The 288,358-nt window shown below is 37.4% G+C and overlaps 4 protein-coding genes and 1 pseudogene across 6 annotated transcripts; 2 read left to right on the top strand and 3 right to left on the bottom strand.

Moving 5' to 3' along the window:
- Positions 1-105,336: 105,336 nt before the first annotated feature.
- On the bottom strand, positions 105,337-106,582 carry FANCF (FA complementation group F). The gene has a single exon (XM_004752158.3). It carries the CDS (start codon positions 106,539-106,541, stop codon positions 105,465-105,467), a length of 1,077 nt encoding a protein of 358 aa, XP_004752215.2. The 5' UTR covers positions 106,542-106,582; the 3' UTR covers positions 105,337-105,464.
- A 22,837-nt stretch (positions 106,583-129,419) lies between these two features.
- On the top strand, positions 129,420-255,026 carry GAS2 (growth arrest specific 2). 3 transcript variants are annotated; one of them, XM_045066122.1, is made up of 8 exons: positions 129,420-129,515; positions 138,382-138,546; positions 150,725-150,846; positions 174,117-174,258; positions 186,371-186,434; positions 195,874-196,015; positions 201,596-201,703; positions 253,835-255,026. In XM_045066122.1, the coding sequence occupies exons 2-8, from the start codon at positions 138,402-138,404 to the stop codon at positions 254,051-254,053; spliced, it is 942 nt and encodes a 313-aa protein (XP_044922057.1). In that variant the 5' UTR covers positions 129,420-129,515; positions 138,382-138,401; the 3' UTR covers positions 254,054-255,026. The 3 variants fall into 3 exon arrangements, with proteins under 3 accessions (XP_044922057.1, XP_044922056.1, XP_004752216.1); XM_045066121.1 differs by lacking the exon at positions 129,420-129,515 and adding an exon at positions 129,548-129,805; XM_004752159.3 differs by lacking the exon at positions 129,420-129,515 and adding an exon at positions 130,905-131,299.
- A 2,904-nt stretch (positions 255,027-257,930) lies between these two features.
- LOC101679955 (small VCP interacting protein) lies at positions 257,931-267,355 on the bottom strand. The gene is made up of 4 exons (XM_004752162.3): positions 267,159-267,355; positions 264,999-265,049; positions 264,414-264,527; positions 257,931-260,387 (listed from the first exon to the last, which is right to left on the bottom strand). The coding sequence occupies exons 1-4, from the start codon at positions 267,210-267,212 to the stop codon at positions 260,373-260,375; spliced, it is 234 nt and encodes a 77-aa protein (XP_004752219.1). The 5' UTR covers positions 267,213-267,355; the 3' UTR covers positions 257,931-260,372.
- A 17,464-nt stretch (positions 267,356-284,819) lies between these two features.
- On the top strand, positions 284,820-285,777 carry LOC123387762 (annotated as a pseudogene).
- A 238-nt stretch (positions 285,778-286,015) lies between these two features.
- Positions 286,016-287,981, bottom strand: CCDC179 (coiled-coil domain containing 179). Its single transcript, XM_004752163.3, has 3 exons — positions 287,847-287,981; positions 286,976-287,020; positions 286,016-286,147 (listed from the first exon to the last, which is right to left on the bottom strand). Exons 1-3 carry the CDS (start codon positions 287,889-287,891, stop codon positions 286,016-286,018), a joined length of 222 nt encoding a protein of 73 aa, XP_004752220.2. The 5' UTR covers positions 287,892-287,981.
- Between the last annotated feature and the right edge of the window lie 377 nt (positions 287,982-288,358).

The raw sequence follows: 288,358 nt of genomic DNA, 5'->3' as shown, positions 1-288,358 counted from the left end.
CTTCAGATTGATTTCTGGGTGTTCAGAATTTGATAATTATCCAGCTGGGCTTGATTCCACAACACAGAGGTCACAACCTGAACAGAAACCAAGAGCTGGGCTAAGCCGCCCACAAACCCAGTGAATTTTCTTTGTTTTGTTGCAACTTTATTCTTGGTAGCAGTGTAAAATGTGAAGTAGTAACTGCCAGTTATTTGAAAGGTTGCTAAAACTCACCTCTGTGACCATCTGGATTTGTTAACTTTTTTGAGTGAGTAGATTTCTGATTATTAATTTAGTTTCTTTAATCATTCAGAGTTCTGTTTGAAATGGCATTTCCTTCTTCTTTTCATAAGAATTTTTTAAAAATAGGGATGCCTGGGTGGCTCAGTAAGTTAAGCATCATTCTTCTGCTTGGGTCGTGATCCTGGGGTCCTGGGATCAAACTCCACATGGGGCTTCTGCTCAGCAGAGAGCCTGCTTCTCCCTCTGCTGCTCCCCCACTCAAGCTTGCATGCATGCACTCTCTCTCTCTCACTCTGAAATAAATAAAATCTTTAAAAAAAAAGAAAGAATTTTCAAAAAAGTCCTTAAATTTTCAAATAACATCTTTTAAACTATATTTTTATTTTTTATTTAATTATTTCCATTATATTTTAAACTATATTTATGAATATTTAAACTATATTTATGAATTTAAATTCATATCATTGTTTATATGTGCCTTTCCATTCATTCTTGTTCTGCAATGATTATGACTACCACCACCACCACTGCTATTGGTCTGCTGAAGATTTATCTACTTTATTAATTCTTTTCAAAGAAACAGATTTTGTATTTACAGGGAACATTTATATCCTTAATAAAATTTTTTTTAAATTGACGTAGCAGTTTTGGCAGAGGCATCTTAATCCTCATCTTACTGAGGATATTATCTCATAGCCTTCTGACTTTTTGCAGCTGAAAAATAAAATTATTATTCCTTTTAAGATAACCTCTTTGGTTGCTTCTAAGATGTTGTCTTTGAATTCAAGGTTCTGTATTTTGTTGATGCTGTTTAGGTTTTTTGTTTGTTTGTTTGTTTTTTAAAGATTGTATTTATTTATTTGCCAGAGAGAGACACAGCAAGAGAGGGAACACAGCAGGAGGAGTGGGAGAGGGAGAAGCAGGCTTCCCACGGAGCAGGAAGCCCAATGTGGGGCTCGATCCCAGGACCCCAGGATCATGACCTGAGCCGAAGGCAGACGCTTAACGACCAAGCCACCCAGGTGCCCCTTGTTTTGTTTATTAAGATTTATTTATTTTAGAGAGAGAGAGAAAGGAGAAGGCAGAGGGAAGGGGAGGGAGAGAATCTCCAGCAGATTCTCTGCTGAGCGCATGAGCTCAGCTCAGGACCCTGACATCGTGACCTGAGTCAAAATCAAGAGTCAGATGCTTAACCAACTGAGCCACCCAGGAGCCCCCAAGGTTCTGCAGTTTTATGATAATAGGTCTATGTGGGGACTCATTTGCATGTTCCCTAGTTCTGCCCTGATGTGATTTGTAAATATAAGGATTATGTTTCTCATCAATTATGCAATAATCTCAAATTATCTGTTTGAGTATAAATTATCTCAAATTCCTTTTATTCACTCATTCAAGGACTTGTACAAGATGTGTATTGAACCAAACACTTTCTCCTAAATTTCTTTGAAGATTTTATTTACTTATTTGACAGAGATCACAAGTAGGCAGAGAGATAGGCAGGGAGAGAGAGGAAGCAGGTTCCCTGCTGAGCAGAGAGCCCCACGATATGGGACTGGATCCCAGGATCATGACCTGAGCCTAAGGCAGAGGCTTTAACCCACTGAGCCACCCAGGCGCCCCTCTCTCAAATTTCTCTGAACCAAAGTTTTTATTTCTAGAGGGAGACTTTCTTTTCTACCCCAAGTCAAACTTCCTTGCCTTTTTCTGACTGGGACGTTTTTAGTCCCACATACAGGAAGGAGGCTGCTGTAATTACATCCTTGCTCTATGCAGGGTCCCCGGTTCCATCCTGAAGCTGCTGTTCTTCCTCTCCTAAGAAAGGAATAAGCCCTATACCCTAGACCTTCTGTTCCTAGGTAATGGATAAACCCTGGATCCTAGATTATAGGACCTAATTCAGGGTTTTCTCCTACAAGATGTTACAGTCTAAAGCAGTTGATTACCTTTTTTTGCTGTGAGTTCTCTTATTCTTTTCTGGAATATGAGATTTCCATTATTTCTTCTGAGTCCAGCTGTTTATTTGTTTATTTGCTTAAATTTTATGTAGTATTACCAAGTCTTTTTGAGGCAGAGAGCCTGTATTAGGTCAGTTTTTCATATTGCCAAAATCACAAGTTTCCTCTTACATTTTTTTATATATTTCATTTTGTGCATAATTAGCTGCCATTGCAATGGGCCTTCCTTGGATAATCATTGAAAACTCATGGTTAATGTTATTACGATCAGCTCATTTATCTGGGACTAAATTCATGATCTATGATCATTTACCATTTAGAGTCATATTACTGAGGAAACCCCTTCTTTAAACAATTGAAAAACAATAATTCTGGGGTGGCTCAGTCGTTAAGCGCCTGCCTTCGGCTCAGGTCGTGATCCCAGAGTCCTGGGATCAAGCCGGGTGTCCGGCTCTCTGTTCAGATGGAAGCCTGCTTCTCCCTCTCCCACTCCCCCTGCTTGTATTCCCTCTCTCGCCATCTTTCTCTCTTTCTGTCAAATAAGTAAATAAATCTTAAAAAAAAAAAAAAAAAGGAGGAAAATAGTAACTCCTTCAGGGATAAATCAGAATTTTTCTAAACAAATAAAGAGCCCTGAATTAGGTTTAAATCGGCTCAAAGAATGTCGTAGAAATAATTGCTGCTTTTTAGAAACCATCATCGTATTGATGTCTTCTTAGACGATTTTTTTAGCTTCCACTGTATTTTAGTTATTTGCTCCCAGGTCTCTGAGCACTGCTAATAAGTAGGAAAAAAGTAAAGAGTAAATAGAAGAAGGAAACTCAAGTCATAAATATGCCAACTGCATATAAGCAGCATTAATTATAGGCACTTGTGAATGACAGAAAATTAAAATACCCTTCTACAAGTTGCTTGAGTTTTAAACCTCCACTTTCTCTCTTATTAAAATACTTCACTGTGTACTTTGGCAAGAGCTACATGACATTACTCTGAAGGTAGCTAGAGTTGGAACACCACACGAAGGAGTCCGCCCTCAGCCTTATATACTATAGTCTGCGGGGAGATCCCATTTCTCTTAGGGTTTTTATTGAGATCAAATGGCAGAAGACAGTGAAACTGAAATTTTCTGAAGCTTTTATGTTCTGTTGGAAATGGTCATTATGGATTTATATTATACCACACTTAGGCCTAAATCCATACAGAATAAATGATTTATTTAACTTAAGCCAAACTTAGGCAGATAATCTTCGTTGTATGAGATTTCTTGAGAGCAAGAGAATCATGTGTGGTGGGCAGAAGGAACATGTGGTGTAGTCAGAAAGAGAGGAGCTTTGTCATTCATCACGTTCAGCATGTTATAGAATATCAGCTTCTTCACTTGGAGAACAGAGATAGAGTCTTCCTCACGGGGTTGTTGTGAGAATTTAAAAATAAAATAGATGGGCAGCATGCAGCCAGACCTAGGTGCTCAATAAATATCAATTTCCTTCCTTGCTTTTCTAAAAATTTGGATTCAGTGTTCCAGGTAAAAGACATTTTTTTTTTTTTTAGAGGGAATTTAAGAAATATCCATTGTAGGCAGTTCACAAGAAGAAGATTGGAAACGTAAGATTTCAAAAAGGTTGAAAGTAAAAGAATAAAAAAAAAAGATATGCCGTGGAAATAGAGAATCAATGTTGTTTTTATGAGACAAGTAGACCTTCCGATAGAAAGCGTTGTATTAGAGTGGGTCACTTCATGATAAAAGCTTCCAGCCTCTAGAAAGGATAATAATTCTAAAGTGGCGGTTCCTATAAGCTTTTACCAATTTGTGATTTGTGTAATATCTTATCTCATTCTAAGGAAATTTATTTTTGTACCTGAAAATTTTTGAATCAATTCAGAAAATTCTGACACCCGTAAATCTGAAAAGAACCCTGGAGGGGGTTACTCTTTTCCAACACTCGATAGGGGTGTGGACGCTGGGACATAAGGGGGGAGCAAGTTCACACAGGAGTTACCTCAAAGACACATTTCTGATTCCATACTGAATATGTCACCAACGCTAATGGCTTTGTGCTTTTTCTATTGTTGTTTAATACAAAGGATACTTACGTTATCCCTGTGATATCAGACGATGTCTTTTTCTGTAGAATTTAAAATAATATCATTTGCCCTTTATGACCTTCACTTTCCCCATCTCTGTGAACTGCTTTGTTGTGAGCTTGCTTCTCGCCTCCAACCCCTCACCTCAGCCCTATACAAAGGATTCTGTGGAAGGAAGTTGAATCCCTGCCCCCCACGCAGGCAACACACAACCTTCTGCTCTAGGGAAACAGCCAGAACTATAGACTCCAAGAGATAGAGAAAATAAGAAGACAAAAAACAAAAGGGGAGAAGGTTCTGCAAAAGGTCAGTCTTCCACAATTCTTACGGAGAAAATGTCTTTCCTTCTCTATGGGGACATGAATGAGCTTTTTATCTAAACCAAGCTCCAGAGATGAAATAGCTGGAAAATGAAAAGCATTAATAATATCTTCTTTTAGATGTGCAACTACAAAACTAAAGAATGAGTCATATTCTGCTGTTTAGTCTATGAAACTAAGAACTGGTTTTTCCTTTGTTTCTTTTTCTCTTCCCCTCCTCAAAGGAGCACCCAGATGATTTAAACAGACTTGAATTACAACATACCTAAAATAATAAAGCAATTGAGGGGGAAAAAATCAGCCGAAGGTGTAAACCCCCTCCAGGCTGAATGACTGTGGTATATTTCATCCTCTCATTCTAAATCAATGCTAAGCAAAGCACAGAAATGTTTACCTTTGTCTGATCTCTAATTCCCTAAATTTATGTGGAATCATGCACAGATGCGCTGGAAACCAGCCTGGAAAAGCCTGGCATTTTAATTGATCCCAGAGCTTCTTGCCTCATGGCTCCTGCTGTGATGAGGACTCCTACTTGTTCCAAAGATTCTCTGCCCCGTTGCCTAGCCACCGGCCGCTGGCCAATCAAGGTGTCTGCAGTCAGAGGAGGAAGTAACCAATCAATATTTTAATTTCCTTCTGTAAACGGGAGTGAATCGGGACGGATTTGAAATCTCATTAGTCAAAAGTAAGATGTGCGGTGTGCATTTTAACATGTGCATTCGTTGAATGTATTTGGCGTTTAGTCGGAAATCCTGCTGAATATCTAAAAGCCCATTTCAGAGAAGTTTGAACCTTGCATTACTTATTTTTTTCAAATCCGTTTCCTATTCCTACAGACCCAATCTATGTACAAAATTTCAATAGGCTGTAATTAATATTTAATTAATAACCAGTGTTTTATCAATTTTTACCAATTCTTATCCATTTCCTTCTAGAGATGATGGCATCTTTTATTTCCAAATCATCAAAATTCAGTATACTAACTTTTTGTCTTCATTCCCCAATGCACCCAGTACCTGTTTGCCTCTACCCCTCCCCTATTTTGACCCTGTGTCTCCATTCTCATGACCCCATAGTCTGGTCTATGGCCCAGATTTCTTCACATTTGGATTCAGAATCAGCCCTTGGCTCTAGTTCCTTTAATGCATTCTGCCGGCCATCATCAGATGTCTTCACTTGAATCTTCTGGAAAATCTTTACAGAAATGCAGGCTTACATGGGTTGAAGTGAGCCCTTCATAAGTAGATTCCTGTAAGTTGTCTTGCCTCTCTCTACCTGTTTCCTCATCAGTAAACATGAGATAATTAAGGAGATAAAGGAGATAATGTCTGTGCTTCATCTGGCTTATATTACATATATATTATATTTATTATCTAATTATATACACACACACACACACACATATATATATATATATATATATATATATTTTAGAGAGAGAGAGACAGAGAACATGTGAGTGAGGCAGGGGAGGGGCAGAGGGTGAAGGAGAGAGAGAATCTTAAGCAGGTTCCATGCCCAGGGGGACTTGGGGCTCCATCTCACGACCCTGAGATCATGACCTGAGCTGAAATCAAGAGTCTGACGCACTGAGTTACTCAAACCCCCACAACATGTATCTGCTATTTAATTTTCACTCCGATTATTTAATGGCTCCTCTTTTGTCAACCTTTTCCTTGTATTTTCAAGGTCCTTCATAATCTGGGCTCCATCGCATCCATCCATCCACCCTTATTTCTAACATCATCCTTCCTGTACCCCCCTGCTCACCACCACGGACACATCACTCTAATCAGACAGTCTCCACATTGAACCTCACATTCATCACCATCACACTCAGTGGGACCACCCCCTAACTCCTATTTGTTCATCGGATCTCAAACTCAAGCACCACGTCTGTAAAACGTTCCTTTATTATATGCTTTCAAAAGGCTATGTTCATTGAGTTCATAAGACTTCCTCAGTTTGTAATTACATATTACCTGTACAGCTATTTAATAATTGATATGTGTCTCTGCTACTTCTCAGATTTCTGTGAAGACAGGAACAATGTTAATTTTTGTTTACTCCCTATTCCTAGTCCCTAATATGGTAACTCTGGTATGAATATTTGTATGAGAACGTTGTTGAGTTCTTATTAACTGAAATGGCCTCTTCTCTTTCTCTCCCTTCAGATCTCAAAAATCTTAACCTTTGAGACTGTATGTGAATTCCATTAGAGGGACCAATATTCAAGTAAACATTAATTGAAGATATTCTATGTGCCCCATGTTATGAGGGGACAATATGGAGGGATTTTCCCCCCTGACTTCATGAAGAAATCAAGCTACAGTGGAATGGAAGGTGAATATAACGAAGGTGTAGATTGAAACCCTGTAGTCTAGTAGCAAAAGAACAACAGACTGATAAATAAGAATCCTGTCCTTTGACATTCGATTCTGTATAAACGTAACTCACTTCTTTATGCCTCGTTCCTTGTCTGTAATATGAATGCATTGGACCACTATTTAAAATGACTTCAAACTCTGTGGGTCAAAACGAAACATACGAAGGTCTGACCACATCAACTGTTTTCTTTCTCTTGCAGTTCCATTTGCTCTGAGTTTATATAGATGAATGCATGTACTTGATAATCTGTAGTTAGAATATTATATTGGGATTTTCTCTTGAATAGAGTAACAGAAACATTTCTCATGAGGTTACAATAGACTTTACAGTTTTTATTTTTGTATGTTCTTATTATTCAATTAATATATCTTGAACAAGGAATTTGTGATAGGCACCAGGTGAGGTGCTGGAGGTAAAATTCAGAATGGGAGAGCCATGGTCTTAGTCCTTAGGGAGATGCTAGGGTGGGCTACACCCAGTGAGTGTAAGTTGTATGTCAGACTCAGCCTTTTCTAAAGTTGCAATTTTCCATACGTCAATATGGGATTTTTTTTTTCATATGTTTTTTCATATGTTTTTATTGATCCTGGTTATTACTTATGTGCAAGTATTGTATTGCCATCAAAATTATACATTTCTTAGAAGCTACATTGGGTATGAGTGTTCTTAAATTGCACAATTTTCATGTCAATTTTGATATTAAATATTTTATTCTTTCACTATAATGCCCATAAGAATTGTCAGACAGTGTGTCCTAATATATGTTTAGAAAATTGTGTCCTTACTTGTACTTGTAGGCAATGACTAGTATGTGTTGAATGTTTCTAATGAGTCAGCACTTATCATGGATTATTTTATCTAATCCTCCCAACTAACTTGTATGTGATGAATACTATTATCATCCCCACTTAACTAGATGGGAGAACTGAGGCCTTAGAGTAGTTAAAACACTGGTCTGAAAACACATAGATGGTACATGATATATGTGGGATTCCAAGCCAAGTTGTGATCACTATGTCATACTAAGCCTGTCCCATTCTATGCTTTCCCATAGGTATCCTCACATCACCACACAAAATACAATTATTCTTGTAACACAATAAATGCCCAATGTATTCGCACTGAATTAGATTTTTAGGAGAATCTTGAAAGTTTATTTTGGAACACCACATATATCTTTGTTTTTCTCTGATAAGCCATATCAGAGTCCATGGAACCGTGTGCAGGTGAGAAAGGAGACAGAACAGAAGGAAAAAATCCTGAAGATATTTTATGTTAATTTGTGAATTGCAATTATTTTAAATATTTAGAGAATTTTCTAAAGGCATCTACTTTCCAAGTAGCAGTCTTAGGTACTTTTGGTGCATAATACTATGTAAACTTCAAAGCAACCCTACGAGATAGGTGATATAATTATTCCACTTTTAAGAATGGGGAAATTGAAACTGTACTTTAAGACACTTGCCTAAACTATTTCTTCCAGACATATTGCTTTAAAAATTCCAATTGTTGCTACATATTGCTTTAAAAATACCAATTTGCATTTATTCATGTTACAACAAACAGGATGATTTATTTCCTCTGACCTCTCATTGAATTTTGCTTAGTTTCAAATACATTTATTTATCTGACAGCTTTAATTTTTAGAAAGTCTTGCTTCACAGTGAGTTTAAATCAATTTTCCCAGAGTCGTAAGTGATTGTACAGAAAAAATCATGCACCCTTGGACCTTGAAATCAGCTAGGCTTGGCCTTATACCCTGACTCTATCACTAACTAGTTGTGGTCTAACTTAAGTTACTCAGTCTCTCAGTACCTCATTTTCTTTCTTTGACAACAGGGCATCCTAATCCTAACTGCAGAGGGTTACTCTGATGTCTGGGCTATGTTTACCTTTTTATGAAGTGTGCCCACAGAGCACTTTGTACTCATTGGGTCTGCCCCTGTTCTTTTCACATCTGGCAGGCAATGCCCTCTGGTCTGAGCCACATAGGGCTAGCAGGAGGCAACATAGTTCAAATAGAAGGAGAGCAGGGGCGAAGGTGCTTGCCAGGGAAATGTGTGCTGGCTTCATTAGCTTCTGTTAGATCCGGTTTGCCATGTTCTCATAAGCTGGCCGTCACAGTATCAAAGAGCAGAAACCCTCACAGAACTCTTGACCTTACCTCCAAATGGCTGCTGTGGTTTCACTCAGGCACAAATCAAATCCGGAAACATGTTCCCTAGAGAACTCAGCTATGAAGCTGTGTAGCAGCAATAGTCACCAGGGCAAAGGGAGCATGGAAGAAAGCTATTCGTGACTGTGGGTCTGGAGACCAAGCAGCTCGCAATGCCAGAGACGGTCTGGAGGAGGGTTGTGGGTATTAAATGTCCAAAAAAAAAAAAAATCAGTCCTCTCAATGTTATAATGTAAAGAGTATTTCTAGAAAAAAGATATGGTCTAATGATATAAATAATACTTCTAAACAATAACATAGGAGGTGTTCAATACCTACTTTTGGCCAACTAAATGCATGCATGATTGATTGAACGAATCAATGACTAGAGAGTGCATGAGAGTGATTCAAAGGTACTTATTCATCATCTATCCTTCAAAGGATCCATTCATTTATTTATCAGACATTAGATGCCAGACATGACAGTAGTTTTTAGGGATTCAAATATTAATATGACACCATGGCAAATAATTCTTTTATTAAAAAACCCAAGTAATTCTTAATTGAAGGGGAAAAGGTGTGACTATATAATTGTGAAACAACCTGGTTAGAGTAGTAACAACATGATGAGGACAATATTGGAGAAAAAAGTTATTTTTGCTGGAGGGTCAGGAATAGAAATGAAAGTTACATTGAAAAAGATGTTTCAGTTGTCCGGATGAGTATAGGAGGATGAGAAGTGCATTCCAGGCAGCAGAAATAACATTTACATTTATGTGCAGTTTGGGGAAAGAACAAATAATCTAGGGTAATCCGTTTGTTGAGAGAAATATCCAGGATGGGAAGCTTAAAAGGAATGTTGAAATAAGACTTAGATGGACTGCAGCTTGAGGAGGGAATTGCTTGTGATAGATAATTTCGACATTTGTCCGTGCCTCGTAGATTTTGTGCACTTTCCACCCCAATTCATCCTTTCGATCTGCCACATCCCCACATCCATGGCTGTCTCAGCCCATCATGCTCTTTCAATATTCAGCATTGCCACCTCTGGCCGAGAGAAGTGCTGTCCTGACTAGGAGTCTTTAAATTCCTCCTAAAGCACTAAAACCCTTGAAGTGACCAAATAACGTTACTGTTAGGACTTCGTTAAATTAACATTTATTAAGTGGAGCACAGGATGCCAAATGGTGAGCCATGGTTCAAGAAAACACAAGAGAAGTTGAAATCGAGAAGGTTATGACTCATAGGTTCTGCAGGAAATACGGGACATGCCTGGAGGGACCACATGGGGAGGTCAGAGCAGAGTGCACACTGAGAAGGAGCCAGGACCTGGGGCACTTGCCCTGATTAGGGTCAGTGAGTGGAATGCTTTGGGGTCGTAGGCTAAAACTGGATGGGTCAATTCAAACCAAAAGGATCAGGGCTTTGAGGGCTCCATGGTGCTCTTATCTCAGGCACACAAGGGGAAAGAAAGCCTTCTGAGCTGAAGAGACCATTAAACAAAGGGTTGTTGGAGGAGTTGTACGCGGAGCCCTTAACATTTGCACGTGACTGCAGGCTACTATCCAGGGCATGGACTTCAGGAGGCCTAGTGTCAGTTAAATGTTCTTACTGACCTCTTGGCCAAACAGAACAGACAACTAGCAGCAACACCACAGAATGGCTTAGCTAATCTCTTGACAGTTACATGCCCATGGTCATAAGGTCTCTCCGTCCTATCCCTCTTGTTTCAATTTCTTTCAAGATTTTCTGTAAAGCTTCCTTCTTTAACCTTTCCTTACCAAGTCTGAGAAGGCATGATTCATTGATTTATTCATTCTTGTGTGAATTCAATAGAAATTTAGCAAATACCTGTGAAGGAGCGGGCACTCTAGTAATCCTTGGACATCACCACATGGGCATCATGTCCTTCATATTTGCCTAATTCTTTGCCAGATAACTCTCAGTCAGTGGTTCCTGTGTTTCTGAGATAAAAACAAAAAATTCTTTATGCGTATTTGTCCTCTGAGTTGTTTATCTTCATTGGAAATTGACAAACTCTCAATCCTGCGATATACCTGCCAGACCTCTTTAACAAAGAAGCTTACTGAAGGAAAAAAAAAAAAACAAAAAACCTCATTATTAAGATTTCAAGAGGCAGTATATAGATACAATGGAATACTATGCAGCCATCAAAAGACATGAAATCTTGCCATTTGTGACAACATGGATGGAACTAGAGGGTATTACGCTGAGCAAAATAAGTCAATCAGAGAAAGACAATTATCATATGATCTCCCTGATATGAGGAATTTGAGAGGCAACGTGGGGGGGGGGTTGAGGGGTAAGGAAAGATGGGATTGGGAGGGAGACAAATCCTAAGAGACTCTTAATCTCAAAAAACAAACTGAGGGTTGTTGGGGGTAGGGAGAGGGTGGTTGGGTTATGGACATTGGGGAGGGTATGTGCTATGGTGAGTGTTGTGAAGTGTGTAAACCTGGTGATTCACAGACCTGTACCCCTGGAGCTAATAATACATTAATGTTAATAAAAAATTAAAAATTAAAAAAAATTGCAAGGGGCAGCTGAACTTTCAGAATCCATTGTGAGGGGTACTATTGATTCATCAAAGAATACCAGAACCACCCAGAATATTTAGCATTTCATTGTGCATAAATCACTTTCCAAGAAATCCTAATTCTCTACTCCAAACTGCAATTATTTGTATCTTATTTTGGACTACAGGTTATTTATCAAGAAATTCATTTTGCATATCTAGTCTTATCTTTCCATGAAAATGAAATTTAGTAGTGGAAAATGAAGTAAAAGCTTAAATGATTAAAGAAGTCCAAACATTCCAATGAATACTGAATCTTCAAGAGCATTATAAAATGTAAGGTTTTCACTGTGGAGAATAAGTTTTGAAAACAATATGGATACTAGTATATAAAAATCTTATAAACCCTACCTTTTCTGGATATACTTAAAATGTCATTTATCACTGTTTTACAAAGATAGAGAGTATGTTATGTTCCCTCGTGCAGGATGCTCTTTCAAATATTTAAGGTGATATTCACGTCCTCTACTTTTTCAAGGTAGGTACACAGCTGGTAACTTATTAGCTTATCAACTTAATTCACTAGACAGCTCCAATTGGAACGTGATTAGCTTAGAGAACAGCAGAATCTCCTGATTATGTTAGAATACACTATGACTACTTAATAATGTGATCTAAGATGGTTTTTATCATTGTCTCTATATGGCATGGATTAGTGAAGATGTCCAATGCCCAATTTAATGGCAAAATTCTTAGACAAAAGTTAAAATTACAAGTCCGGTTTAATGGATCGACAATACCTCACTACCTGAGCAAAAATGAAGTTTCATGATATACTTTAGGTTTTTATTTTGTATTATTTCATTCATCTTTTTCTTTAGTATTTTTTAAGATTTTAATTATTTATCTTGGAGTGAGAGAGAGACAATGCACTTGAGTTGGGGGAGGGACAGGAGAAGCAGGTTCCCTGCTGAGCAGAGAGCCCGATGTGGGGCTCCATCCCAGGACCCTGGGATCATGACCTGAGGGGAAGGCAGAGGCTTAACCCACTGAGCCACCCAGACTCCCTCTTTAGTTTTTATTTGTGTGAGTTCCATATACTTTACTTTTAATTCTCATTCCCTTCCTAAGAAAATGCAATGACAGTCATATGAAGCAACACGTAGAAATATATGTTAAGATTATAAAACTCTACAGGTTATAGAATTGTGATTCTTCCTCATTTGCCAAAAACCTTCAGTAAATACATCTGTTTTGTTAATAAGTAATATGTTGGTGTCTCTGCAGCACCAAAGGAGATAAGCCATTACTGTAAATTATACATATAGTTTCTTCTAAATAATTCAGTTTACAGAACTGGTACCTACAGAATAAGAAATGTTAAGTAAAACATATATATTTAAAGACAAGGGGTTTTAAAATTTATAATTATAATAATCTGTTATTCTCTGTCTTTGGTCTGGATTATGAAAATATTTTTTAAAAGCACCAGTAAAAGGATTTCTGTAGTTTTTGGCCTAAAAAGAACAAATCCCATAGTGATCACAACATGCTCGAGCCCTTCCTGCTCTGTGAGTTTTACAATCCCGAGTTAAACAGAATACAGATGTCTACAGATGAAAAGAAAACATATGAAATTCTCACTCTCAAGCCAGGAGAATTCAAGCCAATCCACGTGTGAAGGCTAATGTCACAGCTGAAATAGAAGTCAAGAGGGTGGCTTTGAATATAATTAAGATATGACAGTTTCACTCAGCTCCAAAACCCAGGCACCTAAAAGCAGAATTTCCTCAAAAGGTGTGAATGTGAAAATAAAATGTTTCTGGGAATTGGGCTGTGATCCAAAATTAATGAATTTCCCGTTGAGTTACTAATCATCTAGAGTCATGGTCATCAGACAAGAGGCAAGGGAGATGACAATCCTCATTTTAGAATTATTTGGATCTCTCCTCTCTTTGAGATCTGCAGAAGCTCTTCTTCTGGTAAAGAGGAAAAAAACACACACACACACACACACACACACACACAACAAAAAACCCAGTGTCAACAAGAACAGAATCCAGATCTTGTCACGTTAACTCGATCCCTATCTTCTTGGCTTACTGTTTGTGTCGACTGCTTGCCAAAACTACCAGTCATCATCAGGAAAATACCAGGATATGGATCTTTTGCTCTACCATGCAGTACTGTTTCCCAGAATATTTCAACTTTATTAAGGGTTACATAGGAAAAAAAAAGCAGAACTAAATCAAATAAACTGAAGATCTTTATTTGGTGGAGTTAATTTTTATCTGCTCTTAAGGAACAGGAAAACTTAGTTATTTAACAAAAGCCAGCCCATACAAAATATATATATATATATATATATATATATATATATATATATATATGAGAGAAAAATAAGTAGCAGGATGGGGAAGGAAATGGAAGAAAACAGAAAGGACGTGACAGAAGCAAAGAGAACAGAGAGGAACCTGGGGATAGAAAAAGGAAAGAAAACAGAAGGAAGAGATGTGGAGAAAGAGAAAAGGATGAAACTTGGTTTTATTCTTTTGTTTTAAAACCTGAGCCTTAAAGTTGATTACGTGGAACCGATGAACAGGTTAGGCTCCAACTAGTTGCCAATGACTGTATGTTAGAGACTGGGATGAATGAGACCCCAGGTCGGTCTCAAGCGGTTTGCCATCTGCTGAAATGCTAAGCCGTACAGTAAGGAGAACCAGTATTTATAAAAACCAGGCATGTCCAGGCACAATGAGAGGTGCTGTAAATATGTCGTTTTATCCGCGTGTGCTCAGCATTACATTCCACTTCGACAAGGGAAGAAACTGAGGCTCAGGGCACCCCAATCTGTGATGGAAGCAAGAATAAAACCCAGATTTACTTGATAACCAAGCCCATGCTCTTTCCACTGTACGCTGGTTGCACAATGATAAGTACTGTAGTCAAGCTATGACCACAATGTCTTTGGAAAGAGGAGACTAATTTATCTCTCTTGAAAATGTCAATAACCATTGTTTTCTCTACTGTTCACGACCTGAAGTTAGAGCAGTGTTTACTAACAAATATTTTGCAAAATTTCACTCTAAGTTATTGAGCAATGAGAGGTTCAGTGGTCAAAAACGTATGGGAAATTCCACAATGCATATATTTCTTTTGAAAATTCTCAATGCCTATTGGTCTGTTAAGCCTCTAAGATCTCTTGTTAAATACTATTGATTGATTGAAGATCCAAGATTAATTTAGTCATGGAATATTCTTTTGGAAATGCTGATTTAGAGGCCACATCTTGAATGAGGTAATTAGAACATCTCACAACAATGTACTGTCAGCTGTGATTAGAATTATAATACAAGTTCTTATTTTTCTTTTTTCCTCTGAATTAGTCTTTATGCAAAAATGATAGATTACCAGTGTACTAAGCCAAAAATTAATGAGCATTATTACGGTAAATGATTGACTTGCCACAAATCAATGATCACCATTCTTGCTTTTGCATTATCCAGGGGTGTTTCCAACTGTGCCAGAGAGTTTCTAAGTCATAGAAATCATAATTCATTCTCACAAAAATAAATAGAGTTATTATTCATTAACCAAATATTTCTGTTGGACAGTCTCCATTTAGTCTCTATGTCTTAATGTATAATTAAAGAATATGGTCTTAATATTCAAACTAGTCACTTACTGTTCATTTTTCATTAACTTATACTTTTATTACTAAATTAGGGAATGTTCATAGTAAAAAGAAATTCAATGAGTACAGAAGAGAAAGAGATGAAAATTTTAAAGGGCACTTTCCCTACCCTCAAACACTACTTCCTTGCTCTAGAAGTTAACTGTCTATTACTTGTTGATGTTTTTAGAAAAGCACATGCATATGCAAATAGTTCTTTTTAAATAAATAGATCATTTTACACATATTATTCCTTAATGATATTGACATTTAATTCTATATCTTTATTATCTTCTTATAATCAAAACATATTAGTTTACTTTATTTAAAAATCAATTTTATTAAAGTATAATTTATAATAAATTCACCAATTTTAAGTGCACATTTTTTAAAGATTTTATTTATTTGAAAGAGATGGAGCAAACATGAGTGAGGGGCAGAGGGAGTGGGAGAAGCAGGCTCCCCGCTGAGCAGGGAGCCCGAAGAGGGGCTTGATCCCAGGATCCTGAGTTCATGGTCTGAGCCAAAGGCAGATGCTTAACCTACTGAGCCACCCAAGGTACCACAGAAATGTGCACAGTTAATACAATCACCGACACAATCATATTTGCATTACTATAAAAGTTTTCCTTATATAAAGTAGAACCAAGGTCCTTCTCTTCTTTTAGAAACCATTGATCTGCTTTCTATTTCTATTTGTTTTTACCTGACTTACCAATTCGAATAAATAAATAAATGAAATGATACAGCTCGTGATTCTCTGCGGCTAGCTTTTTTTTCATTCAGCAAAATGCCCTTGAGGTTCATCCAAGTTGTTGTCTGTATTAGCAGTTACTTTTCTATTATTGCCAAATATTATTACATCATATGGATATACCAAATTTGTTTATCCATTCATCACCTGATGGACATTTGGATGCTGCCCAACTTTTAGCTATTGTAAAATAATGCTACTGTGAACATTCACATTTCACACAAATCTTTGTGTGGCTATATGTTTTCATTTCTTGGGTGAACATCTATAAGTGGAATTGCTGATTTATATGGTGTGTGTCCATGAGAAATGGCCAAACTGTTTTCCATCAAATTGTATTCTCTCTGCTGTGTCTGAGGGATTCAGTTAGTCTATATCCTTATCAAACCTGGTGATTTTAGCTATTTTAGTGGCTATCTAATGATATCTCATCCTGATGTTTTAAATTTGCATCCCTCTAATAGATTTGAACATCTTTTTATCTGCTTATTTTCCATTTGCATATCTTCCTATTAAAATGTTTCTTCAGGGGCGCTTGGGTGGCTCAGTGGGTTAAGCCTCTGCCTTCAGCTCAGGTCATGATCTCAGGGTCCTGGGATCAAGCCCCACATCGGGCTCTCTGCTCAGCAGGGGTCTGCTTCCCCCCTCTCTGTCTGCCCTTCTGCCTACTTGTGATCTCTCTCCCTCTGTCAAATAAATAAATAAAATCTTTAAAAAAATTTTTTTTTGCCTGTTTTTAATTGAATTATTTTTATTCTTATTATTGATTTGTAAGAATTCTTTATATATTCTAAAGACAAATTCTTTATCAGATAGATACAGGTTTTGCAAATATTACTTCTAGTCTGTGGCTTGCCCTTAGATACTCATAACAATAGCCTTTAAAAAGCAAATTATTTTTACTTTAATGAGATCTAATTTATTATTTTTCATTTTTATCTATTGTTTTTTGTGCCCTAGGTAAGATACTGTTGTTCAACCAGAGATCACGAAGATTTTCTCCTGTATTTTCTTCTGGAAGTTTTATATGTGTAATTCTCACGTTTATATTTATCATCCAATTCAAATAAGCTTTTCTATGTCTCATGAGGTAAAAGTGAAGATTCATTTCTCATAAGGTAAGAGTGAAAAGTGTGTTGTTTTCCCATGGTTCCAGCACAATTTGTTGAAAAGATTATATTTTGAATTGCTTTGGTGACTTTGTTGAAAATCAAAGGATAATATAAAAGGATTCTTATTTCTGGACTATCCACTTGTTCCATTTATGTATATTCTACCTTTACATTATATTACACTTGATTACTGTAGCTTTATAAGAAGTCTTGAAATCAAGTAATGAAATTTATTCTTTGTTTCCAAACTTATTTTTTTACTCTAGGTTCTTCACATTTTCATATACATTTCAAAATCAGCTTATTAATTTCTCCCAAAAAAATCTGCTGGAATTTTTAATTCATATTGTGTAGGTCAATTTGGGGAAAAGTGACTTTTTCAGCTATATTGAATCTACTAGTCCTTGAGCATAGTGTTTCTTCACTTATTTAGATCTTTAATTTCTTTCAGTAATATTTAGTAGTCTTAAATGTATAACTTTTGCACACATTTTCTTAAATGTATTCCTAAGTATTTCATAATTTTGCTATTATTTTTAATTGTCAATTTCTGCTTTTTGCTAGTAAAAAGAAATACAATTGATTTTTGTATGTACACCTTACTTCCAGTAATATTAAACTCAGTTATTAATTCTGGTAAATTTTTTCTTTTAAGTTCCATAGGGTTTTCTATGTAAATATTGATGTCAACTGAAGATAATACAATTTTGTGTTTTCCTCTTGTCTTAAACTCTAATACAAAGTTGGATAAAAGTTGAGAGAACATCCTTATTTTGTTCCTAATCTTCGAGAAAAAAACATTCAGGCTTTCACCATTAATTATGATGTTAGTTATGGGTTTTCATAGATATCTTTTTGGGGGATTGGGGAGAGAGGGAGAGAGAGAGAGAGAATCTTAAGCACACTGGCTCCACACCCAGGGCATGGCTTAATCTCACAACCATGAGACTATGACTGACCTGAGCTAAAATCAAGAGTCCACGCTTAAATAAGTCAATCAGAGAAAGACAATTATCATATTATCTCTCTGATATGAGAACTTTGAGAGGCAGGGCAGGGGGTTGTAGGGGGTAGGGAGGGAAAAAAAATGAAAGAAGATGAGATCAGGAAGGAGACAAACAGTAAGAGACTCAGTCTCAGGAAACAAACTTAGGGTTGCTGGAGGGGAGGGAGGTAGGGAGAGAATAGTTGGGTGATGGACATTGGGGAGGGTATGTGCTATGGTGAGTGCTGTGAATTTTGTAACACTGATGATTCATGGATCTGTACTTCTGAATCAAATAATACATTACATGTTAATTTAAAAAAAAAAAAAGAAGAAGAGTCCACACTTAACCAACTGAGCCACCCAGACACCCCTCATAAATTTCTTTTATCAGGTTAAAGAAGTTCCTTTTTATTCCTAGCTTGCTGGGATACCATATAGTTTTTATCATATAGATTTTGCTTTTTTTTTTTTTTTTAAGATTTTAATAATTTATTTGACAGACAGAGATCACAAGTAGGCTGAGCAGGGAATCCCAATGCGGGACTCAATCCCAGGATCCTGGGATCATGACCCAAGCAGAAGGCAGAGCTAGAATTCCTGGGTCCAAGTGTATATGCATTTAATATTTTGGCAGATGTTGCCAAATTGCCCTCCAAAAAGGCTTTCAGTAAACGTTCCTGCCTATAACTATTAAAAGTATTTTTACTTTCACTGAGACTGCATACTAGCAAATATTTAAATCCTTGCCAGTACAACAGGCATTGTGCTATCTTGTTCTAAGATTGAATGTGCCTTTCTTTATGCATTGGGAAGTGATGCAGAATGATGTTAAGACATCAAGCAAGTGTTGATTTGCTATTCCAGCTCCAGAAGGATAGGTGTGAGGACTGTATGCACAAGCATCATAACCGCTATCCCTCGAGAAGCATTTACCAGGTGCCAGACACTGCCCGAAGCACTTTTCTCATATCATAACATCTAATTGTCACCACAATTCTATGACCTAGGTAATGGACGGAGGAAATAAGATACGTGCTTAATCTCCCAGCATTAGGAGACTGCTCTGCTCCTATTCCCACACGTTGAAACTAACCAACTAACCAAAAACCAAAGTAAAATGCCAATCCCAGCTAATGGAATAGGAACTGGAATTCCAGCCTGAAATCTTCCTAAAGACAAATTAAGGAGTCAGCTAAATCACATCTTTAACAAGACGTTGTTCATGGGGGCAGGCACACATGCTCCTTCTTTTTCTAAGTATAGGAGATGATACCTCCAGTGACTGATTTCTGTGTTTTATTCCAAAGCTTTCAAAACAAGCGCTTATTCAAATATTGCATAAGGCTATTGCAATGATAAACGGTTTACTTTACAGGCCTCCGTGTCTCCCCCACCCAACTCATTAGGTCTGAAGTGGTACAATTAGAGCAGTGTGGGGGATGGTCTGGTAATGGGAAGACCAGAGAGCTCGCTGGAATTGCCATTTTAATTTTAATTTGTGGCCCTTCGCTTCTGATTTCTTCTCTTCTCACTTTCAATCAGAGCTGTAAACTGCTTCTTACATGCTTTCCACAGCCTTCTCTGACTTCCCTGAGGAACTTACACTTGTTTTCCTCTCCATTAATGTGAGATTTCTCCTCCTGTTTCATTGTGCACAGCCACAGAGGTGATGTCATTGAAAGCGCCCCTTTCTTTTCACTCGGGTAAATAAGGAGATCTTTTTTCATGCTGACAGTGGGGTCTCAGAGGCCAGATTCTGTTTGTACCAGAAACTTGCTTTTCTAAACCTCAAAACACTTCACCATATGTTCAGCTCGCATGTTCTCCTGGCTGGTTAATTTAACCCATGCATGGCTCCTCTCTGCTTGGGGTGAGCCCTGGAGACAAAGCCTGCTTGTGAATTATTATTTATGGGGATGTCCAGTCACAGGCCACTTGCGACGACCCCTGGGTACTTCACTGAACTGTGAAAGACACCTATGTGGAGTGATTACAGATGCAAGATATTTGGAATTTAAAGATGAAACACAATACCCAGGTCCAACACCTAGAGTTTTATTTAGTTCATATTCAGTTCATAAATTTAAAGCAAAACATACTGCCTTAAAAAATTACCAATTCGTTTTATACTTTGGTGACATCCAGCCTGCTCCAAAATGTCACTTTACATACAGGCATATAATGCCACTGGTAAAATAAATATGAGACAAAGGAATAAGTGTGACAGAAAAATTAAAAAATAAAAATGAGTTTTTCCCCAAATATATGCCATGTGATCCCACATTATTGCTGGAAACAGGCCATATATTCAACTCGATATTTCCCAGTAGCCAACGCAAAAAGTTAAACAGAGTAAGTTTCAAAATTCACTGCAGACATGAGATATAAACTGTCCAGTTCCTCAGCAGTATATTTTAGCTAGGACTGAATTCTAGGATAGATTTCTCCTGGAGCTACACATTAAGGGGTCTCTGTAAAAGAGTTTTCAGTAAGATTATAGCGAATCAGCATCCTCATTTGCAGTCCTAGAATCAATATTGTAACTGATTCTTTAATATACCTCCATGAAGTTTAATCTTTCTAATACCAATCACAATTTTGGAAAAGTCATTTTATTAAGAGGGGTCAAGACACTGTAGTACGGGACTCATCTCTCTGGTACTTCGTTCATTCAAACACAAAATGCCGACCACCCACTGGGGAGAAATGAGTGAAATATTACTAAGGCAGTCCTCTGTACATATTACCTCTTACAAATGGGATTTGATCGTAACTGGTAAGCCAAGACTCCTGGGTTATATTCTCCAGCATAAACTCAAGAGTACAGATATGTTTTGGTAGTCCACTAAGTAGAGGGTAGAGCTGATATTTTAAAGGACTGTCTTTAAGAACTGTGTTGTTTATTTTGGTCTTCATTTATTGCTTCCAGGCCCAAAGCTACAGTGGAGCAGGAATGAGCCCACATGCTGCTTACACTGTGAACAGCCAAGTTGCAGAAGAGGTTGGGGAAATATGGTGAGGGTCCAAACAGGGGCTGCTGGAGTTAGAATAGCCCCGAGGCCCTAAATTATGCTTGTGCATGCCCCGCCCCCTCTCCGCCCGGCCATCGGGATTGAGACCAGCAGAAGGTCACTGTCACAGTGCCTCTACTCTTGGTCATAAACTTGGAACATTCTAGGATGCTTAAAGAGATTACCCTTAATTCGTAGGGCTTTCTTACCTTAATTCTTACCCTTAAAGCAATATCCTCAACTCCAAACTTGTTTTGAACCCACTCTCCCCAAGAAACACACAGTAGAAAATAAATTTTGTTATGTCAGTCCTTTTCTGAAGTGATGGAGACTCTGAGGACCCTCAGGAAAGCTGTGAACCTTCTTCCCTTCTCCCAGAGCCACCCTGCTCAGGACTCCAACACCCATAGGTAGTAGTTCATCCAATTTTGAAGGGTTTATGTAACCCCTGATAACTAGATTGAGAACCCAGGTTTTAAAGACTTTGCAATGTACCAGAAGGCTAGATTCTTTAAGTGGCCTATGCATTCCCCCAGATAGGCCATGCCTCTGTGTGCCTATCATTCTCAGGGTTCGTCGTCTGCCGTGTCTCCTACTCCAAGATCCTAAAGGTGGCTGCTTCGTAAATGATGTCATGCTGATTCGTGCCGAGGAGCAGTGGATTATGCCCTTCTCTTTTGTATCTTCCTGGTGAATTCTTCTTACAGGGCCTTCAGAACAACTCTGAAAATTAAGTTCTCCTTAGTATCTCTCCTCATTCTCCCATACTTGCTCGCCTGACTCTCTGCTCACAGTGTGTTCTATAGACTTCTATAAGGCATTGGTAACCCTCTGTTGCAGTTATTTGTTGACTTGTGGGTCTCCAATTTTAGAAAGTGGCTTAAGGGATGCCTGGGTGGTTCAGTGGTAAGCGTCTGCCTTAGACTCAGGTCATATCCCCAGGTCCTGGGATTGAGCCTCCCATTGAGCTCCCTGCTCAGTGGGAATTCTGCTTTTCCCTTCCTCTCTGCCCCTCCCCCCATGCTCTTTCTCTTTCTCTCTCTCAAATAAATAAATAAATAAATAAATAAAATTTCAAAAAAAGAAAGTGACGTTTAAGAGCATTAACCATTATTTTAGTCACCCCTGCATCCTTCGAATAGAGTATAATTCCTAAAACATAGTTGTTGTTTAGGAAGCTTTTTAGTCTCTTAGAAACTATTCAGTCTTAAAGCTCTTCCCTGTTGGTTATGGACGCAGAGGCTCAGAGAAGCATTTGTGGAGTCAAATGCTGCTAGAGAGTCTAGGACTGCAAAGATTTATGGTATTTTGGAGCATGTTCCTGTGCAGAAAATTGGTTTGGCCAAATGTCTCAATGTGTTGAAGAGGAATATTTACAAGGAATCTGATTTAATTAAGGTACAATCCCCATGATTAACTGCTAAACACTGTAATTACTGACTTGGAAGTGTTACAGGAATGTCTAATACCATAAGATTTTGTAGAATGGCTTTTCCCCCTCATTTTCAAAATACACAATCATCATTGAATTAGTTGAATATTTTACAACTAGATCATAGATTGATACCTTTATATTCTTCCAGACTTGAAGAATGAGAATCTTTGCTGAAAGTGTTTCATTGTGCTGCATGGTGTAACAGAAAGAAGAGGGCTTAATCCCAGCATGTCACCCCATTGGTTGTTTTTAACCTCTTGGGGTCTTCAGATAAGGAACGGGCTGAGATGAATGGTGAGGACTAAGTGAGATAAGAGGCGGGGAGATGAATGGGATGTTTGGCATTTGGCAGGACCAGTCCGTGGAGAGTCATTCTTTTTTTTTTTTTTTTTAAGATTTTTTTATTTATTTACTTGACAGAGATCAAAGCAGGCAGAGACAGAGAGAGCAGGAAGCAGGCTCCCGGCTGAGCAGAAAGCCATAGCAGGCCTAGGTCCCAGGACTCTGAGATCATGACCTGAGCAGAAGGCAGAGGCTTAACCCACTGCTCCACCCAGGTGCCCCTGTGGAGAGGCATTCTAAGAGATGCTTATGCTGAATCCAGGGCGCATGCTGGGAGCAGAAGTTACCTGCCATGGGACACGATAGAGTGGCCCCAGAGGAGGATGAAACCCGAGGCTTGCCTAGGAAAGGAGAACAGCCTCTAATTATTTTTGCAAAGTTACTCCATTGCTTAAAATATTCCTGGAATAGCTAAACAATTAGAGGGAAATCAGTGGTACAGAATGAATAGAACATTGCCTTGGCTTTAACGCTTGACTCTGCCTAACATTTGGATCTACCATTTTGAAACTTTAATAAGATGACAGACACGGTGCTCATGGATACACGGTTTTATTTCATTCCTTAAACAACCTCACAGAAGCAAGGAAACTGTTTTGTTATTATTACTATTCCCATCACAAACACAGCTCTGCTGACGGAGCCTTAGGAAGATTAAAGAACTTTTCCAAAGTAAGGCAGCTATCAGCAGCACCCGGATACAAATCCAGGTCATTTAGGACATAACCACATCACTGTACTTCCACTTGAGCTGGTGGAGCTTTAGCTCCCTTGCCACTGAAAGGTAGGCCATGATTCCTCCTCCTTATCTTGCTGTGAGATATTACATGATAAGTGCCTCATGATAACTGCAGGGTCTGTATAGCTTACTAATAATAAAGGTTGATCTCAAAGGAGGGTGTATGCGTGTGTGCTTGTCTCAGTCTGAGGAGTGGGATAGTTTTTACTTGCTGACATGGAGGTACCAGGAGACATTGGTCCGGCAGTCAGCAGGTGGTCCAGGGTTTATGATCCTGGCTCAGGGCTCCCAAGCAAACCAGTCAGACTCTGAGGTAGATGGGAGGGATCCAAGGCCAGGATGGCCATGTGATAAGGTAGTTTGCACCCACTGTGTGTGTCTTTTAAGTAACTTACAAAGAAAGAAACAATCCCATACCCATTGCCTGAATTTACACCTTGGGGCTGCGAGGGGAGGGACTAAGAAGCTGGGCTGGAATAAAAGATTTGTTTATTTTTTTCTCCAGCTTCTTGAGTAGTCAAGACCAAGGTATTCTTGCAGCTTTCCTCTCTACCCTTTCTCTACCAAAAGTCTTTGTTTGGGAAGACAGCAAAGGTAGCAAAGCAATTGTACTTCTATTATTTAGGCATAACTACTTCAGGGACTCTTTCTTTCTTTTTTTTTTTTTTTAAGATTTTATTTATTATTTAGGAGAGAGAGAGAAAGCACGAGGAGGGGGAGGGGAAGGGGAAGAGGAGAGGAGCAGAGGGAAAAGCAGGCTCCCCGATGGGGGCTCAATCCTAGGACCCCGGGATCATGACCTGGGCCAAAGGCAGACACCTAATTGCTGAGCCACCCAAGGGCCCCTCAAGGATTCTTTCTAAATAGTGGGTTAAACACAAACACAAACACAAACACACACACACAGGATTGCTACAGAATAATTAGGATATGAATTCCACACTATGCCTCAGACACAGTAAGACTTTAATTAGCCTTCAGCGTCGCATTGTTGGAAGTTTATAGATTTAGTGATCAGACAGATGTATAAAATCCCAGTTCTACCACATATGACATTTGGTCCTTTCCCTAATCTCACCTAGCCTCGATTTTTGCATATCTGTAAAATAGGACCAAGAATATATGCCTTGCAAAGTTTTTTCATGAATAAGTGATGTGGAAAATATAATGCAACTAGAGCAGTGCCTGGGTCAGCAAATGTTAGTTGGTTTTTTCCCAGCAATAGGGGTTTCCAGTAGATTCCTTGACAATTTTGACTATCACTACTGCTCCATCACCCCACCTCCAACCATCCTTCTGTAAATTATTTTTCAGGATGTAGCGCTTGTCCTCTACCCCTAGAGAAAGGAAATGCCTTTTCTACATTCTTACTTTACCACCACCCATGTCACTTTCGACTGACACGAACAAAGAAAGTGGGCGTGTACAGGGCAGAGAATCGATGGCGCCTCTTGAATGCCCTCCCTGCAGCGGAAATCCTGACCCGTATGAACAGGATTACTCGCTGCATGTGGGTATTTGATTCTCTGAATCCCTAACTGGACGATTCCATGCACAGTCTGTTTTCTTAAATTCTCTGGTTACCAATTTTTCATTTCTCTTTCATTTCATTCTTGCTGTATTCTTTTGCTCCAGATATGTTACCACCCCTCTGGGTTGTCTATCTTGACTTTCTTTCTGATGAAATAACCTAATGGATCAGTAGATTAACACTCAAGATAAATGGAATCAAGGTGTCACATCTGGGACCTGGGGTCAAGCATGGAGTTGAAACAGCCAGAGAGGCTGTTTTTCAGTCGAATGACATCGCATTTGGGACGTTCCGTATCAGTCAGCATCAGAAGGAGGAGGGTCACAGAGAAAATCAAGACATGAAGCTAAGCATGGCAGGGTCTCTGGAGGCACATTAATGGAGATTAAAGATTTGTTTTAGGGAGTGAGAAGTGCAAACTTGAGCAATTCCTTCCCAAAGGAAACAGTGGTTTTTCTAGGGTTCCTGTGGCCTTCAAATGGTCAGGAATGAAGCAATTAAAGAAATAATGTGTGTAGAAGACATCCATGGGTTTTCTGATCAATATTACATTTCTAGGAATCACTTCTCTATGAACTTGTATTTGCAGTGGCAGCAGCTATGTTTTCATTTTTTTCCTGTCCACTGGCCACTACTATTTGACCCAGGGGAGGGAACCTGACTCAAACTGGGCCAAAGAACTCCTTTAGGAATCTTGGACTTAGGGTCTAAAATATACAAAAAATGCTTAAACTCTTTCTTGGACATATACACACACACAAAAAAAGAAGCCAATCTTTTGAGAAGGGGAAGAATGGATGTACAAAACGTGTTGAAATTGAGCAAAAGAAAGACCTGACAACATTGGAATCTTGAGGCCTCCCATATATTTATAAGTTATTTATATTTAAGGTAGTCTTGTTAACTTTGGTCACTGAAATAAAAAACTGTCCAACTAAACAAACCAGGCAAAGTATCATCGTTAAGCTTTTGCTGAAGTTGTTCCCCTCCCTGGGACTGTCACCTTTCCTCTTCAACTTTGTCTGTCACCTATCGTTAACTGCCCATTTAAGTCTCCTCCTCTGAGAAGCCCTCCCAGATCAAGTCGGATGTCAGTTTTTTGGGATATCTCTTGCACAGGCAGTTTGATGAAACTATTCATGGGTTGAAAATGAAAAGTCTTTTTGGATTCTGCATTTTCTTTATTACGAATATGGCCGATCCTTCATCTTCCCTGTGCAATTTTTACATCTTTAACTTGAAGACAGATTCGCTATGCATGAAAACCAAAGAATTCTGTATTAGAAAAAGAATTTTTCAAAGTCTTCTAGTAGAGATTTCCATTATCACAGTAAAAAGAAGTAATACATTTTAATAGAAATATTTTCACTGGCCACGTGCGGTTATATTCCCTGACAATCTGCTTTTGGCCAAGTGTGGGTCTAGATTTATGTTTTTGGAAGGTTAGAATGTACAAAGAGAACTCAAATAATATACTTGGTGTAAGTATTTAAATGAGGCTCAGAGATGTATTTGAATTTTCAATTCTATATACAGCAGTTTTTAGGATAGTACTCTTGTCTCAACCCAGATTTTACAATGGATAAAACATTGGCCCAAGAAAGAGAAGATCTGTATACATGCACACACACACACACACACACACACACAGGTTTGCACGCACGTGTGAGCACATTCAGCTCTGGCTGTGTCTGTGGCCACATTTCATACGAAAGCAGCTGCTGGACCCAGTGGTGAGTATTGACAACAGGAGAGGCGACACAGCAGACGGCCAGCACATTCACCCAAATGTCAGGCAGTCGCATCATTAACATAGTGCAGTGTCCAATAACTCTGAGATCCCCACAGTGCGGACTCTGCAGGAATAATTACTTGGACATCACACGTACTTCATCACTTCCAAATTAGATTTTACTAATCCACCGCTTTATTTTCAATGTAATCTCATTACTACAATGGCGGTTCCTTTTTTTTTTTTCCCAGTGCCTCAGAAGATTTATTGCTTTAAACCAGTAACAAGATTTAGCGATTGCCCGAGGACATATTACTTTAAGATTTAGACTGATGGGAGTTTGGCTGTGGAAATCCATTCCTCCTCCTCTTCCATCCCCCACACTCTGAGACAGATTGTAGGGTGAAAAACAAATTATAGCCCCATACCTTGATTTTCCTTTTTACAGTAATACGGAAAAAAAAATATTAAAGAATGCAGGTGACTATCTAGAACAAAGAATAAGGGTCCAGTGGATCATGGCACAGAACTTTCCCTTTTAAATTCATCTAGGAAATAGTGTCTTACATTCTCAGTGGGAATTTTGTCATGTATACTTCATTTATTCTCCACTAATAATTGGATGAAATCAATGTTCCTGTTGCTTTTTCCATTCATGTTGACCCCAAAAAGTTGAAGCTGAATGATTTCTTCCTCTAAGATACTGTGGCATCTAAGGAGCTGCAAATTTTAGGCCATGCCAGCCAGGAATTCTTTTGATCTTTCACAGTGTTAATCCCACATAGCCTGGTTATTTTAATTGACAAAAAATATCTCAAAGTATCACGGAAAGCAAGACAAATTATGATGAAAAATTACTAAAAACCAATGCCCTGCTTTTAGATTTATTTTATAATTGCATTCAGGGTATTTTCCTAATTATACACATACTTAACACAATTTCATCTATCATCTAATTTCCATATTAAAGAATCAAAAATATGTGCTTAATGATCAACTAAATGAATACTAATATTCATATTCATTATATATATATAAATATATAGTGGATATGTATTATACATATACATAAATATATATAGTGAAAGCTTTTTCACTACAGAATCATTTAAATTATCAGGAAAAACTCAAATAAAATGTTTGCCACTGATATGGGATAGACCCTGCTAGGCATTGACATTAGAAAAAGAATCAAGATTAGCATATTTTCCATCCCCTGCCACCACCACGCCCCCCCCCCCCCCCGGCACCCAGGGCACATGAAAAGTAATGGGAAAATTAGATGCATGCATGGTGATTGTTTAACATGATGAGTGAAGTACGGGGTGTAAGAGACAAATTCTGAAGGTGAACAAGAAGGAGAAGGAGGAGGAGAATAGGTACTTGATGTCTTCCATTCGCCTTTCAGTGACCCAGCTTCGTCATTTGGACCGTGTCCTTTCTGTATACTCCTAGAGATTTGTTGAATAATTACCAACATATGCCCTATAGTCAGGGTGTTAGCTAGTAACTTTCCTGCTAAAGGAAGAAATATAAAGTGTTGTAAGACCTGGCTTTTCATCCTGGGTTTGGCAGTAGTTGATGCTCCCTTCTTGAGAAGAACTCACAGTGTATCTAGGCTTCAGTTTCCATGTCTATATAGTAAAGATCTGAACTCAAGTATCCTTAAGAGTGTTTAGAGTTCTAAAAGCCCAAACTTAGTCATCTTTCCAGATTATCTCCCGTGCATCTTTATAGGGCATATTAGAAGACCATCAAGATCCATGAAAAGAAGAAAGAGAAGAGGAAAATTAGCAATGACTGAGTACCTGTTGCATGGCTTTGATACTTCATAAAAAATCTAGAAGTGGAGACTACATCCCAGGAGTACTCTGAAAGATTTTCTAACCTCCACACAGTATATATATGTGGTAGAGTTGAGATTGAAACAAAATGCCGCAACATTAGTGATGACATTCTAGGTACCTAGACATAGAATTAGGAACAGTAATTTGGGATAGAGAAGGCTTCCTGGAACCTGTGGACAGGCAGATTTTTAAAGGCTAACACTCCACATACAAAATAAACATGTCTGAGAAGACAAGGACAAACAGAAAAACAAATAAGCAACAAAAACTGAGAAAAGCCTCTGGTTGAGGATCCTCCCTTCTGGAAGGGGATCTTTTTACTCCTAAAGTATACTTCTGAAAGTATACTAACTCTCTGTCTCTAAGGATAATACTGTCTCCACCTAGAAAACATGTCATACTGATAGCATGGTATACAATCAGAAGGCTGGCGGGTTCTGGTGGGGAAGGAGGACCATTCAAACCACTTTGATGGTCCCATATTTTTCTGATCCTTTGTAGTCCCAACAAATGAGCTGACTACATGTTTTCACTTCTATCTGGTTGCTATGGTAATACAGCTCAGCTCTTTTCTAAATTTCTACCTTGAGTAGAATGTGTTACATAAAAAAGGTTGTTTTGTCCAACCTTGTGGGAGGTGGTGGCAACTATTTGAGCTGTCAGCATCCGGGCAGGAGTGGCGAAACAAGAACTAGGGAAGAGGCGGAGGTCAGAGATCCTTGAGAGGTGGGAAGGATGTCCAATCTTAGCTAGTTGGTCGTGGTATCCAGCTTAGGTGTCAGAACTGAGGTAGGCTGAATACGAGTTGGGACGGAAAACTAGGGTCCATGAACATTCTTGAGAGTTCAGTATTCTGTTCGGTTGTGGAATATTTTCAATAACTACAACTGTCTCGATGCACCATGATTGGGATGGCTGGGTGCCTCAGTTGGTTAAGAGTCTGCTTTCAGCTCAGGTCTTGATCCCAGATCCAGCCCCATGTTCTATGCTGGGCTCCCAGCTCAACTGGTCATGCTCTCTCTCTCTCTGGCTAATAAGTAAAAAAAAAAAAAAAAAAAAAAAATATATATATATATATATATATATATATATATATATTTAATTTTTAAATAAATAAATAAATGAATAAATGCACCATGACTTTTCTTAAAGGCATAGTAGGTTTATTTAAAAATAATTTTTTTTTTTATTTTGCAATGATTTCAGAATCACAGAACAGTTGCAAAGATACTCCAGAGAGATTTTGTATATCTTTTAAATTAGTTTTCTGTTACTATCATAACAAAATACAACCCAGGGGCTTAAAACAACATAATTTAAAATTTTGGAGGTAAAAAGTCCCAAACGGAGTTCAGTGGGTAAAATGAAGGTGCTGATAAGGCTGTGTTCTTTATGGGAGCTCTAGACAAGAAACCATCCATCTCTTTGCCTTTTCCAGTTCTTAGAGGCTTCCCAGGTACCTATGATGTGTCACCCCTTTCCATCCTCAAAGTCACTAATGACCAATCAAATCTTTCTCCTACTGCATCATCAGGATGTTGATTCTTCTCCCTCCTTTTCCCTCATTTAGGGACCCTTGCAATTACTTGTGTCCACCTGGGTAATCCAGGATTATCTCCTTACTATAAAATCAGCTGATTAGCAAGCTTAATTCCATCTGCTACCTGAGTTCCCCTTTGCCGCATAATTTAACATAGTCACAGGTTCCGGAGTTTTGGACATGGACATTTTTGGAAAGCCGTGATCTGCCTACCAGTTCCCCCCATATTTAGTATCCTCCCTGGTACATTTTTTAAAACTTAGAAACTGCCATGGGTATGTAACTAAAAACTAAACCTATAATTCACTGGGATTTCACCAATTTTTCCATTAATGTCCTTTTCCTTTTCTAAGATCTGATCCCGTATACCACATCGTATTAGGTGTCATGTGTCCCCAACCTCCTCTAGTCTGTGACAATTCTTCAGTATTTCTTGATCTTTACAGCTTTAAGAATGCCAAATGACAGTGTTTTGACCATTTGACACTACTCTGTATATGTTGCACTTATTATTACAGACCATAAACAAAGTCCAAGAAGAAAAATCTTTTCTTAATTTGCCATAGTATCATATTGCAGCTCTGCAAGCATTCAGAGAAAATGTACCATTATGAATGGGCTCTTTCAGAGCTGTGTTCAATTGTTGGCTCCAGAAGAGAAATAGAACTCAGCGGCCAAAACCAAGCCTTTGTGGATTTTTCTCCATTCATTATAAAAACACATAGGTTTACCTTAGTGATGTAGCATGGTATAATGCAAAGAGAACAGGGCTTGGGATCAGAAACTATAAGATGTTTTGTTCTGTTATTTTTGCTGCTGTTTTCATTACTATTTTTAAAAAGTTTATTAAAGAAAATGGGAAAATGCAAATAAGAAAAAAAATAAATGCAAACCATCTAGAAGTAACCCTGCAAATGCTTGCTATATATTGTTTATGAAAATAATCTGAAAATTATGATTACATAATACTTAAGGTTTGAACTTTTTCACTTCTTATCATCTCGAATTTCTAGATGTACTTAGATGTACTATGATTTATTTGAAAGTTAATTTATCTCCAAGTTGACTGTCATGAAGCTAAATTTAGCTAAAATTTCACAAATGTACTTCACTATTTGTTTCTTTTTTTTTTTAAGATTTTATTTATTTATCTATTTATCAGAGAGAGAGCATGCGCACAAGCCGGCAGAGTGGGTAGGCAGAGGCGGAGAGAGAAGCAGGCTCCCTGACCAGCAAGGACCCTGATGCGGAACTCGATTCCAGAACCTGAGTATCATGATCTGAGCCAAAGGCAGCAACTTTACCCACTGAGCCACCCAGGCATTCCTACTTAACAATTTCTTTGAATAAATTCTCAGTGAAAAAATTTCTGATATGTTACATCATGTTGGATAAATAGCAACTCAAAATAGCAGAGACTTAAGGCAGTGATTCATGATAGTGGCTCATTGGTAGTGACTTGGACTCTGCTCCATGTCACCTTCACTATGGACTAGGCCATCAGAGTAGGCATTGCCTTTAGACATCGCTGATTATGGAGTGACCATACGCAGTGAGGAGAGAGTAGTGAGGCACTTGTTGGCTTTCCAAATTTCTTGTTAGCTCACGGAAATGCATTAGCCCAATCAAGTCATGTGGCTAAATGTGACTTCAAGGAGGCAGAAAAATATAGTTAATATAATTATCCCAAAGAAGTACATTGCCAAATGACCCTTCCAACTGGTTTTACCAGTTTACATTTCCACCACAACCTATGAATGTGGTGATTTCCATATAACTTTGTAAATACTGAATATTATTGTGTTCTTCTATTTGTCAATTTCACAGGAAAAAGCTGTATTTCGTTTTTTAATAAAGTCCTATCTAAAAATTTTAAAATAAAAAAATTATATCTATCGTTTTTATTAACAAAAAAGAGCCCAGTTTAGGTTTAGTTTTGCATCTAATGGATGTGAATCTTTGGGGGAAGTTAATTGTCCTCTTCAGCCTCAGATTACTTATCTGTAAAATAGGAAGAGGAAAATTTTCTATCTCACTGAATTATGGTAAAGATTAAATATGCTAATATATGGAATTATTTTGTAAACTGTGAAATTTTTTAAAGGAGGAATCCATTTCATAGTCATCTATACAGCACTGAATGCCTAATCTAGTATAATAATACAAATAAGAATCAGAACTATAATAACATCATGTCTTAAAAACTGAGGAGTAGAAGAATGATCAGGGCATTTCAATCAAGAAAATTCTGGTCCTCTGTGTACCAGTCATAATTCATCTACCTCTTAAAGGATGATAATGCCTTTTTGCAGGACTACTATGAGGATTCAGTGAAATAAATTATGTAAGGTATGTAAAAATATTGGGAAATGTTTATCAATAATATAAATATAGAAATTAATAAATACCTAATGAATGAATTGTATCATCACTACCATTTGAAAGCATTCATTAAACTTATAAAATCAGCATTCCAACATCTAAAGTTTTAAAATTTGCCTTTGTGTTTTGTGAACTGCTCTTAATCTTGGTTGGGGACTATTAAAGCATGTTTTTATAGCTTTGCTTAAATTATAGTTTGTTAAGCATTGTAGCCAACATATCTTCGATGAACACAAAAATGGTATTAACTGGGAAAATGTTGTCCTTTAAATGTGTCACCTAGTGAAAAGAGAATTATTGAATTCTTCATGTACAGTTTGTCCATGTAAATCTCCACAGTAGTATACAAGGACATAGTATTCATTGTAATTTTTCTGATTTTTCCTTTCTTTTGCCATTTTAATAAGTGTTGGTGCAAATCATGGATGTCAAGTATGGAGAAGGAAATGGAATCTGTTGACTTCTTAAAATCATTCCTTTCTTTACTCATTCATTCAGGTCATATACAGCAAGCATTTATCCTCTGCCAGGCTCTTTACTAAACCTTCTATATGTATCATCTTATGGAATCCTCCTAAATAAGTGTATAAAATAAGGGTTATGAATATTTCAATTATCTACAAAATATGAAAAAATATTGTTGAGTTTAAGTAATTTGCCAAAGACCACAGTAGGGAACGGACCGGTTCAAGGCTAAAATTGAGATCACATGCCTCTAGAAAGCATACTCTTAAACATTATGCTAGGCTACCCCAAGCCAAAGACATTTGGGGAAACAGAATAAGTAGGCTATTTGTAAAAGGTATATGTATTAAGGTAAGAAAGAAAGCTAAGGGGTGCATGGGTGGCTCAGTGGGTTAAGCCTCTGCCTTCAGCTCAGGTCATGATCTCAGGGACCTGGGATTGAGCCCCACATCAGGCTCTCTGTTTGGCGGGGGGCCTGCTTCTCTCTCTCTCTCTGCCTGCCTCTCTGTCTACTTGTGATCTTTCTCTCTCTGTCAAAGAAATAAATAAAATCTTTAAAAAAAAAAAAGAAAGAAAGAAAGCTAAATATTATTCTGAGTGTTTGGCCCTGGATAACCTGAAAGATATGCATTACTGAGGTGAATTCATATCATCCAAGAAAAATGTTTACTTTAGGGCATTTCTCAAGATATGATCAAGGCAACTATTATGGTTACACTCTACCTTTATTTTACCCTACATACCTGAATTAAAATTTTTTTAATTGAGTTTTTATACTATTTAATAGGTTAACATTATTCTATTATATCTATATCTATATCTATATATAAAATAGATGATAATCCTATGGAGACTTTGTACATGGAATTAATTGTATAAATTCACTATTAACCCTAATGTACAGATACACCCTCAAACCACAGAATCAAGGTCCTTTGATCACAATTTTAAGCAGTACAAAATCCAGGAATGTGGATTTCTTCATTGTTCTTCATTAGAACTTTTATATTAATGACTTGAGATTTCTGGATTATACAGCTGCATACCATTCTGCCACTGAGAAAAGAGAAATATATATTTTTTCTCTCTGTCAAAAACATGATACAAACCAGCATACTAAGGATTGTCTTAGAAAGCAATGTGTCACACAAACGCATTCTAATGATTTTCAGAAAGGTATGCCTTAAGATTCTAAAACTGAAATCATTTTTATGGCAGAAATCTCCCAATATTTATTTGACTTACCTTTAACAATTTGATGCTGCAGGTCAAATCTCTCAGCTACCAAGGAAGTACATTTAGCAATTAATTTAACTCCAAGAGATTGCCAGGAAGTTGCTCTATTGTGAATTTTTTTATGGCTATGGTGAGTGATTAGTAACACCTGTTTCAAAAAATTTCCAGTGGTGATTAATAGTGTAGGACATTGAACCGTGGCTACAGCTTTATTTCTGTGTTAAGAGTAAAGTCAAATCTGCTTCCTAAGGAAAATTTGGACCTAACTCCTAGGCATTCCTTTGAACCTCTGTTTAGAACTAACCTGGTCAAATAACCAAACATGCTAGGTAATCTCATCTTTACATATTCTAGGGTGATTGGAAATATATGGAATTGCTCAGTCAGAAACTGAATCTGTCTGTATCCCAGGACCCTACTGGAGGGTTTTACCTCAAACTAACTGCCATCCATCTCTAACCCCAAGCCCAATTCAAATAATTAACATTCGTGGAAGATTATCTGAAAGATATTCAGTCTAATTTCTCTAAGTATTTGAAGTTATCTTCTATTGTTTTGGATCAAGACAGTATGAGAGCTCTGTGTAGCCGGATGGCATTATTTCATTACTTCGTTGAGTTGTTCTGACTAAATTGCCACTGTTGTGATGACAACAGTCTGTGTTTCAGGACGTTAGAATATACAGTCCGTTATCCAAGGGATGTTATTGAGTCTGGTGTTCCTTGCTTTGGTTTGGATTACTAGGAAAAAAAAATGTACTAGAAAACCCAGAGTTGACCTGCCAGGCAACAATGGTCATAAATGTGGACCTTATGATTCACACATTGTATACAGGCATTTTCTTTACTTTCCTGCTGTCATTCTCCTTTGGCCTGATTTTTTCAGCCTTTAATTTTTGATATGCTGTATTTTATATAATCATAAAAGTATCTTCATTTAAAATTATTTATTAAATAACCATAGATACTGAAAAGAGTACAGTTTGGTGATTTTTACTAAATGAATACACATATTTGTCAACCACCTAGATGAAGAAATACATTATCAGCACCCAGAAACCATCTTTTGAACTTTTTCCCACAATAATCCCCATCTTATTTTTCTTAGGTTTTAAACTTTACCTATATAGAATCGTATATATAGTATGTATTCTTTCATGTCTGGTTTTTGTCCCCTCCCTTTTGCATTTTGCACACTTGAGAGATTCATCCATGTTGTTTCTTTGTGTGTGGTGGTATGTGTATTTTCACCGATCTAAAGTATCCTACTGTAGGGGCACCTGGGTGGCTCAGTGGGTTAAGGCCTCTGCCTTTGGCTCAGGTCATAATCCCAGGGTTCTGGGATCAAGCCCCACATTGGGCTCTCTGCTCAGCGGGGAGCCTGCTTCCTCCTTTCTCTCTGCCTGCCTCTCTGTCTACTTGTGATCTCTGTCTGTCAGATAAATAAATAAAATCTTTATAAAAAAATAAAATAAAGTATCCCACTGTATGAATATGCCACAGTTTACTTAACCATGTTATGGTTGATTGATGTTTTGGGTGTTTTCAGTTTGGTCCATTCAAATTATACTCTGTAACATTCTAACATGTATGTTTCTATTGGAGATACACACACACACACACACACTATGCATATGAAGACTGCTTAAAAACAATTTTTGGAAAGAATGAAGAGTGGATGTATGTGCAAATGTACATATGATTTTGTGGAATGTGGATGAACTACTAAGTCAAACAACTGAACTGTTTTAATAAGGAAAGCAAAATGATCAGAAATAAAATTTTCAGCAAAATAATGTAGAAAATGGGTTGAAATTGAAAAAGAAATTAATTAGGCAACAATTGAAATGATCCAAATGGAAAGTGAGGGGAACTTCTGCTAGGAAGAGTAAGAGGGAAAGATTGAATCAAGAAATACTTGAGGAGCTAGAATCTGTGGGACAGGGTGATTGGCTATGGGACGATCTGGGGAGGGAAACAGCGATGCTGACTTGAGCAGTTGTGTAGATAGTAGACAGTATCAAAAGATGAAATATTAGAAGAAAAGAAAACATGTTGGGGGGGAGAAAAGATGCTGAAATCGTGAGTTCATCTTTGGGTATCTTGAATTTGAGAGGATGCCCTAAAAATGGGATGAAACTGAATGTGGAAATACCAGTAGAAACTGGGCCAAAGGAGGGATGAACAGTAGGTATCACTGTCGGCGTAGGATAGTGGTGGTGTCTGTATAGTGTCAATGTGTGTTTTGATGCAAAAGGTGACCCAGTAATCAATTCACCAAACAGCAGTCATATAGGGAGGTAAAACGGGCACTAATTTATTTGTATTAATATTGTACTTGAAGTTTCAAAAATCCCTAAATAAATCTTCTCCTCTTTGCTAATACTTCCCTTACTCACTGCCAGAACTCCTGTTTGAGACTTCAGAATCATAAACTATTCCTCAAAATATTCTTCGAAAGGGTATAGAGGTTATTCTTTCTAATCTCTCAGATTTTATGAGAACTTGAGACTGAAAGAGGCTGTGACATGTCCAAAGCACATAAGTAGACAGAGGTCCCATTTCTCCTTGACACCATCCCCTAGATATCTACATTAGCTTTTCTCTACTGGTCTCACCATTTCAATCTCTTCCTTTTTTCAGTCCGTGTTACCTAGGGTAATGGAAGTTTGAAATATGTCAATCTTTGTTTAAAAATCTTCAATCCTTTCTTAATGCCTGAAAAATAAGTCCAAACTTTGATGTTAGTATTCAAGGCCCAAATGCAAAATAGTCTCTCCTCTCATTCCTATAAGTCAAAGAAAATAATTTTCCCTTCCCCAATACACCTGGGAATTGATACCTCCAGTTCCTCATCCTTACCTGGAAAAAATCTCACTTCCAAAACCTGTTCAAATAGAGGTCTTTTTTTTTTTTTAAGATTTTATTTATTTGTCAGAGAGAGAGAGAGCATGCAAGCAGGGGGAGGGGCACAAGGACAGGGAGAAGCAGATTCCCAGCTGAGCAAGGAGCTCAGTGCAGGACTTGATCCCAGGACCCTAGGATCATCACCTGAGCTGAAGGCAGAAGCTTAACCCACTGAACCACCCAGGTGTCCCCCAAAGCCTGTTCTAAATACCAACCACCCCATGGAGAAGTCCTTTATTCTAAATTGTGTTCCTTTCTGAGCATGTTTCCTCACCGGGGAAATGGTAATATTCATATCAAACACATAGACTCATGCCAGAGAAACTCTTCTTTAATGTCTCCCCTTTTGGAGGCTCATAGTTACATATCTGTTCCTTTCTTGTACCCGCATATTTTGAATTTTTTAAAGTTTTATGAGTGCCTGATTTACTCCGATGGCTTCACAGCAAATATTTCAGGGATCATAAAGTACTTGGGGTTGGGACCATGCCTCATTTTCCTTTGTATCCCCAGCCCCTAACTCTCTGCCCTGCACTAACTAGGTGTTTAATAAATGAAGTATCAGTTTGGATCCATTAATTTCCCACAATAGTCTGTCTTCACAGCCTCTAGTCCTGAACCACTGAGCACTGCCGGAGAGAAGAGTTACACAGTTGGAGGAGTTTGGGGGCTGCAACCATCAATGCTTCCCACAGCCCCGCTAGTTTCCCATCTGCGGGTGGGCAGCACTCCATCCCTTTCTTCACAGAAATTACGGAAACTCTTTCAGCTCTTTCCAAATTCTGTTTCTCCATCTTCTCCCTCCCTTTGTCCAGCACCTCTGAGGTACCACACGCTCTTCCATTTCACAACAAAAATAGAAACTCGCAGTTTTCTGCAACCTCATCCACTGATTTATTTCTATTCCCCCGACAACACCGGCTTGTGCCCCATTCTTACTTCCATTTTTGCCCTCCCAGTAGACTAGTTACTCCTTCTATGTGAGGCTAATTTCTTCAGCTGACTTCATGATTTCAAAGCTTGTCATCTTGTCATCTTCTGCAGGTGTTTCCCTACTATTTATTTTCCTCCTTTTTCTCTTCTCCGCTGACTCCTTTATAGCAACACTTGAACGTATTAATCGTCTCCAACCTTAACAAAAATTAAGTCATCTCTTGATGACTTAGTCTGTCACGTACTCCACAACCTACCTGCCTGGAGTCTCCCAATTGCCATTACCCCTCAAACAAAAATATTCAGGTAGAGAGTACCAGTAGTTCCTTGACTGCCAGATCTGACAGATTCTTTCTCTTCCTGGGCCCCCAACTTATTCCCCCATCACTTGACAGCCACTTTCATGGTCTTCGCTGCCTTAACCTGTTTCATTAATCTCATGGGCCTCAGATCCTCAGCCGCCTTCTTTCCTTTCTCTTCAGGTGATCCCATCCTCTTCCTATATAATGACTCTTCTATCTGTAATTCTAGACATGATCTCTCTTTCCCCCTCCAGACCTCTATCTTCACTCAGCCAGGACAATTCAGACCCACAGGGTGCCTAACCATGAAGCCTGTATCTTCCTCTTGCCTCCTATTCATTCTTCCTCCTCTCTCTCTTAGAGAAAAGCACCACCAGCAACCCAAGGGTCCAAATCAGAATTTGTGGATTCATCTTTGATCTCTCCTTTCCTCACCCTCCTTCTCAGCACACTGAATGACTCACCACACTGTCTCTGTCTCCATGACTAAGTCTCAACCCTGTGGGCAAAGTCATCATAACTTTTTACTTGTATGGCTTGTATACCATAAGAATGCCAGTTTTCTAGGGATGCCATAACAAACTACCACAGACTGGAAGACTTAAACTGTGCAAATTTATTTGTTTGCAGTCCTGGAGGCTAGAAGTTCAAGATCATGGGGCCTGCAAGTTTGGTTTCTCCTGAGGCTTCTTTCCTCGGCTGGCAGATGGCTGCCTTTTCACTGTATCCTTACATGATCTTTCCTCCATGTGTACACATACCTCTGGTGTCTCTTTTTGTGTCCAAATTTCCTCTAATAAGGGCACCGGGAATATTGAATTAGGGACCACCCTAACGGCCTCACTTTAATTTAATAACCTCTTTTCAGGTCCTATCTCCAAAGACAGTCACATTGTGAAGTACTGTGCATTAAGGCTTTAATATATTATAAATCAAGGAGGACACACAATGCATAACACTGTAATTGCTTCTGTATTAGTTTCCTATGGCTGATGTTAAAAAATTCCCATGAAATGGCTGAGAATAACAGAAATTTATTGTTTCACAGTTCTGGAAGCTGGAAGTCTGAACTCAAGGTGTTGGCTGGGCCATGATCTCTCTAAAGGCTGTAGGAATGATCCTTCATTATCTTTTCTTAGCTTCTGGTGGTTGCCAGCAATCCTTGGCATTCCTTGGCTTGTAAACACATCACTCTAATCTCTGCCTATGTAGTCACATGATATTTTTCCTTGTCCATGTCTTGTATATATTTCTTTCATTTTCAAAGGACACTATTCATTGGATTAGAGCCCAAACTAAGCCAGTATGACCTCATTCTAACTTGATTGTATCTCAAAGATCTTAATACCAAATAAGTTCACATTAACAAGTACCAGGTGTTAAGACTTGAACACATTGTTTTGGGGGACACAATTCAACTCACAATAGCTTCTGAACTGGCTTAACTATCTCCCCAGATCAGGTTCACTCCCTTTCTCCTGGTACAGTTTACCAAAGATGAACCTATGTTGACATAATCCCTTGAAGTACATAGTTTAACTTAGTGTTCAACTCTTGATGTTGTATGTTCCTTGGGTTTGGACAAATATATAATGATAAATGTCCATCATTTTAAACATCATACAGAGTGTCTTCACTGCCCCCCAAATCCTCTGTACTCTGCCTATTCATTCCTCTCCCCCATCTAGCCCTGATACAACTACTGATCTATTTATTGCCTCCATAGCTCTGCCTTTTCCAGAACGTCATATAGTTGGAATTCTACAGTGTGTAACCTTTCAGATTGGCTTCTTTCACTTAATAATATGCACCTAAGGTTCCTGCATGGTTTTCCATGGCTTGATAGCTCATTTCCTTCTAGCACGGGATAATATTTCTTTGTCTAGGTGTAGCACAGTTTATTTTTCCATTCACCTACTGAAAGACATTTTGATTGCTTCCAAGTTTTGGCAATTATGAATAAAGCCAAATTTTCGCATGAACAGATTTTTTGTGTGTGCAGATTTTTGTGTGAAAGTAAGTTTTCTACCCCTCTGGGTTAGTACCAAGAAGTGAAACTGCAGGATCATATGGTAAGAGTATGTTAAGTTTTTAAGAAATGAAGTGGCAGTCATCAAAAAAAAAAAAAAAAAAAAGAAAGAAAGAAAGAAAGAAAAGAAAGAAAAAGAAAGATAGAAAGAAAAGAAAAGAAAGAAATCTTGCCATTTGCAACGACATGGATGGAACTAGAGGGTATTACGCTGAGTGAAATGAGTCAGAGAAAGACAATTATCATATGATCTCTCTGATATGAGGAATTTGAAAGGCAGGGCGGGGGCTCTGGGGGGTAGGGAAGAAAAAAATGAAATAAGATGGGATTGGGAGGGAGACAAACCATAAGAGACTGTTAATCTCAGGAAACAAACTGAGGGTTGCTGGGGATTGTGGGGGGTAAGGATGGGATGGCTGTTTTATGGATACTGGGGAGGGTATGTGCTATAGTGAGTGCTGTGAAATGTGTAGGCTTGATGATTCACAGACCTGTACCCCTGGGACAAATAATACATTATATGTTAATTTAAAGAAAAGAAGAAACAAAATGGCTGTACCATTTTGCATTCTTATTGGCAGTGTATGAGAGTTCCTCTTGTTCCACATCTTTGTGAGAATTTGTTGTTGCCAGTGTTCCAGATTTTGGCCAGTTTAATAGGCGTGCGGTAGTATATCATTTGTTGTTTTAGTTTGCATTTCTCTAATGACACACAATATAAAGAATTTTTTTTCATTGGTTTATTGGCCATCTGTATATATTCTTTCACATTGGGTGAAATGTCTGTTAAGACATGGGTTTGTTGGCCCATTTTAAAATCCAGTCCTTTGTTTTCTTATAGTTGAGTTTCAAGAGTTCTTGGTACATTTTGTGTTAACAGTCATCACAAGTGGCCTTTGGAAATGTCTTCTCCTAGTTTGGAGCTTGTCTTCTCATTCTCTTGAAATCATCTTTTGCCGAGCAAAACTTTTTAATTTTAATGAGGTCCACCCTATCAATTATTTCTTTCATGGGTTGTGTCCTTGGTGTTGTATCTGAGAAAACAGGAATGATTATGTGTTCTAAGTCTTCCAGAAATGTTTCCAAAAATAATTTTGGGTTGCAAAGTTGAGAAAAAGATTTGTGTTGAGAAGTTTCAAAACAAATTTTTGCCTGTGAGTTCCAATGATTTAGTCTGCATTTCTTTTACCTAATCTTCCTGTCTTGATAAGTTCTTATGCAAGTTTTATAATCCTAGAAAGTATTAACATTTAAAATCTTGGTTATTTGTAGGCTAAGGAGAATCAGGGAAATTAAATATAATGGCATTGAGCTCTCATTTTCCTTTTTCAGAGCACATCCATCTTTAGGAAATATAATTATTCTCCTTTACATTAATTCTTTCCTTAACAAAAATTAATGACCCTATAATCCAAAACTTTTTTCTTTGACTCAGATGAGAACAGCACAAGAACTCAAAGAGCCTTCTGACTTTTAGTCAGTTGTGTAAAAAGAGAAAAGAATGGCATTTTAATAGGTCAAATCACATTAAGAGAAGCTCTAAGTAACCATACACATTCTTTGTATAGAAACGAAATTGATCTTGGTATATTCACTAGATGGACAGCTTCCTTGACCCCTATGAATTCCAAGTGTTTAATGTGGGATCTTTTGACTTACTTATGAAGTAAACACTCATTATTTGTGACTAATGACAAGTTTTTTTCTTTCCATTTTTAAAACCTCTATTTTTTTTTCTATTTTTTTTTTTCAATTGGTCTAGGACAGCGATAGTGAACAAACTTGTTTTATATGTAAATTTAAAAAGAAAACTTCTAACTGTTCATTATTAAAAATGATGTTTGCTGAAAATTTATTGAACATGCCCTTTATCAGATTAAGGAAATTACTTTCTATTCCTTGTCTGCTAACAGTCTTTATCATAAATGGGCACTCAATTTTATCAAAGGCTTTTTCTTCATCTGTTGAGCATGCTCACGTTTTATCATTTAATCAGTCATTATTGTGGGTTATATATTATTTTCGATGAAAGTCTGTGAATTTCCTTTTTTGTTAGCAATTACTCAATTGTTGTTAAAAATTACTTAAACTCTTTTGGTTCGTTTCTGCCTAGTATATCTTTTATTATCTTTGAAATCTTAGTCATTTCGTATCCTTAATTTTTAGATGCATTCCTTATAAACAGAATATTCAGTAGTTACTTATTGATTGTGCTCTGGAAACCAGATTCATGGTTAAGCACTGAAGATGCAATGGAGAATAAGAAATATAAGTTCCCTGACCTAATGGAATGTTCATGACATAGTAGAAATAAAATAAATATGTACGCAAAATAATAAACAACTAAATGATTATAAATTAGGATCAGTCCTATGAGGTACAGAAGTGAGTGCTGGGGTAGGGAATAATGGATGCAGACTATTTTAGGAATTCTAGGTAGGAGGATAGCTAAAAGAAGGCAAGGCTTAAGCTGAGACCTGAAAGATGAGAAGAAGCTAACTTTGTGAGGAGCTAGAAAATCACACGTACCCGAGGGGAAAATGCATACATCCTGTACGAGTATAAATTTAGCATCCTCCAGGAATCCGCAGAACAGCTTTCTACCTTGAACACTGTGAGCAAGGGGTTGGAGGGTCTTAGAAGGATATTAGAGAGCAAAGGAAGAGAAGATACAGAACTTTTGTGTTATAATAATGAATTTATATTTAAGTACAATGTGAAAACATCAAAAGTTTTTACAGAAGGGTGGGATATTTCTAACTTATGTTTCTAAAAGTTCACAATGCTTCCCATGGTAGAAACTGGATCTGGCAGGTGGAGAGATAGGGAGAGAAAACACAGACCCAAGACAGGAGATACTATGGTGGGGAGTGATACAGGTGGCCTGGAATAAGCTGGGGAAAGTGGACAGATTTGGTTTATATTTTGGATGTAAAACTAATAGATCTTATAGGTATTTTGGACATGAGGGGGTGAGAAACCAGAAAGAGTCAGGCATGTTTCTTATGGTCATGTCTCAGAATGGTAACTTTGACTGAAATGAGAGAGGTGATAATGTTATGGAGGAAACAGAATATTTATTTTGAGGTATATCTATGTGGTCCCTGAGGAATGGTTGTGGAAATAAAAGAGATCAATTTGAGACATATTATCACCGAGGTGCCTTTGAGATATCTGAGAGAAAATGTCAAGTTAACAGTTATATATACACATCTTCAACTTAGAGGAAATATATAGTCTAGAGATATAAATTTGGGGATGCCATCACATAGAGTAGTGGTTAAAAGTATGGTTTTGAATCTAGACTGCCAGAGTTTATCTGGTTTTTGTAGTTGTGTCACCTTCTGCAAAGTATCTAACCTATCCGTAGTTCAGATATGTCATCTATAAACCATAAGAATGATGCTGGCAACTACCTTATGTAAATAAATTAATACATGTATAGACTCTAGAAAAATTTCTACTGTGTTAAGCCTGAATAAATCTTAGTGGCTATCATCATCATCATCATCATACCGTCACCACCAGTATTGTCATCAGTAGCTCTGTCGGTTATATTTCTTGGGTAAATTTTCCTTTTTAACTAATGTATCCTTGGGCACCTGGGTGGCTCAGTGGGTTAAGCTGCTGCCTTCGGCTCAGGTCATGATCTCAGGGTCTTGGGATCGAGTCCCGCATCGGGCTCCCTGCTCAGCAGGGAGCCTGCTTCCCTCTCTCTCTCTGCCTGCCTCTCTGTCTACTGTGATCTCTCTCTGTCAAATAAATAAATAAAATCTTAAAAAAAAAACTAATATATCCTTTACTCTAAATATAGTGACTCTCTTATAAGGAAATTTAAGGTGAAGGCAAGCATTCTATGAAAAATTATTACAGAACAAAAATACTCTTGGAGTTGGGATATTTTGGAACCTTCAATCAGAATGCTAAATTTATAATCTCTGCCATCCTTGATATGAGTTCCACCCTAGAACCCATTCTATCCAGTGCCCGGCACATAGTAAGTGTTAAGAAAATATTTGTGGGCCGAAAACCCTGAAAATATATTGATAATTGCCTGGATTTTTTGAATTGTATATTCTCTAAAGTGTTCTAGGAATTTGCAGAACACTGTTGGCTCACCGACCTGTCAAAAGGATCTTTTGCCAAATTTCATACCAGGATTGCATGTATTTCAAGCTGTTCTATTACATTTGCCAAACAGACTCCCTTCTGCACTTCCAGCACAAAGTTATAATTCACAATTCAGACACCAAGAAGAGCGATTCATTACAATTTTGGCCACTGAATGAAGTCATAATCCCTGTTTGATTCAAACAACTGTTTTTTTTTTCTTTTTCCCATCAGCTAGGGGTCCTGGTCTATGTGTAATCTCTCACCGATATGTAAATGTTTATGTGATAGAATTGTCAAATAGCAAGAAAGGATAAGAATCTATAGCTGAGCCACAGTCGTTGAGCTCTCCATGCCTGTAGTAAATATTTTGGTGCACTCTAGTGGTGGAAGGAGATAGGCTGAGGGATTTGGAGATACAGGAGGATTAAGCTATCGTGACTGTTATTTCGAAAAATGTGCCACCAGTTGTGGGTTTTAAAATATGCTTAAGGCAATGTTTCATGTAAAAGCTAGAATTCACTCAAGAACTTGGCTCCTCCCCACCCAGAAAGTACCTGGAAGAGAATAACTACATGGCTTTAAGAGTAGAACACCTCCGTTTAAATAGAAATACGATGTGTATTGCTGAAGGTATCCTATACTTTGCAATCATTTTATTTTTGACAGGAGTGGAGTTCATTGTCTTCTTCCCATAGAGAGAGTAAGAAGTTATTTTTCAATAAAAAGCTTCCAGGGATTAGAGTATGTGCATGCAAATAAGACAACAATGGTCATAAATGTAAACTATACATTAGCACACACATTGAAAAATGTTCATTTCAGATGATTTTGTAGTTTCTTCCTATTTCCCCATTATGCCTCTGGCTTTTCCTCTCTGTAATCAACTCCAACTCCCAGATCTCTGATTATTCATTCCTTGGCTCACAAAAACCTCCTTCGGGTGCCTCTTATTTTATTTCCTTGCTGCTGTTAATTCCTTTTTCCGATAATTTGTATCTCCACAGATTGTAAATTTCTGGAAGACTCAGATGTGCCTGATCACTCCTGCCACTTCCCCAACACCCCGCACAGTGCTTGGTGCATAATGGGCATTTGGAAATATCTGATGAGTGAACAAATTTATGAACATCCTGACCTGCTGTTTTAGAGACTCATTATAGTGATGGATTATATTCATAAGACTGCATCCTCTGAAGTCCGCAGCTCAGTCCCAAAAGCTGGATGGCAAGGAGCTTGGACCTCTGCAGAACTGTTACCCTTTGTGAACCAGGTGCCATGCCAAGAAGAGTTGATTTCACACTGATTTCTTTTCTTCTAAGGGACCAGCTCGATCTTCTCACTTAGGATACCCTAAGGGGGAAGGGAAAATTCACTCAGACAACTCAGTGTCCAAATTACCTTACTGAATTAAAAATGATGTGTGTGGGGGTGCGTATAATCGAGCGTGGGAGGGGCACACCACCCACCTCTATGGCGTCTAGTAGAAAGACCCTCGGTTTAGGAGTCTAGAGAACTCACCGCATGGCCTGAAACAAGTAACGGTTCATCCATGGGTCCCAGGGATCTTATTTATCAAGTAGAACCATAAGACACAGACTCCAATGAAATAACAGCTATGCCGTGTTTAACAGAGGTCATAGGACCCTAAGAGCTAACTTTTTGTTCTAAGCATCTGGCTTAGAACAGAAATTTGGAAATTATGTATCTCACATGATACAGCCTTAGACGAAACACTTGCATTCATGCGTTCACTTATTTAACACCTATTTTGTGGCTCATCTATTACGCACCAGGCACTTTTCTTGGCATGGGAAATAAATATAATGTGAGCAAAACACACATGCCTCTGCCTTCATGGAACTTGTATTTTAGTGAGGGAAAACAACAGTGAATAAACAAATCACATGAAATATATGAACATAAATTCAGTGTTGTGAGGAAAAATAAAACAGGGGAAGAATGACAGCAGATGCAATTTTATAAAAGGTGGTTAGGTAAATACTGCCTATAAAGGTGACATTTAAAGCAAGACAGGGGGGAAGCAACAAAGTCAGCTCTGTGAATATTTCGGGGAGGAGCATCGGAGGCAAAGAGAACAGTTAGCCCTGTTCGTATGGGCTCAAGGAATATCAAGAATGTCATTGTAGCTGAAGTGAGTTAACAAAAGATACACCATAAGGAGGTAAGATAGAAACTGGTAATCAGGGGGTCACGTTATGCAATGTCTTGCAACCATGATGAATTTTTAAAATCGTTTTCTTTTTACAGGGGCTTTAGAATTCTAGAAAAGATGGAAAGTAGTATGCGTACTTTCCCATATACCCCACACCTAGTTTCCCTATTACTAACATCTCACATTAGTGTGGGTGTTTGTTGTAAGTAATACACCAATGTTAATAGATTATTACTAACTACTTTATTCAGATTTCCTTACTTTTTACATAACAATCATTTCTTCTGTCTCAGAATCTTATTCGAGATACTACATTATATTTAGGTATTATGTCTCCTTGGGATCCTCTTGGACCATGACCGTTTCTTAGACTTACTCTGCTTTTGATGATATTAAGAATTTAGAGAAGTACTGGTCACGTATTTTATAGAATGTCCCCCAATCTAGGTTTGCTTTGTGTAGACTGAGGTTATTGATTCTTGAGTGGAAAACCACAGAAGTGAAGTACCACTCTCATCATCATATCAGGGGTACATGTTATTAACATAACTTATTACTGATTTTGCTAATCTTTCCCCTGACCGAGGTAGTTTTGCCAAATTTCCATAGCTATGCACCCTCCCCCTATTTTCATACAGTACTCTTTTTTATTTTTTAGAAGGGCATCAGTATCAGTATCTCACATTGATACTGATAAGGAGTAGGGAGTTATGCTCCATCTCCTTGAGGAGATGATATCTACATAGCCTAGGGCACCCAGGTGGCTCCCGTCAGTTCAGTGGCTGTCTTCGACTCAGGTCATGATCCCAGAGTCCTGGGATCAGGTGCCGAGTAGGGGTCCCTGCTCCATAGAAAGTCCGTTTCTCCCCCTGCTCCTCCTCCCACTCGGTCTCTGAATCACTCTCTCTCTCAAATAAGTAAAAGAAATCTTTTAAAAAATATCTACATAACCTATTTGAAATCCCTCTTCACAGGAAATTTGTCTATTCTTCTCTATTTATTATTTGTTCATTTATTCATTCAATCAATCGTGCATTCATGTCAATGTGGACTCATGGGTACTGGTTTTATACTTTGGGTTATAATCTAATACTACATTATTTATCATTACTCATCTTGTTCCAGTATAGCCATTGGGAGCTCTTTCAATGGGTTCTCATGTCCCTTTGACACAGCCCATTATTTTGTTTATTTGAGTCATAGAGAGACATTGATAGTCAAACTAATCATAGTGGAAGCCACTGAAGAGTTTTGGGAAGGAGTGACATGATATCATCTTCATCTTAGGACTCCCATAGATGCAATGTAGAAAATAAATGACACGTGGCAAGTATGGAAGGAGGGAGTTTGTAGGATAGCTCTTACTCCAGTGTGGGTGAGTGACGATGGTGGCTTGGAAAAAAGTTGCAACTGTAGAGATGAAAAGGGATAGGATTTCAGATATAACTTGTACATTGACTTACAGTATTTCCTGATGGACTGAATGTGAAGTGTGACAATAAAGAAGAGTCAAGTCCAAGGTTTTTGTTCTGAGCATTTGAGTGACTGATGATACTATTTACTTCTATGGTGGTCACTAGAGAGGGAGTGGTTTTGGAACTCTAATGCATACAATATGTCTATCAGAGCCACACTAAAGAAAGCTCTACTTAAAAGAGCAGTTGCCTTGAAAACCTTGTTTTGACTGGTTTTTCTGAGGGAAATCAGCAGCATGATTCAAACACAGGCTCTTGGGCCAAGAGAGGCAGATGGTAGCTCTTCCTCAGGCTTAGGCTTAAGGGAAGAGTTTCCATTTATTTTTCTGAATATAGTTCCCCGTATCTTAGTTTATAAATATTTCTCTCAGGCTGTGAATCTGGGCTTGTTTTGTCTGTGTATATTCAACTTTCATAGCCCTGAGTGAAGTTAGTCATTTGGAAATCAGAGAGCTCAGCAAATCAAGACAGCCTTAAAAAAGGTAAAATGTTTCCTTCCAAGGAGTAAGAATACTGAAAATAAGACTTGATTTTAGGAGACATGGGTTTTGGATTAAGAAATTATATAAAGTCTCTGAAAGAGTTTATGAGTAATTCTGTCAGCCAAAGATACCTGCTATGGGCCTATTATTTGCTACCCTTTGTGTATGGTGCCAGGGCAAGAGCTGAAGTACACTAATCACCCAGAAGATTAGAGCCATTATGCAGGCATCTAGCCTAGGGCAGCGACCATTGGGTATCCCACCGATGGGATATATTATTATACTCCATATAACTTACTTTTACCCCTTTGGACCATTGTCCATGCTGCTTTTTCCATCTGGATGACAATTCCCTTCCTTCTCTGCCATTTATACCATTATTAACTATATAATTTACGTTATATTGACTCACTATTTTTACTTAATTCAACATCACAAATTAATTCAATAATACTCCTAAAAGGAAATTTTAAAAAGTCCAGGAACCTATGGTATTATTCAACGCACAAAAACAAATATACACTACTAAATAAATGTTTTTGTTTCAATGTTTTTTGTTTCAATAAATGATATTTGATTCAAAAATCACTTCTCAGGGACGCCTGGGTGGCTCAGTTGGTTAAGCCGCTGCCTTCGGCTCAGGTCATGATCCCGGCGTCCTGGGATCGAGTCCCACATCGGGCTCCTTGCTCAGCAGGGAGCCTGCTTCTCCCTCTGCCTCTGCCTGCCATTCTGTCTGCCTGTGCTCGCTCTCTCCCTCTCTCTGATAAATAAATAAAATCTTAAAAAAAAAAAAATCACTTCTCATACCACCATTAGAATGTATACTATGTTTCGAGAACCATTGGATCATGTTTTATTATGTTGATAGATTGCCAGTTCTCAATTGCCAAGTCCTCCCTTCATCCAAACCCTGAGATGGACATCTTTGTAGTAGTCTCCCACTGAGGACAAGGTGCAAATCCCTGCCCTTAGACTTGGCCTCGACTGATGGGATGTTAACGGACGGAGTGCAAGTGAAGGATTTCAATTGTATATTTTGAGTGTATCAAAAGGAAAGACTACTTTAAATATATGCTCAGCTGGGACCTAACACTCAGGAGATGCTAGCAAAATCTTGTTAAGTAATTATTGATGCTACTAACATGAACGCAATGTTAACAAAAGCCATACAAGTTCCCACTCCAAGGTATTTGCTCTTGCCATTTCTTTTCCCTAGGAAACTTTCCCTCAATATCTACACAGCTCTCTCTCTTACCTTCTTCAGTTTTCTGCTAAAATACTCTTTTATCAGGCCTTCCCTGTGATAAGCAATCTATCTAAACTATCACCAACCCAGCATCTGTCATCCCTTTGCCTAGGGTTCTGATCCTGGGATACAGCGGCTCTTCAAGAGGGGTTCTGAATCGTTTGAAATTAGATATAAAATCGTGAATGAGGTACAAATGCCCATTTTTCTTGTGAAAAATTCCGTAGCTTTCAACAATGTTTAACAGCACCAGTGCTCCAAAAGATGTTAAGGACCATTGTGAGTTTACAGAGTTTTGTTTTTGGTCAAATGATCACCTTCTCACCTAATGTTTATATTCTGAGCATCTGTCTCCTTGAAGACATGGTAGCAAGGACATTACACTGGCCAATTTGTTCCTGCTTTTTAAAATTTTAGTCATTAAGTTCCATAATTAATCATTACAAAATTGGGTGATCTTTCTGATAAACAGATGGAGGTCATTTCACCTGGGAGATGCTTGTAACTTCCTTTAAAGTAATGAAGTGGCTTTCTACAAACTCTGCATCCCAGGAAGAAGAAAACACTAAGCAAAAAACATTTTTCTTGGCCATTCATAAACCACCCACTTTTAAAATTGCTTTTTATGCAAAGAAAGGTACTATATTTGTAGCTATCAAAAAATGTGCTATGATTCAGATTCCTTGTGGAATATCAGTTCTCTCTGGGTTAATGGAATCAGTGGCTTGATTTAAATTCTAGCTCTGGTAAACTGCCTAGAGTGGTAAAACCTGAGAGAAGGTTCTTTCTATCTATCTTTCTTTCTTTCTTTCTTAAGGTGCTTAATTTCTATTTTTCTCTATTTCTTTTCTGAAGTTAGAATAAAAATAGTATTTATATCATGGAGTTATTCTGAGTTTTATGTGACTTAACGGCTATGAAATGATTAGATAGTTCATAACATGTCATAAGCATTCAGCAAATGTACAGTCGTAATTGTTGCCAATGGTTAATATCTTCGGTGAGTTTCTCAGTCTGACACAAAGAGGGATATATTAATAAGTACCTCTCAGGATCGAACAGGAGTGCGTTTGTCTGTGTGTGTGTGTGTGTTTGTGTGTGTGTGTGTGTGTGTGTGTATTTCCATTCTGGGTCATCACCAGAGCTTTTGATACAACTGCACTTATAATAGTGTCTAGCCAAAGCATTTAAAGTAAAGAAGAAGATCCTTTAATGATTCACTAGTGTTCTTACTAGATTTTTACGTATAGTTTGGTACCAGGACTGCCATGAATAATATGATGATAGTTTTTGGTTTTGGAGAATCCATTAAACACTGTTCAAGCATTATGTCATTCAACACCGACAACTTTATGAAGTAGGGGTAACCTCATTTTGCAATAGAGAAAAATGAGACTCAGAGAAATTACAATTTTTTAAGATAGCACAGCTAACAAACACCAGCACCACCTTGATCTATTTCCTCTCCAGTAGCATGTTTTCTCTTCAATACCGTCCTTAATCCTCTACTCTAACACAGAAAGCACTTCCCTATTTCTGTGCTCTTTCATCATGCATATTTTCTTATATTGGCATCCATGTAATTTCATATCCCACTCTTCACCTAATGTTACATTATAAATATTATTATTAAAAGTTATTAATAATTATTATCCTTTTTGGCTGACAAAAGTGACTTTTCCTGGTTTTAGATGTTAACATTGTCTCCAGTTTCTTTGGATTGATGGATAATACCAAACTAAGCATGTTTCTGCGTATTTTATTTCCTTTGAAAAATTTCATTGGAAAAATTAACACAAGATTAGTCTGCTTAATTTTATAAAATATTTTATAGTTCTTGATTGATATTGATGAATTATTTTTTACATATGTCATATTAATTTATTCTATGACCAGTGGTGAATGTGCAGGTTTTCCACAATTTTGTGGCATTAAATATTACTATTCTTTGCTAAGTTAATGGATGTAAAGTACCTTGTTTTGTTTTTGAATTTGCAGTTTTTTAAAGATTTTATTTATTTATTGAGAAAGAGAGAGAGAACACATTCAAGAGAGGGAGAACAGGAGTAGGGGAAGGGGCAGAGGAAGAGGGAGAAGCAGATGCCCTGCTGATCTGGGAGCTTTCAAAGTGGAGCTGGGTCCCAGGACCCCAGGGTCATGACCTGAGCTTAATGCAGATGCTTAACCGACTAAGCCACCCAGGTGCCTCTCAATTTGCATTTTTGATTATTTGTGTATTAAGGGTGTTTATACTTTCTTTTTTAATATTTCCACCTTTTTGAATTATCTGTGTCTTCTCTTTATTCATCTATGCATCGTAATCTTGATTTTTCCTTTATTGACTTGTATTTTTCTCATAAAACACCTTTTTTCTGATTTGAATTTGTGTAAACACTTCCATAAGTTGTTGCCTCTCTTTTCCAATTGCAAAATTTAAAAGACTATGTTAAAAATTAAATTATTTCTATAAGAGTTAGAGGCAACTGTAGTTGTTTTTAGGAGGTAATATTTTCCAGACAAAATATTTTACATACACAGATCAAAGAAGTTGTACTTGGTTGTGGGGCATATACTCTACATATGCCTCATTGAGTCCTCTTGTTTGGTATTTTTGTCAAGTGGACCAGTTATTTATGAAATTCTCTGAAATTCATAAATCAAATGAAATATACTGGCACCAAACCATCTGGTATAAATATTGCTTGAAAAGAACATAAAATAATTTTAAAATCCACAGATATTTTTAGAAAGCTATTCATTTATCAGATTGAATAAACAGCACTGATTTATAAATTTCATGGTTAGGCATTCTTTTTCTAGAAGGAGAATACTAATCTGTGAGTTATTATTCACATGATTTTTAAAAATCTGTGATTTTTCATTTTATCTCAAGCTAGACCCATCTCCCACAAATCTCTTTATAGATACTCTATGACAGCTTCAAAGGTGTCATGGCAGCAATTAACTGTCTCATAACTTATAATAATACCAACCCTTTCCTAAAACCTTGGATTTGAATGTTAATTAAGCAATTAGAGGCACAGAGGACAACCACCAGATGATGCCTCCTGGTAGAGTTTAGTCAGCAGACAAAAATGATGAATTCTATTAAGATTGCATTCAAAATGAAAAAAAAAAAAAACAAAAAAACCTCAAGCAGCCTAAAATAAAAACCAAAATAACAATCATAAAAGTAATCTGAGAAATAAGAGGTTATTTTGTCATGCGAGTCTTTTTCCTTTTTTATGAGAGTGTTGGCAAATTCCATTAATAAAACATGAACGGGAACTCCTCATCCAAGCTTTTCCCTGGTGAATCATTTTTGAACTGCTGATTTGAGCAAATCCTTCAAAACGGAGCACCATATTAAAACCAAATCCGTGAGGTACAGATGGAAAGGCAAGCTCTTAGCATATGTTTGGATTTTATGGATGAATGGCTCATTCTGATGTGCCCTACCTATTAATGAATTTCCCCATCTTCATGTAATCCAGACTAGATCAGCAAGTTGAAAGTCCTCTTTTGCTGCAATTGCTCCCCCTCCCCTTTATCTACCGGCTCTCAACACCCATCCTCCAACCCTAACCCAAGGAAGGGCTCCGGCACAATGATGTCACTGTGTGGGGCTCCGGATCCCCATTTGCCAGGTCTGTGGAAAAAATCTTTGTTCAGAGGGCTGAAAGCAGTGTGTGAGCTACCCATACAGAACTTGAATACAACCTTGTAAAAGGCACCAACTTTTGAGATTAGTTAACACTTGATTTAATGATTTTAGGAAGGTAATGACTCCACCCAAGGTAATTTTTATATCAACCCCAAGAGACAGAGTATTGAATTCTTAAATGAAGGCCATTCAGGTTCTCTGTGAGTTTCGCTCCTCTCTCTCTCTCTTTGTTTTGTTTTGTTTTTCTATTTTCCTTTCTCTTTTCTTTTTTAAGGCAAGTTCAAGTAACAGTCACTGGTTTCATGAAGCTCATGAAGTTAGACTACTTCTACCATGTTAGATTGCTTTTTAGGGGTCTAAATCTTTCTTGTAACTTAGCCACTATTGGATTTTTTGCCCTCTAGCTCACAGGAAAAGTCAATGTCTTTCTGAACCAAACATTGGAGGATTAATCAAGCTTTGCATTTCTACAGATGAGGACCATGAAACTCAATATATGCAAATAAGCATAGCAGCAATCAGGGAGAGTGCCTAAAAACAGCCTATTGTGGTGATAAAATCAAATCCACTAGACTAGAACAGGACATAACAGAAATCAAACTGAAAAAATAAAAATGACACAGTGCCTCTCATGTAGTTAGAGTTTGCACTGTATTGAGTTTCCTTTTTTCATTTATATATCTTAAGTAAACTTAAGATCCTGCCAAACTGGAACCCCAAGTGTGCATTGTTCTATACTGTACATAAGGATATACAATAGTTCAGTTCAATAAACATTTAAGAAATGCCATATCCAAGACACTATGCTAGACACTAGACAGAGAGAGATAATAAAGCACAAGTTTACTTATTGAGTGAATGAATCAGTGGTAGGACACACTGAATCCTATAAGAAAGGACATGGGCTCTTAATGCACCTGAAGTGAGGATAAGGGGAGAGAAGAGGATTTCCATCATCATCACCATCATCATCATTGTCATAATAGACCACACTCATAGAATACTTTCTGAGCCAGACCCTAAAAACTTTACATGCTTTAAGTCATCTCATCCTCAAAATATCCTATGAGGTTGAATTATTTCCACCTTATAGATAAGAGGTATCAAGAGGTGATATAATATGTTCTAGGTCACACAGCCACGAGGGCAGAGCAGAGATCAGAGCCCATCAGTCTAGCTCAAGAGTCAACTCCTCATCACCATGTCGTCCTTCTTCTTACCACAAGAGACAGAGAAGAGAAAGGGGCAAATCAGTTTTCCAGTGTTTTCTCTCCTCTTCCACCTCCCCAGGGCTGAAGGGGAAATACCTCCACTTTCCTCTAGAGGAGCTGTGGATGTGAATTTAACTTTCTTGATCACCAACACTCTCCACTGCACGGGGCCCTATAGTACCAGCTCCATTGTATGAGTAATGAGTGAGGAGGAATTGGGAGTGAGTCCTGGAAAATGTAAATAACTTCCCAAGAAGATGCTAATTTTGTACTGGTTGGCTCCTCTTCATCTGATTTATATATCTTTAGCATGTCACTGTGTTTTGAAGTTGGCAAATTATCTGGAAACCTAAAAAAAAAAGAGGGGGGAATAAAAAAAAATCACCATGGTCCATTTTCTTTTCTTCTGTGTTTTATGTTTTCTTTCCCTTCCCTGGAAACTTGCCTTCAAGATTCTAAGGTTCAGAAAAATATCCAGAGAGAATGAAGAACAATAGAGCAAGAAAATGAAGTGTGAGTTTGGGAGAATTGAGTGTTATTGCCTGGGAGTATTCCACTGGGATGGGGCCTGGGTTTCTAAATCTACAGACCAATCATGCCTTCTTCTTTTCTCCTCGTATACAGGTTTTCCTGAGTACTTGGCTCAGAAATCAAACAGCTGCTCCATTAATTGCTTTAGACCTCTAGTGTTAGTTGTTAAAAATACCTCCCTGCAAGGAGTACTGCCCTCACTGGTTAGTACTGGGCACAAGAGTAGGCAAGAGATAATTTCTTGTGCTCTAGGATTTGATGGAAATCAGAAAGCCAACACCCCAGCCCACACACAGCTAAGCTAAAACAAATCTCTGCCTGTGTAGACCTGCCTTTCTCTGTCTCTACAGCACAGTGCCATGTCTGCTGGAGCCTTTTTGACTCCCTTTCCAGGACCAATCCCTCAGTTTCTGAGTCAGTATTAGGGAGATTAGGAGGAGAATAGAATGACCGATAATAACTAAATTTGAGCACCTATACTGTGTCGATCTTTTACTATTCATAAAGTAAATATGATCTGGTGCCTTTTTGCAGGTGAGAAAAAATAAAGCAGGAGACACTTAAACAGTGTCAGAAGCTCATGGGACTGAGCATTAAGCCATCACTAGGATGATCATACATTGGTTGACCCTAAGACAGCCCCCGTGACACTCACTGTCTTCATACTATTCTTAATAAGTCTCTCCCTTGCACTCTCAAATGTTAGTTATATGGTCACCCTGGTGATCATCCTTGTTTGAAGAGGAATTCTGTGGCCCCAGCAATTATGCTGGGCTCCAGTACCCTTTTTGTCTTCCATCTGGAGACCTGTTTACTTCCAGTGAGGCAGGAAACCTAGAACAAAAATGGTGTAAGTCCTAGATTTCCCCTTTAGACACTAAATTTTGTTTTTTCCAAATCCTGGTTTGGGCCAACTTTGAAACCTGAGTTTCAACTAGGTTGTACCTCTTGCCAGTTAGTTGGTAGTATTCAAACCTTCTGTAGGGCTAAGGACCTGCTTTTAAGTAGTTAGAATTCTAGCAGAGCTAATTAATATTCTGATCAGACCTTGGAGGGAGGGACAAAAACTAGCTTCTTGTTGCTCCTAAACAATTTGGGAAATATTTGGTACATACACGAGACAAGGCCCTTCATGCTTTTGGTTACAGTCTGGTTGGTCTCTGTTCCTAGGCTTGGATTAAAAAAACAAAAATAAAAACAGGGGGAGGGGTACATGTGAAGTTCTAACAGCACCACTGGAGGAAAAAGACTTTCTATGGCTCAGTAAGGAGATGCAGGGTGTTGTGGCTACCAAATAGAGATCTAGGGCCACATTAAAATAATCATAATATTGAAGTAAGGAATATAAGATCCATTCTATGGTTTTCTGGTCAAAGCAATCTTGGGAAACTCTTTCCTCTTAAAGAGTAAAGCTCTTTTTTTTTTTTTTTAAAGATTTTATTTATTTATTTGACAGGCAGAGATTACAAGTAGGCAGAGAGGCAGGCAGAGAGAGAGAGAAGGGGAAGCAGGCTCCCTGCTGAGTAGAGAGCCTGATGTGGGGCTCGATCCCAGGACCCTGGGATCATGACCTGAGCCAAAGGCAGAGGTTTTAACCCATTGAGCCACCCAGGTACCCTGCTCCTTGGTTGTTAAGATGATCAAGTCCATGACATACAAGGAATGTTTCCACTCATTATTTCAACAACTATTTCTTGAACACCTACTATGTACTAGGTACTATGACAGTGTTAGGGACGCAGAGTTCTCTGCCCTACAAAGCATAGAATCTAAAGGGGACACAGACATTTCTCTGAGTTGCACAAATATAAAATTACTGATGAGAGCAGTGAAGATGTACAACATGCCTTACATAGAGCATAAGTGGAGACTCCGTGGGCAGTGGTTCTTTGAAGAAGCAACAGTTAGACTGAACTCTGAGGGTGAGTTAACAGTTAATTGGCTAAAGGATGAAGGAACATTTGGGGCTGGGAAAAGGGCATGCACTAAGGTCTTGAATCAGGAAGGAAAAGCCCATTCATGGACCCAGTGAAGTTTCATACTTAATCTAAAGAGAAGAGCAGCCGGCAGTGATGGGATGAAAGTGGGGTGGACTTGGGTTGAGTGAGAGCTTTCCAGATAATCTGTCCTCTCTGGAAGAGGAACTGGCCTGCTACAGTTCCACTGAATGGAAGCTATAGAAACCTGTTTTAGTTTAAATAAGAACTTCCTGAGCCAATGTTTTGAAGGCAGTGAATTTCTGCCTTCCGAGCTGTTTAAGTGTAAGCTAGATCACAATTTGGATAGAAGATTGTAGAGATGTTAAAAGGGTACTGGTCCTTTTGAAAATGTGAATCCATCTCAATAAGATTTTGTGAATCACATACTTCACATGAAAAACAAACAAACAGAGGCACCTGGGTGGCTTAGTTGGTTGAGCATATGACTCTTGATTTCAGCTTAGGTCATGATCTCCTGGTCATGAGATGAAACCCGGTTGGGCTCCAAGCTAGCTGTGAAGCCTGTTTGGGATTCTCTCTCTCCCTCTACTCTTCCCACAAACAAAAGAAAGAAGAACAAAACAAAACAAACAACAGTAAAGCAAACTAGTCCTGCATAAGGGCAAAGTTCTAATGAAAGAATGCCATCACAGATGCCCCACTGACAAAGTAAAATCTTTGCAATTCTTCTGATAACATAATAGCAAGATTTTGAGAAATCTCAGTCCTGGCTGAAGGTATAGTGTCCTGGAAGTATAGGATTTACATCTTTAAAAAGGTGTTTTTTATCTTGCTTTCCCATTCCTCAACAGCCCCACGTACCCCCAGAGATGTCAAAATGTTGAAAATACAGACTCACTTTTGCTGATTGTGACCAGTGTCAATAACCTGCATGCAACACCAGTATGGTGAGAAAACAAGAGTATGAGCAAATTCTACCAATTTTCCCCAACAAAATTGTAACCTTTGATTCAACTGTTAAATAAAAACTATAAATGGACAAAGGTGTTCGTGAGGCATCTCTCTTCTGATAAACCTATTCTTTTCTTCTAATTCCTTTTGATTCTGTATTTTTGAATGACCTGGAAGTTCTAGCTCTTCTTTAGGCACAACCTACTGCACACAGTTGCCCTTGCTAAGTTGCCACTCAGTCTTTTTGTACAAAAGAGTTCTTTCTCTTGCAAAACAACACAAAAAACAAAGAAGTAATAGTGTTTATAGTAAAGCCCATCCTTTTTAAATCCCAAACTAGAATTGATATGAAATATCTTAATCACTGGTTATAGGCAATTATGAAGAACACTTTTTTAAAATCCATACATACTTTGGTTAACTCCAGGCAAAAGTTCTGTGTGCCCTTGATAGACTCCCATAAAAATTTCTTCAAGCCAGATATTGAGGTTTACAGAAACATTACACTTTTCTAGTTGCCTCCCAGACACACACACACACACACACACAAACACAGTGTAGACTGAGGATGTATCTAGTTTATAATGCCATTTTTCATTGATAACCCAATCACCTCAAAATGACTGTGGGATTTTTTTTCTTCTCTCACATCATAGAAGACGTAGGTCCAGATTCTGTTGATAGACAAAGAAAGTGCCATCATCTCTTTTAATGCTGATGTTTTGCATCTACAAATTTTTTTCTATGTCTCTTTTACTAAGATAAGTTTTCAGATACTTTGGAACTCTCTGAGCCTTCTTGGTGTGTGAGCCACAGCATCTAAAGCCCTTAAGAGGGCCTTCCAGTGACTTGAAGCTTTTCTATAAGCCAGCACTTGCATCAAGCTTCAGATAAAATGTAAACTTTCCTTTAATTAGAAAAATCTTTTAAAAAACTACCTATTGTATTTCCAGCTCTGTGGTAGGTACTGAAGATGTAATGATGAATGCAATTGTGTTGTTCTGAGGTGGCTGGCAAACAAATAATTAATGATACACAGAGATAAATGCTAATAGAATTATAACATTTTGCCTGCCAGGATTCTTATTCCTTTCTGGGTCATGGGCCATTCTGAGAATATAATGGTCTTCATTCATTATCTGTTGTTATATAATAAATATTTGCCTAAATGTTTAGCAGGTTAAAACAATGTTATCTCATGCAATTACTAACGGTCAAGAATTTGGAAGTAGATTAGCTGGATGATTCTGGCTTAAGGGTATCTCATGACGTTGTAGTCAAGCTTTCTGTGGGGGTGGCTGCCAGCTGAAAGTCTGATTGGGGCTGGAGGATCTGCTTTCAATATGGCTCATTTTACATGGCCATTAGAAGAAAGCCTCAAGGAGTCCCCTATAGGCCACGTCAGAAAAACTCCATCCCAGCCACATGAGCCTTTTTTAGGTTTGACCATGACATGACAGTTGGCTCTCCTCAGAGCAAGTAATCCATAAAGGATACAGAAAAGAAAGTCATGATGCTTCTTGTGACTTAGCATCAGAAGAGACATACCATCACTTTGGGAGTATTCTGTTGGTCTGTAGACCGATCTTAATAAAATTTAGAAGAGGATTACAAAGAGCATGAGCATCAGGAGGCAAGGAGCTTTGGGGCCAACCTTAGAGCTGACTACCACATTATCTATGGACCTCTTCCCGGAAAATACACTATAAACCCTGGGCTGAGAAATGCTATCCTAATAGAGGGCCAAATATATAAATGTACCTAGAGATGCCAGAAAGATTTTGCAAAAGGTATGAGTTTAATCACAGTCTTACAGAATGATAATTTCATCAGTGAATAGTATCAAGAGGCAGGTGGGTATTCCATACAGACTAACTGGAAAAGCACACATATGTGACAAAAATCACCCTATATTGGGGAAACTATGAGAGACCCAATATGGCTGAAACATTGGAAAAGTGAGAGACATAAGTCTGGGTCAGGTCACAGAAGATTTAAAAGCTATGCCAAAGAGAATGACTTTTATTGTCCACTCTGGAGAACCTGTGAAGTCATATAAGGACCTGATTTATAAAACCCAATTTGTATTTTAGAAGATTGTTCTGTTTGTTAACAGATGGAGAGCAGAGAGCTTAGTTGGGAAGCTATTATACCAGGATGGAGACAAGACCCAATAATGACATGAGCAGGGGCATGAACAATGGGAATGGAATGAAGAGTTCATTTCCAAGGGTTTGTTAGGAGGTAAAATGGTCAAATGTATAGGACTTGGTAATCCACTGATGTGGGAGATGAAGACAATAAGACATGAAGGAAGCTTATGAGCTTTCACTCTGGCCAACAGTCAGAAGAGGCCCTATCTGGGGAGATTACAAAGTGTAAATATGAGTTTGGGATATCAGATAAGTATTTTCCAATGTATATGTACTGGAAAACCACACATGTGAAACTTCAAAAAATAAGTTTTTATAGATAAGTAGGTTTAGAAAATACTGTAAATTTATGCCATTGGAGATTTACAATATCAATGTATTAAAGATCAAAGTTTTTTTCCAATAAAGAGACCCATATATTTTCCAGGTAATGGTTCCTAAAAATATTTGACAGTAGAACCTTCTGCTCAACTTCTATTAACATACTGCATATCTAGCATCCTGGGTAACAATTGACACTTCATAACATTTTCCAGTTTGCTCAACTCATCAGTAAATGTCCAACAAAACTTGCCCAAAATGACGTTACAACAAGGTAGTGACCAAGTTTTTGAGCCTCACATCAGTCATAATAAAGTCTTTAGGAAGCAATATTTGCTTGAATTTGTAAAGAAAATCAAATTTAGTTTTATGCTTTTAGCTATTTCTGTATGTGTACTTCCCTCTCTCAGAACTAACATGCAATAAGGTTTTAAAAACTATGCCAAAAAAAAAAAATTCTACCTTGGGGAATACAAATGTTTCCTAGCTGAAAAATTTACCAACTTTTTAGTATGATAAATTGTTACCTGTTGCCATATAATGAATGTTTGCTCCCTCCCAAAGTATTGCCCCATGTTGAGATTTTGCAATGAAAAAGACATCAGGGCCCAGTTGATAAGTGGTATGTCAGCCCATGTTTCTTAAGTGAGTGCTGCTTATGAGAACCTGACAATAGGCTGACATCACGTGATCTTCACTGGGTTCTGAATCCCCATCTGTAAAGTGAGGAGAATGTTTAGCAAAACTCACTGCAACGCTGGAAACTCATGATGGTTCCTGAAGCTGTAAAGAATGTGTTTCTGCACTTATAAATGAATGCAGGCACTGAAAATCACCCAAGGGAAAATAATTTGCTTCCAACATACAGTGTTTTTTAAGCTTCAGATTTCTGATTATAATCCCCAAAAGCCCAGCTTGTTACCTGAAGAAGAAACAGTACAGCGATTGAGGGGAAGGTCTAAGTTGGGTGAATCCTAATTCTGTTCTTTATTGCTATGCAACTGAGCAAGTTATGTAAACTTGTTTTGCTTAGTTGCTCAACTATAAAGTGGAAGGTAATAATGCTTAGATCTGGGGTTTTGTGAAAATTAAAAGAATAACTCACAGAACCCTCAATTAAGATGAACTAAAATCATTGTCAACAAAAGGCAATTTCCACATATAATCCGGATCACCCTGATACAGAAAAAAATTGTATAGATCTCACAGTGAGAATGAAATAATGACAATACCTTAGCTTTGAATAGTGTTTCAGAGTCTGTAAGTAATTCCACATCTCTCAGTCTATTTGATAATAAAGCACACTTCTCAGTAGAATCGTGTTAGCAGAGCTGTGTCCAGCCGCTGGTGGGAAACGGATAAGCATAGTGAGCCAGGGAAGCACAGGACCGACAGCCATTAGTGAGAAATAACAGATGGTGTCTCGTTTTTTGCTATAGGCAAAGATCCAAATGACATGACTAAATAGAAAGACAGCCCCATAGGACCGCATATGGGCTCCTACTGAGCACGGAGCCTGAAAGGCAGGGACATTTTTAATAACCTTTCTTTGACAAGCTTAAAGCCATTTAATGTCTAAACCTGTCATACACATCCAGCCAGGAGAATAGACCTCTAGAGAAAACCCCAGAGCACACAGTCTCACCTCCCTGTGAAAAAAATAAAAAATGCACACACACATTACCAAAAAAAAAATATATATATATATATATATGTATATATATATATGGCAAGGTCACAAAAATTAACTTTCCATTTAAATAAAAATGGTCATTCAGTCATTGCCCTTCTCATGGCAACCTTTTAGACCTGCTTCCCATTTTGCATTGGATGAAAAGTTGAGTTTCCATCCAGTCATCATTTAAATAAAACAATACAAGGCTCATGGCTATATTAGCTGAAATTTTAGTTCAGTCTAATTAGAAAGCAATGCATTATAAATTATCATGTGTTGAAAGTCTGCACCAAAAAAAGAAAGAAAATGAACTCATAATTCTTTATATATTGGATTTCACTTTTTCATCAATCCCAATGAAACAACAAGTAATTGCTTCTTTTTTAACAGCTTCAGAAGTAAATGGAGGAAAAAAATCAGTAATCACCATGATTAAAAACTTTGTGATTTTTTTGTCTGTCGCTATAATATTCAGCAATGGTGCACCAGTGATTTTGCAAAAACATTTACTGCAGCAAATCTATCTAATAAATTGTATTTGTTTTGCAACACGTTGGTTAGTAGGAGCATTCATGTAGACATGAATTTGATTTTCCCTGGAGTCCATGGCTTCATTTTGCCCCAGCTGTTTCATTTTCTTCTCATCACCAAATCATTTTATTATCATAACTTTCCATGCCTTACTCTCCTCTAGTTTTATGTGAATACAAGTATATAAGAGCTACCTCCATGTTGAGTAGTGGGTTGAAGATTTACATTTAAATCCTGCCTTAAAAGTACATTTGTCAGGGGAGGAAGGTCGAGAGGAAAAAAAAAAATGTCATTTTATCATTGCTTAACTATATCATGTGAGAACTTACTTACAAGGGCTGCAATGGGGGGAAAAAAAGTTACCTTAGTAAAAACAGGAATAATAATGTCTTTGTTCTGCAGATTAATGAATTAAACTCAAATAAAAGAGGCTCACCCATTGCTGTTGGTAGATAGACCCGGCATAACTATCTACATCTTCCTTATAACTCTCTCATGCCCAAAACATTATTTCAAACTTGAAATGTGTATTTATTTGTAAACGCAGTAACCCTGTGAATTCCATGAAAGAGGCACTTTTTCTTGTCTGCCACTGTATTTCCAGCCATGCACGCATGGTAGATTTTTAATGACTATCTATTGAATATGTAATGTAATTAACAGCACAAAATGGATAGGACTACAAAAGCCCAGTGAAACAGAGGAAAGCTGGAACACATTTTATCCTGGCCATATCAGAAGTTTGCAGTGGAGAAATGTGGGTCCCTGTGATGGAAAGGAAACATGCTCGAGCTCATTCCTTCATCAGGGCAATCTCCTAAAACCTTTGTCTTTGCCTACTCTCCTCCCATGCTTCCTTTTCCAAGGGTGTCTAGGGTCTCTCTTCCACAGTTCTGCATAACCCAGCATGTCCATGGCTATCTTGATACTTGACCTCATGATGCCCACGCTTCCCACTCAGATGAACCAGATACTCATCGTGTTCATGTCACTTCTCTCTGCTGTGAGCTCTCCTGATGACTGTGCTTACATTGCTGCTTCTGATAAAGGCGACATACTAAATCCTCAGAAAATGAGTACAGACCCAAGTATCCGGCTTATGATGCTTTGAATCACAAGGTTTCAACTTTGTGAGGGTGCAAAAGCCAAATGCATTCTGTAGAAAGCGTTCTTTGAATGCTGAATTTTGATCTTTTCCTGGACTAGCGCTATGTGGTCGGACCCTGTCTGTGATGGTGGGCAGGGCAGCGAGCGCTGCTCCCAGTCAGCCACACGGTCACCAGGATCAACGATGACACATTTAGAATCAGCCTGGACCTGTACACCCAATCTGTCTTTCACTTCCAGTACAGTAAAAGTTACATGAGCTACTCAGCACTCTGTTATTGAACAGGCTTTGTGTTAGGGGATTTTGCATAGTTGTGGGCTAATGTGTGTTCTGAGCGCACTTGCAGAAGGCCAGGCTAAGCTATATTATTCCTAGGTTGGTGTGTTAAGTGCATTTTCAACTTGCAATATTATCAGCTTATGAGGGATTTATCTGGACAAAACCCCAATGTAAATTGAGGAAGATCTGTAGAGAGCAAATGGGTGTACTGCTTTTATAGTCAGAAATACAAATGTTATCTTTTTTTTTTTAAAGGATTTATTTATTTATTTGACAGACAAGTAGGCAGAGAGGCGGGCAGAGACAGAGAGAGGAGGAAGCAGGCTCCCGCCGAGCAGAGAGCCCGATGTGGGGCTTGATCCCAGGACCCTGAGATCATGACCTGAGCTGAAGGCGGAGGCTTTAATCCACTGAGCCACCCAGGCACCCCCAAATGTTATCTTTTTAAAAAAAAAAACTTTCATTCATGTTGTGAATCTTGAAAAAAACAATTGTTAAAGAGTTCACATATCTTCTTTAACAGAAGTTCTTTAATATAGTTCTTTAACAGAGCATAGCTTCTGGGCTGTGTATACTTGGCTCATTTTTCCGTACATAAAAATAAATATTGTAACATTAATTTAAAGCATGTTGTTCCAGGAGGATACAATGATGCATCCCATTTCAAGGGGTCTGGAAACACATGGCCCCTCAGTGCTGAAAGTGTGGAGGAGAGGAGGTCTGGGTGGCTCCGTTGGTGAAAGGGGCGGACGCTTGACTTCCGCTCAGATCATGACCTCAGGGTGGTGAGACTGAGCCCCACATGGGGGCTCCCCTCTGGGTGTGGAACCTGCTTAAGATTCTCTCTCTCCCTCTCCCTTTTCCCCCAACTGTCTGTAAAAAATAAAACATTAAAAAAAAATAACTTGGAGCGTAGTCCTCTCGATATCAACTTTCAGTGTAAACTGCTCAGCACTGAGTAAGGATTACTGTACTTAAAATAACGTAACAAATAATGAGCATATTATTATTGTTGCCTTTCTGATGTTCAAAATCCTAGTTTTTCTCTAAGCTACCTTTAATTCCTCGTTTAAAAATATTCTTCCCTTTATGGGCCTTATAGCACTTAAACGTATTGCTGGAACACCCGGGTGGCTCAATCCATTAACGGTCTTCCTTCCGCTCAGGTCATGATTCCAGGGTCCTGGGATCCAGGCCAGCAAGGGGGTCCTTTGCTCAGCAAGGAGTCTGTTCCAGGAGTCTGCTCCCCTCTCTCCCTCTGCCCCTCCCCCCGTCTGTGTTTTCTCTCTCTCTCTCTCTGTCAAATAAATAAATAAAATCTTAAATAAACACAGACACACATAAATAGCTAACCAATGATGGTCTAACCTGAATTATAGTAATACATTCTCTCGCATTGGAATTTAAGTTCCCCAAGGGCAGACAAGGACAATGTGTATTCGTCTTTGTGTGTCTTGGTTTAGCACAATGGCCAGACAGGAGTGTTTAATAAAGGTGGGTTTATTGAGAGTCAAACAAAAAGCAGTCCATTGTTTTTCCTGGTCTGTGGAGGGACTCAATCTCCTCTGGTGTTTGCTTAAAATACATCAGACCTACAGGTCAATGCTCCATATGAGTTCTCCAATGAATAAAACAAAATCACTATGACTGATAAGAACGTTACTGGCTTAGATACATCTATCCAATCATCACAGTGTACCTTTTAAATATCTTATAATTTTATTTGTCATTTATGTCAATGAAGCCAGAAAAAAGTTTGATAAAATATATCTGGGTTTTAAAAAGGAAAAAATGGCTTTATTCATGAAAGATGGTATTTATCATCTGACTCTTGCCTAATGCTCCTCTGGAGAAGGGCCCAAATCCATTTTATAAGCCTGGATTAAGGCTTAAGTGATAACTGAATATGATAATGCCAAAAATTACTTGTAATAAAACCTCACATATATGTGAGTTTTCTTATAATTACGGAGCTAATTTATGTCTATTCTTAAGCATAACCCTTTAAACATCTTTCATTTAATTGAGTAAATATTTGAGGCTTCACTGTGTCAGGAATTGTACCAAGTGCTGTAAATACAAGGATAATCAGAAAGAAAAAGGTCTGTCCTCACAGAGTGTATGACTCATTGGTGGAAGCAGAGGAGGTATGGATTAGTTAACACATGTTTGTGAAACAACAAATTAAGTGCTATAATTTTGGAATTACACAATGTTAAAGGAGTACATTTAAGAGTCTTTAATCCAAAAACCAAGAATATCTATCTGTACTCATTTTCTAGTGAAAAAATTCTTGTAATTACTTTCTTTTGCTAGTTACTTTGACTGAGCTCATTTTTAAATTGTTCTGTATTAGAGATACCTTCCCTTTTGTCCCATAGGATCTTTTAAAAGGTTTTATTTATTTATTTATTTGTCAGAGAGAGAGAGAGAGAGAGCGCACAAGCAGGCAGAGTGGCAGGCAGGTAGAGGCGGAGAGAGAAGCAGGCTCCTTGCTGAGCAAGGAGCCCGATTCAGGACTTGATTCCAGGACCCTGAGGTCATGACCTGAGCCGAAGGCAGAGACCTAACCCACTTAGCCCCGTCCCATAGGATCTTTTAAACTGGAGTATTCAAGCTTATATTAATGATTACATAAAATAACATTGTATAAAGCACTTAGCAGAATGCCTGGTACATAGGAAATGTTGTTCTTCCTGGCCTTTGATGTGCCATGCATTCTCCGAGGGACAGTAGTAATGGCAATTTGTCTTGTCCTTACAGCTGTCCTATGGGGTGAATATTATCATTATCATTCCCATTTTAAAGATTAGAACACTGGGGCTCAATGTTCAAGTAACTGGTCTCAGATCACCAAGAGACTGCCAGTGGTGCAGTCAAGATCTGAACCTTGGTCAGCCTGAATATCCAGTACATGCCTGCTTTTCTTGTTGCATTCTGCTACCCTTACTATGTCCTTAGTGGCCCAGATAGTCTGAGCATTCTCTTGTATTCCTGTCTGGACGTTTCAAGGACCTGTGGACTTGATCATTATACTTACCATGCTCTCCTGGGCCATATATCTCCCTTGATACCTCCAACCTTGTTTGCACTCTAACTCCATTACATTTCCTCCAGCCGCCCTAGACCTCTCAGCCTTTCTTTTTATTGCTTATAACTTGTAACTATCTCTCTTTGATATTTAGTTTGTTACTCTTTCCCCTCTAACTAATGTTAGGACACAGCATTTGGTGATCAGAGTACTGTCGGAACCTAGAAGAATACACAGGCACCAATACAACACATTTTGGATTCAGATCATATAGAGTCAAATCTCGGTTCTAGTGCCTTGTGTGTCTTCCTGAAATACTCCTGCCTTGGGCTCTTTACCTGCAAAATGAGGATAATATAATTTTTGTGAGAATTACATTAGGTAATGTTTCTAAGTGCTTGGCATATGACTGGTACATAGTTAAGGGCTCAATAAATGGCACACCTGGTACATACCATGATTCAGATACTTTTAATGAAATAGAAAAAAAGCTTCTTAATAGTGCAAAAGTATTCAATGAAAATAATATTATCTCATTGTTACCATAATATGAATAAAATAATGACAAGGTTTGCTGAATATATCAATAAGACCCATGCAACCAATTATAGATCTCTTGCACTACGTTTTTATAAATCTGAATCTGGTGGACATTAGTAGTCAGCAATAAATGATGAGCCACTTTTCAAAGTTATGGAGAGGTTAGAAAATAGGGTAGTTAGCCTCCTACCCCCCTAATGACCCTTACTTCCTCACGTTCACACCCTTATGTAGTTCTCTTCTGTGTAAATCAGGGCTGAGATGTGTGATCAACAGAATACAGTAAAGGTCATGGCGAGTGACTTTCAAAGCTAAGTCATAAAAAAAGAATAGTTTCTGCCTTGGTCTATTGGAATTCCATTCTGATGCCATGTAATGAAGACACTAAGCAGTCCCGCGGAGATGCCTGCAAAGGATACAAAGGGAGACCTCCAGCCAACACCCAGCGCTAACTTGTCATGCATTGAATAATCCACCTTGGAAGTGAATCCCACAACTACCAAATCTTCAGATTCTGCAGGCCCAACTGACATCTGACTATATTCTCATGACAGACCCTTGGCCAGAACTAACCAACTGAGCTGCTCCTAAATCTATCACCCCAGAAACTGCAAGATAAATAAATGATTATTATTACTTTAAGGTACTTAATGGATTGTGTTATTCCATCATCAGTAACCAATACAGACGAGGGGAACTTAACGTAGCCACAGTCTCGTATCTCAGTCTTCGTGTTCCTTAATACTTTCAGCTGGAAGGAACTCCATTTCTTTTTTTTTTCTTTTTTATTTTTTAAAGATTTTATTTATTTATTTATTTGACAGACAGAGATCACAAGTAGGCAGAGAGGCAGGCAGAGAGAGAGGGGGGAGCAGGCTTCCCTGCTGAGCAGAGAGCCCGATGCGGGACTCGATCCCAGGACCCTGGGATCATGACCTGAGCCTAAGGCAGAGGCTTAACCACTGAGCCACCCAGGCGCCCCAGGAACTCCATTTCTTGAAGGATCTTTCACCTTTTAGACTTATCTCATGTTAGAGTCTCTCTCTGAAAGTAGAACATTTCCAATTAATATCATCACCAGCTGTCTGCTGGATCTTGAGGCTAATACTTCTAAGTTACTAAGATTTTTTATCTCTTTTCTGTGTTTTTATACAGATTTAGGTGAATTAAACTTTTAACTTCATACTCTACCCATATTCTTTTCAACATGTAGCCTTTCTTGGGCCATATTTGCATGGAACATGTATCCCCACCAGCCATCATTTTGCTCAGAGTGGCTCTTATGAGCACATTTAAGTAGATGAGTGAGGGGGGATATATTACTCCAGGGCTTTAATGTGTTTGATTTGTGGTTATTCTTCCATTCTGTAGGGTTGTGAGTTCTCCAGCATGGACCAGGCAGAACTCTGTGCTTATTTATGGGTCTCAGTTATTTTCTGTTGGTTTTGGATCATATCAACAATCTTCTTAGATTGTACAGTAATTTTCCACATACTTCTTGTATGTCTAGAATGTTCCAAGGCAGAAGGTTCCTAAAAAGGCCAATTAAGATGACTTAGGAGTTCTTTAATCACTGAATTTTAGCTGATTGGTCATAAAAAGTATGGGACTATATGAATAAATACTATATAAATAAATATAAACACTAAATAGTATGGACAGGGACAAAAAATAAAAAAACCCACAGGAGACATCTGATCAGAGTCCTGTATGACTCTGGCCACATTCATTACCCTCTCTCAGCTTCAAATCCTCATCGGTAGAATAATACCACTCAAATTTGTAATGAGGACAGGATGTAAAGTTGGTCTTGGGTACTCTACAAGTGACAACAATTATTGAAGGGGTTCTTTTGTGACTCAAAGAAGGATGCATTTCCCTTTCATCCCTTTACATGAAAGTGTTTTACCTTTTATTGTTTTTAGAGTGAGCAAAGTGTTTTAGAAAATATGAGGGTTTGACTCTTTCAATTAAAAAGTTGGGAATCCTAGATAAGCCCCCTCTAGTGGTCCTAATTTGAGGTCTGTATAAATTACTCAAGGTTATTGACAGGTTATCAGATATCTCAAAAGGTCTGCCAAACCTTGGATTTATCTGTCAACTAAATGTTCTACATTTGTCAGCAGAGCTTTCTGGTTAAGAGCATGCGTTTTGAAATTTGACCTGCTAGCTTCAAATTCCAGTATGGCCACATGCAAGCTTCATGATAAGATGCTTACCCTCTCTGAGTCTCAACTATACACATGCACACATGTGTGTGAGTGTGTGAGTATGAAATTAAGATATTAATACTACCTGCCTTACAGAGTTTTTAAAGGCATTAAATATGGTAAAACATATTGAATACTCGGCACATTTTCTAGCCCAAAGAAAAACTCAGTAACATCCCAAGAGATGCATTGCTGTGAGGGCAGTAGGCTATCATTTCACCTTAATAATTCACCTGGCTCACTTTTGCATGAGTAAAGAACCTAAGTACTCCTTTTCCTTTTCCCATTAGAATAATCCTTCCCAAATAGATTCCTCTACCGCATAGGGGTTTGAAATGTATTTATGGTGCAATTTAAGAAATTATATTGAGTCTACATATAGCCCACATTGAAGTGCGCCTCAAAGCAAAGGACTATGTCTACCACTCCATCAGACAACTCAAAGAAGTTAAGACTAGATATAGCTCAGGTTTCTTCAGTGTTTCTTCCTTATTGAAAATCCGTTCTTGTCAAATGTCTTAAAATGATACATGTCTTCACTTTTGATGACATTGTGCTCTGGAAGTTTGTTCCAGATGATCTCTGGAGTTGATTCATTACAGTTTATAGATCAGCAAATATATTTCAAAGCATTTCCATTCATAGCTCCTGTGTTAAGTGAAGGAGACCTGGATTGACTCCCCAGGTATTTTCTTCACCTTTAGCCATCATCGCCAGACCAGATTCCATCAGAGAAATCCTGGTATGAAACAAAGCTTCCAAGGGTCAGTTATCTGTCCTGTGTGGAATGTTGTTTTTCACATTCAAAAATTCTCTTTCGTGCAGATTTGTAATTAAGCTGGTGTCCTCAAATCCAAGGCAAATTAACAATTGAGTGTGGCTATCACGAATGAACATGTGATTATTTATGTAATTAGCATTGCTTATCTCCAGCTTGATAAACAGAACTTCGTCAAACCAGTGAGAGTTGAGATAGTAGGAAACATGTTTTCATACTGTTCATGGCGTAATTTATGGCTAAACCTAATATTTGGAACCAGAAGAAGGAAACCTGAAGAGATGCGAGGACAGGCAGCACTTTAATCAGATAAGTTTCTTAAATGTTTCTATTTATAAGCTTATGTTATTACCTTAAGAAAATTAAAACAAAACAAAACAAAAAACCATAACCCCACAAAATCCACATAACCTTTGTTGATATTTTTAGAATCAAAACTAATATATGAACATGACTTAGAATTTCTGAGTGTTTACACACACACACACACACACACAAAAATATACTCCTATGTATCTATAGACAAACTCATAGGTTATATATAATTACATCTAACTATCTGTATCTAAATATCTACATAGGTTTTCTAAGAGCATATTATGCTCTTAAGTACAGGTAGTTTATTTTATATACCTGAGGTCAGACTGGTAGGTAATATAATTAATTGACTCAGGAGAGGTAGAAGATAAACAAATTTGTAGGGAGAGGTATTTTACAAGTCACTAATTTTTATCAACAAATCTTAAACTGCTGAGATTCGCCCAAGGTTCAAATATTTAGTCTGTCATCCACGGGTCTTATAATTCATCATAAAGATTTTGGTTAGCACATTTTTACAAGGGAGGATAATTTAGGAGCAAGTTTTTCTGGATACAGGAATTATAAAACCTATAGCAACAGTAGCTAATGTGAGAGATAGTTTATTCGGCTTTAGGTACTATGCTAACAGTTTTTAATTTAATCTTTGAAGCACCTTATGAAGGGGATACTATAATTTTTCTCACTTTACAAAGGAGGAAACTCAGAGTTAAGCAACATGTTGAAAATCTGATTATCGGGTCCAGGGTTTGACACCAGGTTGACCCAACTATAAGATTGAAGTTCTTAAAAAATCGCTATAAGAAACTTTCTAAGACGTAGTAGGTACCTGCCTCACTTTCCAACACTGAGACTGCACAGTCAATGTGCAATTTTTACACTGAATACACACATAGACACTTTATGATTCTCCCTAATCTCACGATATGATAGGAATGATGGTCTGTTTCACAAATGAATTTTTTTTAAAGATTTTATTTATTTATTTGACAGACAGAGATCACAAGTAGGCAGAGAGGCAGGCAGAGAGAGAGAGAGAGATAGGGAAGCAGGCTCCCAGCTAAGCAGAGAGCCCGATGCAGGACTCGATCCCAGGACCCTGAGATCATGACCTGAGCCAAAGGCAGAAGCTTAACCCACTGAGCCACCCAGGCGCCCTGGGTGAATTTTAAAGATGGTTACAGATTATAGTAAATGTTTTAATAACATGAATGGCTTTGAATAAATGTTAAAAATATTTTTCTTTTAAATTGAATCCCTATCATTAAACTAATTTGGTTTTGTAAAACATAGTCAATAGTTTACACTACATAAAGTAACAGCATTTTGATTGATCAGATTTTTCTCCTATTTTCTATTTTTTCTAAGAAATTAGGTATTCAACCTGTCAGTTGCTCTTTTTCTGAGGTATCACTAAACAAATACTTTCATGGAAGTCTCCACATCAGTTTCTTCTGCATGTAAGGTATTTTCAAGGGGAATTGCTGTTCAGAAGGCAGTACTTCAGTACTATAAGATCACCATCAGTACTATAAGATCACCAGTACTATAAGATCACCATCATCAAAGATTCAATGATATGCCCACATTTACTAATGTAACCTTTGATCAAAAAAGAAAATCAACCCAATGAAAACACCTCATAACCAGGAAAGCATAACTATTCTCTTGAAAATTTAACAAAAGGATGAGTAATAAAGACAAACTCTGGAGATAGATAGGCATAGAAAGCCATGGATGTGGAACCCAAACTCAACAATGGAGAATCAATCCAGGGTAAAATGGAATGTTCATTGCTTTGGCCAGAAACATCGTGCAGGAAAAATAATCACTGTTATGAGAAAAGTAGAACCCTGGGAGAGAATTTTCCAGGTCTTATGCCAAGGTCTATAATGTTACTATTATTTTCTGTATAAATATATGTTCTGTAAAATGGATCTAGAGTGATTTGATACGAAGACCTGATTCATTAGCAATATCCAATAAATCACAGCTGTGACACAAACCCTCACAGAGCATCTAATCATGAGGCACATTTTATTTGCAACTTTGGCTCTAACCAGAAGTGTCAAGTTATTAGTTTTTGGATTTTATAGACCGGTTTTAGCAGATTCAATGTAGCCAGGGGATTTAAGTTGGTATTGGAACACCCTTATGGAATTTTCCATTGAAGCCTGAGGAAATCCCGGAAACTACATGTTATAATTCATGCATATGAAGGTGTATGTATAAAGCTTTCACAGAGAAAGTGAGAGCACCTGGTTAAGGATTCATTTATTCATTCATTCGAAGGATATTTAGTGAGTGACTACTGTATGCCAGACTTCATTCTAAATTCCAGAGAAACAAATGAGGAGCTTCTGTACTTCTAGAATTAATATTCTACTGGAAGGAGTTGGGTAGTATACAACTAAGCAAAAAAGTGAATAAGATAACTGCTGACAATGCTAAGATCTATGAAGAAATAAAACACAAAGATGCTGTAGAAAGTGACTCGTAAATGTATGAGTAGCTTATTTCTGGAAGAGCTCATGAAGTGAAGACTGTACTAAGATCTAAATGTCAACGAGATCCAGGTATGCCAAAAGCTGAGCGCACAAATTATGCATGCTTCCTTTTGAACATACTCTGGTTTTATATTAGCCTTTTAAAGTTTTATTTTTCATATACCTGTATATGACTCTCTAGGTCATGAAACGTCATGATGCCTGGATCTGGCCATCCTTTCTAATTCCTCGCTTTAATAGTTAGGTACAATCCCATATCAAGGCTCCATATCTAGCAAGCCAACTCAAGGAAACAGGCAAGGGCTCCTAGAGTCTTTAGGGCAATGTACATCTTAGAGTGTGACTACCTGACTGTATGAGTTGATAAAACTTCAGTTATAACCTTTTGAGAGGATGATACTTTTGCCTTACTACCATGCTAAGCTTATAGTGAATATAAAATTGTAGAAAATAGTAAGACACAGTTACTCTAAAAAGTTGAGGAGCAACAGATTAACTTATACAACTGGAAGAGCACTTCAGTTTTTCACATAATGGAACATGGATGTCATTATACCCAAGGGGAACTAAGTGGATTGCAAATCCATTGTTTTACTTCCTTAGAAATCTGCATGGGGTACAAAGAATTTTTAATCAAAGGCAAAATAAAAGCTTCATGGGGAAAAAAATGAGGACATGAATGGTTTTATTAAAGGATTCAGTTTGGGTATTTGCAGCTATAATATGTATTTCAGAATTGTGGAGTAAGGGTGGTTAGGAAGGGTGTTATCTGAGAAAATACATTCATGGCTCAGATTTGCATCTTAAAATATGATCCTCATTTAGCCAGCATTGCCAGTCATGAAGATAGTTAAAATTCCTACTCAGTTATTAGGGAAATCATTAAATCATGAAAAATGAAAAGATGTTCCCAAAAGCCCAGAACTCATCGTGGAAAGTATAATGAATAAAAAATATTTTTATTAATCATTCATATGCTTTTCTGTAATGACTAAGGAAGTAGTATACTTAGAAATTCAAACATGTTTCCTATTCTTGGTTTCTGTAATTTTGTCACTGACATTTTCTGTAGCTTTTATTTTGGTTCTTAAATTTCCCATGCTATTTATTTTTGCCAGGTATCCAAACTTTAACTTAATAATTTGACATTTTAGTTTCCTTTAAAGTAAATGAAATAAGAAAAAATAGATGTATAAATATTATGTTTTAATCATTAAAAAATTCTTAGTTTTGCAGCAGGGTTCTCTAAGACTAGTGTAGACCATGTCTTATTCTCTAGATTGAATTACTCAACATCCATTCCAGGCTTCTTTTATAGTGCTTCTTTGTGTACAGAGTCTGGAAAGGTGAAAGTGGAAATTCTCAGATGCCCTTGAAACTAGGGCTCCCGATGCAATATTGGTTCTGCTGAGCAGGTAGACTCTGAAGAGAAAATCAAGGCCTGAAGCATCCATGTTATAGGTGCAGATCAGCAGGTAGAGAGTGTGCACTGGAAGCCAACCTCTCCTGGAGTTTTCTCCTGACCTCCGTATCACTGCTGAGCAATGATTTCCTGGAGACAATGATGGAGTAGGTGTAGCAACTTCCTGAATGGATTGTGGATGAGCTAATGTAGCACCAGGGCCAATAGTTGAAATAATGGTTTCCTGATTCCCCAGATTCCTTATTGTGGAAGAGAGAGCAATTCCTATAATAAGCAATTCTTGTCATTTACTCTGGGAGCGTTTCCTAGGGCACCAAAGCTCTAGCTTTCTCCTCTATCCCTTTGAGTGATTTTATAAGCACCTAAGAGGCTGTTTCAAATCTCCTTCTGCTCAGAGACGAGGTAGCGGTAAGTTTTCAATTTGGACAAAGATGAAAGATGGAGGCTCTATTTACGTCTGTTAGCTCAAATTAAACTCAATATTCATGAACTTTTAAAGGTTGCAAGGTTGAAATCCTAAAACTGGGAGATGTTTATGACTTTATGGGTAAAAGAAGCTATTTTTCTCTTTATGAAAGTGTTATTACTATTATCATCCATTGTGGGAGGGATCATTTTATAAACCACACGGTTCAGTTTCTTCTCAATATCCTAGATTCAGCCCCTGATTTCATGGAGTTGACCAAATGATAGTATTTTGGATAAAGATATCAAAAATTCTACTTGAAAATACTGCTGTAATCCTTGAATGGGGAGGGAATTCTCAGCTGTCCTCCATGCCAAGAAAAACTCCTTGCTCTTCCCAGGGGAATGTTTTATATATAGATACAGATGCAGACATAGACAGAAACAGATGTATTATGGGTAGTGATTGGGCCTCATTTACTACTTCTTGGCTACTGGCAGAGTTAAGTGCACACACCTGCATGTTAGACAGAGGGGTAGGTAAACTGAGTCTTAGTTTTTCACAGTAGACTCAACCATCTCACATTTCACTCTCCTTTTCTCTCTTAAATGCTCCAGTACTATTGTTTCTTATGAATCAGAGGCCAGATGGGATAAGTGTTCAACTGAACCAAGACAAAAGATACTCTAATTTCAGATCTAAGCTGATTTTCCAACTGAACTTTATCAGAATACCATATTGATTCCAGGCCCTACATGAGTTAATTAAAATGTAACACCTATTCTGCTATTATTTGAATGTGGGGGTATCTGTGGGGCTTCTTGGGTCATAGACAAGGCAATAGTCAGTCATTCCTAAATTCCTGGTAATCATATCAAAAACTTCAGTCCTAGCCTGGGGAGTTGGGAGTTGAGTTTTTTTAATTGCTGTTCTGGTAATCTAGTAGTTGTGTGGACATCCGACCTAAGACTTAAAACTATATAATGGAAAGAGATAGTCTAGCTGTGTCCAAAATAAATATTCACACATGACAAGATAATATTTGCATAAATCCTTGACCTACTTGGATAAAGGCAGTTTTAGAACTGTCAGGTATTCTGCTTAAGCCACAAGGGAGTTAGTAAAAGCAAGCACAGAAATAACTAGGACTACATCACTTCTTGGAAAAAGTACTGGTTTGTCAAGTTCTCATTATTTTTAATGCCATTCTTCCTCTAAAATAGACATTGAGTTTCCATTTTAAGCAGGTATGTCAAGGTAGAAACAAGATCGGCCACTGCTAAGCTATGGTACGTACTTGATCAGCCAGGTACATTTTATCAACTACATGCAAACGCCAAAATGCTAAAGTCCTATAAAACATGGCAATTTTGGTTGAGAATCCAAGGTCAGATATATCACTCACTAGCTGTTTTAAAGATTTTATAGATAATAGAGAGATATAATATAATATAATATAATATAATATAATATATGATAGATTATAGATAGGTAGATAGATAGATAGAGGTTAAGTGTAGGTAAATCTTGGGTCTAATCTTGCCAAGTTAGATTCTTTCAACCCCCTGCAGAGATTGGTAGCAAATGCAGGAGGCCCAGGGTTAAGAGGTAGATCTAAGTAAGAAAGCGAGACTAATGAAAATCAGGTTTAAACTTTTCTAGATGGTAGATTTCTCCACTCACCGTGACTGTCTCCATAGTTAACAGTGCTTTGCACACTGACAATCTGGCTGAGAATCTTGATCTATTTCATTGGCTAACTCATTTGAATCCCAACTCAGCTATAAACACCTTAAAGACAGGAATCAGTTTAAGTATTTCTAGAAAGACAAAGCTTGGCTCGCCCACAGTAAGATGTCCGTGGAAGTTTGTAGCATGAATGAAAACTGTTTGCCAATTTGACTTCCACCTAGATAGATGGTATCAAGAGCTCTAGCCAAGAGCTTCTCAAAACAAATGTGAATGATTTGAATTCTGTCACAATTCTGATTTCTGATTGAGGAGATCTAGGGTAGGGCTGGAGATTCTGCACTTCTGAGAAGCTGCCAAGCTATGCAGATGCTGCTGTTTTTCAGACCATATTTTCAGAAACAAGGACCTACTGCACTCCTGAAGGGTCTTACTTCTGAAGGCTACGCTGCTTAGCAGGTAAAACTATGAAACGGAGCGAGAAAGGCATGAGTTTGAGTTTATTCCAATACTTACTAATTGAGTAAATAGAGGAAAATTATTAATTTATCCATGCCTTAATTTTTTATGCATAAAAATTTTGATAAATATATCAAATTTTGTGGGCATTATATCTTAATGAAATAATGTCTGAAAATATTTAACAGAATCCCTAGCATATGGCAAGCACTCTAGATGCATTCTTACGATTTTTTTCTCCCTGCCTGGGCCTGAGTTTGTATGTTCAAAAATGTCTTTGTAGGCTAAGTGAGGTTAAACCTCAAGCCAGTCTTGCCAAATTTGATTCCCCTGACCCACTGCAGAAATTGATAGCAAATGCGGGAGACCCAGGGTTGTGAAGTAGGTCTGAGGGAGAAGGCAAGACTAATGAAAAGCAGAGACTTAGAGATACTGGACAGTAATATGGAGTTAATTACTTGAAAAAAGCAGAGGTTTTATAGTAAAACAAAGCAGGAAAGGGGGCTAAAGAGGAACATATAGAGAGAGAATCTGGTTCACGGGGGGGGGGGAATGGAAAATGTTTACAGAATATAAAAATGACATTTGAAATGCTTCTATTTCCTAAATCTTAGGTCAGTTTGCCCACCAGGATGATGGTGAGGCCAGTATTCGTGGCAGCGGTTTTGTAAAGGAGGTTTTCTCAGAGAAAACCAGTACGAGTGTGGGAAGCTGATAAGGGCTGGGGAGAAAGCCAAAGAGGTAGACCAGCTCTCGGGCAACGTCTCACAGAAGGAAACTGAAGCCGGACAGTCGGGGCATTCCTGGAGTAGAAATTCGCCTCCAAGAAGTCTTGACTTGAGGAGAGTAAGCTGGCTTTTTATTCAGTGGTTTCAAGCTACCCCAGAGAAGGGGGAAGAGACATACATTTAAACCGCCACACACTTGTAATCCTCTCCAAGTGCTGGTAAAACAGGCCCCCGTGCCTGAAAGCAGTGTTTCAATAAAGAGCCACAGATCCTTCAGGTTTGAAGATAAACCGTACAGAAAAGGAGGCAGAGGACGCAAATGATAGATGCCAGAATACTGAAAATTATATTATAAAGGCAGTGTTGGTGTTTACGCCTTCCCGGGACAACTGCTAACAATGAAAGCAGTTCTCCCTGATTTTTTCAGTGCCCAAGGCATCTTACTGTGAGCCATTAAACAGAAATGTCAATGTTCCCTGCAAGTCAGGTTGATTTTTCAACACAAAGTCTTGTCTTGTTTCATTTTTTTATTTCCTTTTTTTAAAAATATTTTATTTATTTATTTGACAGAGATCACCAGTAGGCAGAGAGGCAGGCGGAGAGAGAGAGAGGAGGAAGCAGGCTCCTCACAGAGTAGAGAGCTCTACAGGGGGCTCGATCCCAGGACCCTGAGATCATGACCTGAGCTGAAGGCAGAGGCTTTAACCCACTGAGCCACCCAGGCACCCCTTTTATTTCATTTAAAAAAAAAAATCACTCTTCAACACCAGAGCCAGTGAAAGCAAGCAAGATGAAGGAAATGTTAGTAAGCACTAGTTTGTAGAGAAATTAGGATAAAATTTGGATTGAAGATTAGTTATAGGCAAGTTGCTTAAAACTTAGTGTTGTAAACCAGAAAGAAAAATGTCCTAAAATGATGTACCACAGTGAAACAAATGATGGCACCAAAGATGTTGTTCATCTCCATGATTTTAAAAATTATTTCCTCCTTCTGTTTGCATTCTCACTTTCTGAGATGGATAAGCTCTCATGAAAACTATAGAGCTGGACCAGTGATATAATGATTGGTGTCCGAAAGAGCTGTGCAGTTTAAATTTCGTAACTGGACTGGCAGAAACTTAGAAGTTGAACGTGGAACCGAGTGCCTTAAGATAAAAATAAACTGCAGTGTTCTATCAATGCAAGCACTCCCATCTAGTCCCCTATTTCCCATGACACACTAACTGAATCGGAGACGAAAAACTAAAAATACTTGAACATATTTTTTGCATTTTTACAGAAAATACTGAAACTGGTGGGGTACCTGGGTGGCTCAGTGGGTCAAGCCTCTGCCTTCGGCTCAGGTCATGATCCCAGGGTCCTGGGATTGAGCTCCACATCGGGCTCTCTGATCAGCAGGGAGCCTGTTTCCCCCTCTCTCTCTGCTTGCCTCTCTGCCTACTTGTGATCTCTGTCTGTCAAATAAATATATAAAATCTTAAAAAAAAAAAAAAGAAAGAAAGAAAATACTGAAACTGGAAGAAAAGGAGGAATTGCCTTTTTTCTAAAGACAAGAAATATAAAATATTTTCTTCTAAAATTTGGAGAGTTCAGTGAGATAAGGCAGTCTCTAGGTTAGCACTCAAATAATAGCAGTTTAAGAGACCAACAAACATGAGTATGTGTGTCTATGTGTGTGTGTGTGTGTGTGTGTGAGAGAGAGAGAGAGATGTATATTTGTTGCATGTATATATATAATCATTTTTTTCAAATTAAAGATTTTATAAATAGTAAGATAAAAATATTGCTTATAATAAATGACTAGGAGAAGTAAATGTCTCTTACTTAGGGTCCTTTCAAGTACTTTAGAAACAAAAAGCAGTACAAAAGAGCAACAAAAGCTATAAAATACCTAGGAAGAAACTTAATAAAAAAGGTCCAAGACCTATGAAGAATAAATTAAATAATACAAATGAAAAATAATAACAAATGAAAGAAGAGCTATACAACTTTCCCGGAGAACAAGACTCAAAAATTACAGAAATGTCAGCTCAAATTAATATGTAAGTTCTATATAATCTAAAGAGAAAGTCATTAGATTTTTAGATGGAATTTGGCATGGTAATTCTAAAGTTCACCTGAAGTAGAAAATATGTCAGAATAACAGAGAAATTCTTGGTAAGAACAATGCGAGGAAACCTACCAGATATCAAATCTATAAAGATACACAAATTAAAACAGAGTGGTTGTAATAAAAAGGTAGACCTCAAACAGAATAGAGAGTCTAGGAGTATTTGCATGGGAATTTTAGTTTGTAGAAGCTAACATCATAAAACAGTGGGAAACATACACACTACTTAATAAATGGTGTTGGGATAAAGAGATCTCCATTTGTATTTGCTAGCAGCAAAGATATATTCTATATGGAATAAAGAGCAATTTTAAATGAATTAAATATAAACAAAAATGTACATAAGAAACATAAAACCTAAAAACTACAACACTTTAAGAGAAAACAGAGGGGGATCATTTTCATAATATTAAGGTAGGAAAAACTTTCCTAAGTGAGCAAATTAGAGACTGTTAAAAAGAAAAATAAAAACAGAAGTGGCTTTTAAACAGCTAAACTATCACTATGATAAAGATGTTATCAAAACAGTTAAAATAGGGTGCCTAGGTTGCTCAGCTGATTAAGTCCCTGGGGTCCTGGGATCAAGCCCCACACCATCGAGCTCCCTGCTCAGTGGGGAGCCTGCTTCCTCCTCTCCCTCTGCCCGCTGCTCCCCCTGCTTGTGCTCCCTCGCTCTCGCTCGCTCTCTCTCAAATAAATAAATAAAATATTAAGAAAAAAAAGCAAAAACCAAAACAGTTCAACTATAAGGGCGGGTTTGGAGATAAAGTATTTGTAACATTTTTTAACATACAAAATATTAACATCTCAAATATATAAGGAGGCTAAAAATCTATAAGATAAAAATAGAGGTAAAAGATAAACAGATATTTCACTGAAGAAGAAATACCAGTGGCCGATTACCATATAAGTGATCCTCAATGTCTTTGATAATCAGAAATACATTAAATACATTATAAAATGAGAAGTTATCATGAAGTTATCATGTAAGATAAGAATATGTTTGTAAGAAACTTGGTAGGGTAAATTGTATATATTTAATTAATATCTGAATAGGTAATATTCACTAGTACAAAATATTATATAATACAATTCTCCTTCCCGCCCAGTTTCCTGCCAGCAGTTTCTCTCTCATAGGCAACTCATTCAATTAGTCATCTATGTATTTTTACAAAAATATTATATGCAGTTACAGGTAAATATACAATACCTGCACTTTAATTTTCACATAAACACACAGCGAGCTTTCTCATTCTTTTTAAGGACTTTATCATAGATGTGATGTGATGTAATTGATGGATATATAGGTTGATTGCAATGCTACAATAAAAGAAAACACTGTATGTAAATTGTATCATATAGATGTGAATAGTTATGCAGGGTACTTTCCTAGGAGTATAATTTCTGGATCAAGGAAATATTTATACATTTGTACATGAGTATAGTCTTTTGTGGAGGATATTTGGAGAGAGCTTTAAAATTTAAAATAGCTATGCGTTGGGCCCCAGAACCTATCCTGTACATGTACTTTTAATGTTAAAAAATGATGTCTGTGAAAGGATGCCTATTGTAGTATTTTAATAGCAACAAACTGGAAATCTAAATGTCCTTACTTTGAGAATGGTTTTACATATTGAGGAAAAAATTAAATAATGACCTATTTGCTTTCCAGAATGATATGCAACTCTAAGAAGAAATGAGTTAGGTCCATACATATGAACATACATATGAGTTAGGTTCATACATATGAACAAAGATGGAGCTATCTCCAACAGATAAAAAGCAAATGACTGAACAATATGTATCATGTGATTTTTGTGTGTGTGAAAGTGTACACACCAAGTTGTTAAAAGTGATTATCTCTGAAAAAGGAAGAGAGACAGGGTATTGGTGATGGGGCGACATGAAGGAGCATTTCATTATTTTTGCTATATGTCAGGAATTACATTGTTTCTTAAATTTAGGAAAAAAAGGAAAATGTTAAAAACATCCCTTGAGTTGTGAGAGGCAGGGACCTGGGTGACCTCTGCAGGAAAAAAGTCAGCCTCTAAAATCCTTTGCCCAGCAGCACCCTGAGAAGCTAATGTGGAGGTTGCAGAGGACAAGATAAAAAAGGCAGGTCTGCAAGGATGACAGCCCGCCAAGGCCGGCCCAGGCGGGAAGGTAGACTACCTTTGCCGGGACATATGGTATTCCCATTCTAAAAGTGCCTTTTCAGCTAAAAGTCATAAATCTCATTTTAAACTAAAAAACGAAGAAAACGTAGTCAGAATCTTTGCATTTTTAAATGATGAAATGTGATCACTTCAGCAATATATATAAAATGCATTTTGTGTAAAAAGGAAAATGTGGAACCAATATAAATAAATCAGGTTTTACAAGTTTTTTGCAACTGACTGCTTTATATGAATCCACCATATGAGCCTATACTTACACCTTATAAACATGAAAAATAACTAAATCAGCAGGAGAGATTTCTTTCCCTCAATAAAAGAACCACATGCCAGGTAGAAAGTAAAATAACCACAGACACCAATGTTGTTTCTTTGTCCTTGTTCAATAACAGTAAACAGCTACCATCCATTTGACTTAATGACACAGAGTAATCTTTATTTGTGATGTGAATCCATGGAGTGGCCAAGTAGAGAGACTCTCTGTTCCTGATTCAATCATCTGACAAGTTACACACAGAAATATTCCTTTTTTTTTTTTTAAGATTTATTTATGCATTTATTCGAGAGGGAGAGGGAGGGAGAATCTCAAGGATGCGCCATGCTGAACCCTTGAGCTCCATCTCACGACACTGAGATCCTGACCTGAACCCAAACCAAGAGTCAGAAGCTTCCCTAACTGAGTCACGCAGGCACCACACCACAGAAACAGTCTTGCTGGAAAGTTTAATACAGCCCATCATAAAAACGTGGTATAAATGCCCCTATTCCACATCCCCGTGGGGGCGGGGAAGGGGATCAGCAAATGCTGTGACCAAGGAAGTCTCAGAATCCTCAGCTCAGCCCTTCATGAGGCCGCAGTCCCGACCCACCAACGGAAACCATCACCAAGCCAGGTGAAAGTCGAAAAATCCCCATTTTCCATTTGAATCTTTCCATTAAAATGCTTGTAGTTGGTCAAGGTATCTAGTTCCGCTGTTGATTTCATTAGTTTAATACTTTTGAGCATTGCGATTGTGTGTGAGAGTAAAAAGAGAATCTGATGGAACAGAGAAATATTTTCACTGTTGTTCACACGGGATTTTGTCTTGACACCTACTCTACCGTGTGTTAAGTGGAATGTTAAGAATTGAACAATTAACCCGGTACTGTTTTTAGTACCCTACATTGAAATGAGACAAAAACAACAAACAAAAAACTTACATTAATTTTAAGTCAATTTCTTGAAAAAAAATTTTTGGATTTATACTATCAAAGCCAGAAAGATCAGTCTTTTCCTCACTCTATTAAAACGAGTCATTAGTAAATATTTAACATGTAATATCACCTGCCTCCCAAGGCTCTTGGACAGGGAAGCATCATCTGTAAATATTTCAGTACAAAAAGTAAGGTTTAATATGAATCTTTGACTTCGTCTGGCTTTTATCATTTCAGAGCCAGTCCTTGGGTCTCCCCTCCTCTTTCCCCCTTTTTTCCTTTGCTCTTATAATAGCAATTATGCTTGCTCTGCCTTCATTTTAATATTTTTACTGAAATAGGGAAATAATAGGAAATAGGAAAACTAATGTTAAAGATTTCAGTGTACTCTATCACTTATGCAATAACAAATACGTTAAGTCAAATTTTAAGAAAAAGAATAGGTCAGGGTGCCTCGGTGGCTCAGTTGTTAAGCGGTTGCTCTCCGCTCAGGTCATGATCCCAGGGTCCTGAGATCGAGGCCCACATCAGGCTCCCTGCTCAGTGGGAAGCCTCCTTCTCCCTCTCCTGATTCCTCACCTCTTGTGTTCCCTCTGTCAGTGTCTCTCTCTGTCAAATAAATAAATAAAATCTTTAAAAACAAAAGTTTAAATAAGAAAAAAAAAAGAAAAGGAATAGATAAAATAAGTCAAACTTACTTGATATAAAACTTAACACTGAGCTAATATAAAACTTAGAGTCCTGGTTGCATTTCCATTGTCAAAACTAATCATTCATTAAATTCTGTTAACCCTCTTAGTTTTAAGTGGGCTGGGAGTGGGCAAAATAGCTTTTTATAACTTTTTGTAACAAGCAACTCTGAATTTCATGATTTAATACTCATGTTGGAATTTAGGGCAATCTAAGCTTTAACATAGTTTTTGTAAGTGAACAAGTCCCAAAATATACAATGGAGGTGTTTATCTTAGGCTCATTTCTTATCACAACCAGAACCTTACCTAGCAGGAGTTCTGGTAAGGTGTCCACTAACTGAGTGAAGAATCAAGTGCATGAATGAGAAAATAAATAAGGAAAACGGGATTCCTTGGATAAGTAGGTGCTATGTAAAGGAAGATTCAGTTTAGCATATTTTACGTGATTTATAAAACGTTTAAAATGTGTGTACATATTATGCATATTGATGACGAGTCACACCTTTCATTCTTTGTTGCCAACACGGACACTCAGCAATTGAGAGAGTCTTAACTGTTTTGTCAATGAAATAAATACTACTAAATAAAGTTAATCATAAATAAATTCTAAGAAGTGCTAACTATGCTTCCTTGATTTAAAGTCACATGTTTCCCATGTGCAATGTGGTGAGCTTTCCATTAATGGCTTATGTAGGTCAGTAAAGAGATTAGCTACAGAACCTCTCTCTACCTTACAGTACTTCAAATACTCGTCTTTAGCCACCTCTTTATCTTAGAGCCATATAAATGTGTCCAGAATTATGTGTAAACAACACTCACACTCAACATTGAATCAGTGATGAATGGTTTGAGTGGCTTTACCAAAGAGCTCTTCTAGCAGTTAAAATATGAAGAAACTTGGCAAGTGGCATTCATCACTAGAAATTTGGGTCCAGAAAGTTTTCTCAAATTCTACACCCTGTATTACTCATATATACTCAATAGAAATACATCATAGCTCATGTAATCATTGTTTTTTCCTAAAAAATAGGCATATTAACCAGAAAAATGATTCAAAAGCAAAATATGTATATAATAGAGAAATAAGTTTTCTTAACGGTATCCTTAAAAATTATGACATTTGTCCAGATGATCTATTATGTTGGATATATTTTAATAGGCACTCAAGCTTCACTTTAAGTGTTATTATTATTTACGTTGTTAAAATAACTTGGTAATCTATTCCAGACTGATAGGTATGTTAGGAGCACCATTAAATCATTGCCGTGGGAATTCACTGCCATTAATTTAAGTAAAAATGTTGTAAAGGATAAAGTTTAAAAGATAATATCTTTTTAAAAAAGATTTATTTATTTTTTTATCTATGAGAGAGAAAGAGAGAGAAAGCATGGGCAGGAAGTGAGGTAGTGTGACAGGAAGAGGGAGAAGCAAACTCTCCACTAAGCAGCGATTCCCAACACGGGGCTGGATCCCAGGGTCCTGGGATCATGACCTTAGCTGAAAGCAGGCACTTAACTGACTGAGCCACCCAGATGCCCCTGAAAGATGATAAACCAATCTATGAAAGTGTGCTTCATACGTCATCTAGAATATTTTCCACATTAAAATCAACGTAAACATAGCAGCTTCATTTTAATGATTTTCTCTTCTATAAATGTTTGCCTCCTTAGATGTGTGTGTTTGTATTCTTATTTCATATCTGTCTTCCCCATAAGTCCACAAGTTCCACGACGGCGGGATTCACGGTTATTACATTCAGCCTAACGGACAAAGACTCTGCCCTTGACCAAGCTTTAAGCAGGCTCCTCTGAGCTCACTTCTCAACTGGACCCTGACTCTTGGGTTTCCTTGTTCGTCTCTGCATAGTCCAATTTTAACAAGAATGCTGTTGAGTAAATTTAACCAGAATTCCTCACCCTTGATCGATGTCTGATTACACTCAAATCTGATCTGCTTGCTCATCTTCGAAAATCCCTCGGCAGATGGCTGATCACGCTGGCCTGACTTCAGTAGAAAGCCTGCTAATCCGTTGGTTAATCCAGAGTCCCCCTCACCCCTGATGTTTCCTTTTAGCAATTATCCATCCACTGATCCCCTCCCCCACCCTGCTGCTTGTCTGTAAAATACTTACTCTTCCTTGTTGTCAGTTGGAGTTCTCCCCAACACCTTCCCCTACTACCAAAGTCCATTGCTGTGGTCCCTACACCTATTGAGATGGTGCTGAAGAAAGTCGGCCTCACTGCCTTTAACAAGAGGCATGAATAATTTTTTCCTTAACATAACAGAGTGTAGGCCCGTGACGATATCTTTTAAATTTTTTAAATAAAATAAAAGTGTCTCTCAGTTGGAAATCAATGATGTGTACTAGCATATTCAAAGTTCTAATGGACTCTTCAGTAAAGGAAACTTTAATTTTTAAATTTCTGTATTTCAAGTTGTTGACATCTTTTGAAATCAGTGTTCTGGAATTCATTTTGGGAAATTGAAATGCTAAGCTAATGGTAGCTTTCCAACCCTGGCATGTAATGTAGTAGAAATAAAATATAAAGATAAAATAAGAAAAAAATGGCTATGAGGATAGATATCCAAATCAAGACGTATCTTTAAGGCAGAACTCATATTGCAAGCTATTTGGGCATTAAACAAGCTGTGCTGAATATAATTATTATGTTCCATGGATTTAACTTGGTTTTTCATTATTTGAATCCCATATACACATTGCTATGTATACATAGGCAAGTTACTGCCTTAATACCATCTTTACTTATATATTTTTGCCATGCATAAGTTAACAATATATATCTAAATTCTACAAAATGAGCTACATTAAGTACGGCACTCTCCTGCAGTATTAGTAGCACCTACATGATAATTGATAAGTAAGCATGATAATAACTTTCTTGTATGAAGTTAACACACCTGTATTACTGACTGGAAGTTATACTTTTCATTTGAACAGCTTATTTTTATGTAGATTCAGCCACAGTCTTAATCTTCTAGACTAAGAGATAAAGCCATTTAAAATAAATTATGCAGGGGCGCCTGTGTTGCTCAGTGGGTTAAAGCCTCTGCCTTCGGCTCAGGTCATGATCCCAGGGTCCTGGGATCGAGCCCCACATCAGGCTCTCTGCTCTGTGGGGAGCCTGCTTCCTCCCCTCTCTCTCTGCCTGCCTCTCTGCCTACTTGTGATCTCTTCTGTCAAATAAATAAATAAATAAATTATGCATACAAGCACAGATGTAAATATACATATATACACATTATAATGTATATGTAATCTTTTGCCTTTTAATCTTCTACACCTAGAGGTACCTTTTACATATTTTTCTATTTAAAGCCTAAACTCCTAATAGTAATAAGTTTATTTATTTCTATTGCTTAAAGTATAAATTCCAGGAGCAAAATTCTGAAAGATAATGCAAAATATTGTTTCAGTATTTCAGCAGAATCTATCAGTGGGTCTCTCAGTCAAATAAATAAATCCTTCAAAGATAAGAATGAATCATTTCCCCCCCAAAATCTGTGTCAATTAAGAAAAACTTAATCATAATTATCTGCACCTTTAAGAAATAATATCATATTTTCCCACTTGCATAAAAAATATTATAGATGCAGAAAATGTATAGTCTGTATCTTAATAAAAATAAGCTACTTATTTCTGCATTATGAAGTCTCTCATAAGAAATTACATCTTTGACTCTTTTTGCGCAAGTCTTAAAAAAGGTTGTTAATGGATTATTTAAATATTCCTTATACAAAAGAGTCTCAGAAGATATGAATTATTATCTTTTCATGTTTATATTTCTAGAATGATCATCTGTATAATAATTCATGGTCAGGAATATATCTTTCTGTTTACTGCCTAAAATTTTATCAGTGTGTATCAGTTTTCCATACTTTTTTATATGCTTTTTACTATTCTACCTTAAAATTACTTATGCTATTTTCCTCATTTGATTAAGTGTTTCTGGAAGGAAGAAAATCTCAAACATTACAGCTGCATTGATAGGTATATGAACCAGGAGAGAACTATCTGAATTATTTTTTCTCTGACTCTCCCCAGTTCTCTGATATTTTACACTGAAACTGTTTCTTAAACAACAATACATACTACACAGTTGAAAGTATATTATAGATGTTAAATTATCATTAGTAATTACATTGGTTTTGATAATAATTGTCTCCTTTACTCGAGAATTTAGAGGCTTATCATTTTAACTTAAACTGGAAATATATGGAAGCATTAGCCTATGTAACAAAAATTAATGTACCTTTGCAAACAAATTGTAACTATAATTGAATCCTAACTATTTTACCTGTTCTTAGATTGTCTCTACCATCCATTTGGATTATCTTGGATATTGCATGTATAATTTTAGAATATCACTAGATGAATAAAATATTTATGGCCTAGAGTTTTACTGTCCAATATACTAGCCACTAGTCACATATGACTCTTCAAATTTTACTTTATTAAAATTAACCTTAACAAAATTAAAACTTCAGTTCCTCAGTCATGCTAGCATCCTTCAAGTACTCAGGAGACCCAGGAAGCTGCCAAATTAGACAGCACAGATTATACATGCTAAAATTATCTTTGCTATTACAGAACATCTCATTCTCACAGAAATTCTATGGCTCTGCTCTGGCTTCGTGAATTGAGATCAAATTATCTGTAAGAACTAGAAGGTATTTTTTCTGAAGTCATAGCCTTACATATAAATAATTCAAGATTCCCCTTTTAATCTCCTCAATATTTCAGTGACAGAGGCAGCCAGTTAAGTAATGTTTCCTGCACCTTTCTCACCGATGTGACATGGAAGTGATTATTTTTCTGTTTCTTTAGGGCATGTCATGCTTGGAGTTCACCATAGTACTAATTCCCAGGATTTCATTATTCTTTTACTCAAACATTTTACTGTGACTGAAAATCTAATTTTTTTAACTTGGCTGATGTAAAGTAATTATTCTTCACCATCACTTGCTGCCAAAGAATCTGGATTATTTGAGGTTTACTTATACTGGATGGCTTTATCGTGAGAAGAAAACAGTAACATACTCGGTGCTCTCTCCCCTATGATTTAATATGAACTTTCCCTGTCAAGGCCTGAAATTCCTTCTAGTTTTATGAGTTCTCTCTTTCCAAAAGACACCTCATTATGGTTATTTCATACCTTCTTTCTTCTTAATATCCTACTTCCTTCCTTCTGTCCTCACTTAGAGTGAGCGACTGTGTAATATTTTCTTTACGGAGATCAAGGCTATCTCCTTGTGTTTTTATTTTTTATATGTGAGTTTTCTCATACGCTTCGCTTCCACACACTCTTGTCTACAGTTCTGCTCTCTCTCCTCCAGGACGTTGTAATGCTCTGGGAAACAGAGCCTACCTCTGCTCCAAAATAACTTTTCCATTCATTGTCTTTGAACTCTACCCACTCTTGTCTTTTCCCTAATGTCTTAAATCTCTAACTCCTTCCTGGTTCCTCTTTATATCAGATGAGATTATACGGTCGCAAACAACAGGAATTATCCCTAGCCAACCTATGAGAAAGAAAATTTATTGGAAGTATATAAATTCCTCACAGATTTACAGGAGTCACTGGAAAAAAGAGGAAAGGTCCAGAAACTAGAGAAGCTCGAAGGATCCAGACAATGAGCTCAAGTCGGGCGGGCAGGACACCATGATTAAGGTGAATGGACTCCAACCACTTCTTTCATGTTTTGGTCTAGGGGAGAGCAGAGGACCTTAACCAGAGTGCCACTAGGCTATATACAAAGGGTCAGTATAGTTTTCCTAAAGCAAAAGCAAGGTGTTGTTATCTGAGGCACTGCATGCTAGAAGGCATACACTACAAATCTTCACTATACTTCCCTTTCAAACATGCACAAAACCACTTTAGACACATATGTACGCACAAATGCACACCCTAAAATATTATACCTTTGGCCTCTTACAATTATCATTCCATAATAATGTAGCCATTAATTGAGCATTTACCATATTGCAAACATTACTCTTAATATAATTTTCATACACTGTTATTTATCTTTACAAGGACTCCATCGGTAGGTGCTCTTTGATCCACATTTCTTCCTGAAGAAACCAATTCTGTTGGTCAATAGGGTCTAACTTACATCTTAAATATTGTATTCTGAGTAAATACGCTGGAATACTTCTATTTGCATTGAGTTTTCCAAGTCAGTCAGGGGGTCTGTTTTCTGTGTTTTTCTTGCATTGATAGCTTCCTTTAGTCTTCTAAAAACTGTCTTGTTTTTCTTTCAAACCTTAAGAAACTACTTATTCTCAATTTATCAAAAATCTTCTTTTAGTCAAATGTAAGACTATTTCAGTTCCTCTCAGCCTTCTGTTTCCAGATGACACCATGGACCATCCTCCTCTTAAAATGTTGTCCTTCAGTTTTTGTGACATAACGTTCCTCTTGTCCTCCTCTCGTCTTCCTGAAGGTTATCTCTGAGCATTGTTCTTCCTCCTTTTGCACCATAACTGAGTGACTTTCTCAGTGTATAAGACATAAGTGTCAAAGAAAAAAGCCAAGGCAAAGGACAGACCTTTTTTTTTTTTCTTAAATTAACATATAATGTATTATTAGCCCCAGGGGTACAGGTCTGTGAATTGCCAGGTTTACACACTTCACAGCACTCACCGTAGCCCATACCCTCCCCAATGTCCATAACCCAACCACCCTCTCCCTACGCCCTCACCCTGGCAATCCTCAGTTTCTTTTGTGAGATTAAGAGTCTCTTACGGTTTGTCTCCCTCCCGATCCCATCTCGTTTCATTTACTCTTTTCCTATCCCTGAAATCCTCCCATGTTGCCTCTTCATAAATCTGGGAGATCATATGATAATTGTCTTTCTCCGATTGACTTATTTCACTAAGCATGATACCCTCTAGTTTCATCCACATCATTGCAAATGACAAGATTTCACTCCTTTTGATGACAGCATAGTATTCCATTGTAGATACATACCACATCTTCTTCATCCATTCATCGGTTGATGGACATGTAGATTCTTTCCATAGTTGGGCTATTGTGGACATTGCTGCTATAAACGTTCGGGTGCATGTTCCCCTTTGGATCACTACATTTGTATCTTTAGGATAAATACCCAGTAGTGCAATTGCTGGGTCATAGGGTAGCTCTATTTTCAACTAAGGACAGAACTTTAATGCTAAGTTTCTTGGATACCAAATCAAGTCTTACAACCATCATTTCTCAAAGCCATTTAATGTCAAATGCTGTATACCAATTTCTAACTCTTTAAATTCTACTTTTATATTTGCAGTTGTCAGTGGGCCAGTAGACTTTCACACTTATTTATAAAATGTATTTTAACTGACCATCTTTTGGAACAGCTCTATTTCTGTATTAACACCATTAGACTACTAAATATTGCCAACTATCTAAATCATTTTAGGATTTTTGCATAGATCACTGAACTTGCCTTTCAGATGCTGGAATGATGATTGCTTCATTAATATTAGTCTTATATTTTTCCCAGTCACTTTGATCTCCAGAACCCAAAACATCTAAATAGCATACACCACTCTGCTCCCTTCCCTGGCTAATCCTCACCACGGAACAGAGCTTAGAAGGGATTCTAGTGCTCTTATACTCAGTATCTGCTATGCCTTTCTGAGTCATGAACATCCACAAATGAGTCCATAAAACTCAACATCTTCAATCCCTGCTAAGGAAGGTGGTATTATGCAGCAGTCTCAAATATGTATATATACACACACATGTATGTACATATATACATATGTGTACATACATGTATATGCACATACATGTATGTATATATACATATATGTACATGTATACATATATGAGACTGCTGCATGATATATATAATATGTATAAAGTTATTTATATGTTTTATATAAATATATTTATATACATATAAATATATATATAAAGCTTTGTAATTTAATTTTCTATTCCTCAGTTTCCTTATCTGCAAAAGGAAGAAGATAATGAGATCACCTTACATGGTGCTGTGAAGAAATAAATGACTAATCAAATAAATGAACAAGGAATTCCAAACAGTGATAAGTGCTATAACAAACATAAAACAGACTTGTGTAACAGAGTCAGTCAAGTGTGCAGAGGGTGGGTGGGAGAGCGAGGTTCTACTTCATACAATCAATGGACCCAACCAACAGCCACCCAGCTCATATTCTTCCATCTGAGGACACAAAGCTTCCCTGGAATATTTTGCCAAATACCTTGCCCAAATCATGGTAAGTTTTGCCTATGGCATTTCCAAGGATACTAGCCTAGTAAACTTCACTAAGTGAAAAAATTTTTGTTTTCATAACTTGTTCTTAGTGAATCATGGCCAGCTGCTGCTAGTTACTTTCTTCTTTTGCCAGTGCTCATCCAATCATCTGCTCAGTGACTGGCTATGAATTTTAAAGCAAAAAGCATTATACTTGTTTCTGTATCTTCTTACCTATGCTCAGACTGTATAGAAAATCACAGAAAACCACATCTTTAAGTTTGATTTATCTGGCTATTGTGACTCTATTAAAGAAAACATCATTCTGATACTTGTAAGGTATCAGATTATGTTTTACATTTAATAATGTAAGATATGTTTTACACTAATATTTAAATTTAAGTTAATTAAATTTAAATTTAATTTAATATTTACATTTAAATATTAACTATTTACATTTAATAATGCAAAACGTTATTCTGATACTTGGTAAGGAATATTTTATTCAATACTATTGCAGTAGGGGAGATATCAGGATCAAAGATGGCCTGATATCTACAGAAGAATAGTAGGGTGAGGGAGCAACAGGTAGAAAATTACTAAGAGGAGACATCAGACACAAGGCGATGCTTGCTAAACTGGCCATACAGCATTCTTGGTAAAGACAGGCCAAGGACCTAGACATTTAAAGTGGGGGATGAAGAACTTTATCAGTTATCAAAGGTGATCAAATACTCTTACTTTGCGGGATTATTTGCTAAGACTGAGCTGAGCTGGCCAAAGACAGACCTGGACAGGGGTCAAGTATAAAGATTGGTTGAAAGAGGGTTCAGAGGAGCCTAACTAAAATTTAGTTGAGGAGAGAGTGTTTGCCAACTTGAAATTACCAATTTTAGTGAATTTCTCTATGACCTAATATGGGTTGGAAATTAAAAACAAAAGGAGGGACAGCTGGGTGGCTCAGTGGGTTAAGCATCTGCCTTTGGCTCGGGTCATGATCTCAGAGTCCTAGGATGGAGTCTGCATCAGGCTCCTTGCTTAGCGGGGAACCTGCTTGTGCCTTGCCTGCCACTCCCCCTGCTTGTGCTCACTTGCTCACGCATGCTCTCTCTCTCTGGCAGATAAATAAAATCTTTTAAAGAAATGAATCCCATTGAATGATAGCTGGCTATGAACTGAATGAAGAGCATTATTGTCCTTTCTTAACTCTTTCTGGACTTCATTAAAGCTTAGCAACTTCCATCCTTTGGAATAGGCTGAAGAAATCACTATGGGACAAACAAATAATACCCTGTGTTCAAAATGTTATGAGGGCCCATTTTTTTGAAAGCTATTTTATAACTCTGTTTTTGTTTAAATTAGTCACCATGCATAATTATACCTTCAAAGAGCTATTGCAAAGCATTTATTGTTTCCTCACACAGAAATTTCATAGAATATTTAAGGCATAATGAACAAATTTCAATGTATTCAGTTAATGTAAAGTAGGATATTTGAGTAATTATTATATTCTCTCTTTTCTTTCTTTCCTCTAATCTTAACACTGTGTATCTTTATGTATTTACCCATAATTAGGGTATCAGAAAAGGTAGAGATTTACTTAATAAACATTGTCAACCAATGTGTTCTCTTTTAAGACATGCCAAGAGTTTGCAACTTCCAGTTGCAGAAATCAGTCTTTTCTGACTCAAAAGAAAGTTTGAGAGGAACTGGTTTGGTACCTCCATCTCAAAGTTAGAGACAAATCATTTTCAATTAACAGATCTTCTAATTATAAACGAAGTCTGTCACCCCTCTTAACTTTTTAAAAAGAAAAACAACTTCTAGCAAAATAAATAAATTAATAATAAATAAATGAATAAATAAGTTTGGTTGTTAATTATATATTATGTATAATTGTATATAGCAACATACACATACATTTTGTTTTATCATTTATCCAATTGTCTCTTTTCTCTGACTTTTCTTTGTACCTTCTGTTATTATGTTATGTATTAGTAATCCAGGGAGAAAACATACCTGATTGCTGCACAATTGCTCTCAAAGAAGATGTAAATCAGGTCCATAGAGTCTCCAGATCTATTTAAAATTCTTCAAATCAATGCCCCACTGATGAGTATAAAATTAATGTCTAGTCATCTTGGCAATGGTTACCAAATCAATTAAATGGTGGCTATATTGACATATTTCCTTAATTGTATTTATAAAGATTGTTTTTAGAAAAAATATTTGGCACTCTCATTGTCTATGAAAATTTTATATGCTTACGACTTTAATTCAACAAAAGCACAAAAAAAGGTAAAAATCTTTCTTATCCTACTACTAACCAATAACAGTCATTAAATTCAACTAAACTGCCAGATCCTTTTTTATGGATAGATCTATGTCTATATCCATGTTGATACCTGTATACATATGTATACAGATGTATAGATAGGGAGTCAGGTAAGTAGACAGTAAATAAGGAAGCAGATAAATAATAGGCAGTATCTACTATGTACGAATAGGTAGGTATAAATATTTTGATTAAGTGATTTTTTAATTGAATTATATTTGACATATAATATAACATACAAAAAAATAACATTACAAAAATGGAATTCAACAGAAAAAGTTAATGGACCCTATGCAGAAAGACCCTGATCTTAACATTGCAAATAATATCTTCTACTAGGACACCTAACTTTCAAGGAGCTACATTTTTCTTTCCTTTAGATAAAAAAAATAAACTTGTCTCATCAAAATATATTCTTGAAAAATGAGATAATACAATCAGCAGACACTACCACCAAAACGACACAAGTGTTGGAATTATCTGACAAGGATTTTAAAGCAACAATTATATAAGTGATTCAATAAGCAATTACAAATACTTAAAACAAATGGGGGAAAAGGAAGTGTCTCAGTAAAGAAATAAAAGATATAAAGAAGAGCCATGTGAAAATCTTAGAGCTAAAAAATACAACCTAATTAAAAATTCAATGGAAGGACCCAATAACAGTGTTGAGGGAACAGAGGAAAGAATTAGTGAATTCAAAGATAGAATTACAGATATTACCCCCCAAGAAGAAAAGAGAGAAAACAGATTGCAGGGGAAGAATTTATGAGCAGAACTCAGTGACTTGTTAAAGTATAATGAAATCTTTAACATTATGTCATTGGACTTATGGAAAAGGAGGAGAAAGAGTGTGGGGCTGAAAAACATTTTTAGGAATAATGGCTGAAATTTTTCCAAATTTGGCAAAAGACATAAGTCTATAGATTCAAACATGGTTGGAACTCAAATGTATTAGGCTAAGTGAAATAAGTCAGACCAAGAGAAACAAATATCATGTGATTTCACTCATATGTGGAATCTAAAAAAACAAAACAAGTAAATGAACAAACAAAAAGCAGAATCAGATTTATAAATACAGAGAACACACACAGTTTCCAGAGGAAGGGGGTTGGGGAATGGGCAAAATGTGTGAAAGGGAGATTGGGAGATAGAGGCTTCCAGTTACGCCATGTACGAGTCATGAGAATAAAAGACAAAGTATAGGGAATATAGTTAATGATACTGCAATAGCATTGTATAATGACAGATTGTAGCTACAATTGTGGCAAGCATTGTATAATATATAGAGTTGAATTACTATGTTGTACATCTGAAATTGATGTAATATTGTGTGTCCACTACACTAAAAATAATTATGTTTAGAAAAGCTAAGCAAATTGGGATAAAGCCAAAGAAATCCACCAAGATACTTCCATCAACTATAGTCAAAGAAAAAAAAATCTTAAAGCAGAAAGAGAAAAATGACATTTTATTTATAGAGGTAAAATGATTTAAATGACAGATTTATCATCATAAACCACAAATACCAAAAAGGAAGGGCGCATTTTCAAATGCTGAAAGAAAAGCCATGTCAAATTCTATAGCTGGTCCAAATCATCCTTCAAGAATTAAGGGGAAATCAAGACATTCTCAGATGAAGAAGAATGAAGGGAATGTATCACCAATAGATCTACCCTAAAAGAATTCCTAAAAGAAGTTCTTTAATATTCATGCACTTGGTTGTTTTGCTGAAGGAAGATGTAATTATTCTTATCAAGATTGTATAAATGAAAAGTTGGAAGCTTAGAGCAATGAAAGAATTTTATCCAAAGTTGTCCAGAGATAGTGTTTTAAAGCAAAAGCCATTTAATGAGGTTTTTATTTCCCCCTTTTTGTGTCCTTAGTTGTGCTTTAGTTCCCTCACCATAAAAAAAAAAAATCATTGTTTTCTTTAATCTTTAAAACTCTTAAATGGAATTATAAATGTCTTTTTGATTGTTAATATGAAGTGTAATATTCCATTCATAGAACTAGACTATAAAAATGGGTATAATACCTTTAACAAATTACAGAGGCCATATTCTTCAAATATCCTGCCTTAGCTAACTCTATAATGACAAACAGTGAAATCATTTTGAATCTACTGGGGCCAATTTACTGGTGCAGCGCACAACGTCCAGGGCTTCCAGCTATAATTAGAAAATGGCGCCAGCTCTCGATTAGTTTCGGTTACTATAGTAATTCCATATGCAACATATGCCTGCTGACTAGTGAACTAGATCGTGTATCTTTTGTAAATTGCTCTTGTTAGTCACTTGTAATTTATTTTATGTTTCCAACAACAATTTCAAACCAGCAATGTCAGGAACACATGTTTTTGCAATTATTAGAAAAACAGGCCAGACAATGTGCACCTCCAACCTCATCCCCACTCTTGGCTATCAATATCTATGCAAACTATTGATTATTTTTGAAAATCATCGAAGGTTCAAAAATAACATATTTTTTTAAAATGCAAGATAGAAAACATACTTACTGCCTTCTTGGCCCAGAATATTTATTGCAAAACTATGTGATCGCTTTATCTCTAAAGGAAACTATAAAATAATTTATAGTCTTCATTGTTTTTCCTGTTCTTCTTTTTGACAGTCAATATACTAGTAATAGATTATTTGATATTTTATCTCAACATCCATTGCACATTGAAATTCATTTAACATTTTTAAGGTACCCAATGTATCTAAGACTAGCAAACACCTTTTACCAAATCTTGTCCATGGCGCATCTATATTCAGTGAAGGCCAACAGCGTTCTGTTTTCTCATTCCATTTTGGCATATTGTCAATGCTCATAAATGCATGCATAGTCTCAAACAGAATATCTTACAAAATAAGTATTGATAACATGACAGATGCTTGGTATAATAATGAATATTTCAACAGCTATCCCATAGAGCTTTGAACAATTATGGAAGGTAAAATATCCAATATTGATTTACACATATATCCATACCTTATATATTGCTTTCCAGATGTACTTTCTTTTTTTTTTAATTTTTTAAACATATATTTTTTAAAACATATATGGTTTGTCTCCCTCCCAATCCCATCAGATGTACTTTCTTTTAAGAAATAAAAAATTTGGTTCATAACATAAAAATATGTAAGCTAAATAAATTGGTTTGTTTTAGTGCATTAAATCACAGACTGACATGTAAGAAGGTGATCAAATGCTATTTGAACAAATAAATGAGTAAAAATTTGCAATGCAAATATGAAATTGAAGGATATAGTGAGGAGGCTTTGTAGTGATAAACAAATAAATATGCCTCCAGGATAAATCTATTTTAAATATTGATGTTTAAAACCCAAATTTCAGAACAAATTTCAGATATGTCTCTAACATTGAGATTATAATAGACCTTGTTCAGAACTTGATAATCCTATCTGTAGTACTTGTATAAATGTAAACTACACCTGATTATTCATTTTTTATATCCCTATGCTTACACTTCTGAATTACCTTATATAACATTTTTCTGAGATTAAAGTCCTGATCATTGATGAGATAAAAAGATAAAACCACAATGAGACTTTAAAACACTGTAAGCTCTTTTGAACTCAAATCTTTACCCCAATATTAAGAGTAATGGAGCTTCAAGAACCAGTTGTATACACATTAATTATTGTAATTATTCAAGCTGCTTTCCCTTAGGGCCACCAGATTTCTAAGCCGAAAGGGCATTCTTAGCCCACTATGACAATTAGCACCTGATAAATGATGTTACTGCCACACTTCTAAGATAGTGATTGATCACTTCCAATTAATTCCTAAGAGAAATCAATGCTTCCTTCCTACACCATTTATGTTAACTAATTTATGTTAATATAAATATCCTATATCCACCATTATCTAGGGAAAATGGGTCATTCTATTTATAACTGGCTACTACTTTAGAGCATCAGTGTTCTGTTTCAGAGCTCCAAAAGTGTGTAAAAGAGTTATAAAAACCAAGCGCAATTGCGCAATTTAATCACAGCAACTAAATCTTGACATCGATGAAGGCTGACCCATATCAAATGCAAAGAAGTAGCTTCAGAAGATTTTTCAGATTGTTGGGTAACAGTTTGAAAATGCTACCACATATTGAGGTCTGCACTCTTTTTGTTTGGATTTGTCCTCCTCATAGCCACTGGGAAAATTATTTATGTTTCTTAAAGATAAGACCCAAAGGATAACACTCGAAAGAAATGTTTACTCCATTCCTATTCCTATTTTATTTTTTACTCCATTACCATGCATTCATAGTTACCAATTACTTAATAGGCCAGTATGTTTAATGTTGTGGAGAGGACAAATAACTTGATACCAGAAAATTATCCTTTGAACTTGGCATCAAGTGTTGAGGGCAGAAGTTAAGTTGCTATGGGTTAAAGGAAAACCGAAGACTTCTACTTCTGGCAAAGCCATAATTGTATGTTCGGTAGGACTCAACGGCTATAAACATTTAGATTCTCAACAAAACATACTTCCAAAGCTTTCTTGGAATTTTAGGAAATAAAGGAAATTTCCAAGCCACCTCTCTCACCCTACCTCTCCAACCCCCTGCCAAACGCGTACCTCCAAAGGCATAGACATGAGAAGACTGCAAACATGCGGCTTCATCTTTGAGCCTACAGCTATTGTTCCTGTTGCCTCAACCATACGATTCAGAGTAGCTCCCTAGAACCATACTGACGTTCCAGTTCATTGGAAGGGAGGAACAGGACATAAGGGCAAATAATTTCATATTCATAGAGGGTGAACCCTAAACTGTGCGTATTAATTCTGCTTACCCACAGCTGGTCAAAACCTAGTGTGAGGGTCATACCTAACTGTAAGAGAAACTGGAAATTTACTCTCTAATTGGGTGGCCATTTCTAGATAAAATGAGGGCTGAGGTATTACTATATATCAAAAAGATATATGCCAAAACATGACACATGCAGTGAAAGCAGAATCCAGAAGACAATTTAAATGTTACGTAATAATACAAAAACAAAAGTTACAAATAAGCTAAATGTTCTTGCTTAAGAAGTAAGGAAAGAACAGAATAAAACAAAGAAAATGGACAAAAATAAGAGCATAAAGGATTAGTTTTCTGGTAACATTATGTAACATTTAAGATCTGAAGAGACTAATCAAAAAAAAAAACAAAGACAGGTTAAATTTAAAAAAAAGAATAACAACAACAACAACAAAAACCCAGAACTACAGATACACTACTGATGAAAAAGCTAAGAAAATACCATTGATTTTAAAAAAAAAATCACTTTTGTTCCAATAAATTTGAAAAGTTAGATGAAATGAATTTTTAGATAAATGTAACTTACTGAAACTGACTTAGGAAGGAATTGAAGTATGAATAGCACTTATAACCACTTACAAATTTAAATTTTAGTTAAGTAATAAAAAAAAATCAAGCTCAGATTGTATTAGAGAATAATTCTACAAAACTCTCAATCGGTCATTCCAATTTTGTAAAACCCTTCCATTCAACAAGAAAAATAGAAATAGTCCATAATTCTAACAGTATGAACACCATAATCTTAATTTCAAATAAAAGTAAGAATAAAAAATTACCGGCCAGCTTTACTTGTGAACTGAGAATAAAAAATCTAAACAAAATATACATGGAATTGAACAGAATATTAAAAATACATTTGATTAAGTTGAATATCCCAGAAATACAATGTCAAATTACCATTAGAAAAGTTAAGATAATAAAGGTGGAAATAGACCTCAACATTTTCAACTCATTAAATTTAGGAAAAGCACTTAACTAATATTTATTCAGGACTTAGTACAGATTTTCCTTGTTTAATTTTGAAAGACTAAACATGAAAATGTTTGATAATTTTATAAAATCTAGAAATGGTATGTACATGTTATAGGTATAGAAATAGTGGACATATGACCAAAAGATAGAAAGAAATACATAGACATTAAAATAGTGCCAAGGTGACAGGATAGTCCTTTAATATTGTTATTATGTTACTTATACAACAAAATGTATTTACTACATTAAACTCTCAAGCTCATCTTAACCTCATTTTATTTTTAAGCTTATTTTTTTTTAATGGTCAAATCTAGCAAGTTTCATTCTTAGTTATTCTATTGAATATGCCTATTTATAACTTCTGACATCATTTTCACATACATTTTCACTTTCTTTTAATTATGCTAAGTAGTAGGAAAGGTGGCATTTTTCCATTTAACAGATGAATAAACTCTCATTTAGAGAGTGAAATAACTTGGTAAATGTTACAGCAGGTGGTAATAAGCCAAACTTAAAGAATATTGAAAAAATACAGGGAACAAAAAGGGATTTTAAATTATATATATATTTATTTATTTATTTACATTTATATTTAAATATATGAATCTATTCCAACATGAATCCATTCTCAACCATCCAGATCTAGGAAATATTGTTTTTAGAAGGAACAGACTATCAAGTGCCGAAGACATCTCAGACAGCAAGAGGGAGTTAGGGTTTAAAATGAGCAGCGAATTGCTGCAGAGACAAGGAGCAGCAGAGGCTGATGAAGCCGAGGCTGGTAGAGAGGAAGAGGACAACATCCATGAAGACGATCTGCCTTGGGATGAGGATGAAGTGGAGTGGGAGGAAGATGTGGTTGATGCTACTCCTCTGGAAGTATTTTTGCAGTCCCATCATCTGTAAGAATTCCTTCCCATTTTCATGAGAGAGCAGATTGATCTAGAAGCTCTGTTGCTTTGCTCTGATGAGGACGTTCAGAGTATACAAATGCAGTTTGGTCCCAGGAAGAAAGTTCTTAATGCCATAAACAGAGGGAAGCAGGTGCTACAACAGCCTGGGCAACTGGTCGACACCAGCCTCTGATGGAATGTTGGGTCCACAGGATGAGCCTGCGGTGATGAGGTGATGCTGTGGCCCACTAGAAACACTCAGGCAACACCCCCTCTGCCCAATACCAGACCACTGGGATTGGTTTCTAGGGTTTCAGAGATACCCTCCTAAAAAAAGAAGCCCAAATTGTACTCTGAGAAATGCTCTATACCTGTGTATTCTGACCACCAGTGAGCAACTCAGGGAGACCTGGGAATAAGAAAAGGGTGTTTCTCTTCAATTGTCTTCTTGATCTTTTTGTGTATAGAAAGTGTTAAATGGATGACAGAGAAGAGAGAAACTTTCTTTACTTTTCCAACTCTGGACTTAAAAAGTATAATCTCTTATCACGCAAGTGTGGTACATACTTTCTAATCCTCATAGCCTGGGGACTTCCAACTCCAGTTCTGTCCTTAGCTCTATGACTTTGTCTGTTGGTGGAGACTTGACTTCCTCCTTTGGCCTGAGGCTTCACATCCAACTTGAATGTGTCTAACCCATCAACAGATGTTTGCATGTTTACAAGTAATGGATATGGGTCTGTAATACTCCTTCCTGGAAAAGAGACAGAGTGGTATGTAGGGAGAGTGAAAAATGAAATAGAATACCGGGTACCTTTTATAAAATATGAATTGTATCTCCCCTAAATTCATATATTGAAACCTTAAGCCCCAACACAGCTGTATTTGGGGGGGAAATATATATATATTTATATATATATATATATTCCCATCTGCCAGACCCTGTGTTAGTTTGGAATTTACGATGATACTACAGACCTTTTAACTAAATATTGGTTTTCAAATAACTAATTACCTAAAATCACCTAGTTTGTGGAGCAATTTAAGTTAGAAAAGATCCAGATCTAGATTGGCTTACCACATAAGAGCCATACAATGTTGGGCAAATTGCTACCCTGAGACTAATTCTCGAGTCTCAATTAATAAATTGGAAGCTCATAGCATATTGCCCTTACAGAGGTTCTGCTAGATGATTTAATTGTAAAACTTTGTAAACTATATGATACCATACATGTGCCTTACTTGTTCTCCAAAAACCAAATCTTAGGTATTTTCCATTGGAATCAGAACATTGTAAGTAGCCAGAACATACACAACATTTAGATTTGAAATGTTCTAATATACTCAATAGATATACAACTAGCCCAAAAGTAGTGCTAAAGAGAACATTGAGGTGTGTGTCCTCAAATAACAACAGAAATAAAAGACATAAAGTCATTTTATTTTCTAACTCATGAGAAGCTTGAAGTTTTTTACTCAATTTCCCATTTCTCCCTCACTTTTTTTATAGATTCTAGAGAAGTAAGATTGCTATGATCAGTAGCATATTTTATACTTAATTGTTTAAAATAAGATGAAGAATACAGAATAAGATTCTAGTCCTGGTTTCATTTATTCAAACATTTGGAGTACCTACCACATGCCAGGCACTGTGCTAGGCTCTGGGGGAAAACCAAACCAAACCAAACCAAACCAAATCAAACCAGATAAGGCTTCTGCTCTCATGTTGCTTATTTTCTGTGTACCCTTGGGTATTTTACCTGATCTCTTTTAGCCTATGCTGATTTATAAGAATACAGTTGTGGTATGAAGATTAAACAAGAGTATCTATGTAATGAACATAGCACAGAGCCTAAAATAAGATATGGTTAAGCATAAAAATGGATTTAAAAATTTTCTTTAGTCTCTATCAATTTTTATCATTTTAAGTAAGAGTGCGTAATATAGCTACAGAAACATGGAAATAAGTTTACAAACTGCCAATCTCCAAAGCTAAAGTTTAGAGTTATGGGATTTAGGATTATGGGTCAATATTAGGACTTTCCCCTATAGAACTTCAATAGGTTGTTTCCTAAAACAGTTCATGTAACTGACAGAAGGAACTGCCTTTCTTCCTGCATTAATGGCAGGCAATCTAAAAAAGACAGGTCTACATGGATTAGAGGTAGAAAAAGGAATCAGACCACAGGAAAAAAGAACTTGCTACTGTTAACCCAGGATTATCTATGAAAAAAAAAAGTGTACATGCTAGTAGAACAGTAGCTTACTCCCAGTTCTACTTTAGAGTTAAAAATTCTGCATAATTCAACTCATTCTAACTCCATTTCTGAAGTTAGAAATTAACTTTCTGAATATCCCTATGTTTTCCAAAAAATCTTGCTACCAACCTACTTGGGTAGGGACAAAAAAAATCTTAATGAATGCCAAGTTATATCCCCCTAATAAAACACTCTTAAATTTGGTGATTGGGAATCACTCTGCCAGTTGTGGAGCATCTGGTAAACTCACAAAATTAGGTTCCTGCACACAGGAGACAAATATTCTTAACAGTCCTCATTGGGCAGCCACTAAGGAAAAAATGAGGAAACTTAACTATTAAAGCACTTTGTTTAACATATGAGGCAACTGTAGCACCAAGATTGTGATTTATTGATCTAGTCAATGGCTGAAACAGTAAAACCTGGGTCTTCTAATTCACATTTGGTTTCTTTTACCATCAAATGCTAAATCCAAGTGTATGTATTTGTATTTACTACACTTTGAGCAATTTTTTTTTCTCATTCTTAAGTCACTGCTTTAAAGTACTTTTTGGTTAAAAAAATAAAAGTTCGGTCTCTGAATTTGAGAGTAGTGATTTGCAGAAATAAAAACAAACTTGTTGAACAACAGAATTTTAATACAGATTGAGGCTGGTGAGTTGATTAGGATATTAGATTAAAAAGGCCAAAGTCCAGGGCTTAAACTCCAAATAGGCCAGTTAGCTTTTCAACTCTACAGGTTTTTTGACAACACAGGTTGTTGGTTAAAGAAAACTCTTCACCACTCAGGGGTGGGTGGGGGAAAACCTAAGCCATACTGACAGGAAAAAAAGGTGTTTTGTCACTTTGAAAAGTATACATCTTTCCAGCATTCTTAGAAAGGGGCCTTCTAATAAGCAAACTATTGTTAATCTCATGGTTTTAAGCAGGATACTTCCAACATCCCTCCTCTACCCACAAAAGCCATGACAGTACAAACCAGTTCCTTCACAAATTATAATTGTAAGTTATAATTCCGCCTAGTATAAATTAGCACCCAAAATAATATTTTGGACACAAGACGGTAGGGATCTGGTGCAAGCACTGGAATTTTAATTTTGTAAACCATACATATAAATAATGACACAACACTGCCCATAGTGAACTGGGGCCTGGGCTGGGACCGAAAACTCCCCCGCCCCGCCCCACAAAAGCAAGATCATGACCCACTCCCAAGGGCTAGCAACAGGTCTGTCCAGATGCTGACACCCGGAACTTGGAAATCTCCATCCTGCGCCTTACAGGCCTCCAGGGCAGTTAGAACTTCGTCTTTCAGAGGCGGAGGGGCCCGGCAGAGGCTTTGAAACCGGCCGTACAGCTCCTCCCAGGACACGTGTTGGGGCTCAGCTCCAACCCAAGTGCCCTTCGGGAGGTCGTAGTGCAGACGCCGACCCCAGTCCGTAAGCAGGCCCAGATAGGCCCGGCAGAGCGCGGGGTGGCGGCCTGCCACCGAAGTTAGAAGCCCGACCGGGAGGCTGCGGCAAAAGGCGGCCAGGGCATCCGACTTCGCCAAAAGCCAACGGACCAGCTCCTGAGCCCCGTCTCCGGGCGTTTGGGGGGAGCCCGGCTCCAACTCTTCTCCCTGGGGCCGGGGAGACGACGGGGGAAGCAACAGCGCGGCCGCTAGGACCTTCAGAAAGTTGTTCTGCGGCAAGCGGTCCCACAGAGTGCTGAGAAACCTGCTGGGGCCCTCGGCCTCGGCCTTCGGCACCTCCCGCAGACGCCCCAGCAGCAGCTCCGCCTGGGTCTTCAGCACTGGGTCCTGGAGCGCCGACTTTTCCCCGGGGCCGCTGAAACGCAGCAACTGGACGGCGGAGCGGCAGCGGGCGAGGCGGGCCAGGCTGCCTTGGAGCGCCTCCTCGTCGGGATCCGGGACGCCCGGGCCCGGAAAGAGCTGCTGCAGCAGGTAGTGATAGGCGGCATCCCCGAGGGCCCGGTTCTCCAGCAGACGCAGAGACAGCAGGAGGTCACCGCGCCCCAGGGCCTGGAAGTTCGTCAGCCCGGGGACTGGAGCGGACCCAGGCGCGCCCTCCTGTCTCCACTGGTTTTGCAGCCGCCGCTCCAGAGCCCTGCGAATGCGAACATGGCGGCCAAAGCGCCTATGGACGTGGCGCAGGTAGCGAGCCCACTGCAAGGCCCTGCGCACGGTTGCGGGGTCCCAGGTGCTGACGTGGGTCATGCGGGAGACGGCCAGAAGCTCGGAGAAGCGCTGAAGGTGCTCCACGAGCGATTCCATGGGGGCGTGCTTACTTCCGCGTTCACCTTGGAGACGCCGACTCTCTGCGTGCCGATTGGAGCGCCCGTGTAAGGATACGCCTCTCTACAAGGCTATTGGATAACTTCCCTATCAATCTGACGGCGGCTTTAATCCGGGTATTTTTGATCCCGGGAAATTTAAACCGGAGAAAAAGCCCATCGGTTTTACTTTCGCCCGCCAATGTTAAGGAGGCCCTTAGGGCTGGAGGAGAATAAATGTGGGGCGTCCTAGGGAAAGTTCTCAGAGCCACGTGTAAGATGCTGTTAGGCCCGAAAGTCTCCATGCTTCCTTTGACTTTGGAAATACTCCCTCGTGGAAATTTCCTGAGCTTTGCCTGAGATAGTCTGTGCTGAAGTTTATCATAATTGGGCGATGCCAGACACGGTGTTAAATATTAAATGAAGGCTTTAGTTAACTCAGTTTAATAGAAAATGCACTGGCCTCTAATTAATTAATGCCGGGCACTCTTAAATCCGGGCCTTCATGTTGTTCTTTCATTATTAGAACTGAAGCCCAGATTAATTGGAGCAAACAAAAACTTCAATATTAATACTTCATTAAAGATGTTAAAGGAACTTAAATTTTCATTTAATATTGCACTATTTGTGTTTTCATTTTTTTTTTTCATGGAAAAAGAGCTCAGCTGAATTTTATTTCACACAAACAACTAATTGAACAAAAATCACAGTTAAGAGCCTATACGAAAAGCAAATATTTGACTATGATTGTGGGAAGAGGGAGGAGAGAGAAAGAAGGATCTATTTCTGGAATGTCATCTGGATTATTCACTCATTTATGCATTCAACAAATATTTATTTACCAACTACTAGAGGTTGCATTGTTAAATGCCCTCGATTTTTAAAAAATTTTTTTTTTAATTTCTTTTCAGTGTTCCAGAATTCATTGTTTATGCACCACACCCAGTGCTCCATGCAGTAAGTGCCCTCCACAATACTCAACCTCCCACCCTCTTCCCTCTTCCCTCCAAATCCTCAGTTAGTTCCTTCAGAGTCCACAGTCTCTCATAATACCCACAGTTTTTAACTTAACTGATACTGATGACACAGCTCATTTGAGGTGAATTTCTTTAGAGTCCTAAAGACACTAGCCAAAACTAATTTTAATTCTAGTGGGCAGAATTGATCTTTTGTTTAAACAAAAAGAGAAACATTTAAAAGGGGGAAGAGTCATGTTTCATTTGTTAAAATGAGCATTCCCAGATCTTTAAAAAAAAAATAAAGCAGAGATGCTTATTCTGTTAATTCAGTTTTACTGTTTGATATTTATCAGCCCACACTCTTTGGTCCTGAAGTATTACTAGATTTTATGCCAGGAATACTCTATCCCGAAATTCTTTTTATTGGCTGCTAGACACTTTGAGCCCAGTGTGCAGCCTGGCTTTGGGAAATGTACAGGCTTCACTAATTCATTCATTTATGTATTCTTTTATTGAGAATTTATTATGTCACATCATGTAGATACTAGGGATTTAGTGATAAATAAAATAAATATAAATAAATAATATAAATATAAATAATATAAATAAATAAAATAAATGTAGCCCTTGTCCAAGTGGAGGAGTTTATCTCCTGACATTGAAGAGAGACATTATACAAATAACCTCTGATGTGATAGGAGGATATAATAGAGGTAGGTCAGGAAGACTTAGATAACAGGAAGACCTCTTTAGGAAACTGGCTTTTCACCTCATAGCTCAAAGGTGAGTGCTGAGAATTGTTTTCATGGCCAAGGAAAGAGTTAAGTTGCAGATACCTGAGTTAAGTCTAATCCATTCAAGGAGGTGAAAGAAATCCAATAAAGATGCCTGTAGTTCAGGATGGAGTGAGACCTTATGGCAAGAATTGTTCATCTTAACTTTTGCATCTTCAGATCTTTCACTTATCTCTTTAAAATACGATTGTATTTTAAATCCTAACGAGAATTATAATATATAAATTCATACATAGTTCAGATTAGCCTCTTGTCAGTAAACAATGTCTATGAACTCTGACTACCCCTTTAGAAGAAAGAAAAGCCTAGGGTTTGGAGCCTCTCTTCAATGTTCCATTTCATTCAACAAAATTCATTGAGCATTTATCAAGGTACTACTATATTAATGTCTTAGGGATTGAAAGGTGATTACGACAGGGCTTTTGCTTCAAGAAACCTACAATCTTGAGGCAGGGGTGGGGAGGGGCAAAAGAAAAATCCATTATAATGCAAATCAGATGTTACTTGTTTTAAAAATTGCAACAATGATTCTCTGAGAGACCCGTTATAAACTGGAAGGTTCTAGGGAAGTTTTTATAAAGAACCAGTACTTCATTTAGGCCTTAAATTGTTTGAGCAATCATGGAATAAGGGAAAATTCAAATGAGAGAAATAACATGAATGTGTACAGTGTGGGCTCCATGAGCAATCTCCCACTTGTTAGTTATGATCCCTAAGGTCTTGGCTACAGTAAATTAGGACAGTGAATGGAAGGCCAAATCTCAGGACATTTTTTGTTAAAACATGATAATTATTCAAAGCATGGCTGTTAAGAAACATAAACAACTAAGGTTCAGAAAAGAAAGGCTTTCATGAAAAACCTACCTCACCGAGTCTTGGGGAGGATGAAATGAGATAATAAATGTAAGATGCTGTACTTGATATCATGACTATCTTTTAACATCCATTCTTTCATCACTTTCACCCACTTTGAATTGGGATAGAGACTCAGCTCACCTCAAGGAGTAGTGCCTGGTAATTTTGATTCATTCATTTTAATCTACCCCTCTTAATTCAGTAACTAAGTTAGGAACCCCATCTGAAAATTGTCAGTGAGTGTTTCCTGATGAGAGAAATTTAAAAATAACCAGGTGAATCATTTGCAATATCTTATCTTGGATGATTCAGAGAATACTTTCTTCCTCTTGAGAGTTGGTGGAGCATGAACATTGACTAAGATGAAGAGGAAGTGGTAGTAGACCAGCTGCGTGTATACAATCTGAAGGACAAGCATGCTTAAGAATTAGTTTCTCTCTTCCTCTTGATATTGTTATGTATTTATAGGAAGCCCAAATCTGCCACAGCCATCTCCTTCCCAGAGCCAAGAGAATCTCAGAATCACACAGAATACATTGGATTAAGACAACCCTCAAACTAACCATGTTTAGGATTATAGCCCTGTATGTTCCCAGTTGTGTGGATGTGGGTGTGTTTGGTTGCTTTTGGTTTTGGTTTTGGTTTTTTTGGTTTGGGTTTTTTTTGGCATGTGTACCAGTTTTCCTTTCATTTTTGTCACTTTCGGCTAAATGCACCCAACTACTACAAGCACTGTGGGACTGTATGACATAGATAAACAATAAACATTGGCTGTTGCCATTGTTATTATTATTTTTAAATGTATTTATTTGACAGAGAAAGATCACAAGCAGGCAGGCAGAGAGAGAGAGAGAGGAGGAAGCAGGCTTCCCGCCCAGAAGGGAGCCCGATGCGGGACTTCATCCCAGGACCCTGAGTCCGTGACCTGAGCCGAAGGCAGAGGCTTTAACCCACTGAACCACCCAGGCACCCCTGCCATTGTTATTATATAAGCCTCCAAAGTATACATCTGCCCAGTTTGTTAAACTCCACTCTTCCCAAAGGTAAAAGATCAACCACTAACAGTGTTATGGGCAGTGGTGAAGAACAGTTTACTGAAGAAAGATGGAGGTTGCTGTTGCAATATTCACTCTTGGTCCTGCAAGTTTTTTTTAATACAGTCTTGTTCAATGGACTATAAAGACTAGAAAAATCAAATTGGTTTTATTCTCTAGATTAGATCTTAATCTTTGGTCCTTTTAAGATATACAATCAGCTGGAAATTATAGGACACTATGAAGCTGAAAGACCAACAAAACCAAAATACTCTGATATCTCTTTTTTCCAGTCTAAACAATGTCATAATCATATGTCACCACATTAATTTCAGCTATTGGGTTGTTGAAATAATATTTTCTATATGAATAGGTAGACCTGGATGCCGCATCTTCAGGCAAAACAGACACAGGGTTTTTTCCTTCATCCAAGAAGCTGCTTCATGGAAGGAAAGTGTTTTGACCTTTTTACAGCCCCTCAGGGGGCAAATACTATGGGCAATGATTACACCTGATCCTGGCTTCATTACCTCATTCAAAACAGAGGCAAGAGTAGGTCTCTCTGTATTCTTTAGTAACAACAATAAATAACAAGCTGGCACACTTTTTAAAAAAATTATTATTGAAATATAATTGACATATAATGTTATATTAGTTTCAGATGTACAACACAGAGGTTTGACAATTCCATACATTAAGCAGTGCTCACCACAACAAGTATAGTTACCATCTGTCAAGTTGGCACAACTTTTGAAGAGATATTTCTCATAAAAACTTGGCAGACGCATTTATCATTTTTTTTCCAGCAATGCAATCTATCTTTCTGAGAAACCTGTCTTGGGTAAAGGGCCCAGGAAATTAGTGGAAGAGTTCCAGATGTCCAAGAAAGACACAGCATTGCCCTGGTGGATTCAGGAAGGTGTTGGAGAAGGGATTAAAAGGTAGGAATCTCATTGTACACATAGGTATAGATGTCTGCTCCAAATCTCTTTTTTCACAAATTTGAGACATTCCTTTTCATTTGTACTGTATGTGAATGTAAGTAGCCTCAAAGCTAACAGTAAAAAGACTGCTCTCACAATGCATATGTATTCTGAAAATCAGAACTTGCATGAAAACTTTGAAATACTTGATACTAGAAATTTTTGGATTCAAAATTCATTTGCATCATTATAATAAAGTTTAACATTATGTTGCCTTTATAAGGAAAGAAGAGCTTTTCTTTAAATATAATCTCATTTGGGGATGCCTGAGGTGGCTCAGACTGTTAAGCAAGCAACTATTGATCTCAGCTGAGGTCTTGATCTCAGGGCCATGAGTTTAAGCCCTGTGTGGGGCTCCATGCTGGCTGTGGGGCCTAGTTAAAAAAAAAAAAAAAAAAAAAAAGACTAAATAAAATCTCATTTCTTTAAAATTTTGATTGACTATAAAAATGGTTTTATCTGTTTATTGATATTTTTAGTCAGTGGCGATTCTCAAGAATATGAAGAAAACTTAAGGTCTTGATCAAGAATTGTGACTGCCAAAGATAAAACCAATGTCCAAAAAAATCATGGAATCAAGATTTTCTGTCTAAAAGATTTCAGAGTTTTAAATGTCAGTAAGAAGGTCCACATAAATTTGATATGTAGAATCATCTCTATTCATACTAGCATTCTAAAAAAGTGCAAAAAAAAAAAAAAGTTTTTTTCACCCAGTCTTTTATACACGGCTTCCAAATTCTCTTTGTTGACAGCCAGGTGCCACAATGTGGAAAGGGTGGAAAACAGGGCTCTAACATAGGCTTTCTAAACCCAGATAGCTAAGGAAAGGGGACAAAATAAAGGGCATTGCAATTCAAATCAGCCTGCCTTCTGTTCTTGTAAATGTGCTGGGGAAGGAGTTAGTTGGCTCTCTCCTTTTGTGCTTCCCATTTCACTTCATCTGTTTTCCTCCTCCTTTTCCCTGCTCTGCACAGAGGGACTGGTCTGATCCTTGACGGGGTCACCCTCTTTTCTTCCCCCTCTTTTGGCTGCTAAATTGACCAGTGAGAAGCATTAGTAAGCAATCCGAAGGAGGAGAGACTCGTAGCGTTTTTCTTTCTCTGCTGTCTGCTAAGGCCTCGGGATTTTTGTTCCTTCCTCTAAGAGTTCTAGAAGGCTCCCCTGAGCTTTTGACAGCAACTACGCTTCCTGGAGGCCCTGGAGACTTCCTGCTGTTGCTAATCCCTGGATGCCTTCACATACCTTATTGATGCCCTTAACCCTGGCCATACCTTTGTAAGTAATGCTCTGGTAAATTATTTTTAAAATCCCTGCTGACTGTGCCTGTTTCTTGCCAAGAGCTTGACTGACAACAGTTATTTGAATTCTGAGCCATTCCTATAATAAACATAAGTTTGTGAGTCATAATATCAATCAGTATATGTTTAGGGAATGCTGAGTGGCCTAGCACAATGATTCCCAAATACCTTTCATTGCCACACACTGATGCCCATCTATGACAAAGTCATCATTATTACAGTGATACATGACATATGACAGAACAATGTGAAATGTTTTCATAAGCATAATTAATTTAAGCAAAGGGAAGAAACATTTCTTTATAAAGCAATGATTAAATTAAAAGGCAATTTAATTTTATTAAATGGCAATTTTGTTTTTTCTTTATTTGGAAAGATTAAAGTTTGCTACTATTATCTTAGACACCTTGTTTAGAATATATGTGTGTATATGAATAGATATATGTTTATATCTAGCTATATAAATTATAAATCTGTGAAATCCATAACTCTGAAAATCTCCTGTCTAGTGTAGGAAATTGTAGTAGTGTTCATGAAGACATTGGAATATTATACTAAGTAATGGGGTCTGTGTTCATTTGACAATCAAATGTTATTGACGGTTTTGGGGCACAAGATTGTCATGATCGTATCTGCTGTAACACAATGTAGACAATTGGTTGTAGCCAGCTGGGGCAAATGGCTAGAAATGGAGGTCCAGTAGAAAAATACTGCTCGGGGTGCCTGGATGACTCAGTCAGTTGGGTGTCTGCCTTTGGCTCAGATCATGGTCCCGGGGTTTGAGCCCCACATAGGACTCCCTGTTCAGTGGGGAATCTGCTTCTCCTTCTCCCTCTGACCCTCCCCCTGCTCCTCTCTCTCTCTCTCTCACTCCTGCTTACTCTCTCTCAAATAAATAAATAAACTCTTCAAAAAAAAAAAAGAATTAAAAAAAAATAGAGCAAAAGTGTATAAAATGACAGTTTCATTAAGGAAGTAGCAGAGGAAACCTTAAGGAGTCGTGGGGAGAGGGTAATAAGTAGATTTGAAAATTCTTTGTGAAGAAGCATCAATTCTTAATGGAGAAGAGAACTAAAATTACCTGGCATATTCTCTTGTAAGTGATCAGTGACGTCTCTTTACCTTTGGAATGGAATGCTTGGATTGGTATTAATTTAGACAGATATAGTTTTGAGAAAAAGAGAAGAAAATAAAAACTCATAGCAAAGCATGGTTAAGCAGAAATTTTTATGAACCTGTTGTTTAATCCTAGACTACTGTCATTCCTTACACTCTTTAGGATTCCCTGGGTTAGCATATTAGGTAACAGAATAAAAAAGTAGTGAATAGTATGATAACTCCAAAAGATATCTTGGTTGCAAGAGGATTGAGTTATTAAAAACATAAATTGAATTATGAAAAAGGAAGAATTTAAATAAGAATATCTCCCCTTCCTTAAATAATCTCTAATGCAATTTCCAAAATCTGAATATTTAGCTTTAACTCTTTGATTGCTAATGTTCAGGAACTACTTAAATTAACATTGAATTAATCACACTGGAAGAAACTCTCCTGACTTTTTTTTCATTTTGGTATTTTTTCTCTTGCCTGGGACATGTTTTGGGGTTTTGTTTTGTTTTGCTGTTGTGTTTTTGCTTGGCACATGTTTTGAAAAGAAATTCTATGTGTAAGGGACAACGATGAAATTCATGTTGACCTTGGTCGAATGTATTATCACTACATCTCAATACATAGATTATGTACCCTTCTCTATGTATTTGTGGATATTTGTATAGAAGTAAATAAGATGAAATTTCTAATAAGAAGATACTTGAGCCAAATAATTGAACTATATTTATATTTAGGATTTCTTTTTTCTTTTACAGTTGGTGACTTTTTCTCTAAGGTCCAAACCAGAGAGAGAAAAAAAAAAAATGTATGAATCATTTTTTCTCTTTACCTTCGAATTAGAAGTTTGCTTTCCATGCGGGAGAGTTCTGTAATAATGTCTGGTGCCTTTATTTTTATCCCACAGTTATCAGTATATTGCTATATGACTACCTGCCAGGAAGGGCTTTTTTTTTCTCTTTTCTGGTTCAATAACTTTTTAAGTGTCTGTTGTTCTCATTTTCAAGTCTCCAAAACTTTTATGTGAATTCTTTCAGCACATTTTTTTCATTATTTCCCAACCTTTTTTTTTCTGGATGGCTGAAGTTTCCAGACATATAACCTGAAGTGTCCTGAGAGAATTAATATGTAAAAAAAATAAAGCTAAGGAAATGGAAAGCAAAGTATGCATATATAATACATGTGTATAGATACATAAATTCATTTTAAATTTTCCTTGAGAAAGCAATAGATAAATCTAATTTTCCTTATTAACAGTCTCTCAACCAAGTAGTAAATATGGTAGAAAAGTTATCAAGAAACTTTCTTGCTTTTAATAACTTCCAGACCTAATCTTAGTTCTTAGATTGGGCTATTCTGTTAATATCATTAATGTCAAGAAGTGTTTTCCCCAAAGATTCCTAACACTGAAAAATAAACTGGTTGAAATAAGCCAAATAGGTGATTAAAACGAAATTCACAGTATCACAGAGACATTTTATTGGAATGTAAAAATTCTTTCTGGTAATGTTTTTATCAGTTAGTTATAAAATTTTAAATATAAAGGGAGGCTTTAAAGGGAATATTCCACTGTCAGATTTGAGGGAAACAGTCCATTTGAGGGGAGAAAGGGGTGTTTGAAGCAAAAAATGTCATAGCTAATATTTCTTTTTTTCTTTATTCTTTTAAATGGACTAATGAAAGTTATAATTTTCTACCAGTTTGTGTATCTTTACTCAAACAGATGCAGTGAGTAAAGGCCCCTATTTCTTGTTTTCTTAGAAAATGATGAGTCTTCACCTTTCCACTAGTTGGTGTATTTTGGTATTCATCTGTCTTATTGATACTGACATAGAGGAGAGGATGTATACAACGGAGCAACGTCTCTTTTTCCAGGATATCCATAGTCGTGGATCCATTTGAAGACATTTCAGTATTTGGTTGACAATTCAACATGCCAGAAAATGCCAAGAGGGGAGCCTGGGTGGCTCAGTGGGTTAAGCCTCTCTGACTTTGGCTCAGGTCATGATCCCAGGGTTCTGGGATCGAGCCCCGCATTGGGCTCTCTCCTCAGTGAGGAGCCTCCTCCTCCCCCCTCCCTACTTGTGATCTCTCTCTCTCTGTCAAATAAATAAATAAAATCTTTAAAAAAAAAATGTCAAGAGTTCAGAACAAGACAAAATTACTGAGGGAACTGTAGGGTAGAAGGAAAAAAGTAGTCATAATCATAAAAGCAAGGTTTAAAAATATGTATGTAACAAGTTAAATTTGACTGTATAATGGGACACACTGAGAAACTTTTTTTTTTCCAGAGAGATATTTGCCTGAGCAATATTGTTATTGAGATATTACAAAGTTAGGACTTGTAATCAATAATATAATTTTAAAAAATTGAAAATGTCAAATTTTATAGTAAAAATTTTTTTGTCTATTAAAATTGTAATTTTAAAACATGTCAACCTAAATAAAGAGGTAAACTGAGGCAAGCTCAAATTACCAGAAATTGAGTGTGTTCAGGAATAGCAAAGGATTGCAATTTAGGAAATGCGTACTGTAGCGATCTACATGTAGAGGAGTCCATTGAAGTTTTTGGGTGGGCTGCATTTATGGCCCAGGAGTGCAAAGAGTGGGGAGTTCACCCATAGCCCATGCATTAAATTCATTGACTTGAGGATGGAGAGGGATTCTTCGTGGATGTTAGCTGGTCAGGAGATAAATCTCCCTCTTCTGTAAAGCAGGAATTTATGGGAAATCAGTTTCTCAGTTCTTAAGTTTGGTTCTTCTGACAGTGCAATCATGAGATTCCCCATTTCCTCTTTCCTGGTTGAATTGTGGGTTGAAATTCTTTCACCAGTGTAATATTCTTAACTCTTTCTAGTTCAATTAAAATTTTCTGTTGGTGGTGATCTCGGTTGTAAAAATACAAAATACACTTGATTTTATTCCTTTAAGTGAGAAAAAAAAAGGACTTGGTGGCCAACCAGGAGAATATCAGAATATATTTGCAATTCTGTTTGATGAGAAATGATTTAAGTGAACTCTGTGTTCTCCTCTAGCTTTGCAATGTGATGATTTTAATTAGCTTTTTAAGTAGATTTTAGTAAAAAGGGAAAAATAGCTTAATTTAAACAGGATGACTGAATATCTCTACAGTGTGCATTAGGATGGATTTTACCTTTTATTTCCTATGCCAGATTTTCCTGTACTGTCCTCTACTTTTTCAAACTTAAAGTACATTAAATCTAGCATGCAAGTTCTAGCAGTTCAAGGATTTTCTACTTTATTTTTTTAATTTAAAGATCATATATATATATATATATTTGACAGAGAGATCACAAGTAGGCAGAGAGGCAGGCAGAGAGAGAGAGAGGAGGAAGCAGGCTCCCCGCATAGCAGAGAGCCCGATGTGGGACTTGATCCCAGGACCCTAAGATCATGACCTGAGCTGAAGGCGGAGGCTTAACCCACTGAGCCACCTGGGAGGCTCAGATTTTCAACTTTAAATTCATCTATGTGTTCCCGAATTTTGTAATCTTGTTAGGTATGTCCTTGAGGAATATAAACTATGAAAATTAAACTGATACCTAGATGATAGGAAATTAGAAGGACTCCCCACACAGCATTAAAGGAAATAAGGGATTGGAACTGCCAAAAGAAAAGTCTGTTTTGAGAAAGGCAGGGTGTTTGGGAAACAGTCATAGGACATTTGACTAACCGTGTTAAACTGTTTTTGTATGGTATCTCTTTTAGAAGGTAATCCAGAAATCAAAACCCCCCTCCATACACTAGCTTAGTGACGTAGTATTAGCACAGCGCCAAGTTTGTTTTCTCTTTCTAAACTTTCCTCCCTCTTTTCCCCTGCCTCCCTTCTTTTCTTTGTATATTTTTTCTTTTCTTTCTGTTCACTCCTTTGCTTTTATATATGGCCCGAATAAAACTCACCAGTTTTGCAGAATACAAACTACTCAGAAAAGGGAAGTAATATTATTTTGTTTATATAGGAGCTAAAAAAAAAAGTAGTGAGGAATATATGCAGGCTTTTTTTATGGTATTTTCGGAAAAAAAAAATGCACCTTACCTTTAACTTGACGAAAGCAGTCTTATTCCTATTCCAGAACAGTCTTGTTCTTTCTTTTCTCAACCACTTTAGGACGAATGTTTCTTGCACCTGGAATTGTTGTCTTCCCTTCTGCTTTGAGTAAAACACTTCCTATCATGCTACAAAACCCAAGTTAAATCCTACCTTTCATGAGTCTTTTCTGATAACTCCAGCTGAAAGTAATCTGTTGTGCTTCCAGATTCCTATAACACTTGTGGTTGGACTGTTAATATGTCATTTACTATTTACTGTCTTTACTACAGGTTAGGTTCTTATTTATGATGCGAACTGCATAATCATTAATAACATGAACCTACTGGGTCCATTACCAATCCAGGTATGTGGCTACTACAAGGATTCAATAGTCCAGGTTCATTGTACAGGGTCTCTCCTCCATAAAAAAGGCATGAATACACAAGCTAATTAAATTTTCAAATGGATGTGTGCATTTTAGCTCTAACCTCACCTTTTTGAATGGGATGACTGTGTCTTAAGGGTATTTTTAAAGTCTGCAGTAATTCTTTTGTTTTTTTTTTTTTTTTCAAAGATTTTATTTATTTGACAGAGAGAGAGATCACAAGTAGGCAGAGAGAGAGGGGGAAGCAGGCTCCCTGCTGAGCAGAGAGCCTGATGCAGGGCTTGATCCCAGGACTCTGAGATCATGACCTGAGCCAAAGGCAGAAGCTTAACCCACTGAACCACCCAGGTGCCCCTAAAGTCTGCAGTAATTCTTACAGTACCTTGCAGGATATAGGAATGCAAGATGATGGACTGGATGGCATATCCATTTTCTTTTTCTTTTTTTTTTTTTTTGAAGATTTTATTTATTTATTTGACAGACAGAGATCACAAGTAGGCAGAGAGGCAGGCAGAGAGAGAAGAGGAAGCAGGCTCCCTGCTGAGCTGAGAGCCTGATTCAGGGCTCGATCCCAGGACCCTGAGATCATGACCTGAGCCGAAGGCAGAGGCTTTAACCCACTGTGCCACCCAGGCACCCAGGATATCCATTTGCTTAGATGGTAAGACTTCAACAGACATTGAGCTTCTAAAGGGGAGGGACTAAGGCATTGTACCTTTGGTTCTTAGCATAATCACTGTTACATAGTTGGTATTTAGTAACTGGGTATTGAGCTCAACCAAATTTTAGAATCAGACAGACCTGGGATTAACATCAGTGTTGCTTTTATGTCTACTCTGGACAAGTTACTTAACTTTTCTGAGTCTGTTCCTTCACCTGTAAAGAAAAGATAATATGTGTCCTAATGTTGTTATGAGGACTCAATGAGATCATGTTTGCAAAGCACCTATAGCACACAGTCACTGGTCCACTATCGATATATAATTCCCTATTAAAGAATGCTTCGACAGGGAATTGAAAAGGATATTCTAGCTATGAGGACTGTCAGAATGGAAAAAAAAAATAAGATGAGCAAGATACGTTTGAGAAATAGTGTATTCATTTTTTCAACTAATACTTTTTGAACCCATATCATGTACCGTATTATGTCCTATGGACATAATGATGAATATAATAGATTCTGCATAAGTGAGACGCAGTCTAAGAGAGAAGAAAACTTCAAATAGTCAATAGTTAGAGTTATGATTGGGATACTGGATATGGCCATTTAAAACAGGGTCCCAGAAATATTTGACACTCCTCCTATGGAAAGGATAGACCGGTATTGCACGACAAAGGAAAGGCAATGTGACTCCTAAGGCTCGAGCTGAAAAGGTCACACGACTGGCTTCCATGGGTTCCCTCAGACTGCCTGATCTCAGGACATTCCTCTAGCAACAATTCCTCTGGGAATCCGGTCACCATGCTGTGAGAAGGTCAGTTCCCTGAAGAAGCTTCAGTCATCCAAGCCCAGACACCACATGTGTAGGAGGGGCAAAATCTGTAGATTATTCCAGTTCCTGAGTTTTCCCACCTGAGACCCCCGGGCATTTTGGAACAGAGATAAGCCATCCCTGCAGTGCTCTGTTTGATATTTTCCATAGGGTTTGTTAATAACATCATGTGGTTGTTGTTTTACACCATTAAATCTGGGGTGGTTTGTTACACAGCAATAGACACTAGAGCATGAGGTTGTACCTGTACGAAAGTGCTTAATTCAAAACTAGGCTAAATAAAGGCTATGAGGTCATTATCACTTAATGGTCCAATAATATTTTAAAACCCCTCCAGTTAGAATTATTTAAATACTTTCCTTCCTAAGTAAGTGTAAAATAACTTATAAAGTAATTCATAGGTCCAAGTGATAGGAAATAAATAATAAATAATGTAAAAGTTACCCATTTTTTTTTCTGGTAAAGAGACATTCTTTCCCAATATGTAGTGGCTCCCTGAATCTTTATTATGAAGATAACAAATACATGATAAAGAATTAAATAATTAACTGTAGAACTATTCTTCATGGTTAGAAAATAAAAATTTTCATTAAAGAAAAAAATATACTGTGTGATCCATACATCTGATTAATAACCAAATCTGTTAGAGAATTCATTAAATTGAAACTTGAGTTATACTACTCAAGAGCCCGCACTTCTTAATTTCTTATCCAACATTATCTAAAATCTGGTCAGATCCACATCTCCACTGCTAGCTTCTTTGATCTGAACAACTAAGCTCTCCAGACTTCATCTCATTCCCCACAGACCGTATATTTTTATATCCCCACTCCTGGGCTCAAGTCCCCTATGTTACCCTGTAAAGGTCACCCCACTGAGCCACCTGCCCTGATTCCCAGAGACATACTGACCTTATATCACTTTGCTTTTCTCTAGACGGTCATTTGTCTCAATATTTAGCAGTTATTTCATTCTGTGTTAGGCTAATTCTTAGTGTCCATTTCCTTCACCAATGGAAGATTTTTCAAGGGAACAATTGTGTCTAACTCATCTTTGCATTCCCACAGGATCTATCTTAGGTACTTAATAAATATTTCCTACATCATAAGAAAAAATACAAAAAGCACTCTGAGGGAAGTTTGTAATACAGCAAGAAACCTTCCAAAAACATGTCAGAATCTCTACCTATTATTTAATTCCAGAATTTGTTCAAGAAACTCAAAACACAAGAACAGCAACAACAACAACAAAATTACTGTACTTTGTTGGAATCATAAACCCCAAACTGTAGAAATTGCCAATTTGTCTTGGAAAAAAAAAATAGTGTCTCTATTCATAAAGACATCTGACAACTGTATAATTCCCATACATAATTTGGTTCCACTTATAAGCTCTGCCTCAATGAAAAAAATTAATGTATGATTTGGCAGGCCTCATAAATGCCTCATCTGCTCACTCAGCAGAAAAAAAAAAATTAAACCAAACCATAAAATGTAAATAATATTCTTTCTTGGTACAGAGCCTAGCTGTATTACCTGACCTTCTCTGTGTCTGGCACAAATGTTAAATATTAAGTTTTAATTAGCAAAATTAGTGCAGTAAGTAAGGGCAAGTATGTGAGATTTCATAAGTTACTTAATAACTCCAAGGACGAGTCTTAAATAACCTTTTTGTCTATAGCATGCTTTTTTACTTTCTGTACCTCTTGGATCATGCTTTTCCCCTGTTATTTCATAGAAATATCATGCAGTAAAAAATAAAAATATCTTTATGTGGTGTCATATTGTCTGAATAAAACTGCAGACCAAAGTTATTCATAAACAAGGAATGAAAAATGTTTCAAAATAAATTGGAAATTTATTTCATTCACGTTCATAATTTCTACAAACCTTAGCCAGAGTATAGACTAGTTATTGATATCGCTTCTGATTCTTGACATAGAATTTGGGTCTTAAACTTGGCGATATTTACTGAAACTTGAAGCTTCCCTCATCTCCTTATGAGTTGCAGCAACATATGTCATTAATGAAGGGAGTTGGGTAACCTCCCCGCTATTGTTCTTAATTCAGCACATGACAGACACCAACCACCAATTAGGGAGATCTGCCCAAGGCATAGAATGTTGAAAATAAATACCTGTTGAAGCAAAGAGGATGATGTGAGAAAAAGAAAAAAATAGAACAGAATTGTGCAAAGGAGAAATAAAATGAATGTGAAGAGAATGTTCACATGTTGGAGGAAGAAAAAAAAAACCCCAATAGTGTATAATCCAGGTAAACTATAAAAAATTACTAGAATTAAAAAATAAATAAATAAAATTTTATTTTTTTCTTATTTATAAATAAATAAATAAAATTTAAAAATTTAAATAAAAATAAATTTTTAAAAAGTTTACCAAGAAGTAAAGCTTATGCTTTGACAAATCCACAACCAAGTGGTAAAGCAATATTAACAAATGAAAATCATCCCCATACTTTATTCATGAGCTGTAAGATATATGAGCTAAAGAAAATTGCTGACAGTGGAAAAAGTCAAAGGCAGTTCAAGTTCCAGTGGATATCATGCAGAGTTACTGCTTATTACTTTCCTACTGGTCATGTCTGTCATGAGTGTGTGTGTGTGTGTTTGTGTGTGTTTCTTATAGCACTTACATACTTTTTTACTCTATACTGGATGTTTTCATATTTACTCCCTTAAAGTTTAATATTTTTGTTCTTTAGTTTTCACTCTTTCGAAGTATTTAGAGATAACTTATAAAAGCACAGAGAAGTATGATTAGTATATTCCTATAGAAAGGAGATCATGAGAAGGAAGGAACATCTAAGAGAGAAGGACAATGAAGCAGAAAGAATCTGGTGATCACGTAAGAAGAATAATTCTGGAAATGTGATTAAGGTGAAGAAAGGGAAATGGGATGAAAACAGAGTTCTCTATCTTTTCCTTCCTGTTTTATACACTTGAAGTTTCTTTTCATGGCAGGACACATCAACATGGTGACGCTAGGAGATGAAAGTCAGAACTCTTTGTTACAGCTCCAAAGGAGAGGAGGGTGCCAGGCAGAGCCACTCCAGGGCTTGCTCCCTGGGACAGGGTAGCAAACTGGAACAGTGGGGGATGGTTTCTGCATGGCAAGCTCAGTGGGTTTACAAAGTTTGTCAGAACTCCCTGGGGACTGGATAATTTGAATATTTCCTTGTCTCTTTCTCCTGTGGTGGTTAATTTTATGTGTCAGCCTGACTGGGCCCAAATATTTGATCTAACATTGCTCTGAGTGTTTCTGTGAGAATGTTTTAAGACATTTTTGAAGTTTTAACATTTAAATTGGTATACTGACCTCCATAGTGTAGATGGGCCTCATCTAATCAGTTGAAGGTCTGCTTGACTAAAAAGGCCGACTGTTGAGTAAGACAGAATTCTTAATGGATTCTGAACTAGAACATGGCCTTTTTTTTCTGCCTTCAGACTCAAACTGAAACACTGGTTCTCCCTGGGTCTTGAGCCTGCTGGACCTTGTATGGGAACTACACCATCCACTTTTCTGAGCCTTCAGTTTGCCAACTCACCTTGCACATCTTGTGATCTGTCAACCTCCATAACCATAAGAGCCAATTTCTTACAATAATCTCTTTCGGTCTCTGGGCTATTTAGCCTGCTTATGCTGTGGGAGCTAATTAACACGAAGACTTCCCTGACTTCCAGCTATCCTCTCCTGCAGCCAAAGTCAAAAGGAAGGAACATTTTGAAGGCTTCTCTTGACTTTTCTTGGTCAGACATGTTATCACAATACCTTCTGCTGTGTTTGTTCTGTGAGTTCTTCAGACTACTATAACGTATTTGACTTAATTCAATGGGACATGGAACCCTCGGCACCAAGGCAGTTCATCTGGCCTTGAGTTAGGATACGTGACACCAGGTTTCCTCTTTTCAAAACTGGTTCGATTATTTTTCAGAGTATTATATTATCATATTTTAAGATTTGAACATAAATTCATTTGAATTTTATCTCAGAAGTAAAAACTGTTAATGTATAGGCTCTTCCCTCTCCTTAAAAAGAAAGAAAAAAGAAAGCAAGGTCATAAGGAAGGTAAGAAGAAAAGAAAGGGAAGGAAGAAAGGTTGAAGGAAGGAAGGAAGGAAGGAACCATGAGGTCATTGGTATAAAGTGGTATAAAATGGAATGCCATAAAGTGAGGAGGAGAGAAAGATTCTGAGAAAGGATGCATAACATTCTCTGATCTTCTTAAATTTAATGATGGTGACATCCTTATCCTGGGATGGGGGAATGGATTGTTGCAATGAGTCAATGAGATGATTTGGGTGTTTGATTAGTCATAAAATGCCTAACATTCATTTCACACTTGCTGTATGTCAGACAGTAAACTAAGTGTTTCATAGGTGTTCTCTAAAACTTGAGTCATGCCGGTGAGAGAGGAGCTGTTGGTTATCCTCTTTTCATAGACGTGGGAACTGATAATTGGTAAGGTGAAGTAATTTGCCTATAATTTTTAGGAACTAAGCAAAGACACTAGAACTTGACCTTGGTTTTGTTTGGCTCCAGTGTGGACTCTTAATTATTATGCTAGTTGTAATGACTATTATTTTTACAATTTAATATGTCTACTCCTTGACAGCTTTGGTGAGGACAATGGCTGGTGAAATCTCTTTGCAGATCTCTTGAGTCCTAGGGACCACTATGACAGCAACAGTATTTCTTTCTGCCAAGAGAAGCCCCTGAGACTTTCCTGAGCTGCTCTCTCACTTGGCTAAGTGTGCCACCTTTCATGGCATGTTGCCCAGTCTAAGAAAGTCATTCGATGAGATAAGTTTAAGAGCCATTTCTCTAAGTTTAGTGTAAATCAGAGGCTGGCAGAGGTTCCATGTTTGTAAACTACATTCTAGTTACAACAATGGAAATTTCAGCAAGTTTTCTCATCCTTCAACAAAGTAATCCTAAGTTTGTTACTATCAGTGTTTATAAAAAAATAATGGCTACCTGGACCAAGGCTTACCTGTGAGGAGTCACAAGAAATGTGACAGTAAAATGTCACTTATAATGTAAATTCTTCCATCCACCATGAAGTAAAACCAACAGCTGATGCCATCTCAGCAGAAAAATCTCCATTTAGCTCTCTTTTGATGCGCACACTTCTTCCCATCTAGTATCTGTTTCATCATCCAGAGACCACCCATTTTTTCTCTCTCAGATATTCCATGGTTTATGGTCCATTTATTCATTCATTCAATCATTCAACATCAATTGGTGTTGAGTACTTGATATGCAAAGATGGATAACCTGGTTCCTACTCTCAAGGGACCCACAGTTTAGTTTGTGTATGTGTGTGTGGGGGGAGGGGGGTTGATGCAGAAGAAAATCACTGTGATGCTATGTTATAAATGAGATATATTAGAAATGGAAAAATTCTCAGAGCATCAGACAGAGAGACATAGCAATATTTCTACCAGAAAGATCAAGAGAACCACAAAGAAGATGACTATTAAGTTGGTCCTGTAAGAGTGAATCTGCTTTCTTTCAAGGGAGAAAGTAAAAGGTAAAAGATCATTCTAGTCAACATGAGCTAAGACATGGAGGTGTGAGGGTGTATGAGACTTGGGATATTGTTTGGGATATTGTGACATGACTTTATGTCAAATCTACCACTAACAATATATATGCACATCTGTTTTAGTTTATAATGAAACCATCTGTTCACTGATACCCTATCTCCATTTTGACTGATTTTCTCCTTAGTTTAGTTTCTGGGTCAGATTTTTTTTTTTCAAACTGTGGGTTGTGAAATATATTTAGCATTTCTTCAACAGCATTTCTTTTCAACTGAATGGCATTGAAAGACTAGAATAAAGCCAAGTAGAAAAATACCAGAAAAAAAATAAAAAGGAAAGAAAAATATCAGAGTGCATTAATGGAGGAAAGTTAAATACTGTTATGTGAAATTTGTTTTGGTCCTGTGTGTCTGAGTGTGTGTCTATGTGTCTGTTCCATAATGTATTTTTTATTATGGGTCACAATAAAAAAAGTTTGAAAGCCACTGAAGTAGTAATTTTTTTCTATTACTTTTCACTGTACTCATATTATATTGGTTATGATTAAACCTTGAGTCCAAATCAACCTTGGTTTTTAATGAAGTGACAAGTGACACAGACTGACCTCATTTATAAGCCTGGCACACAGGCAACCATCTGTTTTACTGAACACTAGTTACATTTTACCAGATGAAATGATTGTAGCTTGGGAATGAAACCATCATTTATAATGTTATTTTAACATTATTTTCTATTCTGAGTTCCAAACTACTAAATTAAATACAATATATAAAACCTAACCAATTAGTAGTAAGTTTCTTAAGAGACTGGCTTTTACTGTAATAATCATTTATTCATTCAACAATTATTTATCAAGTGCCTACTATATACCCATTGGCATTCTAGATGATGGAGATAGCAATGGTACCAAAGACAGACAAGATTATTGAAATAGAAATATTGTATATTAAACACTCATTATTAAATTAAAGCTTCTTGCAATTCAGACGACATGAATTGCAAAAACTTTTTAACAAAAGTTTTAGGAACAAGCCACAAAAATATTTAATGAAGAGGAAAAAAACCCCCAAAACCTCCAACTCGGATGAAGAAAATCACACAACAGGATACATTGTATAGAGTACTTAAAACTAGATGAGACAAATGGCATCATTCATGAAATGATGTTAATCTATCCCCCGTGTAAAAATGAGAAGACATCAGCTTACATATAGCACACATTGTGCAAAAATATGAGCCTTGAACAGTAGGGAACGAATATCAACGCTACTGGAGTATTTTGCTTATAAAGTTTAAAGTTCTCCATTGAGAGTAAAGCAATAGATTTCTTTTTTTTTTTAAAGTTGCATGTCAAACTGAGTAAACCTTGAACTTTTCCCAGGAACTTTCTCTCATTTATTCTTTGTCGTTTTATACATGAATGGTGATGAAAAGTCACAGCCTTTACTTGTTGTCCTTAACAGTGTTTGTAATTACCATACAAGGACTTTGGTCTGCCCTTTGACATTTCCAAAAATTGTATTTCAGTATGTATCGATTGAAGGTTTATCCTAGGGGCCGAGATGCTAGGTAGAGAAATACAAGGATATTTGACATCACTGATAAAGTATTTTGGTAAAACATAAGTACTTCCACGGGTCCCATTGTTCCACATGCTTCTGCAGCGCCGGTGCGTGTCTTCAGGCTGCTTTCTGTATCATCACTCTCACCCGCTTTTCCAGTGATCACTTGCCATCTTTAAGTCCTGTTCGCACTCATTTAGGAATATAAGAATGACTTGGTCTCCTTTGCAAATGGATCTTACCCAGTGTCTCTTTCCACATGATTTAATGTCTTTCAATACGCCGTCTGATGCCCATCATGCAGTGAAGGTTTGCCCCACTTTCCAGAATAAGTGAGTATTTATTATTTCTCTGGGGGAGAGAGAAGAGGGAGGGGAAAAGGGAAGAGGAGATGCTAACCTATAGATGAGGAAAAAAGAATTCTATTGCTCATTTTCTATATCTATATATAGAAATATATGGATATGTATATTTTTAAGAGAAAAGGTCCTGTTCATATATGAGACAATATTGAAAATTTAGAATGCCTGAAACACATATTAACGCCCAAACTTTCAATATGAGAATCCTCAAAGCTGTGATAACTTAAAAAGGAAAACTAAACCATGTTTTCTCTAACTCTGGCTTAACTTTTCTTCTTTATGCTGTCAAACTGCAAGCATGGATTTAGACTTTTTTTTTCACCTTGTTAGATGAGGAATTTATTTCCTTCACCTTCACACTGGAGAGTATGTTATAGTTGAGTCTATTGGGCCATGGTTTTCTAAGATGAACATGTTTAGGTTGAGACTAAGGCAAGAACATTCTTGGACAAAGAGAGGGTCTGACATATGTATCAGCGGCCAACTGGAATACATAAATAAAATTTTGATTCCGAAAATCACAAAATAAAAATCCAACAGAAGTTGTTAAAAATGCAGGACAAATGTTAATTGAAAACATTTTGATGTTTCTTCAGAAATCTTTTGTATTATCTCTTTTAAAAATATTTTATTTATTTATTCTGAGAGAGAGAAAGTGGAAGTAGGGGGAGGGACAGAGGCAAAGGGAAGGAGAGAATCTCAAGCAGACTCCATGGCAAGTGCCTGATGCAGGGCTCCATCCCACAACCTTGAGATCATGACCTGAGCTGAAATCAAGAGTCAGATGCTTAACTGACTGAGCCACCCAGGTGTCCTGTATCACTTCTCTTTTGTCACCAAAGGAATATCCAGCACAATTCTAGGATGTTAAGGGAGAAAATATTTATTTCTCCTACAATTTTCCTTGTGGTTCTTGCTAAAAGGACAGAGGATCTGCTATAATGCAGATACTAAAACTAAAAATACGTGGGAGGAAGGGCCTTGAGGGAGTAATTTGGATGACTACACCTTCCCAGCGCTTCTGTAAGCTTCCTTATTTGTGTTGAGCATGCTCCTTTGCTTTTTATATTATCAACGTTGAACAATTTGACAAAATTATTTATATCTGTAGAGAGATAGTATATGAGATTTTCTAGCGTTAGGGTCTTTGAACTCTTATTATATGCTGATAATACTTAACATCTATTGGCCAATGATATTTTGATCATGAAAAATTATCAAAGATGTTTGGCCTTTTGCCTAACACCGATTCAGAAACTCAAGATATTTTACTGGGGCTCTTAGAATATTCAGATCTGGTTAAATTCTGATAAATTTTATTATTCAGCATCATTTACTCAAATTCATCAGTAACCTGCCCTGTGTATTTTGTTGTTGTTGTTTATGTGTATCTATACAGTAATATAGACTTTTTATAATGCTATTTCTCTTTAAAATGAGGAATGGCTCTTTTCACTGCCTTGTGGGAAGCCAAGGGGGACTATAGAGCTGACAGCTGAAACATCAAATCAAACTAAAATAAAAATCTTGGAGTTCAGTGCCACCAAACTTTTCCATCCTTCTCCCTTTCTTCATTATTTGTTCTGCTACAAGCAAAGAACTGATGCCGTTTCTAGATGTTTTAGAGCAAATAACATTTCCAGATGAAAGCGTAATACATGCAAAATGCCTTTTTTCAATGATATCTAAAATTAGCCACATCACTTAGCTATGTGGATCTACAGGTAGATTTTCTTTTGCGGAGATGGGTAGGGTAAGTTATTCACCATATAAACAAAAACGGTATCCAAGAGAGGATCAGAGTACCTGTGTCGTCGCAACCATAGGCATCGGATGGAGAAGCACAGGGAAGTGATGAGGATGTAAACAAAATCACAACGCAAAAGTGTTTAAATTTTTCATGTACTTTCCGCGGAAAGTGGTAACCTGCCGCCATTAGGACACTCAGCAAGAGTCAACATGTGCCATGGAGATGAAGCAGACACTTGAACATCTGTCCACTTCATGGGAAGACTTTTCATCCTAGAATACATGTACTAATAAACAACAGTTGGAGAAAATTGTCCATGACATTCAACATAAAGCTGAGCTTTAGCTGAGAGAAGGAAGGGTGGAATTGTATTTCCTTTTGCAAAGCGAAAACAGCCGTGAGTGCTGTTTCTTCTAAAACCTAATGTTTAAAAAGAATTGTAAGAAATCAAATTGTTCAATTTGGAACGAAGAGCGACCGAAGTTACTGGAAAGCTCATGCCTCTGAGTCTGCAAAATCACTGGCCAGGAGAGCAAAACTTTTCCAACACCCAATTTTAATATTGTGCTAAAGCCATTGACTCCGTTAAAACCCTGGAGTTAAATATGATTCCCTCCCCACTGCAACCCCCCGCCCCTTTCTCTCTTAGGTTAGTGTTTGGGGGACAAGGGGGCTGGAGCTTGGCCCCAACCTCGGAACTGCTGCCAAGGGCTTGTAATACAATCTCTCCCCATTTGAAGGGTAAATCAGTGTCAATTGCGTTTGCCGTCCACCAGAAAAAGTAAGCATTTTACTTCCGCTCGGTCTATGTGGACTGATGAAATGTAGGAAATCTGTTTCTGGCAGGGGGGAAAAATCGTTTTCCCAAACAGCACCGAGAGGAGCCATCAGAGAAGTATGAAGAGGGGCAGTGCGGCTGAAGCTGCTGCCGCTGCCGCCGGGCTGCTGGGGTGCGGAGCGCGGCTGCTGCAGGACCTGCGCCGGGAGGGGGCCGGCCCCGAGACGCTGCGGGAGCCGAGCCGGGAGCCCCCGAGCCTCTGAGAGCCGCCGGCAGCCAGCTCCAGACGCGGGGTGAGCGAGGCGGGCCGCCAGCCCGGGGTTCCCGCCAGCGTCGCCGCAGCCGCAGCCGCAGCCGCAGCCGCAGCGCGCGCTCAGCCTCCGGGGCAGCGGGAGCCCTGCCTGCGGGTGCGCGGGGGGCGGCGGGGGAGGGGCGCTCGGTCGGGTGACCTCGGGGGCGCGGCTGGGACCGGCGAGGAGCCGCAGACCGCTGGACCGGGTGCGGCGCTCCGTGGGTGGGCACTGCAGTGGGTGACTCCTGTGCCCTGGACGCGACCGTGTGTTCCTCATCCCTGTGGTGGAACAGCCCAAATGACTGTCGCACCGAGAGCCCGCTGGGGCGGCTCAGCCAACCAGGGACGGAAGTGAGGACTTGTAATTAGCGCAAGGATTCGAAATGCACACTTGGGCGTTCGTGCGCGGGGGTCTCTGTGATGCATGCTCGGCGTGGTCGGTGTCTGGGGAGAGGGGGGCCGAGCCGGGGCGGTCTTCCCGGATTGATCCTGAATGCTCTACGAGAGTGGAGGAGCCCGGGATGGGAGCAAAGAACACGACCCTTAGGATTTGGGGAGATCCTCTCTGTTTTCGACTGATGAGTTTCACAGAATTTGACTTTTTTTTTTTTTTAACGTGAATAAACAAACGAATGAATCAACCCCCTTTGGGAAGATTTTGCATAGTGGTATTGTTCTTTTCATCCGAAGAGCAGGGTTTTGGAATCCTAAACAGTGTGGGGGAGCCCCGAGGAGCCAACTTTGCTTTGGAGGCATTAGGTATCGCAGCAAAATTAACTTCTGTCAGCCCAGGAAGGTGAATTGCCCAACCTAGCCCAGTCCTCCGAAGTTTTTACCGTCTTGACTAGAGAGGGAGCAAAAGCAGGGGTTAACAGACTCTGTTTTCTTCGACATTCCAGTACAATTGGGGTGGGGGTGGGCTGTGCAGTACTTCCCTCCCGTTAACCTTTTCTGAAATCAAAGCCTTTCCTTTCCCGCTTTCTTCATCTTCATTCTCTCAAGCTCCTTTCCCTTCATCCACTTCTAGTTAAGAGTCTGCAAGACTTTACCGTCCCTCTTGTAAACTCCTCCCTCTCCCCAAGCACCCTCTCCAAACAAAGCTAAGTCAGTTGTTTATAGGAGATCTTTTGTGGGGGGAAATAAGATCTGCAAGTGCACAGGAACACCCATTTGGCCTCCTAGTGTTAAAATAAAGGCTCAGACAAGTCGGATGTGCCAGCCAGGCGGGGGAAGTCCACCTTTCCCCCTCACCTAGCGCGGAGGTTCGCAGACGCCAGGCTGGGAAGGAGCCCTTGTGGCTCCTTGCTTCCTTCCCCCAACCTCTTAGACGCGGGGAGGCTGATTAGCTGCAGCTGGGGTCTAGTTAGCCCGGCCTTTGAAATCGATCAATGGGTTCCTTCTCGAGGAATGCTCCCCCCTAACTGCGGAGGAGGGGGTGGTGGCTGTGGTGGCCTTCTCCAACATGGGCGTCCTGGTTCTGACCGCCTAAGAGAAGGTAAGGGACAGATGTCTGAGGCATGGGACAGACAGCCTTTGCAAGCACATAAGGGCCTTCTCACAAGGCTGCCTGGATGGGCTCTGGAAGGGGAAGGTAGCTTGAATTTCAGCCTGTGTGCTAACTAAACTTTGGGCTTATTTCTTCACTTTAGTGCTAAACGCCCTGCATTTGTGGTGTGGACGGACTGTGCTTTACTGGAGATACAGTCATATATATGGCACAATTTCTTTCACCCGGTGCAAAAAGGTCATGTGATTGCCACTGAGTTTTCTAGAATCTTGGTAAGAAATCTTAGTTAAAGCTTCAGCTTACAGGTATGATAGATGAAATAGGAGGTCTTAGATTAATCGCAAGTACCTTATGTGTAATTTTAGAATTTTGATTCAAGGCTGCAAGTCTGTATTATTGACTTTTGGAGACTTTGGAAGGCCAAAGTTACCTTGGTTGAAAACAATGAGGCTCTGACGATTTCTTTACCAAGTTTTTTTTTTTTAAAACTGCAGCTGATGGTAAGGCTCTCTTGGTATCTTTGTGGTTTTGATACAGAGGCACAAACAGGATCCCACTATTTCTTTTCATTTTTTCCTAGCAACAATCAAGATTTTCCACTTAGTGTTTTTAGACTTAAGAAAAGACTGGAGAGAAGGGAGAAAATACCTGCTGTCAAAAAGAGTAAGGCTTGTGTAGTTTTTCTGTCCTAAATGTTTTCAGGGTCAGTTGGGTTTTTACTACTGTTCTCTCCTTATATGAGACTATATGCAACAGATACATATTCAAGATGGTGTAGAACTCTGCTAGCTCTCAACCGCATTATAGTTAAGTAAAACAGAAATCTTTGTATCATAAACAACATCAAAACCCCCAAAATGTTCTCATGAATTAAGGTTCACTTAATCAACTTAGATGAAATTTTGAGGTAAGTCCTTAGCCTAATTGATTCATGACTTTCAGATGGTTTTCTATTCAAATTGTGTTTCAAGTTAATCTGGTAGGGGTCCAAAAACCAGTGCTAAATCCTTTGGAAGAATGAATTAGTAGGATTTTAAAAACGTGAAAGAAAATGCCATGAAAATATAAGACTCAATCCCCACTCAGTGTTAACTTTTGGGTCATGATTTGAGAAGGAATTATTACAATTATACCATCATTTAGTTCAAGACAAATCATCACGGGGCTGCAAGAAGAGAAAGATTTTCTGGGGGAAAATAGCATTATTCTAAATTGGAGGCCAGGAAAGTTGAGTAGGATATTTTTAATGACTCTGTGAGTAAATAACCTTGTTACTTTGGGCAAAATATCTTAGGCCTCTAGTCTCTTATTAAAAACAAGGAATTTGGGACGCCTGGGTGGCTCAGTCAGTTAAGCGTCTGCCTTCGGCTCAGGTTATGTATGATCTAAGGGTCCTGGAATTGAGCCCCATATCAGGCTCCTTGCTTAGCAGGGTCCTGCTTCTGCCTCTGCCTTCTGTTTTACCTACTTGTGTGCTCTCTCTCTCTGACAAATAAATAAATAAATAAAATCATTAAAAAAATAGAATCAGGAATTTGACTGCCATATCTTCTAAGGCCCTTTTGAGTTTAAAGATTTTACTACAGACTTAGAAAAATTGATAATGAGTGTCATTTGCCATTATTCTTGGTGCTTTTTTTTTTTTTTTTTAATTTGTGGACAAGTTGTGCCTCTTAGTCAACCTGTAGGTCCACTTTAAAGATCTAGAATAATCTTTCTGATTAAATGTTAGTTTTTATTTTCTAATTAGGGCCTTAGGATAAGATTTGGCATTCATGACATTGGTTGAGAATAGGTAGCTTTGTAGAGATGTTATTGGTTAGCCAAAATGAATCACAAAGGATGAAAGAACTCAGAATGATGGAAAAGCCATCTAGAGTAGTCCTTGGTTATTGGTTCTTTGAATTTCAGTTGAAAGATAGCATTTTATCCTTCCAAATTTTGAAAGGGTGTTTGGCGTGTGGTGTTCTTTGTTAGTTTAATTTTTTTAAATGGTGTTATTGGCCTATAAATTTTCTTTCTTCATTGTTTCACATTCATAACACACAGAATTGAATAAGGATGAGGTCGGTGCTATAGATCAGAACAAAATTGACCTTTAAGGATGGGGCCCTTGACTTCGGGTTCATTAGCTTTCTGTTTTAAATGGCTACTATTAAGGAGTCTGTGTGTGTGTATGTGTGTGTGTGTGTGTGTGTGTGTGTGTTGGGTAGGGGGTTGTGTAGTGACATCCTTTCTTATTTACTTTGAAGGTACGGCGTTCCCCTATCTTTAACTGGTGTCAAAAATGAGGTATAATTTGTTACCAAACTTTACTTTTAAAACACATGTAAACATCTCATTTTAGAGCTTAACATTTCCTTCATCGCTTGGGGTTTCATTTGCGTCAATATGAAGAAAACTTTGGATTTTCCATTAATTATAGTTTTACTTAACACTTGTTTTCATTTCTCCTTTTTTGACTTTTTTTAGTGATTTATAGTTCAATAAAATATTTCTATTTTGTTACAGAACTTTCTTTTTAAAATATGTCAATAGTAGTTTTATTTTGGTACATTTTCTATGAGGATGATTTGGGTTTAGCTATTACAGGGTATAAAATATAAACCAAAAAGTAGAACAAATACTTAATCTTCACAATTATATTTGAGGTATTAGCCTCCATTTTACACGCTGGAGAACTCCAGTACAAAGAAAAATTCATCCTACTGGAATAGAACAGCTATTAAATAGCTAGGTAGTAGAAATATTTGACCCCACCACTTCTGATTCCCAATTTAATATTCTACCCATTAAGCAGGCTTGTCAGTGGATCTCATAGTAGACAGTAGTGATATAATATTTATAATTTTACTCTTTTTCTTTCTTTCCATTTATTTTCCATGCGGTACATTTTTGATAACATGTCAGCAAAGTCTAGAGAGAGACTGGAAACCATCTTGATTGTAATCAAAGCACACCTCTAGGTGGCGTGAAAGCATACTCTTTTTTCAGAGTCAAAACTATGATGTCTTCAACCGGGATTCTGGAGCAACAGACTAAACAGTCTTTAAACATGTGATATTTTACTTATGGAGTCATTAATTTTTTTTCTTCTTCCCCTGGGCTAGTTCAGTCTCATCATATTCATAATGGTTATTCCAGAATCAGTTCTACTATGGAAAGAAAGAAAAAATAATACACACACACACATTCTTTGAAGATTTCCGTATTAAGTTTCTGCATGTTTTTCCCTTTAAGTTTTATTTTTCTGAATTCCAAATCCCGAGGGTTGAGTTATTCGTTTTTAGAGAGACCCATACAGCGTGGAGAAGCCATAGTTCAGAGGGTCGTAGAAGCATTTCAGTCCTTCTGTCTCCAAAACAATTGGCTTTGCTTAGTACTTATCAAAGTCACTTATCAAGCTTTTAAAATATTTAGATTATCTGAACTTTCATGGTCATATCTTTCAGTATTTAGATATATAAAATGTTTTTCTTTCCCCCAAACCTAACATTTTTTCTTCAATTCTAATAGATCCTTAATCATTTTATTTCCCATTTTTAAAAGCTACTCCTTGGCATCTCTTTTGGTTTTTGAAAACTTTTGGATAATTCAAAGGACCAGAAATGATCTTTCTGTTATAGTTTGTTCTTTGTGACCTAATTCAACTCATCCACTTGGTTAATGCTGAAAATTCTAAAAAGGTTACAATCTTGTACTGATCTTTTGTCTGAGTAATACAAATTTATTTGATTGTTATTCATGCTTAATGAATATTAATGTTATTCATGTTTAATCATTTCTGTTAGAAACTACTTCACCATAGGATAATTCTTCCACACTCCAGATTTTGATCCTAGCTGGATTCATTTCCATGTTTCTTACTCATGTCTCTGCCATATTTAAATTGAAAACTTTCAGGCAGTGACTTTCAGCTAAACCACAAAGTCATGCTAGGTTTGACGGTGATTTGAAATATGAAAAATGGATCAGTGGAACTTGGGTTGAAATCCTGATTTTTTCCCAAGGCACGTAAACAGAAGAGGCCCTGTCTATGACAGTGACTCTAGGTCCCTGTATTTGGCATGTGTTTAATTGTCTAACTTCTATCACCTGCTAATTAACCACTAAACCTTCTTTCTCCCACTTTGCTTCCTGGGGAAATATAATCTTATTATTTTTTCCCTTTGTATATAATTTTGATTATGTCCAAAGCAGCATAACAAAATTTGCCTAATTACTCTGATTGTTTTTCTTACTAATCATCTATAAAGATCAGAAGATAGTTTGAATTACATTTCTGGCAAAATACAGGACACACTACATGAGAAATAAATGTGCCACTGTCAAGGAAAAAGAAAAACTTCACTGTTGGAAGAACTGAGGGGAAGGATTGTGTCCCTCTGGCTCATTGAAACTGTTACATGCCATTAGCTTACTGTAAACTATCCCTTGATGAATTCTTTGCTAGACAATGAGCTTAAGTATCTGAGGTGTCTTCTTGCTTTTACAGTGCAAAGTAGGATTCTGGTGCTTAAATGGAAGTTTGCAGAGCACATAATAGGATGTAGGTAAAGTTACTGAACTACCACATCTCACTTTCAGGAAAGTAGTGGGAGAGATTGTGTCTTGAGAAGAAAGGCATTTTGGAGGTAACCCTTTTAAGATTTCAATTAGTTATTGAAATGTATGAATCATGTGCTTAAATGTATTATTACTTAAATGTTTGTTTCTGAGACTAGCTAGCCTATAGGAATCCTAACCAGCCACAGGGAGATGTCTTGTTTTCCTGGGACTGGACCTATTTTTAAAAGAACTGGAGCAAAAATTTTTAGATTTCTGGTATTTAATCACAGGGTTTGGACAAAGCTTCAGGACATGATATGAAAAATATGATGATTGACTGCAAAAAAATAGGCAATGATGACATTCTGGCTCCTGTAATGATGATTTAGTAACCTACAACAAAATGTACTAAAAATCTTTCACTTTTGCACTGGTTCACTTTAGATAATTAGATATATACAGATTTATAAAAAATGTTTTTAAAGATAATTATTGATATTTTTTTCAAAAAGTTATTCGAAAGCATAATTGTTTTGGAAATGAAATTGCCTATGTTTTAAGATTATACATTTATGACACTTTTTAGGTATTGACTCATGTTACCAGTCTTTTCTAATATTACACCAAAATGTTTGGGAAACTGTAACATCTTGCAATTTTCTGAACAAATAATGTTGTCTTATTTTTTTTTTCCAAAAGCAGACTCAAAAGGCAAAAAATTAACCTATGCTAAGAGAATTAGAGTATAATAAGTAGAAACAAATATTACGTAAAGAATAAAACTGACAGAAGTATATACAATTTATGTTGGTAAATTTAAAATACCATAAATCTTGAAATATAGCTGAAAGCCCCATTATATCTACCGTGCTCCTTGCCAGGTACAAATATTTTCATTTTCATTAGTCATACTATACTTGGTTATTTCATATGCACTATTTGTATACAGAATACAGTCCTACACATTGTTAAACTGATGAGTTTGTTTACCTTAGTGACTTTAATATTACTCCTGTAGTCTTAGGTCCTATAAATGATGCATGCAAAGTGCTACATTCAAAACCAAGTATATATTCAAACATCCTTTCTATAACCCACGCAGGGGACTGTGCCATCTATAAGGTGGTTGGGTTAATGAAATCATCTTTTATTTTATAGACTTAAGACATTTCATTACTTCTACTCTAAAGATGACTGCAAGCAAAACTAGTCTGTAAAATGTATAAAGTGGGAAGAAAAAGTAAGATAAAAGAAAATCTTATGGCAGTATTTATTAGGATTGTGTGTAATTCTTGTGTTATAGTATGGGTTCTGGATGAATCTGTTTTGTAAAATATATCATTCTGGAAAGAATATTGGTCTTAGAGTATGAAGACCCAGGATCAAGCCTGACTCTGTCATGATCTAGTATATATGATCTTGCTTAAGTCACTTATCCTCTCTTGTTTTTTATTTTATTTTATTTTATTTTTTGGTTGTTGTAGTTGTTTATTTTTTTCATTAATTCTAAGATGGGAATAAGTAGGTATTCTTTGAAAGCATTTCCTTTCCTTTCTCCCCACCAGTTCACTAAACTATGAGTCCATGATAGCTTACCCATATGCAAAGAACCAAGTGCTCTGCTTAATCTTCTAGGTAATAGTTTTAAGAGTAGGGGTGCCTCTGAAAAACAATCTGAGGGTTTTGGAGGGGCGGGGGATGGGAGTTTGGGTGAGCCTGGTGTTGGGTATTATGAAAAGCACGTATTGCATGGAGCCCTGGGTGTGGTGCATAAACAATGAATTCTGGAACACTGAAAAGAAGTTAAAAACATAACAAAATCTTTTAAAAATTAAAAAAAATTTAAATTAAAAAAAATAAAGAGTAGGGGTGCATGGGTGGCTCAGTCAGTTAAGCCTCTGCCTTCCGCTCAGGTCATGATCCCAGAGTCCTGGGATCCAGCCCCTCATCAGGTGGTGAGTCTGCTCCTCCCTCTCCCTCTGCCTGCAGCTCTGCGTACTTGTGCTCTCTATTTCTCTGTCAAATAAATCAGTAAAATCTTAAAAAAAAAAAAAAGAAAAAAAAGAAAAGTAGTGGCCCTAGGTTCACAGTAAATAGTGCAAATTATGTCATTGCTTGTACTCAGTACTAAAAATTCTATGGAAAATTAATTGGTTCAGACATTAACCCAAATGTTGGGAGTTTATAATTTGGATACTAAAATTTTAATCAAGCCCTTTTTGTTACTTTTGAATAAGTGGAATTTCTTGCCTTAGAAGCTTTTTCCAGTGTGATGTTTTACATGAGCTTAGTGTTTGATTTTTCTATTTGACCTCAGATTGCTGCTGTTCCCTACCAGGTGGTTGGTCAAAAGGGATAGGCCGTACAGAAAAAGCAAACAGTGTCTCATGGGGTTTAATAATTAATAACCTGACCTGTCATCAAAACGTCCATGGACCTGGTTCCTTCCTATGTCCTTGGCAGGAAGATTTTAACAAGAGACGTCTATATAAAAAGCAACTGCTCTTTTGTTTCCAAAACAGGTTTTACGAGTGCATAAATAATGTGCACTGCTCTGAGCCCAAAAGTGCGCAGTGGACCCGGCCTGTCTGATATGCATCAGTATAGCCAATGGCTGGCCAGCAGACATGAGGCTAATTTGCTACCGATGAAAGAAGATCTGGCCTTGTGGTTAACCAATCTATTAGGTAAGGTTATAAGATCTCATTTGGGGAGCAAAGATAACAGGGTTTTTTTTTTCCCCCTTCATGTCATGTCCTTCACCTAGGCATGTGACAGCAACTTGGGAAGAAAGATTTCATTATTTGGATTTTATGTCTGGGAAACCTGAAGAATGTGGAAAATTTAAAGGATTTTCTCAGTATCTCTCACAAGAACTGTGCTTAGCAATTCCAGTGTCATGCACTGAAAGGTGGAAATGTGTGGCCAAATCGCTTGTTTCATCTATATGCTGATCTGATTGATCTTGGATTTCTCTTTCATGCAGCTGACCACTTTGGCCTGTTCTTTTGACATTGTACACAGGCCACAGCCTGTGAAATAAGACTTCTAAAACTAGATTTCTTTGCCCTACTTTTGTAGCGCACCTTCTGAAATTGCTGAATGCCCAGGCTTGAGAACAAAAACATCTATCCTCTGTCTAAAAGAGCTAACTGGAGTCCCCCAACCTTGAACTGAAATTTTTCTTCTCATTTCACTTTTGTTTTTAAGTACTCTTCCAAAAACTGTCTCTGAGAAACATGCTACTTCACATTAAGGCTGCCTCTTTTTCTTTCTTTCTTTTTCTTTTCTTTCTTTCTTTCTTTTTTTTTTTCCATTTCTATAGTGCCAGCATATTCATAGGATATAATTTCAACCCTGTGCAAAATGGAGTCATGCATTTAAAGAATCATCATCTAGAGCAGTGCTGTTTTCATTAGTAGATTTTCCCAGAGAACAGGATGAAAACCTGAGGGAAAGACCCTTATGGACATATAAGATAGAAGATTTGAATATTGAGTAAACATAGAATTTATATGGTGCTTTATTATTTGCAGAAAGGATTTCACTAACATCATTTTCTTATTTAAAAACTCCTTCAAGGCAAGTATTTTTTTTCTCCCCACTTTCTAGCTGATGGAACTAAGGAGCTTAGTGAGGAGCACCCTGTTTATCTAAAGTCCTAGCAAGGTTTTAACAAGATTTGGCAAGATTTTGGCACATTTCAGCAAGATGTTCCCTTTGCTCACCACGGCTCTGGCATTTTGTGTGGCCACTGCATTTTTTTTTTAAAGATTTTATTTATTTATTTGACAGAGAGAGAGAGAGAGATCACAAGTAGGCAGAGAGAGAGGGGGAAGCAGACTCTCTGCTGAGCAGAAAGCCTGATGCGGGGCTCGATCCTAGAACCCTGGGATCATGACCTGAGCCAAAGGCAGAGGCTTAACCCACTGAGCCACCCAGGTGCCCCCGTGACATTTTTTTAAGCCTTCATTGTGAGGGTAGATGTCTCCTTTTTCCACAGTGTGTACACCATTTTGACGACTCTGTGTAGTGCAGCCAAAGCTACTGCCTATGGCTGTGCAGGGTTCCTGCCATAGGGTAAGGACAGAAATGCAGAAGACATTCCCGGGAAGACCCTGCACTATGCTATGGCACTATATCCGCTAGAAGGAAGGGGCTACCCCTCTTAGTAAGACATCTGTATAAAGGAGGAGCTTTTGGGACACCTGGGTGGCTCAGTTGGTTAAGCAGTTGCTTTCGGCTCAGGTCATGATCCCAGCGTCCTGGGATCGAGTCCCACATCGAGCTCCTTGCTTGGCAGGGAGCCTGCTTCTCCCTCTGCCTCTGCCTGCCATTCTGCCTGCCTATGCTCGCTCTCTCTCCCTCTCTCTGATAAATAAATAAAATCTTTTTTTAAAAAAAGGAGGAGCTTTTATCTTCATCACATACAGGGAGTCAAATTTGTCTAGACAGATGGATTTTTTTTCCTCTTCCTCTCCTTTTTTATTTCATTTTTTATTTTTTTGTCTCTCGAGGTTTCACTAATGTTTGTTATGTATGTGAGTAATTTATTATGAACTTTGAGCTGTCTTCAGCTGTGTTCTACCGCAAGTACAGCAGCATAGAGTGGGAGTTACAAACACAGACATGAAATAGACCTCCTGCTGTGTATGAACCCAGATCTGCCACTTACTAGCAATATGACCTTGGGCAAGTTACTTGACCTGTCGGGGCCTCAGTCTCCTTTTCTGTAAAGTGGAAATAATGTTAGTGTCTCCTTTGTAGGGTTGCTGTGGGGCTAAGTGATTACATTAGGTGTATCTCAGTGCTGGGCATATTGTAAATACTATACAGTTCTTCATTGTTATTCCATTTACAGAGTTCAGTGATACTGTTAATTTGATTGTGCGGGTAAGTTTGTATATTCAACAAACGTTTGAGCATGCTGCAACATAATATATTCGTTTAAAAAATGGACTCTGGTGGGACACCTGGGTGGCTCAGTGGGTTAAAGCCTCTGCTTTTGGCTCAGGTCATGATCCCGGGGTCCTGGGATGGAGCCCCACATCGGGCTATCTGCTCAGCGGGGAGCCTGCTTCCTTCTCTCTCTCTGCCTGCCTCTCTGCCTACTTCTGATCTGTCAAATAAATAAATAAAATCTTCAAAAAAAAATGGACTCTGGAATTAGAACACTTGAATTCAAATCTCAGTTCTACCGTTACCCCTCTTATACTAGGCGTCGTAACGCAATGTGCCTCAGTGTTGTTATCCGTAAAACAAGTATAATACTAATAGCAACCTCATTGTTTGAAATTTGAATGAGATCCCCAGCTCTAGAACAAGATCTAGCACATTATAATTAACTGGCTGGTAAGTACTAACTATTTCAATTAACTGTTTCAGACACAGTCCGCTAAGTACTGGAGAGTAAAATAGTGATTGCGAATACAGTACCAGTTCTTATAGGGCTTGGGATAGATTGAAAAAGAAACATTTTAAATAAGGAAGTGAATAAATAATTCACTAATTAGACTTGTTTTTTTATTTTATTTTTTAAAAAGATTTTATTTATTTATTTGGTAGAGACACAGCGAGAAAAATAATACAAGCAGAGGGAGTGGGGGAGAGAGAAGCAGGCTCCGCACTGAGCAGGGAGCCCGATGTGAGGCTCAATCCCAGGACCCTGGGATCATGACCTGAGCTGAAGGCAGATGCTTAACGACTGAGCCACCCAGATGCCCCTAACTGGACTTGTTTTAAACTTTAAAAGATATAGGTTGCAATAAGAATGTAAAAAGAAGGAAATAAGAATGGATTAAAACATCAGAGGGTTTGGGGTGGGGGGGATCCCTTTTAAAAAATCTTATATTTAATTGAAAACTGAAGAATGATTAATAGCTAGCCGGACAAAGCATGGGAGAAGAGCCCAAGTGGAAGGAATGTCATATGCTGAGATAGGAAGGAGTTTGGTACCTTGAAACTTAATGAAGACTGGTAATAACAGCAGTGATCAAGAGGGGGCAGGATTTCATGTGATGTTTGGGGGCTGGTTGCATATTGCTTTGAAGACAGTGTTAAGGAGCTTTATAATTTATTGTATGATCAAGGAGGAGCCTTTGAGATTGTGGGAAAGATTGTGATTAGAGTATACCCTGATTGTGTAGGCATGTTCCAGTGTCCTATGACTTGTCATCAAAGGCATTTCAGTTGGTGAATGTGATCATTTACAGAGCAGTTTGATCAGGGTAAGCAGCCCAGGACATCCTCAAAGAATAGAGAGTCAGTGTGTGTGTGTAATGGAAAGATCCTTGGACCAAAAGCCAGGAGACCTGGCTCCTAACTGGGTGTCAGGAGACCTGGCTTCTGATTCTGGCTTTGCCACTCAGTAGGAAATTTGCCCAGAGTCACTCAGCTATCTTTTTTGGGCTCTGTGTCCTCAAACATAAAATGAAGGACTTGGAGTGGATGATCTCTAATGTCCTTTCCAGTTCCAAAAGTTTAGGTTTCCAAGAAATCCATCTCTTCAGACCCAGTTTGAGATCATCAATATGCATAAACAAGGAGCAAGTAATTTACATAAGTGAATACTCTTTCTTTTAAAGAGTAAGAAGAATAATTTTTTTTTTGATGCTGGTAGTTGGTGACAAAAATGCAACTGATGGCTTGTGAATTTTTCTCAGAAAAGGAATCTTCAAGATATAGTCAAGTACAACCTTGCATTGACTTAAATTCATAAAAGTAGATAGATAATAGCTTTCAAGTGAATATCCTCATGGTAACTTAGAAAGTAGACCAATAACTTGAGATTATTTTAAAGTGGTAAAACATAGGGAGTTAAGAAAATACACTATGTACTAGAATGGTGAAAATAAGGAAGGGAAGAAAAAAATGTATGGTTATGAGAGTAGATATTTTTATTATACATAATAGATACTTTTAGAATACATATAATTTAGAAATGGAACCATGAAAATAAATTTTTAAATTATTTATTATTGACCATTTTATCACTTTAAATATTTGCAAATGTACATTGTGTAGCTCTCTTTCAAGTCTTGTTTTTCATCTACTTGAAAGTTAGAGATGTTTTGAAAATAGTTTCAATGTTGATACTGTCTCTATGTAAAGTATCTGCATTTTTTGGATAGTAGAAATTTATATACTAAATTAAAGCTTTTAATTAGGTAATGATGTGGACCTACTTGTGGAATGGCTTTCTGTCTCTTTTTAGTAATACTTGATTGGAATATAACTTTTTTCCTTTTATGTCTTTTAAAAGGAGTATTAATGGTTTTCTAAATTCATGTATTTCTGGTCCTATACATAAAATGTCAACTGGAAGATGTAGTTTCTTAAGGAACACTCAATGTGTATTCAGATTTTTTTGATAGATAAAAATGTTTGATAGAGAAGAAATTATTTCATTAGTTCATAGACCAATATTCACATTCATGCCATATATGGAGGTATAATACATAATTTTCAGGTGCTATATGTTTAATCAGTAACAATAATAAACACCATTTTACATTCTTAGGTATAGAATTAAGGCAACAATGGCAATTTTTTAAATTAAAATTCATATATTAGAATATTAAATTCCAGCTATGTTGTGATAAATTAACTAGTTAAGATGAATAAATAGTTATGATAGTTGGGATTTGTCTATGAAATAACATACATACTTGATTCATGAGAAGATCATCACATAATGTTTACTGTCTACTCACATATCCTTGGAGATATCTACTAATCTTGTTGAAAATAGTCTTTCTAGTCCAAGTACGTTTTCTGGTGGCTAGAACCATGGTGCATTTTATGACCAACTTTCAGAAAAGACAACAAATGAATCCCAAAGACCCCTTTATTGCTACCTAAGAAACATTTCTCTGGCCATTGTCCCCTGCTACATTAAATGTGTACATTTCTACTTTATTTTCAGTCTTCTGTTTTGTTATTTTTGTTCATGAAGGCTATTGCCCATTTATTATTTAACTGTGTCCTTAGGACATATTTGAGTATCAAATGATTATACAAATAAGTCTTGGGGAGACATTTAATTGTTATTTTGAAAAAATGGCATGTTCTTAAATTAACAGTCCCAGATTATATAGTCCATCATGAGACACATTATGAACTTCATGGTTACTGATGGAGTATTGAAGATTGTTGTTGACTTGACTTTGAAATGAATATACTAATGTAAATGATCTCAAATTGTTTATTTCACCTGTTGTTTCTTTAACATTTGAAAATAATGGTCTACCTTTATTTTCAATTAGTATTTGCTGAATAACACTATGTGAACCATATGGCAATATATTTTTGAGAAAAGATTTTAGTTACTAAGCATCAAAGGAATTGACATTGTTTTTAAAGATTATAGATGTTTAGAATGTAAGTATATATGAATTTGGATATATGGACTTTGAGTAAATCATAAAATATATTACAAATTACTTAATGTTCAATTGATTTCACTTAAATTTAGAAATGCAACATGGTAATTGATATTATGGTGATTTACCCTTTGTCTGACTTTTCCATATGCACAGAAAAGAAAATCCATTTGTGATATGCTTAATATAATCAATAAATAGTATTTCAAAAATTTCTGTTTTTTTTTAAATTAATCATATTTCAACATTAACCAGTTAAGCGCCTGTTTACTGGAGTTGCTGCTGTCCAATGCAACTGCTTTCTAATAAGTTCAGAACAACTTTTCTTACTTCTTTTTCCTAAAGCCATTTACCAGATCCTTAGCCAACCGAATTCTCAATATAGACAATATAGATATAGATGATAAAAATTGATATAGACAATAAAAATTCCTTAGGAATGATGGTATCTTATGCTAGTTCAAAAGTTTAAAGCATCAAATTTATGTTCACAAATTGACACCTTTCAGAGATGATAATTCCTTTTTTTTTTTTTTAACCCAACTCTTCCAACAGAAACAGCTTTGTCTTTTCTTGACATTAATGCCAGATAGATACTTTGAATCAGGAGAGAGCAGGTATTGATCTAGGGCTTCTGGATATAATGAATTATTTTCTATCTCCCTATCTTCAAAACCCTGAATAATCTAAGTTAAGACAGCAGATGAGTTGCTTTGAGTTCTCCAATTAGAGAAATATACTGGGATCGAGAAGGGCACTTGAGTCTGCAGTAGAGTTGGGTCCTGTCTGCATCAGCTTAAGAGATAATATGCACCAGTTTTCTTCTGCAGGGAATCAGGACTCCCATCAAAGTATCCTGAATGACTTCTTCAGCCATTCTCTGATGTACACAGTGGACTGCTCTTCAGTCTTTAGCAACAGTATCTTTATCCCCAAGTGGTTTTTGTTGTTGTTTCAGAAAGGTTTCGTTGGAGTTCTACAAAGAAAAAGACCACAGAATTAGGGAGACTACTTTATCATAGAAAACAGTCATTGGTGTATTTAGCAAGTATTTGTTTAAGTAGCCAAGCATAGTGGCTAAGAGCATTAGGCTCTAAACCTAGATATCATGCTTTAAAGATCCAGATTTACTGAGTAATTTTAAACAAATTACTTAATCTAATACCTCAGTTTCATCATCTGTATAATGGGTACCATAATGGCACCCACTTCACAGATTTTGGTGAGGAGATTAAAAACATGAATATATGTAAAGCTCCTGGCATACAGTTAAACCTCGAATGTTAAACAGCATTATTAGATGTTACTGTACCTTTAGGAACCTGTTTAGTACTTCTAACTTACTGGGAGGAAAACTTTCTTTCTCAGCAAAGTAGAAGATAAGAAGAATTCTTTTTCCAGGTGGATGCAGTCTAAAACACTACTGATTGATACTTAATCATTATGGAAATTATGGCAAGTGCATACTTCTGGGAGGAATGATGTGTATAAGCATGTGTGCTGATTTAGTTACTTGACAAAAAATTTCAGGCAGATCTTTGTTTCATATGATTGGGCCCCAACATTTTATGAGAAAGTGACTAACCACAATCTTTAACCAAATTCCCTGATCTTTGTCTATTGGCAAGCTGTCAATCGTGACTAAATTGGTGATATGAAGATGAAAGTCCACAATTATGAACTCAAGAAGTAAAGATATTACTACTAGACTGGGCGATTTTTTTTTTTTTTTTAAGTAGGCTCCATGCCCAGCATGGAACCCAGCACAGGACTTGAACTCACGACCCTGAGATCAAGACCTATGCTGAGATCAAGAGTCAGAGGCTCAACCAACTGAGCCACCCCAGCACCCTTAGACTAGGCTATTTTAGATTAACCTTCAAGTTAATAGTCTTTACACTCCAGTGTGGGTCAGTTGGTACTCTATGATTACTTAATTGTGTCTAGTCGTTGCCCTATGTTTTCTGAAACATACCAATAACATGGAAGGACAGAGCTAGGGAAGAAGTGGTCCTACAATTCTAGAATCCTACTGCATCTAGTGGTTTTAATCTAATGTGTCCAAAGAGCTACATAATTCTGATTAAAGAAGATCTGGTTTTGCCTAACAGAGATATTTAGCTTTTTATAATGTTTACTCAAGAAATTGTAATTAGTGCTTCATATAACTTGCTCTAATGGACTTGTCATGGTTAAATTGAGTTAACTTTATGTAATGTTTAAAAAAAATTTTGGTAATATTAATGTAATAAGAGTGAGAATATATAATTCTATATAAAAATTATACTGATCTCTTACAATTATAAAGTATGTTTAAAATAATTTATGATTCTTTGGATGGAAAATATGTTACATATGAAGGTTAAAAAACATTCTCCATCTTGCATTTTCCCTTCATTTGAGTCAGTATGTTTCAACTCTAATGTAACACTGTCTGTTTTAGCAAAAAAAATCCACCTTTTGTAGCTATAAAATATACAGAATTGAAAGCTGACTCCTAATATATGTTTCATTAGATACAGATGTTTAATGTGAATTCTTCAAGTAGTCATAAAAATCAGAATAACTAAAAATTGTCAGGTATAATGCAAAAAGCAAAAATCATACCTTTTGGTAAATTGCTAATAACTTTTTAATGAAAGGCATTTTTCTTTTTATACTTTACAAGTTCTTTCAAATTCATTGTAATCATCTTGTCACTTAACATTATGAATAGAATCTTTAAATTGCCATGGAACATTATGGAATACAAATACCTAAGGTCTTTTTCAAATATAGAGAATTTTATAAGTAATTTATAAAGGAATCATTCAGCAATTTGAAGTAAAATCTACCTTTCTTACCTTGAAATCTAATTGGTAATTTTGAAAGTATTTCCAATATTTACTTTTCATACTTATTTCCAAAATAACTTTCTTACTAGGGAATGCAGGCCAATATGGTGAATGCATAATACAAATTTTGTTGTGCTGACTTTTTGTATCCTGAAAATATTATTTTCATTCCTGAATTAAGTTGTGCTGTACACAATTTAAAAATAATAGTAGGGCGCCTGGGTGGCTCAGTGGGTTAAGCCGCTGCCTTCGGCTCAGGTCATGATTTCAGGGTCCTGGGATCGAGTCCCGCATCGGGCTCTCTGCTCAGCAGGGAGCCTGCTTCCTCCTCTCTCTCTGCCTCTCTACTTGTGATCTCTGTATGTCAAATAAATAAAATCTAAAAAAAAAAAAATAATAGTAGTTTTGTATAGGCTACCTCTGTGGTGAGTAGTTAGAGCTACTATGTTTTACCACCTGCAGAAGTCATTATCTTAACTGGGGGCTCAAATGCGAAGTATCCAGTGGGGGAAAAAGAACATTTTTAAAAAGGTAATTTTCTTTCCTTCTTTACCTGCCCTTCCCCCCAAAACGGTCAAAAAAAATTTCAAACAGATATTTCTTGAAATCCAAATATATTACGTATTGTAAGTTGAACTTTAAGCCAATAGTTTATCTGTTTTCCAGTTGGATTATACTTAAACGTTCATGGGTTTGAGCTGCATGCATTTTTTTCTTAAGATAAAAGCTAATCCTATGAGATTCTCTGTCTAAAACTTTTTTTCTTTGCTTGAACTTAACTGCTTTTTCCAAAAATAGTACCCAACATTTTCTCAAAGTTTTCCAGTAGTTTATTTCTTCATTTGTAACTTTACATGCTCACTGAACACAATTTCTAGGTGCCTACCAAGATAACAACATACTTAAGTCTGTAGGAACACACAGATACACACAGACACACAGACACAATATGTCCCAAGGAGGTTTGAGGAAGACAAAACTTTACACAAAACATATTACTAGCAATAGAAGAGGTTTGATAAGTTGCCAAAATGAGTGATGACCTTGGGTGCGACCACATAGAAAAGAGATCAGTATCCACTAGGAAAACCTCTTTCTGGATTTCTGATTAAAGGAAAGAGAGAACTTGGTCAGGTAGATACAAGGGAGGAAGACATAATAGGCAAGTGCCATGCCAGGAAGAAAGGCACGGCAGTAGGATTGGGAAGTCTTGCTGGAGGAACTCTGAAGCCAGGGTGCAGACCAAGAATCAGGGGTGAGTATAAGGATGTTAAATTAGAAAGGTGAATTAGAAGCATAAGGGTCAGTCTTTTGATACGTTCAAGTGGTTATATTTCATATTTTGGGTGGCAGAGAAGACTAGGGACTATGCAATGAAGAAGAATAATGACCCAATGAGGCTGGTGTTTAGCAATCATAATTTTAGCCATGAGTATGATGTGTATTGGAGAGAGAAGTTGAGGGTACAGTGAAGAGCCATTGTTTTTGTTGTTAGAGGTTTAGGTATCAAATCATGAAAATTTTTATTAAGATTATGGTACCAGAAACAGAAAGAATCATGAATCTACAGGACTTGTGACTAATATGTTATAGGAAATTAAGCCAGGAAAATAAAATATGCCAAAACTTAGAAAATTAGAGTACCAGGAAAAGGAGAGAACTTTGGAGGAAATGAATTTAAGAAGCATATAAGAAAAAAATTAGTTTGTTTATAAGGCTGATGGAAAAAAGGAATCAGGAGTGACAGGTATAGGGTAGAGGGTTTCTTTTGGGGCTGATAAAAATGTCCAGAAATTGTTTGTGGTGATGACTGCACAACTCCAAATCTACTAAAAGCCACTGAATTATACACTTCAAATGGGTGAATTGTAAGGCAGGTGAATTATATCACAATAAAGCCATTATAAAATTAAAGGGAAAAAAAGAGAAACAAAATATGTTTTGGGAGAATATAAGAAAGAAGACAACCTTTAACTGGTTAAATGTCAGGGATAGACAATTGTGACTAATGTTCAAATGAGCAGTAGTAGAAGCTGAGTGGTTTGGAGAAGAGAGAAGAGCAGAGATGAAGCTGATAATCCATAGTTCAAAGATGGTAGTAAGAAGACGAATGGTAAGAGAGGTAGACTTTCTTTGAGAGTTTATCTCTTGTATTGGTTTTACCTGTAATATCTTTTTTTAAAATTTTTTATTTTTTATAAACATATAATATATTTTTATCCCCAGGGGTACAGGTCTGTGAATCGCCAGGTTTATACACTTCACAGCACTCACCAAAGCACATACCCTCCCCAATGTCCATAACCCAACCCCCTTCTCCCAACCCCCCTCCCCCCAGAAACCCTCAGTTTGTTTTGTGAGATTAAGAGTCACTTATGAGGGGCGCCTGGGTGGCTCAGTGGGTTAAAGCCTCTGCCTTCGGCTCGGGTCATGATCCCAGAGTCCTGGGATCGAGCCCCGCATCGGGCTCTCTGCTCCATGGGGAGCCTGCTTCCTCCTGTCTCTCTCTCTCTACCTGCCTCTCTGCCTGCTTGTGATCTCTGTCTGTTAAATAAATAAATAAAATCTTAAAAAAAAAAAAAAAGAGTCACTTATGGTTTGTCTCCCTCCCAATCTCATCTTCTTTCATTTATTCTTTTCCTACCCCCTTAATCCCCCATGTTGCATCTCCACTTCCTCATATCAGGGAGATGATATGATAGTTGTCTTTCTCCGATTGACTTATTTCGCTAAGCATGATACCCTCTAGTTCCATCCATGTCGTCGCAAATGACAAGATTTCATTTCTTTTGATGGCTGCATAGTATTCCATTGTGTATATATACCACATCTTCTTGATCCATTCATCTGTTGATGGACATCTAGGTTCTTTCCATAGTTTGGCTATTGTAGACATTGCTGCTATAAACATTCGGGTGCACGTGCCCCTTTGGATCACTATGTTTGTATCTTTGGGGTAAATACCCAGTAGTGCAATTGCTGGGTCATAGGGTAGTTCTATTTACAATATTTTGAGGAACCTACCTGTAATATCTTAATCAGGGAAACAAACTCAATAGAACTTAGAAGTGCGGTTTATGCATTGGCCATGCTAGTGCAGTTGCCAGTGGTGGCTGAATTTTGATGTACCTTCCTCTATTTCAAATTAAAGAGAAGAGAGCTTTGGTGTCTTATAACCAAAGACATAAGCAAAACACAGAATGCCTGTTCTGCTTTTGTCTTTGCCTTGCTGCCCAGAGTAACTGAACGGGCTATTGAGGATGAGAACCAAATGAATATCAGAGGTCAAATTGTACAATCATTGACAAAACTGTCTGGGTTTCATTGACTGGTTGTTTTTTAGTCCTCTTGATTGCCAAGTGCTGGGACTCTCACGTAGATATCATTTTGCCACTTTTACCATGAAATAAAACTTTAATGCAGTTGAAATTATGTTATGAAAATATAAAATGTTGAGATTCTTGCTGCCAAAGGAAAGCATAAAATTCCAAAGAAACCATTTTTTTCCTTGGGTTCCCATCCTAAATATTTGTAACTGAACTGAAATAGAAATTTTGGTGATAAAAACTGTGTCAAATATGCTGGCAGGAATGTCACATTTGCACTGGGGAATGATTGTGTTTCTATAATGCTTCTCTTTGTTACTGCAGGGAAGGAGATTACAGCAGAAACTTTTATGGAAAAATTGGATAATGGTGCCTTGCTCTGTCAACTTGCAGAAACTGTTCAGGAGAAATTCAGAGAGGGCATGGATGCTAACAAGCCTCCAAAGGTAAAAGATCCCCAGGCAAAAATCATTCAGGGAGTGGATTTCATTTATGAAATGAACAGATTTTAATTTTAGTATTTTGTTGTCAATGGGCGTATTAATATGTCTGTTAACAAAACACAGGGGGTGCATTTTAATTAGACAACATATTATTTGTACTCTGATTACGTAAATTACATAATCCTTTCAGTAAGTCTAATTAACTAGAAGGTTATGGAAATTGATGGTATTGATACAAAACAAGGACTGTGTATAAACTGGTTTAGTCTGATGTATTGATTACAAATTTAGCACAGAAATATTTATGTCATCAGGAGATGAAAAAAAAATCTGGCCAGGAATGGTTTACTAAATAAATCTTTGTTTCCAAATAGATCCTTATGGCAGTTTATTAGAATAAAGTGTCTACAGTGTATAATTTTTTTGTTTTAAATAAGTTGTAGCATTGAACTAAGTCCTTTGGACAGTTTTTTTTTTTTTTTTGAGTGCTCAGATTTCTTTTCTGCATATATTCTTTTTTTCTTTCTTTTTAAAAATTTATTTAAGAGGAACGAAAGAGAGATACAGAGAGAGAGAGAGAGAGCGAGCATGTGCTGTGCACATTCGCTCTGGGCTGGAAGAGGGCAGTGACAGACAGAGAGAGAGGGAAAGAATCTCAACCAGACTCCCTACTGAGTTCAGAGACCAAGCTGGGGCTCAGTCCCAGGACGCTGAGATCATGACCTGAGTCTGAATCAAGTGTGGACCCTTAACTGACTGAGCCACGCAAATAGTCCCATATATTCTTTCATGATTATTATAAGCACATAATGACAGTATGGTGCTTGACACTTTTTGAAGGAAAGAGATAGTTGACACTTTTCCTAAGTTTTGATAGAGAAGGAAAAAGGTAAGAAAAAAATCAGGTTAAAATAATGTTGAAAACAGCTTTAAATAAAACGAACAAGAAAATTGAAATGAATGAACTGAGTTAATGAGTAAAAAAGAAAAAGTAAAAATAAAAAAGAGTGAAAACATGCTGCTTCCACTGCTTGTGTTCTCTCTCCCTCTCTGGAAAATAAATAAATTTTAAAAATCTAGGAAAAAAAAAAGTAGAAAGAAAGAAACTGGCCTCTACTTCAACTTACCAAGGAGGAAATAACACCGAAGAGGAGGACAATGTATATAGAAGGTTCACTGTGAAATTATTCGTAAAGGGATAAAATTGCTGGGCCCAGATTCTTTGGAGAGCATTATGTTAATTTACATTGGTCCTAAAACTTCCATTTGATTTGCTTATTGTTAAGAATAGTGACCACTGGGGTGCCTGGGTGGGCTTAGTGGGTTAAAGCCTTTGCCTTCGGCTCAGGTCATGATCCCAGGGTCCTGGGATCGAGACCCACATCGAGCTATCTGCTTAGCGGGAAGCCTGCTTCCTCCTCTCTCTCTCTCTCTCTCTCTGCCTGCCTCTCTGCCTACTTGTGATCTCTGTCTGTCAAATAAATAAATCAAATCTTAAAAAAAAAAATAGAGACCATTGCCTCAGTTAAGGTCTTAAATCCTTCATAGTAACAGAGAATAAACAACTCTACAAAGGCTAGTGTAAGGTTTTCTGGTTTTGTTTTGCAAGATTTTGCTTGATAAAACAGAGGCTGAGGGGCCCCGGGGTGGCTCAGTCAGTTAAGCATCTGCCTTTGTCTCAGGTCATAATCCCAGGGTCCTGGGATGGAGCCCCATGTCAGGCTCTCTGCTCAGCAGGAAGTCTGCTCCTCCCTCTCCCTCTGCTTGCTCCTCCCCCTGTTTGTGCTCACTCCCTCTCTGTCACATAAATAAATCAAATCCTAAAAACAAGCAAACAAATAACTCCCCCCAACACATAGAAGCTGAGATCCCCAAATAGAATTGTAATCCTAAAACTGTCAAGAGCAAGCCAACCCCCCAAAGCATTAGTCTGTAATTCAAATGCTTAGGTGTCTTGAGCACATTTTGCTTGGGTTCCAGTTGTGTTATTTACTAATTAGACACATTTATCCTTAATTTCCGTGCCCATAAAGTAGGAGTAATGATTTTGCATATATACTTTCCAGAAAGCATTGCATGAAAAAGACTCTAGATACATATTATTTCCCTTCCCAATGTGAAAGATTTAAGAGCTCCTGATGAGAATTTTTGATTTGCTAGACGAAACTAGAAGAAAAAGTTAGGTACTTTGCGAATGTTCAAAGTTAACATGATATATACAAATAGGTTGAAACTTTGCCCTAAATCTCTGTATGATAATATGTAATATTGAGAATAGTTATAGATCAAGATTTTGATAGCTGTTTTTCCTTTGAAACATTCATTTCAAATTATATCATTTTAATAATAAAACTATAAAACATAAAAAGAAACAATTTAAGCTTTCCTTTCAAAGTGAGTAAAAATGCAGCAAAGTTTTATTAAACTCAAAATACTTCCTTGACCCTAAGCCATTTGTTTAATTAAATATAACGTTTAAATTTATTCTGATTATGATAAATATATTTTAGTATAAAAACTCAACTGTGGTAATTGAACAAGTGTAGATTTGTTCTACACTCTTTATGACCTCACTTTCAGTGCTCAAAAAATCAAATTTAATCTGAGTTAGAAGTTGACACAATTACTCTTGACTGAATTACCTCCTGTGTCCTTGGCAGAATTATATATTTCACAACTTACTTCCAACAATATGCAGCTTAAATCAAAATAGCATGTGTCTTACTATATGAAAAAAATTCAAAGAAGACTGGTTTTTCTTTTTTACATTTTATGAGAAATTTTCAATAGATGAGAAGCCAAATGGCTAATACTTCACAGCTATTATGGGTCATAAATATAGTTTTGTCAATCCATTCAGGTTTGACACAAAAATTTTCATAAGTCCAATATAATTTTGTCTTCAATCCATCTTTCGTCTAAAGCAGGAATAGACATTATATGAAATTGCACATTTTGCTATTATTAAATTGAACTTTTAAACAAGAATAAATTCGCTAAAACCCAGATAGTTAGGTGTACATTGAACATTTCCAATAGAAAAAAAGGAGGCTTTCAAATTTCAAACAGGTATAAATAACCTGTAGGCTACAGTATGGTGTGTGTGTGTGTGTGTGTGTGTGTGTGCGCGCGCGCGTGCGCACACACAGGCATGTAGGTAATTATTGTCCAGCTGGGCATTTTAAAATCTAGGAACAATAGTGGTAGAGACAGATAACTTGGTCAATACCTTCGATGAATTAGAGAAACTGTTACAGTTAGGGAGATGTTAAAACAGAATTACTATTAAGAAAATCAACTATGGGGGCACCTGGGTGGCTCAGTGGTTTAAGCTTCTCCCTTCAGCTCAGGTTATGATCTCGGGGTCCTGGGATCGAGCTCCACGTTGGGCTCTCTGCTCAGCAGGGAGCCTGCTTCTCTTCCTCTCTCTCTGCCTATCTGTCTGCCCACTAGTGATCTCTGTTTGTTAAATAAAAAAAGAAAAGAAAAGAAAAGAAAAGAAAAGAAAAGAAAAGAAAAGAAAAGAAAATCAACTATGGGGTGCCTGGGTGGCTCAGTTGGTTTGGCGGCTGCCTTCGGCTTGGGTCATGATCCCTGGGTCCTGGGATCGAGTCCCACACCAGGCTCCGTGCTGGGCGGAGAGTCTGCTTCTCCCTCTCCCTCTACGTGCCTCTCTGCCTACTTCTGCTCTTATTCCTCTGTCAAATAAATAAATCAAATCTTAAAAAAAAAAAAAGAAAATCAACCACAAACTTGATCCCACCTAAAGAAGTCATATCACAGGAAGCCCTTTGTAATTTTCTCCTAGCACTTACATTTCATCCACTTGTTCTCACAGTAATATTTTTACTCTTCCTGATTGATCTTTAATTTGGAGAATTTACAGCTGTGTAAACACATTTGATCAAGGAAGTTATGCCTGGTATGTGTGAAGTATGTCCATGTTAAGAGTGACTTGAACACTCCTAATATTTGCAAGTGTATTTAATAAAGACGTTAGACAGTTTATGTATTTAATATTTTAGTTATAAATCCATGAGTCATATCTTATTATGGCTTGATAAAATGCTGTGAATGAAAATAGATGATATCCTGTGATTCTTTTTTTCTAGGTTTCAACAGATAATAGAAATAGACTCTCTATGTTTTTAGCTATTAGTAGTTAATCCTAACCTATGTATTTTTTCACTTTACATGGAAACAATGCAGAATTTTCAAGGAATTAGGCAATAGTTAGATATATGCTTTTGAGCCTAGTGTACAGCAGTTTAATGTATAATCTGATTTTGATTAGTTTAAATGTCCCATAATATGATCAATTCACTCTAACTACAAATGTTAATATTCCTGGAGCTCAGGACCTTAACAGGCAAAAAGCTAACCCAAACTAATCTTTCCGATATCCTATTGGGGTGGGAAAACCAAAATAAGTGATAAATCCAAGGTTAGATTTTTTGCTTTTTGACCCTTAGTCACCTGACTCAATGTTGGCATCTCCAGTCAAAACAGAATAATCGTTACATTGATGTATGACCTTTCACTTCCTGGTCCAGACAGAATTCCACTCTGTGAACCCCTTGTTACTATTTACTCTCTTCTTTTTCTACCAGTCATGACTTGCTGATTTGTGTACAAGATACTCTCAAGGATGGGGGCATCAACGTGGTGCACGACATTCAAAGGGTTCAACTCTATTTTTCTCCTAACATTCCTTTCTGTTTGTCTCATTTATCTTGAGAGTCCCTGCCCCAGACATCAGAGTTTCCCTGGGTTCAGAGCTTCCTTTGAGTTCAAAGAGCCCTGGGTGGTTAGATCAGTTTTGAAGCACATGAAGGGAAAAGCCAAAAAAGAAGTTCTGTTACCTAGTAGAATGCTACATTATGCTCTAAGGAAGGAACTGAACATTCACCATCTAAATGTAGAATCCAGTCCTTGTTTGGGGAAAGAACACCCTAGTCAGATAGAATGTCCATAGGACATTTGCCCATCAAGAATATCTAGTTCTCTGAGCTGCAAGATAATGCTACCTCAGGATATTTTACCATCCAGGAATTAAATAAAACATAGAGATTAGAGTTTTTCCCCTCAGAAATCAATAACACGTTTTGTTTAGAGAACATCTTATCAAGATTGATTTCAGAGAAATCCAGAAATGTGTGTTTACTGCTGATACCTCTGACAGAACAAGAAAGTGTGGTAGAAAGGATAAAAGGTTTTTCTTGAAAAGAAAATCTCAACTGTGATTAGAGTCATCTGTATCTGGCTATGCAACTAAAATAATTGTGTATTCCTTAAGAAATTTATAGTTTTTAAATGCAAATATAATGTTAGGACTAAGCCAACAGAGTGAGTCATAATAAATGGAGAGAATACAGGTGTAATGATGTGGAAATAAATGATTTTTTATGGGTTATTTTGCTGCCTGGGACTGAGAGGAAAAGAAAAAAAAAAGAAAAGTTAGTAATAACGTCCAATCCTTCAGGATTTAAAAAGTACAGATATCTTCAAGTTTTAAATATATAAAAGTAAAGTATTTCCCAGTATAAAATTAATTCCCCTGTCACCATTTCTCTAAGTTCTTGACCACTGGGAAAATCTTTTTTTTTTTTTTTTCCTCATGGGGAGTGTTTCTCTTCTGTCCGTCTTACAAAGTTATGCCTAAGGAGGGTTTTAATACATAACAGTAAATGTTGATGTATCATATAGAATGATATGAAAAGGAGTTTGACTTTTTCTCTCTATCCATAATCAACTAGTTGTAGGAGACTTGAGATGGGGCTTGACTGGGTTGCTGTTATGTGTGTGCTAAGGAGCACAAAAGCAGCAGGATGAAAAAGTAAGTATAATAGGGAGTGAATGATGGACTTATGGAATTTACCTGGATCTTAAGGCCTAATTGAACTAGTGCCAAATGTGAGAGAAGAGCTCTATAGATGATAGTGTATTGCTAGGCACAACTGAAAATGTGGCAAATTTGATCATTTGGTTCTAATTTTGTAATGAACATTTCAAGTTCCACGGTCCCTCATGTCCCAAGATGGAGATTCAATCTCCATCAGACAATAGCAAGCTAGGAACAATTGCATGGTGTCCTTTACAATGAAGGCAGTGCTCCTACAGGGTTCCTATTACTGGACCCATAAAGCTGTCTGGTGTGCCCACTTTTCCTGCTCTGTAACATCAAGTCAGCAAAATACCATGATCTAACAGAAAAGTGTGTTGTGTAATGTTGACATGTTCCTATAGGTTATGTCGCAGAGCCTGAGCGGGATAGTAACACACTTGGGTTATTTTTGTCAAGTATATGCAAACAACTTCTGGAATTTTCTATTTATTAGGATTAAGAAAACTGCATTTTTCAGACCAATAGATGCATGTTAAGTGGTAGGATATTTTCCTTTATCCTTTTTTTTTTTCAAGGTCTGATGTATGTATTTTGAGAGAGAGAGAAAGCATGCAGCATGCATACGCAGGGGGAGGGGGAGGGGTAGGGGCAGAGGGAGGAAGAGGATTTCAAGTAGACGACAGGCTGAGCATGGAGCCTGGCATAGGGCTTGATCTTAGGAGAGATGATGACTTAAGCCTCAATCAGGAGTCAGGCGCTTCACCTACTGAGCCATACAGGCACCATTAGGATATTTTTTAATACATATTCTTCAGTGGAAACACCACATCTGGAACAGAAGCTCTGACTGAAACTGTTACTTCATTATAATTTCCCTGCTGTTGCCCACGTCTTATCCATCTTCTCCATAGGCTTGAACTGAATGGAGATGTGATAGAAATCACTTTTCTTGCAATGTTGAGGTCATTGACGATAGCATGAACCTCTGATATTTTCTGAGTTGTGATATTTTATCCCATATGTTCAGGAATAAAAGTTACGGCAGTTGCTGATATTACTCTTGCCAATTACTCATTCAGGGAAAAATATAAAAATAACTTCTATATGTACAAAGGCACAATAGTCAGTGTAATTTAGGCTTAGGTCAAAACTCCATCTGTCTCTCGATCTCCATAAGGCACTTCCCTCTCCCTAATGCATAGCGAACTATTTAGATCCCTTTAAAGATTAGAAGGAAGCTTTATAGGAAAAGCTTGAGATCTATACTCCTTTCATTCATTGAGCCTTGGGTCTATAAATCGGCTGTAGTCTAAGAACAGGGTGATCAGAAAGATTTTCCTCTCCTTTTGTTGCTGTGGCTGTTTATAGTATACAAATCAAGAACTTGGGCCGTTGCCTTTCAATTTATAGCTATTAATAAACCATAGTCAGATCTCCTGTGGGGCTGATTATTCTAAGAGATTTGATTAGCCTACTTTGATTCTGGCAACCATGTCCACCTTGCCTATGAATGTTAAGGGTAACCATGTATTCCCGCCACCCTGGAATCCTCATTCACATTAACAAGAGAAAACTCCTGTCACCAGCATCCTTTTTCTGGAGTGAAAAGTCACATTAGGAAATTCTGGAACATTCCTAACCAACCTGTTCTCCATATCTTAGTTTAAAAAAAAAAAAAAAAATAGAGCCTCTTTGGGCCCTGCCGAGGGACCCTGTAAAAAGTAGGCTTAGGTGAAGTGCACGTTATCAATTGCATGCAACATTTCTTTTCCAAGTTTTAATTCCTTCCTCTATATTTTATCAAGTGGTTTCTGGCCTTTTAGTGGCATTTAGTGTGCGCTAGCTTTGCATCTACGTTTGTGTTAACAAATCTAGCAGACTATTAACAGGATCATCTGTAGCTATCTGTGTTAACACACTGAATTCTAGTTAGTACAATTAAAGTACATTAATTCTGCCAAATCTAAAATTACATCCTGCTCTCCTCAAACCAACACCCTTAAAGTCTATTACACAAATAGAGAAAAGCCCGGCCATAATACACTGAGTGACACTCAAGATTTTAAACATGTGTAGAGACAGTGTAACCAGTCAGCCGGGAATTCCTGGCTTGGCGAGGAGTTATGCTGTTAGATAGATCTAAATCCCCTGGTCCAGGCTGCAATATTGTGGTACCATGTGGAGATCATCAGCTCTGACTATGGCTAGCTGAGATTTTAAGCACAGAGCATTGGTTCCAGGAATGTCCAGGTTAATTGATACTCCTTTCTTAGTCTGGTCCAGGAGAAGACCAGGGGTAGCGGAATCTACTCTGTACCTTCCCTATTTCCCGAGAGGGAGTCCCAGCCTCTCCTCCCCTCTTCATATCCCTGCCCCTCCCCCCAAGATAAGAATTTAGCCCTTCTCATTTGGAAACAGAAACTGATCAGGGGACAAGAATTAAGCAAAGGACAGGAGCCAACACCAAATGCAAATCATGTTATTTGAATTCTTTATATCACAACAATTCTGTGGAACATTCTTCTGCATCCAAAAGCTCACATGTAAAAGAAACTTGATCGATTTCTCTAAATAAGGTAACAGAATTATCGTAGATTTCAAAATTCATGGTATTTATTAATGATGAGCTATAAGGCTGAAAGAGAATATCCTAAACTATTAAAAAGATTTGTTTGGCTTAATCATGCTAAAAGAAAGATTGGGTTATCTTTCTATTCTCCCTATGAAAATATTTCTAAGTTATTCTTTATGAAGAGGCAGTCAGAAAGTATAAAGCCAAAATCCATATAGAAAAGCAAAATAGTGATCTGTCAGGTAGTTAATTAACTAAAATTAACATAAAATATTATGTTCCTTTTGTGCACTTTTAATGGTTCTAGTGTTTCTCATCTTTTATTTATTTCATTTATTTTATTTATTCCGTTTATTTATTTATTTATTTATTTATTATGCTTAATTCCTTATCTAATTTTATATTCATAATCTTGTATTCGTTTTCATAAAAACGATGCCAAAATAGTGTAAGCTTAAAAGCCCACAAAAACAGCTTATTCTCCAAAAAAAGAATGTTAGTTTCCCATTTTGGTTTTGTTCCAGTATCAGCCTTAACACCAATTCCAAATATCTCATAGTTTTCTAATGCCCAATGCCTGAACTTTACTCTCTGATGCTAAAGAAATAAAAAAAAATAATAACTTTGGAAGACCAAGAATTTATACCAAATCCCAAGGTTATAAAACACAGATACCTGGGGAGTCCCTTCAGAGTGCCACTGTCAGAATGAATCGTTTGAACACCTTTAGAGAGCTTAGCAAAGCAGAGTGGTTCATCGTGTGGACTCAACAACCGCACTTCCTGGGTTTAAATAATGACTGAACTTTTAATTAGCTTGGAAAAATTACTTAATTTCTCTGTGCCTTAATTTCCTCATTTGTAACATGTAGGTAATGCTAGTACCTAACTTACCAGTTGTTATAGAGGCCAGATTTAATCTACATAAGCACTGAGTAATACCTAGTCTGTGTGGAGCTCATTAACATGAAGCTATTAAATCCATTTATCATTTCTCTCAAGTTTCAGATTTTAGCAAGAGGGAATCTGATTAGTGTGATTAACAGCCGACTCTCTGGCCAGGTCATGGCCTCACCTTGACTGACATGTTCTAAGACTGAATAAAATGAGAAAGAGAGATCATTTTCTCAGGAAAAGGATGAGGGATCTTGGAAGAGTAGTGAAGTTTTCAGTGATTATACCTTGTAGGTAGTACTGGCCTCCATCTTGATGGTTTCTCCATCTATCCGAGCACCTGAACCATTTTGTTATACTTAGTTTGCTTGCTTTTATCCCTTTACTAGAAGCTAAGATCTTCGAGAACATGGTTAATATTTTATTTGTATATAAGTCTATCATAAAATCAGGGGTATGGGAGCTCAGTAGATATGTTTTTGGATGAATGAATGAATGGCCCAATGTAGATACTTACTTTCAGATCCAGAATGCTGTTGTTAGTGAATTTTAGCAATTCTTGATTAGGAATCATGAAGACTTTTATTCTCACCAAGTTTGAAATTTCTCCCTCAGTGCTGGTTTTTCTTAACTCAAAAGTCTTGGATGTTCCAAACGTAAAGAACAAAGCTGACTTTTAGGTAATAAGGAAAATGGAATTTGGGGGTGGTTCAGGGAAAGAAAAAGAATCTGAGGACGTTTGAAGTGCTGACAAGAGATTGGCAAAGTGATAAACCATGGAGGTCTAAATTAGTAAGAGAATTCTGGAGGTTGGTCATTTAGTCAATTGTAAATGTAATTATATAGTCACATGATATGTTATTACTTGAGTTCAGAGTGTTCTCTAAAGGTAAAAATGGTGACAAAAATGAGCATATTAATATCCAAATGTTTCATTCCATTTGAGGATTATTTTTCACGACCTGTTTATAGTGTTTACCATGGTTCCAATAAAATAAAAACTGGGTAAGTGATAACTAGTGGTTCTATGAATTTGTTCATCATGGATAATTAAGAAAAAGGATAATTGTAGGCCTTTTCGTGGAATAAGTTCTCAATAGATACCTTGGACTTGAAACGAGGTTTTACTACAATAATTAAGGGTTTTGTCTTTCAATTACTGAAGGAGTTGTAAAGATGAAATCACTGTGGAGGGTGTTTTCTTTGCATCTTTTCCTCAATAACTGCCCCTTTTGTCCAATAAAATAGTTGGTGAGTGAAATGGGAATATAAGAACCATTGTTTCTTCTCAGAGCCCCTAATTAGCCATCTACCCAAACACTCTTTAACAACCAAGGAAAAAATACAGTTTCTATAAAACTGCAGGAGGGAATCAGAGAATTCCAGTGTGTAGGAACAAGGAGCAATAAATGCTGCTACTGGCTTTCCAAAAATGTGTTACTTTATTAACTAAGGGATAACTCAAAAAGGAGATGAAAATGATCATGGAGTATAGCAGGTTCATCATTTCAACAACCTTTAATATAGAATATTATGAACTACAAATATTTTATGACAACTGAGTCTTTTCTTACATATGTTATTTTAAAGTTTGAAAGATGATTGATGAGTATATATTAGGAACAAGAGATGATGCTATTCACTGTGAATATTTATATGCATATGTTTTGTTGGTAAGAAAGGTAGGGATGCAAAGTCTCCTCAAGGAATTTACTCTCTACTGGGGAGAAATAAGATGGATGTGGTATTACATAGGCGTGGAGATGAAAGTCACAAAATGATCTGAAAAAAATTAATTTTAAACAGTCACAGGTTAAGTAAAAGAGAGGCAATATTTTATCATGTGGTTGAATTTAGAACGGAACTTAAAATATACAGTAGTATATGGAAAAGTTTTTATAAACATAGTTGTTTAAAATTTTTTATTTTGAGTGTGTGTCATCTACTTCCTAAACCAAAAGGCACACCAATTAAAAATAATAATACCTACTTCATAAAATACAATGGCTGTGCACACATCTCAGTGCCCACTATGCTTATTTATGAGGCTGTTGGAATGATTTAAGTGGGTTTCAGCATATTAATTCCTACTACCCATACATTATTATTTCATCTTTTTCCTTTTTTATTATCACAAAGTCAAAATTTTAATTCAATTATTCTCATTTGGTCATCCTCAGTAAATCATAGAAGAATTGCCACAGTCCCTTGTAGATAACTCTTTCAGTGAGTGGCCGAGATAGCCACTGTCTAAGAAGGTGGGCTCAGGATTTGCATACTTAAAATTATTTGAACAAGTGTACAGATTCTAGCTAAATGGATTATAACCAGGTGCAAAGCACAGAATTAACCTTTGCGAAAAGCCCTCATGTTTGAGATGGTTTTCTGTTTATGCATAAAGACCCAAATGAAAAGAATCGGAATTGTTATAGAATGTCCCTCAAATTACAAGAGAATAAAATATCATCACCCATTATCATGTTTGGCTCCTTACCTGTTAAAGACTAGTAGTTGTCCACCCTCTTACATGAGTAAAAGGAGGTCGTTTTCCCACATTCTTTTTTTTTTTTTTTTTGTAAGATTTTATTTATTTCTTTGACAGAGACAGATCACAAGTAGGCAGAGAGGCAGGCAGAGAGAGGAAACCGGATCCCTGCTGAGCAGAGATCCTGATGTGGGACTTGATCCCAGGACCCTGAGACCATGACCTGAGCTGAAAGCAGAGGCTTTAACCCCCTGAGCCACCCAGGTGCCCCATTTTCCCACATTCTATTGATCTTTTCATATCAGAGCTCGCTTCTGATGAGTGAGGCAGTGCAGGAGGGCATCTCAATCCCCACTCGGTAGTCTGCTAAGAATCCCCGCATTCCGGAGTGAGGGGGAGAGGAGAAAGACTGGGTGGCAGCATCTAACCTAGACATTTACCAAGCGTCAGAGGCTACAAATGTATGGGAGTCTGCTGATAAAGGACCTTGCTTCAAAACTACTCAGCAGTTCTTTCCTTTCAAAATTAAAAATGTAAGCTGTTGTTGGGTAGTGTAAATAATGGTTGCGTTAGAAGCATACGAAGCATAGGACTAAAAATAAAACATGTTGAACTGAAATTCTGAAAGCATGAAAACATTAAATTCTGGATTAGAAGAAGGAGGAACACACACACACACTCACACACTCACACATTTTTCATTTACATAATTTCAAAGCATCAGCAGAACATTGCCCCCGAGCGAAAAAGTAAACCTGATGGAATTTTTCCACAGTGACATCATCTCTCCCACTTACAGGCTCACATCCTGCATTTAACCACATGCAGGCACAGGGGCAAGGAGTGTAACTGGGGAACTGCTTTCCTGATATTTGATAGCACTGACTGTGGCCACTGCTGTGTCGAAGCGCTCTGGATATGGAATTCCGTGTCACGAAAAGTCATTCTCACCATATGGAGAATAGAGAATTAATTACTTTAAAGTGAGCTGTTACTCCATGCTTTGGAGAAATTCAGATCATTTAAAGAAATCAATTATGAACACGCATGCCATTTCTTAAAGTAGAACACTTACAGATTTTTATAACAAGGACCTTTTTTAAGGGACTGGAAATTTGAGGGAAAATGTTTCTTTTTCAAATTGAAAATGTCTGAGGATTGCTAGATGACATAAAATGTAAGTTCTCATCATAGGTATGTGTGTGTGGTCCAAAGTATGTGGTATTGGCACATTACAGAGTAATGGCATAACGGTTTTTAGATGAGGTAATTGACTTTGTACTATATGGAGCTCTTCAACTGTATCTTAAGCTTTTAGGGGCTGACTACATGAATACCTGCTTTTGTTCTGCTTAGTGGTTTGAAAATGCTTTACATATCATGCATGAAGCAGTCTAGTGTGTATTTTGTGTATATATTGCTTTGCTAGTCATGTCTAATTTCACACAGTGTAGACGGTTCATCTAATGGATACCTTGCTAGTATATCGCTATGCCATGTAAGAAATAAATAATGCACCAATTCCTGTAACTAGAAGCCAAAGCTAAAATCAAAACGAAACAACAACAAAAAAAAAACTTACCTCTATCAACAGTTGGTCAAAAGAATTAAACCGTCTGAAGTAAAAAGAAAGAAAGGAATCTTGAAGTGGGAGTGAACTGACTAACTTCTGAGTATGAACTCTGTTGAGTGTGCAGGAACTCTGTGGAGAGTCCGTTTTGTACTAGATGTTATGCGGGACGTGGAGGCAAATACGTTCTAGACTCTTCCTTCTAGATCAGGAATACTTGTTTCTCTGCCATGCCTCCTTTAACCATTGGCTGAAGCCTGCCAATCCTTTTTCACAATGATGTCTTTAAATACCTGAAATAAAACCTTTAAGAATATAAAACACAAAATAGAGAGAATCCGTTTTATTGAAATACAGTTACTACAGTATTAAAAATAAATATTAAAGCACAACTTAAAAAATAAGCAACATATTTGCTTATTTTATTAATCTGGCATTGGTTTTACAAGTATTGTAGTTTAAAATTTTTTTACTTGAATTCTAGTATAATTAACATACAGCGCTATATCAGCTTCAGGTGTACAATATAGCGATTCAACAGCTCTATACATTACTCTGTGCTCAAGGTAACTCTTTACCGTTTCACCCAACCCCGCCCCACCTCCCCTCTGGTAATCTTTTGTTTTTTCACTACAGTTAGGTGTCTGTTTTTTGGTTTGGTTTGTCTCCTTTTTTTTTTTTTTTCTCCTGCCTTGTTCATTTGTTTTGTTCCTTAAATTCCACATAAGAGTGAAATCATAGGGTATTTGTCTTTCTCTAACTGGCTTATTTTACTTAGACTCACACTCTCCAGATCCATCTATGTTGTTGGAAATGACAAGATCTCCATCTTTTTACATTTTACATGGGAGATTGATCTCCTGCTTTCTGAGAGACAAAGTAGGATGTGTCCTTTTTCTTCTGTCTGTTTTCAAGTACTTTTAATTCAAAATAATCAGTGTTTCAAAGTAGCATATGTTGGGGTGGCATATCTTCTCCCCTTTTGTTGACTTTGTGGGCATGGGGATGAATTGGAGGGGAAAAATGAGGGAGATTGGGCCGGGGTTTCATATATGAAGAAATGGATGGTGGTGCTTTATTTTACAACTGGAAAGACAGGAGAAGAGTAGTAGAATTGGGGGAAAAATCATGGGTTTCTATGCAGTATATCCCCATGGTTACCCAAGGATTATGAGCCCTGTGGGTTCCCTCTTACACCACTCCTAACATTTCTGCTCAAGAAAAAATATAAGCAAACTTAGTTGGGCAAAGAGGTAAGGGAAAGTCAGGAGAACTCTTAAATGTTGGGCTCTGCAGTGGAAGGGAGCATGGGGAGCAGGCAAGAGTGGCAGCAGAAGCTGGTGGGACGATAGGGGAGATTGAGAGGTCACGTGCTAGCTAGGTCAGCAGGGGGGACCAAGACTAAGACAAACTGTAGAAGTTGAATTATAAGCTTTGTCTTTATCCTAAAAGCGCTGGGAAGTTAAATTTGCCTTTTGAAAAATCCACTCTAATTAGAGTGTGGAGAACAGATATGAACGCATGGCATAATAACGAAAAAAATTAGAAGGTATAAAAAACAAATTGTAATTAAATCACCATGAAAATATGGAGCATCTGTTTTAAATTTTTCCCCCTAAATGCATGTGGGCTTATTACAGTAATTACAGATGTGACGATGTAGCTTGTCTCTATTTTTAAGCTCTCCTGGAGCCTTCTTTGCAAATAGACCAAAAGGAGACATGTATTTGAAAAAATTAACATTAATGGAAGATAAGCAATCGTCTAGAATTGGTATTAGGCACTTTCCAAAACATTTTATTTAATTCTCAAAAGATGTCACGAATGATAGATCTGAAGTTCCAAAAGCTTAAATAGATGAAGTAACTATTTCTGAAGGCTGAATCTTATTGCTGGTCAGTTGCAGTTTCAAGGCATAAACCTTGCCTCTTTGATTTACTATAAGTTTAACATTCCCATCTTTCAAATATACTGAGAGTCTAGGGAGATATCCCTATAGATGAACACTTGCAGTGTACCTGAAATCTGCAGTGCAGTGAAGTTATTAAAACAAAACAAAAGAGAGAGAGAGAGAGAGAGAGAGAGAAAGTCTTTGTTCAAAAGGTGTTTGGAAGTACATTAGCCACTAAAACAAATTAGGTTTCCTGGAATCCATTCAGGAAACAATCTTAGGACTTCTGATAATGCTTTTCTTTGTTGGATATTTTACACATGCCTACCAAAAAGTTGCCTTAACTAAAATATTAGAATCGGTGACTCTGTGAACTCAAAATTTGCTGCCAATAATTATAAATTATTATGTCTTAAAATGTACAAAATATTTGTGGGGAAGGAAAAAATTCAAGACACATTTTAAAGGAATATTCTAGCTTGTTTCCTTAATGTGATACCTTAACTTTAGAAGGGACCCAGAAAACTAACATATATTCTCAAGAATGTCCTTAAAACTATCATCATTTTGTTTGAGTCACTATAATTAATTAATAATTGATAATTACCATTAATTTTGCTGAGAATCTGAGGGACTTCTGTGCCTGATATCCAACATCCCTTTATCTGAGAAATCTTTCATATTCACAAAGTAAGTTTCTCTTATTCCCATGGAAGCCTTACTCTTGGAATCTTGCTACTCTTACTATGAAGATAGAGGTGGTAGAACACAAAGAAATCACTTGTTTTTTTACTTCCATAGAATTATCCACATCTTTTTCTTTATTCTTTCAATTCACCCTTGAGAATAAATAACATAATTCTTTTTTCAGAGGACACATATAGTTGGATTCCTTCTTAGTTTAAATTGTTAAAAATCTTTTCATGCTCCCTAGTAGGAATAGTGAGATTACAAGCAGACAACCACATGCATCTGTCTACACATTCAATTGTTTAAAGTCAAGGAATTTTCATATGAAAATATCTGAATTTACAAATTCATCTAAAAAAAATGGAAGGTCTAACAACATTGAGACTATATTTTTTTTATGGTAATGACTTAGAATTAAATAAATATGGCTACCTTTCCGGGACATGGCATGAGTGCTTCAGTTTTCCACAATCCCCACCACTCCTTATAGTCCTCTGGAGCTAGCCATTTCATTCTTTTATTTAATTTGCCTGGTCACTTCTGGGCTTCTGAGTTTAGAACCCTGATTGGGATTCCAATATTGGTAATTCTTGTTACGTATAAGATACCCTTTGTGACTCTGGCCCAGTTGACTTTTCTGATCTCGTTTTCTCTTCTACATACAATCTGCACCATCTGTAATACCCAATGCCTGTTCAAGTCTTGTCAGATGTTCCACTTTATGGAATGTACTGCCCTTCTTTTCTATGCCTGTTGAACATTTCAGATCCTTCAGTTCTGTACATTGCTGCTCCTCTGTAAAGCCTTCCTATAATGAAGTCCACTCAACCTCTCCCCAAAGTTAAATGCATACCCTGAAATTTCCCCAAGAGCTAAACTTTAACTTCTATTTAAATACTTAAGTTTCCATTGTATTTCTCACCATATGAAATGATGATTTTAAAGCCTTTACTCTATGGTAATGAACATAACACAATCAAAAATAAATAAATAATAAAGTCTTTTTCTCAAAGACACTGAGGGGCTCCTGAAAGGAAACTTGGTCTTCTCCTTTTTGTATTTCAATCTGCAGTGCCAAGTGTCACACTGATACGGAGTTGTGATATAATAATGATTGTTTGAATTGATTCAGATTAAATGATTTCTTTTTAAAATCACCAGTTGACTGAATTTTACAGTGTAGGACTAGAATTTTGAAATTTTTGAGACGCTAATCTCTGTCTTGTCATATGTGAATAATTAGTTGGGAGAACAGAAGCTTTCCATAGTAGTGTAGCATTTATATAATGATTACCATATGGGTGTATATGTAAAATTAAGCACAATGTACATAACATGTACATGAAAATGCAACAGAATGCATTATCTGTTTAACAGCATTTTTAACTCCTTTGTGAAGCATTTGGTGCTTTTAAACAACTATCAATAACATAATAATGCTCTACTATGCTTTAATTTTTAGATCAGTTTTAAGTTCATAGCACAAAGAGCAGGAAGTACAACAGAATGGTACATTTGTTACAGACGATGAACCTATGTTGTCACATCACCATCACTCAAAGTCCATGGTGATGTTAAGATTCAGTCTTGGGCATATGCACTCTGTGGGTTTTCATAAATGCATAATGACGTATATCCACCATGATAGTCTCCTATAGAATGGTTTCACTGCCCTAAAAATCCCATGTGATGAATCTCGTGATGAACCTCCCTCCTTTCTCCCTAACCTGTAATTATTTTACTGTCTCTAATGGTTTACCTTTTCTAGAATGTCATATAGTTAGAATCATGTAATATATAGCTTTTTCAGATTGGCTTCTTTCACTTACTAATCTACATTTAAGGTTCCAACACGTCTTTTATAGCTTGATAGCTCATTCTTTTTAGTGTTGAGTATATTCCATTGTCTGGGTGTGTGACTGTTTCATTCACCTATTGAGGGCATCTTGCTTGCTTCCAAGTTTTGGCAATTATAAATGAAGCTTGTTTAAATAAATACATAGTTTAAATAATAAAGGATGCTATGAATATCCATGTTCAGGTTTTCATGTGAATGTAAATTTTCAGCTCTTTTACATACCAGCTCATCCTTTAAGCCTGAAGTTTGAGCACCAAGCTCAACCTTCATTGCCAGCATCATTTTACATTATGCCAGAGATAATTTCAGATGATTGAAAATCTTAACGTATTTTTCCATCTTTATTATTCAAGTGAGTTCCTCATGATTTTACCAGGTATACCAGAATTGTGATATGAGGAACCTTTTCCCCCCCATATTTTTAAAATTTATGTGACTGTTTGTATGGTGTTACAGCATGAACATTACACTAAATTTTGCTATAAGACCTGTTCTCTCTAGAGTGGGATATATCTGGAGAAAGAAAGGAGAGGCGAGGTCCATTTTGAATTCAATCCAGTGAATTCAACTGCTACTGTACTAAATCACAGCTCGCTCTGTCAGAGGCCTGAGGTCCTATTGCAGAATCCCCAGGAGAGGCTGGTGGTACCAGAAGGAATTTTCCCCCAATTTTTCATTTTAATCATTTTGATCTTAAAAATACATTTTCATCCTTTCTAAAGCCACTTGGTAGTCATCGTTAGATACCTTGTTACTGTGAGTGTTCAAATAATTTTATTGAGAGGTTTTCTTTAGGAAAAATATATAGTGAAACTAAAAGCAGCAAAGGGATGCAAGTGGAAACATTCTTTCCATCATGGAAAGAGTGACTTTATTGCCTGCGTATTTGAACAGTACATTCTATATACCCTTTGGAAAAAGAAAGATATTAGTTCTTGGCAATTTCCACATCTTCTTTTATGTATCTCTTCTGTTTTATATCTGAAATGTCTACTCAATGTAATCAAAGGGAGTAGTTTGTCTCAAACTTTTGTGAAGAATGGATTATTTAAACTACTAGTATTAAATTTTCAGTTCGCTGCATGTAGAAAAGTAGAGAGGGCATTCTCTCAATTTTTTTTGTAGTTTGAGTAGGGGAAAGAGAGTACATATCTTTATTTTAATGTTACCTGGCCAAAAAATGAGGAAATAAATCAACTGCTGAAATATATTAACTTCCAGGCATTGGTGAGCTATCAAAGAACAGTTAGAAGTATATTGGTATAAGAGATTGAAAGATTTGATTTAAACTGTGTATGAGCTCAATTTGTTTGTCTTAGAAAATGGAGAAAGTATCACGGGCCTAATTCGGGGCATCATTTTTTGATAATTAAGTAGGATAATTTACGTGAAAGTAAGCATGATTTACATTTACAGTGTTAATTCCCTTTTTTTCCCACCCACCGTATGATCAAAAAAAAAAAAAAAAGTCACTGCTTCTTATAGATAAAATAGTATACTTGCTGCTATGGCAATATAATGGTTAAATAAGATCCTGGCTCCCTAGGTGTAGGCTATTATAAAAATTATAAATAGATCTGTAAGTACTATAAATAATCACTACTGCCCTTTTGAAGCTGTAACACTCACGACCTTAACTAGGACATACACAGGTTGAACTCTGCAGCATATAAGTAAACTCTTTGTAAGTGACCAACATAGTTTTTTGTCCCAGTAACTATATACAGGAGAATTACTGAATTTGAGGGTAGTTTGAAGACATAGTGATGGTATTAGTTCAAGGGAAACTAGTCAAGGGGTCAAATATTGGACTCACAAACCCCAAATAATGGATTTCCATGTGCTAATACAATGGCCACAAGCCACGTGTAGTTATTTAAATTTAAATGGATTTTTTCCCTATTTTAGTGAGAAATACTTGACATACATCACTGTATAAATTTAAGGCATATAGCATGATGGTTTGATTCACATATATTGTGAAATGAATCCCACAATAGTTCAATGAACATCCATTGTCTCACATAGATTAAAATTAAGTAAAATTGACAGATTAGCATTCCCACCAACAGTGTAGGAGGGTTCAGTGGTGTGACTCTTGGGAGCAAGCGTACCTAAATTTCTACCCAATCTCAACTCAGCTTAGCAGTTATTCTCTATTCATCATTCTCTCTCCAGTAACTTTCAAAAATAGCTCAAAGATGTCATGTAAATTTTTAATGTCTTGATTAATGAAAATCATTAAACATTTCTTAATTTATAGAAATCATTTAATGTAAAAATTATGCTATGAATTTCATGAATTCTGAAGGCCCTGGAAATGTATCTCCTCAGAATGTGAAAACTTTGATACAATGTTTATGTCTGTCCCATGCTGATTACAAACTAGTTTGAGGGGTCGAGTCTTACCATTCGTGTATGCATTCCTCAGTCAGGTTTTGAAGCCTTAATGTGTAAAAGCACTGTCTGGAAAAAGTTACATAGTAAATAACTGAAGATGGTCTATAATTTAAATGCTGTAGGAGTTGTTTGAAGAGGTGAGCAGTAAAGGGAAAACTGATATGGAAGATATATCTTAGATGAGTCATGTGGGGAAGTTCCCTTTTGCATCTCCAGTTCTTTAGATCAGAAGTCTTCCTCTTCATATCTGTGGTCGATTTCCAGCTTTTCCAGTATATACATCCATTAAGGCAGTTCTCTATTCTAAAACTCTTCTTCAGGATATCCTTGGCAAGGAAATCAGCAAGGAAATAGTTGTTATTCAATCTATTGTTTTTATTATATTTAGTGATAGGAAAGAAGAGATGCAGAGCTGGGCTCTTCACCCCCCAGGATTTTCATAAGAACCTAGAGAAATTAACAATTAAAAAAAAATAACAGAACTGGAAGTGGTCTAATTGCCAAGGCTTTCAGAACTTTAAGAACACTTTTGTGTAAAAGATGTCAGAAATACTTTTAAGTTCTAAAGTTACTGAGGGCTGATATTCTTGAATCACTTGTTCTTTAATTCAAATGAAATCAAATTTATGCCCTAAGACTCTTCATTATAAATGGCAAGGTTGCCCTGGAAAGACCTTTGATTTGGGGTCGGTGTTCAACCGGGAAGGAAGAATATTAGATCCCACAACACGCTACCGCTCCTTAGCCAATGCAGAGAGATCCTTACTCCTGGTTATGCGTGATGACCTTTGTAAGTACTATGTGTGAGGGCTCAGTTCGTTAGTCTTCTGAATTAATGAGGATGACTTTTTAAAATCATCAAATAAAACATTTCATCTGGATGAGGACTGGAAGTTTCCATTCACTCAGTTTACAGTGTCCTAAGTCTTTAAGTGACATGGAAGCAGTAAATCTGACAGGTCCAGAGCAGAAACAGATATCCCATAAATCACTTAACTACTGCCTTGTTCAACTGCTGTTATTACTGAATTCCACTGCACTAGGTATCCCAAGTTACAAAAGATCAGTAGCCAGCTTTCATTTTACTTGTCCTATAATAACTTTTATGTCTTTGAATAGGAATGAATTTTAAATACTTATCCTCAAGTATATGTTATGTAAATGACTTCATAAAGACCAGAAGCTTGTCGGGGGAAAATGCTGTTTTTACTTCTATGCTCAGTGCTTGTCCTTGTAAGTTCTTAAAGAGTAGGCTGAATGATTTCTGAGGGCTTGTTGCTTGTGGGTATTTTCTCAAAATGTGTCCCTTGGTAGATTAAGTGTCACATCAATCTCTAGCTTCTTCAAGTACAATAGAGATATTGTATTTCTTTCCCCTATGCAAGCCTTGAAACTTTTGTCCTAAGGTGCCCTTAGCATCGTCAAATAGTTTATAATCTCTAAGACATACTTCATATATGCAAACTCATTTCTGGGTTTTAAGTGGTTTTCCACATTTTATTCTTTCACACTCAGGGATAAAGGTGGCAATCTTAACGTGGCTCAGTATTTGAATGTATTTATGTTATTTTCTTAGAGATGACCTTTGCTGTTATGATGACCTCATCATAAAAAAGCTTATGGTCATCTCTTGGAGATTTTTGTTTCCAGCAAATCCTCTTTTATGTTTTGGCTGACACAGTTTACCAATTTTGATTATTTAATCTGAAAATATTGATAGGATATAAAAGTCATTAAAAATCCTCCTACATGGGGTGCCTGGGTGGCTTGGGTGGTTAAGTGTCTGCCTTCAGCTCAGATCATGATCTCCAGGTCCTGGGATCCAGCTCCATGTCCAGCTTCCAGCTCAGCAGGGAGTCTGCTTCTCCCTCTCCCTCTGCCTCTCCCCTGCTTGTGTTCTCTCTCTCTTTCTCTCTCAAATGAATAAACAAAATCTTTAAGAAAAATTAAAAAATAAAAACAAAATAAAATAAAATCCTGCTCTTATTTTAGAATTATGTCAGTGTCCGGCGATCGAGCATCAGGCTCTCTGCTTAAGGGAGCCTGCTAAACCATTGTTTAGTCTTTTAGAGAATTGCATTCTGTGATTTCTTGGAATGGCATGGAAACTGATCATGTTCTATTAAAGAAAATAAGACCACACAACTCTCTAACTCTTGGTATGGTGCCAGTGGAGATTTCCTATCTAAAATTTTGTAAGAGACTGTTAATAAGAAAGTCTGTCCAGGTTCAGGCCCTCCTATATCTTAAACATTTCCTTTTCTTCTTTTTTAAGTTATTGTTTATTTATTTGAGAGACAGCATGAGCAGGAGGAGGGGCGGAGGGAGAAGTAGACTTCCTGCCGAGCAAGGAGCCATAGGGAGAGGCTCCATCTCAGGACCCTGAGATCATGACCTCATCTGAAGGCAGCTGCTTAACCAACTGAGCCACCCAGGTGCCCCTTAACCATATTCTTATCCCAGAAGAAAAATGATGCATAATGTCAATATCTTTCAGGGTCAGATAGCAGAAATCCAACAGAATTGTTTTATATTATAACGTAAAGTATTAATAATATAATATATTAATGTGTGCTTATGTGTGCACATAATACAGGTTTGTGTCTTACATATTGTTTATATTCATGTACTATATTTATGTTTCATTCTTCTTTCACAAATGGAAAATACATTTTTAAATAAATTTTGAGAAATAATGGTAAAATTCTTGGATGGAATATAAGTCCCAAAACAAACAAACAAAAGACAAAACATACCAAAGACACATCCAAAATAGAAGAGAAAGAAAAGAGTAACATGAGCCAGGGAAGGGACTTGCTTATATTACTACTAGATGGTAAGAAAAAAAAAAAATCCAGGATTTGTTCATATGCACAGATTTTTTTATAGTTTCTTAGTGACAACTGAATTTCATGTACATTTCACTTCCTTTTCTATACCTCTTCACTAATCTATTTATTGACATGAGGTCATTCCAAAACATTTTGCTGAAAACAACTGTCTATTTATGTGTCCTTGTGATGACTTTGTCAGATATAACTACCAGAGTGAGATTTCTTTGTTTTTCAGAATCTGCCCTTGAAGAAGATTCCGTGCAAAGCCACTGCACCCTCAGGCTCCTTTTTTGCCAGAGACAATACAGCAAATTTCTTATCCTGGTGCCGAGATTTAGGGGTAGATGAAACATGTCTATTTGAATCGGAAGGTTTGGGTATGTATTTCCTTCAGAATTTTAGCTGATCAAATTGTTACGTGTCTTTGTCAGTAAAACTACTTAAACTTTTTTTATGTGATGTCACTTCATAGATTGTTAACTTTAAAAAATTCAAAGTGTTGTCAGCTTGCAGGTTTGTTGTAAACTGGAATCTTTGAAGGTAGAAAAATGCAAGTCCTTTTACGGTTGGTCATTTTGTGCATGAAAGTGTAGGGATACAAGTAGCACAATTCTAAGCTAAAATCAAGAATATATAATGCAAAATGGGGGCTACTTGGAAAATGGAGTTTTACATTTTACTGCCAGGCTCTGGCCTGCACTGGAAAGGGAGCTGTATATGCTCCAGCCATAAAGGCACTATTGTTTTTTACCTCTACCAAAGGCTGAAACACCATTTCCTGTAAAGTCTAGCTGAGTTGAAAGAGAAGTTTATTTATGTATCTATTTTTAGTGAATTCAAAATCAGGTAAGCAAGCAGGAAATTGGAATAATTGAAGATGGAGAAATAAAAGATAGATACCTTAGTGTCTAACGCTACCCACATAATTGTGGGGTTCTTGTCTTGCTTTGCCTTATGATTGAATATTGGCAAATCCACTTCCAGACCATAGAACAAGCTTTTGTATTTCCTTGGGACAAAACATACGTTGTTCAGTGTTTCAACATTATTTGATATGCTACTGTTAAATGTTCAGTGCTCCTGTATCAGTTCTGCCAAGAACAGCTCTCATACGGAAAGTATTGGAATTAAAGTCCTATTCTAATGAAATAGGACTGAGTGAAGAAAGGAGACCTCTGTGTGGGAAGGAGGGGAGCTTGGTTCTTTTGCTTGAGGCTTTAAAAAATCAATTCACAAAATCACATAATACCAAATATTAGCATCAAAGAAAGCTGAGCATCCTTCAGAGAGAACAAGTATACAAATTGCCTTCTAAACAGAATACCCTTGCCCCTAGGCCTCACAAAACAACATTTCCCAGCTGAACCTAGGAAATGGATGGTAACAGCTAAAATCTTACTCCTTTTATATGCTTATGGAAATTTGTATTTCTGCTAAGAGCAGTGAATGTGATATGGAAAAGATTGCCATCAGATTTCTGAGAATTCTCTCAACAGAGAAGAAAATTATGTGAATTTAGACTAGGAGAATATTTTATACCTGAAGGGAAAAATAAACTAGAGTAATTGCCCAGGAGCCTCCAGAGTACAGTAGGGTGCCCCTCCACTGATCGTAATGTACATGGACTTTGACAGCTCCTACTATTTCCTCACATTTAAGTAAACCAAACTTGGTGGAAGAGGTGTGTGTATGGAAATGGCCCTCTTTCAGTCTGATGGCAATTTCAGAACTAGATTAGTCACAAGGCGTATACTCTTCATGTGTGGACAGACAACATCATGATTTAAAAATCTCCAGTCCCCTGCATCCCTTAAGGAACTGCCACACGGGGAAACTGCCTTATTGTCTGTGAGTTTGCTGATTGAACAGGTTTTCATTTAAGAAGCATCTTTTGAGAAACAAAACAGATGAACACAGGGGAAGGGGAAAAAAAGAGAGAGGGAAGCACAAGAGACTTTTTACCATAGAGAACAAACTGAGGGTTGCTGGAGGGGGGTTGGGTGGGGGTTGGGCTTTAGTGGGTGATGAGCATTTAGGAGGGCACTTGTGTTGAATACTGGGAGTTATATGTAAGTGATAATCACTAAGTTCTACTCCTCTAACCAATACCACATTATATATTAACTAACTAGAATTTAAATAAAAATTTGAAAAAGGAAAAAAATAAGCATCTTTTCCAGTAACTACCATAGACCACCATGGATGACTAGAAGCTGTCAATGTGAAAAAAATCTTAGATCAGTTTTCTCATTGCCTCTGAGTTCTTTTGTTAGTTAAACTAATAAAGCTTTCAGTTGGAAACCAAAAAGCTTGGGTGGCTTTTTAAAACCCCATTCAGATAAGTAGTACATTTTATCTTGAAACAATAAAGCCTAAAGCCACTGTATAATAATGGTCCTGATATATAAATACATAGTCTGCAGAATATAAAATTATGTCAAGATGAATGTTGAGATGGCCTAGTTCTTCACTCTGTTTGAAAAAAATAAAAAACACCTGACTTTATAAAAAGAAAGTCCTAGAACATTTATACATAATAGCTACTGAGTATTTGGTTTAAACATCTTTCATTTTGATCATCTTCTTTATTATATCTTGGCTTATAACTTGCAAAGAAACCAAGTTTTCAAGGAATTTTTAATCCTCTCAGCACCAAACAAAAGCAGATAGTTAGGCTTTCTGGTTTGTTGCTCAATGAAAAGACAAATTTGAAATTTCTGCTGCTCAGAATAGGACATGAGGTGAGGTGAGGTTTAATACCCCCATGGAGACAGAAGAAGGGAGCCAATATTATAGCATTGACTTCAGGATTATTTGGAGAAAGAAAACAGCTGTGCCCGTAGATGTTAATCATAATCAAGAGGAAGGACAATGAGAAATTCCATTTCTCCAAGTGGAACCCTTTCTTCTTTGATTTTTCGTATGATTCACTGTGAGTAAGGAAGCGATTGAGCCAGGGCTGATGGCGTTGGTCTCTGTGTTGCAGAATTGACTTTCTCACAACAATAACACTGTGTACTCTGCTTGATGTCTTTTCACACTTTACTTTTGAAAGGGAATTTAGGGCAAGGGTTTTTCTTTTTTTTCCTACCTCAAGATTTCATTTCAGTAGCGCACAAGATGAAGTGCGTCCTTTGTGTCCCAGTGTTTTGAACAGCAAATAAAATGAAAAGATGCCCTGATGAAGGGGGAAAATCTATTTGAATGAATGATAAAGCAGATCACTGTCCCCAGTGTGTATCAAGAGGCTTCTGTCTTTAGCTGTTCAAAGGTCTTTGCCAGCATAGAGCATTCTTATCTTTGTGGCAACTGATAGGCTACCCTCTGTTGCAGAGCTCTTTTGTAGTTATTTGCAAGGGGATCTTGATTCACAACTCGCTCAATCTGTTCTCTTTCAACAGCTAATGACAAGAAATCTCCATGGTGGGGAAGGTATGCCAGGGAGGAACTGCGGAGCATGGCTAGCAGCTTATCCCATATGCTTCCCTCCTGTTTCTTGCCTTTTGGATTCTTGGCAGATAACTTTCGATGCCACACGACACAATCACATACAGAGTATAACCTGTAGTTTATCTTCTGTGAAATTCTTGATAATTTTTTCTCTGAGAAATGTCAATTCTCAGATCGTAAATTCACCATATCTCGAATAGTGTTTCAAAAAAGAGTCGATAGAAAGACGAACAAAGGTCATGAGCAGCCTTGTCGTAGAAGACATAAAAAAACCTAGGAGGGCACATGATGTGCCCCGGGAGTGGTACACAACTGATGACTTATTGAACTCTGCAACTGACGCCAGGGATGTACTCTGTATTAGCTAATTGAATTTAAATGAAAAAAAAAAAACTAATAAAAATATAAAAATGTTGGACAGCTTAGCAATAAGGTAAATGCACATATAAGCTATGAAAAATTAGCAAAGATTGAGAAAATTATATGCTTAGTGTTGAGTATGTAGGGAAAATAGGATCTTCTATACATTGCTGAAGAAAACTAGAAATTGGTATGCCTTCTTTAGAGGGCAATTTGACATTGTGTATCAAAGACCTTACAGGTATTTATGTTCTTTTGTCAAATTGGTTTCTAAAATTTTATCCAAAGACAGTAAGTAATGATAGGCATCAGAATGTCCACTGAATTTTTTTTCTAACAGTAAAACAAATGGAAATGAAAGGAATCTATAACATTTAGTGATATCTTAAACCAACTCGAGTCATTATCCACAGATACCAACCAAAAATAATATTCTTGAGACTATTTAAGAATACAGAAAACTCACAAAATGTTATGAACATGAGGCCACCCATTTATATCTAGTAAACAACAATAAAATATATTCTCGGAATTTGAAGGAAAGATAAATAGTAATTATTTGTCAATGATGTCATTTTCTTTTTCTATTACCTGTTAACAAAATTGAGAGAGCAAACAGGTATGACATGTAATCTAAAGTGTGAACAATTAATTTTCTTTATATTAAGATACAATTTGAACCATTTTGTATAGAGCATTATTTGTTGACTTAAAATCTTACACATTGAGAATTATAATGGCAATTTTGCATTATTGAGGTTAAACAGACATTTCAAGTGACTGTAGACTTTTACACTGCTGTAAGAACAGATGATACACATCTTTTGTGCTCTGTGGAACATGCTTTATCACTGTGGGTCTACACTTTATGCTCAGTGATAACCCCCACTGTTCAAATCAGGTTGATATGTAGACCAATGACTAGAAATTGGTTTTTATCATGTTTCATAATTGATTTCATTGGATTCCTTAAAAATATTTAAGATTATTAATTGTAAATTAACAATTACCATCCTAATTGTAAATCCCGATTGTTTGATCAGTTTAAAAAAATGAACATGAATGTTTCCTTGAATTTAATAGTATATAGTTTATCAGCCTAAAGACAAAATATTCTTCTGATAAATTTTTTAAAAGAAATGAACTTTACTTTTAATAGTGGAGTAAAAAAAAAAAACATTTAGAAGATTTCTAGTGTGAAAGCAATATCTGTTTTCAGTTTGACAGAGGTATAAAAGTTAATAGAATGTATTAATAGTCTCTTAATAGTAAATATAATGATTTTTCCAGGCTTAAATATTTTAATAACCTTTTCCAACATAAGGCTGAATATTTTGATATGGCACATTTTTATCATTTAAATTAAGACCAAAAATCTATGATTTATTCTCAATCTTAAAAAGTTTTAGGTTATGAATCCGAAAATTGATGCTCTTATATGAGACTTTAAGTAAGAAACTATTTCCTTCCATTAGTGATATACTTGTGTAGGGATTTATAATTTGTAATTTACTTTAGTATAGTAACTTAGAAATTGCCAAGTGTCATTATTTTTCCAGAGTCTTGTTTATGTTGCTTAATTTGTAAGCATTCTGCCGAGCTGGGAGATGGGGGGGGAAGAAGGTTGGGGGGAGAATACTTTAAAAATGCATAATTTTTGTTTGCTGTAATTGTGTCAATATCATTATGTTATTGGATGATTGTAGGATTTGGAAGCCAGTGACAATTCTTCATCTATTTCTCAGAGAAAGAATCTACTCAGCGAGAAAAGGGTTTGCTCTCTGCTGTGCTAGCATGCAAATATGTGTGATTTTTTTCTGTTTTTCTTTTCTGTGTTTGTGTTTGCTGTGTGGCACTATTTTCTGTTGATGCATGACTCTGATAAGTAGTTTTACAAAATCCTTTGTTATCTGAATGTTGGTCAAGCACCGGTCTATATGCAGTATGAGTTTGATGCTTCTGTGGAAAATTAAAAAGGATTGTGTGTGGATTTGTAAACATTGTTTTCCATTTTATACTTGGAAGTCATCTGTTACATCAGAAAAAAAAATCTTTGTCTACCTTCCAGTGTTTGATAAGTCATCGCTTGTCGTCTGTATTGAGGACTCGAAAAGTATTTCTGTGGGAAAAAGGTTATAATTACTATTACTAGTATAGACAACAATTTCAAGGTAGCCATTCAGCACTATGAGTCATTTATATTTAGTTTCTTTGCCAGGGACAGGCTTTTGGTTTTTTAAAACTTGTTCTTATACTTACTTGGTTAGCATCTCAATTCTGTTTTTTCATTTTGAATTCAGATAGTCTTTCCAAATTTAACCATTTGCCCTATGCCAGAGCAAATGTAAGAAAAAACAGTAAAGAATCTGATTGGGAGAACTAAATGTCTCCCTGGAGTGAGTATTAAGTCAGGATTCAGCTGAGTCAGTGTTGAATTAGGGAAGCAAATGGCTTTCTAGCTTTCCCAGAATCAAATTTTTGCTGCACCATATTCAGTAATAATAACCATGTGCTCCTTACTGTTGGCTAGGTAGTACACATGTTACCATATCTATTCCTCCAACAACCAACGTTTTATAAATGAGAATGACCCAGAGAATTAAATAACTTGCCCCAACTACACTTCTCAGCCGCCCAGCCAGAATCAGAATTCAGCTTTATCAGAGATCATGTCCCTGTGTTACAGAAAGAGATACTCTGTTTGAATAATTTTAGAAGGTCATATGATTATTTCAAGTAAGAGGAAAAATAAAACATAAATGTAGACTGAATTAGAAAAATTCTTGCCTCTTGTTGCTGTTCTGAGTGTTAGTGACGTAATCTATTACATCTATTTCTCATAAGGTTCGGGTACTGAGGAAAGGAAGGGCACTATTCATTCTAGGACATTTCTCAACTTAGTGGCAAGGGCAATTAACTAGATTTTATTTTTTTTTTATATTTTATTTATTTATTTGTCAGAGAGAGAAAGAGAGAGAGAGAAACAAGCAAGTGGAGGGGAAGAGGGAGAGAGAGAGGCCCTCCCCACTGAGCAGGGAGCTTGATGAGGGACTCGATCCCAAGATCCTGAGATCATGACTTGAGCTGAAGGCAGATGCTTAACTGAATGAGCCCCCCATAGATTTTCTTCTATATATCATACATAATTGTTGAAATTTTGAACAAATTATCTTGGTTTGCATGAATATGTGGATGTCGTAGCCTATTTGAAAAGTGAGCAGTGATTCTGAGAAATCTGGATACACACAGACTCAGCATTCATGAGCTGGTGAAAATCTTTGCTTTGTCTTTTCTTTGGCCTCCCTGAGATCAGTTTCAAATTTAAAGGTACCTAAATTTCTGTGCTACTCCTAATTGCCTCTTACCTTCAAACTCAAAGGTTTCTGCATGGGTCTTACCAGGAGTGACATGACGAAGGGAGAGGTTTGTGACTAGCCCTTCACTTTTTGGGAAGCAACTTTTGTGCTTTATTAATCCTGGCAGAAGAGAAATGCTCATAATCACCAAAGCATGAATTATTTTTCTTCCAATCATCATCGTCATCACTGTTATGTGAAACATTTGTAGAGTGTTTTGAGAATATATATCTATATATAGAGAGATATATAGATATATCTCCCAAAGCACATTTGAATGTTTTTAACAAAACACAGGAATTATAACTGATGTTTACTATAATACACAACATTGGTTAATACAGTGCTTCTACAACATTAAAGTGCATACCCATCACCTGGAGAACTTGTTTAAATATAAGTTTTTATCAATAAGTCTGGGGTGGGACCGAATACTTTGTATTTTTTTCCAGCTCCCAGCTGATGCCAAAGCTGCTGGTCTGTGGACCCCACTTAAGTAGCAAGGGAGTAATATTTATTGAGCACTTGCCATATGTACCAAGTACTTTTAACCATAAATCCCCTCGTAAGGGGGAGCAAGTAGAAGGCAAGATGCCTGTTTGGGAAATGAAAAAGTGATGCTGTCTAGACTAGATCCCAATCCTTCTGACTTCAAGTGTATTGTATTTTCTATCACACCTCTCTTTCTGAGTACTAGAACTTGTTCTCTACTCTGGGAAGGTGGACAACTATTAATTTATGGTATTTTCACAATTAAATAATAATCAGCCAAAGTGTATTTTTTCAAGTTTCCTTCCTAAATTTAAATCTAAATTAGCCCAGTCTCCTTTAAAACCAGTGTTAATATTGTAGTCTTTATTGTACACACACTAAGCAGACAACACACTTTTTCGTGTTTCCATTTCTTTGCCCATGTGTTAAAATTTAATATATTTAGATAAATTTACATTTATGGTCAAATGCATTTTATCCTTGCAGATTTTGTGACATTGAAACTCTATCCTTTGCTTTAGTGGAAGACCTCATTTTCTATTCCTGGAGCCAGCAGCACTCCATTTGACATTTGATGCCCTTGAGGTTTTTATAGAATCTAGGTTATAAGACTGCGTCTCTTGCCACATATTTTTGAATAGGGATCTGTCTTACTTTTCTCAGAGCTGTTCTGCATTATGATTTTCCTTGAGGTGGTTTTGATTATTTTAAAAAAATCCAATGATAAAATCCTTCACATAATAATGACCATTGGCTGGAGAGCTTTCTATTTTTTAAAAAACAATATTTTAGATGAAAGAAAACAATAGTGATTCCCTCTTCTCCTAACTCAAAGCAAAAAACCATATGAATATTTCAATGATAAAGTGAAAAAAATGTTTTCTAGTGTAAACTTTAGTGTAAGGAGAAGTTTTATTGTTTTTTCAAAAAGGGGAATCATTAAAATGATTTAAGATGAGTATCCTTATGACTCAATACAAAAGCTTTTGTTTAAATGCAATATACAAAATTTGTCTTTTTTAATCAACTTAGGTAATTTACTAAAAATGGACTCATATAAATTATTTTATTCTCAGAGACAGAAAAATTAATGGTAAGGTGTTTGCTGTTTCACAAAATGACACATTTTTCTTAAGCTTTATACTTAGCACAAACTTGTAATAACTATCGGTTATCTGCTTTATATTTTTGTATATGCTGACCAAACTGACCTACTTAACCTGGGATTTGATTTAGATTGATTTATAATTAGTGGTCTCTGATATAAATGATAAAATATTCAATATATACTCATTATAATAGACCACTTAAGATTATACATATTATACCAATAGTAATTTTTTTATTCCAAAGTTTTTATCATGCCTAGCATAGTGAATTTTGCCCGATTGGTGCACACACACAAAAATGTTTTTAGGGAAAAAAATAAGTGAATTATTGTTGACTAAGCCAAATGAAGACAATCTTTAAACAATTTATAATAACAAAAATTTTAAAAACTAATAAGCTAGCATTGGGCAAGTCTTTCCTATGTGCCGTGCCACACACTGTGTCAAGAATAAAAATAAAGGGGCACCTGGGTGGCTCAGTGGGTTAAAACCTCTGCCTTCAGCTCACGTCATGATCCCAGGGTCCTGGGATCGAGCCCCGCTTTGGGCTCTCTGCTCAGTGGGGAGCCTGCTTCTTCCTCTCTCTCTATGCCTGCCTCTATGCCTACGTGTGATCTGTCAAATAAATAAATAAAAATATTTAAAAAAAAAAAGAATAAAAATAAATATTACCTTGTTTGATCCTCACCAAAACCTTCCAAGATATGCAATTTTGTTTATCCTCAGAAAAATGAGATATTATAGAATAACCTCCCAAGATAATGCAACCAGTAAGCCTTAGAGTTGATACTCACACCCAGATCTTTGTGGTTTGAATCCCATGGCCACTATACTCTATCAACTTACTTTAGAAACTTGCTTGAGTGCACAAACCAAACAAAGTCACCTCCTTGGGAATTTAGATACTATTTAAAGACTCTTGAATTTAATTATATACCCATAAAGCAAGAGTATTTGCTTTTACAATTAAGTGAACATTGACATCATTGGCACTTTCTCAAGACACGAGGTTAAGATGTTAGACTTTATTTAGCTTGTTCCTTGTCGAAACCATGATCATCACTGGATGATTGTCATCAACCTCGATTTTTGAGTTGTAAATGCCTACTGGGTAGTTACTATTTTGTGCTAAATTATGCACCTCTACAGCTTCATCTCATTCATCACTCACTAGTCAACAGACGTTGTTTTTTGTTTTGTTTTGTTTCATTTTTGTGGGGTTTTTTGGTCTTTATAGGCCAGGCATAATATACCTGCTTTTTAAAAAGGCATTACTATGTGAGACAATAACACAGGGGGTTTTTTGAGGCAATTTATTTTCTTTATGAAAAATAACATTTCTAAGAAAATTGGGAAGTACAATAATCATCCTACTAGTTTTTCCTAAGAAATTATGCTGAGGGAGAGGTTCATTTGTCTTATTTTAAGGATACGAAAAAAATTTATTTATGAAATTTACATATATACATACACACACATACACACACACACACACACACACATATATATAATATTCTTTTAAGGATGTAAAATGAAGAATCATGCAGTTACTTCTTCGTTTGCCAAAACTGATTTTCTAATGAGTCTAATGGTAGATTCAGCATGTGAGTTGGGCATGCCAAAGCTGTTTTAAGTTGCTAGCTCAGTTGAGGAAGCAAAGAAATATACAATAGTAACGTGTTTCACATATGTCTTTGTTACTCACATTATTGTTTTTCTTCAGGATGAATTTTATTTTCTATAAAATGTATCTATTCCAATACTTACATAGTCCTCAAACTACAGATAATGAGTTGGTTAAGGAATCTTTATAGGTGGGTCAGGTATTACTTTTTGTAACTGGTTATTGACTGCACATTGACACAATTTGGTCAGGTTAGTAATAATTTTTATATTTTGACCCTATTTCCATCAAGAAATACAGGAAATTGTGTCCAGGACTTCCAGAGCTATAGCCACTTACTTTGCATTGCATTCACTGAAGATGAGGGTATTAACAGGGCCTAAAAAAAAAATCTTCCTCTCCTAAGTTTTTATGTATTCTTTTTTCCATTCAGAACTGATGTTTATTGCTTTGTTCCATAGATGGGGTTTTTTAAAGGCCTAAATCAGAAAGAATTTGTTATCTATACAGAAAGATTGATTTACATCGTCTGCTTCTGTGTTGTGATGTTTGTGATTGTTCTCTTTTTGAAATTGATGCCTTTGTGGTATTACAGTCCATATGTTAAATGGCACTGCAGTTGATTCAGTGAAGTTGTGAAGTTTGTATCATTCCAGCCTGAGTCAACCAGTGGTGCCTTTGAAATTGGAGTTATTAACTATCCTTATTTTTAGATCCTTTAATTAGAAATAACTTTAGTCCTCCTGATGAGGGGAATTCACTCAGGGTCACCTAACACCAAACTTTATATTACCAAGAATTGGAATATTCTATAGTCGAGATTTTTCCATAATTCTTTTTTAATGAAAATTATTGATGGAAATAGAATTTATTTTGTGAGCTTCAAAATGACATTTTATAACAAGATAATAAAATTGTGTCTGTTTAAAGCCAATTATGTACTTTTACAATCCAAGTAAATGTTCTCTTTCTCTTCACCACAAACTCCCAATAAATTCCATTTTGATGTCAGTGGACCAAATATTGCCAGTACCATAATCTGTGGAGTAAAAGAATTAGACATTTAAGTTAAAGGAATAGAATAATTCTGGAATTATTATAAAATTCTATGTTTAAGAGTTAAAGCAATATTACTGTTTTTCTTAAAATTGATCAATAAGCTAGTATTTTCTTTTATCAGGATATTGTCTCTATAAAGACCATTCTCAATGAATTATTATTTTTTAAATATCTGTTGGCTTTATTAGGTGCAGTACATAACAATGTATTTAAAATGCTCTAGCTTGTTAAAAAGAGAGCAATATAAGCAGTACATACACTTTTGGTAGACTCAACGAATGCAACTATGATTTGTCAGCATTACTGAATGCGTCCAAACCAATTAGTAAAGCAAGATTTATTAAGCAATCAGAATATATTAGAATCTGATCAATACAAATAACAGTCTTCTAATTTGCTCATTTTATGGACAAAGTTGATTATTGGTATATATTGATACATATTTACAAATCCATTCAGTTGAAAGAATATCTTTCTAAAGTATCATTTAATCAGATTTGATTAGCAGAGAACATCAAGTTTCAGAGTCTCACTTGATGTCACTGCTTGGAGGATAATGAAGGACTGTGGTGTATCACTTTTATCCTTATTCATTGCATTATTTCTGCTCAAATCATTAATGAGGTAGACTCAGGATTTTGCAGAGTCCAGCTTTGTTCCATGGTCTTCCATGTGCTGGGTATTTTTAAATTTCAACTATTTATATCATAATGACAACTAAATATATTTCCAAGATCAACTTACTAATATTGTGTAATAAAAGAAAACACTTTCAGGATGAAATTAACTCAGGGTAAGATTTCCTGAGACTCATGACTTTGAGAAGAGAGGTGAAGCAGAGAGTTTTGAAAGCTGGTTTAAGACTTCGGTAGAGCTCAGTGTACCGTGGGCTGGGATGGCTTCTGTGAATGTGAGAAAGAAGACGAGCTCATTGACGGGAAGCATGAGGAACGAGAGATCATTGGCAAGCCTGTTCGCTATTGAGCGGCTTTACAATCCCTTCTATTGTAAAGGTGTCCACCTCTGTCTTGTCTTTCAGTCCTCCACAAGCAACCCAGAGAAGTGTGTCTCTGTTTGCTGGAGCTTGGCCGGATTGCAGCCAGGTAGGTCAAACTGCTGCCACTATTTCAAGACGTGGACCATCTCCGCATTGAAGCAACTGAGAAGCTTGCTGGCTTTTCATTGCTAATTTAACCCGCACATTGAGAAGTTATTTTTTCCAAATATAATTTGTACAAACATCTCAAGAGCAATTGTTCAAACTTAAAGCATGACACCAATATTCCTAGCCCTACAATCTTGTCAAAGCCACTATATCTAATAAGAATTTACTAAAAGCATATCCTCTCATCTAATACATTTGCCTTCCAGTCTTTTCTTGGGGGGTGGGGGAGGGTCTTGTACATCAAGTTGTGTGTGACAATTACTCTTTCTGCTAAAGTCTATTCCTGTTATGTCTCTCTCTCCCAACTCCTCACATCCTCTCTTTCTGTTTATTCTTTATAATTTAGTTCTTAATGTAATCCCTAATACCATCTACTAATATTTGATAAGTTTATTATTAAATAAATTTCTTTTTTTTTTTTTCATTTTCCCTCATTCAGCATCCCATGTCTCAGGTCTTTTAGCTTCTACTGCTAAGTTGGGGGGGGGGATAATTTTTCAGTTATTCTCCGTATTTTCATTAGAGAAAGGCATAGAATATTTTCCTTCATATGTGAAGATACGTTTGGAATCATTTTCTTCTAGGAAAAAAAAAAAAGTAATTGTAAAAGTAAAAATCATAGCTAAATAGACAGAGAAAATGACTTTATTACCCCAGGTGACTTGCTTTGGCTTCGTGTCTTATCTTTCATTTTCTCGCAAATGACCAAACAGAACTTCTGACAGTTCTATGAAACCCAAAGAATTAGAAATAAAGATGTAAGTGGTCAAAGAAGACTTGATTCAAAATAAAAATTCGAATTATTTAGATGTTTTTCATCAAAATCTGGGTATACTGTTAGGATAGAGATCAGATGAGCCAATAAGATAAAGTGAGAGCTAGCTCTTGGTGAAAATTCTCAAAGAAAAATTTATAAAGAAAATCGGGGTAAAGAAAATACGAGGCATACCCATCAGCAAATTACAGCAATGGGTAGAAAGCTTGCTGCCAGTGAATAGACCTGGGCTTTTTTGTTTGTTTTTATTTTTGGTTTTGATCCAATGGGAAATTAACCTGCAATCAGAAGTAACTCCAGGTTCCATAAAACATGATCGACAACATGATCTCAACAAATTGTATATCAAGTATGAATTTTACTTTACCACAGTACATGGGTATGAGGAAGAGTCTTTAATTTAAAAAAATCAAATTAAGTATAACTGAGGCTCCACTCAAAATGAAAAAGCCAATTTGAGACAGTTGGAGCTTTCCCTATTCTCTCCCATACTGTTCCCAGATACTGTGTAAAGACCATGGGAAAGGGTCCCCGGTCCTCTGTTCTCTAAGGCCTCTACTACTGGGGCTTAGTTTGAGCTTGGAGTGTCCCACTCTTTCTTTGGACCCCACCCCCCCTACAGAACTGTCACCTTCTTGGGTTCTATGAGGGAGCAAGACAACGGCATCAGTTGCTTCTAGGACTCTGCTAAGCCACCCAGTCTTGGGGCTTCTGACCTGTAGGGCAAACAACCTTGAGTCAAAGGAATGGTATCCTTTGAACTCTACAGATATGCCCTAAAAGGGGGAAAGTGAAAAATACAAGGGGAAGAAAAACACACAAAGTAAAATTTCAATAAATGAGCGGCTGCCACTGAAATGTTAGAGTGAGAGAAACATGGATGGTTTCTACTTAAGAGATAAGGCAGAACATTCTTTGTTCAATTATTTAAATTTTAATTATACTGCTAGAATATTTTAAAGGACCAGATTCCATTTTGTTGTTTTAATAATCTAAATACATGAATCAAGTCAGCATCGTGATTCTGAAAGCCATGATATACAGGTAGAGAGAAGGTGGTGTACCATCTGCAGAATTAGTCACGCGATGTCATTATTCTCTTGTTAGTTTATAATATTTGCTTATTTTCTGGGTTTATTTTATTTTTTTGATTATGCTTTTTATTACTGGAGCACTCAGATTAGGAATCCTGCTGGACCAGACTTTTTTTTTTTTTTTAAGATTTTATTTATTTATTTGGCAGAGAGAGATCACAAGTAGGCAGAGAGGCAGGCAGAGAGAGAGAGAGAGAGAGAAAGCAGGCTCCCTGCTGAGCAGAGAGCCCAATGCGGGACTTGATCCCAGGACCCTGAGATCATGACCTGAGCTGAAGGCAGCGGCTTAACCCACTGAGCCACGCAGGCGCCCCTGGACCAGACTTTATAACTATGACGGATTCATCAAAGGAGAAGACATGCTACCCAATGACAAATCCCTTTAGAAATCCCCTTTCCTTCAGTTCCAAGTCTGGCATAAATTACCCCTTGCCATAGTACATAAAACAAATTAAGATCTTAATTTTAATGACAGAGAATCATAAGGGCCTGGTCAATTTCATGGTGATGGATCATGTCAAGTTTTATGTGTTTTTTTTCCCCCAGTTTGAAACTGATAGTCTGGGTTGCTCCATTTCTTTATCATTCTTTTTTAAGAAAACCAGTTTATTGGGTGACATACAGAAAGGTGTCCATATTTAATGTATACGAGTTGATGAGCTTGGAGATGAGTGTATATCTGTGCAACCACACCGCAGTCTATGCCATTAGTCGATCCATTACCCCCCACATTTTCATCCTGCTAGTATTAGGATTATCACCATCGTCATTGTTATTTATGATACGAATGGGTTGCTCCATTTTTTTTTTAAGATTTTATTTATTTATCAGAGAGAGAGGGGGAGAGAGCGAGCACAGGCAGAGGCAGAGGGAGAAGCAGGCTCCCTGCTGAGCAAGGAGCCCGATGTGGGACTCAATCCCAGGACTCAATCCCATGACCTGAGCCAAAGGCAGCTGCTTAACCAACTGAGCCACCCAGGCGTCCCGGGTTGCTCCATTTCTGACCATACTTAACAACCATGTAAGCTGGTGAAGGCAGTAATTATTCATATTACAAAGATATTACTAATTTCAAAAAGGAATTATCTAAGGATTAAGATAACCCTTATGTTACAATGCTCTATTTATAAACCTTGCTTTTATTTTCTTCACTTACTTGAGTGACATGAAATACTGTCCTTACACTGAAACCCAGAAAACATGCTGAGATCATTTAGGGTGTTACTTTTGTTGTGTGTAGCATAAGGTAAAACAGTTGAATATCAATCGGATAGATTGAACATTTAAGTATACATGTCTGCTTAAGTTTCTATCTGTACACATTTGAAGATCTTATCTTTTTTTTTATTATTATTATTTGAATGGAAGTTCAATTGTGCTTTACAGACAGAAACCAGTAAACCCAAATTTCACTCCCTAAGCTGTATGTTGGAGCATATTAGTTAAAGGGGGAAAAAAAGGAAAATTCATCCACCTGACCTCATTTTATTCCTAAAATTTTCTTTGAACATATTGAAACTATGTCTGCATCCTTACCTTCTGCTTCCTCCTCTCCTAGTGCCTCCATTAGAGGATTACAGAAATTACTGAGTTAAGACATCATTAGCCAAAACTAGAAGTGATTTGGGGAAAGCTCTTAGGAATCAGTACATTAATTTGTACACACACTTGATGAGTTTTTTACTATAATGAAGTCCCCAGTACAATCTTATGAATTGTGAACATTTTTCTAATAATCACTGACAGTTGATGTTTTTAATATTTGATTCTAAACATTAACTCCTTGAAATTACATAAATGTCAACTTAAAAGCTATCCACATCACTTCAGATATGATTCTCAAGATGTTTCTGATTCTCTGCCATCTTCTCCTGACTGGGAACACTCAGTGACACTCCTTTGAGAGCTGTGGGCTTCTCTGAGTTCTGAGATGGGAGAATGAGACCACTTACTTTTGTTCTCATGGGTAAAACTTCCTTTTATTGTCGACTGAATAGAGCTATCATCACTGGAGAGTGAAATCCCACTGTTAATATTTCAGAAACCATGTCAGTTTCTGTGTGTAAAATATGCATGTTTTCCTTTTAAAAAGTAAAACACTCAGCAAAAGCAGGTCAATAAAACCTGAAAGATCTTTTTAATGACAATGCTTTGATATTCATTGCTGAAAAATGTCCCTATGAAGTTGACATTTTACAGACTACAGAACTAAGATTACCTTTATGCTGTAAGTTAAAAACTTTTGATATTTTGGTCTGGGGCCATAATCAATAATTAATATCTTAGTGGAGCTTTTTATATTATTATTTTTGAGTGTTTCTTTAATTTTGAATAACACTTATGACCATTTGAAAGAAATATACTTGGTGAACATTTTTGTTAGTCTCCTATTTCAATGCATGGCCTAATGAAGTGTTGCTTAAAATAAAAATATTCTTATACAAGGTTTATTAATTAACACGTCCTATTTAAAACATTTGACTCTGCTAAGAATATCACATGTGCTCACGTGAGTGAAATTTCCTTCCAAATGTAAATCTATCTTTAAATTACTTCAAAACAGTATAAAAATAGGGCAAAACTATCTTGCAAGAATCTATAAACTGTCAACTATAAACTCATCTGTTTATCTATAAACTTATCTGCCTTAAAAAGGGGGAGTTTCTAAAATGTGTCCCCCTTACTCTACTGAAATAGGTCCCAGATGTCCTTTGTTTGAAAACTCTAGTCTACTAAAAAGTTTATAAATTCTCTTAGTTCAGGGCTCAGTTTGAAAGCTCAATTATGTCATCTAGACCAATCTCAAAAATCATGTCATGTGCCAGAAAAATGAAAAAGCCATTCCTAGTACCTCTTCAGAAAGTTATTAACCAGAAGATCCTGTCTCTAGCAGTTTGCGTTTTTTTTTTTTTTTTCCAATGAGACAAAACCAGATTCCTCACTGGGGTATACAGATGTGAGGGTTTGGTTTTAGTGGATTCAACCTTCTTACTCTCTTTAGTTGGACCCTTATTCAGTGTGAAGACAAGAAATTCTCTCTCCCAAAATTCAAAAAATCTCATAGCTGGAAAGGAGTAGAAAACAGTATAGATTTGTGACAACCTCATAGAGTAGAAATGTGAGGTGGTATAGAATTAATCATGCAAACCAGTAAAAGCAACCTTTTGGAGAGCAGAAAAAAAGACCTATTTGGTGACCAAGTTGGCTTGCAGGTGTGAGCCCCCAGCCTCAGGGGAATGTCATGATTTACAGCCTGTTGACATCTCCAGACAGACAGGAAGCCAATGAATCGTATTTAAGTGTGCATTTTGGGACTGGCTGACTCTACCCTAGGCAGCTTGAAGTATTTAAAAGCCAATATAAGCAGAGATTTGGAGCTTAGTGTTGATTCTCTATGTTCAGTGGCAGAGCTAATTTTCAGCATTCCCAGATAAAGAAAAATCTCCAGGGCAAGGCTTTCCATGTATGACTTTGTTACCAACTTCATTCAAACTTAGGCTAACTTTGGATCAGACATGGTGAAGCCTATTGTTCCTCTAGTAATACATTATTATTTTACTTGTAAAAAGCAGAGAGAGAGAGAGAGAAAAGAAAAGTAAAAAAAATTATTCAGCCTGTTCCTGAAAGGTGGCCTGAATCCACCAACAATTACAAATGAAATCATATTTTCCAACTGGCTTAATTTATACGTTCAAATATGATGTTTTTACTTGTGATTGACTTTTAATTTTGGCTGTGAATTCTAGTGCATTAAATTCCTCTAGGTTCTCTGCCCAGTTTGTGTTATTCTCTTAAGAACATTAAATATAACAAAATTTTATACCTCGATAAACTAAGAATTCAAAGAAGTCTGGGGAGATGAAAAAGAGTTGCCTGCTGAAGTTCATCCAACGAGTTAGGAACAAAGCTGAATTTCTAACTCGTTTGGCTATATCCTGCACTAAGAAATTTCTGCTGCTCTATAATTCTAGGAAAATGAGTATAAAGAAAGGCTTTGTAAAGGATACAAACGGGAGTAATAATATAAACCGTAGTAATAATACTCCATTACATCTTAATTTTCAGGCCCCTACTTTATTTCATCTGGTGGTATAATACATTTTTCACTCAAAAAGCTTCGTCAAAAACTCTTTAGTGCTGTAGTTTCCTAATGGTAAAACTTTGATTCATCAATTATCAACACAATTTCAGAGGCTGTGCCATGTGTTAGACACTGTCCTGAACATATAATGAATACTCTTTCTTTCTTTTTTTTTTAAGATTTTATTCATTTGAGAGAGAGAGAGAGCTTGCAAGCATGTGAGTGCACACCTGCGCACAAGCAGGGGGAGAGGCAGAGGGAGAGGAAGAAGCAGACTTCCTGCTGAGCAGGGAGCCCAATAGGGGGTGTAATCTCAGGACCTGGAGATCATGACCTGAGCCAAAGGCAGATGCTTAACCTTCTGATGCACCCAGGCACCCCTGTGATGGATACTCTTTTCATTTCTCCTAACCACATTAAAACAGGAGTTAGAATTTCCATTTTATATTGAACTTACAAGGAGCCTCAGAAAGAATGTCAGGATGCCCGAATGTGTAGGGGACCCTGAAGATGTTCAATAGCAGCTGCTGTTCCAGCATCCTCCCTCCCTCTCTCCCCACACCATGACATCAGACCTCTGGGGCAGGCCAGTTTCATGTCTACTTTCCTGAAAGAAAACAGACTTCTCGAGGTCAAGCAACTTGCTAAATTTTAAGAGTAGGTTAATGGCACAGTGAGCTCAAGTCTACCTCAGGGAAGAAGGATACACAAATCTCCATGTGAGTGTTGTTGGTACTTGTCATCAGTAATGAGATGCTGGGTTGACTTCAGTGTAACTAATGAAGTACTGGAAAGAAAAATAATGTAATTGGTTTAGTTTTGGATAGGGTTTAAAATCTGCTGGAAAATTTTTTGGTAAAGCATTTGTATGCACTTAATATTGACATGTTTTATTAAAGTGATATATGCAATTGAGGCACCTAGATGGCTCAGTTAAGTTGTTGGACTCCTGGTTTTAGCTCACATCAGGATCCCAGGGTCGTGAGATCAAGGCCCACCACCAGCTCGGCCCTCATCCGGGGAGTCTGCTTAAGATTCTCCCTCCGTCTTCCTCTCCCTCTACCCCCTCCCCCCACTCATGCGCTCTATCAAATAAATAAATAAAACCTTCAAAAAAGATAAAATGATATGCAATTAAAGATCCAGGACAATGAAACTAAATTCATATTTGGGTCTCAAAATTATTGTTGTATGATACAACGGGATTTTTTTTTTTTTTCATTCATGTGGCAGCCCTTAAGTACCTGCTGTGTGCCAGGACCTATGCTGGCTCTGGAGGGTGCTGTGAATTAGACACTAGTCTCCACTGATACAGATTTGCAGTCTAGTGCCTATTTCTATTATGTCCCACTAACTGGATAATATATATAAAACATTAGATATATGATGAATAGTGCCTAGGTCTTTTAGCTAACGATTTATTTAACTAAAAATTATTCAGTTCATTAGAGATGGTTCTCAAGAAAGCAGTTGTTCTGTGAAGCTAGACTGTTTTGTACTAAATTCCCAGTTTTCAGTTCTCAAAGAGCTTCTGACACAGCATGCATCCTTACCCTGTAAATTCTGGGAAAAAAATATTAGAGAATGGAATAAAAGAGTTACAGATGGAACCTTAAATATCACTTTTACTACTGATAAGATCCAAGTTGATGAAGCCAGGGAGGGAGACAAACCATAAGAGACCCTTAATCTCAGGAAACAAACTGAGGGTCGCTGGAGTGGAGGAGGGTGGAGGAGGGATGGGGTAGCTAGCTGAGGGATGGACAGTGGGGAGGGTGTGTGCTCTGGTGAGTGCTGTGAATTTTGTAAGCCTGATGAATCACAGACCTGTACCCCTGAAACAAATAATACATTATAGGTTAATTTAAAAAATTAAGAAATAAAAAAAAAAAAGATCCAAGTTGGCAGACACGCTTAGTGTCTTTGACCTCCAGAAATAGGGCAATTAACTACCTAATTACAAACAAAGATGGAGTTTTCTATGGAGGCCTTTCTGGGGACAACTACTTCCCTGTAGCTGAAAGTGTGAGCTGAGTTCAGAAAGCTTGTTCAGAAAGGTGAACTGAGTCAAGCAAGTTTAACTGATTCTTAGATTTTACAGTTTGATAAATCCCTCCGTCTTGCTGGAAAAGTGTGAGTAATGAAAGAGAGAGGCCAGGAATTAAACTAATTGAGTACCCTCGACAAGAACAAAAACATCAAGAGTGGGGAAGTTGCTTCCTCTGGAAGTGTATCCTGAACACATGTGTGATGATGTGAGTTAAAGTAACAAGCCATTAGAACAGAACAATAATCTAAGCTTTTGTATTCAATGATCTTTTGAATATATTATTAACTCTAAGGTAGTAGACATACCATCTACGTATTTATTCTATGTAGATTATTTTCTTTGTAGATTATCCATCGCCTATTTTTTAACTTCCCAAATGACTCATTCCTCTCCTTTCTAACATGTAATCACCTGATTAAAATGTCAGAGAAAAAGAACCTAAGCCCTACACTGAAAAAAATCTGAATTTGCGTCTTTGTCTTGCTCCTAGCTGATTCTGTTTCCTTTCTGGATCTTTATTCTTTATTTTGTAAAAATGTAAAATATAACTAGATGATCCCAAAGATCCTTAACAACTTTCACATTCTGGAATTATCTTTGGTCTTCTTCACCCAAGTATACTAGATAAGCATCTAAGAAACCAAACCAATTTTAAATTTAGCTAAAGAAAATTACATTTATGGGAAATAAGAATGCCAATAACAACTATTACATCTCTCTTTTTGAACTTCTAGGGTATTAATAATTTATAAATAATTTTTAACATTGTTATTCTAAATTATTTCTCTATTTGATTTTGTTCATTTTCTTTCACTGGACCCCATACCTACTTTCATTACATTGTTTTTAAGTGTATAATCTAGGACACAGTATAATCCCACACAACATTGTTCTGGACTCAAAGGAGGTATATACAATTAACAGTCATTTCTTCTCTGTTAAATCCTTTAAGGATGTTCATTTTGGGGATTGCTATTTTCATCTTTAACAAGCTTGTCTTCAAAATAGGAATTCATTTACAAATCTCAAATCTAATAAACCTAAAAGCTGAAGACTAAAGTTTACATGATAACTCATGTTATTGCCTCAATGTATTACATGGAGTATTTTTATTCTTAATATGCCAGTTGTCTATTCATGTGTCTATATACATATCTAAACATAAGTGTATATGTATATATCTATATCAAAATCAGATATATGTGCTTTTTCCTGCTTTAAGGGAGGCCAATTTTAGAACTTACCATTTCAGTGCCAGAGAAAGTTAGTTTTAAAAAGTCAGCAATTTGGTCCTATGGTGGTCGTGATCAAATATAACATATGGTAGGTAAATCATTAGAAGTTATGCATGTGTACTGATGTGGTATCTTTTAAAAGGTATGGTGTGGAGCCTCCTGGTTTGATAAAATTGGAAAAAGAGATTGAACAAGAAGAAACACTTTCTGCTCCCTCTCCTTCACCTTCTCCTTCATCGAAGTCTTCTGGAAAAAAGAGTACAGGGAACTTACTGGATGATGCCGTAAGTAAAATTGATTGGATTTCTTACCAGCCCTTACTCTTTTGTGAACTTCAAAATTCATTCTGTACAATCTCTTGTCAATCTAACCTTCACCTATTTCAATTTCATTCAAATTCATTTTTACATCCTATGAAAAAGTTTGTAGTCCTACAACAGTGGAAGTAGTCATTTTGAGATTCCAAACTGAGCCAGTCGTTTAAAATAAAGTGACCTGATTTCTACTGAGTAGTATCTGAAATTTTAGGATAAGCTAACTTCCTAAAAATTATCTTTGCAAACAGTTCAACCTTGATGTTTTGGGGTATGGTTTTTTGTTTCACAGATAAGAAGCCTGAGGTAGGAGAAGAGAACACCAACATACCACAGGGAACAGAACTGCCTTTGCTACCTGCCTGCTATGGGCCAGAATCTATCATTGTTTTTCAAGTGCTTTTGTTATCATGGGGCTCCTTTCTTGTTGAAGAAACTGAAGCAGAACTTAAGATGCCTGCTGAGGGGAGAGGAGCTAAGACTCCAACCCAGTTTTGCTGTCTGTGGTCCCCACCCCTCTCACTAGCAGAGTCTTTGAGTCGTGGTCTTTGGTAGAGTAGGGAATGTTTTCATAGACCCTCATAATCACAGAGAACAGATTCAGGAGGATCAACAACCTGAATGAATCAAAATTCTTGGGCTCCTCTGTTGTCTGTTAAAAATAGTTCTTGGTTATAAGAAGTGTGTTTGGTTGTGTGCATGCATTCACCTCCCAGCCCATAAACTTTGAGTGCAAAAAAAAAAAAAAAAAAAAAGGGAGCAGTTTTTCAAAAAAATAGTTACCTCAGGGATGTTAGATTAAAGTATGTCTCATACATGGGGAAGGTACTTAGAAACCAGCACCAAACATAATGCCATTTTGTGGAACAGGCAGGACTGAAAAGCCATGCTGGCCCTAGTTGAGTTTCCTTCTCTAGGGTCTGAGCTGTGAAGAGCTGGGGTAAGGGCTGACTGACCCTGTAGGATGTGGAGGAAAGATTGCTCGCCTTTTGCTTTTCCCTGCGTAACATTACGGCCTATATTGCAGAGTCACAGAACCAGAAGTACCACAATTTGACAGATTGAGAATTTCCATTTCTAAAGGCAGCAGACTTAAAACTTAGCTTGTCAAGGTATCTTAGCCAATACCAGTTTAATTTAGTTTCTTTTGCTCGAGTTGCTCAGGAATTAAAGACTAGGAAGGACATTGGTATCCAATGCTATCTAAAAAAATTTTTAAATCACAGGACAGTTTTTAGGATTGGTCACAAGCCCTTTGGTTTTTCTTATAAATGTGTTTCTCTGGGGCTACTGCACTTGATTTTTGTTCCTTTCCTCTTAGCTGTCACCTCTGTTTATTTTCTCCATCAGAGGCAGAGTTCTGGCCAACATCACCCTAAGCCTTTCAGTGAATGGATCACCGAATCAAATGAATTTCTTTAAAATGTTTTATCTTTTTTAATTTATTTTAGATGGAGGGGATGGAGAGAGAGAGAGAGAGAGTGCTCACAGGGGAGAGTAAGGAAGGGGATGGAGAGGGACAAACAGAGCCTGTGTTGATCCTGGAGACCCAGACTACGCTGGATCTCAAGACCTTGAGATCATGACCTGACCAGAGATCAAGAGTCAGGCTGCTCTACCAACTGAGCCACCGAAGTAGCCTCTCAAATGAACTTTTTTTAGTTTGCAAATTAAGAGAACACTTTCTGGTGTTTGATAACTATTTACTATTCTGTTCTTGAAATTATCTTCCTGAACATTATTGCTACAGGAATGATCAGCAAAAAATGCAACTCAGATTTGATTAATATAATATAGGGGTTCCCTGTCACATTCCAGGATAATGCCCAAACTCATTGACACACCATATAAGCGCTCCAGGATCTGGCCCATTTTGCCTTTCCTGGACTTTTTACCCTGTGGACTTATTCTTGCATTCTGATGTATCCATTGTAAACATGCCTGCTAATCCGAAATTTCCAAGGTCATTTTATATCCTGTGTTTTTCCTCACTTGCTTTCCTCTTCAGACTTCTGCTTACTCAATCTTTGAATATTCATATAAGCACTTTTTCATCTTATAAAATTCAGATGGCACAGCCTCCTATATAAAGTTTTTGTCAGCATCTCTTATCTTAGGAAAAACTGGCAAGTTAGTTCTTGATGCCCCAAAGCTTTGTGTATATTTAATAAAGTATGTGCCTTATTGGACATAAATGCCCATTCTCAAGGTGCGGCTCCTGGTCTCCACGACAGTATCCTATTTTATTCATCTGCCTCTATCCAGTGGCATGCATGAGGGATAAATGACCAGTGTAGGTTCTAAAAGTTTAAAAAAGCTTCTGCCTTCTTCTGTTTATCAAGCAAAGCCATGTGCTCTGGAAATAGTTGTACTTACTCAGCCTTGCTGTAGCTTTGCAGATGGTGGAGATGTTGCCCCTTGAAGCCATTTACATGAACCTGGGAGAAGTAGCTAGAAGGAACCCGGTTCCTTTCCTTCACCATCTTGTCCCATGTGTGGCCATCCCTTGGGTAGGGGGAGTAAAAGGACAGGAGAGAGAAGGTGGAGCAAAAAGCATGGAAGGGATTTTGGAAAAGTCTTGCCAAGACTCCCATTGAGCAGTAGAACGAGACAGGTACTCTCTTGAAAGTGGCCTATTGCTCTGGGGTTGTTCTCCCTACTCCAAGTTCTTTTCTCTCAGCTGCAGACCATGAAGGGGATTTCAGAAGAGCTTTTAACCCCCTGGATGTTTACCTGAAGTTTGGGAACATAACTGTCTGTTTAGTTAAGGATTTTTAATTGAATGTAGGAAATGTGTCACGTGGATGTTTCTGTACTATTGTACTCTGTTCTGAAAGCCTTTAAACCAACATTTCTCAAATAATGTTTAATCAGACATACTGCCAGAGGCCCCATGGGGAAACGAATTCCATGGTTATGTTCCTTTGAGAAATACAGCTTACTATATAGTCCCTATCTAGAGTTTGGCAATGCATGCATTGACAGATCAAAAGCAGTAGTGAGTTCTCTAAGAGAGTCTTGTTTCATCTGGAGTTTTCCAGACTTACTTGGACACAGCCATCTTTTACAGGCTTTTTCCCTCTACATTGGGGAAATTGCATTGAAATATTCACATTCTGGCTAAGGGGTCATTTTTTACTGGTGTGTTTTGTTTCAGGGACAGTGGAACAAAGAGAAAAATAATTTGGGCCTCACCCACGGTTTAAATCAGAGCTTCATATGTCAAATATAAAAAGGAAAGAGTTCCTATGGCAACTGCTCTGCTGTGTGTGAGGCCTTACCAGCCATAGGGGAGTTGAAAGTCTCGAGCCGCGGTGTGTGCTACAGAATAGGGGTATTAGAGAGAGAGATAGAGATTGCTTGCAAAGTCCCTGTGTTTTGTTAATAATATTGGCTATTTTTACTCTGGTGAAGTTATTATTTTACCAAAAAAAAAAAAAAGAAAAAAGAAAAAGAAAAGAAAGGAAGGGAAAAGAAGGAGAATAAAGAAGGGGAGCAAAAAAGAAGAAGGGGGAAAAGGAAAAAGAATAAAAAAGAAACGTTGTCCTAAGATATCATATTCCATGAACAGTTTCAAAAATAACTACCAGTTTGAAACTTCTTGTATCCTCCAATTTCCTTAGGGGAATTGTGGAAAACTGGAAAAAAAAAAAAAAAGATAATCCTTTATGCGGATAATCCATGCCACCTTCTTTATCAAGATATCTTTAGAGAAACCCACTGAATGTGGAGTTCATTCAGATTAATACATTCTCCAGATGTCCTGATAGAAGGAATCAACTGTAACCAAAATAAATAAGTAAATAAAGATCGGGTTGTGTTGAGTTCTCGGTTGGCCTTTGCTCACTGTGAGCGAGTTCCCACACAATGAATTGAATTCCGTTCTAAGAAACCATTCTTAACGTTCTTCCTCTTCTCCATCAACGTCTCAGTCTGGGGATGGGAGATAGTATAATTCTGAGTAATCAGGCTCCTCTTGAAATCCTATTTTAGCAGAAAATTGGCTGAGTTCCTGGCCAAAAACAGAACACCTGCCAGAATGACTTGTCCCAAGGTAATGTAAGAAGCACAGATGTCATCAGTCACTGTTGACTTCACGATGTATTTCCACTACCCACAGTCTGGCCTTGTCTCTTCCATTTCTGCCTCCACCTCTCACACAACTACAAAAAAGCCCTTGATTTTAAAAAGCCAGTCCATTTTCAAAGCTAGGAAGGCAATGGAGAAGGGCAGGTCACTTGAGAATATGTTTCTTGTCCTTTCTTTCTTTAGAAACCAATAGTTTCTGTGTTTCATCTAGGAACCCTTCAAGATGGAAACACTTTCCACGCATAATCGTGATTGTCTTGTCTTAGAGGAACCACTTGAACACCAATTTATTGCTTTGCCCAGTTCCTATGCAGCATTGAAGCTGTGCCAAGCATGGCTCTTTTAAAGTTCGGACCGTGTGTCTTTATGTTGCTGACTGTCTGATTTTCTGCTAGATGGCCAGTCCTTTCTCGGTCCCTCCCTTCCTTCCAGCCTTCCTTTTTCATGGAAGCCCTTATTGTGGTGAAAAGACATGTATAAATTAGCAATAGTATAAAGGGAACATAATTGATATCTATATTTATATTATATATAAATATATTATAAAATAGAAATATATATTTATATTATATATAAATATATTATATATTACATTATTTATATATATACTTTTACTTTAAAAACATGTGTGTATATGTATATGCACTTTTACTTCAAAAACACTTTTACAAATACACTTAGAAAGAAATACACATAGAGGAACTCTGAGAACATATTCACTGACCCCACCCTACCCCAGAATGTGGTTCATATCACTTAGATTATGTATTTTTTTTTAAAGTAGGGAGATCGTTAAAATAGAGATAAAATCTGATATTCAGACAGGGATTCTATATGACATGTAAATTGTGAGACACTGCCACAAAAATAGGTTTTGGTAGGTGAGAATTACTGACCTGGAGTGAATTGCTGGTTGACTCTGGGTGAAGTAGAGATGATTTCCTAAAGGAAATCTTAGAATTCAAAATAATATGGAAACAGTAGGCTCGTTAAAAAAAAAATTTAATTCTCATTTATTTTGAAAATGGTAAAATTAATATCATTAAGATCATAATGAGGAAATTTTACCCTGTTAACACACATTCTATTCTAGCTTTCAATGTATTTATCTTGGCAACCCAACGTACAGGATCTCGTCGGTACTCCCCCAGTGAGAACCTAGCTCGTTATTTCTACACTGCCAATTGATTTGCTCATCATTATCCTCCGGCATCATCTTTATTGTCATCATCCAGCTTATTCCTTTGTGCGGTTACTGGCCTTTGGAAAATGCCTTCAGGGCCTGACTTTTATATAGTTAGGATTTAATGCGATATTGCTGTGCTCATATTGTGTCCATAGTTTGATATAGAACAAATCTAAAAGCATTAATGGTCTGGGGGCCTTTGAACCCACAGAACAAATTAATCTAAATGGAACCCGATTAAGGAAAATTGAACTTTGCCTGCTCTTCTTCTTCAGGTGAAGCGAATTTCCGAAGATCCTCCTTGCAAATGCCCAAACAAGTTCTGTGTGGAGAGGCTCTCTCAAGGAAGATACCGAGTGGGAGAAAAGATCCTCTTCATTAGGGTAAAGTTTTACTTTTCACTTGATATCTTGTCCTTTCTGAGGCTATTCAGGACCTGAGTTGGGAACTACAGGGGACATGTGACCCATAACTAAGCAGGAGCTTTCCTGATGCTACATAGAGTTGGATTTGAAGATAGGAGGTATGAACATTTGTTAATATATTATACATAATTACTACTGAGGGCTAAATAAATAGAACTATCTTGCTCTTTTTATATACATACAAATACACACATCAACTAGATCATAGAGACCAAACACAATGAGAAAAGAAAAATCAAATTCCTTTTTTTGTTCACACATTTCATTTCAAAGGAACTTAACCCCTCCCTCCACTCCCCAGACCCCACACCTCATAGGAAACAGAAATAGTCTCTTGCCCTGGTCTTCCATATCCCAAGTTTGGGACATGATCATCCTATTGGTCCTGGTAACTTTTCAAATGATTTGAACATGATTTTTTTCAAGATGTTTGGGTCATGAACCAGAATGAAAATGCAAACTCATTATGATGGCATGGTTAACTAGTGACTGTCATTTCTTATTGTTTTCTGGGTTAGAATAAAGAAGCATGGTTGGGTGCTAATGAATTTTCTGGTGGTCTTTGTCCATTTTACAATCATTTACAATCATTAATGTCTACTTCACTAATGAAAAATCAGACTAAATACCATGAGAAGTTTTAGGTTATTATTAGTGGCTCCAAGTAATGTCTCATGCTTTTTACTTGTGATCTCTTTGGTGAATAATCAAGATAATTTCATCTCAGAATAAATTTGTGACATTTTCTAAGACCAAGATTCTTCTTTTCAAAATTAAAAAGGTGAAAATACAGCACTCAGCTATTCCTAGAAATTAATAACTATCCCCCCTCCCCATATCTTTTAGTCATTTCCTAAAGAACGGGGGTTAGGATTCAAAGGAACTGCATTCTCTCATTTGAATAAGTTAAAATATCTTGCTGGTTAATCTGTTTTGTGGAACAAAATAAATGTGTGCGGCAAGTACCATCAATGAAAATTCTTAACAAAGCTCAAAATCAGTGATGACCCAGTATAAATTTTGTCAATGTAAAGTTTTCTTAACTACAACTTTTGACTGAAAGTTATTCATAAGACAAATTTTTAAGGCTCCACAACATGTTATTTGAAGAAAACCTTGATCGTGATTAGCCTTTAAAAAAGTGTTCATCATTTCATTTTTTAATCCAACTTTAGGGTCATGTTTATTGATTTTTTAAAAAAATTCCAGGTAGTAATTGCTATTTTGCATTGTAATGACGATGAGAAAAATATAATGATATATGATGATTAAGGGTTTGAGAAAAATCTGAAGAATGCCCTCATTAAGATAAACGGTTGCCCTAGTATTTGCTTATTGTTCTCTTGGTTTTTATTAGAAAAATAGCATTTGTGTTTATTTTTGCCAAACTGCCTTCTTTTGCTTTAGTACATTAAAAAATAATAATTTAGCATCTCTACAGATGTGCTTAAGTTTTACTAGGTTGACTTTTCTCAGGTCAACCTTTCTTGAGACTCAAGACTTCTTGAGAATGTTAGGCCCTAAAGCCTAGAATCAAAACCTAGGGCTTCATTTATCTACATAATTATTGCTTCCTATTTCAGAAGTGTTAACAAACACATGATTAATAAATTAGATACTTTCCCCTATAATGTAGCCTAATATATTTAAGTACAAATATGTATCACATATGTCTATTTGTGTCAGGTCTTCCATATTTAGTCAATGGTCAGAGAATTTGATATCCATATTTAGGAATATGATAAATTTACATCACATTGGACATTTAAGGTATTTTTTGATGTTCTGTTTTTCTATTCAGAAAATGGTTTCCTTTTGGTGAAATTCTTTTCGTGTATTGTTTATAGAGTAAATGAGATTTGCTTTACTGAAAAAAATTTCATTGAGGTCCTGAGTGAGAGCATTTGAATTTAATATCAGTTCCCACAGAATACACATATTGCACACATTCTGTTTCATGTTGCACACATTCTGTTTCATGCTTCTGGTGTCACAAGGGAGCCTGCAAGAGAATTAACTGGAATATGGTTTTCCTGATTGGCCCAGCAAGTTATGGCATCACTCGGCCATGCCAAGTGCTGTAGAACAGTGTTGTGATTACCTGTACTAATCCCCTTCTCTTTTTACACTGTTCACAGGTAATTTACACTGGTTTTATTTTTACAACAGGTTTTACTTTATTTTTGATTTTAGTTTACTTTTATCATTATGTTCAATTACCAGCATGTAGTACCTCATTAGTTTTTGATGTCATATTCAATGATTCATTAATTGCATATAACAGATTTGACTTTGAAAGTGATCCTTTTTTTTTTTCAAATCCTTTTGAAACGAAACTTGCTATCACTGCATAAATTGGAAACTAAAAGCATTTGTCAAAAAAGGAAAATATCCATTAACGTGTATTCATTGAAATTCTTATCCTTTGGCTTGCTAGGGGTCCATTCCCACCATGATGGAGTAAACTGATTTTAAAAAGGCCCCTCTCCTTGTCTCTGTTTTCCCTAGAGGACTTCACCACCCATTCTACCAAGTTTAGGAGCTGAAATGTCACACGAAGACCATATGCACCTTTCATTACATGTTATCTCCCTATTTCTTCTTCTAAACTGAATGGAAAAGCTAAAACAAAGTCTTATTGATGAGTATACATTTTTACTAGTACTTTTTGATTTGTGGCTTGGACTATAATTAATTGTCATTCTGCACTCATTCACTGTAAGGAACTGACAGTTATGACTCAAAAATACTTAGAGACCATAGTTTTCAAGGGATCTTATGGTTGTTGCTGCTAATATCTTTAGTTTGCTCTAAACACCTGGATTAAGTACTAAGTGCTTATAGTCAGAATCTCAAACATACTAGGGGAGTGATTGCCTTACTGTCTCTGCATTGCCGTCCTGTGTTTCTTATGCTTGCATTTTTAACATTGGCATATTTTAGAATTTGCCATATCTCTTTTTAGGCTACAAGGTGTGGCCATATTTACTACATAATATAAGTAGATGCGTTTCTGCATATTATTATATAAAACACACATACAGTGAAATATACATGGTACAGTACATTAGTGTTTATTATCCCCTAGTTTTCTGTCCATTCTGAGAGCAGCAGTGTTTTCATATGGCCGTAATGAACCTGTCCACACAAAGAACAATTTTGAGTCATTTAAGGCTTGTTAGGACTGTTAACTTAGCTCTTACTTAAAGATATCACAGTTACTAAAACACTAACTCAGAAAAAATCATCCCTTAGAAAGTCATAAGTATAAGATTTTCTTAATCTTAAAAGATTCTATTTTTATTCTTCATCTACTCTTCTCCATATAAGCCAGAACTAACAAGTTAATTGTCAACTAGATTTCAAGATTTGTTGACAACACCCAATCACTTTACTTACGTATGGTTTTAAAATTACTATGTATCTGAACACAACTTCTCCTTACACACTCAAAGAGATACAATAACAACAAATAAGAATGAAAAATACAAGAATGTTTGCAGATTACAAAGAAAGAGCCAGGAAGACTTTTTCTGCAGCAGATATTTTTGCTAAGCATATGTCTTATCTGTTGGCTTCTAGAAACCAGTGTATGAATAGCTACTTTGCATTGCTGGCTATCTAATATTTATTTATATACACACATCTATATGCTTACGTGGGCTTGTTTATTTATATGTGCATGTCTCCATTTAATAGTAAGGGATTGTCTTTACCCAAATATAAAGAATCCTTTAGTACAAGGGAGAACCTCTGAGGTTTTTGATTGTGGCTTTTAGGCAAACACGCTAATAATCCCCTGCTAAAGTCAGAATGTTCTTGTTTCTAACTTATCAAAAACAATTTGAAGCCAGATTTTTGCCCTACATCTTCCAGTGAGTGACGTGGTTTCTGAACTATCTGCTGGGCAAGCAAGCTAAGTGTAGCTAATATGTATCTGCGTAGTGAAGATACACATTTACTCTGCTCCAAGATATAAATATTTCAGCTGGTTTTCAGTGATTTTGAAATTGGACAAAGATGATAAATGCTCTTTGTTAATTTCTGTGGTAACAGATGTTTGGATCTTACCATTTAGCCATGATCTGTATCTTTGAAATATAAATTAATGAATCTGAGGCTTCAAGTTGTGATTTTGAGGGAAAAAGCGTGAATTTTCCATTGTCTTAGTTCTTACAGTTAGTTGGTTTCTACCCACACTTCAAGTATCAAGAAGTCAGGTGGCAATATAAATCTGTACAAACTTGTAGGAAAGGTTTTCAGAAATATGTCATAGATGCCATAAAAATATACTATTTAATTTCTCAATCTGAACTCAATGATGATAATGTTCTGTATAAATAATAAGTAATTATTTAAAGTGATCTCTCTGAGGAGTGCCTGGCTGGCTCACTTGGCAGAGCATGTGACTCTAGACTTGGGGTCATGAGTTCAAGCCCCATGTTGGGTATAGAGCTTACTTTAAAAAAAAAGAAAGAAAAGGAAAAAAAAAGAAAGAAAAATTACAGTAAAGAAAAAAAAAAAAAAGATCTCCCAGATAATCAGCATTTGCCTTATCTGGGAACTCAGTGGAATTGCAAATTCTTGGGTCTCACCTGAGATGGGTCCCAGACACCTCCATTTTAACAAGCCATTGAATAATTGTGCTGTGTGCTGAAGTTTGAAACCACTCATCTAAAAGATGGGAAGGAAGAGATTGTTGTAACACAGTACAATTAGAAATAATTTGCATGTCTGATCATGGAAAAATATAACCATTCAGATGCTAGAAATGATCATTTTGAAGACGTCTATGTATCACTGTGAGGAAATACTGAAGATATGATGTTAAGTAGAAAAATTAGATTTTTAAACGGTATTTACATATGAAATATCTCCCTGTGGAAATTATATATAATTATGATTAAGACTTGAATGGAACAGAAATAATTATTAAACAGTTTTTAATTTTTGAGGGCATAGAATTTTGAATGAACTAATTTTTGTTCTGCTTTTATTCCTAATGATGACATTAAAAATATGAACTCTTTAAAAGAAGCTAAGTCAGCAACATGATACAATTGCAGATTTGAAAAGAAATAAAGGAGGGGACGTCTAAAGAGTGTCAGATTAATCAGCTGACTGCTCCTTTTTCTGATCATTGTCTAAGCTTCCCACGTTCTGGAAAAGGGCAAGGAGGTTTATTGGAATCATGGTGTTATTTAGATTAGGGGGGACTTTGCATCTTGTAAACTTGTGGCCTACTGTCTCCTTGGATGAACACCTTTCCTTGAACCATGCTCAAGTGCAATGTTAGGGTAGTGACAAATTCCAGTTAAGTAAAAGACTATTCAGCAAATAGTGCCCAAATCAAGCACCACAGAAAGCCAGCTACCTTGCCATAGATCCCACTGGCTTTCTATCTCTTGTCAGGATGTCCTACTACCAGACATTAGAGCAACTCTGTTATGTGTGAAGATCCTGCCCCATGGATGTTCTATTCATTAGAGCCATTTACATCTACTTCATGCATTAAGAGAGATCAGTATGTCATGTTGGGCCATTTGCATGTCACTGAAAATTGAGCCATAAAGGAAAGAGATATCAATGGATTAAGGCTTTAATGACTAGGAGAGAGAAAACAGAGTATAAGGTTCACTGATGGGTCTGCAAAGAGAAGGGGCGTTATCCAGCTGTGTATATGTTTCCTAGTGCTACCCCAAAAGAGTTTGAACACCCAAGGAAAGGTGTTCAGAGATATTATCTGTAAAGAATGGTTATCAAGATAAAGAGTTTAAACAGGTGTCTTTAAGAACTCTTGTTATTGAATGGACTCTATTAGCCTCTGTATGAGCACATGGTAGATCTCATTTTAACCTCTCATCCTGGTGTGGTAGATACTGTTGCTGTTCCCACTTTACAGATGAGGAAGCTGAAACATGGAGGTGGAATAACTTCCCAAAGTGATAAGCTAATGAGCAGCTGAAGTGGCATTCACAGGCCTAACTCCCACTCAATGCTATGGACCACAAAGCAATATTGATTTCTTTATTGGAGATTATCTGAGATTTCTTGGACGGTTGAATATGTTCATGTGATCTACTAACTCCTAGAGTGAGATGTACTATGTAGCATTTTCTTGATGTATGTGACCATAGAAATGTTCCCTCTCCTGGCTTCCCCACTCCCCCCCCCCCCAGCATCATCCTGGGCTAGGAGGCCATGAAAACATACTTTGGGAAAAATATTATCAATTGAAGCAAGTGAAAAAAGTAACGTAGAACTATATTGAAAGTTTTCTACCTTTTGCCAGAGTTAAAACCCATCTATCTTAAAGTACTGCTAAGAATTATTGAATTTGTAGTCATTTTTACCTTCAAGTTCCATTTGGAAACTATGATTCAAGAAAATGACTGGAAAATCCTTAAAAGGAAAAACACCTAAAATGTAAGAAGTATCATTCCTAACATGCCTTTCAGTGGGGATCTTTCTATACATTGTTTCTCTGGATTCTCTCCATCTCACAGGTAGTTTTGAAATTACTTTTATCTTTCTGTTACAAATGAAAATACAAAGTCTTAGAGGGTTTAAGGTTTCAAGGAAGCAGTTGATGAACAAACTGAAGTCCCAACTGCCAGACACTCCACTCCACGCTGCCTCCCTGGGGCATGTCCATTGAATGCAAATATGTTATTCACAAGGCTAGGTCTCTAAGAAGGACATACACCTTTCACAATATATTTAAGTCTCAGCTACACAGGAGTGTATTCCTTTTATCATTTTTACTTTAAATATACTCCAAATGCAGATGTCATTACAATTGCATAATCAATAGTGCCTGCTATAAAGAAAAGAATATAAGGTGTTTGCCTGACTGTATTACAATAGTGATAAAATTATAACAGTATTTATTAGGATGAGATGTTTACTTGTATGCCAGATGCTATCCAAAAGGCTTTATATGTTTAATAGGCAAAACTAAGCAGAATTTTCTATAAGATATATTATCTGTCCTGATATCTTTTTCATAGAAATCAGAATTTAATTCTTCTGTTACCAGTAGAGTCTTGTGGAATCTTTTTGCTAATTGTAGATATTTTTTTAAGTGGGTTAATACTATTTCAAGACCTCTTTATATCAGACCTTCACAGTTAGATAAAATCTTCATCTGAGGTTCCATGTTAACACGCTAATGGTTCAAGATATTTCACCACTCCCTACCCCACACTTTGAGAAATGTGACTACTTAAGGAGCCTAAAGAAAAGACAATGAATAATTTAGTTGGAAGTCAGCAAAGGAATTTGAAATCTTACAGAGTCACCTTCTTTCTACTACGTTTGAATTAGATCATCTCCGATCAATGGAAAGGTCAAACACCTTGTTACTGATTCTTTATAATTTCTTATTTACCATATAAATTCTTCAGGTTTATACCTGTGTGGTAAAGATCAATTCTCTGTAACAAACCAAGCAAGAGAGGCACACAAGCTTGGTTGCCATAGCAACCCAACCTGGCCGTGTCTTCTGGGACTGGCTGTAAGGGAAGGTCCAATGATAGGGAGTGATACTACTTTCTTTTCTGCTCTTACAACACATTGATTTACTGTGAGTAAAAAGTAGCATAGTTCAATTGCATACCTTTCCTGGTAATGAAAAATGACCTGTCATATAAAAATGCAAAGGAGTTTCAAACAAGTAGCAGGGAAAATAAAACTTTCATTTATCATTGTGGAAACAGCCGTTAATCAGCAGCTGGATGTTAAAATTCATTTTGTGAGTGACATGATTCTAAACATTTTATCTAATTTAAAAATTTATGTGAGCGGTGATTATGATTTCAAAGCTATTTCATAGCTTATATTTCTTTTCTATGAAAAACTATGGCCATGTTTGCCTCTAACGTATGTAAAATCTTAGGCAGCATTTAGCGTTCTAATCCATGGTGAGAGAAGGGAGGCTGTTATTAGAACCCAAATTGGATCCCTTTCTTTGCCCAACTGCCCCCAAACTGAACACTAATTCAGGAAAAGCAAGCAATGACATTTAAAATGTATTCAAACACTTTAATTTCAGATTTTAAATTCTTTTGGGGGGGGGACTATTTTGCTCCATTAAAGACACTTTCATTGGTTTGTAATTTATTCATGTGCAATGAGGCTGAGTGAATAACAGGGATATAATTTACACTTTGGTAGCACATCTCTCAAAGAACTTTGCAAATGGTAATAAGTCCTCTTCACCTCTTTTTTTCTTGGGAAAGGCAAAGATCTTGGTTGAATGCAAAATAAATAGTGATTAATCATTACTGTAAAAAAAATTTACCTGATGGAGATCTCTCTTTCTGAGATTTATCTCTTGAATTTGAAAATCTTTAAACATGGAGAAATTCAAACTTGACTTTGTCCAAGATTGCACCCAATACACCATTGGACACCACTTTTGAAAGCAAGAAAAAAAAAAAGTGATCTGGTATGTTACAAGAATGAAAAGATTAGTTAATATATTGAGATAGTTCTCTGTGTTCTTATTGGAGAATTCACTGTTCCCTTCATTGAAATGTTAAAAGGTAGATCAAGTGTGAAAGAACAATAAATAAATGAAGACTTAGAACCAAAGATCCCTTTCCCATGATAATTTGTCACTATTGGCCACTTAGCATTGAGAAGGTTTTTAAAAATTTCATGTATTTTTCAGCTGACATGATAAGCATTTTTATTCATCTCCAATGGGATTTACCATGGATTTACCATTTATTCATCTCCAATGGGATTTACCATGCCTTTAAGTTGTACAATACATGTGTGACTCTATTTCACCTTGAATCATTTTCTTTTGCCATTGCACTGCAGCTAAATATATAGACACCACCACCGAACTGGCCACAAATCAAAATTATTTAAACTTACAGAAGCATTGGAAAATTAAGCGGCTTCATTGAAGAGAAGCCTAGATCCTGTGATCTGCATTTCCAATTTCTGTATTGCTATAGCCTTCCTGCCATTAAGATAAATTTGCCTGTGTGTATGTCTTATATAGTAATATGTGTGTGTATATGTGTATATACTCACACATCTCTGTATATGTAATGAAAAGGCACAATATTGATATTGAATATCAATATAGATATTGAATATCAATATTGAATATTGAATATCAATATTCAGTGATTTGGCATTTTGATTGTTATAAAGTTCTCACATTGATTTTTTGTGTGTGTGTGTGTGCCTAATATCTCCAGTTAAGGGTTTTGTGAAAAAAAGGTAAACGTTTTATTTTGTCTATATTTCTTTACATATACTATTTACCACTCACTAAATGCTTGCTGTGTGTCAGTTGCTTTTCTAAGCACTTGCCTTGAATTCTTTTATTTAGCCCTCACAACTGTTTGAGATAGGCACTATGATTATCTTTGCCTTAACAGTAAGGAAACCAAGCATGTGTGAGCAAATTACTTCTCAAAAGTCACAAAGCTCTAATAGTCAAACTTTCTTTGAATTCAATAGATCTGATTTGAAGGCCCATGGTTTTAACTCTACATTATTCATTCTATTTCAGACCACCTAGTCTTTTGGCAAGTCATATTGTGAGTATTGCTGCTCAGCTTTTCAGCATCCATTGTTAAGTGACTCACACTTCATGTACAGCTCCTAATTTGCTTAGACTTTTGTGGGTGGGCTCTGAAAAATGGAATTGAATAGCTAACCCCTGTTGCAGTGTACCCAGTGAAGAGTACCCAGGAAGCAAAGAGTCTTATAAGTCAATAACACCCCCTAAAAAGAAAAATCAGAAAAACTAGCCAGAATGGATTTCACACTGTTCAACATATTCATTGATTTTTCTTTTCAATATATTGACCAGATTTGAAAAGTCTTCTGAAGCCAAAGTTTATTATGGGAATGAGGATACTAAGGGGTATTTTCAATTTACTGCAATTATTTATTTCCATATTTTCATTTACAATTTGCTTTTATGCAGCTAAAATTAAGACCCTTTAACCTGATTATGTATGAAAGGATTTCCTATACATGCTATGGTGGAGTAGGGAGGTGAAATTGTCTTTTGTACATTTTTATATTTTTATTAAAGGGTCTACAGTAAACTTAAGAGGAAGTACAATCTGAACATTTTTGGCATAGCAAATGATGTTTTTGAAAGCAACTTCCCTAAAAATGGATGCCAAGTGATTTTTAAATAACATCTGTCCCTAACTTTTTATCCAGGTACTTCATGGTGGTAGAGTGTATCATCTTAGTTTTGTATGATTTGTGAAGTACATTCACCTACACATCATCTCATTTTATTTTCATTACTTTGTGAGAGAAATCAGTATGATTGTTAATTTTTATATCTCTCTGATGAGGGGGAAATTGTAGATAAGAGAGATTTAACAACTTTCCCAAGGTAATCCAGCTAGCAAGTGGTTGATCTAGGATTAAATAATATCATATTTTTATATATTAAATTTTGTATATTTTAAGTTCCATACAATAAAATGTTTTGCGAAAGGGAAAGGAATGAAACTGTTTCGTTATACACAATGTGTCATGTTTGAATCACTGATGAGTCTTCTAGAAGCCAAAGAACAAACCAACGTACTATCTATCATTGTAAATTGTACATAATTTGTGGTGCCTGGCTGGCTCAGTCAGTCAGTAGAGCATGGAACTCTTAATCCCAGTGTCATAAATTCAAGCTTCATGTTAGGCATGGAGCCTAATAAAAACAAAATACATACATACATACATACATACATACATACCTAAAACACAAATATCCCATGGGTTCAAGTGACATAAATGGTTTGTAGCAAGGTTCATAAGAGACACTTTGCAAATGCGGCCATCTTGAGTTTGGACTGAATGTAGTCAAGATGGTGGAAGTTTTTTATTGCAACATTGACTATAATAAATTAGGAGTCATTTATTTAGTGTTATCTTTTTCATAAAATCAATTGGTTAACTGTCTGCATGACTCAGTCATTTTAGATTGCCTTGCATTTCTCCTCTAAACTTGGCATTTTTGAATTTCAGTTTTTCAGTAAAAACATAAACTTTCAGTCCTAGACCCAGCAGGTGCCATTATCACCTAACTGCCAAGACTTTCATTGCAAGAACCTTACTCGTTCAGATTTTAGTTCACCGGAATGGTGTGTTCCCATTTTATTAGTCTTAACATTTTCATTTGAAGCTGGGTTGTGTGTGATTTTAGAATATATTCTGCCAATTCCTGCCATCTTGTTAGAAGCATACTAAGATCTTGAGGAAATCTTTGTGTAGGTTTAGGAGGAACAAGGTATAAGAATTTGATTTTAATATTGGTCTTAGGATATATACTCAATTTACTTTATAGCAATAATCCTGATGTTACCAAAAAAATCCAAATCCTGGTGAGTTATTTACCAATATTTTCCCTGTTTCCCTAAAAGAACACCAGCAAGAAGTCATTACTTAATGACATTAGTCTTCTAGTTGTAGCTTTCTTTTACATTGTCATTTCTTCTACACACTTTCTTATCTTACCAACTTCTAACCACCCCCACACTACACTCATATTGTTCTTCTAATGCTCTTGGCTACTATAAAGAAAGGCCTACATTTTACCCCAGAGTTCTTATAGTCTACTTTGTGTTATAGAAAAATTTTAGGTTACTATAAACTCCATGGGAAAAAATTATAATTACTTGAGATAGCTCCTTTTAAAGGAGTTTTTCTTCCTCTTTTTAAACCAACCCATCCAATGTTAGATCTATTGTTTCCCTTGGTTAACAGTCTCTTTTGTTCTAAACATGTCATTTGTCATATTTTTTTTTTTAATCCAGCCTCAGAGAATCTGTGAGGCAGAGATAATTAAGTAGTATGTCTGAAGCCTCATTTGAAGGCATGTGAAGGGCAGGGATGATTTCAAATCTCTCTTTCAACTTTGGCATTAGGCATAAGATCTTCAAGAGTCACAGTCTAAAATGTCAACACCCAGACAAATAGTTACCCATTGATTTGTCATCATTCACCAGTGTGTTAGCCATGATTACGTTATTCAGTCCGGGACTTTGTTTTTAAATAATCATGATGTTTTGAAGTCCTGGGTTGACAGAAAAATGATGGAAACTTATATGACACACAGAACCTTACGAGAATTGTTAATATCTTGTTGCCTGCCAACTTGATAGGACTAAGGTGGGCTTCAGCTTTGCACAGAGAGGCACTTTAAACTGCAAAGTATATGTCAACAAATTCCTTTTTCATCATGATGTCCACAAAATGCCTTTCTACCCCCTCTCTATCTGCAGTCAACGTGACAAAGAATTAGAAGTGTTCTCGGAGGCAAAAAGAGGAATGTCTCTCAAAATTAACCTTGAAAATCTTATCTATCGCCTGTATTAACTCAATATCTTAAAACAAAAAGAAATTTCCCAGTGAGGACTGAAAGAACTCCAGAGAAACTTGAATTTTAATTGACATCTTGGCACCAAAGATTGACTAGGATCTTCCTTCATGTACAGCGTCCTTAGATCTGATCGATAACACACTCATATATATCAACTAGAGGAAAGGTAAGGTTGGAATATTCTATACATAGAATAGTTTCCCCTTTGAATAATAAAAAAATTACAGCCATGATAATATCCAATCATGGGAAGGGAAACAAATATTTCCCAAGAATGACTTAACTTTGGAACTCTGATGCTTAGGCAGAGAATCTGGATACATCCTTCAATTCTGATTAAATAATTTTCAATAAATGACTTTTCAGGTAAACTAGGTGTCTCCTTGTGAGTCTGTGAACATTGTGAGATTAGAATTCTACATACATTTTAAACTACAACAGAAGGAAGTGTAGCATAGCTTGTGTGTCATACAATTTTCTGAGCGTGAACAAAATGGTAGTGCCTTGATAGTAAAAGCAAGTGCCTTGGTAATAAAAGCAAGAGGTCCAAATGAATAAGGAGAATGGGCACCAGTGAAGTCAAAACAAGATGGCAGGATTTTCCCCTAAAATAGGAAGTTTCATGCGGAAAATAAACATTTCATTTTATTAGATCTTTCCTAGAGTGTATATGCTTTTCTGATGGAATCGAGACACAGACTTAATGTCTGCTTCTCCGGCAAAATTACCTTGCATGTATCACATGATTTTAACAAGCGCTCTGAGCAAGGAGCAGAAGACCGAAAGTCTCCAGGAAATATATCGCTCCAGCATGTGTGTTTTAAAATGACAATGGCCAGCACAGTCTACAATTCCCAGACTGTGTACGCTTCCGTTATCACTGACAGTGGATTATTAGGCAAGAAAACTTCCCTTCACTCTAGGATCCAGGGCAGTAGAGGAACCCTTCTTACTGCAGCTGGAGAACAAAGGTTTTCGCTAATCCTGTCACAAAAGATCCCAGTTTGCATTTTCAGGTGATGTTCCTGTGCTTCTCTGCAATGGAGACGAAGAGCATTTTATGAACTTTGTATCTTCTTGTTTCAGTAGGGTCTTCATGGTTGTTACTATGTCTCCACAGCCAAAGCAAAGCAGACATTTAAGGTAATTACTTAGATAAGTAAGGGGGAAACCTCACCACTTTGCTTTCACTGTGGAGCCTGGGCCTCATTTAAATGAGGGTAGTTGGGCATCCGTGCGTGAATATTGTACCTGCTTTCAAATTTCCAGTAAGGTCTTAAAATGTTGTTTCTTCTTTGGTTCTCCCATAATACTTTGTAAAAATAGCAACGTGGGGCTTACTGTACATGGGTCACAGACAGTAACCCAGTGATTTCTGTCTTTTCTTAGTATAATTTCCACGCTCCAGTGTGTTCCTTCCTGAGCTGATTATTAGAATTATTTGGAAGTATAAACCTGGATTTGGCTTCTATCTCCCATATCAGCTTCGTCTTTGCTTTAAAATATTTAAAAGAAGGTACTTGTGGGATAAAAATGAAACACAATATCACTTCATTATATTTCCATACTATTCACTTTGCACAAATTGCCCTTTGTGGTTTAACACATGGAACCTTGAGGGCCCCTGCCAGATTTTGTCTTCTGACACCACACCTAACCTCCCCGTGTATTAGCAGTGCTTTAACAAACACATGTGATTTACCACTTTAGTACAATAAAAGTTAAAGAGGTGGGGGAATGGAATAGGGTGTGAATTTAATGCCTTGAGGTTGCCAGTGTAAACAGAAATGTTGGCTCATTTTTTAGTTTTCAAATATCAACAATTATGATCTAGAAAAAAACCAGCTTATTCAAGTAACTCATCTATTCCACATAACCATAAAATGATTATTAGAAATGCCCCATTTTGTAAACTCAGCTTTATACCCGATGACTATATCTTGAAGCTAATTATGAGAATTAGTCTAGATTTCTAAATATACTTAGATTGTTAAATACATTTCTTTATCCATAATTTGTCCCGTGATTCATTTACCAAATATATGAAGGTGCTCTCTGATCTGACAACTACCAGAAATCCTGAGGATGCCCTTGCTCTGTAAGCTCTGTTTCATTGTAAGGATCATATTTTACAATGTAAATAATGGTCATATACTGCTAATAATTCTGACAATGAAACAGAATTTAATTTGTTACCCATACTGATAATTGACAAGAGACAGAGATGCGTTCCCGTAGTCACTTTTTTTTTTTTAAGATTTTATTTATTTATTTGACAGAGATCACAAGTAGGCAGACAGGCAGGCAAAGAGAGAGAGAGAGAGAGGGAGGAAGCAGGCTCCCTGCTGAGCAGAGAGCTGAATGTGGGGCTCGATCCCAGGACCCTGGGATCACGACCCGAGCTGAAGGCAGAGGCTTTAACCCACTGAGCCACCCAGGTGTCCCCCGTAAAGTCACTTCTAAGGTCTTCTCAATTAACTTGGGAAAGTTGCAGAACATCAGAGTGTGGGACCCAGTTGGGGGTCCGAAACACTGGGTGGAACTTTTCTTGGACCTGTTGGAAGACGTTGAGTAGGGACCTTGTGAGGCAAGTTATTACTAAGTGAAGGTGAAATCTAAATCAGGTGTGCTAATCTGGCTGTGACAGCCTTGACTCCCATCTATTATTACCAAAGACGACTGAACCACTCTTGCTGTCTGGGTGCAGTTTTCCCTTGTCACTATTCAGATGTCACTTGGTTAAAGAAGAAGACATTGTCTTGCAGGTTTTCTTTGTTTGAAGAATATGAGTGACTATGTTTCTTTTACTACTTAAATCGTTGCACCTCTCCATGCTTCCCTGAAAATTAAATAGTTAAAAAAAAATCCGTGATGCCTCCTGAGATCACTCTAACTTCAAAGATTTTTAAAGGAGCATATAGATTGCGCTAGAAAGTCAAGAACCTGATTACCTGCCAGTTCACACCATGATTCTTCATAACTTAAGGGTGAGTCTCTATAGAAAATCTTTGAAGTTAGTGTGATCTCAGAAGGCACTGTACATTTTATAGGGGAGTTTGTATTGAGGCTGGCATGCCAGTTCTTTGGGGACAAATTCACATCTCCCTTTGGGGAGGCTAAAACCTGTGCAGAATTCTCTTCTTGATTTTCTCTGCCTTCCCATCTTTCCCCAGAGAAGATGCAAAAAGGAAAGGAGTATAATTTGCCAAGTTTTTTAAGGTGACATCCCTATCCTGGTTCCCTTGTTCTTTGTAGTACAGACATAGGATGACAACACTGGCATTGTCCTCATTGGAGTGAAAGGAGTTAAAATCAATATCTAGACTTGCTTCCTGGAGGCATTTCTCAGAAATCCTATAACGCCCAAAGAAAGTGTTTGGAGCTAAACTTTATCATTTGGTAAGCATGGTTCTTCCAGGAGTTATTTCTTCTTTGACTCTTGAACCCAGGAGGTTCTGGGAGAGTACTAAGAGCTTTCTAGACAGTGCCACACAGGATTTAGGAAGTTTTGTTCCACCTTGGACCCAAGGTGGCTGCCATCCCTGAGGCTAACAGAGGCCAATCCCCTAATTCTTCCTCCTCCTGGAGGCTGTAATCTGCCTCTTGTGGTTCCACTTTGCTTTCACACTGTTCCCTGGAGGAAGCTCAAGCTGTGGGCTTTCTGACTCCTGCAGGGGAGGCTGTCAGGCTATGTTCTTTCTTGAGTCTCATTAGCCAACTCAGTACCCATTTCCAGTTTTCCCTACCTCGTTTCAAACACCTTTCCACAGGTGGAACATACATTCTAATCCTCTTCCCTCTTAATATCCACGGCTGTACCTCAATCCTATCTCTCCAATTTAGACCTCCTTCAAATCTGGCCCTGTCTGTATAGGCCTAAAATTGGCCACCCACCTTGGGACTTATTCCGTTTGAACTATTGTTCTCTCTCAAGCAAGATTATATTTTCTGCCTGCTGTCATCAGCACTTACGACATCAATTCTTTTTATTCCCAAAATGTCACTTGCCACCGCAGGTTATAAAAAAGATGGCAGACATCATTTTAACCATTTAGATTACAGCACTTTCCACACAACCAGAGGCTAGCCCAGGAGGTGTGGAGGCACTTAAAAGAACTCCACCCAGTGTTTGCAGTCTGGACATTCCTCGTTAAATACATCGAAGTTCCGTTTTCATTTTTTGCTCACTTTCATATTCAGTGGTCTTCGAACCAATTTGCTTTGTAACCAGTATCTCTCTAGAATAACCCAGTGTGTTCTCATATTGCCAAGTTTTGAGGCTACCACAAGGAGCTTATCTTCATCCATGTTCTCTCCCTGACTTCTTTAATGTGAAAGATTTCAAAACAAGAGTTATGTCTTGGATTAAAATATATTTCGTGTGCCATTTTGAACAGTACACTGCTACCATATTTTAGAAGACCAATTTCTGGACTGTTGATTTGTTTGGTAGCAAAGCATTTGAAAATTTATCTAAGAGACTCAGTTGAATTGCTTTGGAACAGTGCTTCAAGCAGAACTTGTACCTTGACTTTAAGAATTTAGAGCATGTTGGGGGTGACATCAAAATAAGTTAGAAATCTACTTTTCATTAATCTTTCATTTGATATGTTTCTTGGGGTTAGATTTGGAGTTGGAGTTCCCAATAGAGCGTTACCTATCTTGGAGTTTTTCTGTTAACCTGGACTTCGGGAATCCGGAAAGGCTACCAGGGGAAAGAGAAATCTGCGATGAGAGTCAGAGTACAACTGATGTTGGCGAACAAGAGTAGAAGGGAAAGTGTTTCAAGCAGAATCAGAAAGGGAAGAGCATGCACAAAGGCTCAGAAGCACCGGAGGGAAGAGAAAGGGAAAAAAAGAGGAAGAATGAGACATTATCAGAATTCCTAGAAGCACTGCCTTCAGACCGGAAGACAAGGGGAGGAGAGAGTGAAGAGGGCCATGTAGGCAAGGGGAGAGTTGGGGTAGGCACACACCCAAAACCATCTCATGAAGACCCTCCTGTGTTATGAGAGCTTTGGCTTTCTCCTGAAGGCAGTGCAGAGGTGTGAAGCACTTTTCAGTGGGGAGAGATAGGAATAGACTACATTGCAAATCACGCAGGCTCTAGTGCAGAGGTGGAATAGAAAGGGTGTAACACTGGACCAACACCCTCCAACCATGTTGGCTTGGGAAGTGGGCTGGTCATGACTCTGGCAGCTCAGCCTGGAGACCTATCTGATAAAAACCTGAAATATAATGCATATTATGGTATACTGGGTGGGGCTATCTTAGTATATAGGTTACTCAGAATTGAAACACTGTCCCTTAAACAAAATATCTAAAAAGCAGCACATTGATTTTGGCTGGGTTTCAGTAGGTCAGAATTTCTGCTTGTTAATAATTTTTTAAGTTTTAAGTTAGTATTATTTCTTTGGTGAGAATTTTACATAGAATAAAATTGTAAGTTACTTGTAGAAACTAAAAGAGAATGACAGGAAATGGTGTTTTTAGATCTTACAACTGTGATGTTTAATTTTCTTTTCCTTCCTTTTTTTTTTTTTTTTTTTTAACCTCTGGGTAATATCAATTGACAGGAGTCAAGTAAATTCATAAAAAAGGCACAGGTTGGTGTTCCTATCAACAAGCTTTTAGAAATCTGTTACCCTAAGCTCTTATTTTCCAGATGTTACCTAGTTTCTCAGTCCAGGTCTGCCTGCTGATTTAGTGTGTATTTCATTTAGCAGAGCAGGGCTATAAAAAAAAAAAAAAAATACAGTGCTCTGCCCCCAGTAAGCCCAGAAGTGAGACCAAGTCCTTTTCAATGAAAACTATTCCTTGGGCCAAGAATCATCCCCAGAGTATTCTTTGGCCATTTACAAATTTCTTTACATGAGTTCATTATGTTTATGCCCAGAAAGCAGTGATTCCAGATGTGGGATCAAGTTCAGAGCTCTTAGAGGTACATGTTAATGCAACTTATCCTCTCTGGTTAAGTCTGTGAGTGGTCAGCAACAGATATGAAGCACTTACTATGTCCCAGATACAAATTTCCTGGTTAGAACAGTGAACAAAACTGTCTCCCTTCACATTCTGCTATGGGGAGACAGACTATAAGCAGGTAGGACAAGGGTCAGATAGTAAAAAGCCATATATAAGTATCTTAGGTTTTGGGGGGTCCTACAGTTTCTGTCACAACTACTCAACTCTATTGTTTTAGCACAAACACCATTTAAGACAATGCAAAATGAATTAAGCATGGCTGTATTCCGATAAAACTTTATTTATAAAAGTAACATGAGTGCTAGATTTGTCTTATGGGCCCTATTTTGCCGGCCCCTACATAGATCGATAAATAAGTGGGCTGTTCTCATGTACTAATAAGAAATAAGACAGAACAGGATAATATAGAAGAGAGGGACTGGATGTGGCTATTTTGACATCAGTGGTTCTTTGTGACTGGAAGAAATCAGTATCCAAATGATCAAAGAGCAAGTTGACGGTGTCATCTGTCTTTCTCTTAAAGTATATATAAACCTATTCAAGTGAAGTGGCAGATCATAAAGGTATAGAAGGTCGAGACTGTATAGATTAGCTAGACACACACAGGGACCTAATAATAGCTGTACTCTTGCTCAAGAGAATTTCAGATATCTTCCCATAATGCCCCAGTCATCACCAATTTGTATTGTCTCTGAATTTCCATGGCATATATTGAATGATGGTACTAACTAAACACCAAGAAAATACAACATTGGCCAGTATGTCTTTTGTGGATGTTGCCTTTTGCTGCTCTGAAGTGTATGAACCCTGCTTTATACTAGTTTCTATCTTAAGTGCCTAGTTGGTGTCCTTATGTCATTGGCACATGATGAACCATTAGGTTATCATATCATGAGGTTCGAAAAAGCTAAAAAGGAATACAGCTAGGTATTCCAACAACAAGGGGCCCCACTTGATAATTTGCTTTCACAATGTGTCAATGATGGTAAGACATTAATTAAAGAAGAAGGAGGGACCTAACTTTGAATCTCAAGTGGTCTCTCTGATAAGGTCTGTAGGATTTATCATTTTCTGTGCAGTTATTGTTAAATTCTGAGCCATACCACAAATCAGAGAGTACAAGTTTATCAATAAGACTATTGACAGTTAAAGCATGTGGAGTAATCTGTCAGACAAAAGGAGTTGAATCGAATTTATGGCTCATAACTCAAAAGATACAGTTGGGAAGGGATCCAAGAATTAATAACACAAATAAAACTTAAAAAGAAAAAAAAAAGGTTGCCATAAGACAGGGTATGATTTCAACTACAGATCCAGCCATTCATTTGACAAAAATTTGCTGAGCACCAACAATGAGCTGGACACTATTCCAGGCACTGAAAAATTTAGAGACAGGTGGATCCACGTGCGTGGGATTTATCTGGAAAGCCTTCAAAGAGAAGGTGGAAATTCACCAGTGTTTTGAGAAAGGAATGAAATCTGGGTGGGGGAGAGCATTTTTGGAGGACAATAGGATCAGCGTGGTGTAAGAACAGGAGGAATTCAGGAGATGTTTAAACAGTGAAAAGGCCAGGTTAGCTGGAGCTCACATGAGCGTTTAAGTAGGGAATAAGGTGATAAAGGCACAATGGGGGCAACTGTGGAGGGCCTTGAAAACAAAGTAAAAAACTGTTCTTTTTGACATTAGACAGCAACTGAAGGTGTTGATCAAGAGCATGATAAAATTGAAATGTAAGGCAATTAATTTGGGAGAGGTTTATATACAGAATTATTGATTGCCGCAGGAAGAAACTCAAGGCAAATGCAACTAAGTAAGAGGTTACTCATAGGATACGAACATCGATTAAAACGGTGACAGAAAGAATGGAAAAAGAAAAATGTGACTAGTATTTGAGGGTGGGCTTCATTGGATGTTAATAGAACAGAAGAAAGAGGCAAAGAAGAAACTAGATTTTTGAAATGGTGATTTTCCTTTTTTTTTTTCAAGATTTTATTTATTTATTTGACACAGAGAGAGATCACAAGTAGGCAGAGAGGCAGGCAGAGAGAGAGGGGAAAGCAGGCTCCCTGCTGAGCAGAGAGCCCAATGCGATTCGGGGCTAGATCCCAGGATGCTGGGATCATGACCTACGCCGAAGGCAGAGGCTTAACCCACTGAGCCACCCAGGCGCCCCGAAATGGTGATTTTCTTTTAGGAAGTTACCTCCCCCACCCCCCAAAAAAAATCATAAAAAGAAATACAGTTTTCAAGAGTCTCTGAGGTCAGTGTGATTCTGCCATCAACTTGCTGCATAACTTTGGCCAAATTTTTAAAAATCTCTGTAAGCCATCCGTCATGTGAATTATAATAGTACTCGTTTCAAAGAACTGAGGGTTCTTCATTTATTTAGTGGGTATTACATAAATCATCTTCTAGCTTCTGAGAGGGGAGTGGTGAGTAGGACACAGTCCCTCACTGCCCTTGAGGAGAATGCTCTGTAGTAGAGACAGATTATCTTCAAGTAAGCAAATACACAAGGTCATTGGGGGTTCTGGTCAATGTCAAAGGAAACATTTTATGCAGCAGAGAATAATGGGATTTAGGAGGAGTGACTTAGGTAAAGCTCTGAAGGATGGCCTCTTCAAGGAGGTGATCTTTGAATTAAGACCTAGACCAGGAGAAGGAGTCCGACTTGAGAAAAACAGGGAAGGAATGACAGGGAGATCAAGTACAAAGCTCAGTGTATTTGAGGAGAAATGTAGTAGATTTATTTATTTATTTATTTATTTATTTATTTATTACCTTATATTTGAACAGTTCTGGAAAATGAGACCAATTAAAGCATGCATCCCTACAGTCCTAGTGGTGGGTTGTCAGTCCGTGGGCGGAAATCGCAGCAGAGGCAAAGGGAACACCTGCCCTCTAGTGTCTTCCCCGGGTTATTTAATCCTTTTTATAGCATTTTCCCAGCTCAGTGCAGCAGGGGTTGTTGAAAGAGGTTATGCATTCACTGGTTCAGTGGAAGGCATTAATGTATGTAGGAAACAAAGGGAAAAAAATCTGAGAAGCCAGCTTCTGTCAAAGAGCAGATTTATATTTATTTCTTTATATTTGCAAATGAGAAGGCTTGGAGACAGAGGGGAACAAGAATTGTTCTGTTGAGAGAGATGACTTGCATATTTTGGTCTGGTCTATTCATTCTTATATAAACTAGGGCAAAACAATGGTCCCATTAAGCGTTGTCTTATCTCCCTTCAGTATTTTTCCTTTTGGGGAGGGGGAACGAGAATCTGGGACTACTTTGATTCTCTGGTGTAGGTGTAAATTCTAACTCCTCACCCACGAGAAAATTTCTGAAAAAATGGGCCCTGAAATTTTCTTCCTGATGCACTCTTGTCCTCTTTCTCATTTTTTGGTCCATCCCCCTATCTTAGAAAGTGATGGGGAGATGATGGAGAATAAAGTGGAAAGTTCTGCACCCTGACTTCCTCTAACCTTACCTCTGGTGTCTTTCTTGTTCTGTTCTAACCACTGGACTTCTCTTCTTTCAACACATGTGTTGTTTCCTCAAAGGTCTTTGGAAATATTGTTCTTTTTTCTGAAATGCACCTCCACTCTCTGCCCATTGCCTAACATCTCATTGTTAAGTCATTATTCCATAATGTCCTGCCGTCCAACAAAACTTCCTTCCTCCCCATGTTTGGCCCCTGATCATTCAGTTTCTATGTTAAGGTGCACTGGTCCCAAGCACCCTATAGGGACTGGAGGGGTACATCTCATGTTGTGCCCACTGATTTCTCTCAGTACATCAGACTCCCAGTACTTGGTCTTGCATGTGAGAGTTACCTAATATTTTCAACTGTATTGCCCTGAAATAAAGAGATATTGTCAAGACATAATGCAGAATTCTTGAAACTTGAGGGACTCTGAAAACGAAGATGTGGAAAAGTAATTTCATTGGTTGGCTGTGATAGACACAAACACAACATGGGCAGCTTAAAGAAGGTAGATGTGTATTTCTCTACTGTCAAAGTCCAGGGCTGCTCGGATGACTCTGTTCTTCCAAGTCCTCAGGCACTCAGGGTTTCTCAGCTCAACTCTCTGCCATCCAACACATGGTCTAAGATGTCTCTGTGCCCCAGGCAGAAATATGGAAGAAAGGATGATGAAAGGGGCACCGTGCCTGTGCACTTAAGGAAAGTTCCAGACTCACTTGACTCACCTCCCTGCAGGGGAGACGAGGTAGGTGGCCTTTATACTAGGCAGATGTGTGCCAACTATGTTTCTACTACTCTCAAGGAAGATATGAGCTACCGTGAGTGGACTGTGTCTTTCACCAGATATCAGAGTAAATGTCACAGAGATCAGGTGTGAGCACGGTGACCACAAGGCTGATCAGCACGCATTAATTGCAGCCTTGGATTTAAGACTTTGGTTCTGTAATTTGCAATAAAAATGAAAGGCACAAGAGTCACAGATACTAAAACCATCTCTTCTTCTGAGCAGCGGCTTTTGTTTTTGTTGTGCTATAATCCATACAGGAGACGTACGCATCCAGGGAGGCTTTTAAAAAGAAAGAGCACACTTTTCTCATGAAATGTGTTGACATGCAAGCAGTTTAATTGTCACTTGGATTCAGGATTACATTCAATCAACCACATAAGTCTCTTGAGTTTCAAACAGTGGGATGAAAGAGAGCAAGTGAAGTTTAGAGACAAAGGAAAAAGAAGAGTCATGATGCTTGATGTTTATTTAATGCATGATGATTGACAAAGCCCTTTGAATTAAGGACATTTGACCTCCTGACAGCCCCCAAAGCGAAAGAGAGCTGTGTGGGTAAGAACCGTAGACGTTAACAGACCAGGCCAGTGTCAGGCAACTTACAGGAAATGGAAGTATGGATGAGAAAAGATCCACCTCCTAAATGCCCTTTTGGTAAAGCAGGGCAATAGGAGAAGGAACCGTTTTCTTTATGATCTTTTTATGGATCGTGGTTATCCTTTAATCATAGTTCTTAGGGAAATTCTTTATGGAATCTTCCATGGTCAGGGCTTTTCATTACTTAATTACTGCAGCAAAGGCAGCAGCGCAGTCTGCCAAGGCACACTGCTTTCAACAAGGGACAGTACACACACACTCACACACACACACACACACACACAAGGCACACTGCTTTCAACAAGGAACAGTACACACACTCACACACACACACACACACACTTGCACACACACTGAAGATGCTGGGGTCTACACTCTGCTGTCACTAAGCAACCAAGAGCAGATTTCTTTGTAATCGGAGTTATTCACTCAGCTGGGGCAAGGTGGGGGGGGGGGAATCTCCCAGAAGGCCCTTCAGAGCTAGACCTTATGGAGCGCTGGATTAAATGAAATTCAAGGATATTATGGCTGTTCTCACAGGAGCTCCATTTCCTGACGTGGGACCCGCCTCTGCTTTTACAGCAGGTCACGTCTGAGTGCAGCTGCCACTTGGCCTGACTCAGAATTTTTCACTCACAGGTTTAATTAAAATTTCTAGCAAGCACCATCTATCATTTCTCTTTTGTAATTTTTCTCCCTCAGAGAGAAAAGCTTGGCGCTCGTTACCCCTCGTGTGTTTATGGTGCCCGTGTTTCTGTAGGAAGAGATTCATAAACCCTTTAACAACTCACAGATTTTCACTGGGAACCTTAATGGAAAGCCGATCATCACGGTTGGTCTGTGCTTTTAATTAAAGATGTGTGTGTAAACTCCCTGAGGTTTATTGGACTCAGGATAAAATATTATAAAATATAATACAATATGGATGGGGATTCTTTTTATATTAATATGACAAAGTAGTTCCCACCTTGATCTCCAGGTCTTTGCTTGCAGACATGGGGGTCCATAGGCTAATTTTAGCATCTCAGAAAGGAAAAGTGGAACTTGTATCTTCACCAAAGGTATCTTCACCAGCGGTGCCTGGGCTCACCAAAATATCAGGGCTTAGGTCAAAGTAGTATACTAATTGTTTCTTTATGCTAATCAGTTTGTGTTCTGTAGAGCACAGCTTTGTTTTTGATTAATTAGAATGGGATACATTATTTCTTAATATGTTTTGCAGACAGACTTTCTCAGCACGAGATGTGTAAAGAATGTAGGTTTTAGAATAAAATACACGCTGCAGCCCTGGTGTTTCTATGTCCCTTTGAGGAAGGCTTGCAACTACTGTGAGAAGGAATTCTCTCTGTACAAAGGAGATTCGTGGCATCTGTGACAGATTTGCTGGGAGAACTAGAGATCCTACTTGGCCATGTAACTGGCACGCAGTAGCCTCTGTTTGAAGGCTCAGCAAAGTTAAGACTCAGTCAATCTGGGTAAAGCCGACTTGGACCAGCCATGATATCATTTCAGAGCTCCTCGTCTGTGGGAAAAAGTGGGAAAGCACTGGATTGCTCATCTTCAAGACATACTTTCTAGCCTAGATTGTGTATATTCCTCACCACCCAGTCTAGACCTCCCCTCCCCAGCTCTGCCATATTTGAACAATGTTGTCTGGAACATCATGGCTCTTCTGTGAGCCTATTGTCTATTAAATGGAGATAAAAATATCTACTTTCTGGGGTATACAGGAAAATCATGGCATATATAAAATTTGCTTAGATGAAGTGGCAGCCAATAACTCACAGAATTCACTCAGCCCTTCCCACCAGCAAGGTGTCCTGGGTTCTGTTCTTCACCATCCTGGCCGTGCTCTCTGGGTGCGGGCCACATGACCCATATCTTTCCTCCAGGGCCTGGAAACCAAACCCAGCCCTGCACACATGTTCTTGCAAGTCATCTTCTAACTCTACTCTTGTAGGAGGACATTTAACCTTCATTTCTGAGACATCTCTCTTGATACTCTTTCTACCTGGTTTCATCAACGGGTGGTTGACTCTCGAAGGTCAGAGGTCACGGGTTAGATTCCCTTGTAGACCATTTTGCATCACCTGGCACGGCCACAGAAGGCTCTGGTAAACTTATCATAGGCAAAAGCCTGTGGTTCCATTGCAAGGACATCCTCTCTCCTCAAGTACAAAAAGGAGGAAAAAATTAAGACAACTCCAAAGTTCCTCTATCACATTCTACACCAGGGATGGCTTGGTTCACTTGTGCGGGTTATTGCTGTGTCATCATCTAAGTCCGGCCTCCACTATGTACCACAGGCCCATGCTTCCCAGTGTCATTGCTGAGGGAAACAAGAAAGGGCCCACAGCACTCAGAAGGTTCCTCCTTATAGGCTGCATGGACAAAGAAGGTCAGGGGCACAGAGCATTTGGTAGCCTACCACCTCCTCTTTTTCTATTCATTCTGAGTGAGTGGGTCTTCAGCTTCTCCCACACTCTCACCCGGTTTCCCTGACTCATCCTGACACATCATCCGCATCGGAAACTATCTTCCTTTACTCCTGACGTGCTCATACTGTATCAGAGCTGTGCTTACCAGGGAAGTGCCAGATGGCACTGAATCACCAGCTGCTTAATATTCGAGAACGATAGTATAGACAGAACAGAACAACGTACGTGCCGATTACAGGACTTTGCTGGCGTCTTGGGAATCTGGGAATGCCCCAGTCACCTCCACAGCTGCGCCTTGACAATCTGTATGGATCACAAACCTCTTTGGGCACTCTTTGCCACGCGTGTTTCCAGCTTGACTTTTGTCACCGCACCAGCACGCAGCACTTGGATTTTTCGCTCTGAGCTTTCTGCCATTCAAAGCTGGATAATGTTATTACCTTCATGGGAAGGGATGTTAGCCTCCAAGTGCTGAGTGCTGCTCCTCAGGATGGAGGCTACAGGAAGACAGATACAAAAACAAACGATTAACATAGATGATTTTACTTTGATGGAGAAGTTGGCATTGTAATTCTGGAAGCTGCCAACATGCCAGCACATCCACAAATTGATTTTACGCTGAGTTACAGATAGCGATCTTGATTGATTCTGAACACAGAGGAGGACGATACGTAACAAGGCAGACCTCTGCTTGGGTAAGTCCTGCAAAAGGACTTCGTTTTTCCATGAAAGCTTTGGTTAAAAACCAAAGCAACACAAACCAACCAAGCAAACAGCAACATCAAAAAAGCCCCACTCACTTATTATTTTGTCTTTCCAAAGGCAAACCACTTTGGCCGTGGTGACTTCAGAACAGCATGAAGTGGTCCTGATTATATCTCACAGTTAGGTTAGAACCATCATAAAGCTTTGCCAGACCCTTGTTTCTGAAAATGGATCTGCATTTAAATCAGTTTGTTTAAAAAAATATGTAAAGGAGGGTCTTATTGGATGTGTCAGCATCAATCTTTATTACTATTTTAAAAGATTTTATTTATTTGACAGAGAGAGAGACAGTGAGTGAGGGAACACAAGCAGGGGGAGTGAGAGAGGGAGAAGCAGGTTTCGTGCGGGCATGGAGCCCCATGAGGGGCTCAGTCCCAGGACCCTGGGATCATGACCTGAGCTGAAGGCAGAGGCTTAACGACTGAGCCACACAGGCACCCAGTCTTCATTATTTTTTAAACAATTGGCTAGATAGGGATGCTGGTAAAGATGATCAAGCAACCCTTATAGTGGGCTTTGAAGATTAACCAAGAAGACCAGCCATGAATCTTCTCCTCACTTAGCAAGTCACTCTCCTTCCACTCACCCATGTACTCGTATAGCAGTCGGTTACCACTTGTCCATCGTGTTCAATAATTGTGATTTAGAGTTGGTATTAATAAAAAATCACATCTTAAGATACAGCTTGAACATCTTGCTGAAATCCTATAAGGTCATCAGTAGTGTAGGACAAAGAAGATTCTAACTGTAGGCACCACTAACTTCTGTGAAGTTTGGCCTTGCACGAATATGTTGTTAATGAAAATAGACAAAAAAAGATTCCCGTCTTTGTCACTGAAGTCACAAGATTGATTACATAACAGAACACACGTGGGTGTGATGTTCTCAGTGTGGGTTCTCCTTTAGGGCCAAACATCATTTTCATAACCTTCTCCATGCTTTCTCGCATTTTCCATTCTGTATTTGAGGGCTCATCAAAAAGAAGCAAGAAAACTACTCAAAACTTTACTCTCATAGTCACAACTATAGGGTGTCAATGATAGCTGCATATTAGAGTCAACTGGAGACTTTTAAGAAAATTACTCTCTTTAAGAAGTTCTGGTTTAATTAGTCTGGGGCAGAGCTTGGTAATCTGCATTTAAAAAAAATACTTTATTTATTGGGGCACCTGGGGGGCTCAGTTGATTAAGCGTTTGCCTTCAACTCAGGTCATGATCCCAGGGTCCTGGGATGGAGCCCCACATCAGGATCCTGGCTCAGCAGGGAGCCTGCTTCTCCCTCTCCCTCTGCTGCTCCCTGCTGTTCTCTCTCTTTCTTTCATATAAATAAATAAAATCTTTTAAAATAATATATTTATATTACATTTAAATTATAATGCATAAATAGATAATATAAATTTCTGTTATATAAGTATAATAGAAATAAAATCTTTTTTTAAAAAAAGAGGGGGCTGGGAGGGAGCAGAGGGAGAGGGATCAGAAACCCAAGCAGACTCTGCACTGAGCACAGAGCCCTGCGTGGGGCTTGATCTCACAACCCTAAAATCAAGACCTGAACTGAAACCAAATTTGGGCGCCTAACTTGCTGTGCTACTTGGGTGCCTGGGTAATCCGCATTTTAACATGCATCCATGCACTGCTTTCATTCTGTCACATGAATTATATTTCCTTAACACCATCAAATAGTCACAAGCTATTCTTACAACTGATCTACTACATTGGTAGCACATACCCATGTTTGGTGAGGGAAAATAGAAATTAAGACGAGATTCTTGATCTCAAAAATCTTGCAGACTTGGAGCTCACTGAAGTGTATGACATGAATCCCACTTACATAGCTACTATACTGCGTGAGTCTGGTCAGGTTTTTCGATCTCTGTGATTTTTAGCAATTAAACTGCAAAGGGAGAAAGCTAATACCTTTGCATAAAGTTGTTAAAAGTATTAAATGAGATAAAATGCTCAATAGAAAGTAACTGACATTATCATTTCATGTTCACTATCATTATTGTTATAGAATGAATGTGTATCACTTTTTCAATTACAAGCAATATATATACAACTTATGTACATGAATATAATTATATGTATATAGTGTATGTATAGAGAGAGTGTGTGTACACATGCACACCTAGCATTTGTTACTCTCACATAAGCAAATATTCTAGAGTTGAAAAGTATATTTATTCGGAAGAAAAAGCAACTGCAAAGTTTTCAGTCCAGTAAATTAAATAAAAGGCAATGATGAGAAATACTGGGAAAAAATCATGTTTACCTCTCTTGTTCAAATGGATTTAAACAAGAGCAACACTTAATTTTTCAGGTGGGGATGAGCCCGCATTTGTGTGCTGCTGCCACCTAGTGCCCAGATTCATAACTGCAATTCTGCTACATGTTACATTGACTGGTATTCGAGGTTGAAAACAGCTTGGTTCCTTGCTAGTCCTTTTTTTTTTTTTTTTAAGATTTTATTTATTTATTTGACAGAGAGAGAGAGAGAGACAGCTAGAGAGGGAACACAAGCTGGGGGAGTGGGAGAGAGAGAGCGGGAGAAGCCCTGATATGCGCTCCATGTGGGACTCCATCCCAGAACCCCGGATCGTGACCTGAGCCACCCAGGCACCGCCTTGCTAGTCATTTTGAAACAAATGTTAAATAATGTTGAGATGTGTCTGTGGAAATTTATGCATTTCCCTCCCCTTTTCAATTATGTAATAGGGCGTAGCTGCTGGCCCAAGTGGAATGGCTTCCTGACTTCTTGCTTGTCACGTGGTCATCTGTCTTTAAGGTGTCCTAGTGCCTCTGCCATAGGAAATGCTGCACATTGCCTCCTCAAGTCTGGTTGTAGCAAGGCACTGCTGCCCCGCAAGAGAAATGAATGTTGCCACCACCATCATCTCTTCTATTATTCCTGTAGTCAGTATTATTTTGTGAATCTTGCATGTTAATCTCATGTGAGTGAAACAGCAGGAGAAACGAGAAATGGCTGAGGTTGGGTAGATGATTAAAACGTACGTGTGTGTGTGTGTGTGTGTTTTATAGGAATGGTTTCAGTATGATTTGACTTCATGGGAACAGCCATATATTATAGAACAAGGTTTCTCAGATTTGTCACTATTGACTTATAAGCCTGATAATTCCTTGATGGGTGGGGGTGGGGACTGTCCTGTGCCAGGTAGGAAGGTTAGCAGCCCCCATAACCTCTACCCACTAGAGGCCAGGGCAACTTCCCCTCCCACTTCTGAAACCCAAAAATGTCTCCAGAAATTGCCAAATGTCCCCTGAGTTGAGAACAACTCATGTAAAAGCATGTGATGATAACTTCATGAACACGTGATTTTTAGACTTGTTCATTAGTCTAGGGTTTGTACTAATAGGGGAAAGACTTATAATGCCTCATGAATCATCAACAAATTCAGTCAATCTATTCATTGGCTTACTCACTCATTCATATATTTAAGAGAGGCAGTATCATATATAAATAAGTGCTCTGAGTTTGAATCCCAGCTCTGTGACTTACTATTTATTGTGATTAAATAAATAACATCTCTCAGTTTCATTTTCCTCAACTCTAAACTGGTAATTATATCTGCTTCATAAGATTAATGTGAAAATTAAATGAGATGTTGCATTTAAAGTCTGTAGCACAGTGTTTACTAATTAGTAATTACATGATAATTATTTGTTATTGTTTAATAGATATTTGTAATTAATGCTATATACTGGGGATTGTGTCAATCACTAGGGAGATAATTCTAGCTAACCTATTTTTCTAAAATAGATGAAGTTGTGGTGGAGAAAGTAGTTAAATAAAGGTATACGTAATTATTTTTATTACTATTGTGATAGAGGAAGAGGGTGATAGAGGGTCTTATGAGGTGTCATTTGTCTTGGGATTGCCAGTAACGTGACAGAGATACTTTTAGAAAATCACCTGCTAGTCAATAATTGATCAGCTGAAGTAGAAAAAAATCTGACAGCCTGGAGCAGTTTTATGACCCCTAGATTTAAGAAAATTATATCACTTTACACAATTAATTAACAAAAAGGAAATATGCTTTACCTCTGAAATATGTCTTATCTGTGTTTATAGCTTCGTTATAGGCTGTTATAAAATATGAAGCAATTTAAAGTAAAGGTCAGTTGGGGCACCTGGGTGTCTTTGTTGGTTAAGCGTTTGCCTTTGTCTCACTCAGGTCATGATCCCAGTGTCCTGGGATAGAGTCCCACAAAATAAATAAATAAGTAGTATTTATTTTATTTTATTTTTTTAAAAGATTTTGTTTATTTATTTGACAGACAGAGATCACAAGTAGGCAGAGAAGCAGGCAGAGAGAGAGAGAGGAAGCAACGTATGTGGGGCTCGATCCCAGGACCCTGGGATCATGACCTGAGCTGAAGGCAGAGGCCTTAACCCACTGAGCCACCCAGGTGTCCCAAGTTGTATTTATTTTAGAGAGAGAGCACAAGCGAGGGCAGGAGGGGAAACAGAGGGAGAGGAAGAGAATCTCAAGCAGACTGAGGGCAGAGCCCAATGTGGGGCTCGATCTCATGACCCTGAGATCGTGACCTGAGCCAAATCAAGAGTCAGAGGCTTAACTGACTGAAACACTCAAGTTTTTCTAACATGACATGCAGACTTGGATCTGAGTGCCTGTTCTGGAAGTTTCTCTAAAGTCGTGAAGTGTTTGGTAAGGCATATTGCCTTCTGTGTCTCACTTTTCTCCATCAAATGGGGAATGTGTACCTTCCTCCCTCCACCTTCCTCACATCATGTCAGAGAGGATGACATGATTCCCACCTGTGCACCAGCGGTACATTCTAGGAAGACGATCATGTCAACCCTGGGGGTGCTGTGAGGCGAGAATGAGGTCATTGGGACACTGTAAGAAATATTCTGGCAGCCATCCATCACCTTGCCCAGGCAACCATCTTTAGCCGGGACCACCGCTCTGGCCTCCAGACTGGTCTACTAGATCCACTCTATCTAGTGATCACCATGTAGCTAGAATGAGCTAATAAAAGTGTAAACACATTATTTACCCCCTCAGAGTCCTTAAAAGGTTTTGCATTGAATTTAGATACCAGAGTCCTTAAATGGCTCAATAGGACTCCTGCCTGGTACTTCCGGCTGGCATACTGATGTTCTCCCCTTTGTTTTCATCACCATGATCACCGCATATGCTTCTGCAGCATCTCCAGTGAGCCAAGGACTCCACATCAGGGCCCACCTTGATTCCTATGCTGGAATGTTCTCTGCCTGCTGTTGCCCCCAACTTCCTTTGACAGAGGAACACACAAATCCCTCAAGGCTCATCTTCAGGCAGTTTTCTTGGACTTCCCAACACTGTCAGTTTTCCCATGGGGCCATTTGGATTGCCTTTGATGTGATGTAACAAAAACTGTGTTGACAATGGCTTGAACTTCACAAAGAGTGAGGCTCAGAGATTGGTTACCCCTGCTTTTCATTAACCAACACACTGATCCCATCAAGGGACAAGGGCTTCTTTCATCTTTAGCTCTGCTGCCCTTAGTGTTATCCACTTCCTTGTTCACCTTTATTCCCTCATGGTTTTAAGATGGCTGCTGTGAGCTGGAGACAGTGAGTCTGAGTTTAAGGCAGGAAGAAGGTGGAAGGAGTGGTGCCAGTCATGGCCTCTTTTGAGTTCCCCTTACCACTTGTTGGCCAACAGAGTTATAGCCACCCCTACTGCAAGGAAAGCAGAGAATGTGAGTATTTTGATTTATTAGTCTCTAGCATAGAAGCAAAAAGAGAGGGATTTGAGAATGGTGGCTGAGTCCGTTAATCTAGACTGACTGTCAGAACATGGTTTTTGATCCCTTAGCTCCCTGGAATTGTCCTCTATGGCACCCATCACATTTGCATTTATTTGGTTCATTGTCTGTTTCTTCAGTAGTCTCTAAGCTCCATGAAGGCAGGGAAATGTTGGATTTATTCTATATGATAGATTCCCAGTGGCTAATATATTATCTGCCATATGATAGTTTCTTAGTGAGTATTTTATGGAAGAAAGAATAGAAAGGACAAAGAACCTAGTGTTGCCACTGTGGAGGATAAAATGTTGGGTGGGACGCAATGTTCACAATAAGCATTTCTTTTCCCTCTTCTTCATTTTATAAGAGATGAAGGAAATAAACAAACAATTACAATAAAAAGTATTCCAAGAGAGTGATTCAGAAGAGGGGAAAATGGCATCTGATTTGGAAATAGGAAGGTATAGAAGCCATGAAAGCATCCAGGAAAGGAACAGATTTAGGATAAATTTATATATGTTATTAAGGAGAACATTTTGTATACAAAAAAATGGTAACATTCAGGAAACAGCAATGTTTGGTTAAATGACTGAGTAAGGTAGGTATGAAGGGGAAGAAAGCTAAAGAGTTGGGTTCGGGCCAAATTTGTAAGAACCAAAAATGTACATGTCAAAGATTCTCAAGTAAAGAGTCAGTTCAATCTTGCAGCAGTGTGTACATGGGCCCTGGAAAGAAAGGCAGAGCAATTGGAAGCCATTGTCAACATGTTTTTTTTGTTGTTGTTGTTACATCTAATCAAATGCAATCCAAATGGCCCCAAATAAAAACTAGCAGTGTTGGGAAGTCTAACCAGAACCATTGCTTGTTCAAGAAAGAGAATAAAGTCTTGACAATGGCCAGTGGGACTAATTGCGGAATCAATTTAAGAAAGATCAGACATGCAAGCCTATTGGGCTTGGCGACTGCTTAATGTGGGTTGGCTTTTCAGCTTATGGGTCCTGTTTTGAGTCTGTTCCACCCATCCCCTATCCAGAGCCATGTGTCATGGTGCACTCCCTAAATCATCCTTTCCTCCTGAGAACATCTCTGTGAACAAATTCTTTCCATTTCTGGGATCCTGTAACTATGTGGTGCCCAGCCTCGGGCCAGGAGAGATGTCAAGATAAAGCGTTGAAACATAATGCTCACCATCTTCTGTTGTCTCCCATAAAGCAGAATGAATGTCAGGAGCTGGAAGGGATAGCTCATGAAGCTACTTACCAGTGAAAGTACAACAGACAGTTCACCTCAAGCAACCCCTTTCTCTTTATTTCAGTCAAAATCTTGGTCATTTTCACCTCTTCCCTACATACTGTGTCTCTTATCTAATCTCTTTTGCTCCATGCAAGTCTTGACTCTTCTGTGGGTCTCTGGGTGATCTCTGTGCAGGAGACATCTTGTCATGCCAATCCCTTGCCTAAAATATGTCAGGGACCTTTTTTCTCTCATGTGCATGGAAAGGGATTCATGGTCTTCTTACGCTTGGTCACTTTTTAACTCACTGGACATATCTCTTAGATGTTTCTCTCTATCCCTCTTGCATCTCAGCTGTGGAAGTAGTGAACCATTCACTGTTATACATAGACTGCACTATATTATGTTCTGTCCCTTTGCACATGCTTTTCCCACAGACTGGGATGTCCTTCTATTGCTTCTTTATCCAGCAAGATCCCAAGAAGGCACTCTTTGAGCTTCAGATGACTTCCTCCAAGAAATATTAATGAGAACCCTTACTCCTCAAGGTATTTCCAGAGGGCTTCCATAGCATCCTTTGCAAACCTTTATCAGAGCAAACTTGATGAAGACATGTGGGAGATGACTCAAATTATGTTAGAATAAAAAGAAATTTAAAACATGGTGTACACAGAGAAGACCTGCTTTTGCTCCAGAGCATCAAAGAACATGGAAATAAAACAGCCTATAAAAATTTAGCTCAGGGGAGGAATAAAAATAAAATGAGGGCATAGACAACAGCAAGATTCGTACAAAGGTGAAGACACTGTAACAGGAATAGCTTCCATCCAAGACCAAATAGTCTCCGAATGAAAAGCAAAGACAGATCAGGTGAGATTAAGTCCCCTTCCTGAATACCTCTTAGGATTTGGGAGAGACAGAGAAGAAATGGAGTACGTTTGAGATTTAAGAATGAAATGAACAGTGAACCCCTGGGTGGCTCAGCGGGTTAAGCCACTGCCTTTGGCTCAGGTCATGATCTCAGGGTCCTGGGATGGAGTCCCGCATCGGGCTCTCTGCTCAGCAGGGGGCCTGCTTCTCTTCCTTTCTCTCTGCCTGCCTCTCTGCCTACTTGTGATCTCTCTCTGTCAAATAAATAAATAAAATCTTTAAAAAAAAAAAAAGAAATGAACAGTGAAGGGTCTGGAAGGCTGGATAACGGAGTTTTGTCAAACTGTGTGAAAGGCTAGAAAAGATAAGGAAGGAACATTCTCCAAACGAACTAGGCAAAAAGGGCAGGAAGGGCAGGAAGGGGAGAGGGTTAGGTCCTGATGTCACACTTCGAAGACCCTGGCATTTTGGTGTTGATGGATAGTACATCCCAGCCGGAAGGTCCTGTGCCCTTCCAGACCTCAGACAGTCATGCTTTTAATAAGTACCTTAGAAGCTAATGAGCAAAATACGGAGTATCCACTTTCATTAAATTATTTGTATGGATTCTATTCTGTACAAATGAGAAAGGAGAGATCTAAAATCTGATAGCTACCTAGGACTTTAACATGAATTATGAAAAGTTTGTTTTCATCTTGCCACAGAAGTTTGTTAGATGCTAAAGAAAATGAGTGGCCGAGTGACAGGAAAGAGCTCTGGGTGGCCTTCAAAGATATGAGAACAAACAAAAGAGGACACTGAAAACAAAGAACCAGAGTGAATTACACTGTTGTCATCTCGGCTGTCTTGGACCCATACTTTAGAGACGGGGATGGCCTCAGTCTGTCAGCCAGGGTGATATTTCTGTTAACAAGTAAGGATGGGGTCTGGGTACAAGGTCCTGACATAAACGAGCATTTGACTAGAGGTTTAGCTGAATCTGAAGCAGGGTGTTAGGAAGTATAGATTCTAGTTGTCGGTGAGGAGTCTAGTTGTCGGTGAGTAGATAGTGCTGTTTGTCCATCATAACTGAACTTAGAATAAAAGGGACACAGGAAAGTGTTTATCAGAAAAATCATAGCTTCTTGTCGACTTGAAGAGATAGAGCGATGCTGGAAAGTTCCTGAAGTATATCAAGACATTTGTAAAAACAGGAACATGCCAGCACATACTGTGGGTTGTTGAGAGGAAAGGAAGTGGCCAGAAGACCCAAATGGCTGAGGATGTGTTCTGTGCATTTTGTCATGAGGAAATGTACATTTTTATTAGAGTAGGACTAAAGAAATATACAGTCATTCCGTTGGGCCAGCCAGGTCCTCATTAGACAAACAACACCCCCTCTAATAGTTGAAGGGAAAAAAAAATATGTGGGGATATGGATGCATGTGTATCATTTACATGGCATAGAATAAATTTATGTAAGTTATTTCTCTAACTATATGTGTGTATATAACAAACCCACACCACCCCCCAACACAGGCACTGACGAAAGACTTTAAAAATCAAAACTACAGAAAGGAGAGAATAGGGCTATACAATTATAGAAACAAAGAAGTAAAAGATGATCTGGTGAAAGTTTCAGTATAAACTCTGACATGAAAGGTACCAGCTTTCTGGGAGGCAAAAGTCAATTTAAAAGCAAAAAAAGTCAGCCTGGGAGTTTGGAGCGTTCATGCCTGGAAACGGTGAATCTGAGCAAGCAGTGTTTGGTGATAATTTTTTAAGGAATGAGTTGTGTGTGGCTTTTATCAAGACCATTTGTGTCACCCTCCCTAGTGGGACCTCTGGGTGGCCCCAAAGGAACAATAGGCTCCTTTGTAAGTGAGCATGTGACTCATCCCTGAAGCAAGAAGGGATAGACAGTATGTGAAGAATTGTTCAGTTCTTCTGGACTTCGTTTTAAAGAAGACTGGATAATCAGAAATGAGCTCCAAACTTCACCTACTCATTTTGAAAAATGAATGATGAACATTTTTATATTATTCTTCTATTTTCTTGAATGGTTTAAGTAGCATAAGAGTTAGAGGGACACCTGTGTAGCTCAGTCTGTTAAGGGTCTGCCTTCGGCTCAGGTCATGATCCTAGTGTCCTAGGATGGAGCCCCTGCTCAGTGGGGAGCCTGTTTCTCCCTCTCCCCCTGCCTGCTGCTCCCCCCTGCTTGTGTGCTCTCTCTTTCTGACAAATGAATAAATAAAAATCTTTTAAAAAATTAATTAAGGGAAGAAACTGAGTTAATGGAAGAGAAGCACTTTGGTGCCTCAGAGAAGTTTTGGGGAGCCAATTAGGATTACAGGAATGCAGCGACCGAGCCATGGAAGGTGCCTGGCAATTTATTAGAGTGGAGAATGAAATAGGAAGAACAAGCAATCCTGATTTAGAAAGAAAGTTTCTGGAAGAGAAATGCTGAGATTTATCATTGTTCAAGACTCAGGAATATGGGAAAGGGAAAGATAAAACAAACAAAGGAAAACCATGCAAATCACAAAACTTTGCATTCCTAAGTTCATGTCATAGTCTTATCTGAGGATATTGTGATGATTTTGTTTGATGTTGGGAGAAATCCAAATATGCGTAATCTGAAAATAATTTGAACAGTGACTTTAGAGGATAACATGAAATGATGTTAGAAAGGATTTTGTAAACCATAAAGTACAATTAAAATGTTAGAACACATTTGATATTAGGTAGCCACATTGTGCCTAAGGTCTGAGTGTTCTTCTGTGAAGTATGTCAAAGGGGAAAAAAAAGACCATCATTAATTTTGCAGTGATTTCAGGTAAAATTGCATCCTTATATCAGGAAGTATATGAGAGCCTGCCTGCTAGTTTGCAAAGAGGAAGAAGGTCTTCATCGCAAAAAAATAATTTTCTGGATGATTAAATATATATTTTTTCCTGTTTTGGAAACTTGATTCTTTTTTTGGATTTTGTTTTCTTAAATTTAATTTTCATTTTTATATAGAAATACAGGTACACAGGTAACATAATGGTGCTGTAAGATTTATGATCCCAAACTATAAGCCTGCCCTGCTTCCTCCTGCCTCCTCCTACTCATTCCTTCTCTTGAGTTCCCTCAGAAGTAGCTCATTTCACCTTTTATAGCTGTTTCTTCTATTTATCTCCAGGTTTCCAAATAATATAATTATGCTAGTCTATCTTACTTCTTCCATTTTAGACATTTTTCTATGGAAGACTCATAAACTCAGAATAGCAGGAGTAGGAAGATGATGAGTGAGTGGTCTAAGGTCCCATCCACCTCACCACACCACACACGTCGACTTCCTTCCTCTTGCTTGTCCGGCATCGTTGGTGATACCAATGTTGGTCAAAGAGGTATTCAGTGTTTACTTTCTAACAACCATGTAAATATTGGAGTGTGCCATGATTACTTTTCCTTTTTGTTGCCAGTTCTCTTTTCCTAAGTAGGACTGCGAAACCTTTACCAGATCCCCTTAGAGAATGGTATAGCCTGTCACAATGCCATCATAGGCAGATACACCAGCCAATCTAGGGGTTTCATTTCTGTCCCTCCGTGTCTCCCCCTTCCTCAGGTCAGCCTCACAATGTCAACCGAGACTTTAATTTGCTCTTATGTTGGATCCCCTGTTTCCTGGATCACATGTCTTTTGTGGATTACTCCCTTGTTTTCTTAGGGGTCATCCTGAGAAAATGTGAGATCATTTGTTCAACATACACTGACTGAACATATATTATGAAATAAGCACTGGTTGAAAACTAAAGATATATCAGAGAAAAACACAGACGAACCCTGACTTCCTTGAGAACCTTTTTGTTCCTCTGTGCGTTTCTTTGTGTGTTGGCGTGGGAGGTTGCCAGACTAAAAACAGAGAATGTATATCATTTCAGGTAAACAACAAATACATATACATATGTCGTGTTCCAAATATTGCAGGGGACATACTTAAACCAAGAGAATATTTGTTGTTCATCTGACCTTCAAACTTAACTGGGTTTCCTGTATTTTTGTATGATAAATCTGGCAACCTTAATTTGGAGGGATTATATTGTTCAGACAAGGAACATAATAAATATGTAAACACTTGGCTAGAAAGTGATAAAACCCTTGATAGGTTGGGAAAGGAAAAGTAGGGGAGGGTCAGGCAGGTTGGGAGTGCCAGAGCAGAGCCTCCTCAAGAAAGTGGGAGATTGTCAGGGCATCAGGGAGTTGAGGGGTTAACTTGGCAGTCGTGGGGCAAAGTGTCTTCTAAACGGGAGGAACACCAAGTCAAGAGCATGACTGAAGTAGCCTTGGTGTGTTTGAGAAATAGCATAAAGGCCAGTATGGCTAGTACAGAGCATGGGAGAGGCAGTGGTCTAGGACGTGAAGTCAGAGAGATAACAGGAGTCCAGATCATCTGGGAACTCAGAAGCCTTTAGAAGGCTGGGTGATGGACGTTGGGGAGGGCATGTGCTGTGGTGAGTGTTGTGTACTGTATAAGACTGATGAATCACAGGCCTGTACTCCTGAAACAAATAACACATTATATGTTGTTAATAATAATAATAATAATAAATATTTTTTTAAAAGGGCGTAGTAGTTTACTCTTAGGGAAATGGGGAGTCACACAGGGTTTTGAGCAGTTGTAGCATGAGGTAACTTCTGTTTTAACAAGATCCCTCTAGTTTCTCTGTTGAGAATTTGCTAAGGGCCAAGGGGAAAGCATGAGGAGCAGTTGCAGGATTATTATAGTCATTCAGGTAAAATGGAGGGAATTTGCACTTAGGGAGCTAGGAGTAGAGATGGGGAGAACAGATGGGATTTAGGGTGAATTTTTCCTCTAACATTTTCTCGTGAAACCTTTCAAACATGCGGAGAACACCCACAGAACTCCCATCTGGGCTGTATAATGAACACTTTGCTGTATTTGCTTTATCATGTATTTACCCTTCTCTCCATCCGGCTCCTGTATCATCCCCTTGTCTGGAGCGTCTCTGATTCAAGTCGTGCAAAGATAAAGCTTCAGGGTCTTGCTGGGATAACAGAGTCATTTGCATTGTGGGATACTCTCAGGCAGAGCACATCGGGAGTGGGGCACAGGAAATCCGAGGGGCTAGCCAGTCCTTAGACTGACTTCCAACCAGTTCTCCTTTCTTCAGCTGCGCAGCTCTTCTCACCTGATGGAAGTACCTGCTGATTCTAAAATCTGAATTTCCTATCATTTCAAGGCATGATTTGACTTCCTTCTTTTTAGCAAGCTTTCATTTCAGGCTTCAAGGTTCAACTCTCTCCACCCTTGGTCACGACTCATCCTTCTGTTGTCCATCTTCTAAAACTGTGTTGACCTTTCTGATCTACCATCACATCCTCTCAATTTCCCTTTGTCCTGTGATTTTAGAACATTTTTATTCCTGGCCTTTCACTTGAATGGGACTTTGAGAAGAAAGAGACTCATGTTTTCAAATATTTTGTCCATATAAACGATCTAACTCTAACTGTATTGATTCATACTCTGTTCCGTTTTGATGGATCCACCCATATGCTAAAGATACATTAAAAACAGTAGCAAATTAATAGTTTTTCCAGTGTCTGCATTATAGGCACTGTTGTTATCTTTCAGGATCCAGGAAGACACCAGATTGGGAACCACTGGTATGCATCATTCTCATGAAAAGTTACCCTTTGGCTGTCTCAGTGCTGTTGGGGGTCTGGTGTCTGTGTTTAGTTGATAGAATGGGAGCTCAGATTGAGTCAGACAAAGGTGACCCCATTTGATGAGTGAAAGGAACAGGTTTTCATGGCCCCTTGGAGCCCAGCTCCCTTTGCTGAAGTTGTTATGTCTTTGGGGTGGATGAATCCTAGTTTCAATCAAGTTATATATACCAGCTACAAATCCTTCTTCTAGTCAGTTCTCCTCTTGCCGCCGCCAGTATTTTCACCTCATTGCTTTCACTCTGCTGAGTGTTCTATGAAATATTTATCATAACTGTGCCTTTCCTGCCTGAAATGGTGCTGTAGACTGGTAATTAGACTGCAGCTAAGGCTTCTTAATTTCATTTGGTGCAGAGCTGGGAGAACGGAGACCTTATGTAACAAGTCGCTAAGAACTGACAGGCAGTTGGCATGAAGTGCTCCTACACATATTTCCAAGCAGATGCAAATGGAACTTTTTGCCATTCTCTCATTACATTCATCTGCAGGCTGCTCTTCTCACGTTTGCTTCCAGAAAGCAGCTACTGAGAGTCGTTTGTCTACAATGAGCCTGGGAAGAAAACTCTTCCCTCCCCCCCTCCCAACAAAAGCAGGCTAGGAATTTTTTTCTGGCCAGTCTCAACAGCCAGATTTCTGACTCAAGGCTCTGTTCCTGTTGGAGGATTGTTTGTCACCATCAAGGGCACAGTGATAGTTCAGCCTTCACACGAGGGTTTGAGGATAACATTCTCCCTAATGTACAATTTTATTTTCAAAGGCAACAAATCACAAAACTGGGAATCAAAACACCAGGGCTACATTCTTGCTGTGTGTCTGTGAGCCACCTACCAGACCTTTCTGAGCCACAATTTCTCCATTTGTGCGATGAAAGCAGTAACAGTAGCCTGAGGAACGACTGGGCAGATTGATAACAAAATGAAATAATTGAAGAGAAGGTATGTTGTAGACTGTCAGGGGTCCCTCCTCTACAGTTTCCCATTAGAGTGGGAGATCCATTGCTAAGCACTCTGGGTGTACCTAATTTCAACTTTTCTGTATGGGTGAAACATCAGGCTCAAATTCAACTACATTCTTCCAAGCATGAATTAAAACACTTTGTTTTTTTGGGTCCAGGACACATTTAGAGCTGAGCAATATGATCATCCGGGAGATGCCGTAAAATGTCAACATGTATTCCTTGAAAAAGAGAGGCATTGTCCATGGACATAGTCTTGATAAGAAAGCAAACAATCATAACCCCTGGCAAAGCCCCTTTAGGGTATATAGTTAAGTGATAATGAATATTGTCTTTGAAGTGGGGGAGACTCAGGTTCAACTTTAAACTTGGTCACTTCCCAGGTAGGTGACTTTGAGTGATTTACTTCCTCTTTCTGGAACTGCCATTTTCTTATCTGTCAATGCAGATAACAATGCAATCCACCTAGAGTTGCTGAAATAAAATCTGTGAGAAGCTTCCTATCATCATCACAATAACAATATTAATATAATAATAATAATAACAAAAACAAAACCAGTAACAGATGACTGTTGGATACGATGTACTAGGCAATGTTACTACATGCTTACACATTCTTGTCCAAAAAACTCTATGGTATAAACTGTCGCGGCTGGCGCGACAAATTGACCAGGAATGTGAGGGTAAGAGGATGAAGAAAAGAACTCAAGAAGAAGAGAGATGGGGGCAGGAGGAGCACTGAGGAGGATGTCCAACAGTACTAAGTTGATTCAAAGCATTAAGGCCATATATATAGTGATGTTACAATAGGAGAAGCAATACACCTGTGTCTAGTTAAACAACCACGAGTTCCCATAATAAGTTTCACAAGTAATTATAAGCAGACCTCGTGATGCCAAATGGCTGATGCCAGTACAATTGTTCTGTATTGATACAGCAAACCTGAAAGTAATTTATGGGCTGTACTAGGGCAGCAAGGACCAGCCACGAACTTATGACCCCATTTAAGATTTTATTTATTTATTTGCCAGAGAGAGAGAGAGAGGGAGAGAGAGAGCGTGCGCAAGCAAGCACAGGCAGACAGAGTGGCAGCAGAGGCAGAGGGAGAAGCAGGCTCTGGCCGAGCAAGGAACCTGATGTGGGACTCGATCCCAGGACACCAGGACCATGACCTGAGCCGAAGGCAGCTGCCCAACCCACTGAGCCACCCAGGCATCCCAGGTTATTAGGACTTTAAAGGAGGCGCAAGTCAGGGCCTGGTTTGGTCCCCGTCTCAAGCCTTATTGCAGCCTCCCACAATAAACATTCTGCAGATGAGAGAGTGAGGCATAGAGAGATAAATCGTATCTTAGGGCCATCCAGATAATCAGTGGTAAAGGTAACCAGGTATTCTGGTTAAGGACAAAGCAAATGGCAGCTTCTCTCTGCTGACTGTTGCATGTATTTCTGAAGCTTCATCTAAGAAAAGGGCAGACAGGACTTTAGGAAGACAAAAGTGAAACAATAAATGTGAAAAATGTTTTTGCAAACCAAGTGATAATTCCAGCTTGTCTATTGGGGTAATATGTAACCATTCATAATTTCAATTTAGAGGGGCTGAGTCGAATCTCCAACCTTTGACAAGGAAGCCTTCACATGGCATCTGTGGCCAGCAAAACCTCACTCGCCCTGTTAACAGGTGACCTTTTCAGTTACCTTGAAGATGCTGGGAGCAGGTTTCAACGTGCAAACTAGCAACTAAACACCTGCCACCTTACGCCTCCATGTGTCCACGTACCTTAGGCAGGCAGCTGAATTCCCTACTGCCCGATTTTGAGCATATGCCATTTCAGGATAATATCAGTTGATGACAGAGTCTGTTGTTCTATAAATTAATTTAACACTCTTTCTCTGGAGAGCAGATAACTGCATTCTAAAAACAATATTTTCACTGAAGTTACGATAGCTTGTAAAAACACACAGCGAGTGGGGTTGATGAGGAGGTGTTAGGAAGCATATGATATCCCAGGAGGCTATACTGATTTAGATTTAGGTGGCTTGCTCCTCGAGGCAGTCAGTGTCAGAGACAGTTGTCTCTTAAAGCGATGGCTGTGGTGGAGAGCAGTTCACGGATTGGGCAGAAATAGGAGCCATTGTGGTCAATGTTGTGGGGAAGGGATTAATGAGACCCAGAGTTATGCTGAGGGACCCAAGACACTGAAGCATTAAAAGAGAAAAAAGGATTGTGGGTCTGTTCAAATTTTCTATTTCTTCCTGTTTCAGTTTTGGTAGTTTATAGGTTCCTGGAATTTATCCATTTCTTCCAGATTGCCCAATTTGTGGGCATGTAAGTATTCATAATATTCTCTTATAATTGTTTGTATTTCTGTGCTGTAGGTTGTGATCTCTCCTCTTTAATTTGAGTTCTTTCTTTTCTTTTTGGTAAGTCTGGCTAAGGGTTTATCAATTTTCTTAATTCTTTCAAAGAACCAGCTGCTAGTTTTGTTGATATGTTCTATTGTGTTGGGTTTTTTTTTTAAATTTCTGTATCATTTATTTCTGCTCTGATCTTAATTATTTCCCTTCTTCTGCTGTTAGGGTGTATATTTGGGGGGAGTGAAATTTTTATTAAGTAATTTTTTACTATGATAAATGGTATAGTCTAAGAACTGCATTCCACATGTAATGAGAATCTGTGAAGAGAGATAATGAAAGGAATAATATACTTGAAAAAAAAAAGAACAATAAACTTGATTCTGGATCCATTCAGGACATTTTCTTATTCTCTCCTCCCTCCTTTGTCTCTTTTCTGCTTGTCCTGTCCATTGCTCTACTGATTCTTAATTCAACCTCCCTCTCTCCTGTATGATTCCTGTTATTCTTTGACCCAAATGTATCTTTCTCTCAAAGGAATTCTCTAATAAATACATCAAACCTTAAAAGGGGGGGGGGCAGGGGAGGCACCTGGGTGGTTCAGGCAGTTAAGCGTCTGCCTTTGGCTCAAGTCATGATCTCAGGGTCCTGGGATCAAGCCCCGCATCTGGCTCCTTGCTCAGCAGAGAGCCTACTTCTCCCTCTCTCTCTGCCACTCCCTGTGCGTGTGCTCTCTCAAGTAAATCAGTAAAATCTTAAAAAACAACGACAACAATAACAACAACAACAACAACAAAAGGAATTCTCTAAGCAGTAGTTAATGTGGATTTTCATTCACATCCTGGTTTTCTCAGACTCTCCCTCATAAAGACAAATCATTTCATCTTTTCCTTTTTCTTTTCTGTAAATAATAATGTCTTCTACGTATCACACATTATAATTGTTGTCAGGTATACAAAGCTGAATAGGATGTTGACCTTTTAAAGAGGTCACAGGAAATTAGAGAAAGATGGACAAGAAAATGAGGGAACAAAATATAACAAGTACTGTGCTAGAGGTCTGTGCAGGAAAATCTCAATCCCCACCCCCAACCCCCAATAATCTGAAGGTTGGAGAGTATGAAAATATTCTATAAAGGTGGTGATGGCTGGGTGGAGCATTAGTAGGCATTAACATTGTTTCTTCATTCATTTAAAGGAGCATTTCTTGAGTGCCCATTGTGTACTTGGAACTGTAGTAGGCTGCCAGGGGCTGAAATTTACTAAGGAATAGCCTTGCCTGGCACTCAGTAAAAACTCAGTAAATGTTTTTTGAATGTCCAAAGAAAAGGACTCACTTTAATTTACCTGGTGAATATGGAACAATTCTCTGCCTTCTCTCTAGATCATCATGAACTTTTAGGGGATTCCAAGGAGTCCAGAATATTTGTGGGTTAGGTAATTTGGTGTAGGCATGGACACTGACAGGCAGGGCCACACAATAGCTGCATCGTTGTGTAATGTGTAACTCGGACAACAGTATGTGATCATTAAGGCATAGCGAGGAAGAAGGTGGGAAGGAATAGTAGCAGAATCATGAAATGCTTTGTGTGAGATAGGAGAGGGGGTTTCAGAATCACTAGCAAGTTGTTTCTTCAAATTACGTGTGCTTCTCCCCACCCTCGAGATGCAGATTCTGCCCTGACCCCGCACACGTACACAGATGCTCACGTGTGTTCACCCCACTGCTCTTTCACAATCTTTGCCACAGGCTTCTTGTGCTAATGGGAATGAGTCATATTCCTCAGGTGAGCGGGAGCTAAAAATGGCTAAGAAGCACTACAGACAATGGAGACAATGGAGACCCATGCTCGGGTTTTTAAGCAAGGCAGTGGCCTGACCAGATTTTCCTTTTAGAAAGACCCATCTGGCTCTGGAGTAGAGGGTGGAGTAGCGAAGAGTCAGAGAGGATGAGGGCTTCCTGCTAGGAAGCTTTCACGTCTTAAGGGGCTACTGACAACAGTTTTCAGAGAACTTGACAGATACTCCTGTTTCTCTGTTTTCAAGGTCAAGGACCTAAGATTCAAATCAGAATAAAAAAGACTTATCAGTGTTTTGCTGAGAAGGAGGTGACACCTGAAATGTTTCATAAGAATTATGATTTAGGACAGATGCAAATATTCACACATATTTCCTGGGGAATTGATAAAATAATGCTATCAAATATGAATATGAAGCATATAAATTATGTTTATCCAAAGACACTTCTTTTACTTATTGTTTGTTTTTGTTGGTGCCTTTTTTGTTCATTTCTTGTATAATATAGCTCTAGTTAGCTTGGTCATCTTAAAAAGACATACATCATCAATAAACCCATAATATTTTGGGTGGGTTTCTCTTACATGACTTTTTTTTTCACTTAGTGAAACATAAGATTTTCTATGGTTTACATAGATATCAGCTGTGCCTTGTTAACAAAAAGTGAGTTGATGTTCCCAAGAAGAAGAAAAATACATATTTTCCTTGCTTTAAGCTCCTTAATACCAACACATAATGTAATTCAAGTCTGTCTCTCCAAGCTACAAAACTAAGGGGAGAAAAAATATCCTTTCTGAAATCCTTTTGTATTATAAGAGCCAGAGCTCTGAACCCCTATACCACAGTGACCCCAGTGACCCCAGTATTTATAGGGAGCTGTTGGTGAATCATTTCTACAACTTTAAAATTTTCTGTTGTGTTCTAACTTGATATGGGAGAATTATTTCCTTTCAGCCATTTTTTTTTTTTCCCCTTTGAATTAAGTGTCTGGATGAGCTACAGAACTGGTTGGTTATGAGATAGTTTTTTACCTTATAATGTTAGGAAGATAAGATTGAAAGGTGGTGCTAAGGAAGCCGGCCTTAGATTCCACATTGTAGCCTTACAAAATGTACATTGTATCCAGTAAAAGAGTTTACTGGGCATGTTACGAACCCCTGCTGGATCAATATATCAAGCGATTCATCCATCTTTAAATATTGGATTTATTTTTAGAATAATAGTTTCTGGAAGACTACAGCTCTTTAGTTGTAAGTCCCTGTGCTAGATGAGAGATAAAGGAGATGCGATTTCTAGCCTGGCTCTCTCTTCACTGATTTGTACACCTGTGAAATGGGAGCATTGCCAATGGTTTGAGTGTTGTTTTTTACTCATTTTAACAAGGTGTGTTTGTAGGTCACCAGATACCTAGTAGGTGCTCTAATATTATGACTCTGTGTCATCTAAGGAAAAGGGGTTCCCTGCTGCTGGCACATACGAAGAGGCCTCCTTGGAAAATGACACATAATTACATCATAAGAGAACAAGGCATAAGGCAAATGCCCTTGATAAGGGTGGGAATTTTTTTCCCATTACCAAAAGGAATTATTAAAAAACATAACTTTGAGACATATGGTTCTCTTCTTGGGCAAGGAATGTATACTACTCACAGCTACCAAAAAAGAAAATATTTGCATGTCTCCAACAGCCCAAATCTGTCTGAATTTCTCGAGGCCATTGGGAGAAACGTGGACAGATTTTTTGGTATTGTTGGTTTTTTCCCCCCTTTCAGCATTGAAAGATGTTGGTAAGTCAGTAATGAATCCTCTTCCTTTCAGTAGGACCAAAGGCACAGTGAGGAGCGAGGTCCCCTGGAAAAACTAGTATCAGCCAGAATAGGCTTAACATGCAAACACTATCGCTTTGCAACGTGCAGTCTTGGAGAAGATTTGTAGCAATTCTAACTTATTTTTCTCTCCTTGAGAAGACACACACCAAGGAAAACCAATACTAAATACTCAATTGTCATGTGCACGTATGCTACCAGTCAAGAGGAGTCGTCTTTTGGAATGGAGAACACAAAACTACTCAGTATTGTGAAACACAGAAAATAAAGGCACTGTAACTGTACAGATGATCAAAGCCTAGTTCTACTTACACTGACAGCTATCTGGCTATAAATATATTCTATCCTATTACCTGCACCTGACACAAGTTTATTTCTGAAGTAATTATAGGACCATTGCAAGATAACCTTCTGAAATGAAATTCGATGTTTATATGGGGTTTATTAGAACATAGCACCATAAATCATTTTACATGGACATTTAATTTGCTAAAGCTACTGATTACTGTTTCTGACATTGACAGTTCCTTGCCTGTGCTAAATTTCACTAGCAAGTAACTAAGCAAATATTTTATAGAATCAGTGGGTGTGACCTAATGGGAGAAAATAATTCTTATTCAGCTCTGCCATTGATTTGTGGTGTGATCATGCACAGGTGGCTCAAGGACATTAGTCCTTCTTCTAAAAGCATCAGTTTTCCCATCTATAAAATGGAATAATTCTGAAAATGACATCATCAGCTAAGCAAATTTAAGTAGAGCCTGTGGAAGCATACACGGAAAAGAGTATTAATACGATAACAATATTGATACTGTTCCGAGCTTGTATATGGGAAATTTAAGAAATGAGATGCATCATCACTCTCTCTGGAGAGCTCACACATTATTTTTAAAGATTTTATTTATTTGACAGACAGAGATCACATGTAGGCATAGAGACAGGCAAAGGTGGTGAGCAGGCTCCCTGTTGAGCAGAGAGCCTGATGCGGGCCTGGATTCCAGGACCCTGAGACTGTGACCTGAGCTTAACCCACTGAGTCACCCAGGCGCTCAAGTGCACACATTATTAAAAGAGGCACGCAGGTAAATTGACAGTTACCGTAGACGGAAACAATGAATCACGGGCAACCTAAAGAGCATAAAGGAAGGAAGCATTCGCTTATCTGGTAAGGAAGGAGATGGTGAAGAATTTTTCAGGTAGAGGTGATATTTGAATTAATGTTTGTAGTCCTGGTAAGCAGGGAGGGCAAAACAGAAAAGACACTCCACATTTAGGGGCGAACATGCAAAAGCACGAAAGAAAGGCTGTGCCATAAGGGAACATAGAACTAAAATAATTCATGGGTCCCCAGAGCTCAGGGAAGGGCAGGTGAGGCCAGCAGGAGAGGTCTTGGTGTAAAGGGAACTGAATATTAGCCTGTGGCGGGGAGGGAGCTAGTGAAGGCATTTAGGCAGGAGACAATCCACCAGGCACTTGCGGAACTCCCTTCGGTGGAAATGGATTTACTAAACCAGACTCAGCAAGGCTGGAGTCAGTGAGATCCTTCCAGTGGCCCACTGAAAAGAATGAGGTACTGAAATGAATAACAGTAACAATAACATAGACCCTGAGAATCATTTGGGGGATAAATGAATGGTTTTGGAGTCTGACTAGTTACAGAGAATGCCCATCCTATTGATTCTTTTAGGAAAAGCCTGTGGAGCCTTCTAATTGAAGCGGGAAGGTGGTGGGCTCGTTATGCCCTTGCATTTGGAAGCTCGGGGAAGAGGCAAAGTCCAGAACTATAATTTGAGAGATAAAAGTAGATAGTAGAGAAAACCGCGAGGTTCCAGATACAGAGTGGTCAGAATGGGAAAAGCAGTGGAGAAACGACAGAATCCTTCAGAATCATTTGCAACAACAAAGCTTAAAAGTAGGCAGAAGAAATAGCACCTATGAAAGAGACAGAGAAAGTTCAAGGGGAGAGGTAGGAGGAGGTGCAGGAGAGAGAGTCTTGCTCTAGAGAATAAAGCAGAAGGGAAGGATTGGTCAGTACTAATCAGATACCTTACCTGAGTGATCATGAAAGATACGGATTAAGAACCATCCGTTGAATTTGACAATTCGAGAAGTCAATTCCCTTCAAAGTTTAGTCAGTAAACAGGTGGGGGAAGAATTAACTAATTAACAGGAAGGTGGAAGCAAAGACATCAGGTGTAAGCTTACCAGAAAGCTCAGTTATAAGGAAAACATATGAGAACAAAGAAAACTGGTATGGAAGGAGCAGAGTTTTGCTTTGAGAGTGAGAGAGGTTTGGGTATGTTTATGCCCTGAAAGCTAAGGGTACAGTGAGTTGGAGAGAGAGAAGAGAGATGTGATGTTTGATTCAGGATCTTCTGCATGGTGGTAATGGGAATTAAAACATATGGGGAGGAATTGACTTTGGACAGGAAGACTTCTTTCTGTGATGAGGAAAGTGGAGAAAAGGATAAACATAGATTGGAGTAAATTAGCCAGTGGAGGTGCTGAGAGAGGAAGCCATACCTGATGATGGTGAAGCCATCAGTAGAATGAGAAGGACAGAGATGAGTAGTGTGTTTGAGAATAATAGGGAGTAATAAGAAATTGAGCTAACCAAACCAAAAGGATCAATTAATTGCAACTGGCCTAATGTTACTAATCCCCGAGATGAAAAGAGTTCTTCCAGCAGGAGTTCAACTTCTCTACTGTGATTTAGAAGATTATACAGTTAATTCAAGGCTGGGGTTTTTAGAGTAAGCACTGTGGGGGGTGGGAGGGAAGAGTTGAGAGTAGTGTGGTTTATAGAAGGTTAATTTGCTATTAGGTTAAAATAGTAGGGGTTTAGTTTGTGGACATTGGGATGGGCGTTATTATTATTATTTTTTTCTTGAGACTTAGCACATACTAAGATAAGACATGGAATTTAAATCTCTGCCATCAAGGGTGTAAGTGCTTATGGCCATGAAATCTTAATCCCCTGCTTGAAACTGTTGTTCAGTTTGACCACTGACCTTCTTAGAGAATTATAGGTTACTGCTTTACTGTTGAAAGGATATGGAAGATGAGATGGGCAGAAATTTAATTCCTATGTTCTTCACATTCTGCAGAACAGTTTCATGTTAGATCCACTTTGCACATGTGGATTCATTAAAGAATCTGCAAGAAGGGTTTGTATTTCAATGATTATATATGCCAGGCAGAAAAACATTTCTTTTCACTGTTTTCCAGAGTTAGCTAATTATCTAAAAATTGTACGGACTGGTGGTTCCTTCTGGTTGAAATAGTCTGCTCATAGGCGAATTTGGGCATTCTGCCAGGCATTCATAGCTAGGAAGCTTAACGACAGCTCTTAAATGTAATTTGCAGGGCTAGGAAGAACCAGAACATCAACAATAGGCAAAGCTGTTTTCTAGAATAGTGGGAGAAAGGGTCAGAATACTGTTTGGATGCCCGCCTTTGCAGTTTTTGTCCCAGTAACTCCAAGTTTTGGAAGCAAGCAGTAGAGACACACCAGAAGCTTGTGGGAATGAAAATGGGTCAGTCCAATTTTAAAAAGCCTTGATGGATTCTGCCGTACAAAGAAGAACAGTTGTGGGGCAAGTATTAGACTGGAGTCAGGAAATCGGGGCGCTAGTCTCAGCAAATTACACCAAAGATCTGGGCCTCAGGATCTTCATCTGGAAAACAAGATCATGGTATTATTGGCAGGACCAGGGGAGGCGAAAGAGATACAGCCAAATCCTGACTCCTTTTGCCTGCTTCATATGACATGACAAGGCTTCCTGTTGAGATTTTAACGAGTAGATCCTGATGTCAAAATAAGTTTAAAAACTTCTAGCTAATGTTTCTGAAGGTCCTTTATTCTAATTCTATTCTAATTATAATTGTTATTCTCTCAATGAGAATAACCAGTAGAGTAAAATTTAACTTCATCTTTTTTCACGAGTCTCCATTTTTATTGATATCCAGCACATTGTTACTTTGTACAACATCTGAAACTTCACATCAACCACCTGCATCAGGATTTATCTTGAGTCCATGGGTGGATTTCTGGGTGTCTGCAAAGCCCCTAAACACACATGCAGATTTTTGTGGATACAAGGATTCAAAAAGAGTCCAGCACTTCCATCAGATGCTCAGCAGGTAAATGAAAGCAGTAAGCAAAAATCATCTTCCACTTGATGGGAGAAAAAAAAAAAAAACAAACAAACTCCAGATCTTCAACTGACACAGCAAGAGAAATTCAAGTAGATTTGATAGCTTCTGTGATGAAAATGATTCCTCAAATTCCCTCACACATCACTATATGTCCTTCCCAAGATTATATTGCTTTGTGGGCAGGGAACAGAGTCAGCAGGTTCTTTGATGATGGAGGAACAGCTCCCCTTAACCTTACATTTTCTGATATTTGAAAGAAGCCAAGATCAAATTCTTTGGCTCTCCACGCCAAACCTCTGCAGCTCTGACATGGTTTTGCTAGATCAAAAGAACCATATATTCTTCACTTTTTTAACCGGCAGCCTTGTTAATCTGGAACTCTAGATGGCCCATGGGCCTGGAAGGTAAGTTATTCTTTTAAGCAATTAGGTTAAAAAACAAAAAAAAAAAGTAAAGAGAAACAAATGGCCATTCAACAACATCTGACCTTGAAGGGCTCAGTGCCTGGAGAAGACTTCAGTTTGGGGGGTACTTTTCCATTCTATTCCATTCTATTTCGTATTTGTGCGACTATTCACATGATAGTCAATGGCAGACATTTCCATGGTCTTTTGGGTCCTGGTTCAGAGGGGAATAACATGGTGAGAAGAATGTAGCACTTAACTGAGGCAATGGGCAGAAAATGGGGGCAGTGATGAGTCTATAATGGAACATCAGAGAGAACTTTCCAGACACATTCAAATAAACAAGGGGTTATACATAGATCTCTTAGATTCCCATAGCAGGGTGATGCTGGATCCTGGGCATGTGTGCCCGTGATCCACATATATGGGAAAGAGAAAGCCTCTTTCACAAACTATGTAAACTCAGAGGCTGGGCACCAAGTAGGAAAACAATGGGGCATGAAAAACAAGACAGACAAAAAACAGTAACAGGGGTAGAAATGAAGGTGGATTTGAGATACTGTAAGAATTCTCAGAACATAATCCTTTTGCTCTTCTTTCATTTCAGATGCTGCACAACAAACATGTCATGGTCCGTGTGGGAGGAGGATGGGAAACTTTTGCAGGGTATTTGTTGAAACATGACCCCTGCCGGATGCTGCAGATCTCCCGTGTCGATGGCAAAACATCCCCCATCCAGAGCAAATCTCCAACCCTTAAGGACATGAATCCAGATAATTACCTGGTGGTCTCTGCCAATTATAAGGCTAAGAAGGAGATTAAATGAAACTAGTTGGTCGCTATAAGGGGACTCTCATAATGGCCTGTACCCACTTCTCCAGTGTAGTCAGTTTAGTCCACACGCTCTGAAAATTACTTTGAAAAAAGGAGTAACAGACAGAAAAATGTCATTATTATTGAAAAATGTTCAGAGAGTAGCACTATTTATTTTGTTGCTTCTGTAGAAAATGACCAATTAAATTCTAAACTCAGATTTAAATTAGAAAAATTGTAGGCAAATTATTATTTTTCAGTATGTGAACACAGTATTTAGTACATGTTAGAAATACAATCCTAGCTAGAGATAAAAACTGCTCTTAGAAGAAAATATTTAGGATTTCTAGATCAGTCAACAGGAAGTGCCTGCCTTATGTCTACAAAAAGCACCCCAGACACTTTTATAATTGCAGGCTTTTTAAGCCAAATTTTCAAAAGGTGACAATTAGTGTGATAATATGTACTAAAAAATCTTCAATCACACCATGAATAAGTGCAGAGCGTTCACAACAGTAATACTTTACTGGAAAGGCCACTTTAGAAAAGTTTACATTCGCTTGGAAGATGCCTTAAAGTTTATTCCTTATCTATGACCAAATATCTGGGGTACTTTTGGAAGTTTTCAGTACACCCTTTAGAAGATCGCTTATGAAGTATTTCATACATTCCTAAGCACATGGCGGTGTTGAGACTGACTTAGTGTAATTCACACACATAAGCTGACATACGTTTATATTTTGACAGTAAATTGTACAGTCAAGTGTTCATTGACTTCATGTTATTTTAAAGCATTTTCTTATGAAAATATATCTTTAGTTAATCCTACTTTGCTATGCTGTCTAGTAAAGTAAGTACACTGTAGCTTATGTTGTTACAGACTCATGTATACCCTTGTATACCTAGGACAGGGCTGTTTCATACCCATAAGCAGCAAACTATTGTCCTCACTGATTCAAAAATTAAAAAGATAAATTTAAAAAAAATTACCTGTCTCTATATCGATGCTTCATTCCGAAATAAAGATTATCAAGTGGCGACTTTCCCGGAGAGTTCTAGGAAGGGTCAAATTAGGGCTAGCTAGTGCTTCTTCACTTTGGGCAGCTGGGTGATGGCATTGTTTGTTCCCCTGGGCAGATAACCTAGATATTATCATAGGTAATCCCTTAAGTGCTATCTTGAGTATCTTAAGTATAGGCAGAATTAATTTGTCATTCCCTCATTTTTCAACAACAACAAAAAATCCACCTTTCTTGCTCCAGTAAGTCAGGGAGGAAGCGTTTGTCACATGACTGATTTAGTTAAAGTGTATACAACCTGTTATTTGTGAAGTTTTTAAACAACAGGCATTGTATAATTTGGTGGTACTGGAAATGGTGGTAATTGTTCTGGGGGAAAAAAAAATTAAAGTTTTGTCAGAAATAAAATCCCCTTGGAACAGTAATAATTGTAGTATATTTTAAAATACATTGATTTGATTTTTATGTTCCTAAACTAATATGAGCATTGAATTTCTCTGTATCTACAATAATGTTTTCAACAAAACTTTCTCCAGTGCTTACCTTTTTCCATAAATAAACCTATGTCTTTTTTTGTTTGTTTGTTTAGATTTTATTTATTTATTTGACAGAGATCAAGTAGGCAGAGAGGCAGGCAGGGGTGGGGTGTGGGGTGGGGAAAGCAAGCTCCCTTCTGAGCAGAGAGCCTGATGCAGGGCTCAATTCCAGGATCCTGGGATCATGACCTGATCCGAAGGCAGAAGCTTTAATTCACTGAGCCACCCAGGCACCCCTATATCTATATCTTTAAGAATTAAAATTAATTTCATTAATTTAGTTTAAAAATGTATAGGTTAAAAAAAAATCATTTATTTTGTTTTCTATGCTAATGTGCCAAATTACCAGAAACTTAGTAGCTTAAACAACACAAATTTATTGTTATAGTTTCATAGGTCAGAAATTTTGAGATGGTGTGGCTGGCCTAAAATCAAGGTGTCAGCAGGGGCCTAGGAGAGAATCCCTTTGCTTTTTCCGCTTTACAGAGGCTGCCTGATTTCCTTGGCTCATGTCTTTCCTCTGTCTTCAAAGCCAGCAATATAGTATCTCAACGATACTACTTTATTCACATCTCTTTGGAACCACAGGTTGGAAAGATTTTCTGCTTTTAAGGATCCACGTGATTAGATTTAATCCATCCAGATAATACAATATAATCTCCCATTTTAAGGGCATTAACTGAATTACATTTGCAAAATACCTTTTGCCATAAATATGCAATGGTGTCAACCATTTAGATTTTTTTTCTAACTTCTCAACTGTGTTTTATAGGTTTTAGTTCAAATCTTTTACTTCTTTTTCCCAAGTATTTTCTTCTATGTGATGATACTATCATTGAAATTATTTCTTAATTTTCAGATTATTTATTATTTGCACATAGAAATAGCAATGACATTTTCATATATTGGTTTAGTATTCTGGAACCTTTCTTAACTCCTTAGTTCTACAAATTTGTGTGTAGCTATTTAAGGATTGTCTGCATGAGATGCTTGGTATTTTTTAACCTATTTAACCTATTTTAAGTATGTCTGTTATTTATACCCTAGCTATCTGAGAAATGTAGAATGAGAAAATACATCTTAGGAAGTAGGTATAGAGTAAGGAGTTAGGATAACGTGACTTCTGACTTCTGTGACAAAACCGATTTCAGAAAAATAGCTTAGAAAGGGTCAATCTGTGTGCAAAACTAATTAGGTCCATTTGAGATTATATTCGAAGTACTTGCAAAAATGTAACTAGAATGGATTAATTTGAAACTTAAGTATGGTGCTATAAGAATAGGCAGTGTGATCAAAGATATAATAAAGTATAATATCCAGGTCAAGTAATTTATGAATTTTCAGTTCTCAGGCCATAATAATCCTATTTAGAGGCAATATTTGCAAAATGAGACATATCTAGAACAAGGAGAACAGGATAATAAAAAGGTTATGTCATATGAGAAATTTAAACTGTTTGAGTTGTTGGAACAAACTTCTCTGAATCAACCCAAAACTTGTTCAAAATTTGTGAAATATACAAATGCCTTCTAAGTGGCTTTTGAGAAAATCAAAGAAAATGGCTATGGAGCCACATTTGCATCAACTTAAAGCACATGCGATAGTCATGGGGATTTGAGATGCTTGTTTGAAAATGTTAAAAAAAAAAAACACTGCACACCTTAAATGTCAACACAGAGAGAGATGCCTAGCTACCTACCTCTTGGCTTACTGACCTATTTACTCAGATATTACTTGAAACAAAAACTGACAAGTTACTTTTTCTTCTAAGGGCGTAGAATAATTCTTAGCAAAGATAAACACATTGAACTGTTGGAGGAGAAAAGGAAAATTCAAAGCTGATGTCAATTCTCCTGGGGTACCAAGGAGGAAAGCTAGACACTTTGTATTATTTTGCTATTTCTCTATGAAAACAGGAAACTAACAATATCATCTCTCCTTTGGAGTATAGAAAAAGAACCATGCCTAGCTATAAATTCAGAGATTTTATGAACATACCAAAAAGCCATTAGCTCTGTTGTTCTCGTTCATCCCAAAGAGATGAAAGTGTCATGGTTTCCCTAACCATTCACCTAACTTCTAATTATTTAATACGTAGTGAAGATGAAACTTGTTAAAGAGGGAACCCGGGTGGGTCAGTGGGTTAGAACCTCTCCCTTTGGCTCAGGTCATGATCCCAGGGTCCTGGGATGGAGCCCTGCATTGGGATCTCTGCTCAGCGGGGAGCCTGCTTCCCCCTCTCTCTGCCTGCCTCTCTGCCAGCTTGTGATCTCTGTCAAATTAATAAATAAAATCTTAAAAAAAAAAAAACTTGTTAAAGGACAGCCAAAGTCAATTTTTATATAGGAAAAATGTATATTTGTGTCCGCATAAGGCAATACAGAATTTATAACAAACCATGTGTGTGAAAACTATTAATTACATCCCAAATACAATCGGTGGAACTATAGTAGCACGTATAGATGTTTTAAAACAACATGCAGCATGTCAACAAAGGGGCTGTGTGATGATATACAGCTTTTTGTTACCACTCTTGTTAGCTTGATGATCAGAATTAAGAAGCCATAGTTTTAGCTTTTTTACATCTGAACATGATAGTTAATATATATGCATTTTACTGTTTCAGTTATATTTTAGTAATTTTTTGGAGGGTTTGGGTCACATACTAAGCATTTTACTATATTTTCCTATTTAAATGATGATTTATGGGAAATTGGCTCCAAGTTAAGATTCCCATCAGGAACTGATTCATAACTTGATGAGGGAGATGCTTGGATGTATAGGTACAATTTTTTTTTTTTTTTTAGTAGTCACTTACTGGTTTTCTATCAAGCATCTCATCTCCTCTTTTCCCTTCCCCTTCCTAAAACTATTCTTAGCATTTTAGTATCACGCCTTAGCCGATGCTTCCCTTATGGTTTTGGGGAACGCAGATTAAACCCACGGAAGCAAGCCATGCATGACTGGCTAGAGCAGCATATCCCATTGTTCCCAGAAGGCAAAACACCAACATACATTCATGGTTCAAAAGTAAATAAACATGCTATTTGGATATAAACTCTATTAGAAATAGGGCATTATCCCCTGGATATAAACCTTTGTTTACACCAACCCAAATTGTAATTCTTAAGGTAGTACAGATAAAATTGTTCTTTATATATTAAAGCAGAAGGAAGGATTTGCACAGTTCAAGGATAATATGATTTGGTTCTATATTCAGTTATTGAGGATATTTCTTCCTTTCTGCCTTGGAAAAATCAATCATGTTCATAAAGTCAAGAATTTTATTTCTAAAATAAAGTTTAATGATTTCACTATCCTTTGTGAACAAAAGTACCACTAATATTCTAAAGGATGAAGAAAATTGAGCCTGTTTAAATATATGTCTTGACTGGATATTCACAAACTATTCTATACATAATAGAAAAAGTAATTTTTCCAAACAAGAGTCAAGAGACTTACACCATAGTTCGATCTCTTTAAAATTAACATATACAATATACTGCTATATAATGTGAGCCTTGTGGGAGGGATGAGCACAATAACGGCTCAGATTCTTTCTGTAGATCAATGAGCTGGTCTATTTAATTTATAATCCCTATTGGTACTTACTATATATGAATTTTAATTTAGGGCTCGGATTGTGGCCCTGTCATCCAAAAGAGCAAACAAATTAAAAGATAGAGAAATTCTTGTATTTTAGCTTATTATACACAAGGAAGGAAAACTCAAAAAACAGAAATACTATAAACTCATGTTTCTAATAAACACAAACGTGAAAATTTTATGACTCTGAATCCCACAGAATTAACCTCATAGTATTTTATGCTTAAAGTAGACCTTTTAAAATACAGTACTGACATGTTTCTATTTCATACATTCATGTTTGTATTGGCAATTTCACATCTGTACAAATCTTACGATCATTCTTTAATAAATACTAAAGAATAAAAACACCTGTGAAATTTGGAAAAATATATTGCTACTCAGTATAGCCCATCCAGATTCTTAGTTTAACTCACTCAGTTACCACAAAGATCTTTAGAGCTGAATATGATATTGCAGAATAGTCCATCACTGCCCTCTGATGGCACTACTAATATATAATTTTAAATTCAGCAAGCAAAAAAACACTTTATTGCAATGTAAAACACCATATATTAATTTTATAAGCCACAGAAATAGAAAATAAATTAGGAGAAATTCATAATTTTCTACAAATATTACTTAGTAAGTTATAAAAATTTATAGTGTTCCTTCACATAAGCCCTTCAAATGATTTTTCAAAATTTTCCCTGATGAACTGTTTAAAGGCACGAAGTCCATATGTTTAAGCAAAAGCCTTCATAAATAATGAAATAAAAAGAGATACAAGATTAAGCAGAAAACTATAGATTGCAAGGTCATTTTATAAAGGAGAGAAAATACAATAGCAAACTTTAATGTCTGAGGTGTAGGCAGACTTTTTACATGCGATATATATTTATTCACTATTTAGGTCCCTGTTTTAACTACTAAATAAGGGCAAATCGCCTACTGTCTGCAGAAGAGCAATTATAAGAAAATAAGTATTTAATGAAAGGTCTGGCATTTTCTAAATTTGAACATCAAAAGCATTTTCAGTATATCAATATTGAAAAGTACTGACTGCATTTAATGGCACTAAAATTGCAAAGTCTGAATCTTGATTTATTCAAAGAGAAGAAAGTAAGCTGAGGACGTCCACTTGATTGCAGATATTCGTTATTGGCAATAGACTTTTCCACCCATGTTATGCTTATGAAACTGTCCACTAGAAAAGAAAAATATATGGAGAAAAGTAAATTTTATTTAAAGTTATGTTAAAATATCCTTGTGAACAAAAATAGGAATGTGGGCTATACAAATGCAAAATGATTTCTGTGCATAGTAGTGATAAGTATAATTTTCCATTATGGTCAAACATCTAAAATAAGATACATAATTGTTTAAAAACACGAAGAAGTGAAACAAAATATCTGGGCAGATTAATGGGTAGTTAAATCCCAAATATCTAATAATTAGTTCAGGAAAAAAATAAAACATCACAAAATAAAAACAATGAAATCAATACAATAAAAACAGAGGAATTCCTGTTTGAGGCGGGGAACTAAGAACTTGCAGAAATTAAGTAATGGTTTGTCCAAGTTCTTTCCTTGCTTGACTTGAGAAACTTTGTTGTTCTGTTCAAGCAACTCTATAAAATCTGCAGTAGTAAATTCTGGAAAAAGCTACTGGGATGGTACCAGGTATTTACCAGTCTCTTGAGGAGTGGTTTTCATGTACATCCAAGGAATTTTACTGGGTGTTACATATTCTTTTAAATATCTGTATTTCAGTTTTGAAAGTTCAGGGTTAATCCAAGTAAAGATGCTTTTGTTTATTTTAGGACTTCTTAGAGACTTGAACACTGTGCCTTTTTTTTTTAATTTCTAAAAAAAGGATTCAGTGTACAATATAGGATCCAGGATTTAAATTTTTTTGTTTCATTTTTAGCCTGGGACTTTATTTCCCACAATGTATCTCTGAAGACTAGTGTTAAAAACACTAGAGTTGGCATTAGGTTGAGGAGCTTAAGAACGTCTTGATGACTAAATTCTACTCTCGCACTTTCCGAGATTCTGATTGGTATGAGGTGGGACCCAAGGGTCAATCTTTTTAGAAAGTTCCTCCTTAGTTCCCACCACACGGCTAGGGTTGAAAGCCACTGCATGAAAGAACATGCACTACTCCTGTTCTGTTATATCCTGTACTGAGATTAGTGTGCACCCGGATGTCAGCACCACACTCACTTCTTAAAATAAGGCTGCGTTGCCACTATGGAAGACAGTATGGGGGCACAATCCTCAAAAATTAAAAATAGAAATATTGTTTGATCTGGTATTTCCACTACTGGCTATTTACCCAAAGAAAATGAAAACACTAATCTGAAGAGACCTATGTACCTATATGTTTATCACAACATTCTTTACAATAACCAAGATATGGAAGTAATCTAAGTGGCCATCAATAGATGAATGGATAAAGAAGGTGTGCTGTGTGTGCCCCCCACACACACACACAATAGGGAGTATTACTCAGCCATTAAAAAAAGGATGAGGTCTTGCCATTTGCAACAACATGGCTGGAATGAAAGGGTATTAAGCTAAGTGAAATAAGTCAGAAAAATAAAAATACCATATGATCTCACTTACATGTGGAATCTAAAAAACAAAAAAAATTTTAAAAAGCAGAAGCAGAGTCATAAATACAGAGAACAAACTGATGGTTGCTCGTGGGAGGATGGGCAAAATGGGTGAAGGGTAGTGGGAGATACAGATTTCCACTTATGGAATGAATAAGTCATGAGGAAAGAGGATATAGCTTGGAGAATACAGTCAATGGTACTGTAACAGGGTTATGAAACATGGAGCTACACTTATGAGTATAGCATAATGTATGGATTTGTTGATCACTATGTTGTATACCTGAAACTAATGTACTGTATATCAATACAAAGAAATTAAAAAGGTAAAAAAAAAAGCTGCCTTTCCAGAAGATAGTGAGCATTGCCAATGCCAATTATCCTAGGCAGAGCTAGTCAGGAGATGAAGATGTAGTGTTTTCTTCATACTATGGAGTCTGGTTAGGAAGAATCTAGCTACATAATACGACACTCCAGGCCAGTCGTAGAACAGGCCTGGCAGCAGTCTTTACAGGACACTAGGCTAAGAAGGGTTGAAAATTAAAGTCATACTCTGCCTTATGTCCCCCCTTCTGTTAGTTCTGAGCCTCTAAAAATTGATTTTGAACTTCACTGTATGCTTTTGATGATCTACATAGATGGTCAAGGAGAAAGGAGTATGTCCCTTAAAGCTAATGTATTTATGGTAGAAGTGCTTAGGAATATTCTAAAGGAAAATGACACAGTATGCAACAGTTGTGGTTTATCTGAATGAGTGACTGTCCAACTTTGATGGCCTTGAGGGTGATTTTTATTAACAGAACCAAAGCGCTCTCTTGTAAGAACAGTACACAAAGAAAAACAGGTACTTAATTTAAAATTGGGATGATTCTAATTCTGAGCACTTCTGAAGGGACCAGAAGCAGTACATGGCCCAATTTATTTTTAACGTATAGGTTTCAGGCTATGCTTCAAGTTTAATTCAGAAAGGTTCTTTCTTTCCCAGAGTTTAAAAGCTGATGTGAAACTGGTTAGGTTAGAATATGTCAAATAAGTACCTTCTTAACTCTGGCTATAGGTAAGTATCGTTTTCTTATAACCCTGTATGTGATTTTAATTGCTGCTCAGTACCTCAGCATCATTTCCAGTCCTACAATTTTTCATAATTTTTTTGCTTTTGAGAAACTTCCATAAAGTAAACCTAGTAGCAGAGACCTATATCTCAGTAGAATAATTAAACTTCTATACTTCTGATAAATATTTGACTTTGTATCAACCAACTATTTCACTTTATGGTGGATTTATTCTACTCTATTGTAGAAGTATATTAAAAAATATAAGCACAATGGTCACAGTTATTTACCTTACCACTGAAACCAATTAATCTATACATTGTTAAAAGTTAATGATAAAGAATTTGTTTTCTAGTAATTTAACTTATTAAAAAAATTAGATGAATATACAATGATGAAACACACACAGATAAATCTTATTTCTGTGTTATAGCACTGAGCCAGAATCACCTCTGATCAAGAGGCTCCTAAGTGGCCTGCTCCACAGGTTAGGAGGATATATACATGTATGTATTTACAGATATAGTTTTAGGAGAAAAAATAAAGTCAGTAGTATTGTCATAGGGTTGTATGGTGATAGGGTAGCTACATTTGAAGTGAGCATAGCAAAATGCATTGAGAAGTTGCATCACTATGCGGTACACCTGAAACTGAGGCAACATTGTATATTAACTAGATTTAAAAAAATAAAATAAAATTTAAAAAAAAGCAAACCATTGAGAAGACAGTAAATCAGCAAAGTAAGTGCTAATAAATCATTGACAAGTTAAATATAAACAACTAAAATTCAGGATATTGATTTTCACAAGTATACTTTAGAAATTTATTTTCTTTAAAAATGGATCAAGGAATAAAATCTTAATATCTGAACAAATATTTTCTTGAACTTTAGTGTGTAAAATAAAACTTAATAGTTTGGCAGACAATAAAGATCCCCAAGTTCTGGGACCTGTTTAACTTGTCCATCATTATATTTCCAGTGTCAAGAACTGCAATTGCTACATTGGGAGGCACGAGGTACATGTATTACATGCCCCACCCTCCCGTACACCCTACTGTCCAATTTACTTAACCATGATAATGACTGATAATAGAAAACTCAAAAACCTCAAATCACTGAGTAAAAAAATATAGGTTATATATAAAAAAGAGAATCCATAGTGTAATCCAATTTAATAAGATTAATGAATAAATGGATATTAGAAATGATGTCTGTCAAAATGACACAGAATTGAGGTGATTTTATGTTCTTCGTTATACTCTTCATATTAAGTTTCTGATATATTAGCATTAATTATATCAATATAAAGTACTAAGATGTAGTGTCAAGATAATCTGGAAAAACAATCTATTTTCCTTTTGGGAAAAAGAAGGCAAATCTATTACAATAAATGTTGGAATGTCCAAATAAATTGGCACTTCTCCCAATCTCTACTTTTCATGCTTTTAAATTTATTCAAAACTTCCTGATAATCTATTGCAAGAGGGAATTACTCAATAGACTATTACTGAAGGTTTTAAAAACTCCAGGTAAATTAAACCTTTAGTAAATTTTAATACTTACCCTAAGTCCACCTTCTGGTGGGGGCCTGGATTCAGCCATTTGTTTTTCTAGTTTTTCCTTTTTCTTTCTCTTTTCTTCCACAGACCGAACATCCAGAATGCCCCGAGATGCAGCCTTTAGAAAATGTATTAAGTGGTACAGAAAAACAACAAAAATCAGTATTCAGTATCCAAAAGGTGTTTGTTGCTTTTTTGGTTTTTCTTTGGAGGTGACGGGTTTTATCTTTGGTTATAAAGAAGAAGACTATTTCTATAACAGCTTTATATAAAACATATTATCATTTCTTCATTGGGTATTTTTTCCCTAAATTTCTCATGTGTCAGTGTTTTATAAGGCATCATCATATAATCCCAAGGAAGAAAGTTATTAAAGGGGCATCTCACATTACAGAAGACATCTATAATTTTCATGCATTAAATGATATAAATGCATTAACATGACCTATAGAAATATAGAGATCATTTTGAAAAATGATTACATGTAAATTTACAGGTTATCAGACACCATTTTCTTTAGCAATGCTAGTAATAAATAGAATGAAGTACCCAATTATCTACATGAGCAGAATTTTATTTCTACTCTTACCTCTTTCTGTCTTCTCTCTGCAGCCTCTGCGAGCTTTGCTCTTTTCTCTTCCTAAAGAAAACATGTCAAAAAAATGTTTTAAAATAAAATGAAACATTATCATGGATAATTTATATCTTAAAGATAATATAACTGATTTACAAAAATATTTAGTACTTGTTCAAAATGTCCCACTAAGACTGCCACTATTTACAATGTTTGTGAAATACTTAACTTCCTGAATTTCATTCTTCTAATCGATAGGTCTTCAAATAAGCACAAGATAAGACATATACATAATATATATTACATATGCATATATATATATATATTCAGGTTAGCCTATAAAATAATTCATTTGCTTTTTTTTTTTTTTTTAAAGGTCTTACAAGCTAGTCAGGGCAATAATACAACAAATGACATTTAATAAGGCGAAGGAAGGAAATAAGTGGTTTGAAGTAGGCTGGTATTTTCAGGAAATGTTCATGAATGAAATGGGCTAATCTCATTGTGTAGGACATGAAGCCCCGAAGGGAATTTGTAAGAGGTACTGCTCCATGTTGGGAAACAGTGGATACTACTTTTATACCACGTATTGCTACTATTAACAATTATAAGTTATAAATTCTTTAAATACATAAGACAGTAAACAATTCTCTTGGCAGCTGTGTTAATAGCTCCTTTGTTTTTCATACCACAATACATACATTCATTCATCCACTGGACAAATAGTTACTGAGCAGTTATCATGCCTCAGGAACTTTTCTTAGGTGCTGAGGTTGCAGCAATGAAAAAAACACAGACAAACATTTCCATACGCATGGAACTTACATTCCTATGAGGGGGACTCAGGTAAATATAATCAAGTAAATACATGTCTGTTAAAGAGTAGTAAGTGCTTCCAGAAAATATAAAGATGAGTACGGTGGTTAAGAAATGGAAGGATGAGTGGGTGGTGTAGTAGGGGATCTATTTTAGTTAGGGTGGTCCCCAATAAGCTCCAAAGATAAAGTGACATTCAAGTAGTGAGCCATGTGTTTATCTGTGGCGACGAGGGGCAGGGCTTAACAAATGCTAGTATATTGGTATTTTACTAACAGCCATATAAACAAAGTTAATAACATTTAAAAATAACCATACAAGAACGACCAGGTAAATTTTCCCACATCGACTTCCAGGTCATTTTCAGTACCCATAATCAAATGGTTGAAGAGTTCATATACTTCCCTAAACAACTCAGTTCCTTCAGCGAATTTTCAGATAAGAGAACAGAGGAATTTAGCTTTTCTGTTATCAACAACCTGTAAGGACTATTAATGTAAAGACACTGTTGTAAATAGAAAGCTACAAAAAGTATATATGGATTGTACCACCCACCACCTACTTAAGTAGGAATTTCATCTAGACAATGACTAATTTCTAGTGTAAGTGTGTCCCAAATATTACATGAGGCACATCTATTTTTTAAAAATGTATTTTTTAATCTAAAATTTATCTAAAAATTCTAATTTAAGTAACTTAAAAACAGTGGGCACCCGGCCCTTTTATTGGCCAAACATGGATTACAAATTGTACCCCCTTTACCATGTAACATCCGTATTCTTTTAAAAGGAAGAACTTGAAAGAGAGAGAGAAATAGTAACACGAAGTCATCGATTACTACGATATCCAATGAAGCACAGGAGGAGCGTAAGAGCCTTTATTGAGCACCTTCTTTGAACAGTTGGTACAGACAGAGGAAAACGCACATCTCCTAGAAGATCAAGCACGCCGGGAGTCGAGGAGAGGAGCTCTTTCCGCACCCCGACCCCAGCACCGCACGGTCCGCGCACGCCTGCGTCTTACGAGCTCCCGATTTCGCCCAAGTCTGCGAACCGTAAACACCGCGGTGCCGCCTGCGGGCAATTTTTTGTAACGGAAGTGGAGAGAGCGGCTCGGAGGCGGCGGCGGCGGCGGCTCAGGTCCCGCCGCCTGACCCGAAGTCCCTGGGAGCGCGTCCCCACACACGTCTTCGCCACCAGACACCCACCCGCGGCCAGCTCTCCAGCCCGCGCCCCCGCTTCCAACGGCCCCGGTGCCCACAGCTCGGGGCCTCCTGGCGCGCCTCTCGGGAGAACAGGTGCGCGCGGCGCGGGTCGGCCCCGCGGGAACCGGGGGACATGGGGACGCGGCCTTACTCACCAGGTCCGGCGAGGGAGGCGCGGTCTCCCCCGGACAGGGAAAGCACAGCCCCATCGGGAGCACGGCTGGGGGTCCTCTTCTGGGCCCGCCCCAGACCCGGCAGTGCCAACTGCGCGGTCAGACAGGCTTCCCAGGTTCGCAGCGCTTGTCCCGCCCCCACCCGGGACCTGCGCGTCGGCTCCGCTCCGCCCCGCCCCTCTGCGGCAACGCCCCGCCCCGCCCCCGGCTCCTCCCCGCTCCACCCCCTTCCGAGGCTCCGCCCCCTTCGTCTCTTCGCCCCGCCCCTGCCTCGCACCACCTCCCTCAAGAGGAGACTTCCCAGGACATCCAGCCCTGCCCAGCCCAGCCCTACAGGGCCTAGCCGGTCCCAGGCAGGCAAAGTCCTCCCTGTGAGGAAAAGCCTGCTGCTTTGGGGCAGAGAGAGAGATGGGGAGAGAGAAATCGATATACCGTATTGTATTTATTCATTTGTCAGTGGACACATTAAGTTGTTTTCCTACGTTGCTATTGTAATAACTGCAATGAACATGGGGTTACAGACATCTTATTATGATAATGATCTCTTCCTTTTGACCTTATACCCCAAAATGGAATTCCTGAATCATATATATGGTAGATTTAATGTTAGTTTCTAAGGATTCCCCATATTTTCCATGGTGGCTTTACCAGTTGACAGTTCCAGCAAGAGCGCATAGGGTTCCCTTTTCTCCACATCCTTGCCAGCAATTATCTCGTCTTTTTGGAAATAGACATCATAACAGGTGTGACCTGATACCTCATTGTGGTTTTGATTTGCATTTCCCTGATAATTGATGTTGAGCACCATTTCATGGACCTGTTGGCCGTTCACATGTTGTTGGAAAAATGTCTATTTAGGTTCTTTGCCCATTTTTAAAAATTGGTCATTTGTTTTTTTACTCTTGAGTTGTAGGATTTACTTGTATATTTTAGATATTAACCCATTATTGGATACGTAATTTACAAATATTTTCTCCCATTCCATCGGTAGCCTTTTCATTTTGTTTGTAGTTTCCTTTGCTGTGCAGAAGGTTTTTGAGTTTGATATAGCCCCACTTGTTTATTTTTGCTCTTGTTGTCAAATCCAAAATATCACTAAGACCAATGTCAAGGAGCTTACTGCTTATGCTTTCTTCTAGTTTTATGGTTTCAGGACTTATGTTCAAGTTTTCAATCCATTTGACTTGATTTTTGTGTATGGTGTTAAGAAGTCCATTTTTGTTCTTTTGCATGTGGCTGTGAAGTTTTTCCAACACCATTTCTTGAAGAGGCTACTCTTTTCCCATTGTGTCTTCTAGGATCCTTTGTCAAAAATTAACTGGACATATGTATGTGGATTTATCTCTCTGGCTTTCTATTCTGCTCCATTGATGTTTATGTCTGTTTTTTATGCCAAACGGAACTGCTTTGATTCTAAACGCTTGGTAATATAGTTTGAAATTAGAAAATGTGATGATTCTAGCCTTGTTCTTAAGATTGCATTGGCAATTCATATTCTTCGTGGTTCTATACAAATTTTAGGATGTTTTTCTATTTCTGTGAAAAATGACATTGAAATTTTGATAGGGATTGCATTGTATCTGTAGATTGTTTTTGGTCGTATGGACATTTTAACAATATTAATGCTGATCTTTGAACATGGGATATTTTCCCATTTATTTATTTCCCATTATTTCCCCATATATTCCCATTTTCCATAAACATTGATTGCTTTCTATCTCTATAGGTTGATTATATTTCTAGAGTTCCAGATAAATGGAATATCATATGTGCTTTATCTTTCCATTAAAATAAAGTTTTTAAAGTTCATCTGTGTAATTGTGTGTAAGTTCCTAAAGCCAGCGTATTAACAAACAGTATTGGTTTCTATAATGTACAATATAGTGATTTGGCAATTCTGTACAATACTCCATGCTCATCAGATAAGTAACTATAGATTTTATTTTTAGTTTTCTTTGAAGATTTTTTTTTTAAATTTACTTGAGGGAGAGAGAATGGGAGCGGGGAGGTGGGGGTAGGGAGATGGGGGAGCGGAGAGGTAGGGGGAGGGAGAGGAAGAGAGAGAATCCCAAGCAGACTCCATGCTGAGCACAGGGCTCAGTGCGGGGCTGGATCCCATAACTCCAAAATCATGACCTAAGCCTAAATCAAAAGCCAGTGCTTAACCAACTGAGCCACCCAGGTGGCTGATATACAACATTTGAAAAATCAGTTTTTCTATCTGTGGACTTAATGGGCTGTTTGCACTTTCAGGCTGTTATGAACAAAGCTCTATATGGTTATGTACAATTCTTTGAACATGTTTATTTCGCTTCAATGAACAACTGAGTGGAATAACTGGGTCATATTTCACATGTATGGAAAACTGTTAGGAATTTTTTTTTTTGTAAGTTATGGTGCTTTTGCCATTTCTATAGCAATGATGTAAGTAAGAAAGTACCAATTGCTTCTTATTCTAGCCAAAGTTGGTACTGGCAGCTTTTTTTTTTTTTTTTTTTTTTTTGGTACCATCAGCTTTTTAAGTTTCACTAATTCAAATGGGTGTAGAGTGGTATTAATTTGAATTTACCACATTTTCATGTACATCTTGGCTATTTGAATATCTTTTTAGAAATAGTTAATATCTTTTGTTTACTTTATGGAAAGTTTATATTCTATAATTAGTTCTAAAACCTTTTTTTGATTGTGTGTGTGTGTGTGTCTGTGACCAAAGTACATATTATCACTTCAATCCTATGAAATCCACCTGGAGTTACTTTATGGCCCAGTAGGTGGTCTATTTTATTGTCTCATGGTGTACTTTAAAAGTATATGTGTTCTGTTTATGTTGGGGTATTCTTTAAATATCAGTAAGGTAATTGGCTGGTAATGTCATTTAATTTTCTCATCTATTTCTAAGATGAGTTAGAAACACTATGAGTTAGTTAAACACTATCTAGAGACATATGTGGCAATCAAATGATTTTTATGTCTTGTAATTTTTATCAATGGGCTGAAGGCCCACACCAGGATCTTTCCAGGGGTGGTCGTTTTAAAACTAATATCAGTCCGGGCTCCTTTAAGCTACATTGCAATAACCCTCAGGTCCTCTAGAAGAAGATCTATTTCCATTTGGAGGTTTCAAATTCTACCCTCAGATGCCAATGTGTGCACTGTGAGGAGACGATTAGGCCCAGACTCTTAGGGTATGATCCATGATCCTGAGCAAAAAGCAGTCCCATCAGGGGAGACTCAGAGAGTCATCAGCTCCACGCCCACTCCTGCCCCCCCAGTGCCACCCTCACAACCCCCCACCCCCATGGGCCCACGCCTCTGCTCCCCTGCCCGGGGCCTCAGCCATAGATCAGAGAGGACATGGCAGGGTTGGCTGGCATAGTACCTAGTACCACAGACCCAAGGGAAACAGAATGTGCCCCTGGGCCATTTCCCACCCCCCTTAGCTCCTAAGAGAGGCAGTCTGCCCTAGTGCTGTCCTGGAATAAGCTGCCTCTAGGTCAGGGTCCCAGGAAGAGGCCAACCCACCCTGTCCCCCGCCCCCCGGCCCCACTCTCTCTCTCTCCCTGCCCTTTGGAGCCCAGGCAGCCCAGAACTAGGCTCTCTGTGGAGGAAGTGGAAGCCCCAGGGTAGACAAGGTAGAGGCCCCTCCAGGCTGTGGTGAGACTGGGGTGTGCGCTCTCCTCTCTGTGCTGTGTGCGATGGCTCCCTAGTATTCTCTTCTGTACATATATGCATGCTTGTTCTGAAATAAAGAGGATTTAAAATGAAAAAAGAAAAAAAAAAAGAGAGGAATGTTTATATTTCAGTTATAATTGTGGATTTGTCTGTTCTTTGAATTCTTCCAATCCAGTTTTTGCTTAATATATTTTGATGCTCTGTTATTGAGTGCATATGTTTATGATTATTATTTTGTGTGAACCTTTTATCGTTATAAATGTACATCGAGCTCCAATAATATGACTTGTTCAGACAACCAACTTATGTTTTTAATATAGCCATTTTAGTTTTAAGATTTTTGTTTTCATTTTATATATTTAATTTTTAAACCTATTAGCATTTATATCAAAATGTGTTTCGTGTAGTTTGTAGTTCTTTTTTGCATTTCAAAAATTTAGTTTGACAGTATCTGTCTGTTGGGAGAAATTTTTCTATGGGTCTTTCATGTTTCTGCTTTGTAAGCAAAGGTTTTAATATTTTTTATCCTAGACTGTCTTTTCAAGGATGTTTGTACAATAAGCAAACTTGGAAGATATATTCTCCTCTGGAGCAGGTTTGCTTGCTGTCTAGCATCATAGAGATTATGTCTCCTCCAGAGAAAAAGTTGGGTAGGTTTGCTAGTAACCTCTTATAGAAGATTGGGGCTTCCTTAGCTGTGATACAAACCCACTGTATGCACAGCATCCACCTGGGCCTACCTGCCCTCCATGGGACTTGGGAGTCAAAGGAAACCAATGTAAGCATGCACTTGAAGTGACAAAGTCCTTTGTTTTCTGCCAGAGTCTATGAAAGTATGGTAATCTAACTTGTTATATTGCACAAATAAAATTGAAAATCCTTCACAATTCTCGCTACTTCCTTTTAGTTGGAATGTTTAGGCCATTTGCATTTAATGATGCTTTTGATCAGTTTGGGATCGATCGTCTTGCCATTTGTTTTATTTTCAAATCTGTTTTTTTTTCTTCTTCTTTGGATGAATTTTCAGCATTCCATATTTATCTTCACAAGTAGCTATATCTCTTTGTGTATGAGTCAGTTTCTCTAGTATTTACAGTATGTATTCCTTAAAATCTGAGTCTCCCTTCAAACAACATACTTTTTTGTGTAAAATATAATCTTTCAAGGAATTGTATTTCCATTAGCCCTCTCCCACCCCTTATTGTTGCCGTATATTTTTATCACCGCATGTTATTAACACCAAAATGTTAGTTTTGCTTAAAACAGTCAATTATTTTATAAATGAAAAATTGGAATCCTTTCATATTTACACATATATGTGTCATTTCCAGAGCTCTTCATTGTTTCATGAAGATCCAAACATTTATCTGATATCATTTTCCTTCTGCCTAAAGAAACTTATCCTGCAAGTCTGCTAGTGATATGCTTTTTTTTTTGGCTCTTCTTTTCTGGAGAAAATATTCTGCATTTTTCCTTTCAGTTTTGAAAGATATCTTTGCTCCATATAAAACATAAGTTGACTTTTTTTTTTCCTTTAAAGATATCATCCTGGTTTACTTGTTTTCTGATGATGTTATACCCTAGTCCCCCATGATGTTTCCTTTCCCTTTTTGGTGTTTTTCAGTAGTTTGACTCTCAGGTACTTTGGTAAGTTCTGGTCTTTATCTTGCTTGGTGTTTATTAAAATTTCTGGATTTGTGGGATTCATGTTCACCAAATTGGAAACATTTTGGGATTTTTTTTTTTTACTCCCATCCTACTGCATTCAGATATTTCTAATTATTCATATGTTAGATCACTTGATATTATCTCACAATTCAGCAAGGAGCTAATCATTTTCCATTTTGCTTCAGTTTGTACTATTTCTATTGCTATAGTCACTATATCTTAAATTTCAGTGACTTCTTTTTTTATACCAAATATACTGTCACTTGGTGAAATTCAAACTTTCAGGTATTTTCCAGTTCTAAAAGTTCCATTTAGTCCTTTTAAATATCTTTCATTTATGCCACATTTTTCTTTAAACTGCTGAGCATAACCAACATATGAATAATAGATGTTTAAGTCTGTCATCTCTTTTCATTTTGGATCTCTTTCTATTGACCTGATTTCCTTTTGATTATATGTTACAATTTTCTATTTCTTGGCAGGCCTAAGAATTTTGATTTGGTAATAGACATTGGGTATTGATAACAAAGAGTAAACAGATCTGTACAGATCTGAAATACTCCTCCAGGCAATAAATGGGGTTCATTTTGTTTCTTTTATTTTGGAAACTGCAAATCAGTCACTGAATATATCTTTGTTAATTCAGTAGTCAGTAATATATAAAATAATTGTGATACTTGCATTTACATGTTAAAAATTACTTATGGAATTAAGACAGCATTTTACAAAGACAGATGTGATTATCATTTTATATGTAAAAGTAAAATTTAATTCAATATTCAAATTTTACCTTAAATGAAAATTTTAATTACATGATAGCTTATTTGCAGTATAAGATATAACATAGTCTTTAGTTATAACTCTTCCCTAGGACTGTGTAAAGATTTTAAACATTTTGTTTAAACATATGTCATAAATATATAACAAAGGAAATCTCTTTTCCTGTATTATTTTTTTTTTCAGATTTTATTTAAATTTTAGTTAACATATAGTGTACTGTGAGTTTCATGGGTAGAATTTAGTGATTCATCTCTTGTATATAACATTCAGTGCTAATTACAAGTGCCCTCCATAATGCCATCACCCATTTACCCCATTCCCCCACCCACCTCCCCGCCAACAGCTCTGTTTGTTTCCTATAGGTAAGAGTCTCGTGGTTTCCCTCCCTCCCTGTTTTTATCTTATTTTTCCTTCCCTTCCTCGATGGTGTTCATCGATTTTGTTTCTTAAATTCCATATATGAGTGAAATTGTATGGTATTTGTCTCTGATTGTCTTATTTCACTTGGCATACTACACTATAGCTCCATTCATGTCATTACAAATGGCAAGATTTCATTCTTTTTGATGGCTGAGTAATATTGCACTGTATATATATATGGTAATATTCCATTATATAGATATAAATCTCACAGATGTTACACACACACACACACACACACACTACACATTATATGTAATATAATATATATATACACACACCACATCTTCCTTCATTAGCTGATGGACATCTGGACTCTTTCCATATTTTGGTTATTGTTGATAATGCTGCTATAAATACTGGCGTGCATGTGTCCCTTCAAATCACTATGTTTGTATCCTTTGGATAAATGCCTGCTAGTGCAATTGCTGGGTGATAGGGTAGTTCTATTTTTAACTTTTTGAGGCACCTCCATAATGTTTTCCAGAGGGTTATACCAGTTTGCATTCCCACCAACAGTATAAGAGTTTTCCCCTTTCTCCCCATTCTTGCCAACATCTATTGTTTCCAGAGTTTTTAATTTTAGTCATTTTGACTGGTGTGAGGCGGTATCTCATTGTGGTTTTGATTTGTAGTTCTTTGAAGCCAAGTGATGATGTACATCTTTTCATGTGTCTAGCCATTTGTATCTCTTCTTTGGAGAAATGTCTGTTCATGTTTTCTGCCCATTTCTTAACTGGATTTTTTATTTTTTGGAGTGTTGAGTTTGATAAGTTCTTTATAGATTTTGGATACTAGCCCTTTATCGAATATGTCATTTGCAAATATCTTCTCCCATTCCATAAGTTGCCTTTTAGTTTTATTGTTTCCTTTGCTGTGCAGAACATTTTTATCTTGAGGAAGTCCTAATAGTTTATTTTGCTTTTGTTTCCCTTGCCTCCAGAGACGTGTCTATTAAGAAGTTGCTGTGGCTGAGTTCAAAGAGGTTTCTGCTTGTGTTCCTCTCTAGGATTTTGATGGATTCCTGTATTACACTTAGGTCTTTCATTAATTTTGAGTTTATTTTTCTGTATGGTATAAGGAAGTGGTCCAGTTTCATTTTTCTGCATGGGGATGTCCAATTTTACCAACACCATTTATTATAGAGACTATCTTTTCTCCATTGGATAGTCTTTTCTGCTTATTTGATTAGTTGACCACATAGTTGAGGGTCCATTTCTGAATTCTCTATTTTGTTCCATTGATCATAGCTGTTTTTGTGCCAGTACCATACTGTCCTGATGATTACAGCTTTGTGATGCCATTAGCTTCAGTTTTCTTTTTCAAAATTCCTTTGGCTATTCTGGTTTCATAAAAATTTTAGAATTTTTTGTTCTAGCTCTATGAAAAATGCTGGTGGTATTTTCATAGGGATTACATTGAATGTGTGGATTGTTTAGGTGGTGTAGACATTTTAACAGTATTTGTTCTTCCAATCCATGAGCATGGAATATTTTTTCATTTCTCTGTGCTTTCTCAATTTCTTTCATAAGTGTTCTGTTGTTTTCAGAGTACAGATCTTTTACCTCTTTGGTTAAAAAGAGGTATCTTCTAGGTATCTTCTGGCTTTTGGTGCAACTGTAAATGGGATCAATTCCTTAATTTTCCTTTCTGGTGCTTCATTATTGATGTGTAAAAATGAAACAGACTTCTGTGCATCTTAAATCCTGTGAATCTGCTGAATTACTGTATAAGTTCTAGCAATTTTTTGGCAGAGTCTTTTAGGTTTCTTCATAGAATATCATGTTGTCTGCAAAGAGTGAAAGTTTGACTTCTTCCTTGCTGTTTAGGATGCCCTTTATTTCTTTTTGTTTTCTGACTGCTGAGCCTAGGACTTCCAGTACTATGCTGAATGACAGTGAGCATGGGTGGATATCCCTGTCATGTTCCTGACCTTATGGGAAAACCTCTCAGTTTGTCCCCATTGAAGAGGATATAAGCTGTGGGTCTTTCATATATTGCCTTTATGATGTGCAGATATTTTCCTTTTATCCCTACCATCTTAAGGGTTTTTATCAAGAAAGGATGCTGTATTTTGTTAAATGCTTTTTTTTTTTTTTGGATCTGTTGAAAAGATCATATCATTCTTATCTTTTCTTGAATTAATGTGGTATATCACAATGATTGATTTATGGATATGAACCACCCCTGCGGCCCAGGAATAAATCCCAAATGGTCATGGTGAACAATCCTTTTAATGTGTTATTGGATTTGAATAGCTAGTTTCTTGTTGAGAATTTTTGCATCCATATTCACCAGGGATACTGAGCTGTAATTTTTCTTTTATAGTGGGGTCTTTGGTTTTGGGATCAAGTAATGCTGGCCTCATAGAATGAGTTTGGAAGTTTTCCTTCCAGTTCTGTTTTTTGGAAGAGTTTCAGAAGAATACATATTATTTCTTCTTTAAATGTTTGATACAATTCCCCTGGGAAGCCATCAGGCCTTGGACTCTTTTTTGGAAAATTTTTGGTTACTTTGCTGTCTATGGGTCTGTTCAGGTTTTTAATTTATGCCTGTTTCAGTTTTGGTTTATGTTTATGTTTCTAGGAATTCATCCATTTCCAGATTGCCTGATTCGTTGGCATATAATGCTCATGACATTCTTTTACAGTTGTGTTTCTGTGTTGATTGTGATTTCTTTTATTCATGATTTTATTTGGGTCCTTTCTCTTTTTGGTAAGTCTGGTTAGGGGTTTGTCATTATTCGTTCAAAGAAATAGCTCCTAGTTTTGTTTTGTTGATCTGTTCTACTTTTTTTTTTGTTTGTTTAATTTGTATATCATTTATTTCTCCTCTGGTCTTTATTATTTCCCTTCTCCTGGTGGATTTAGGTTTTATTTACTGTGCTTTTTCCAGTTCCTTTAGGTGTAAAGCTAGATTGTATATTTGAGGCTTTTCTTGCTTCTTGAAGAAGGCCTGTATGGCTATATACTACTTTCTTAGGACCCACCTTTGTCACATCCCAAAGGTTTTGGACTGTCATATTTTCATTTCATTTGCCTTCATGTATTTTTTTTAATTCTTCTTTAATATCCTGGTTAATCCATTCTTTAGTAGGATTTTCTTTAATCTCCATGTATTTGTAATCTTTCCATTTTTTTCTTGCAGTTGACTTCAAGTTTCATAGTGTTATGGCCTGAAAATATGCATGGTATGACTTCAGTCTTTTCATACAGGTTTAGGCCTGACTTGTGACCCAGTATGTGATCTATTCTTGAGAATGTTCCATGTACACTGGAAGAGAATGAGTATTATGTTGCTTTAGGATGGAATGTAATGAGTATATTTATTAAGTCCATTTAGCCCAGTGTGCCATTCAAAGCCCTTGTTTCCTCATTGATCTTCTGCTTAGATGATCTGTCCATTGCTGTGAATGGGATGTTAAAATTCCCTACTACTATTGTATTATTATCAATGAATTTCTTTAAGTTTGTTATTAACTGATTTATATATTTGGCTGCTCCCAAGTTAGGGGCACTTCCCCTATTATTAAAGTATAATTCTAAACTTTTAGATAAGTCATAAATTTAATTGCAAAAATTTAAAGAGGAGTATATAATTTTTAAAGGCCTGTATAATTGTTTGTTGAAAAGTAGCAGATCTCAAATTTACCATAGAAAAGAAAGTGATAATGAGTTAAGTTATTTAATAAAATTCTAGACCCTCTGGCTTGGATGTTAGATGGTTGTACTGCATTTATTTTGTTGAAATGGCAGAGTATGGCTTTTATTTTTCAAATGAAGTCAAATTAAAAAATGCCACTTGATGTTATTAATCTGCACATTTTCATCTGGCATGATTTCTTCCACATAGACTCCAGCTTTATGTCCACTAGAAAAAATTTAAAGTAATAAAGAAAAATAAGTTCAATTGAAATGTATATAAGGAAAAATTTATACAAAGTTATAAATTATCTGGGAAAGATATCAATGGGAGTAGACTTTCTTACACAAAAAGAATTTCATGAAGAGCTAAAAATGCTATTCTAAATTATCACAACATTACATTCAGATAGTAGCCAGATATGAAAAGCAATATTATGAAATAATTCATATGAATATGATATAAAGTGTTTTTTTTCCTCCGAGTTAGATAACAAACACCACAAGCAGGAAGAATTTGTAGAAACCAAAAATAACAGGGAAGAAAGGGTTAAAGTCACTTCTAACCATTGTGGATGTGATAGAGTTTTTAAACATAAGGGTTTTCTTTTCCAGTCTTATGGTCTGTGGTGGGCCAAGAAAGCATGCTATGTGTATCTGTTGAGAATTTTTTAATCTTGAATTAAAGTAAGCAACAGCAACAATTAAGTAAATATAGAAAGGGTATATATATCAGTATTGGCAGGAACTCAACCATAAAATAATATTTCATGATTATTTTAATGTCCATGATAATGATTATTAATAAAATAATTAGGAGACAGCTTTGTTATAGAGACTTTAAGCAGACAAACATCAAAATAAAAATTCTTTTCCAAAATTTTTACAACTAGTTGCTCTAGCCTAATCATACATCCTCTGTCCTACCGGGCACAACTCCTATATGAAAACTACCTGTATGTATGGACTCATGTTTTTATCTTTATCTCAAGCCATTTAAGTTGTACAAATACTGTTGTTATACTTTTTCCTGAGGCAAAAAAACAATTTAAGAAGAAAGAAAAAGAGAAGAGGGTATTTAGTAGGGGCGCTGCTTATAACCCAACAATTTGCAAAAGATGTAAGGGGAAGAAAGTGAAAGGACCAATACAATTTAAAGATGTTATTCTGAAAAAAAAAAAAAAACAAAAACAAAAAAGATGTTATTCTGTGTGGTCTGGTTTTAGTCTAGCCTAACAGTCATTACACCTTACAACAAGATTAGTTAGACAAATTGAGAATGAACATTTATGTTCATTTATAATAATTTGATACTGCTATGACATTTTGATCATATGTTACAAAAGGACAGTCCACAGTGGTTTGAAAATTAAACTGAACCAAACCAAGCCAAATCACACAAAATTGGTCCTGACCTCATTTGAGAAGCACTGAGAGTTCAAGCTTAAATATGATACACTAAACATCTTGGTCAATATATAGAAGAAACACTAGATTAAGATTTTCACAGTAGCTCCTTGCTATTATTACTCTTTGGTGAGTCCTGAGAAGCCTGTTAGCATAGTGTGTACTTTGAGGCTTTGAGTCCCTTGATGTTCTTTCTTGGGCAAAGGGTTTATTTTCTCTTTTATAGGATATCATAGCTCTCATGACTGCCTAATACTGCCAGGGCAAAAATATCTAGCTGTTTTGAAGACAATTCTAAGAATCCTTATAGTAAGGAGAAAAGGTACTAAGTACTAGACTGAACTCCAGCTTCTCATACATCTTGCTTTTGTTTTATATATTTTTATTTATTTGGAGATATTTTGTCTCTGAAAGCTCAAGTGTGTTCATTGGATCATTGATATAGAACAAGTCTGAAGGCATTTCTATAAAAACCATCTAGTAAATCAAGGAAAAAGGTGGGGGGAGCTTTTTAATGGAAGAATCCTAAATGGTTTGGTGTTGAGGGGCAAGTCATGAAGGGAGAAGATTGATGGCCCAAGATATCTGAACTTGCAGTGAGATAGCAAAATTAGCCAAACTGATGTGCAGAAATGATTCAAAATTTAAAGGGCTCAGAAGTGGTGGTAATTGCCTTAGAGAAGGGTGGTCTCGGGAATCACTGCTTCCCCCCATCCCATATAATTATACTTTACTAAGGGATCACTATATAGATGTAAAATATGTTGTGCATACATATTTTAATGCATATCTCAGAGGCCATGATTATGTGGGTGGTATTTCAAACACTAGCATATCTGCAAGGGAAGAACTTTGTAGATATTTAAGGCAGTGCAGTAACTATAAGGTTGAGGATCCTGAGTTTCTGGGTGGCAATGCATAGGCTCCCTTGACTAGGCAAAGAAAAACAGAAGGGAAAAAAAAAAAAAAAGCTGAAGAGTGGAACTGTTACTCATAATCTGTATTTGTTCCAAAACTAAAGGAGGAGAGTAAATTATAGGAGGAGGACCATCACAGCCTGAGAAAAGAAAGTACTTTCATCCACACTAATGGAACCTTAATTCTCTTCAGAGCAACAAAGAAGCCAGGTCAGCTTTTCACCACTTAAACATATTGCAGCTTTGGGTGGCTAGTGACTCAGTTTTGAGCAAAGACATATAAGTGGGGGTTTCCAGTCTGACATGTAAAAGAACTTGGGAATCATCAGTCCCATCCTCACAAGAAAAAAGCTGAAGTAAAAATCAACAACTTTTCTTAGATCCATTGGAGAATTGAGGTCATGGGACAAACAAGACACAAATGATGTTGTTGGAGCCAATACTGTTCCAACAGAACACTCAAACTTTAATGAATGAATTGCTGAAACTCACTGTGGATTAGCTTAAAGGTTCCAGATTTAGGGTGGGGGAATCTGTCTTAGCAAGGCCTGCATATTCCTTGAGTTTTACCTCTAGAAGTACCCGCAGGTCTTATTGTGATAATTAGGGGGAAAATCTTTTGCTTCCAGCAGTGGGAGAGGAAGAGTAGCTATTATGAAAGTCTCCTGAGCTCTCTCTCCTCCAATAGGTCATGCCGTCAAGGGAAACTATTTTATCACAACCAATTTGGGTTTTATTAATCCCTTACTGATGTAGGGAAGGAAAATAGCCAAATCCAGACTCTTCCTACCTAGCAGAGGGAAATACGCAACTCCAGTCCCCTGTAGCCTTCCTGTTTCACTTAAGGGTAAGGGTAGCTAAGTAATTGTTGGGAAAATCATGTCCTAGGGACACAGGCTCTCTAAAAGACTGAGATCTATTCATAGGTCTATAAAATGCTCCCCTCCACAACAACTTACCACCAAAGAATAAGGCTTCTATATAACATCAGGGAAGGCAGCTTAAAGAACTACAAGCCTCAGATCTTATTTAAGAGGCTCTAGGGGAAATAAAATACAAGAGACACAAAAATACAGAGTAAATTTTTATCTCATATGCCTCAGCTACAACAAACAGACAACACAGCCTAAATCCTAGCCAGGTATACACAAAACCTACTCTAAAGGTTTATCTATCTCAGTTTCTAACTTACTCAGTATATCATGTCTGGCTCTTAACAACATCAAAAACAGAAGACATGCTAAAAAGTAAAAACAGTCTGAAGAGACAAAGGAAGCATCAGATTCAGACTCAGTTATGGCAGAGATTTGGGAATGATCAAACTGGGAATTTAAAATAATTATTATCAGTATGCTAAGGGCTCTAATGGAAAAGTGGGCAAGATGCAAGAACAGATGGATAATGTAATGCAAAACTGTAAAACTCTTAAGATAACGCAAGACAAAAGTCTATGTGATCTTGGGAGTTTTTAGATACAATACCAAAGGCATGTTCCATGAAAGAAATAGTTAATACATTAGACTTCATTAAAATCAAAAACCTCTACTCTGGGAAAGACACTTTTAGAAGAATTAAAAAAGGCAGAGACTAGGGGAAAATATTTACAAAAATGCATATCTTATAAAGAACTGGTATACAAAGTATACAAATGGTTGTTAAAACTCATGAGAAAATGACTTCAATTAAAAAGTGGGCAAAATATTGAAACAGACACTGTGCCAAAGAAGTTATACAGAGAGCAGATGAACATATGAAAATATTTTCAATAGTATATGTTAATATGGAATTGCAAATGAAAACAATGAGTTATCACTATACACCTGTCGAAATGGCTAAAATCTGAAACACTGATCATATCAAAGGTTAGCAAGGAGATGGAACAACAGGAACTCTCATTCATTGTTGGTGGGGCTCCAAAATTATACAGCTACTTTGGAAGACAATTTTCCAGTTTCTTATAAAACTCAACATATTTTACCATATTATCCAGCAATTGTATTTAATTTACCCAAATTAGCTGAAAATTTATGTTCATGCAAAAACCTGTGCACCAATATTTATAGCAGCTTAACTCATGATTACTAAAAATTGGAACCAACGATGGTGTCTTTCAATAGGTACATGAATAAACTGTGATACATCCATATAATGGAATATTATTCAGTGATAATATCAAGCCATGAAATGAATATTGCTGAGTGGAAGAAGCCAATCTGTAAGATTCCAACTATATGACATTCTGGAAAAGGTAAAACTATAGAGACAGTAAAAACTTAAATGATTGCAATAAAAGGGGGGGGGGATTGCACCTGGGTGGCTCAGTTGGCTAAGGGTCTGCCTTCAGCTCAGGTCATGATCTCCAGGTCCTGGGACAGAGCCCCAGGGCAGGCTCCCGGCTCAGCAGGGAGTCTGCTTCTCCCTTTGAACCCCTCCCCCACTTGTGCACACGCTTGCTCACACTCACACGTGCTCCCTCAAATAAATAAATAAAATCTTTAAAAAAAATTGTGATTGCTAGTGGCTTGAGGCAGGTGAGGAGGAAAGAAGGAGGGATGAATAGGTGGAACACATAGGATGTTTGTGCAGTGAAACTATTCTGTAACTGTCGTGGACATTATGCTTTGTCAAAACTAACAGAATTACACAACTCTGAGTAAACCCAATGTAACATATAAATACATATATATTATCTGCTTTATTGAAGTATAGTTGACATACAATAAATTGTGCATATTCAACATGCACATTTTAGGGGTGCCTGGATGTCTCAGTCAGTTACACTTCCACCTTCGCCTCAGGTCATGATCCCAAGGCTCCATGCTCCTTGCTCAGCAGGGAGCCTGCATCTCCCTCTCTCCCTCCCCACTTTCTCTCTCTCTCTCTCAAATAAATAAAATCTTTAAAACAATAACAATAAAGTGAACATTTTAAAGTATTTTGGCACGTGTACAACTTGAGACCATTACCACAACCAAGACTTTATTTATAAATATATTTTATATATTTATTTCATATATACATATATGAAGGAGGCTCTTTTCCTGATAAAATGGGTGTTGACTTAGCTGCTGGCATATACTTTTTGTCCTTAGTTCTGTACTGTTTTCTATTGGAATGTAGACACATCTACTATTGTAGAAGCCTCTTGAGACCATGAGGATGAAAGTCATGTGAAAAGTTTGAAAAGATCATAACGATGGAGGGAACCTGGAACTTTTTTTTTTTTTTTTAAGATTTTATTTATTTATTTGACAGGCAGAGATTACAAGTAGGCTGAGAGGCAGGTAGAGAGAGAGGAGGAAGCAGGCTCCCCGTTGAGCAGAGAGCCCGATGCGGGGCTCAATCCCAGGACCCTGGGATCATGACCTGAGCCGAAGGCAGAGGCTTTAACCCACTGAACCACCCAGGCGCCCCGGAACCTGGAACTTCTTTAGTGATTTTTGGAACCATCACATCAGCTTTAGGTCTAGGTCAGGAGCTTTTCTTTGGAGAAAAAATATACTTCTATTTGGTTAAGCCACTAAAGTTGAGATTCTCTGATAAGGAGCTAAAGTTAACAATTCCTACCTGCCATAGCTGTTCATTAATTGTGCTTATAAAATATTTTCTTTCAAAAACAAAACCAACAGAAAAAAATCTTGATTACTGGAAATATAATTTTTTCCAAATCTCTTTTAATAATAAAATATAATTCTGATCCTGAAGATTGCCTAAATAAGGCCAGGACTTACTACTAGTGTTAAAGAGGAATGGATGAGGAAAATGGGGATTTTCATCCTGAGGAAAAGCTGAATATGAAGGAAGATAGTAGTTTTCCTCAAATATCTGAAAGCCTTTAAAAGGGAGGGCCATTGGATTTATGTTTGGCTACAAGAAATATAATTAACACTACATATAAAAGTCTCATGGAGGCCATATGACAGGTTATTTGGAAGCACTTTTAAATCCATGCCAAAGAGATGCAACGATGACTGTTGGTGGGAATGTAAACTGGTACAACCACTCTATAGAACAGTATGGAGGTTCCTCAAAAAATTCAAAATAGAGCTACCTTATAATCCAGCAATTTCACTATTAGGTATTTACCCAAAGGATATAAAAATATAGATTCAAAGGGGCACATGCACCCTAATGTTCACAGCAGCATTATTAATGATAGCCAAAATGCGGAGAGAGCCCCAATGTCCCTCAAGAGAGAAATGGATAAAGATGATGTGGTGTGTGTGTGTGTGTGTGTGTGTGTGTGTTCAAAAAAATAAAGTCTTGTTATTTGCAATGATGTGGATGGAGCTAGAGTGTATTATGCTAAGCGAAATAAGTTAGTCAAAGACAAATACCATATGATTTCACTCATATGTGGAATTTAAGAAACAAAACAGATGAATGTATGGGAGGGGCTAGATGGGCAATGGGTATTAAAGAGGGCACTTGTTATGATGAGCACTGCGTGTTGTATGTAAGTAGAGAAACCCTGAGTTCTATTCCTGAAAACAATATTGCACTGTATGTTAACTAAAATTTAAATAATAATAATAAAAAAAGATGTGTAGAGAGGCAATAAGCTGTGATTGGTGTAGACTTTCATGATGTTGCAAGTTATTAAGCCTAGGCTGAATAACTATTTGCCAAGAGATTTATTTTCCAAGTAATATAATCCAAAAGATTCAAATAATGATTTGGGGCAGTCAAGATCATATATGGTAAAGCAAAAACTGGAAACCAGAATAATGTGGTTTCCTCAGATCATGCTCTTTCCATTAAACCACATCATCTGCAGGAGACTGTTGGAAAGGAGATTTAAATAGGCTCTACCCTCCTCCCCATTCAAAACCCAGCCACATCTTTTTGTTCAGTGCCACCCAGGTCCCTGAGATACAATGGCAAAGGTTAAAGTAAATGGATGGACATAATGGGTTCCTGGTCATCAGGGCTGCTTTCTCATGACCCTTTCATTGATCACAGCTACATGGTCTGCATGTTCCAGTATGATTCTACCCTGACAAATCCAATGTCACAGTCAAGACTGAGACCTAGACCTAGAAACCCATCATGTCATCTCCATCTTGCAGTAGCAAAAGCCCACTGACATCAAATGGGGTGATGTCACCACTCATGACCCTTTCATTGATCACAGCTACATGGTCTGCATGTTCCAGTATGATTCTACCCTGACAAATCCAATGTCACAGTCAAGACTGAGACCTAGACCTAGAAACCCATCATGTCATCTCCATCTTGCAGGACAAAAGCCCACTGACATCAAATGGGGTGATGTTCTTGTTGAATATGTTGTGGAGTACATTGGTGTCTTCACCACCATGGAGAAGGCTGAGGCTCACTTGAAGAGTGGAGAGAAGAAGGTAATTATCCCTATCCCTTTTGCTAATGCTCCCATGTTTGTGATGGGTGTGAAACATGAGAAGTATGACAACTTCCTGAAGATTATCATCAATGCCTTCTGCATCACAACTGCTTGGCCCCTTTGGCCAAGGTCATCCATGACAACTTTGACATTTAGATGCCATCACTGCCATCTAAAAGACTGTGGATGAGCTCTCTGGGAAGCTGTAGTATTATGGCCGAAGGGCTACTCAGAACATCATTCCTGCTTCTGTTGGTATTGCCAGGGCTATGGGCAAGGCCATTGCTGAGCTGAACGGGAAGCTCACTGGCATGGTCTTCCATGTCTCCACCCCCAGTGTGTTAGTTATGGATCTGATCTGCTGCCTGGAGAAAGCTCTCAGGAGAAGGTAGTAAAGCAGGCATCAGAAGGTCCCCTCAATGAAACTCTGGGCTACACTGACCAGGTTGTCTCCTGCAACTTTAACAGTGACACTCACTCTTCCATCTTTGATGCTGAGGCTGGCATTACTCTCAGTGAACACTTTGTAAAGCTCATTTCTGGGTATAACAATGAATTGGCTACAGCCATGTGGGTGGTTGGACTTTATGGTCCACATGCCCGCCAAAGAGCAGGAGTCCCCAAACCTAGAGAGAGCACAAGAGGGAGAGAGGAGCCCTCAGCTGCTAGGGAGTCCTTGCCCTAACTCATTTGCCAACACATTGAGACTCTCCTGGCCTGGAATCCATCTCTGACTCTCTGAAGAAGAGAGACCCACCTTGTCACATACCATCAATAAGGTACAGTTTATCAGACAAAAAAAGAGAGAGAGAGAAAGATTTTAATAATAAATGAGAATTTGATTGGAGGACTTTTAAGGTAATTTCCCAGACTACAATTACAGATTTTTCAAAGGAAAGAGGAAAAACAAAACTTAGAGTACTACATAAATTAAAAATGAGGGTGTCTTTTGCAGTTAAGGACCTGTTAATTTTAGTGAAGTCTCTCTATTGTACTTACTAGGAGTCCTGGTTCTGGAAGAGGAGCAGGTCTTGCAAACCGTTTAGTAAATCTCCTCTTCTCCTTCCTTAGGTTCTTCATATTCTCAATACGTTTATCTCTGGACTTTTGGAAAATTAAAAGGAAAACAAATCATACTTTTTAAACCATAAAAATTCAACATGCTTATTATATTTTTGGTTAGTGTCAATAAAAAAAGATAAACACAATCAGTGGATATGGTTTATATAGCTACATAAAAGTAGGAAAAATCTTTCTTCAAATATGTGGTTCATAGATGAAGAAAACACATTGGAGCGTCTCTAGAGTTTTCTAATGAGACTATTTACTCAGTTCACCAACTGCGGGATCTAAGGCTCATGAATATACATGTTTACTTTTATTTTAAAATAAATATTAAAAAAATAATGTCAATTAAAAGCCCCAAAGGAATTTTCTTTGTAGAAGTAAGAAAACAAAATTTGTGCACATTCTTTAGTTCCCTTAAATGCTGCGTATGTGAAGCAGAGGTTTTTATGTCCCTATTACATGGCAACTATAAGTGGAAGAGACCTAAGGGTTCAAACTAGAGTGCTTTGAAGATAATGGAGTAAAGGGTGTAGAGTATATGAATGAAAGAAACTTTTATCCACTTCCAGTGGGAGTGCAGATGGTATAATTGCTTTGAGAACTATGTGGTATTACTTCATAACTATGAAAAAATTGGTTTCTCTATGATCTAGCCATTCAATTCCTATTACATTAAAAAATAAGAATATAAAGCATTTAATAGTAGTCACATTATTCTAATAGTAGTCACAAGATCCTAGATTTCCATGAAAGATAACACAGAAACTTCTAGCTAATAAAAGTACTATCATATAGGGACCACGACACATAAAAAAGACAAAGTTACAATTTTGAAATACCCAGAATTATTTATTTAAACATTACCTGCCTTGCAGTGACGTCTGAAGGATGTTGCCATCTTGGCCCTTCCTACATAATATGTAAAATTAAATTAAAACAAAACAAACCATAAGAAACCATGAGCAAACAGAAATACCAGTTATTGTAATAGGAAGCCTATGCTACTGTTTTTTATTTATGTAATATATGCATATTATCTCAACTACAGGAGGCAGGAGAGAATGAGAACATTAAGGTAAAAGTCACGGGGAAGGATGGCAATTGTTTGAGGAAAAAAGAACCAGGCTTGAACCACATTATAGAAACATATAGAGAACTGAGATTTATCATGGAAGGAAAAGGTGTACAAGAAATCAAATAATTATGTTTCTGCTGGTGTTTGGGGAGCTTGAGGAACCCCAGCAAGTGGTATGGTTTTCTGAGACACAGGGATCTTGGCTGTTTGGTTTGTAGGGTTCCCACAGCTTCCTGCAATTCCTAAATTGTACCTTAAATACCTTCCCCTGCCTTCAGTTTGATTCAGTTGTTCAACCCCAAGACCCAGAAGCAGTCTCCTCCCTGTCTTTCCCGATATTGGGAAACTTAAACTGCGTCCCCCACCTCTGTAAACCCCATCCACCTCTGGGGCAGATTAATGGGTCAGTCAACAGATGATTGTGCCTGGCTTCTAGAGGATGCGGGGGGCGGGTAGGGGGGCTTTTCCTCCTCCTGGGTGGGTCTGTTGCAGTCCAGAATCTAGTCTGTCTACTTCACCCAGGATTCCCAACCCTCGGCACCCAAACCACCCTCATTGGCCACGATCACAAACGACCGTAATCCCAAGTGTCCCAGTAATCCTAGTGCAGGGCTCAGGGTAGGGGCCTCCGAGGCAGGGTTAGGGCCTTGGAAAACTCACGGGGTTGACTTGGATGGCTTCGTCATCTGCACAGCACAGGCACATGCTGCTTAAGATGCAGAGGCCCCGAGTGCCCCCAGCACGCAGTGGGGGACTAGACCAGGTACTGGATGGGTCACTGCCCACCGCCCAGTAGCCCCGCCCCGTAGCCCCGCCCCATCCATCACAATTCTCTTTATCTTCCCGCATGCGCCCCGCCCTGTCCCTGTCTTCCAGTCCCCTGCAGGGAAAGGTCAAGTTCTTGCTGTCCTGAGCTCACCTGTAGAAGAACTAAGGCTGGCAGGTTACCACAATTCTTCAACAAGCACAGAATACATTTCCATCGCTTTAAGTTCCCAACTCTCTGGCTTCCTTCACTGGAAACCCCTCACTTCTCAAGACATCTTGTTGATTCCATGGCCCTTCACTGCAGCCTGTCCTCAGGGTCCTCAGCTCCATCCCTTCATGGTTCTTCCTTCACCGCTGTCTGTTGGATCCATCCAGCTCTCTACCTTCCCCCTGTCAACACCTGG

The sequence above is a fragment of the Mustela putorius genome, unplaced genomic scaffold (genome assembly GCF_011764305.1).
Source record: "Mustela putorius furo isolate JIRA1106 unplaced genomic scaffold, ASM1176430v1.1 tig00003859_pilon_pilon_pilon, whole genome shotgun sequence".
NCBI lineage: Eukaryota > Metazoa > Chordata > Mammalia > Carnivora > Mustelidae > Mustela > Mustela putorius.
The sequence above is the reverse complement of the archived record's forward strand: the minus strand, read 5'-3'. Positions and strand labels throughout refer to the sequence as shown.

Coding starts and splice junctions, on each gene's coding strand:
- FANCF (XM_004752158.3), bottom strand. CDS start 106,541: ATGGAATCGCTCGTGGAGCACCTTCAGCGCTTCTCCGAGCTTCTGGCC.
- GAS2 (XM_045066122.1), top strand. CDS start 138,402: ATGTGCACTGCTCTGAGCCCAAAAGTGCGCAGTGGACCCGGCCTGTCT. Junction 138,547..150,724: donor GTGGTTAACCAATCTATTAG/GTAAGGTTATAA, acceptor TTGTTACTGCAG/GGAAGGAGATTACAGCAGAA. Junction 174,259..186,370: donor ATTTGAATCGGAAGGTTTGG/GTATGTATTTCC, acceptor CTTGTCTTTCAG/TCCTCCACAAGCAACCCAGA.
- LOC101679955 (XM_004752162.3), bottom strand. CDS start 267,212: ATGGGGCTGTGCTTTCCCTGTCCGGGGGAGACCGCGCCTCCCTCGCCG. Junction 265,050..267,158: donor CGCCTCCCTCGCCGGACCTG/GTGAGTAAGGCC, acceptor TGTTTTCTTTAG/GAAGAGAAAAGAGCAAAGCT. Junction 264,528..264,998: donor CAGAGAGAAGACAGAAAGAG/GTAAGAGTAGAA, acceptor CATTTTCTAAAG/GCTGCATCTCGGGGCATTCT.
- CCDC179 (XM_004752163.3), bottom strand. CDS start 287,891: ATGTGCCTGTGCTGTGCAGATGACGAAGCCATCCAAGTCAACCCC. Junction 287,021..287,846: donor AAGCCATCCAAGTCAACCCC/GTGAGTTTTCCA, acceptor CATATTATGTAG/GAAGGGCCAAGATGGCAACA. Junction 286,148..286,975: donor CAGACGTCACTGCAAGGCAG/GTAATGTTTAAA, acceptor ATTTTCCAAAAG/TCCAGAGATAAACGTATTGA.